The following is a 288,358-nucleotide window of genomic DNA, read 5'->3' as shown; positions in this document are numbered from 1 at the left end:
GAGATAAATGTGAGAATGTTAGAGTCTCTAGCTAAAGAGAATAATCTGAGCACAGTGTGAGATGTTACAGAGATCTTTTATGAAACTTTATAGGAGATAAATGTGAGAACGTTAGAGTCTCTAGCTAAGGAGAATAATCTGAGCACCGTGTGAGATGTTATGGGGATCTTTTATGAAACTTTAGAGGAGATAAATGTGAGAATGTTAGAGTCTCTAGCTAAAGAGAATAATCTGATCACAGTGTGAGATGTTATGGCGATCTCTTATGAAACTTTAGAGGAGATAAATGTGAGAATGTTAGAGTCTCTAGCTAAAGAGAATAATCTGAGCACACTGTGAGATGTTATAGAGATCTTTTATGAAACTTTATAGGAGATAAATGTGAGAATGTTAGAGTCTCTAGCTAAAGAGAATAATCTGATCACAGTGTGAGATGTTATGGAGATCTTTTATGAAACTTTATAGGAGATAAATGTGAGAATGTTAGAGTCTCTAGCTAAGGAGAAGAATCTGAGCACAGTGTGAGTTGTTGTGGAGATCTCTTATGAAACTTTAGAGAAAATACATGTCAGAATGTTAGAGTATCTAGCTAAAGAGAATAATCTGAGCACAGTGTGAGATGTTATAGAGATCTCTTATGAAACTTTAGAGAAAATACATGTCAGAATGTTAGAGTATCTAGCTAAAGAGAATAATCTGAGCAGAGTGTGAGATGTAATAGAGATCTCTTATGAAACTTTAGAGGAGATACACGTGAGAATGTTAGAGTCTCTAGCTAAAGAGAATAATCTGAGCAGAGTGTGAGATGTTATTGGGATCTTTTATGAAACTTTAGAGGAGATAAATGTGAGAATGTTAGAGTCTCTAGCTAAATAGAATAATCTGAGCACAGTGTGAGATGTTATAGAAATCTCTTATGAAACTTTAGAGAAAATACATGTCAGAATGTTAGAGTATCTAGCTAAAGAGAATAATCTGAGCAGAGTGTGAGATGTAATAGAGATCTTTTATGAAACTTTAGAGGAGATACACGTGAGAATGTTAGAGTCTCTAGCTAAGGAGAATAATCTGAGCACAGTGTGAGATGTTATAGAGATCTCTTATGAAACTTTAGAGGAGATAAATGTGAAAATGTTAGAGTCTCTAGCTAAAGAGAATAGTCTGACATTTGTTTTGTTTTGTATTTCATTTCTTATCCTTATTAATATTATTTTTGTAATTCTTTACAATTTTCATATATTTAGTTTATTAGTTATATATTAAATCATTATATTTTTTCACATTACTTTTCATTAATGTTGGTAACTGGGAATTTCACGCTACAGTTCCTGCTTCTCAAAAAGAGCATCAGCCTACTACAGGGGACACAGGGAACATGTCACGATCTCGTGGAGAGATCTCAGGGGAGAACCCAAATGCAGGCAGACACGGGGATGAAGGGGTTAGCGGACATCGTCCCCGAATCCCCTTTCTCACACAAAACCTAAGGCTATGCCATGACTCCGCTGCAAGACCAAGAAATAAACATGACATGATAGCGGAATCATGACAGGACAACTCTTTCATGACAGAAAAACAAGCTTTTGTATTTGGTCTTTCTTGCAGATTGGACAGTAATTATTCAGTTTGACTCAATCGGATTGAATTCCTTGTTTGGAGTATGCACTGCATATACAATGCTGGGTTTTGAAGATAAATTTAAACAAGTCAGCCTTGATATTCTTAAATGTATGATGCTATTTAAATGGAAAGTTACATATTTCAATATTAGTAAAAATGTTTAATTCAACACATTTCTCCTGACTCTCCTGAGAATCACAACTATGTCTCCTGAGCTTGGATAAAGCAGCTGGTGAGCAAAAATGTTTTCCTCTTGGTATCCAGAGATATTCTGAAGATATTCTGAAGAATGTTGGTTCCCATTCACTTCTATGGACCAATTCAAGTAAATGGGGTCCAGTTAACAACATACTTCAAAATATCATCTTTTGTGTTCTGCAGAAGAACGAAAGTTATAGAGGTTTGAAATGACAAGAGGGTGAATAATGATGACAGAATTTAAATTTTTGGGTGAATTATCCCTTTAAGGTTAACATATCCATCCTAAAAGGCAAAATACTTACATTTTAAATTTTATGGGGACATTATTTCAAATCCATTTTTGTATCCAGTTATGTAATTAAAGAAGTAATCGCAAAATAACATATAAAATGGCAATATCAAATTTACAGTTTGGGAGTTCTTTTATTCACTGATGTTATTGTGTTATATTTTTAAAGCTTTACATTGATATTATTTGTTCTTATTTAAAGCAATTGTTAAGGGTCAGTTGTGTCATTGTAAAGACTGAACACTGACAACTAAAACCTCTTAAAGGGCATAACAACCATATAAAATATTGTATCTCTTATCCTCTCCCTCTCCACCTTCTTGGCCAGTTGTTCAGGCCAAAAATAAAATAATATTCCTCTGTTATGTTACACTGTAATATACTTAGACTAAATGATTCACACAGCGCTTATTTTGTGGGAATACATCGACTATTAAACATCCATTCGCACATTCCCAAACTGCTTCTTGCTTTATTGACTCTAAACGTCAACACTGGATATTTATAATGCTGTTGGCATTCTCTGTGGATGGTGACTTTCTTTTGGCCAACGTTCATATAGACTTTTGCTGGAATTTGAAGGCAAATTAAAACGTGAAACTTGGACAGATGTGGACATAAATTGTATTACCACGTTGCTACAACATTTGGCAAGTAAGGTTTCCTTCAGAAAGATGTTTAAAAATGAGTTAAATGAAAAACCACAAAAGTTTGGCTTGTTCAACCTCTCAGTCAACTGCAGCTAAACAAGCCTCATTTACCTGCAGGTTATCCCTGTCCATTCCTCACAGACCCTCTAGTGGACACGATGGGAACTGCAGGACAAAAAAGGTGCTCATTCTTGGACATGGGTTGCAAACACATAACTTCAGATCAAGACAGCTTAGCAAATGAAACTCTGTGAGTGGATTTGTTTTCGAAAGTGCTCTCGGCGTGTTGTAGCAAAGCAAAGGGTGGTGTTCATAATAAAGATTGTCAATCAAACACGTTTACAGATAAGCAGACCACAGGCATGTATAAATATTTAAATCCATCAATGTAACCCAGCTTGTAAAAATAAATGAAGTGTTTTATGTGGAAATCTGTGTCAAGTTCTTAATCGACATGCTTTTGTGTTTTCCTTGTACACAGTGCTTCATGATGTAATATATCTAACATCTTAGATTGAAATATCTAAATTAGGTATATAAATTATTAACAGTAACCATCTTGATTATATTAGTTACCAACAATCATTTGTAGGCTACAGTAGAAATAGCCTCTTATGGTAAATTGTGCTACTGGTGACAGATTTATTATTTTAGTTTCAGCTGTGCACTTTTGCTGATATTTTTATACAAATACAGTGATGCGGTTTCTGGGACAGGTCTTAAGCCTAATTTAAATGTAAGCGGTGTCTTGATCGAAACAATTTACTCTGGCATATCTTAAAATATATCAGTGCAATTGCTTTGTCTGACGCACACCGGTAATGTTCCTTTGTAAAGTATATGTTTTACAAACGATTTAAATATCCTAATTTAACTAAAGACTAGTCCTGGATTAAGATAATCCCTGTCCGGGAAACCGCCCCAGTATGCTGGTTTACCGAATAGCTCTTTCTATTTGCAGAGACAGTTATCACGCAGAAACAAAGCTTGTAATTCATGGATATACAAGCATCATAATGCTGTAGAAACAAGGGAAGGGTTGCAGCTGACCTCTTAAAAGAAAGGACAGAATGCAAAATTGTGCATAATCTGAGAATCAGTTAAACTGCTTTCATGCAAAGCAATGCAAAGACACCACGTGTATCAGGCCAAAGCAGAATGCTTACTTGCCCTATCTTTGAACCCTTCCCCGGCAACTTTCTTCTCTCTACCTTTCTCTCATTACCCACAGACACTATCCCAATGGAGCAGGGTGCAGTAGATCGGCCCTAATTTCAGACTTTACAATGACAAAAGGGTTTACAATTCCTCATCTCCAAGTTCCAGATGTTTCTATTTCTTATAGTAACACGTGCATGATTAACCACTCATAGGAGGAGACCTAATTTGCCTGATATATCACCTCCCCCCGGGGATTCATTTATTTGGGGTGCAAGACCACCTCAATTTGACTTACCTCAGAAAACTTGCCAAAAGATGAATTCGATCCATGTGTGACCGCAGCTGTCAGATCTTGAAGCTTTTTAGTGCGTTGTCACATTTCGACTAAGTCGAAGATTGACTTTAACTCAAGATTGACTAAACTAAAGTAAAAAGAAAAGAAAACCTGAAGGCGGACATCATTTTTAAGAAGCACTCTTCTCATAATGCGTACAGTTGTTCTGAGAAAACATCTTTCATCAGGAAAATGCTCTCAAGGTGTATCGGCAAGATTTTTTATAAATAGGTCAATCTGCCCTTTAGGGAACATTTTAATGATAATTCAGATCATTTTCCCAGAACAGCGTGATTGAAATATCTATATCAAAATCGATATTTCCGAACAATGAATTTTATTCAACCATTTATAAAGAGCGCTTGGGTAAATTGAGTTCAGTTTAATTTTACATGCACCTCCAGTAAAATGGGAGCGTTCATTATGGATCCGGTCAAGAAAACATCCCTCATGGTATTTAAAACGGTGTGAAATACATTATGGCGTTAACCCATGAAACATTTGCCAACCACCCAGTTTGCTCAACAGTCCCTGTGAAAAACAGGTCTTATGAGGCATCCTAAAATGTATTTAAATACATGTCTGAGTCAATTTGGTCACACTGACTAACCAACATGTGTGATGTATGGCTGTACATTCCTTTTGGTCGTAATACATTTTTCACTTCGATCCATCAAAATGTAGAATGATTTCATGATTTCAGAGCTGTACTAGGTGGGAAAACCAGTTGTAGCATAATGTTGGCTAAAGCACTCACAGACACATAAATTAGGTTAGTCCTTAAAAATGCCATGATTGGAAATTTCAACAAGTGTATTCTCCATAATGTAATGTAAAACATTATCTCTCCAGTAATGTATAAAAACATGAGTTGTACCATAAAACACATCTAGAAAACAACTGGCATTTTAAAAGCATTCCTTGAATGGTAAAAAAAGATAAAAGAAGCTTTTGGGGGAAATCAACTCCACATCTTTAATGGAATCTTTAAAAGAACTTAAACGACAACAAAGTACTTCTACAACAAAACCATTACTGAACCCCGAGTCTTTATCTACATATTTATGCCTTCACTGGAAAGTGGTTGAGCTTTTTTGCCACTCTTTGACCCCTATTGTGACATCTGAGCAAAAGAGAACATTCTCTCACTTTTAAAGAGATTGTTCAGCCAAAAACGTCGTCATTTATTCACCCTCGTTTTGTTCAAGACCTGTATATGACTCCACGGACCTCAAAAGAAGATATTTAGAGAAATGGTTTAGTGTCCATTTAAAATCTCAATGGAGTCCGGTGTTTGCGGGTTATCAACGTTCTTTGAAATATCTGCTTTTGTGTTTTCCAGAAGTAAGAAAGTTTTACAGGTTTGGAATGACAGGAAGTAGAGTAAATGATGAAAGAATACACATTTTGTGGCTGAATGATCCCTGTAATTTGCAGTATATAAGTCTTTCTCACTCATATAATGGTGTAGCAAAGGATATGGCGAGGGGTAAGAGGCACAAATTCATTGTTGAATTCATTGTATCCAGTTAGAGACACCCGCTGCAACCTACACGAAAATGTGGTGCCGAAAATGGTTCTTCTATGGCATCGCTGTGAAGCACCTTTTAAGCGCCTTTATTTTTAAGAGGGATAGCAAAGGGGTTTGTGAGTTGGATGGTATTGGGTCCATCTGTATAACCCAAAAGTAAATCGATGATGAATACAAATACTTATAGAATAGCATAGAAATGTTTGTAAACTAATCTATTTAAAAATACACTCACTTGGAGCACATGCTGATTAGATTTATCAGGAAACGTCAGTTGATCACATGGGAGGTTGGAAGGGTTTTGAACAAATGTTTAATTATTTAAATGCTTTAGCTGTCTCGTATGTTTCTTTAAATGTTTGCCAATATATTTTTATAATAACTTGTAGGTAAGACTGAGATACAGTTCAACCTTCGGGTTAAAATATATCTTGATTATATTGTTGAACCTGATGTGTTGTTTTTAATAAAGCTGGCCAAAATAATGGTTGATACTTTCTTGTTAAATGTTTACTTTTTTAAATGTTTTGATCTTTGAGACAACTTTTGTTGAAATCTTTCTTTCGTTTTTTAACCCCAACTTGTTACCAAGACCTTTGAAAATAAACGTCTACGATCTTCGCATATACAGATTTTTGAAACTACAACAAGAAAATGATGTTTAAAGTATAGGTCCCGATCAACGGGTGTTTGAATGATGGGTCATAGACCAATTGTTTCTTGTTTGACGTCTTTCGCCTGAAGTGAGCAGACCTCCACATAACAATGGCTGAGCACAGACTTCAGTATAGTGCGTGCGTTTCTGCACGTGCGCAGTGCGCGACTTTAGACGCGCTTTAGTCATTGCGGTGATGGGTGTGCGATAGTTGGATGTAAATAACTATCTAGTTTATCTCCCAATTCCGCGTGCTTCGATAACAATAGCGCCATTATTGTAGCGAGTCCGGCAAAATGCCAATGCGATAAAAAACCGAGTGATTTGAATAACTTCAAATGTTATTTCTCACAGACGTTTAAGAAAAACAAAGAACGCGATGCATTTGACTAAAATGCGTGCCAGCGGTTACGCTTTAACAAACTGCTGCAACAAAGGATTACTAAATTAAAAGGGCGAAGAAAAAGAAGACGTCCATTTAGATTTACGCAGTGTAAAAACCGGCTGGGGTCATATCGGGTGGCCGTTTATTTATATGGAGCTGCAGACATTTTTATTTCCAGCACTTGGCCGTGCACTCTTATAATAAAGAATAAAGAACCTTTGGTGCCGGTTGTACATCCAACCTTTATTTCTAACGTGCGTTAGCCCAGGCAGGAATACAGCACATGAGACTGAACGCGAGTTGAGGCACACAAATCTCAGTCGTAATGTCATGAATGAGCTCCGTGTCTGTCTCTCAAAGCGGAAACGCACGGGCAGCCGCATCATTTGCAGAACAACAGTGAGAGGATGCGAGTGTTTTCCCAAGCACCTTTCCCAACTTAAAAGGCGCGGCCAACTTTACGCCATACGCAATTCCCCGCCGCGCCGGGAAGCCCATTTAAATGACACGGATCAATGAATAAAAGTTTGAGCAGTGGCCGTGTGAGAGCGCGTGCTGTGATTGGGCTGAACGGCGGGCTCGTGATGCTCGGGCATATATAAAGGGCGACCTGCGCTCCTGTCATGCACGCCGCTGGGAGAAGAAACTGGTGAAGAGATCAACCGGACAGACGGAGCCTTCATGATACTGCCCACATCACGCGCATTTTCTCAACGAAGTCGCCGAGAACGCGTGCCGCGCACATCGAGACAGAGATAAGGGAAACCCTTTGATATTCCCCTTCATTAAAAAGAGCCAGTGTAATATAGTGAGACATGCCGCTGAGGACCGGACTTTTGCTTCTCGCCGTGCTTATCGCCTGCGCGTACGAACTGGATCAGAACGAATCGTATTCGCCCAGAAGAGCACGCTTCTCCGCCAACAGCCCCTGTAAGTAGGAACCGTGTGGGAAATAACGAGCCGGTTTTATTCCGTCACGCACGCATGAGCGCTTATACATGCTTGGTGAAGGGTAGATGTTCCGAGCTGTCACCTCCTCTGTGACTTAGCTTTTCATCCATCGCCTTTATTGACCGCCTCTGTGGCAGATATATCAGCCTCGGTGAATGTCATCTTCGTCCTCTGACCCGGCATCCGTCCGGCATGCTGTAGATCATGCGCTTTCCGGGATTCATCGTATGGCTCGTGATGATAACTTGCTTCTTTTGATGCATTGAGCGCGGTGAATGAATGCGAATTATGCCGGTTGCCGGTGCGCCTTAAAGGCAGTTTCTCTATTCTTTGTTTCTGGCGTGCTTGTGGGCTTACTTCGGAAAGTCTTTCCCTTGGACAGATGTGTCATTGTAGACGGTACAAATATGCCGAGCAAACCGCGTTTTAAAACGCGAAGAGCAAGAACACAGCACGTTTTTAGAGCACATATGCAGTTCTTTCTAAATAGATTGACAAAGTGCATATTTGGTGTGAATCTGGGTTAATGGTTTTAAGTGAATGAAGCTTTTATAAGAGGACTAGAGAGTAAATATAAAGAGACATTGCTCGGTGTGGTCATTATCACGCTCAGGGTAGCCCAAGGGTGCTCGGACCAGCTGCTGGTAAACTACCTAAGTTTTGTTCTAGCTTTAATAAGACACCTGAAGCAGCTAACCAAGGTCATCTGGTTTGTTTGAACTTTCATTAAGCAGATCCCCAGGAGCATGCTGGAGCAAAATGTCTCTGAACACCCTTGCTCCTGTCGCTCTGGTTCATACCGTAGCAGGTATAAAGATTATACAGGTAGAGGGAGTGCGGTTAGTGTACAAATCCTTCGCCTCTGTCTTTTATGGGAGTGGGTTCGCACTTGAAAGGTCCCCGGCGCAGTTACACATGATGAATTGTTTATGTTATTTAAAGGGAAGATCTGTTCTTAATGTTTCCAAAGGTTACACTTCGTCAACCTGCGAATAACGTCTGAAGTTAATATGCTGCAGTCGAATGCTTGTCCGAGTGTCAAAGAGTGGATCTGTCTCTGGTTGGGACATTAAAACCTTTGTCGGACTCCTAACTTCCGGTTGTATAACGAGACAGTAGTGAATCAATAATTCCTAAAAAACAAAACAGACAATATATACTTTGCTAAAAAAAACAATGGTGTCTGTAATAATCTGTATAAGATAAACACTCTTTTCAAATATTGTATGTTTTAGTTATTTTATAAGTAATAGTGCTTTTGAGGTAGTCATTTGTGAGGATCATTTATTTGAGGGCATTACCTTACGCATCCCATTGATGTCATCAGACGTGTTGATGGGAATGTGATAAAATCACGGATGAATAACCAGCTTTAAACAATGAACAAATAGTCCAGCTGTAAATGAACGAACTCTACCTGACATATTAAGACAATGGCAGTGCAGTCTCCAAATCTGCTGGGTACAGCTGAGTCATGCACCAGGGCCACGGGTTCAAGTTGGGGTCACACGCTCTGCAAGTTGAAATCTGAACAGGTAGCTATGTTAGAGTAGAAATGAATTATTCATTCCAACAATTCATCCCGTTAGTCTGTGTGGAAAAATGTAATATCACCCGTCAAGAAATGTGTATGGGGCTCTGATAACTTACCCAGTTGTGGTTTTAGTGCACTTGATATGACATGAGCAAGCAGGAGAAAAGGCAAACACAAGACGATGCATTGTCTATTGATGTTTTTTTCCCTCAGAACTGACCTGTCAGGGCTCATCACAGTACCCTGATACAGCCAAGTTGTGTTCAAGTTTCATTTGTCGTAATACGAATGTTTAATCATCATGCCTGTTTCCCATTGCAATACAATAAGTGCTCTACGAAAGCATCAAATTAAATATCAAACCGATATTTTAAGACACTAAAACCGTTGTGTTAAAAGCAACACATTCTGTCTAGTTAAGGACCACACATTTTGTGTTACGTTTAACTCAACATTGCGTGTTCCCTTTTATTTATTTAGCACCAAGTGACTTAGAATTCGTTAATGTGTTATTACTTAACACACCTTTCTTTGAAAGTGCACCTTAACTGTGTGGCCTAATTTATGTCTAACACCGTTTCTCTCTGTTACACTGGGTTCGCAACAAATGCGAATTAAGCATTTTGCGCAGAAAAATTACATACAAAGTCAATGGAAAGACGCATATAGATGAAAACGCGCAGCAGGTAGTGGGAATAATGCGCGCGTCAATCTCATCTTCCGCGAAGGTTAAAAATATCTGTCAGATCGCGTTACTCGCGCAAACTTTTCCCGCGAGTAACAAAGAGCGTGGAACGTGATTGTTCGCGTTTGGTGTGAACCCAGCATAAGGTTGCCAGTAATGTCATAGGCATAGAGAGGTTTGAAAGTATATCACGGTATATCATGGTATGTGTGTGTGTGTGTGTGTGTGTGTGTGTGTGTGTGTGTTAAAGTATCACGGTTTCATGTTCAAAAACGCGAGGCGCGCCACACTGCTCTTTTGGTTGACTCTTTGGAAAGAACAGCGTGCAGCATTTTTTTGTGTTGCTAGGTAACATCCAAAACAGCTGCCCTGTCATGCAAGGATTATAGTGCGAGCGCTCTAGTTACTTTTAACTTTCATATTATCAGAAACCTAAAAAATGTACAAGCGGAGGGAGCATCCTCTAACCTTGCTCCGTTACATTTACATTTAGGCATTTGGCAGACGCTTTTATCCAAAGCGACTTACATAGCATTATCCTATACATTTTACATAGGTATTTGCAATCGCTTGGGATCGAACCCACAACCTTGCTTTGTTAACGCAATGCTCTTACCACTGTTTACCTGCGTTAAACCGCATCAGTCAACACAATTTTCTCCTTCATCCAAATCTGAGTAATATACATTTTAAGTAACATGTCAATGATGGGGCCTTCCCTGTCAACGCATTGTGCTATCCCACAGTAAGACCAACCCCTGAAGACAACCAGTGTGATCTTCATCATAGATTTGCATTAAAATTAACTAGCCTAAAGACACCCTGCAGGCTAAGATCACATGAGTCTGTGCACACCATGCTATTATTTTGGAAATAACACTTGTCCTGAGGCTAACAATGAGCATAGAAAAGCGATACAATGATGCGCATGACTTATGTCTTCAACAGCCAAAAACTTTTATAAATTTTGGTTGTGTTTCAATATAGTATTAAATTTGTATAAAATCAAACTGGTGGGGAATAAAGAGGTGACAGGTGGGGCGCGCCAAACGGGAGGACATTTTCCTTTATATGCCTTATATGGTAACGTGAGATCAAATCTTCCGGAATTTTGTGCTCATGGTTACAAATGAAATGTTTAACCTTTTGAGCGGTATCCGGTTTGGTCCCAAATATATGATTTTTTCCATGCCCCTGAGAATGTTCAGTGACGTGACATAACTACCAGAATCAAATTGTGCTTTCGCGCGTTGGTTGGCGCTGAGCCAGAGATGGACGAGCTCAGCGCTGTCATATATCACAACTATGCAGTGTTTTCAACCTAATAATGTTTATTTTAGGTTTCAGCCATTTAAATACACATAAGCACTAGTAGAACAATACATTTGGAGTTTGTAAAATGCACACTCATGTCTGTGGAAGCAGCAATAACAATCTATTCAAATATAATTTGACGACGTGTGTTATTCACATCAGACAAACATAGTGGAAGTAACTATAAAGTTTACTCTATTCTTCTCGGAGTTCACCGGGCACTTTCTTGCATTTATTTCGGGAAAAACTGATGACAGACAGAAACATGGTGACCATGAGCTCATGCTCTACGGCGCGTTGTTCTTCGACCCATCTAACGTTATAGATCAAGATTATTTATAAAGGTTTTAAAATGACCAAACACACACTGAATATCAGATAGTTGATGACATGGTAAGCCAGTTTGTGAATATTTTGAAATAAAAAAAGGAAATTAAGGCGATCTGTCATAAGGTGTTATTGTGGCTGCGGTGTGTCACGTGACAAATATGACGCGTCGCCATGGAAACATTAAGGGGTACTCATTACTAGTCTACATGGAGTCTATATTAAAAGAACATTAGATATGAGACTCTGAGAAAAATTTAACCTGGAACCGAAGTGCCAAAAATAACGTGACATCGGCATATTAATTGTAACAGAACAAACTTTCTTTTTTTACAGATTTCAAAGTGGCACTTTTATATCTTTTCTATTTTTGAAATTAGTAGAAATTTTGACACAGCTGCACTTTTATTTTCTCTATTGTTTTTTATTTCATGAAAGTTATTATGACACAGCTGCACTTTTATTTTCATTATTTTAGAACCTTCTGTTATTTGATGTATATAGTTCGTATTTTACTCTGATACTACTTTTTAGTTCAATAAATTGGAACATATAAGCTTGTTGCGCATTTCATTAGCATTAAGTTGGGGTGACGGGGACAGGTGGGGCTTGAAAATTCCCCCTTGTCTAAAGTGGGGAATGACCAAAAAAGTTTGAGAACCACTGCCTTAAGGGAAATAAGACAGAAACAAAGGAGACAATAGCGTACTATTAGCGACCAAGACACTGTTTACACACCAACAATGTATTGAGAAACGGTTTTCCTTTGCATTTTTTTAAAAACGATCTGCGGATTGACAAAAAAGAGTAAAAACGCTGTATAATGCATGCCAGACAAGTAGTTGGCGATATCACTTTGTAAATAAGGTCTACGCGCCTGGGCACATATATCCAGGTTTAACCAAAAAGGACTTTTGTCAGCATGTATATTAGAGTCTGGCGATTGTACTGTAAATAATGTGTCTCCGCTGGTCGTAGTGTTACCTTTTTTGGAGAAACGCTAATAAGTATGTCGCGTAGCACAAGCACACTGTTGAAGACAGCCATTATTGTTTTGGGAATACTCGCACATGCCTATAGACTGAACACACACACGCATGATGTTAGCGTTTTAACAGGTTTATATATACAATTTTTTTTGTTTTCGTTTTTTTACAGTGTATAAGTGTTTTACACTTTGAGACACTATTGCGAGTTATGATGGATGTATTATAGCACTACCGAAAAACAAATTACTAATAAATTGTAAACAGTAATGTCTCTTATGCTTCAATAATGGCACAATGCAAAACATTATGTGACGTGTTAATGTGCACATTGAGCAAGTGGCCTTAACAGAATGTACATCTGAGATCTTGCCCTAACCTGCTCTTATGGACAATAGACATATTCACTGCATGACATTTGGGGGGTTTCTGGTTATTTCAGAAGTCTGTTTTCTGCCAGGAGCATTGAGACAGCAACACTCAGCCTATTTTTCTTCAGATACAGTAAGGCGAGTGTGTAGCCACACCAGTTTCGCTGGTCCACAGCGGCGTGGGATCCTAGCTATAACCAGGCTACGAGTTTGTGTGGCAACGTTTTTATAATCTTTGGCGCACAGCCGTTGGGGGTGGTGGTTTTGGACCGCACTGAATGTTATTGTCTTGTCACATGTAAGGGTAATGGAAACAATTAAGACTGTGCCAAATATGACAGTCAGCAGAACCCAATACTGTGTGTGTGTGCCACACAGACCCAATATCGCACTCACTCCCTAACCATCACCCAACAGGGGCAAACACAGGGCACATAGCAGCTAGACTGCCACAAGAAGACCTATTAATACACAATGTACTGTACATATATGCAGCATTACTGTTTGTAGTACAGATGTTTGTTAAACATCTCATAGACACAGAAGGTGGTGTAAGAGCATGTCTCTTTAACAAGATCCCCAGTTTACTTTTTGTTCCCCTTGAACTGGCCTAAATGCTTTCACAAGGTCATTGCTTATACACACATGTTTCTCCTCAAATAATTTCTCATGAGAACGTATTGTGGGATTTATGATATTCTAAGCGAATTCTGTGAAATGACAAGCAGAAAATGTGTGCTTCTAGTATACAGATACTTGCAAATATGCTACTGTGGAAAACTACGTACAACTGTGTTCATGTTCATATATCCGAACAGTGTATCAGGTTTGGGCTCATTTATATACGAGTCACCTGTTGAATACAGTGAAATGAATATAATTGTATTTTATGAGAGGTGTCAAATATTTCTGTTCCATTTTGAAACCATGGCGGGACAAATTAGACTATGGCTATAGCACTTATTGTAGTCGACACTTAGAGAACCTTTTGAAGGTACACGCTATGTGGAACTTCTTTTAATCAATATAGTCTATGCTAAAAAAGCATACAGTATTTCAGAACGTTGCCATCGCGGTTCTGTCATAGCCAATATCTTTTCCCATTTTTGACATATCTTATTCACAGCCACAGTCAAGAAGGAGAGGAAATGAAAAGCGACATTATATTCAGGAAATGAGACTCACATCACCTGCATGAGCAGATACTCCAGACATGTTATGTCAACTGCTAACCCGCTATTCTATCTCTTTTCCTTTTAAAAGATTATTACCACTATTGAGATTTTTGGTGTTTTAACTGTGATTCATTTCTTTGAATTACAATTCTGTGAATTCCTATTTCAGTCATTCATATACCAATTCAATATCCTGTGGGTCATGCAGTTCAACTCATGAATAGTAATTCTAAATATTGCCCGACTCTCAAATCTGCCCAAAACGCTTTTGGTTAATTGCAATGAATCCCATTTTAATGGTGATTTCCTTTTTCAGCGGACGTGGCACGCTGCTTGAACGGCGCCCTCCAGGTGGGCTGTGGTGCCTTTGCTTGTCTTGAAAACTCAACGTGTGACACAGATGGCATGCACGACATCTGCAAGTCTTTTCTCTATAGTGCTGCTAAATTCGACACTCAGGTATGTACGTTTGTATAGAACCTATGGCAAAGTACCACTGAAATGCATCCGTTCATCAAAGGCTAGACAATGTCCTACTGATGTGAAAGGCACCTTATTCAGTGAACATAAGATGAGTCTTTAAAGCAAAAGGATCAGGTGAATCCTGGTGAATTGCTGCTGAAATCCATTGAGAAAGGGGTGTTGCTCTAAAAGCTTGACAGAGCTATTGTAGTTTTATGAATATTTTGCTTGCACATTTTATTTGACAGTATGTGCAACAAAATACTGGTAACTACATGTACTTGATATGGGTTAGGGTTCAGGGTTTGTACCTACTGAAGTAATTACACAGTTAGTACATAGTATGTACTTAGACTGTAAAATAAAGTGATGCCAACATACTCTACTTTGTCTCTACTTGCATGGCTTTGTGATTTATTGTATTAGGTAAAATCGAATGGGTAATTCCAATAAATCAGTTTAACAGTTCACTTGTACACTACTGTTTAACATGGGGTTACATGCTCATTTTGCAGGGCAAGGCTTTCGTGAAGGAAAGCTTGAAGTGCATTGCCAATGGCATCACCTCCAAGATCTTTCTAACAGTACGACGGTGTTCCACCTTCCAAAGGATGATTTCTGAAGTTCAGGAGGACTGTTACAACAAGCTGGACATTTGCACAGTGGCCAAATCAAACCCAGAAGCCATTGCAGAGGTGGCCAAATTACCAAGCCACTTTCCCAACCGGTGAGACTGGCTTTTAATGTCAAAGCTGCCAATTAGATTCTTAACATGAACAAAAACGACAAAGTCTAGATGACAGACTACCTGTGAAGCTTAAACGCATGTTCTGCTGTAATGTATTTGAAGCAATATAATGCAAAATTGCATTCACAAAGTACACTCAAAGTAGTCCAGGGTAAAAGTGAAATGATATCATTAAAAAAAGAGCACTGCAATTGTTCTCTGTTACAGTTGTCCTTCCATGACTCAGCTATTGTCAGATTTTGTGGCAGCAACTGGCCTTTTGAAAAATGATTACAATGTCTGTGGGACATTTGAAAGATTCACTGTGCATTCCCAGAATTCATCAAAAAAGCTTGATTTTTGGAACTACCCTGGCCATTCTCTTCCATAGAAATAGAGCTGTTAAGCTCCAAATAAAAAAAGTATTATACTATGTAGAAACAAATTTTTATTTGGTAAAAATCTTTAACTCATCTGAATAATTGTTACAGACCATCAGGCCCAGCCTCACGAAAACATGCGGCAAAATGTTGTGCAAACTTATATGACTTAACTAAAAAAGTGGCACTAAAGCTAATTTTATATTTTGTAAACAAAACAAATAGACTGCTTTAGAGTAAATTTCACTTGGAAACTGGCAAAAATTGAACAGTATGCATTGGTTTTGCTTATTTTTTATTCGGTTATTTTATTTTGTTCATCTACATATACAGTAGATATCAGTATTTACAGTACAAACAAATAATTCCTGCCAGTCTTGTAAACTTGATCAAGCGATTCATTGAAAGAATTTGACGCGAAATATATTCGTCCAGAAATTACACATCACTGTTTTCTCATAAAGGCAGAGAGGTAGGGCCGATGTCAAGATATTATCAGCCTGGTCCTCAAACAAGACTATTGTATGGCTATGAAAAAAATGGAACATATACTGCAAATCATATAAATAAAAACTTTTACGATGTTATATTATATATCATGATTCTTTAATTTTGCTTAATTGTGTAAGAGTTCATTAAAGACAACAGAATTTTGGGGCTTATTTTTCCCAATTTGTTGACGCACTTGCTCATTGTGAGTTATCTCCGTGTCGCTGCAGGTTTTATGGGAAACTACTGCAGAGTTTGATGGAGTGTGACGAGGAGACAGTGGACCTGGTGAGGGCGAATCTGTTGACCCGATTAGGGCCTGAGATTGCCATGCTCTTCCAACTTCTGCAGAACAAGCCGTGTCCGTCTGCCGCAGTACCTACTGGAATGGAGACTCGTGGTGGGTGGCGATGGTCTGTAAGTCCCCACGGATACAAGAACCAGCCAAATCTACGCAGCAGAGATGCCTCTAATCTTTTTGGCAAGAAACGCAACATTGGTGACAGCTCGTAACTTCAGACCGATTTGCCAGTCCAAGCTTAGCCATCAAGCTCACATACACAAGCGCAAAGTGAAAACACACACAAAAAAAGAAAGCAAGACATAAAAGCAGTTTATTTTCCAAGGCTATACAGGGACACATTCCTTCTCAACTGGACAAAAGGCAGGTACCAGTACAAAAACATCTGGAATGTCTAAGACTATGGTTATCACTTCATATTTGATGACTGGGGGGGGGAAATCGGGCTGGTTTACTGAATGATACGTGTGCAGGTAAAGTGATCGCAAAATCCAGTGGGAACCTTCCAGGTCATAATATAGGGAGCTCATAGACTTATTTTCGTGAAAATAGAAATAAAAGTAAAAATGATCATATTAATAAATAGCCATCTGTATATGAAAGATATCTTTCAGCAAAGAAAAAAAACGTATGTGTATATATACTGAATCTAGCGTTGATGTGAAATAGTTGGCATGTGCTATAGAAATAAGAGTGTACTATTTATTTATTACAGATATTTTACTATATTAGCTGTTAACTCAAATTGCCACTAGCCTTTTTGTGAGTCTCTCCCATTTTGCGAGAGGTATCTTCAAAAATCTATGTGCAGGAATTCATTAAAATACCAAAAAGTCACTTCGATGCCGTAAACATACACATTGAGTACAGCAACGTGAGACCAATCATTATCAAAAACAAATTGGAAGGGACAGGAAACTCCTCTTTACATTTTCAAAACATTCCTTTACATAATGCTGGTGGCTAAAGGAGTTTTTGTCATTTGAAAAGTTCTCTCAAGTCTCGAATTGTGTCACCGTGATAATAACAGTTAATAACTTGTTATATGTTACAGTAGTGCAGTGGAAAAAAAACAGAGAGCATTGTTAGGCTACGACTAAACACATATTTTGGCCAACTTGTTGGACAGATAAACAAGTTACTCCCTGGGGAATATGACGCGCGGAAGTGGGTTCCCAGTGTTGCTGAGACACAAGGAAAACCGAAACGTCTATTTAAAAAAATCATATCCATTGACTTATTAATATTTATTTTCTTACTATATTATTTAAATTTTTATTTTATTATATTTCTGTGGGCAATGTTAGTTGATTCAGCAAGCATTAGTTTTTTGGTGGAGTTGTATTGCTTAGCATCCACTTTTGGGAGCTATTTGAAATGTATTTAATCTATCTCTGTCATTCTTTTTCTGAGTTGACTGTACAGGGCCCATGTTATGACTCTGTGCTGGTCATGGGGGAACACGAGTCAGGTCACATTCTTGGCAAATGTTATACGGGACCACTATAATGCACATTTTTTGAAACGTTTATTGCCACATACTGTGTATTCATACAGGGTCATTCAGCTGTTTATTATTAGCTTTAACAGAGTTACTGACATCCAGTATTTCATAGCACTGTTGATTTTACTTTGTTGGAAGGGTTGACTCAGTTCAGCCTCTGTATATGACACACACACACAGTTAGCGTAGACGTTCGATTTGGGCAGTCACTGCAAAGTGTATTCTGGAGCCATTCTCGACACTATGCAATATACAACGTTTCCAAAAGGCCTATTTCTCTTGGTGTGTTTACCTACAGCGAAGGGGGAAATACCCATTCATAAGTGCTTCTTGGGCAAGTCCAGATTAGCAAAGAAAAGAGGGCAATGGGAATGACTTTAGACTGAGGGCCAAATCCAATCAAACTACCGCAAAACCACATTTGGCCGCTCCCGCTGAAAAATGCAAAATGAACCATTTCACCAGTGAGTTATTTAACCATTTAAATAACCATTATGTATGATTAAATCACAAAAAGTCACAGCTGCTTGTTTTAAAACTGGCGCCATGTTGGTACTGTGGTAAAAATAGAGCAGTTTGATTGAATTAGACCCAAAAAGATGTTGTATGAGAGACGGGCAGAATGACTGTTTTTCTTAAACCAAATGATCTGCAAATCTAAAACTAATTCACCAAACTATGCAATAATATCTAGTAAGGTTTCAAACTAAAATCCATGCTATCAAGCCCTGCGTGGAATAAAGGGCCATTTAAGTTTCAAACCTTAAACAGTAGCTTTTTCTTCACCCATTTGAAATCAGATTCCCAGTCCCCTGTAATATTTTCTTTATATATATATATATATATATATATATATATATATATACATACAAATATTTTCTTAATTTTGTTTTTTGTTCGTTGTTTTATATCTATTTATGTTTTGTTTATTTGTTGTTTATTTGATGTCCCTTTTATGGCCAAATTGTTCATCCTTAATTTACTTTCTCTGTCTGTTCATATGTGTATTTAGGAGGCTAAATAAGGTTCTCTCTTAAAATATGCACTTTCTGTCTAATAGGACCACTATACAAGGGCATTGAAGCATTTGAACCCAAGTATGAACCTTAATCAGAATTTGCCAGAAAAGGTGCTGCGTTCTTGTCGGATGTAGGATGTAATGGCATACAGTTGTTAGGACTTTTTTGTTTCCTTTGGGAATATGAGATCGCAAACTGTTAAACACCAAGGATGTTCATGTACCAAACAGTTGCTGCTAAACAGATTTCCAACCCCACTGTGTTATGTTAGAGATATTTTCCAATTCAAATCCCATGATTTCGTCCTGCTTTCACTGCGTGCTCATCCCCTCGGTTCATAAAGGGGGATTTTGAAAATGACCAGGGACTGGATTGTGAAATTCAACCACTGTTATGGAGGTACTGTATCTCAGCAGCAAGGTGTCCATACCATCTTAAGAGCAACAGCAGTGGGTGCACACATTTGCTTCAGGCCAGCTCAAAGAGATGACCTCGTAAGTAGAGTAAAACGATGATTACACATTGAAGCTTTGAACGTGGTAATATTGACTGCACTATTACGGAAGGTATGGGCACTCTTGACTTCGTCTTCTCATCCGTTACTGAATCAAGAGTAAATTGATTTGATTTTGTTAAATTATTACATTGCATTTCCTAGACTGCTGTGGAGACGATACTTGTTCTCGCTCATTCAAAGCCTCTATTCATGTAGCTCGCCATGTTACTCGTGTATTGTGATTCCGAGAATTTTCAAAATGTAATGGATTTTGTAAACTTCAGAGAATGTATATTTTATCAAATGTCTGTATATGGTTCAAAGGGATGCCTACAGCGCTGAACGTTTATCGCAGCCCTCTGGTCATTCGAACTTGAATAGCATTGTGTCCTTATCGTGATTTGTGGTGGATTAGCAAAGCTTGGAGACTGACCCTTCTCGTTGCCAAATTTAACGTTTATATAACCACTGCCTCAAGGAAACATTTAGACTTCGAGTCTTAGAATTGAATTCTGAAACATTCTTGCCTGAGTTATAGAAATAGTGTAGAATGTAGACTAGGAATGATTGAAAATTGAAGCTATGTGTGATAAAAAATTGTCCCGCTGACATGTTTTAGGTTTATTAAGTGCTCAATTATTAATGTCATTGATCATTACCAGAGAACAGAATGCACTACAACAGAGGTAGTAATCTGTTAATACAGGTCCTTCATTATCTCTGATTCACCAAGAATTGGTGAGATTTCCTCTTTGACCCAGGGCCATGTTGACTAGGCTACAAAAGCCATTAAAACTGTAAGGTACGCTCTCCTTTTAAAACTTGAAGTTACTTATATCTCTCATATTCCTGTTTATGTTAAAAAAAGTTATATTTTCAGAGATGTATGCACCCTTTTTAAATGCAGTATGGAACCAAAATAATACTGGTTGTTTTGCAAGGCATTCTGTTATTCTGCATATTCTTGTTTTATCCCTATGTTATACATGATGGAAATTTGTGATTGATTTGCACTTTATACTAAACCCGCATACATGTATACCCGTGTGTATATGTGTGGGGTTTCTCTCTGTGCTGACAGGTTAACAAAAGATACAAATACATCAACTATGTGTCTTTTACTGTGTAATAATAAACTATGATCAGATCTGGCATACAGTATCTAAGTTTGTCGTATTTTTTATATATTTTCAGCAGCACTGTACAGTGTCCATCACTACAGCAGAATATCATTTTAGGACCTCAGACTACTCCAAACTCTTTACTGAACTCCGTTAATGTTAAAGCATAATCTTAGGGGAACCGTTGGACTTCATACTAAGTCAACAAATAACAATGAACGAATCTTAATGCTATACAATCTAATGACATTCTAAAGAAATGTGCTTTATAGGGGCCGGCTTTGAATATAAGGACCTTTTACTGTTCCAGAATGACAATGACCCTGTACTGACTCTGCTGGGGGAAAACCCATTTAGCAGCTTTAGGATCAATTGCAATGCTGTAATCCTGACTTTACTGATGCTCTTGTATCTAAAAGGTAGCAAATATTCACATGCAACACCAAACAAAATGCCTTTGAAGGTTAATGTAGCACAGTTAGGTGGCCAAAATATTTTAACTCATTTAGTGTGGAATAGATAGATCATAGATCCATGCTACTTAAATTTGTGAAAAGACCCTCTAGCTGACAGTCTAAAAGATCTTAAGCATCGATGCTTAAAATACGCACTGTGACCAATCTGCAACAGGGCTCTTTGTCCCCAATAAGAGTCAAGGGTTGCTTATGCCTTCGGAAATGAACTCTCTTAAACTCACTTCACAAACGCGCTGAAACTGCAAAGTGGGCTCCGTTCTAAAGAGGCCTGGGGAAAGGAAGTGAGCCGTGCGAGAGAGATGAGCCGAGGCGAGGCAGAACGAGGCAGCCGCTATCTCTAGCAGTGGGGAGGGAGATAATTTCATGGTAATTTGGACGAGTCCTGAAGGGTTTTTCTCATTTTCTGCACAAGCTCACAGGAGTAGGTGATGCAGCAGCTCAGGCTCAACGTCGATTCAGTCATGTTCCACTTATTTAGTCATTCACTTAACTCACTCACTTGCAAACGTCCTAAGTAGTTCATCGTGCCAGGAGCGACAACTGTTAGCAGCGACTAGTACGCGTGTCATGAAAGTTTTGGCTTACTTTTGATTCTCAGAGTATGTCGTGCTCTGGAATGTGGTTGACGATTAACCTCACCGATGTCAATGAATTTCATCACATTATACTATATCATAAGACGTTTAACTCCACAGGTTTTCTCTGAGCAGTTAACCATATTACCATACGAAGCTCGAATCTTAAACTGCACAGGCTTTTACAACGGGAAGAGAAACCAAATCTTGTTGTATGACAGGGCTACCCAATTTCGGTCCTGGAGGCACAGTGTTCTGCTAAACATGTCTTTCACGAGTTCGCCTCGCAGATAACTTCGGATGATAGGGACAGATAGTATGTGTATTTGCCGGGCTGTCCGGGGGAGAGGGCTCCAAGCTTGGTAGTTCCTCCGAAATCGGAGGCCCGCCCCTTGTCCGGGGAGAGGGACCTGGGACAGGTCTGTGCCAGGACTCGGGTCATTCCCCCCGGTTATCCACCTTACTTTAAATAAGGAAGTAAACAATGTGACGTACTTCCTTTTTGTGTTAAATCTTCCGTATTATTAGCCGGCCGATGGAAACCAATGGAAGTGTCGCCACAGGAGCACGCTCAAAAGGCTTTTGAAACAGCTCTGGTGAATTTTACACACCCGCGATGTATTGGGAGGATGAAGTGGCCTGATATATCGAGTGAAGATGTCACGTGATGCGTGGTGGAATAACCCAAGTGCAAGGCAGCGAAGATGAAGGGGTTCACAAACAGACTTTAATGAATAAGAACAAAAACACCCTCGATGGAGAAAACACTGACTAAAGATACCAAAACAGAAAGCAATCACTTCCCACAAGGGGGCAACAATAACCAAACACAAAACTCACTATATACTTACCATAACAAACAGCTAACCAGAACATGAACAAAGGACCTCTTACGTGCAGGAAACATGTACAACGAACGAGCACAAGACAATAGACAAGACGGCATTAAATAGGGAGACTAACGAAGGAGATAACGATGGGCAGGTGTGGGTAATGAGACACAGGAGGAAAGCTATACTAGGAACGAGAGGGGCGGGGCCAAATGACGAGACTGGAGAGAACGCATATTATGTCCTGATTGACAATAATATGTTTCTCTCCACATAAAACACGTGGGTCTGTCATGATTCTGCCCCTAGACCAGAAAATCAAGACAAGAGAAGGCAGATTCATGACAGAAGATTTATTCAATTACTTCATATATTCTGAGTTGACCGGCTATCGTTTGGGGCCGGTAACGGATGCTTTCGGTGAATTTTAAATGCGAGTGTATGCAACACTCGCATAACCACCCCCGTCGACAGAATTAACCATGCCTTGATCAACCAAAAACAAAAACGGTCCGAGCATCAGGTCTGTATACAAACTGAATGGCAGGATCAAACTAGGCTCATTAGGATTTGTTCATCGTGGAAATAGTGTTGCTACTCCCCCTTCGGTGCATTTACTTTCAAACAACAAACACCTCTGTCTGACCATACCCAAACTAACATATATATTAAAACACAGACTTATCACATGCTAAAACAAAACACACTGCAAACCTGTAAAATGCACCACAACCGGCAGACATGCAGATGGGCTTCAGACAGCACCCACAAATTTATTCAAGCCCTTTATTCTGAAGAACTGAAAAAACGAATCACCACATTTATTAAAGGGATGGTTCACCCCAAAATAAAAATTCTGCAATCATTTATTCGCCTTCGAGTTGTTTCCAAAGCTTAATGAAATTCTTTATTCTGAGGAACACAGAGAAAGATATTTGGAAGAATGCTTATAACCAAACAGTTCTTGGACCCCATTGACTACCATAAGAGGAAAATTTATGTTTAAATGTTTTTGTTCTGTTGAACACAAAAGAAGATATTTTAAAGAATGTAGGACAGCAAATATTTCTGGCACTTTTGACTACAATTGTTAGCATCTACCAGTTTATTCTGTGTTTATCTCCACTTTATACAAGTTAATTAAAGGTTAAAGATAAATGAGTGATGAGCACCATATGATATATGTTTGCATATATCTTGCAGTGCATTACAAAGTGGAAAACTAGCAGTCCTATGCAGTACAGGACACTTTAAATGTACAGGTTTGTTCAAATTTGTGAACTACATTGTCACAATATATATATTCTAATAAATTTGGCAAAGCTAATTCAGCTAAGTCAGCAGATTTGTCCAGGAACCAAACCACAGTGAATAGAAATACAATAGAGCAAAGAATTGGATAATATTTCATAGCACTGTGATAATTTTCAACTCATAGTGCTATATGAATAATCCACTGCTATACTTCTACTACTACTACTAAAAGTAACAATAATCAGTTTAACAGATAATAATTGGTTTTATTTATAAAATAGTACCACAGGTCTATGCTTGAGACACATTTATTTGAGCCTTTTGTAAAACAAACTCTGGATGAAGCTGACTTTATTTACATACAAACAAACAATCATAGCCTGTTAGCTGAGGTAGCTCACATGACAAAAGTAGCAAACTAACTTGTTCAAAGTTGGCATTATGTAATATGTCCCCCTCTAGCCACATCAAATGCCTTACCTTTATCCTGTGATTGTTTTTCTTCATCGGTTTTCTTCTTTTTGCGTTTCTCTGCACCAGACGCGTAAGTACGTTTCGGTGACATTGTAATTAGCGTTCAAATGTTATTTTCATCACTTCAGTGGAAGGTGGGCAAAAGTCAAGGTGGGAAGATTTGAAACTGCATTGACAGGTTTGAGAGGTTGTAGATGCCTATTTGTGGTTGCAATTCAAACCTGAATCCAGGATATTGTGTAAATGTGTGCTTTGCATTTGTATCTGCCAAAGTATTTAGAAAATGCCAGTTTACAAGTGTCTCACAAATTTTTAATAATTAAATTGTAGGATAAGATTAAGAACGACTGGCAATGTAACTAACAGAGCGAAAAAACGTGTAAACATCATAAACCTTTGTTATTTAGTAAACTTTGCTACACTAAGAATTTAACTGGTTGAGGCGGCCAAGTATGAATCAGATTCCGGTCAGTGAATCAAGAGTGAAGGAAGGAAGTCTTTGAGTGTCAGATCCCGGGTTTGATCTTCCTTCACTTTATCTCACTTTTCCTTGTTGCCATTATTTCTATGTGCATAGCTGACACGGCTTGGTAATCAGCATAGCGGCTCAGCAGCGCACATCTTATTCTTTTCACTCTCATTATTTTCCTTCCTTTATATTACTCTGTTTCTCTCTTTTGTTGCTGTTGCGTTGTATTTACTACCTCACTCTAGCCTTCTTGCCTTGTTGGATTATTTATGCTAAACCTGCTGTTTTCCGGTTCTAGCGGTCCTGTTTTCATGTTTTGGAAGATTACTTTGGACTGTGCTGCTGTTAGGGTCTGGATTCTTCCATCACTCTTCCCCGGTTAGGATTACGTATTAGCCTTTACCCTCTGGACTCTGTACACGCCTCGACCGACCCCTGCCTGTTGTGTTTCCTCTCTGGATTACCCTCTCGGACTCTGTTTGCACCTCGACCGACCATCCGCCTGTCTGACCCTGCCTCTGCCTTGTCTTTGGACTATCTGAGCTCTGCTCAGCCATTTATTATTTTTGTTCCTGCTTATATAATCAATATCTGAATAAACCATCATTATTTTGAATCTGCTATTGAGTCCTTACCTTCTGTACCTGACATTGAGGCTGTAATTAACAATCCAATGTATGCTTGTCTCCAATATGATCGAACGTGAGTGTGTGTTCTACAAAGGAACAAGAGAAATAATCACAATCTGTAAATTATCAATAACCATAGCTGACATTGTTAGCATACATTTCTATAAGTGGTTATGTGTAGACACGTTTGTGGCGGCTACATGTAGTGCTAGCATAGCTGATGACTCACCAGAAACATCGTGGCAATCACGTCCACAAATAACCGCTAAAGCGGAACAATGTAAACATTCAAAAACAGCAATAGCATACATAATACTCAATAAAACATTGTGCAAACTCACTTTTGGAAAAGGAGAAGCAACAGGAACAAATGTAGAAAGCCGTTTTACTGATAGGTAACACTACTGGTCCGTCTAGGAAACACTTGAAACACTTTAGTTCCTAAGGCAGGCTTTCTGACACAGCCCCCCCCCAATTTATCTGGCAAGATAAATGAACCCTAAGAAAGTCTGTCGGGGGTGTCTGTGTAAGTATCGTCAAGGTGAGGAAGTGGGACCAATCGCACGACTGGGCCTGTGTAGGTTTATGTCTTTAACCTTGACTCTGGTGACTCTTATTTTACCATCAGCCCCAGGTAATGTCTCAGTCACTGTTCCTATAGGCCACAGCGAGCGTAGATGTTGTGGGTCGGCCACGAGTAAGACTTGACCTACTGTGACTTCTCTGCCATTCGGCTTCCACTTGTGTCGTTCCAGCATCCCTGGGAGGTACTGATGAATGAGGGTTGCCCTGAAAGAATCAGCCAGAACATGGCTATGTCTCCATCTCTGTCTTCCAAGCAGGTTGTTAGGATCTTACAAGACCTGAGGTAGGGAGGCATCTTGACGTTCCATAAGTAGTAGGTTGGGGAAACAGGATCTGCATCCGCTTCCTTTGCTCTGCAAGCTGTTCTTGTAGCTTTGATGACATGGCTTCAAAGGACTCCCGTAATTCCTGATCTCCTCCAACGAAGTTGGTGCCATTACCACAAAGTAACTCCAAAGGCTTGCCACGACGAGCAATTAAGCGGTGTAGAGAGAGATGGAAAGCATCACTGTCCATTTGCTCGAATAAATCCAAATGCACACATCGCATGGTTAAGCATTTGTTGATGATCCCCCATCTTTTCTCCTGGCGACGACCAATCTTTACTGTGAATGGGCCAAATCGGTCTACTCCAGTAGAATAGAAAGGTGGCTTGTACCCAATACCCAATACTGGCGGCGCAGTTTTGTTGGAACTCATTCTGAGCCAGGGTGAAGGAGTCGCTGATCTATGTCTTTAGTAAGCAGCTTGGTGATAAAATGCCTAGGGTCTAACACATTGGGTATATAGCCTCTAGTTTGAGGTCACTGGCACGCCATAGCCGTCCACCCACTCTAATGAGACCAGTGGCATCATCATACTCGGGGACAAGGGAGCCTAAATGACTGTTTTGTGGAATAGGCCGGCACCTGAGCTGAGCCTGCATTATCGGGTGATACGAATCAACATTGTCTAGGGTGGCCATACTTCTGGATTTCGTCCGGACCGTCAGGATTTTAAGCCCCCTGTCCGGCGTCCGGGGCAGCCTCAAACAAGACACTCAGTTGTAATCGTTTTTGGAGTTGTCCTGAATCGGCCTAAACAAAACCCGCTTTAGAACATTTATTGGGACGCAGCAGCATAGCGTCTGATGCCGTAAGATCTCCGGTCAAACAAATGATTGGCTGAAAGAGGTATCAAATAAATATCTGATATATCATTGGTTAATAACGTAAAACGAGCCTCCACGACGTGGAAGTGGAGTCCACTTGCTGGCTTCGTCACATCATAACGGTAACTTGCTGAAACGTCAGACATCATTTAGTCCGGAATGGACAAAATAGCACAACTTTATATAAAAAAACAGTAGAGACACTTTTCATGGATGTCGCTGTGAAGTGGACGTTTGTAGTCAAGGGACCTGCGACATGCCAGCACAGAAAAACAAAAGTAATCGACGAGCTGCAGGTACATCTTCCCTTAAGCTTGGGTCAAATATTCATTGCCAGACAATTTAAAAAAAACGAGTAGACTGTTTCAGAATCACTGTATCATGAGACCATCGATATGATGCACAAAATTGTATTGTAGTTGCGAGTACACCAGAGTCCTATGCAATTATTCTTGCCTCACTAAATGCTGCAAAGTGTCCTCCTTTTTTGTGTTATGGAAATAGCCACCATAACGTTGTCAGAAAAGGTGAGTTTGTGATGTATAACAAACGAACGATCATCATCATCAAGTTTTATGAAATGAATTAAAATCTTCAAAAATCCAGGCTGAGTTTGCCACGTTTAGCCTAAATGATAAGACAGATAGCTTGCAGACAAGCAGCCTAGGCTACTTTTTTTTTTGGTAGGTTGGCATTAGGCAAACTAAGCTACGTCTCTGCTGATAGTTAGTTTCTTAGATTTCGTTTGAGCAAGAAGAATTAATGATGGAAGCTATGCATCTCATTAATTATTTTATTCTAAACGGTTAAATGCCTAAATCCTTTCACTATTTTGGGTATTGTTTGAAGCCAAGATGCCCACTGAAAAGAGGCTGATTCAGGAGAGGGAGAGATATTTCAGGTAGTTATGTTTTTCTGTGTTATTATTAGTACTAGTTAAGGTGATTGAGTGCTGTATTTCAGTGTTTTACTTCTTTATATATATATATATGAATAAAGATCCTGTTATTCTCAGTCCTTCATATAGCCGTGAGGTTTTTTTGGGGGGGGGGGGTTGCCCTTTTTTCAGGTCAGAGCAACTGCCCCTCAAAATTCCTGTGCACGTCCCTGATCAGAGGCCTCCTTAGGAGGGTCAGTGTTTGTGACGGCCGCCCCATGCAGGGATCTAATGGTGGCCTTGACAAGATCTTACCATGTGTGGAATTGGACTGGATCAGGAAGAATATTACTAGGCACTGTCACATTTCCAATAAAGGGAGATTTCTTTATTTCACTGCAATCAGGTTCTTCTTCAGTTTAAGGCATGGTTGGCCAATGTTCGAGTGGCTGAATAAGAAAGGCTGGTCCTAAACTCCACTGATGAGGGCCTGCCAACTCCTTGAGGTTAATACCCTGGTATTGGGTTCTGACCTGACTCCAAAAATGTCCATTCAGCCAACTCTGATAGAGTATGTATCTCAGCTACGCGTGTCCCCACAAACACTTTATAATGGCAGGACTCAGATGTCAACCAGTGTAACACATTGGTAAAGTCAGACCACAAGGTGACCCTGTGGATAGGTAAGGTAAAATCAGTTTGGATCAGCTTGGCCAATTGGACACCTGTAAGGGCAGAACACAGCTCCAGACGAGGCATGGACAGGCATTTACGAGGAGCCACTCTAGACCTGGCCAAGACGTAGTTAACGATAACCTGCCCTTGGTCATCTGTGTTGCGCAAGTAAGCCACCGAACCATAGGCTATTTTCGATCCATTGCTGAAGACATGAACCTCTCGGATGGCTGAAGGATTGTTGGCAGAGGCTGTGGTGTATGCTCGAGGGAACTGCAGCTGAGGAAGTGTTGGAATTCCAGCGCAGACCAAGAGTGAGCTCATGGAGATCGGCGCTACTTTGAGTTAACCAGTGCTCACTATTTGTAGACCTGGCCTTTGTGGGTAGGTGTTGAATCGCAGATGGCACATTGCATGCCCACTGTCTGTTCTCAAAGCCCCCTTGGGAAAGGGACTGCCGCAGGCCATCCACAATCTCTTTGGCTTCCCTTGTTGTCTGCACATTGTGAAGGCAGTTATCAACATTGAATTAATGTTCAACTATGTCAGCTAAGTTATCAATATCACCTTTGTGCCCCCTGGGCGTGGTATTGGAGGGCATATAAAGGCACAGCGGGGGCTGCAGGTAGTTCCAAATGGAAGTACCTGCAACTCATATATATATATATATATATATATATATATCAGGTTCTGCATCCCTACACATGTTCTCCAAATGAAGCGCCACACTGATTTGTCCCTAGGTAGCAAGTGTACCTGGTGGCACATTCCTTTGATGTCCCCGCTGATAGCAACGCTGTGTCGGCAGAATCTCAGGAGGACACCTAATAGGGATGAACCTAAATTTGGACCTGGCAGCAGCTGATCATTCAGAGACTGTCCTTGATGTTAGAAGGAGCAGTTGGAAACAATTCTGTCTTTAACATTGTGATGCACTATGTGGTGCGGAATAAACCAGGACTCTGCGCTCCGGTCTGCTTAAACCGATCACAGGCATTGAGATAATGGTCCCTGTTATCACAATAAGGATAATATGGCATTGGTTTTGACTTTTGGCTGTATTTCTGCGCTGCAGCGTCAGGACCTTTTGAGCATCCCCACTGGTCAATAGAACTTGTGTGAATCTATCCTTTGGACGAGCAGATGTTGTAGCTTACCATAGGATTTGGGCGAGTACTCTGAAACATGGCAGTAGCTCTGCTAGACATACGTTTGGCTTGAGACTTAACTTTAACCAGATGACCAGATCAGGAAGTGTATAGGTCTTATCAGTACCTGTCTGCAGAATTCACGTGCTGAGGCAATGAAGCGATCACAATAGGCAGGTTGCAACTTGCCCAGTAGACGATCCACATGAGAGCCCCACATGAGCTCGTAACCATTCTGGCCTTCAAGAGTCCTCAGCATTCCTACTAATGATTGTACGGAAAGTGAAAAGAAATCACAGGCATTAGCATCGCCCAGTTTGAGTGATGGACTGTTCATGATGGAGCCCAGCTCTGGGTGCGTACTTGTCTTGAAATTACTGCAGGGCAGCTGAGTATGGATGGGAATGGTACATGTAGGCTTTAGCTAGCTGTTGGGCACTGGTAAATTTAAAATGGCTTAACAAGACATGGTACTTGTATTGCTCACCAAGATAGCTGTGGTTACTCAACAACTGTCCAATGCCTATTTGAACAAGGCGAAGTCACTCTCATTACCACTTTCAAACACTGGGAGCTTAGGATGCCATAAGCAGAGACAAACAGTAGCTCTGTACCAGGGTATGCAGAATGCCCACTGTGGGGGAGGTGCATGAATGAAGGTGGCCGAGTAAAGCGTGGAGCCTGAAGTGGCACAGTTGCTGTCCGCTAGCTGGTAACTGGAGGCTGCACAGGATGAGCGGGCGGGGTAACCGGAGGGAACAATGCCTGTTGTATCACATATGGACTTGTAAGTGCGGCTGTGATGGGACCTGTGGTTACAGAGAGCAGCAGTAGACATAACTGTGGTGTGCGGAAACATGTAGCGCTAGCATAGCTGATGACCGAGCAGAAACATTGCTGCAATCACGTCCACAAATAACCACAACAATACAAACAATGTAAACATCCGAAAACAGAAATAGCATACATAATACTGAATTCAACATTGTGCCAACTCACTTGTAGTAAATAATACTGGTCCGTCTAGGAAACACTTGAAACACTTTAGTTCCTAGTTCCTAAGGCAGGCTTTCTGACAACCTTTGTTAATCACAGAGCTTATTTTTTGCAATCTTCCCAAAAATCTATGATAGAAATGCAGGCTTTCGGTCGAGGGAAGTAGCGCGGTGCATACATCCAGGTTAGCCTACAAAAATACGTAATCTCTGAGCCTCTCCATCGTGTCCTGTACCAGAGTTCTAAACTCAGAGAAGCACGCGATTTCAGTAATGTCGCATTATTTGGAGACTAGGCTACTAATAACACTCTACGTCTCTATCCCGGTTTCTTATTTTGTTGCCTCTTGGTTGTAATGATTTTATGTCTGCCTATATGTTTACGATTTTGTTTTTATGAATGAAAATTATGATGTTAAAATAACTTTTGGAAGATTGCCAATTTTTTTAAAAAATGTCAGACTCATCACCTTAGGTGTACTGGGGGAAGAGTGAGGCTTTATTAGTGAGCAATGGGAATGGTGATCTTCGAAGTTTACCTGGTGGACTGATCTGGAAAAGAGGAGGACTGAAATATCTCTCTGTTTATTGAGGGAATAAAAATTTGGGAAAGGCTGGAGAAAGTAAAAGGATTTCTAGAAAAGTGGAAGTGGTAACTCGCTCAAATGTCATACAGAGGCTGAATGCATATCAACAACTGTGTTGCATCCTAACTGTGGCATAAACATGCTTGTATGGGTCCCCCAAATGGACTTCTTGAAAACATTCAGAGGACAAATACCGTTGGACTAGTATTTTCTTCCTACAAAAGGAAGACGGCCAAGGTCTTGTTATTCTTGCCAGTAGAGAAGCATTTTTTGCCTAGTTTGTCCCAAAATCTTTGATGATTGGACCTTATTCTCTTGTGTGGAGACCACTGTCTTTAAATATTCTAATGAAAGTGGGTGATATGGAACTAGATTTAACTTTTTTTAATGGATTTATAATCCAAACACACACGTATGGGGGGTGGGGTCAACAAGACACTTGTGCCCAGGGGCGCCTGAATTCCCCTGATCATCTCCCTCCAAATATTGCAGAATGCGTCTTCTCAGCGCGCGAAGCGTGTGCGTTTCACCCTCTGCAACATTTAACTTAAGCATTTCACCAATAGCCCTTGCCAGCATGCCTTCTGTGTGAACCCAAACGCATCCCGGATTGATGCGAAAAGTGATTCCGGAAAGGGGGCCTGTAACATTAATGGGATCAGTCCCGGAAAGCGCCTGGTGTGAACAGGCAGAAACAATGCCGTAAAAGCCGTGAATTGATGACTCACATCTATAATAAATCGTAAATAATTTGGCTATTATAACAAACATAGTTAAGCTAGTAATTGCTGTTCCTTAGTAAATCGAAAACTATAAAAAGCATTATTTGTCTTTAGCTAAATCATGGATGAATGCAAGAGTCCTCTGAAGCCCATGAGTTTCTGTGCAGACAGTTAACAGACTCATTCCAAACTTTCAACCGAACATTTATGTGCTTGTTCTTCTCAGCAAAAACATTGTATACAATATAAACATGTTTTTAATGCATTATGTGCAATATGCTTTATTAACGGGTTTTTCCGATCTGCTGATCTTATTCCGAAATGGTTGCAAAAAACTACTTTTTTGTTTTAAAAAATGATAAACCTACTTTTCGACTCATAGTGTATACATCATATTGATGTAAAAGTATTATACCGTGCCTTTTGTATTTCAGTTAGGCTGTGTTGTAAAAGTACTGGCTCATCCGCAGCGAATTTGCTTTTATTTGTTTTTATAAGACATTTTAAATGTATTTTATATAGTATAGCTTAATCTCGTTGGGCTATAGTCTACCTTGTATTGTGCCTCGTTTGTTTTTCGTTGTTCTGCATTAACCTATAAAAAATATAAAATTGACGTCTTTGTCATTTGCAAAAGGCAACGATATATGATTCAGAATAATAACCAAAAAAGATATATTATTTAGACTTATTTAGCACTTAAGGATTTAAAAATGTAAAAATTAAATATGACAATATTATGCATAAAACGATATATATGGTATGGAAAGAGAACCTCAATTGCCTACATACATGTACTTATATTTCTGTAGTTTCACATATTAATAACAAGAAAACTATACGATTCCCCAGACTCTTTCCACTTTTAAATGAGAGTATCCCACCTCAGTGTTTGATCTGTCAATGTCGGCGTATGAACAATATGGAATAACAAGGTATCATGTTGGATCAATAACATGTATAATCTATCAGATCCATTTATATACATAAAATATTGCTAATATTTTGAATGAACTCAAAATCAAGTCCCACTGATTCCCTACAGCATAATGCCTTACAAACACAAGAACTAAAGCCAGAAAGTATCCAGAGCCAGCTTGTTACAAGACTAACAGTGACAGACAGATCTCATCCATCACTTACTGCCATAGTAGGAAAATAAATAGCCTAATCGGAGTCAATGGGGGACGAGACTGGTGTGTAGATGATGATTAACACATGGTAATGTTTAAAAAATGTTCAAACTGTGTTTTAAATGTATTATAGATATTTTGGCAATTTTGTCATATTTTTGTAGTCAAGCAAATAAAGCGATTTGAATTTAATTGATTTGATCTTTGTTACTGTATCAAACATGATGTTGAATATCTGTCTGCTGGCGCCTTTTTTAAATAAGCAAAACAAAACAAAAGAAAGAAAAACAAACCGGCTCTTGGTTTTGATTGAAGAGGCCGGTGAAGTTTAAGGAGCAAACATGGAGCTTCACAGACGATTTGCAGACCATTTTAAGGTGTTTAACGAGATGCGGTTAGAAGGAGAGCACACTGACTTTAAAATTAGAGTTCATCAAACAGAACTGAAAGTGCACAAAATCGTCATTTATCACGTCATCCCATTTTTTAGGTAAGGACTCATACTACACACTTAACAACTTGATTTTCTTTTATTTTCACAATTTTGCATTGTTGCTAAGCAGCTTTAGGTCCACGTGATATTCTTTTGGTGTAGTGTAGGCCTACATTGATTAAAGTTTTCTTAATGGGGTTGTTATATTGCTTGGAAGTGTTAGAAGTGCTGTGTGTGTAAAATTGTTTATTGAATGCGTATTAATGTCACTGTAAAATGAGGTGACGTCCGTTTTAATCGTGTAGTGATTATTTACACCAGCAGAGGGGGATGTAAGATACACTAATTACTTGGTCGCGCGCCGCTGCTTTAGCCATTAAGAATTTACTACGAGACATGAATGTGGAGGTCCAAAAGCACAAACGTAGAAATATCATTTAAAGTTTTATTACTAGTTATAATGACTTTGTATACAATTACAACATTTTAAAATACAGGATTATTTGTCATAGGTTTTATATGTTTGTTATATTTGTGTAGTGTTATAGGATGTTGTCTTAATATATGCAATACCGTTTTGATCATTTGCAATGGTTGCTATTCACAATTTTCACAATGGGGTTTTTTTGGGACACTCCACCCAAAATAATTTCATAATTTGGGACACTCCACCCAAAAATGAAGCACCATTGACTGCCATAGGAAGAAAATGTTAGTTATCTTTTGGTTCTGTCGAACACAAGATTTTATGAGGAACAATTTATATTTTTCTACTATGGCAGTCAATGGTGCTTCAGAACTGTTGGTTGCAAACATTATTCCAAATATCTCTCTTTGTGTTCAACCGAACATAGAAATGTATACATGTCTGAAACAACTAGAGGGTGAGTAATTCATGACAGAATTTTCATTTTTGGGTGGAGTGTCGCTTTCAGTTTTAATCATCTTTATTAAAACCAGTTATCTGCAAACAATATTATAGGCTATTGTTGTAATTATTTGCAATTGTACAAAAACTTTGCAATAATTATAAGTGAAACAAAAAAAAGACGTAAAAATGTTTTGTCTCTGTTTTGAATTAATTATTTATAAATTATATTCAATTATATTTTGACCATTTAACTAGGAAAGGTCAAGGTTTTCATAAAGAAAATCTGGTCACTTGGTAACACTAACTGTAAAAATGTTCTGTAAGCTTTGCTTATAGTCAATATGTTTCATGTACAGCTGCTTTGTAACAATGAAAATTGTAAAAAGTGTGAAAATTGTAAAAGGCGCTATACAAATAATGTTGACTTGACTTAAATTCACTTTCTAAATATACAGATGACTGAATCTTTGTCAAATGCATCAGATTTGATGGAATCTAAAAAACTCATACATAAGTAGTTGATGAAAAGAAAATGTATCAAAAACACTTTATGGCACAGTATATAGATCGAGACATTTAGTCAGTTAGCATAAATATATTTATGTTGATCAATAACAAGGGTTCTTTTCTCCTCATAGGACGCTTCTCTCTGACAAATGGGACAGCGATATCTATGATGTCGAGGATGTGTCTCCACACATCATGTCTCACATCATTGAATGCGCTTACACAGGATCCGCAAACGTTTCCAAAAGAAACGTGGCAGAGGTTCTGTTTGCGGCTGATCGTTTTTTAATGTCATATTTGGTAGATGGCTGCTGTGATTTCCTTGATTCACAGTTAACCCCTGAAAGCTGCATTGACATTTACAGGTTGACACAGAATTTCCAGTCCTGCTCAAAGCTCCATAGTAAAGCAAAGCTTTACATCTTAAAGCACTTTGAAGATGTTCTGCGTTCATCCAAAGAGTTCCTGAAGCTCTCGCCTGAACATCTTGTGGAGTTTTTCGGTCGTGATGAGCTGAGCGTTAAACAGGAGGAAATGGTTTTTGAAGCCATTCTCTGCTGGATTCATCACACACCTGAAGAGAGGAAAAGGCACATGGCCACACTTCTGCCAAAGGTGAGACTTTCAATTGGACACACATTTACCGCTGTTACGAGCATCCTTAGTGTTGTTTGTCATTCGAGTCTTGTGCTGCAGGTTCGATTGGGATTGATGGCAGTAGACTACTTCACGGAGAAGGTAAAGCTCAATCCGCTGGTCATGGAGAACGAGTCCTGCACATCTTTTGTCTCCAATGCAACAGAGGCATTGTTTGGCTGCAGCATTCGTGAACCCTCCATCCTAGTCCTCGGGAAACAACTGACACGCCCACGTTTTCCCCCAGCAATCCTGTTGGCCATCGGAGGGTGGAGCAGCAGCGGTCCAACCAGTTGGATTGAGGGTTTTGATGTACGAGTAAACCGATGGGTGGATGTTAATCAAGCGAATGGGAGACCCAGAGCCTATCATGGTACGGTGGTCCTGGACGGCTCCATATATTGCATCGGCGGCTTTGACAGTATCAGTTATTTTAACAGTGTGTGGAAATTTAATCCCGTCACTCAAATTTGGCATGAGGTGAGATTTGCCTCGTTCCACGTATAAAATGTATAAAAAAACAACATACACTCACAAAATGTTTTGGGTTGTAGGTGGCCAACATGTATGAGCAACGATGCTACGTTAGTGTTGCTGTTCTGGACAGCTTCATTTACGCAATTGGTGGACATGATGGACACACACGGCTAAACACTGCGGAGCGCTTTGACCCACCGACGAACCAGTGGACACGCATAGCATCTATGATTGAATTCAGGAGTGACGCTAGCGCCACCACACTGCACGGCAAGGTAACTACATTCCCAATGACTGAACCTTTGTCTGAGATGTGGCTGGTTGCTAGGGCGTTGTTTAGATGCTGTCATTAAGATGTGGTGGCTGTGGTGGCTTCTTTGAGTGGTTGCTAGGGCGTTGTAAAGATGCTGTCGTGGCTTTTACGAGTGGTTGCTAGGGCTTTGTAAAGATGTTGTGGCTAGCTTCTATGAGTGGTTGCAAGGGTGTTGTTAAGATGCTGTGGGTGGCTTGAGTGGTTGCTTGGCCATTGCAAAGATGCTGTCGTGGCTTCTATGAGTGGTTGCTAGGGCGTGGTAAATATTTTGTGGGTGGCTTCTATCAGTGGTTGCAAGGGTGTTGTAAAGATGCTGTGGGTGGCTTCTATAAGTGGTTGCAAGGCCATTGCAAAGATGCTGTCGTGACTTCTATGAGTGGTTGCTAGAGCGTTGTAAAGATGCTGTCGTGGCTTCTATGAGTGGTTGCCAGGGTTTTGTAAAGATGCTGTCGTGACTTTTACTAGTGGTTGCTAGGGTGTTGTAAAGATGCTGTGGGTGGCTTCTATGAGTGGTTGCCAGGGTTTTGTAAAGATGCTGTCATGGCTTTTACGAGTGGTTGCTAGGGTGTTGTAAAGATGCTGTGGGTAATAGTTTCTTGCTGGATTAACTCAAAATATCCCATTATAAAATGAAATTCTGCCATATGGCTCAGGACCCTGAGTAAAAGGATGTTCTCTACACTTTATTGGATGTTTGCATAGAAAGTAATTGTCACCTCTCCTTAACAAACTACATGATTAGAGGCATTATATGTGTTAGAACATAGGACAAACTGCTAATGACTATTAATTAACATTTGGAATGAATTTTTATGGTTTTATCATACAAAAAAAACAGGGAAAGTGTATTTTTGGGGGTATGCTGGACTATAGTTTGTATATCATGTTTGTGTGGCAGGTGTATATCTGTGGTGGTTTCACTGGAGCGGACTGTCTCCACTCAGCGGAGAGCTATAATCCACAGACAAACCAATGGAGTCTCATTGCGCCCATGATGAACCCCCGCAGTGGTCTCGGTGTCATTGCCTATGGAGATCTAGTGTATGCTGTGAGTGATCACACGTAGCCACATATAGAAACACTCACATTTAGTACTATTTATAGACTCTAAGCAGAAAGATATGATTGCTACATTACAGTAATCAACATGAATATCTCCAGGTGGGTGGAAATGACGGCAACAACCGTTTGCGGACAGTAGAGGCTTATAACCCTCGAACCAACCGCTGGCATGATGTGGAGCCTATGATCCATCAGCGCAGTAACTTTGGCATTGAGGTAAGAGGTTTGACTGGATCGCTGCTGTGTTTCTACACATGAACTCAAATGTTCTTATGACTGGAGCTGCGATGTCACATGAATCTCCAGGTGCTGGATGATCGGATGTTTGTTGTCGGGGGCTTTAATGGATCAACCACCTGCAGGAGCGTGGAGTGTTACGACCAGCAGACAAGTAGATGGTAACATTCACAAACACCAGATGTTGACACTCATTCAAATTAGACTGAATAGCGTGAAGTCTCAAGTAAACAAACACCTATTAAAAAAGTATGTATTGTAATTTTTATATTGACTGTTCATGTCAGATAATATGGATACACCTAGATGACAGAAATGTATGTTTTTGTTTTTGTTTTTGTTTTGTTTTTGTGTGTGTGTGTGTTTGTGTGTGTGTTTGTGTGTGTGTGTGTGTGTGTGTGTGTGTGTGTGTGTGTGTGTGTGTGTGTGTGTGTGTGTGTGTGTGTGCGTGTGCGTGTGCGTGTGCGTGTGCGTGTGCGTGTGCGTGTGCGTGTGCGTGTGCGTGTGCGTGTGCGTGTGCGTGTGCGTGCACAGGTATGAGATGAGTGACATGGCCATGATGCGCAGTGCTCTGAGCCTTTGTGTATTATCTGGATTACCTGAAGTCACACAGTACGCAGCTGATCGGGACTAAATAAAAAATAAATGGCCATCGGTCATCGGACTGTAAATACATAATAAATAAATACATGTTAAATGCATAAAAAAATTAACATAGTGTTTAAATGAACAGATAGGGATGCTGTGGTGGGAGGATCAGCAAATGGTAATAGGTTTAAACTCTGCCGTTAAAGTGCATTTACTGTGAAACATTTCAAACAGATGCTCAACGAGTCAAGTAGTGCACAAGATGAAGTGTACGAAATACAAGCAAGAAATAGGGTAAATGTATCTATTTAAAGGGCAGTTCACCTTCAAAATTTAAATTCTCTCATTATTTTCACGCCCTCTTGTCATATCAAACCTGTGTGACTTTCTTCTGCAATGCACAAAAGTAAAAATTTTGAAATATGTTGGTAACAGAAAACCGTTGGTCTCCATTGAGTTTTACATTGGTTTTGTGTCCATACAGTAGAACAGTTCTTGGACCCCTTTGACTAGCATATTAGGAAAATGTACGTTTTAATATTTTTGTTCTGTCGAACACAAAAGAAGATTCTGTAGCACTTTTAACAACAACTTATTTTTCCTACTATGGCAGTCAATGAGGTCCAAAAACTGTTTGGTTACAGCATTCGTCTGAATATCTTTCTCTGTGTTCAACCAAACAAATAAATGTGTACAGGTTTGGAACAACTAGAGAGTGAGTAATTCATGACATCTATCCTTTTAATAAAAGATTTGGAAAAACTAAAGATGACATAAAATCAGCTACAAATGATATTAATCACATCTTTCAAAAAGCAGCATGTAAAACTGACAGAAAGGAAACAATATAAAAAACATGATAAAAAGCACTGAATATTATAAAAAACACCAAAAGATGAACCGTGGTATGACTCAGAATGCAAAACATTAAGAAAAAAACTCAGATAATTATCAAACCTGAAACATAAAGAGAATAACAACACAAAACTAAGACCTGAAAACTGCTTAAAATTAAATGACTATAAAGAAACAATTAAAACGCAACAACTTCTGACCAATATCTTAGATGAGATACAACAAGCAATAAGCCAGAATCAGTAATCTGAGCATAGCAAAACTACAAGATTTACCACAGATCTGGACAAACCATTTTGAAAACCTAATAACCTAATACAAATTATAATCAAACCAAATAAAATCCACAAATTGATGAAAACACAATTAGAAATAAAGAATGAAGAATTGACCAAAAACCTCAAATGTAAAAATCTGGTGGGCATTACAACATTCTAGGTGAAAAACTTTAAGAGGGATTTCTGTTAGTAGTCATTTCGAAATGATCTTGCTGTATCTCAAAAAGACCAGCATTATGGTCAGGAACACACAATGCAATACATTACCTCGGCCTGATCATCACCGCATATCAGGGAGATTCAGCATGGCAATGAATGCGCTCAAATTGTTCAGAAGTTTTCTCAAATTTATCTCAAATGAGTAATAACGTTGAAGATCTTGAAAATTTTAACGCCACCTTATCGGAAAGCTCCTCTGCGCTTAAAGAAGATTAAAAATAACAACTCGACACCGTGGAATAATGAACACACTCAGGCTCTAAAGAAAGCGCCACGAAAAATGTTTTAAAAAATAATCTTGCATACACTACACTATCATAATATATATATTCCGAGGGTTTAGGCTGCAATAGTTAGATCAACCAGAACCAGGAACACTTCCAATAACAACTGTTGCATTTGTTGCATCAAAGAGTGCAGAACAGTACTCTACTCTCAGCCAGTCTTGTCTCATTGTTCCAAGGTTACCAGAGCGGGCAGGACGCAGTCCATACCCAGACCTGACCATTGCTGTGATGGTAGAGCTGGACAAAGGACGTGGCGACTCTACAAAACTTCAGCCGCTATTAGATTATTAATGATAATCTTAAATCAAATTTTTTATTACTTTTTTATTTTGCCTTGTTGTGCAAGCACTGTCGAGCTTGGTGCAGAGGCTGCAGCTTTTGCCAAAACTTTACTGGAGGTGAACTGGAATCCCCTGGTCAGGTCCGGTTTCCCTCTGAGGTTTTTTTCTCCTCCAGTGGAGTTTTGGGTTCCTCGCCACCGTTTGCAAAATATTGCCTTGTCCTGCTTGACCTTAGTGCTACGTCCGATACTGTAGACCATAACATAATTCTAGATCGCTTGCACAATTATACCGGTATTGAGGGACAGGCACTACAATGGTTCAGATCTTACTTATCAGATAGACATCAATTTGTCCACTTAAATGGGGAATCATCAAATCTAACGCAAGAACATTATGGATTACCTCAGGGATCGGAAACCCTTGCTATTCTCCATATACATGCTGCCCATTGGAAACATTATTAGAAAACATGGAATTAGCTTCCACAGTTATGCAGATGATACTCAGCTATATATCTCATCAAGACCAGATGATTCCTACCAGCTATCCAAATTGGCAGAGTGCATCGAAGATATAAAACATTGGAGGACTTGTCATTTCATTCTTTTAAATTCTAATAAAACATAAACATTACTTATCAGACTATAACCTGCAAGTTGAAGGATGTATACTGTTACTCCAACAAATATAGTAAAAGATCTTGGTGTTATATTAGACAGCAACCTGTCATTTCGAGATCACATCTCAAATGTCACAAAAACATGCTTTTTCCACCAAAGAAATGTTGCCAAATTACGAAATATTCTATGTGTTGCTGACGGTGAGAAGCTTATTCATGCATTTCTGACCTCAAGACTTGTCTGCTGTAATGCACTTCATAGTGGTTGTCCTGCATCATCAATAAACAAACTACAGTTAGTTCAGAATGCAGCTGCCAGAGTTCTAACCAGGTCCAGAAAATACGATGACATAACCCCAATTTTATCAACGCTTCACTGGCCACCCATTAAGTATCGTATTGATTTTAAAGTTATTTTAATCACTTATAAAGCCTTAAGCGGTTTAGCCCCTACCTACCTAACAGAGCTTCTATCACACTACGACCCATCACACACTCTTAGATCTCAAAACTCAGGACTTTTGAAAACACCTAGAATAACTAAATCCACCAAAGGGGGTCGAGCTTTCTCATACGTAGCACCTAAACTCTGGAATAGCCTTCCTGACACTATTCGCGGGACAGACACACTCGCCCAATTTAAATCTGGATTAAAGACACATCTTTTCAGCCAAGCATTCACTTGATGCAAATATGCTAAATAAACCACCGGGAGACTGCAGACATTAGATATTATTTACTAGAATAATTTTACTTGTTATATAAACACTACATTTTCTTAGTTTTTTGGTTTTCTTATTTTCCCCTGTAAAGCTGCTTTGGAACAATGCACATTGTGAAAAGCGCTATATAAATAAAATTGAATTGAATTTAATAATCTTTCAGATCAATCAAAACACATAAAATATTCCTAAAATTTTGAATGAACTTAAAATCAAGTCCCACTGATTCCCTACAGCATAATGCTTTACAAACACAAGAACTAAAGCCAGAAAGCATCCAATGAGCCAGCTTGTTACAAGACTAACACTGACAGACAGATCTCATCCACTTACTGCCATATAGGAAAATAAATGCTATAGGAGTCAATGGGGGACGAGACTGGTGTGTAGATGATGACAGGATTTTATTTGTAATACTATCCCTTTAACACATGGTACTGTTTACAAATGTTCAAAAAAAATTTGTAAATGTTTTTTGTCTAGTCAACTTTGTCATATAATTTGAATGTGAAATAAATGAATTTGATCTTTGTTACTGTATCAAACATGATGTTGAATATCTGTCTGCTGGCGCCTTTTTTAAATAAGCAAAACAAAACAAAAGAAAGAAAAACAAAGCGGCTCTTGGTTTTGATGGAAGAGGCCGGTGAAGTTTAAGGAGCAAACATGGAGATTCACAGACGATTTGCAGACCATCTTTTCAGCCATAAGCATTCACTTAATGCAAATATGCTAAATAAACCACCGGGAGACTGCAGACATTAGATATTATTTACTAGAATAATTTTACTTGTTATATAAACACTACATTTTTTTTGTTTTTTGTTTTTCTTATTTTCCCCTGTAAAGCTGCTTTGGAACAATGCACATTGTGAAAAGCGCTATAGAAATAAAATTGAATTTAATTTAATAATCTTTCAGATCAATCAAAACACATAAAATATTCCTAAAATTTTGAATGAACTTAAAATCAAGTCCCACTGATTCCCTACAGCATAATGCTTTACAAACACAAGAACTAAAGCCAGAAAGCATCCAATGAGCCAGCTTGTTACAAGACTAACACTGACAGACAGATCTCATCCACTTACTGCCATATAGGAAAATAAATGCTATAGGAGTCAATGGGGGACGAGACTGGTGTGTAGATGATGACAGGATTTTATTTGTAATACTATCCCTTTAACACATGGTACTGTTTACAAATGTTCAAAAAAAATTTGTAAATGTTTTTTGTCTAGTCAACTTTGTCATATAATTTGAATGTGAAATAAATGAATTTGATCTTTGTTACTGTATCAAACATGATGTTGAATATCTGTCTGCTGGCGCCTTTTTTAAATAAGCAAAACAAAACAAAAGAAAGAAAAACAAAGCGGCTCTTGGTTTTGATGGAAGAGGCCGGTGAAGTTTAAGGAGCAAACATGGAGATTCACAGACGATTTGCAGACCATCTTTTCAGCCATAAGCATTCACTTAATGCAAATATGCTAAATAAACCACCGGGAGACTGCAGACATTAGATATTATTTACTAGAATAATTTTACTTGTTATATAAACACTACATTTTTTTTGTTTTTTGTTTTTCTTATTTTCCCCTGTAAAGCTGCTTTGGAACAATGCACATTGTGAAAAGCGCTATAGAAATAAAATTTAATTTAATTTAATAATCTTTCAGATCAATCAAAACACATAAAATATTCCTAAAATTTTGAATGAACTTAAAATCAAGTCCCACTGATTCCCTACAGCATAATGCTTTACAAACACAAGAACTAAAGCCAGAAAGCGTCCAATGAGCCAGCTTGTTACAAGACTAACACTGACAGACAGATCTCATCCACTTACTGCCATATAGGAAAATAAATGCTATAGGAGTCAATGGGGGACGAGACTGGTGTGTAGATGATGACAGGATTTTATTTGTAATACTATCCCATTAACACATGGTACTGTTTACAAATTTTCAAAATATGTTTGTAAATGTTTTTTGTCTAGTCAACTTTGTCATATAATTTGAATGTGAAATAAATGAATTTGATCTTTGTTACTGTATCAAACATGATGTTGAATTTCTGTCCGCTGGCGCCTTTTTTAAATAAGCAAAACAAAACAAAAGAAAGAAAAACAAACCGGCTCTTGGTTTTGATTGAAGAAGCCGGTGAAGTTTAAGGAGCAAACATGGAGCTTCACAGACGATTTGCAGACCATTTTAAGGTTTTTAACGAGATGCGGTTAGAAGGAGAGCACACTGACTTTAAAATTAGAGTTCATCAAACAGAACTGAAAGTGCACAAAATCGTCATTTATCACGTCATCCCATTTTTTAGGTAAGGACTCATACTACACACTTAACAACTTGATTTTCTTTTATTTTCACACTTTTGCATTGTTGCTAAGCAGCTTTAGGTCCACGTGATATTCTTTTGGTGTAGTGTAGGCCTACATTGATTAAAGTTTTCTTAATGGGGTTGTTATATTGCTTGGAAGTGTTAGAATTGCTGTGTGTGTAAAATTGTTTATTGAATGCGTATTAATGTCACTGTAAAATGAGGTGACGTCCGTTTTCAGGGGACAGTCCCGGTTTTTGGTGTTCTGTCCCCGACTGACGCTGACCGAAAAGCCCGATCCTGCGGAACTGAGCAATCGTGTAGTGATTATTTACACCAGCAGAGGGGGATGTAAGATACACTAATTACTTGGTCGCGCGCCGCTGCTTTATTAGCCATTAAGAATTTGCTACGAGACATGAATGTGGAGGTCCAAAAGCACAAACATAGAAATATCATTTAAAGTTTTAATACTAGTTATAATGACTTTGTATACAATTACAACATGTTAAAATACAGGATTATTTGTCATAGGTTTTATATGTTTGTTATATTTGTGTAGTGTTATAGGATTTTGTCTTACATATGCAATACCGTTTTGATCATTTGCAATGGTTGCTATTCACAATTTTTATAATGGACTTTTTTCCCATTAAAGCGACACTCCACCCGAAAATTCTGTCATGAATTACTCACCCTCTAGTTGTTTCAGACATGTATACATTTCTATGTTCGGTTGAACACAAAGAGAGATATTTGGAATAATGTTTGCAACCAACAGTTCTGAAGCACCATTGACTGCCATAGTAGAAAAATATAAATTGTAGTAAAAAGTGCCCCTGTTTGTTTTCCTAAATTCCTCCTAAATATCTTCTTTTGTGTTCGAAAATTACTAACATTTTCTTCTATGGCAGCTGCTTTGTAACAATGAAAATGTAAAAGGCGCTATACAAATAATGTTGACTTGACTTAAATTCACTTTCTAAATAGACAGATGACTGAATCTTTGTCAAATGCATCAGATTTGATGGAATTTAAAAAACTCATACATAAGTAGTTGATGAAAAGAAAATGTATCAAAAACACTTTATGGCACATTATATAGATCGAGACATTTAGTCAGTTAGCATAAAGATATTTATATATATCAATAACAAGGGTTCTTTTCTCCTTATAGGACGCTTCTCTCTGACAAATGGGACAGCGATATCTATGATGTCGAGGATGTGTCTCCACACATCATGTCTCACATCATTGAATGCGCTTACACAGGATCCGCAAACGTTTCCAAAAGAAACGTGGCAGAGGTTCTGTTTGCGGCTGATCGTTTTTTAATGTCATATTTGGTAGATGGCTGCTGTGATTTCCTTGATTCACAGTTAACCCCTGAAAGCTGCATTGACATTTACAGGTTGACACAGAATTTCCAGTCCTGCTCAAAGCTCCATAGTAAAGCAAAGCTTTACATCTTAAAGCACTTTGAAGATGTTCTGCGTTCATCCAAAGAGTTCCTGAAGCTCTCGCCTGAACATCTTGTGGAGTTTTTCGGTCGTGATGAGCTGAGCGTTAAACAGGAGGAAATGGTTTTTGAAGCCATTCTCTGCTGGATTCATCACACACCTGAAGAGAGGAAAAGGCACATGGCCACACTTCTGCCAAAGGTGAGACTTTCACTTGGACACACATTTACCGCTGTTACGAGCATCCTTAGTGTTGTTTGTCATTCGAGTCTTGTGCTGCAGGTTCGATTGGGATTGATGGCAGTAGACTACTTCACGGAGAAGGTAAAGCTCAATCCGCTGGTCATGGAGAACGAGTCCTGCACATCTTTTGTCTCCAATGCAACAGAGGCATTGTTTGGCTGCAGCATTCGTGAACCCTCCATCCTAGTCCTCGGGAAACAACTGACACGCCCACGTTTTCCCCCAGCAATCCTGTTGGCCATCGGAGGGTGGAGCAGCAGCGGTCCAACCAGTGGGATTGAAGGTTTTGATGTACGAGTAAACCGATGGGTGGATGTTAATCAAACGAATGGGAGACCCAGAGCCTATCATGGTACGGTGGTCTTGGACGGTTCCATATATTGCATCGGCGGCTTTGACAATTTCAGTTATTTTAACAGTGTGTGGAAATTTAATCCCATCACTCAAATTTGGCATGAGGTGAGATTTGCCTCATTCCACGTATAAAATGTATAAAAAACAACATACACTCACAAAATGTTTTGGGTTGTAGGTGGCCAACATGTATGAGCAACGATGCTACGTTAGTGTTGCTGTTCTGGACAGCTTCATTTACGCAATTGGTGGACATGATGGACACACACGGCTAAACACTGCGGAGCGCTTTGACCCACCGACGAACCAGTGGACACGCATAGCATCTATGATTGAATTCAGGAGTGACGCTAGCGCCACCACACTGCACGGCAAGGTAACTAAATTCACAATGACGAACTTTGTCTAAAATGTGGCTGGTTGCTAGGGTGTTGTAAAGATGCTGTCGTGGCTTCTATGAGTGGTTGCCAGGGTGTTGTAAAGATGCTGTGGGTGGCTTCTATGAATGGTTGCTAGGGTGTTGTAAAGATGCTGTCGTGGCTTTTATGAGTGGTTGCTAGGGCGTGGTAAAGATGCTGTGGGTGGCTTCTATGAGTGGTTGCCAGGGTTTTGTAAAGATGCTGTCGTGACTTTTTTATTGGATGTTTGCATAGAAAGTAATTGTCACCTCTCCTTAACAAACTATATGATTAGAGGCATTATATGTGTTAGAACATAGGACAAACTGCTAATGACTATTAATTAACATTTGGAATGAATTTTTATGGTTTTATCATACAAAAAAAACAGGGAAAGTGTATTTTTGGGGGTATGCTGGACTATAGTTTGTATATCATGTTTGTGTGGCAGGTGTATATCTGTGGTGGTTCCTCTGGAGTGGAATGTCTCCTGTCAGCGGAGAGCTATAATCCACAGACAAACCAATGGATTCTCATTGCGCCCATGATGAACCCCCGGAGGGGTCTCGGTGTCATTGCCTATGGAGATCTAGTATATGCTGTGAGTGATCACACGTAGCCACATATAGAAACACTCACATTTAGTACTATTTATAGACTCTAAGCAGAAATATATGATGGCTACATTACAGTAATCAACATGAATATCTCCAGGTGGGTGGAAATGACGGCAACACCCGTTTGCGGACAGTAGAGGCTTATAACCCTCGAACCAACCGCTGGCATGATGTGGAGCCTATGATCCATCAGCGCAGTAACTTTGGCATTGAGGTAAGAGGTTTGACTGGATCTCTGCTGTGTTTCTACACATGAACTCAAATGTTCTTATGACTGGAGCTGCGATGTCACATGAATCTCCAGGTGCTGGATGATCGGATGTTTGTTGTCGGGGGCTTTAATGGATCAACCACCTGCAGGAGCGTGGAGTGTTACGACCAGCAGACAAGTAGATGGTAACATTCACAAACACCAGATGTTGACACTCATTCAAATTAGACTGAATAGCGTGAAGTCTCAAGTAAACAAACACCTATTAAAAAAGTATGTATTGTCATTTTTATATTGACTGTTCATGTCAGATAATATGGATACAACTAGATGACAGAAATGTATGTTTTTGTTTTTGTTTTGTTTTTGTGTGTGTGTGTGTTTGTGTGTGTGTGTGTGCGTGTGCGTGTGCGTGTGCGTGTGCGTGTGCGTGCACAGGTATGAGATGAGTGACATGTCCACGATGCGCAGTGCTCTGAGCCTTTGTGTATTATCTGGATTACCTGAAGTCACACAGTACGCAGCTGATCGGGACTAAATAAAAAATAAATGGCCATCAGTCATCGGACAGACCCTGGATATGTAAATACATAATAAATATATACATGTTAAATGCATTAAAACAGTGTAAAAATGTTTAATGTACAGATAGGGATGCTATGATGGGAGTATCAGCAAATGTTTATAGGTTTAAAGAGTACGTAACATTGGATTTTGAAGGTCCTACATTGGTTTATGGAGTGTCCAACAACAAGTTTATGTACATACAAGGTGTAAAAACACTATTATGTCATAATAATAGGCAAGTTATTCTTTCCTTACTTCTTGACTGACTCTCAAATGATTCGTTACGCGATTCATCCGTCTAATCTCCTCCTATTCGCTAGCCTAGTGTCATGTGATTGGTCAGATGGTGTAGTCTGATGTGTCGCAAATGCAACACCTATCATCATCAGTGGATTACGGTTTACATGTGGTTGGATATTATATAAAGTGTTTACCTTACCAGTTTGACCCCGAATCTGACAAAGAAACATCCGAAGACGCTCTGGAGCACAATGTTTCCCAGTGGCAAGTGACAACTCTTGTCATCAAAATTCCATTGTGACAAGATGCATGTTGTGATTTTGCTCATCATTGAAATAAAATATAATTTTTACTTAAAATACTGTTAATACGTTAATAATAATATTATTTTGTCTTTATTGTGCGTTGTTATGATACATAGAGCATTTTAGAAAGTCGACGTTATAAAAATTATTTTAGTTTCACCCCATATATCTATATAGGTGCAAAAAAAACATTCACACTTCTCTAGAAACAGTATTAAACTTGTTCTAGTTGTCACAGCATACAGTGTTCGTATCTTCAGATGTTATTGCAATACAGATAGTAGTCCACTCAGTTCTTGAAATAAATACTTTGAGAGTTAATAGATTGAACACTTAAATTAGCCGAGTTCATAGCTAGATAAACAAACTGTAATACCCTCAGAAATAATGGTACATGTTAACGTTGGTGTTATATGCATTAGCTAAACACAGACATAATGTGCACAAACATTTCTTGAAGTTGAGACAAAAATAAATAGTCACACTTCCAGGTTTTAATTCGGTGGAGTTAACAGGTCCAAATAAAGTTGCTATTTCCCCCTTTTTAAGGATAGTCATTATTTTTCCTACTATGGTAGTCAGTGGGGTCCAATAACTGTTTGGTTACAAGCATTCTTCCAAATATCTTTCTCTGTGTTCAACAGAATGAAAAAATAGAATCAGATTTGGAACCACTTGAAGGTGAGTTAATGATGACAGAATTTGTATTTTTGGGGTGAACTGTTCATTTTGGGGTGAACTATCCCTTTAAAGAAACTTTGTCATTTACTGTACTATCCCTTTAAATTGCAATGTGAACATGTTTTGACTTCTGTTTCGGGTAGGTATCACTGCTTATTGCTAAATTAGGAGATTCATTTTTAAACTTTTACTTATTATAACCTGGAACTTGGATTTTGGAAATAATCCCAAATAAATCTAATGATTGTGTTAGATGCTACAGAAAATATTTGGCTTACTAGCTGTATAATTGCGTGCCACACCTATACAGTATATTACTTCCGACATGTTACTGGCTCATATTTAGAAATACATAACATTATAAATGTACACGCTGTTGACGTCTGTGGTTCTATACAGCTGTAAGTTTTTTAAAGTTGTATATATTATTGTAATGTGAGCTTGTGGGGTGCACTAATTCAACATGAAAAATATTATTCCATAAATATTTTCAATATTATTTGCTCACATTATGAATTATTATTTTTATTAATTATGTCATCTGGATTATTTATTTTCCAAGATTTTGTCCTAAAATCTATTAAAGGGATAGTCCACCCAAAAAAATGACAATTCTGCCATCATTTACTCACCCTCATATTGTTCCAGACCTGTATAGATTTAATCTAATGTACTCAAAGGAAGATATTTGGAAGAATGTCAGTAACCAAACTGATCTCATGCCCAATTGACTCATGATTAATTTATATAAATTTTCCCTACTAGAAATGGGGGAGGAGATCTGTTTGGTTACTGACATTCTTCCAAATATCTTCATTTTTGGGTGAACTGTTTCTTTAAAGGGTACATATAAGCACAAGCCAGAATGTTTGCATTTAATGATGTGAATCCTAATTAAAATGCTTTTGTCATTTAAAATAAAATGTAATTTCACTGTATGATATATTTTGTGGAGCTTAATAGGTGAATTTACCCTATTCATCGTGTTGTTTACTAAGTAAACTGTGGTTTATTAGCTGTGAACCATTTCTTTCAGGATAACAATGAGTATGTTTTGTTTTTTCTCTTTTCCATGTGTTGGCTATATTCCTTCTGCTTTGTGCATTTTAATTCAGAGATATCATATAAAGTATGTTGTCTCTCAAAAACAGGCGCCCTTTTTGTAACATGAATTTTCATGATGATCATTTTTTTTTCACAACTGGTGATAGAGAAGTGAAAGATATGGATTGCAGCTTTGGGGGTCTGCAGCCCCTGGGAGGTGTGTGGCGGTACTGCAGAGAGCCAATAATAGCTAAAACTGTTATAATGTATTAAGTACATTTAAAATATTAATATTAATGTTCTAAATATATGTTCTAAATAAAAATGACCCTAAATTTTTATTTGTTTTCTCACATGCTTACAGCTTTTTAAACAATGTGTCAGAAAGCTTACACGCCATTCTAATGTTGCATTCCTATTGTCAACGTGTAAAACTGAGTTTATGCTACTCTATACAAAACAAAAAGGCTAAAATCGGCAATGGCCAGGGTCGTGATTTACAAAAAGAAATAAAATAATGTCAGTGAAGGCAGGCGTAAAGAATGACCAGGTTGCATTACAGCTCGTACAGTAATTGAATCATCATTACCACACTGCTATTTGTGACTAGACTGTCTAATCAAAAAGTCTTCGGTCCAAATCTAATGTGACGTCTCCATTACGATTACACATTGGAGATGCCATCTAAAGCAGAAAAGGACCCCAAAAACAACACACGCAGTCATCTGCGTCCACATTGGCATGTCTCCACAAATGATTCCATTAAACACCAGAAAAACACGTATAAGGATTTTGAATCTTTCGATGGACTGTACATTTTTGTAACTTACTCTGGCCAGATGTGCTGAGCCGTAGCCAGGAATGTCGAGAAAGGTTCATAATCTCCAAGGAGCATGACTTGATTCACAGGTGGAGAGATTCATACAAAGCTAAAAATTATCTATGGAATTACGACTTTTAGAAACATCTGATAAGCTTAAGTCTCCATTTTTGTTCGATTGAATCTTATTGCTTATTTAGATAAACAATTTTAGATGTTAAAGTGATGTCATTGTTTTTCTTTAGCGTATAAATAACTCTTCATGACAGCTACATTTTGGATAGTAGACAAGGGTACCAGAGGTAAAAGTGCATAGACCGACTCATAATTGTCCTATCCACACAGTCACCAAGAAGTCACAAATCTCAGTTTCAACAGCATTATTGCATACAAAGTGAATGTGAAGTCAGCTCAGCAGCAATGAGAATCAGCCGCAGGGGAGACAGACACAAGCCATAATGAGAGATAATGTTTTCTTATCTGTTAAATCGCTGGCATCTCCCTGAAACTGGAGAGAGGATTTCTCAAGGGTCCTCCTTATCTTCTCAATTGCCTTTTTCGACACTTTATACTTTTAGGTCAGGCATCTCAGCGTGCCTTAAAATGATAGTTCACCCAAAAAATGTATTCTGTCATCATTTACTCACCTTCTTGTCATTTCACACCTTTATGTCTTTCTTTCTTCTGCAGAACACAAAAGAAAATGGCAACCGAACATTCACTTCTAATTGTATGGACAAAAAAAACAATGCAAGTGAATAGGGTCAAGTTTACAACATTCTTCAAAATGTCTTCTCTTGTGTTCTGCGGAAGAAAGAAAGTCACACAGGTTTGAAATGACAAGAGTGTGAGACAGAATTTGAATATTTGGGGCACTATCACTTTAAACTCATGACAATGCAGCACTTAATCTAGGCGTATGGCAGCTGTCTCTTCACTGTGGTGAACTTGTCTTGCTTAGAAGTGAAGTCAAACCCAGCATGTGGTTATGCTAGAATTACTTGTCAGTGACGAACTGTTTGGAAATGTCATAACAGCACAACGTCATTCTACATGATGCACAAAAAACTTGAGATTTGCTCTTTTAATAACAACTTAGAAAGGGTGCATCAGTTGAAGACAGTTACTACAATTGCAGCTATATACCAACTTTTTAAAAGCACATTTTAAAGTACATACACAATCACAAAGATGGAGTCCAGATGTAACAGCTTTTTCTTTTCCTGTGCCACGTTCTGCCTTTCCCACCAGCAGGGGGCAGTGTTTATGGTTTTATGTCAGAAAGACATGCAGCACAGAATGTTCTCAAAGTGTAGCAGAGATGTAACACCGAACATTTGTGTCTCCAAAAGGTTATTTTGTGTGTTTACTTGTTTAAACATTTTCATTATCTCTCAATCGGATTCGTTTTCATTCATTTTGTTTATCATGTTAGCAGCTGCATGTGCAACAATAAGATATGATAGAGGAAATTAAAGTCATAAATAAATGAAGGCTAAAATCCAAAATCTGACAATGATATTGAAAAAAACTAAGGGAAGCAACAGGGGCGTACAACACTCACCACATGCATATTTTGTTACTTCAATGGTCGACAGTTTTTGAAACGACTTATGTTAATATTTTCCAAGCAGTATAATTTTTCCAGTCTCAACCCCTGTCTCGGTTTATCACAACAAGACTTGCAGGGACATCTAGTGGCTAGATAAACTGTGAGCACTTTGGTGCATTGTTATTCATTGATTGTATGTGAATCCTTTTGTCCAAGGAATACTTTGACACATCTGTGTACATTTTACATTTTCGAGGTTAGTCGTGGTATGCTTTGGTATGCTTTTAATGGAAACTATAATGACCTTTGTATCTGTTTGATGTGTAGGTGCAATGCTATCTGACTAAAGGCCCAAAATGTTATTATGGTATGGAATATGTAATACAAATATATACTGTACGTGTATTTTTTGAGGAATAGAAGTTACTAATGTCTCTGCACTACCAAAATTCCCTTTGGTAATGATGGCATTGCAATACAAACCCCAAAGTATTAAGCTCCAGAGCATTGTTTGCCATAAATACTATAAGGATAAATGAAACTCAAACCATGCAGTTTGTAAGTGAGAAGCGTGCTGTATTTTAAGCAGATGAGTTTCATATGTTTGCCTATTGGACAATTACACCATGTCTACAATCTATATACATTATAGGAGCGCCATGAAGATCAAAATACCACAAACTATTGAATATTGACTCTTTTGACACCTAACACCCTATAGCAACTGCATAGGAGAACCCAAGAAATACCCACTTTGCATTGAATTTGTTGGCTGACAATTGTATCTCATTATATCCAAGGTAGGTTCTATGGTGCAAAGAATACAACCCAAACAGAAAGTCACTCTCCACCCAATGTACAGTATATACCCAGAATTGTTTTTAACGTAAAACCTTAAATGTAGGATAATTCCTTTTTAAAACCACAAATCATCAAGACAACCCCTATCAATTGCATAGCAACACTCAGAACCACCATCAACATCACGGAATGTTACACACTGAAAAACTGTGGTACTCATATTTACTTCAGCCCATAGGCTTTAGACAGCATAGCAAACAGCTACTTTAAAACTGTAGTCTAAGTGCAGTGTTGAAACATCTACACAACTTCACTGCTGATTTAACTCTGTTCAATTATGACTGTCTTTCCATACTTCTTTGAAAGCTGTCAATCAAGATCCAGCTCTCGGGGAGTCCACCGCTATGAAGTTACAGGTTTCAGAATAGCACACCGACTGAACACTTCCCATAGATTCTCGAGTAACGTTTTGATGAAGTTCTGTTTAAAAACGAAGGGCTCGGAGGCGAGTGTCTCCTTTCAGTAGCCATCAGCGCTCTTTTTTACAGTATGATTAATTACGGCTATTACTTAACTACCGTCTTACGTTACACCGCCGTCATTGGCAGCGAGGTGGAGCCCATCAGCTTTGCTTAGAGGCCGAACAGAATTCGTTTGGTTTTACGCATGTTGGGGCGCCACATTTGCAGAACACATGAACACTCCGCCTTCTGTGGACAAAGGTATGGATGCGCAATTATAGTAATTACATCATCTGTGACGGACAGGATCAAAGCACTGGTCCTACTGGTTACACCAAGCTGTGATATTCAAAAAGATACCCATCTGATGGCGTGGGTGTTGCAGAGTTAACAAATAAACATTATATAAGTAGGCTATACTACCCAAACAAAAAGTTTACATTTGTTTGTATATGTCTACGTTGTGAACAAATCTAAACGTGTGGATTTTATTACAAATCCAATGAATTGCAGACAGACAGACAGAGAAATGGCAGCACTTTGGAGCGGATAGCAACAACTTCTCATAAAACAGAAATGATATATTTGGAATTCTAAACTTATAAATATAAGATCCTTGCATGATTACGGTATTTTTCATGGTTTTGAATACTGTAATATATGATATATATATATATTTTGTAATGTAAAAAAATAGTTTTAAAGACAATGTGTGTCCAAAAGGTACCCTACTTCTGACAAAGCACGTAAGGGCCTTTATTTAGGAATAAATAGCCTAACATGTATAATTAAACGTCTTATACAAGCCACATGCAGCTATATATATATATATATATAATATTATATTTTGTTTTTGCTTGCCTATCCTCTTTAATAAAGAATTTAGATCTTGTTGGCAGCAAACGAAAGAGAAAGCTATTCACATTTTTTTGCAACCTTACACGTGTATAAAACACAAAAAATACCTCACGCTTGCAGCAATCACCTAAATCAGACAAAAATTTATAAAAAATTTAAACAAACAAAGTATTTAACATTTGTTGTCAAAAGTATGTTTTTAATAAATCAGTATTTTATTTGAGAAACATGTTCATTTAACATTTCATTTTTTTCAAAATGTCAAAAAACATAAAGAGATAAAGTTGTCTGTTCATCCATCATTATAAGCATCAATGTGTTTAAAGTTGGAGCGCGATGAGAAGACGACAGATTGAGTTGACTGAAATCATGGCTTATTTGTGAAAAGTGTATTTCCGTATAGGCAGATACATTTCAGTTATCTCAAGATTTGAGTCATTTGTCTCGAGTAATTCTAGAAAAGTCACACATTGTCGCAAGATTTGCATTAACATTGCTTATTAAGGGGTATTTACCATCTATCCGTCCTGCAAAACGATTACGAATAAGTTGTTTTAATGATCAAGTGTTATAATTGATTAATTAGAGCTTATTAACATTTAAAACGCTTGACAACTTATTCCGACGTGAAAAAGATTCAGAAAAAATAAGTCCTCTCCTTCCTTTTAGGTATAGGAGACCCATATTGTTGATAATTTTCCTTGTGGTTAGGTGTTTCATTATTTACCCTTGCTATTACAAAATGCGATTATAGTTTCATTTTATTTAAAGTATAAATGAACACGTGTGTCTTTTTGTTTCTGTTTCTGAATACATAACAAGCCGTGTCTTATTATTGGGGCAAAATATAGCCTACTACAATGCGTAGGCTTGCATATAAAAACATGCATGAATTATAGGACAATCATTGTATTTATTTTTGTCCATACTGCATAAGTGTACAGTAGATGTATAGCACAAGTGTCACCGTGAATTTTATCTTCAGTCATCTCTAGCAAATACAATTAAATGTAGGATATCTGGAATTGTATTTTACTTAAAGTTTTTCGAGAATGGAACTAAATGTTTATGAACCATACAAATGTCAATTTACAGCAAGCTACCAAACAAGCAAAATCAGCCAGTGTTGTGTTGCGTGTCGTCAACACAGGTAATGGACAGACAGTTGAAGGTGGTCGCGAGGCTCTTCCTGTGCGTCTGAACCTTAGTCAAGCATTTCAGCCTGGCGCCAGATACTACATCAGGTGTAGGGTTACTGTTTGTTGTGGCCTGTGTACACTAATAGGCCGGTTGGATGTCAGTGTCGGCGTCACCTTTTCGGACATCCACTTTGCTTCACCGATGCACAAACCAATTTACCCCCTTGGTTTCACGAGGGTAAACGAGGAAGCAGTATATGCTGCCTGAACTGCAGCAGCTGGTAACACGCAAGATATGTCTTTCTGGTTTTTGAATAAAGACTCCTAAACGTTATATTCAACTCAAACAATATGACTGCTTAATGTTAGTATCCGTGAAAAATGCTCGAAGGTCATGTTAACACGTCCCATTATTTTAACTAAAAATAATGTAACCCATTTGAACTTCATTTCATAAGTTTAATCAAATCAAGTACATTTTTAACCTGTTTTTAAGTTGAGTATTTAGTGTGTTTACCTCGGCAAAATAGCTTGGTTTACAACTTGGAAAATGAGCATAATAAATGGAAAATTAAAGAGCTTAATAATGACTCTTTTTCTGGTTAAATTATAATTATTTCATTAAATAAAATATTGAAAGGCATTAAAAGCTGTGCAAAACAGCGAAACAAAACTAACTAAACATTAAAATAACTTGAAATAAATAGGTTTTTAAATATTTGGACCTCTTTATGACCCAGTGACAAATAGACTCTGTTTTGATGTAGTTTTGCATTGTGTTTATTTTTATGAAGAACAATTTTTTTTGTTCTTTATAAATATCTAAAAACAATGACAACTTAAGTGTAACTTGTTTTTTATTTTGTAACGTTGTTCAATCAAATTCCTTAAAAGCATTGGAAATTATATTTGATGCGTTTTCTGTAACACTTACGTATAATTGATGGGTACATGTTTATACAAAATGACTTACTGCAAAATACATGCAATTAAATAAAACGAATCAACTAACTATTAACTAAACAGCTGATCAAATTAGCTGAAGTTGAAATAGCTACATTGAAAAAATATGTTTTCATAAACGATTACTCGATACGCATGCACACTGTCGATTCGTGCTGCACCATTTTCAAATAAATGTCTTTCTGGTTATGTCATCTAATTGTTTTTTTAAGTTTTAATACTGGAAAAGTATGCGATAATAACTTTAAACGAAACGTTCCATTTAATTCATAACTCTTGTTTGGAGAGTGTAAAACTACATGAAGCTGCTCTAAAATGCCTGTTGTGAGATGGGGTAAGTGATGATGGGACGCACCAGTGGGAGGGGTCATTATAAGATAAGAACATGCTTCTCTTCGCACCTTTAACCAGCGGAAAGAGAAAGATAAAGGTCGTCACTTCGCGCTGCTTCTGCGTGGAGATGAGAAGAGTCACCACACAAGCTGAACATTTCGAGATCGATTTGAAACTTTAAACACCTGCTGTCGTGGGCCTTTACGGTGGACGTCTACAGAAACATAAGTTTACAGATGTTGCATTGAATTTAAGGGGAAACGAATACAATTCTATTCACATCCTCCAACTAGATCTCCCATCGCTTTCTTTAGAGCAGCGATATGCTTCCGAGTCCTGTGACTTCAACCCCATTTTCGGTAAAGGACATTCTTAAATTGGAACATCAACATGCTCTTAACCCGAATGGATTCATGGGTCCTGAGCTGGACTCTGTGCCTCTGCAGTCGCTCCAGCTCGAATGCATGCAGAGTACATTAAGCCGGAGTTTGGATCTCCTCTACAGTCCCGAGAAACACAGTGCGATTGCTGGGGAACAGGTGAAATGCGCCTTGAGTTCAGATGACTTTGACATCGTCAGAGACTCCTGCAGTTCTCCAACAGAAGAGGAGATGGATCCCAGCGAAGACAGAAGTGAGTGGAATATTGCTATTACGAGCTGAATTGTTGTATTAGTTTAGTCTAGGCTGTTTTAATTTTCAAAATATTTGAAGAGTTTGGTACCAAAATGAGATAACACAATAAAATACGTGATTTTTGAATGTTATTATGTTATCATGTTTTTATTGTGTTATGGTGGCTTGAATCAAAACCAACCAACTGGAGTTTGATTGATATTGATTTGACTGCACAGGAAAAAACAACTTTGAAAAACGGAGTAATCTCATTTTGGAACCAAACTCTTAACTTGTTACTTGATTTTCTGAGATTTGGTCCCTTGCTGTTACACGATTTACTCTAAACCCCCATTTGGAATTACGACGCTTTAGGTAGGCCCAAATTTATCCTTATCATGGTTCAAATATAGCCTGAGTAATATACATGACAATCTCCTTTTGGTGTGTCGACCATAATTGAAGGTGAAGAAATGTTTCCGTGATTTCGAAGCGCATTGTTGTGCATCAATTTTAGTTAATAAACTATATTTAAAAACATAAGGACATTGTTGACATTCATTTATAAATATTGATTATTATGATTTTATATTTTTCAGGCATGTGTCAGTTTGACGACTCGGCTTGTAAAAAGGATGAAACAACCACCGAGAAACCAAAGCAGAGGCTGCGCAGGAAACCCCGAGTTCTCTTTTCTCAAACGCAAGTGTTTGAGCTGGAAAGACGCTTCAAGCAGCAGAGATACCTTTCAGCGCCCGAGCGAGATCACCTGGCTCATGTTTTGAAGCTCACGTCGACACAGGTCAAAATATGGTTCCAGAACCGGAGGTACAAGTGTAAGAGACAGCGACAGGATAAAACTCTAGAGCTGGCTGCGCCACGGAGGGTGGCAGTGCCCGTGTTGGTGCGAGATGGAAAACCCTGTCATGGATCTCCATACAATGTCACCGTAGGATCCTATCCATACAATAACTATTACAATAGTTATGGAAATAACCCATACCACTGTAACTTTACTTCTGTGCCTTCGTTTGCCAATACAAGCCAAATGCCAAACCACTTTGTGGATATGAATTTAACGTCGGGAAGTGTTGATGGGATTAGAGCTTGGTGAGACGTGACATCAATCCCTAAACAGTGAACTCTTTGGATAAAGACAATATAACCCAACGGCACTGCTGAAAATACATCGAACAACTATTTTTTCGTACTGTACAATATCAATTGTTGACTGATTTTATATATATATTTGTGATTTTATATCTGTGCTTTACAAAAAACAAATAAAGACTACTATTTAACATTTAGCCCTATGAAGCTTTTTGTATGAAAATGCATTTGAAGATATTTAAGATGAAGCTATAAATAACCCATATTATTTTCCTAAAATAAGTTTTGACCATAATCAGTAAATTATCATAAAGAGTGATTTAACATAAATATTAGGGGAATAATATGAAGTGTCTGTGAGTTAGAAAGTTTGTTCTGGGTTATGATGTTATAATTACAGGTTATTTATCATTACAATTTATCGAATATTTTATCTTAAATATGTATCTTTATTCAGCCAACTAAAAAATTCATAAAATAATAAAAACAGTAAATTTAGATTCATTTTGGCTCATTGACCAATTTATAATGTATGATAATCTATGAAGTGTTTCAAATATTTTAAATCATATTTGAAGTTGTTCGAAATTCGTATGCCGCATAAAGATAAATGTGCTCGTGAGAAACTTTTACATTTCACACATTATACGAATTTATATTATTATGAATGTGATTTAGGCTAATAAACTCACACTGTTGGGTGTAAATTAAACTGATATTGTTGAAAGCGCTAAAATGTCGTAAACTAAACAAGTCATCTCCTAATCTTAACGCTTTCCAATGAGTTTGTCATTACAGCCACATTAGCTAAATAGATAAAACAATAGGAACGGCGTGATAAGACAAAGTCTGTATCCAGGACCAGGGGCTGAGAGTAAACAGAAACGCAGACAAGCCGGCACTCTTCCACTGTTGTCTCCCGATCTGTCAGGAAAACGATTAAAATCAAATGAAAGCTATGATGGGATCTGATAAACCGTCCCCGTGAGAAAATGCTGACAAATCTGCACTCTTAAAAATCAAGGTTCTTATCTTCACATCGACGCCATAGAAGAACCATTTTTTGTTCCACAAAGAACCATATCTTTCTTAACTTTTCATAATCTGAAGAACCAAGAAAGAACATTTGCTGAAACAGAAAGTTTTTTTGGATGTGGGTTCTTTATGGAGCCATTTAGACAAAAAAGGGATTTTTAGAGGCACCTTTATTTGTAAGAGTGTGGCCATTGGATCACCATTAAGAAACGCATATCATGTTGCCTTTGCCTATAATGTGTATAAATACTTATAAACAAAAAACATTTTATCATATAGTTTAAGTTACAACCAACACAAGTTTGTGGGTGCACAACACATTTTATGCTATAATTAATGTGAAGGGGTCAAGCTTTAGTTATTAAAGAAACAAGTATGAAACTTATAGCAAAACGTAACTCAATAAGTACTAAACAGAGCTATTAAAAGTTTCACTGACAATGGGGGGGGGTTAAGTGCTATCTTAATGGACAATTTATTTCCTGTTTAAGACTAGATAGAAGCAAGGCAGATATAGAAAACACTCTCAAGAGTCTCGTCAGCACTGAGCTCAGATAAGCAAGAGTATGTGGCTTGAAGCAGTATTTAGCAGATTGATATAAGTAGCTAAGAGCAGTATTTAGCAGCGGGCAGACAGAGTGGAGACTATGGCCACTTTAAGAGATCAGATAAGTTTGTGCGTGTGAGACTGTGTTCACAAGCTTGCAGATCTATATGGATACATATGGAAATGTAAACATACAGTATGTGTTCACAGATCTGATTGTACTTGCGGTCTACGTTTAAAATAATGTTCTCACATACATTGAAACATAGATGATCTTACTAATGTAGTGAAACAGACCTGTGTGTGTGTGGCTGGGTGTGCGTGCATGCGTGAGTGTGCGAGTGTGTGTGTGTGCGCACGTGTGTTGGAAGCATTGTCCACTGCATGGCACAAGACGGCTCTACAGGAAGAGATCTCATCAGAGACGCACTCAGTCCGCCAGTGACAGACAGGGTTAAGACACAGGAGGCCTGGATCTTCACTTCTCTCTTGTCACACTGAAGGAGACAAAAAAAACTTGTTCCACTGTTCTGCCGGAAGCAGGAACTGGCTATGGGGCTAAAGGTTAAGCTCGCTTCACTCTATATCGTTATTTATGAAATGGCGAAACCCTAAATTGAGTTTCCGGAATGGACATTTTCAAGTTCTTTAAACAAAAATGGATATCTCCCCAATACTGTACCTTACAGTAACACATATCACAGGTTTCACAACAAGGTGTTTAACAATACAATTACAAATTGATTGACCGTCACGCTTGTATTCTTGGCTAGCAACATTTGTTGTTTATTTATGTTCACAAAAGGCTGGAATGAACTGAAGCGAATCAAGTCAGTAAGCTGACTCTAGATTCCAGGTCAAACTGCGTCAAGATGTTAAACACTAACAAAGGCAACGTGGGGGAAAAGTATGCCTCTAAAGCTATTGCTAGAACTTGCTGGACCAAACAAAAATGTTCGAATCTGAAAGGGAGAGTGGCAGCATTTAAACACAACCAATGCAGCCATGGAAAAAATGAGACAGCTCTACAGATCATCAGCATTTATCTATGAGAAAAGGGACTGCGAGGAAACTCACTGTGTATTTATTACATCTAAAGAGATGTTTCGGGGCATTTTGTCTGCATAAAGACCAGACATCTATAGAAAGACTCTCATGCTCCTAAACAATGCTTACGCCACACATCTGTCCACACTTAAAGGGCATCACTCAACTGCATTCATATATAAACACACTCATGTCCCCTGGCAAGACACACTCAAACTGAGTGGAATACTGGCAAAACCGCATTTTAACAGCTGTGTAAAAACTGATGAAAGTGTTTCTTTTTAAACTACTGTATGTCCTCAACAATTGATATTCATACAAATACTTATTACCAAAATGGTGGAAGAGGTGTAAAATATTATTTCATTTTACTTTCGCAGACATTGATTGGTCACGGTGATGGTCGTAACAGAAAAACCTTTACAAAACTGAAAATTCTGCAGTTACAGTTTTTTTCATACATGAAAAACTGTGAGGAAATAACAACATTTCTGTTAAATTACAGGTTTTTTACAGTGTATGATAGAGAATCAGTAAATAAAGTCTTTATTTATTGAAATAATCATTACTATTTGACAGGTGGAGAAGACAAATATCAAAGTTTCACAGCAGTTTCAAAACTTTATTTGTTGTTTTTACAAACAAAAATTATTGCTAAAGAACAAGGACACGGTGACAAATGAAAAATAAGAAGAAGGTCCAGTAACACTATAATGAATAATACACCAAACGTCAAATACAATAAAACAGAGAAAGTAAATACATTTACATCAAAATATGAATACTAATTTTTTAACAGTGAATATGGGTGAGTATGAAGTCTAAAGCAGTGGCTGATGGTGCAGTTCAAATATTGATTCAGTTGTGACAGGTGAACAACCTTCCTCAGTAACACCTGCATTTGATCCTCTTCTTGCATTTCAGGAAGATGTCAAATTAGGCTTGAGTGTTTTTTTTCAAAGCAATTGTTTCATATATTGCTATATTTACTATAGCGATGGAGAATGTGAGCTTCCCAACCCTCTGCCTTTCTCTACATGACTGTGATCACTGAGCTTGAGTAATGATGGTGAAGATCCATATCTGACAGAAAAGAGATATCAGATCATAATTTCTTTTTAGGGCCTGTGTATCACCTTCTTAGAGGGGAAGCCATCAATCTTGTGTGGAAGAGTTTTGCTCACCTTTCTAGCACAGGGTCTCTCTGTTTGTTCTCCCCTTTACAGTGAGAAACAGTTGTCTTGCTGTTCTTGTGACAGAATGATTATAGTTTCACAGGGTGACAATGACAGCCACACAGATAACTTGCTGTCAAAACAACATCACCCTAAACCACAACTGTACCTCTCAACATCTGGACATTGAGTATATCTGGTATGTATCCATATCTATGTATCCTGCAGTAGGATGTATTAATTGTGGACAAAGAGACAGTATTAGTTGAATAGTTCAGTTAGTTGTAAGATATGTCACGTTATCAAAGTTTCTTATACTTTACTCTGGAAATTTAATTGTAAGATGAACACATGTATTTTATATCCAATGTATCTCATTATCACGGTGTTGCATTCGCTGTAAGTCTTTTTGTGCAATTTTCACGGTTACCATATTTAAAGAATCAGTAATATAATCTGATCATGCCGTATAAAAGCATGATTCAACCAAAACCTACAACCTAAACACTTTTCTAACATGGCATTCTTATTGGTAAAAATTTGAAATAAAAAAAGCATACAGCCATGGAAAAAAGTGACCACTCAGAATTATTTAAATTTTTACTGATTTTAATATTTATAGGTATGTGTTCAAGTTCATATTCATGTTCAAACAACACAAATACTTATGTTTTGTATTTGAGCGGAAATTAAAAATGAATGTATTTTATGATGGAATAAGCCTTTTACATAACTTTCATATTGCTTATTGTCATTGCTGAGGTTTCTTTTTGTTGAAATTCAACAGACACGGGACTGGAATGATAACAACACACGAAGAAATGCCATTAAAGGCAATACCTGACTGGTCTCTTCATTTTTATTCATTTAGTCATCAGAATTGTTGTCGAGCTAAACATATTTCACTATGCTTGATACAGTCATCGTAAAACTACCACATTAATGTATGTTTAAAATCACAGTAGCAAGCTCAGCTGCAGAGGAACTTGCCTGAAGCTAAGCACTGGTTGTTTGTTCAGGGATAACCACAGCAGGAATGAAGACGTTCTGTCACTCAAGCTTTCACTTTGCTGTCTGCCTCTGTGCTTTATCTGTGTCTCAACTGCCAACTTTTCTGCCCTAACCAGTCACGTCCCCCGCAAACACATCCGTCTTAGGCTCCACGTGAATTATCTGTTGCTACTATGTATGATGTACATGTTAAGATGCTCAGGCCTATTTTCACTTATTTCAAATATTATATAAATATAAATTACATTTTATAAAGACAACTGCATGATAAGGGTGTATTTATAACCACCTAAAGTTGATTTCATTCAATATACAATGTCCACCGGCAAAAACTATATTGAGCTGCTCTCCCTCACATAACAACATGTTTTAAAAAATGTAATTCAGATCAGGGTTGTTCTTTCAGAAAACGGTTTTCTTTTACCATTTCAAATGCTGCAATGGGGCTCCCCCTGTTGTCTGAAAGACAAAGTCACACTAGGAGCACAATCCACGAGTTCTCGAAGGGTGGAAGAAAATCTTGTTTTATAAAAAAACACCATGCCTAAAATAAGAGAGTTCCCGATGTTGTTTGGGATTTCTGTGCCTCTTAACATTACTCACCTGTCACAGCATTTTTAAGCAGCCCCACCAGAAGTCTTAGGACTGAATTTAGGGTGAAGTTAAAGAAATCCAAATGAGGTTTGGGTAGTGGAAGCTTAACTTCTTAAGACTTCTGCTCTGGAGGTGCTGGTTAGACACGGAACTGTGATCAGACTATCACTGATGAATCTGGGACACCTCGTTTTTTTCAAGAATGTAAAGTGATATTTGCCCTGTTGCTCATAATCTTCTGAAAAACTTCAGAATTCACGTGCTGGCTAACAACAGCTAAACCCCAAACAGAATTCTAACCACAGACAGCTGGAGTTGATGGAGATGATTCACTTCCAAAACAAATATTGCTTGTATTTTAGTAGAACATTCAATGAATGAAAAATTTTAAGATGTGGACTTCATTAAATAGATTGGAACCTTTTAAACAACATTTTATTTGTATCATCGATCTGTAAAAAGTATGTGTGGAGAGCAAACATTAGTCTATTTCTAATAAACTGATTTGATGATATTTTGATATCCACAAGAGGGCGCTACTCTTCAATTGTCTACCTCAAACCATCCTTAATTTCTGTTTATTTAAAACCAACCCAATTGTTCAAAACAACAAATATGGAAAGTGTATTAATACCATCACTAAATTTCCAGTTTTTGAAGCATTAATACAATTTAACAAGAAGATACAAATCCTTTTTACAGAACATCATTTAATTGAATTAGATCCAATAACTACAGAGGTACAATCCCCACAAAACAGTATAGATGATGGTGTTTGAACTGTGATGTAAATATGGCAACATACAAACATATGGTAACTAATTTACCCTAATATATGTAAAATACTGTAGATTAGCCAAATACCTAATAATGTAACTAACTTAATCTGATTGGTGAAAAGTAATGTGGAATGTACCAAAACTCCAACACAGGACACCCGCGAGATGTCCAGATCACATAGCAAGTATGACATATGTCTTCCTGTCGACAGGGTCAGATTCTAACAAGCCCACATCTGGCCCAAAACAAGCAAACGGTGTTACACATCTCTTCCACATTGTGTAGGGACAAGAGGTCAGAAGAGAAACCAGGAGTTGCATTACACATGCTTTAAGATATGTTCACCCAATTACCACTGCTTGTTTTGCATGGCCAAAGCACGACATAGGCCCTGAAATCTCACAGTGTAAATAAATGACTAAATGCTGTATGTGTTTAAGATAGGAGAAAACAGGAAAAAGACTTGATCAAAGAGGTAAGATGAGCAATGCAGGTAGTGTATAAGAGGGAGCGGAGACAGATAGCAAGATTATTCAAGGTAAGCACTATCGTGGCGAACATCTTAACTAAAAAGTTTACATGACAACAGTTGAAATGAGGTAATGAGGTCTAAAAATTTTCAAAACAAAATCCTCTTAATGTGAGGTCAGTTGATAACAAAATAGACAGTGGAAGACAAAATAAATGAGCACGACAACATACATTTACAGCACCAATTTATCTAATCTAAAAGAAAGAAAGATCATATGTGCTCCCAATCGGTAATTTTATATAAAAAACATGAAACAAAATCATGGCATTCTTTGTGATAAAATCTTAATATTAATCATTTTCAAATTTGTGATCATAATCGTATCTAGCTAACAGAAACACGATATAGTGTAACTTCCCGCCAAGAACGGTGGAGGTGGATCCATAGACCTAGACTGACCAAGGTGAGACATTCAGAGCTTATGGTGGGAGGTCATGCCGGTGGACAATACCGTTTGTCACTCTCAGGCTTTGTGTTTTTTCAAGCAAACTCCCTTCTCTCCTGGGGCCAGTGCGTCCTCTTTCCCTGTCTCATTCTCTACCTTAACGTGCCTCCCCCTTAACTTCTTCTCTCAATGTCCATGTTTCTCCCTCTCTCCCCTCTGCCGAGCACTGTGGGGTCACACAGAAGCACAGGCCCACAACAAACAAACACCCACACAACAACGTGTGGGTCAGGAGAAGGAGCCGAGACCAAATATGTTGAAGTCATTAGCTCCGTGGGGAGGGGGCCACCCACTCTGACCCAGCCTGGCTATGGTACCTCCTCTGGCTTATGAACACATACCCCGGTGCCCGGGGCTTACCCCCAGCTTGACATATAGGGATGATATGAGACTAATACTGATATCTTGTTACACAATAAATCTCACTAGATTCTAAGACCTGGTTCCGATGTGTAAGTGCAAACTATTGCTATTGACGTTTCTCATTTAATACACAGTGATCCTATACACTAGAGTATGTTTGATGAACAAATATATATCATACTTATATAAATACATGGAAATTATAATTCAACTGCAGTGATCCTACGTATAAGGGAAAATATGTGTTGTACTTTAATAAAAAGCCATATGCAAATATAAAAAATCCATAATATCAAATGTTTCCGAAACCAAAACAAGGAGTGTTTGAACAGGCCTGCCATGAATGATTACAAACAATACATAAAATGTATACGGGAAATAAATAAAAGAAAGAAGAAAGAAAGAAAGAAAGAAAGAAAGAAAGAAAGAAAGAAAGATACGTAAGGGTGGCAGATTCTTTTTTCCAACAAGAGTTTAAGACCTAAGAGTTAATACCCTGTATTATCATTGCTGACAGAATGATGTTCCATGTCGCCGTGTCTGTTTAAGCCATCAAGGACTAAGGGCGTCACTAAAGGACGCTCCTCCAATAGGAGAAGAGACAACGACACACACAAGCGCTATTTAAAGTGATGCAGGAGCGCTAAAGAGTGAAAGTACCAATAACGTAGCAGGAATACACACAGACCAGAAGCAATACGCTTTATTCTTACTGTACCTTTCTCGGGATTTGAGCTACATAGATGGCGGCTTCAAACAAGCAGCTGACGTCGTTTTTCATAGAGGACATTCTCTCTTTAAAAGAGGATAAAAAAGACGATTCATGGATATCTGAAACCAGCACGGTCGACAGCACTGAAAGACAAACAGGTAACAAAAACAACTTCGCTTTACCTTCAATATCGTCACGTATCTCCCGGATGTCTGGCAGTCGGGCAATGAAGAAATGCGGTTTGGTGAAGAAATAGAATTGCCATGCAAGATGTGCGTCTACTTTCTCTAGTCTCTCACTTCTTTTTGTGGCTTTATCGAGGAGACGCTGCGTAAAATGATTTGAAAAGTTTCTAAAACGTCATCTAAAATCCATTTCGTTTTCTTACTTTGCCAGATTCAGCGGACATCGCGTCCGAGGAGAAAACTGTGTCGTTGACGGAGATGACGAGCGGCGGCGGCTGTGGCAAAAAGAAGCGCTCGCGCGCCGCCTTCACTCACCTGCAGGTGCTCGAGCTCGAGAAGAAGTTCAGCCGTCAGCGATACCTGAGCGCCCCGGAGCGCGCGCACCTTGCGTGCGCGCTCAACCTCACCGAGACGCAGGTGAAAATCTGGTTCCAGAACAGAAGATATAAAACCAAACGGAGGCAGTTAACGGAGCACAGCACGGAGGACTACTTTCATAAACGAGAAGGAACGGACGTTGTTTGTGCTGCGGAAGAGGACTTTATCAGAGCATCACTTTTAGTCTATAAATCCTACCCATACAGGCCGTACGTGTACGACTTAAACGGACTTAGAGTATGGAGGCCAGCACTGTGATGAAAGGACATTGTCTTGGACTTTGTGAATGTTCATTCGTATAATATTCGTTATTACGATTTTACATTGTACAACTTTGTATTCTGTATAATAAAAGTATATTTTTCAAATGTGAGCGTTAAGCCTTTTCCCAGTGTAGCCTATCCTTCCTTTTGGTGGTTAGTTGCTTTTCTGGGTAGGTTGCAAGGTTCTGGGAGTGATATATCAAGAAGATATTCTTCTTTTGACTGAATAAAGAGAAGTGAGTTTCACTGCTTACTTAAAATTCATTTTCAATTCGAACGTATTTCTTTTCACAATTTTACATTGTTATAACGCAGCTTTACACAAGCAGAAGAGAAAAAAATAAGTAAAAGAATACAACATGGAAATTGGAAAATATGTTGTATTTGAGAGACATAATATTGTTGCATATTTTCCAAAAGATGCACATTGTGTCACAGCAAAAATAACTCAGTTGGGGTCAGTTGTGGCCTGGGCGTTGGGCTTGTGATCAGAAGGTTGCAGGTTCGAATCTCAGTGCCAGCAGGCCATGACTGAAGTGCCCTTGAGCAAGGCACCTTACCCCTGATTGCTCTGCAGTAATGTGTCGCTGTAAAAAACTACTTGTAAGTCGCAAAAGCGTCTGCCAAATGAATAAATGTAAATGTAACTCTCTATATGCTTATAATATTACCGGCATATTTATATCATGTCTTAATGAGTATGGTCACCTTGTGAATGTAAATGGCCATATCCAAACATCCCAGGAGTCAAAAATGAAAAACATATTTCAAAAAAATTGACGCATGTCATTCCACTCGAAGGCTTGTACCTACTTCACTGCTTTTTAAGAAGACAACGTAAAAGGTGTAAAAGATCATAAGACATTTATCTATACAAATAGGACAAAATATTATGAGAAATTGACCAATGTTTCTGAAGGAAGAAACCTTTAATTTATCGCAGTTCATCATTTTTTATACAACTGTACAGCTCGTGAATAAAATTGCACATCACCTTAACTAAAACATGTTTTTCTTTGGTTCTGAAGTTCCAGCATCCAGTTTTCCCATGACACTCTTAAAAGTAATTCCTAAAAACATGTCTAAATTTAGTTTCCATTGTGTACCAATGACTGTGACTATTTTTGAACACTTGCCATGTTCAAAAGCTATGCTGGCTGATAAATCAAGGGAAGGATTTTTTGTGAAACATGCGGGCCTGCTCAACATAGAAGTTTAACATTGCTACAAGAGATAGCAATCACAAATGCCCCTATGCTTGTCAAATTCAGCTTAAGTTATATTCATAAGAGCAAAAGCTTAAACTTCCCTGAACCGGAGGTGGTCTGTTGTCTGATGGAAACAGTTAGGTTTCTCCAGGAAAGATGGCATGATTTACCTTGTTAAGATTGTATACAATCAGTGAGACAAAAGAAAAACCTCAAAAGTGAGAAGGGTATATAAACCTGCAATACTAAGCCAGATTTGAGTATTATATGTGACATATTTCTGTGAAAATTAGAAATGAACAAATATTATATTTCTGCTTTACATGTATTTCAATTTGTTTAAAGGGATAGTACACCAAAAAAATTTAATTACTCACCCTCAAATTGTTCCAAACCTGTATACATAGACTGCTCTGAGTAGAGTTACAAATTATCTGCTTATGGCGTCTGACCGAGGTTGTATCTCCTTATTGGTGCTGCTAGATCTTAGTGCTGCATTCGACACCATTGACCAAAGCACGCTCCTACATAGACTCGAAAATTATGTCGGCATTAAGGACATAGCTTTGAAATGGCTTAGATCTTATTTATGCGACTGTTTTCAATATGTAGCAATAAACAATGAGTTATCACGCAAATCGCAACTCCATCTAGTACGGTGTACCACAGGGCTCAGTCTTAGGGTCTATGCTCTTCCCATTATACATTATACTAGGAGATATAATAAATCGACACGGAATAAGCTTTCACTGTTATGCTGATGATTCCCAACTTTATATTTCCTCGAAGCCTCATGAAACACAGCAATCGAATAGTGGAATGTATAGTCGATATAAAAAAGTGGATGAGTAGCAATTTTTTATTACTGAACTCGGACAAAACTGAAGTGTTACTTATTGGACCGAAAACCGCCATGTGTCACAACCTTATTGCATACTGCTTAACTATTGATGGATGTTCCATAAAACCCTCATCTTCAGCAAAGAATCTTGGCTTTTTATTTGATAGTACTCTGTCATTTGAGAACCAGGTCCCCAACACCTGTAAAATTGCGTTTTTCCATCTGAAAAATATATCTTAACTGCGTCATATGCTGTCAGCATCATATGCAGAGAAGCTAATTCATGCCTTTATGACATCAAGACTAGATTTCTGTAATGCACTTTTAAGTGGTTGCCCTGCAGGCCTATTACAAAAACTCCAACTAGTCCAAAATGCGGCAGCTCGAGTTCTTACACGTACAAAAAAGTATGAGCATATAAGCCCGGTTCTGTCAACCTTGCACTGGTTACCTATAAAGCATCGCATTAACTTTAAAATCTTGCTTATTACTACGCTGTCAGGCGTCAGGTCAGTTGGTAATACCTAGAATTTAAAAATCAAGTGCAGGCGGCAGATCCTTTTCCTATTTAGCGCCTAAACTTTGGAACAGTCTTCCCTGCACTGTCTGGGAGGCAGACACACTCTGTCAGTTTAAATCTAGACTAAAGACGCATTTTTTTAATCTTGCATACACTACACTATCATAATATATATTCCAAAGATTTAGGCTGCACTAGTTAGATCAACCGGAACCAGGAACACTTCCAATAACAGCTGATGCATTTGTTGCATAAAAGAGTGCAGAACAGTACTCTACTCTCAGCCAATCTTGTCTCATTGTTCCAAGGTTACTAGAGCGCGCAGGACGCAGTCCAAAGTTACCGGAGCGGGCAGGGCACCTTCCATACCCAGACCTGACAAATGCTGTGATGATAGAGCTGGAAAAAGGACGTGCTGACTCTACAAAACTTCAGCCACTATTAGATTATTAATTAGATTATTAATTATAATCTTAAATCTACATTTTTTTATTTTGCCTTGTTGTGCAAGCCATGTCGAGCTTGTGCAGAGCTGAAACTGGAATCCCCTGGTTAGGGGGAGGTTTTTTTTCTCCTCCAATGGAGTTTTGAGTTCCTCGCCACCGTTTGCATACTATTTGGCACTGTTTGCCTGGCTGGGGGGGCTGCAAGAATTTTATAGTCTTATTTAATTAACACTGCATATAGGAATTTATAGTCTGTCTGATATTTGACCTGTGTTTTGACTTGCATAACCTTTTATGTTTTGCTTATAGTCAATGTTTTCTTGTACAGCTGCTTTGTAACAATGAAAATTGTAAAAAAGCGCAATATAAATAAAGCTGACTTGACTTGACTTGACTTGACTTGACTTTGGATGGCGTCTCCTCTACGCCGGAGCTTTTGTCAACATCTTTCGCTGGAAAAACAAGCATTGCGTAGATGAGGGATAACGGAAGATTGACATAAACCTTCATAGCTCTGTCAATGTGAATATTTATCTTAAACAAACATATCGATTCGCTTCAGAAGACTTTTGTTAAGATGACAGGGTCATGTCGAGCAGTTCTATGATCGATGGATGCCCTTTTTGGAGCTTCAAAAAGTCTACGCCCATTCACTCCCATTCTACCGCTTGGAAGTAAAATTATATCGTATCATTCTTCAAGAAGAAAGTCATATTCAGTCAGGATGCCTTGAGGGTGAGTAAAACATCAGGAAATTTTGTTTTAAATATCCCTTTAAGGAAGCAACTACTATGTTGGTCATAAGCCACTTCTCTTTAAAGATCTCTCAGGCCTAACCAGACTTCTTTAGTTAATGTACAAGTGTTTGTTACGGGAGTTTTAAAGTGAGGTATGAAGGAAAGACTATTCTTAACATTTGTCTTCTCATGAGAAATTGTTTTGAGGAATTGAGAGATTCAATTTAATTTAGATTAGATATCGTCATTACAAACACCATAATTTAAACTCTTATGTAGTTTCCTTGTGTACAGTATATATTTGTTTTTCAGCACCATACATTAAAATGGGTAGCAGTTTGATTTCTATTCAGTGATTGATGGGGGAAATCATTGGAATACTTCATAGATCTGTCAGATTTGTCAAACTGGTTTCAGTTATTATCTTAAACCCAAACCTGTCTGGTGAAGAGTGGTGTTGACATCAAACTTGTTCTAGATTTTGCCCCTTTCTTTCAGTGGAAGTGATCTTACAGATCCACCCATCTAGAACATATCCACCCTGCATACTTCTATCTCCACAACAATGTCATGCCACTTAATAATGTTAATCTGTTTGGCGACATTGTTTTGGTTTGTGAGATAAGAGCGGCCCGTGATATGGGGGTTTTTCGAACAGAGCACGAGTTCATCCAGAGTGCCACCCACTTGGTCTGGCTCCAGAGTTACTCTGGAATTTTGTGTGTTTATCCATTTCTTTCTATTCCTATCAATTGTTTTTCATTCTTTTCAAAATGCTAAAATGTTTCTGTGACACCCCAAACCTCCCACAAAACTATACATGTTGAACAATATTCAATTCAATTCAATTGCATGCGTATGAATTTGCGTATATGCGTATGCATGCACAAGGGAATTCATTGTGATGTCGTGTGAAAACACATGGGATTGGCAGCAAAGCCATTCCCTTAAAAATGCCAAAGGTGATTAGTTAATGCATTGTGAATGAATGCAATTCTCATTGTTAAAATATTTGTATAGAAAAAAGCTAATTTCTTTAGCATATTATCAAATTGAATTGACAATTTAAAAGGCCTAAATCACCCTATAAAGTAAATCCCCTCCCCTAAATTGCCTCGTGTATAAAAGCCTGTTATGTTTTTCATTTTGTTCTTTATTGTAAATTTATGTGCGTGATGTAGAGTGACTTGAAGTCATTATTCAAGTTCAAAAATGTCACCTGTGTTTTTGTTTAGAAAAATATGCATGTTGACACACTGCCAAGTTTGTTGTTACAGAATATGACAAACTTGTTTGAATAACTTAAATGTATGATCCTTATAAACAAACATACTTGAAATCTATTGAATACAGTAAGTCATAACTTTTAGTTTAAACACATGTGATTTTAATGTTTGTAGTGACAAATATTGTTACTGTGCACTGTTATTAAATGGGGTGAATATAGATTACGTATTTATGTATTTATTTACACACAAAAGAAGATAAGAAAATAATAAGATTTTTACTATACAGATAGCTCAGCTGTCAATGTTTAGTGGTTTAAATCCTCATGAGTGTCACGTGTGCAGCGTATTGAAAGCGCACAACGAAGGAATATAACAAAACTGGCTTTTAATAACAGATCCTTAAGAATAAACACACCACGTTAACATAAACAATACCTGACAAAGGAAGGGGGTAAAACCCAAGGCTTAAATACACATGGAAACATAATCAAGCACAGTAATATCGCCAGTGTTAAAAAAATTGTCACATTTAACACTCACAGTGTATATATAATCCACACTCTTAAAGCCTCCAATTTTGCTGTGAGGGAAACAAAAAAAGAGGTGCGGGAATAAGTAACAACTACGAAAACTAATGAATGAACACAAAACGTGGAACAGGAACAGAACTAAACAATAACAAAACAAAAGATTGCGTGTTTATTTACCTCATCTCAAATAGAAAACATTTCTCATATGTCTTAACTCTATTTACAGGGTTTAGTAAACAGATGGGTCAATATAAATGTAAAAATATAAATATATAAAACATTTCAAGTTTTTACAGAAACTCCATAACACTGGAATTGCCCAAAATGTTTCCAAATTATTTTCAGTGAGATTTTCTAATTTTCTCAAACAAGTAGCATCCAGGTTTGGAGCCCAGATTCATGACTTTGTGAACTATGTCTATTAATATGAAACAATAATAGGGACCACAGCACTTGTACAGGCTTGTGGCACTAGTGTCAGAGATAGCTGTTTTTCTCCAATGAACCTGTTGTCAAGCCACACCCGCATTATTTGTTTTGTCTGCTTGTCAATGTGTATTATAAAAAATTGTCTTACCCAGTAATTAACAAAGCACTTGACTCTTTAATCTATTATCTTTTTTTCTTGAGTACCTGGTATTACCTGGCTGTTTGAGGTTTTACCACTCAATGCAATTTACCTGAAACTAACAAAAGATATCTCCAAAACTATGTTATTCTGTTAAATTCTTCAACTTGCTTACGCAACGTCCATGCCAAAATATATGTTAGTGGACTAGGGTACAAGTCAGGTCTTAAGACCTCTTTCCTACACTATATGTGGATTTCATAGTGGGTGGAGCTGGTGTCCACCTGTGTGACGGAGAATAAACAAAGCTGTTAACAGTGACTCAGTCATGTTAACTTACACCTGTCAATCAAATTAGACCGTACTCTCACGCAAGTACGGGTGGAGCTAACTGGTTAGTTCATCTTGAAGTTGATACGGAAACCCATGTTGGGAATTAAACATTCAGTTTAAACAGCCTTCATGGATTGGGTATTGGGCACATGCAGCTCTCATTTCTGAATCTGTACAAACCTGAATACAATTTAAAAAGAACGATTCATCCAAAAAAAGAATTTCAAACCAGCTTTGGGTCAAGAAAGAACAAACCCAACCAACATTTGTGACCCAACGCTAGGTTGAAAATAACAGTTTATGTATATATCCAAATAGATTTGTGTGTGTATATCCGAATACAAATAGAGTCTCACATTTGAGAAAAATAAATTATACTATAATAAAAAAATCACTGCTTTTTCTCAGCAGAAATACACACCAGTAATATTATGTCCGAAAAATGCCCAACCACATTGCTGGTAGTTACACCAACGTGTTATACATTCATTTCACAACTCTTTTATATCTTTATGTCTCTTTTGCGTATAGGAAGATACCTTTTTGCAAAAGTCGGACAAGTTGTATTGGAAATTTGGGATTAAATAAGGCTTGGGCTAGTTTTCTGCTTTCACAGTTTGACTCTAAATGGGAGAATAATAAAAAAATGTATTTCACAATATAAAGTATAAAAATAACAGTCTGTAGGATTTTATCTGTATTCACGGTTTAACATTAAAAAAATATTTAGCTTAAATAATAGTTTACCCAAATATGAAAATTATCTTTAAATAGACTAATTGTCAAGCCTTCCCAGCCATATACTCTATCACTTTCTTTCTTCGGTTGAACACAAATGAATTTTGTCATTTGTGAAAAAATGCTATAAGATTATCTTAATAATATTATTAATCATTTCCATCTTATTTCCATGTATCCATCTAAACAAACATACATGATTGTTTGTTTACCAATGGATTACCAATTATATTGTTGTAAAGTAACAGAATGGTTTGCTTCATTAGACATTAACGGAATTGTGTTTTTTGAATCGACCGTAAATATAGGGGAATACGCACCAAGATCTTGGCAAAAAAATCTTCACTGTTCCACTGAAAAAATGACTTATATCTTGAATGTCCTGAAAGTAAATAACTTAAAATAAATATTCATTATTCAATAAGCTTTTGATGTTTATAGCCCCGGTGAGCAAATAAAATGAGACCAAAAGGTGTAATGGACAAAAAAGACAGAATTTTAACCTGATTTGATGTCACACAGAATTCAAGTTTATGACTGTCCATACTCTTCCAAAGATCTGTACGTTCTGATGCAAACCACTTCACATTTTAGATTCATTCAACCAAAGCATTGATCTGGTTTCCCCTGATCTCTGTTCTCGTTGTGGTGGCTCTCAAAGCAACGCCCTTTGGGGAGGAAAAAGCTGTAGTCTAAGTTTAGGGGTAAACAGGATTAAAACCTTCGGGTCTAACCGATCCAGTGTCTCAGCCACTTTGGCTCCATCATTAAAGGATTAAAAGAGTTAGAAACCCTGATAAAGCAGGTTCATCTCCCTCTCTGTCTAGCACAGGTTTATACACAGTTATTATCAGGAGAGTGACATTGCTTCTGGAGGGGAGTGTGGTCTGTTGTGAGTGGGGATTATGCTGTGTTGTTGTTTCCGTTATTCACATCCGTAACATCTGCGGGTTCATACTCAGAGTAAAGTCTATTTGCTATACAATACAGACAAAGATACAATCTCTGTAGCAAAATGGTAATGCTTCTGGTATTGTCAACTTCGGAGAGGACAGTTAAGATGTTAAGTTAAAATATTTAAAGGTTTTAGAAAACAAAGAAGGTTCATCGTTATAAAAGCAACAATGGAACAAGAACTTGCATTCACAACATAGTAAGGATTCCCATATACCTTGTTGGTTATTTCGTTTAATGCTGTATGAATTTACACATTTAACAGACCAACACAACCTCATGGCAATTCATACCTGTGAGGAAACTAGAATTCGGATTCTAATATCTGCTTTAGTCTCAATGACCTTTCAGAGGTGGGGATTCATCATTGTTTTATTCACTTTGTGCACATTCAAACTAACTTTACCTTATAGAATGATCCTATGTGGTACGGTTCTGCCATGGTTTAATGTTCAGTTAAATAATTTGTATAATTCAGTTTTATCAGTTGTGTTATTGAATCATGGTCATTGAAAGGCTCAAGACATAATCTATTGGAAATATGTATGGGATTTTTGTGTAGGCTGACACAACAGACAGCCTGCATGTTGAGTCTGAAAGATTAAAACATAGACCTGTAAACAAACCGATAAGACAGGTGGGTCAACAGTGTTAGGTATGCGGTCCAGTTGTGGGACATGAGGGCAGGTATTAAAGGGACATTTTACTCAACATTTCTTATTCCGTAATCATTTACTCACCCTTTTGTCATTTCAAACCTGTTTGACTTTCTTACTTTTGCAGAACGATGATGTTGTTGTTGTTAACTGGACCCCATTCACTTGCATTGGTTTTGTGTCCACACAATAGAAGTGAATGAGGTCCGGTGCTGTTCCGTTACCAACTTTCTACAAAATATCTTCTTTCGTCTTCCGCGGAAGAAAGAAAATCATGAAGGTTTGAAATGACAAGAGGGTGCGTTAATGATGACAGTATTTTCATTTTCAGGTGAACTTTTACTTGAAGTAAAGAACACTTCTCACACCTCCAAAACAATACTCGAACAACGTCATATGACCACCTTGGTTTGATCAGATTCATTATTGTTGCCAGATACTTTTAGCACACACACCCTCTTCAAAAACAATCAACCAGATTAGTGAGTAGCTTGGCATCCTCACCTCTAATAGAGTTCTATTCAGTGATTGGGTGAGGCGTCATTCTTTTCATATTGATTATAAGATATAATTCCAAGTAACCGCACCTGACCTGACTGTCAACATTGCGTACCCGTCCATCATCACCTGTACTCAGGGAACCTGTGCCCAAAATGTTTTCTAAGTGTAGTACAGTGACAAAGAATGCTAAAAGGAGACACTTGTCTAATACTATCTTAAGCACCATCTCAGCTTTTCACATCTTTTGATAGAAGAGGAGATTTTAGTTGTTTTTGCCTGTACCTTGCGTACAATGCAGTGCAGTTGCTAATGTGTTCCGGGTGGTTGTTGGGGTGATTATAGAGGTTTCTTAAGTGTTATTGATGGTTGATAGGCGTGTTGCAAGACAAAAGAACCTCTCCTCAACAATACATTTGATGTACGGATGACCAACAAACATAAACATGTCAAATTTCTGGGGCCTAAATAACTAACCCAGCAATATTGTTTGCATTGACAAACGTCAACTTTTTATTGTAATTTTCTGCATTTTCATTAAGAAAATGCATGGTGCTAGATACATTAATGCCGTATAACCCCAAAAGATAGCAACAGAAAAAGTAAGATTATTTTCTAGGTATGTGTAAAATCAATGTTGTTCATTCTGTCAACTAGAGACAACATGTCTACTTAATGCCAAATATTGTTTTATATATAATATATACATTTGAAATGGGAAAAACGGCAACAACAACTTCATATTGTTTAAAAAACACAATACTGTTAAAATGTATATATGATTTTTGTTTCAAATTTGTAATGCGTCTTTTCATTCTCTCAGTCATTCACATTGCTGTTGGGTGACTTTATATCATTCCTGGGGTATTTTTTTGTTGAAATTCAGCTGACAATAGACTGGAAAGCACACAATACATGCAGAAATGCAGATAAAGGCAAAACTGGAGTGGTCTCTTCATTTTTTCCTTTCTGTATTCTTTGCTTGTTTAAAGTGCTTGCGTACAAAGGATATATAAGAGCACATCCGAGCATGAAAAACAGAGCATGTGTCTGTAGTTTCAGAAGGACCGAAGGGATTCCAGTTATAAGCCACTGCTTAACACTGATGAAAGATACATACAAACACACACACACAAGGTGAGACTCTGCAAGTATGTGGTTGCATGTTTCCCAGCTGACCCTCACAGTGAAGAGCAATACAGAGCAATTCACAGCAATACAGCAACCCTGACATTTGACCCCATCAGGAGTGACCAATAACGTGCAGGCAGGGTCAGATAGCTAGGGAACGCAGACATGAGTCTCTGACTGTCTGTTTTATCATGACTGATTCTAGTATTGCTCTTACCAGCAGCCCTGTTACAGGCCATTTAGCAGCGTGGAACAGACGTGGGTATTAATCAGACTCATGACCGACACACACAGTAGGAAAGATACAAAACAGAGATACCAGTTGGAGTTGGGATTTCAGCGACTAAAGCTGTACTGTAAGCAGCAATGTTTGCTGATACAGTACTTTGCTGTAAATATTGGGTATACCTGACATTTTTCCTTAATTTTAGAATCTGAAAACTGTATGTCCCAGAGCAACGCGATGCACCAGGGCCTGTCTGGAACAGAATTGTTCAAACAGAAGCCCTCTTGGAATTAAGGTTTTTCCAATTAGACTTAAGGACCGGAAAAAAACAGTCGTATTACCAAGTTTATAAAAAAGGTATGAAGCACTTATTTGAATCATTTTCTGATTTTACATTATATCGTCATTACATGAGTAAGACTAACTATTAGTGAGCAATACTACAAACAAGTATTAAGCTGTACTAGACATGTATTTTGTATGTAATTGTTTCCTAATATACACAGTGTAATATGTAGTTAAAATTAACATTTGTTTCTACTTGCATGTAATTTACATATATTCCTGTGGCTCAGCGGTTAGAGCAAAAGGTTGTGGGTTTTAGGTAACACACACACAATGTAGTCTGTAATCACTTTGGATAAAAGTGTCAACAAAATGTAAATATGTAAATCAATGTAAATATTAACATTCAATAAGTGTACTATGGATTCTCCCGGTGAAAATCCAGTGTCCTAGATCAAGCTTACATTTGCATGATCTCATTCGCTATAAAATAGCTACGTTTTTCCATGAGATTTAATTGAAAATGATATGGCGGCAAATGTAAAAGAAACTTTAAAAAAATATATGAGATCAATAAAAATACTTCAGTTAACAGTTAAGATAAGACACCGGATGCAAATGTGTCCCGTATAGTGGATATTTTGAACTAGGAAAGTATTTGCTGTGTGGAGGACTGCTTGTAATAAGTCGTCAACCCTCCTGTCACCCGTCATTCATGCTGAGGTATGATGTGCTTTCAAAGAAATAACTACTCAAACTACCGGCTCCCTTAATGTTTCTCACTCCACCCTTTTGTCATAATGTACGTAAGTCTAAATGCTTTTTTGGTGAGCACACTTAAACAACGTTCTTCCCACACAAAAAATTATAAAAGAGAACGCAGAATAACATGAGATCTGTCATTGTCTTGAACATTTACAGAGTAGGAGCGTCGTCCTGAAACACGTCGTCAAACTGGCTCTTCAAATTATGGAATGTCAGATCGGGATTTATTTGTGAGTATTCTTAAGTGTTGGAAGCTCCTCTGAAGCTGAGACATCAGAGGACATGGCAAATTCAGTCCGACCTGGAGCAAAATATGACAAGATATTAAAGATTTTTTAGATATCATAAATATGAATAAAATGCACAAAAATGTTAAATGATAACAACTGATATAAGGAAGACGCTTGTTGAGGGTTTTAACATCAAGTGCTGCTGTCCTCTATTTCCTTTCTGTAGAAACTGCATCCTAACAGTATTCTTGTTCAAAGTCTATTAAATTAAACATCAAATGATGTTGATACGATTTAATCATAGCACATTTTATTCTTTTTAGATTTACAAATATTATAATTCAGATAAATCAGTAATATAAAGGAACTGCTTGACATAAAAGCATGACACAGAATGGATTTATATGGTCAAATACACTAATATTGCCCTGAAAAGAATTTTTTTTATTTCATGATTCAAGCAGTATACAATATATTATAACCCGTTCCCCTATCCAAATGTTCTCCATTCCAAAGTAAATTGTTTATTGAGCTATGCTTACGTGAGCTAACACACAGAGCTTTCTTTTACATTATATTTAATGTCACTCAATTTTTATCTTTATTCTGCGGGAGCCCTAAACTAAATTGTATCTCTATCATTCTATGATCTGATTGGCTCTTAAGATTGGGCACACAGTGTGGTCACAGGACCATTATGGCCTCCATTGATGCTTGGCAAAACAAACAGACTCGCCTCCGCTGCAGCGGCGGGCATGTCCGACTCCTCCACAAAGAGCGCCATTGTTGGCGCTCCAATATGCCGTGACTGGGTAACAAATTTGCCCGTGCTGATAAGGCTATGCTAAACAGCACAACATCACAACGATTGCAAACTTAGTTTGATAGAGAGAAACCAGATCCACAGTGTAGCAATGAACAACAACTATACAAACAAAACCTTGAAATAAGTGTAGGTGATGTGCTGTAGGTGATTCATTCTAAAAGGTAAAAACAGTTTGAGACAAAGATAGTGATGATAATTGAAGAATAACATTATTCCAATATACAATTTGTGCTGTGTGACAATGTACATAAACTAAACAAATGGGCCATTCAGCAGTCTTATATGTCATACAGGGACAATTGTGTACAGATGAAGTGATTGGAGAGAAGATTTCAGTACAGGATTGGGGAGGACTGGCTTGTTATACCTCCCAGATAAACACCCATCTCATCAGACAAGAGAAAACAAAAACAACAAATAAAAGATGTGTACGTGTACGTGTTCTTAGGCATGTTGTGTCATAAGAGAACGGTTGATGTTGGTTTCTGATGAGCCTGACATGTGAGGCTTTGGATGGGTGTTGTATAAGGTATTCTTCAATTCTGTATTGTCCAAGGAATCCAGTGAAACCACATAACTCAATATCTAATCCAACAAGTTAATTTAGTATAGATCCACCAATTTCACTGGAAAAGGAAAAACCCATTCACACAGAATTTGAGATTTGTGGTGCTCAGGTTTAATCAGGATAAATGATGTTTAACCAATTCTGTTTCAATATAGGCCAGGTTCAGTCGTATTTGCTTCTTGGTGATGCTGGTACCACGTGAGAGATGTTCTCGGGTCATCATTGTTGACACTGGGATAACACTCCAATCAAGCAATCAGATCTGAAGGAAAGGTTTATTTGAGGGTTAGTTGCTTCTACACAGCATTTTTATCAATTTAGTATTTCCCTCGGAAGTTCTGGTTGCGGTAAAGTTTGGGGTAGAGAACAGGTTATTCTCCAGAAATGTTGATCCCGGGTAAAAATGAATTTGATGAAGATATAATCAATGTGATTATAGAGAGTTACCGTACAATTCCGTTGGAAGTTTATTTAGTTTAATCCATCTGCTATATAAATTGAAGGTAATATAATGTAACGCTGAGCCTAAAAAATATTAAAAAGGAATTTACAACATGTAACAATAAGTGCAGAATGATTGACTCCAAGAATGAATGAAAAGTTCAAATGATTGAAGGCATTATTAGATCAAACCATTGTTTCATTGTATAGTGTGTTTCAGAATTCCTGTATCACTCCCATGCATTCTTATGATTGTCAAAAACCAATCCCTTCTTTTTTTTCCTTCTTAACAGAAGGGACCCAATTAAGACTGGAAGTCTCAAGGCAAACATTCTGTAACTGTGAGCTATAGCGCCCTCTTCCGACAACGTGGCCTCAGTGACGTTCCTCACGAGTAACCTCACATTATCATGTTTTAAAGCTTGCTTTTAAATGTTAAACGTTTTGTTTCTAAAAAAATTATGCTAGAAATGTATAGCCAAAACACATTATAAAAAGAGACACGGAAGTATGTAGTAGTGAATTGCGGAGTTCACCCGTTAAACGGCTTTTCACCAATTCTCTGCACATGATTTTGTGGGCGGGGCTAACCAAAACAAGTTTCATATTTTTGTATCCTCTACATTTGAACGTTTTTAGCCTCGTTAGGGTTAAATCTATTAAAATGTTATTATAAATACATTGTAAAATATTAAGTGAAGTATACCAGTCCAACTATCAACAACATGTTGCACATGCATTATTTTTGTACTAGCAAATATGAATGTACAAAACTTACCCTTTCAATAATTAGATTTTTGAAGCATGACTTAAAGAAATACAGCTATTACAACACATTAGAGCCCCATTTTATTTAAATTAAAAAGCAGTAAATAAGAAAAACACTTGATCTTTGCATGTTTTATTTCAGCTCCAGTGTTACAAACTGTAGCAGCATTTCCACAAAATATACGGTCTAGATTTTTTATTGTCACCACTGTAAAAATAATAAAGTACTCTAGATGGCACTCTCTCTTTTCCAAAATCCAAAGTGCGTTGCAAGCGGCCAAACCATAAAGTTGTTCATGGTGTGTGTGTGTGACCACATCTTTTTAATAAACATTGATATGGCTGCAGTTTTCTCAAAGCATTATGGGTGATGGTCACTTTAAGGCTAGATCGACACACAAAGACTAAAGGAAATGTTTACAATAGGCCCAAATGAAAAAGCTTCAAAACATGATGAAGCTGATTAAAATACAATAATACGTATTTTAAAAAACATCTGGTTTTGCAGATCAATTACATATTGATAGCTTGTAGAAATCCTTGACTCAGAAGTAAACCCATGGGGTTTCAACCATGGCACAACATGAAGCCAAATAGTAACGGAAATTTGTCAGTGGTCAGTCAACTAAAAGGCCACACGGGCAGTCTGCTTTGTGTGGTCTTTACGATATAAGCCTTAATGGTAAACCTGTCTGAAACACATGGATATACAACTCTGTAAAATCGAACACTTCCATTTAACAATTTTTCCCCATCAACAGATTTAAAAGGAATGGGTATTGGCTGAATATCTGAAGATTCGGTTTCTTTGGTTCCTAGTGGGGACAGAAAACAGTTGGTCTGACGGCAAGACTGGAAAGGCAACACTAAACCAATAAACATTTATTCTGGAAGCAAACAAACTCCAAGTAAAATACCTCAGTGGATTCAGAGACTCCAATGGAATTTAAAGGAATGTCAAACTCTTCTAGCTAAAATCAGAGAGCTAGGGATGAGGAAGAGAGAGACAATAAGAAAAGGCACAGACCAAACAGAACACTGCCAGAGAAAACTCTCTCTTGCACATTCACAGCGCCAAGACCACTGGGAATATCCTCGCCCGATGGAAAAATGCATAGTTAACAGAAATGTGGAGAATCCACTCAAGCAAACTAACACTTCTATCAAAAAAATTTAAATTTCTTGTCACAAAAAAAGCAATACTACAATTATCTCGATATTTGCTAGCGTGTATTGGAAAATAAAACATTAAAGTGTGTCATCTGTTCTGTAAAAACACTTTTAGGCGACCCAGTTGAATATACACGCGCAATTTTAACAGGTTGTGCCGGTGTTGTGGAAACCAGTTGGAATTATTTTTGCAATTTTGCGTTGTGATGCTGTTTCGATTCAACTACACACTTCTAAAATGCCACAACATTTAGATTAATACATTAATTTACTTATACAAGAGCTATGATTTCAATAAAAAGTAAAGATACCAAATTTAACAACTCATGTGGGTGACACATTTTTCATAATTCCATTTCTGCCACGCTCTACATTTTTGTGCGTTTCTCATAAACCTCCCAGTAGTGTGAACAAATGAGACTGTGAGGATGTACAGCACATACACACACTGTATTAGCTTAGTCAATAAAACACACACGCAGAACTAATTTCGTATACTAATATGTAGGCAAATAAAAAAATATTTACACAAAAATGTGCTCTGCTAGATATACGGATAAGGCACAATATCGTAGAGCTTTCTTTTTGATTCCTCGTCCTTGTATTTATTACTGTCTATAAGGTCTAAACTGGAAAACAAGACAAACTCTCAGAGCTCCATTCGGAATGTGAATAATCTAGAGTTTTACACAATGGTGAAATGAAAGAGAAAGGACTGGCGTGGAGGAGCATCACCAACATCTAAAGCCTCTAATGTGCTCTGTGAGTGTAGATTTATTTCTGGAAACGCAGAAGTTTAGTGCACACTTTGTTGTAATGTTCTTGCGAGCAGAGAAAATCACTCCATAGATCACATCGTATAGCTATGCTTGGCTAGATTGGTTATAGATCATCTGATAACTGTTCTAAAACAAATAACAGCTATCATATTAACAGCTAGATTTGAGAATTCTCTACTGCGGTGAAAAACACTTTCTCTACATTCAGTTTGAATGGGAAAAGGAAATTAGTTAAAACACTGAAAATGTAAAATGGGAGTAATGAATGTGTGAAATCTGAAGAAGCACATACCACAATCTGCACATTTAACGGAAAATGGCAGATGACATATGTAATATAACACAAATGAAAGCAAGGCTGTGCAGGATAGACAGTTCTGATGCTTCCATATGACCCAAAATGATGTTTGACTACGGCAAAGAAGTGAGCAGCCAACTGAACCTGCATTTCTCACCATCACAGCTTCATTTGTGCCACATAACATGAGTAAATTCTACACACTGATTTTTGTTGACCAAAATAACACAGTTTAAAACATCGGTCCGCCCGTTTCAAAATGGAACCAAAAGCTAGATTTGATTCCAGACAGGCTTAATAGCTGTTTGGGTTAAAAATCTGTCTGTTTATTAAGCAACAGAACTTGGGAATGTCTTAATATATTGTGTATACGTTATTTTAGATTAAAACAACAACATGTTTAGCGGTTGAGAAAGCAAAATACAACCAAATCGTCTGTCTGGGGCAGACGAGAGATGTGCAGTAGTGTGCGATGTCCATTCATGTAACAAAGACAAACTCTTTCAATAAATTATTATGTTACAAAACAAAATAAGAGGTTATAGGTGACTGGAGTGTCCACTGTACAAAAAATGAGTGACTACATTCCTATTTGAGTCAAAGGCCTCTTCCACATCCTCCATGTACAAGGAATACTAATTTACCCACAAATCTCCACTCTTTGGACCCATCCTTTGAAATGATTTACCTAAGAACGGCATCCCCCTCACGTGGGGCCAGTCTTCAAAGAGGCCCTGCCCAGTTCCTGGATGTTTGGCTCATGTCGAGTCAGGAAATACTTAAAGAACTCATAGACAGACCAGGCGATGGCTGTAGAAGGCATTTGATAAATGATTCGTGCTCTGACTCCTTTAAAGAACGCCGGAATGCCTCCCAGGCGGTACACTGTCCTGAAGGTGTTGGCCATACCCGTGAGATGTCCGCTGATGCGCGCTGAGCTGAGCGCTACGTTCTCTTGCGTGTTTAACAGCGTCTTGCACACATCTAATGGAGTGGTCACGGCGGCGGACACGGCTCCTGCCGCTGCCCCAGATAGAATGTGGGTTTCGGGCCGGTATTGGCGCTGGGGGTTAAAACGTTCCTGCATGAACTCGTATGTAATGAAGTGCACGGCCTGGAATGGGATGTTCATGGTGAGTTGGGTGCTGTAGCTACGGTAAAAGGCGGCCATCCCTTCCTTACGACGGATAGCCACTACACAGTCATATAGGCTGCGGTAAGGAGAATTGTACATCTGCATCCTCTGCTTAACCACTAAAAAAAGAGAGATAGAGACAAATAGAAACAGGGTTTTCTTATTATACAGTGTAATAGCATTTCATTTATTTGGGTGCAAAGCTCACCATGACTTACTGGATCAACTTACCTCAAAGCATCTCACAGCACAGTCACCATTTCAGGATTTATTTGATAGTTTATGACATCTTTTGCCAAGTTATTTGCTTTGTTTCACAAATTCTAAATTCACCAGCATATATAATATAATATCATAGAATTCCATATAACATAATATAATATAATATCATTTACTTTAACATAAATCCAATTTTACCTTCCATTCAGACAATATATTTTGATGTGTAGAAAACGTTTAACCATGAAAACTATTCTAATGCTAAGCCCTTTTCTCGTGCATGGTAATGCGACAAAAAATCCTATAGTAACAATCCTAGATTAAGGGGCTGAGACTCCTAATCCACTCTAACATACTGCAAGTCTTATGAATGTATTTAGATTTAGAATGTATGAATTATATTAAACCCCAAATGTAGCTTCTTTATAAACTACCAAAAAACACAAGTGTTAAACTATACACAGCATATGCTTGAGATGTACCTTCTGCTGGGTTCATGACAGCATCATGAAGAACAGTGGCAACGCTCCCCGCAATACCTGGAGGTCAAAGACAATGGAGATTTACTTCACAAGATGTGGACTAACAAGAGCAACTGAAATTCCTACTCTTTTAGTAGTAGAGTTAGATATGAAAAATGTCTGAAGCTGTTGATTTTTGCGCAGCTTGTTGCGCCTTTTTAGCCCTGTTTTTGCACTGCACAGCACAACAAATACACAAATATATGACAACAAATATAAACAATTTGCTAAATCGAAATATTATAAATAAAGTATTTAATAACACCCAGGAAAATGAAGATACAACTATAATCTTGGTATGTTTAATATTGACGTGAGTTCATGTCAAAGATCCTTATCATCTATAGTTAGCTTGGATTTCAGAAAGGATAAAAAATGTGTTCACTCATACCGTTGGCGATGTGACTGTTGCCTCCGTTTTGTATGACCTCACTAAGGCTGCGTTTGATTCGCTCGTAACATGCAAAATAGAGCGCATGGGCGGGGCCGGCGCCCAGCATAGTGATATTGAGACCCCTCAGCGGGCGAAAGAAACCCTCTGTCTGCACGATCCGCTTCAGTGCACCGTACACGCTGCTGTACTGAGCCTTTGGGTCTGGCTGCAAACTCTGCATACGGGTCTATGGACAGAATGAGAGGAGCAAAGTGAGACAGGAGGAAGTATACACAAAAAGCACCATTTTAGGAACCAGACCATAACCATAAATGTTGTAGTCTGACACTGCGGGGGATACACAGCAGCTTTCGCTTCATAGAAGATTTTGCCTCATTCAAATTCCACAAAACTACTTCGAGATTGCTAAAAATAGAAGTTTACAGACCAAAAGAATTTGCTAACAAATAAATAGGGAAATGCAATCCATATGCATCCAGTGATAGAAGTTTCTATCATTCTGCTTGCTAGGGCTGTCACCATTTTTAAATAATCGTCTCATCGCCATTGTTTGACCTCATTGTGATGGTTTTAGATGATCGCAATTATTGCACACCTCTATAGAAGACACCAGGGGGAGCTGTAGTGCTTGCATATTGCATATTTTAGTGTATATACTGTAACTAAAGCATGGTAATACTTGTAAAATGTACCACCGCAACAAAATAACTTAAAAAAATCTAAAGCATACATCACAAAAGTAACCTACAGTACAATTTTATATTATTTAACTAATCTAAGTATGAAAACCAGTCTACCAAAATTTAATTACCATAAAATTGTCTTGGGCAGTCGTGGCCTAATGGTTAGAGAGTCAGACTCATGACCAGAATGTTGCCAGTTCGATCCTCAGGGTCTGAGGTGAATGAGGTGCCCTCGAGCAAGGCACCTTACTCCTACTTGCCCCACGGGCGCTGCAGTGATAGCTGACCACTGCTTAGGGTGTACGTGTGTTCACGACTTGCTGTGTGCGGTCATAAAATTAAATAAAATTTGTATGAGAATTAAATGTCAAAGCTCTAATACCTTAATCGTCATACTTAAAAAGATTTACTAGACAATTAATCGTTAACCAAAATTCAGAATCGTGACAGCCCTACTGCTCGCCCAATATTTCAGTAGTTATAAAAACATGCTTTGTACGATGTGAATGAATTGGCAGGGTCCATCATAACACAGACAGGCTGAGCAGTGCAGGGCCTGGTTACGCCGAGACAGATTTTTGACCATTGCCACAAAGTCACATACTTAAGAAAGAAAGACACTGTCTGCTGGACAAGAAAAGTGACCGCCAACAGTTTTTGGTGGATATGAGCAAAATCATCAGTAGTTTTGTCTATATAATGAAAACCAATGGGGTTAAATGTTGTGTAGTACTAGTTACCATTGTTCTTTAAAATATCTTCTCCTGTGTTCTGCGTGAGGGTGAGTAAATTATGAAATCATTTTCATTTTTGGGCAAACTATCCCTTTAAATATATATTAACCTATCCAAGGCTAGAATCCCGAAGTGTCACAGTCCAATCCTAAATAAACACACCTGAAACATCTAAATCAAAGCCTTTGAGGCTTAAAACTCAATCCGTAGGACTGCGGCCATCCAGGAGCAGAGATTAACACCCCTGATGAAACGAAACCAGATCTGAACATCCTGCATCCACAGTCACAGCCCTATGTGTTATAGGGCTGTGAATACATTTCGTTGCACTGTACTTGTATGTGTGTAATGACAATAAATTGAATCAAATCAAATCAAATGTGTTACTCTCCATCAGAAATGAATGACGCCGCCATATCGTTTGTCGTTTGTTGGAAGCGAGAGAGCAGCCTGCACTTACACAGGCCAAAGACAAAGATATCACTATGTCTAACGCACTGAATAAATTAGACCATCAACAGACATGATACATTTCTTTTCACTATTTCTAACATTACCCACAATGCTTTCATGTCTACAAATAAAAGAATCAGGCATGGGGTAGAAAAGTAGTATTATAATCTAGCCCTTGTAAAGGAATTTGAAGCCTATATAACACACACACCACTTAACTTGATCTATTTTAATCATCACTTTATTTCCTCGAATCCTTTAACCCTATACACACATCTACTGTATGTTTAGGAACTTAGAGTTTACCTAGAAAAATATATGATTACAGCAAATCACAAGGGTTTGAAAGCTCTTTGGTAACAACAGAATTACATAAACAAGCATGTGTTTTAATTGGCCCTTAACTTTCATTATAAAATCCCTGGCAACAAACAGCAACTTAGTTCAGGCATGCCAGGACATCACAGATCTGACAAAAACATTCATCATGAAAAACAAGTGGGTGTACTATATGTTATTCTGATGCATGTCGAATACAAATCCACATTTGAGATGAAACACAATGTTTATTTTAAATAAATGGTTGTGAAAACCCATTCATGTACTTTTTCATTCTAGTGTGAAATAAAGAACAGAAGTTTGAAACTTAAAACCTCAGTTACACTTCCACCGTGATCAAACACACTTCCCTAATGGAAAACCCAGCAGCATTCCAGTGGTGAATTTATATATATATAACTACATTATATGTGACTTATAAAAAATAATGATTAAAATCGTAACATTAATTGTATAATTTGTAATATTTGTTAATATTTCAAACATATTGATTTAAATGCACTGTTTATTTAGCCATTACATTTGCTTAAGACTGATCCAGTCTTTGTGGGTGTGATTGTGTCACAGAAGAGATGTTTAACCGCATCTTTAATTAAACAAAAATAGAAAAATATGTCATCTTTTATAAAAGAGAATACATTTTAAAGAATTTGTTGAAATGTTAATGAAAGGCGGTTTTCTTTAAACTACAACACATAGTTAGAATAACAAACATGTGGGCAGAGACGATCTATGTTAACACCACCCATCAATTGAACACCACCTTACCATTCAACTATAACACACACCAAGTCTGTGAGGAACCTGGGGGTGATGTTCGAAGACAAACTGAAATTCATCTCCAACATTGCAGCAACCTCTCGAACTAGCAGGTATGTGCACTACAACATCAGGACAATGAGGCCGTTCCTGTCGGAGCATGCCTCTCAGCTGCAAGTCCAAGTTGTGGTCATATCAAGACTGGATTACAGCAATTCTCTACTGGCCGGCCTTCCAACCGATGCAGTCAAGCCCTTGCAAATGATCCAGACGCAGCTGCACGTCTAGTTTTCAATCAGCTTAAAAGAACCCATGTAACACCTCTCTTGATTTCACTTCAATGGTTGCCAGTTGCCGCCTGCATCCAGTTTAAATCGCCGATACTGGCCTTCAGAACGAAAGTGCGCCCCTTTAACTTAACTCCCTTCATCTTCGGTCTGAAAATGAGCGACGCCTGGTTGTTCCATCACAACGAGACACCAAATCGCTTGCAAAAACCTTTATCATTTATTTAACTAACAAATAACTGTCTGTCTCTTGTGTCAAAAAAAATCTTTGTTTATTCTCTCCTTAGCTTACTCCAGCTTAATTCCTCCTAGTAGCATGGGCTTGTAAACATAGGGTACTGCTTAAGCGTGTTGACAAAATGTTTATATGCTCTCCTACTTGTATATGCTTTGGATAAAAGCGTCTGCCAAATGAATAAATGTAATTGTAACTGTCAAAGCTACTTACAGTAAACATGCTGCACTACTATATTAACTATATTAATTAGATACAATAAAAGTAAGTAAGTAAGAGTAATGCTATTGTTGCCACATCATGATGGAGCGCAATATAACAGAATCGTTTTACTGGCATGGGTACAACTGCTGTTGTAAAAACGATGTAATAAAGACATAAAGGGGAACAGAACTGGTTAATGTAGTAACAGGACCCGACATGATTGTCAGAGACGTTGTGCGTGTGTTTGTTGCCTTTTTTTTATATCCCGGTGGAGACCCAATGCACACCAACACATGGGGATCAAAATTGAGGTGTCCATGGGCAGAAAAGATGCACCGATTACATTTTTATTGGCCGATTCCGATTTTGTTTAAAGAACTTTAATTGAAAGCACAAGTCTTAGTCTTTTCAATGCTCATACCAATGAAAGATTAGAAAGGCTGCTGACTTGTGGTTGGCATAGAACTCCGGCTTCGATCGCTAGCGTTAGCCGCTTTCCCTTGTTCAAACTGGGCATATTCAACTGTGTGATGAGATTTTAAGTGTCTTATTAGGTTTGTTGTGCCGAACGTTTTTGAGGGGGTTCCACCACGGGGTATTTTGGACAGATGTTACAAATTGCGAGCTTTGTGTCGTCTACACTCACAGCGAAGAACTTTCGCACCAGCGACATGTTTTCACATGACTGTGAGTGTGCGCTTGGCTGTGACGTTATTGTCTGCGCCGCTGGAATCGGAAAGACGCGAGAATGAAGGGCCGGTCACGGTCAGACCGATCATGCTAAAAACTGGCCGATGATCAGTGCATCTCTACAAAAAAGTATAAATCGTACGGCACAATATAAAAAAAACAAAAAATGCAAAACGTTTTCTAAGATCTTTATGCATGGGGTAGGGTTACGGGGTTAAAATATACAGTTTGTACAGAATAAAAATAATTACGTCTATGGCCTGTCCCCACGGCGCTTTTAAACTAGACGTGTGTGTGTAACGGCCTGCAAATAATCTTCAAATGGTCACACCCCAAGTGCAAGAGACTTTCACACCCTTCTGGATGTGTGCGATAAGACCCCCATCCTAGCCCACCCATCAGTCTCAGCCCAATTGATAATTGATTACTGATTATTGTTATGAATACTGTCTTTTAGAGGCTCATTACACGAAACCGTAAAAAATGAAAACGCTAAATTTCTAAACAGGTCTCAAAATGAAGTTTTTGAAAATGACAGCATTATTGTCTTTGTGGAAACTATGAAGGTGACATTTTCCAGAAACGATGAAATCATACGCATACGTATGACACGTTCAGTCTGTAGGCAAGAGCGTGTTTCCCAAAACAATAAATACCTCAATGAATAAATACAATTAAATACTTCATAAAATATTAAAATTTTACCCTGACAATTAAAGCAAATATTGTTTCAAACAAATACACTTTATTAATCATAAAAGCAAACATATTAATGTAGCCCTATAAGAATAAACAACATTAACTTATACGATGTACTCTTAAACTCGGCAATAGCCATACACTATTTAAATGTGCACTATACACAGAGCACAAAAAAGGGTTCTGTATAGTATGTACAAAAATGTGTTATATTATAGTAATATCATCTAGTGGCTTTATTGTAATATATAATAATTCAATGTGTCAGAACAGAAGACCTACTTAAGTTGAGGAAAAGGAATCATATGTCCTGTTGCACTGTTCTGGTTTTTCTCCTATTGCTGCATAACTCTGACTCACAGACTAGTAGCGAAAATACATCAACATATGAAATACTACCATTCAGAACCTGATTATGTCAGCGGGAGGTTTGTTTCTTTATAAAGACCAGGTACATTAAGAAGCTACATTTTTTAAGGCATCAGAACTGAAGGTGAGACAAAGCACTTCTTTGGGAGATTATGAATGAAACACTGATCTGACTGTGTGCACTCTGCCCTTATTCCTGACTGTGAATGATCACAGGAATGATGAGCAGTATGTGTAAAGTTCAGATTTAGAAAAGCTTGACTCCACTCGCCAGGTGTCCTGAATCAGTCCTTCCAGGTGTTCCCATGGGGAAGCGACACAAACCTCACACAGTTTGCAAGTCCAGTTAGTCCACAACAATTACCCAGACACTGGCAATTCCAGTTTATTGCTCAGGCTTGGCCATTACTTCAAACGCATGTTCCAGTAACTGCATTACAACATACCTGGGTAGGATCTCAACATTGCAATTAATTTACAACAATGCCCATAAAAATCCCCTGCTTTAGAATGTCTAATGCAGCCAAAGCCGTGTGTGATCAACAATATCTTACATAAAACATGAGTTTAGCTTGGTTTTAAAAACAAGATCTTTTCGCACACAAAGGTTTAGAAGAAGTTTGAAACTTATTTGACAAATTTACACGTCTGACACATGAATCATTACAACTGCATTATAGTTACATTACAGTCAAACGATTAATCACGATTAATCACATCCAGAATAAAAGTTTGTGTTTACATAATATATGTCTATGTACTCTATGTACTGCTGTGCAGATTCATTTTGTATTTGTAACTAATTTACACAGTCATATATTATGAAAACACAAAATTATATTCTGGATGCAATTAATCGTGATTAATCGATAGAAAACGATACAACTCTGAAAACTATAAACTAACATAACATTTAAATATCAGTTAGATACTTTAAAGTCTATTAACACCGAGAACAACGATTAAAATAATAGCTAGCCTATTTTCGCTTCAGGACTAAAGGAAAAAAACTTTATTCTACCTTTACAGTCATTATGGTTATCTTCATCACCTTTGGTGTAAACATGCTTTACTTGAATTAATTTGATAAAATGTGAACATAAATTATCTTTCCATCACGTTTAACCTCCTTAATGTGAGTGAAACAGAATAATCGGCCGTAATATAAATAATCGGGACTCCATTGTGATATATCTGTCTCATGAAATTTATCTCTTCTATGAACAAACTTCTTATGTGTCAAACACACAGCACCCACACAAGGCCAATTCCAGACCGGCTGCTGCCAGGACGTTCCAGCTGGTTAAGCATCAGCATCTCTGTGGCTCTTCCGACACGTAGGCCTAGTATATCTCTCTCCGTTGCATAATGCTATGGTGACCGGCAAAATCTGGCAGGCCCTTAGGAAACAGTGACAACAATAGCCCACGCAAGTCCACCAGAATTCACGCCGCGGACCAATATCGCACAGTGTCAAATCACTCCACAAGTTTGACAAAAAGACAATTTCAAGAGACACTCTACCACAACTTTTTGTTCCACCCAAACAAACTATCAGTACCATCTTTGCGAAGAGAACTCTTACAATAAGGACTGGACCCAAAGGACTGTTTTGTTCAGCAAGCTTGTGTGTGAATGAACTGTTGTTTTAAAGCCTGAAGCGAGGTTAGTCGAAGATTAGTCCCGCTCTCCCTGGCATTTGCACTCGGCATCATGAGACCACCGTTTCACTTCAGATCAACTATAACACCAGCGGAGAGAACAGAAATCCTATTTTGTTCCTCTAATGAAAACGATTTGTTGAAGACAAAGTCATGCAAAGTCAAACAATTCTCATCAGGTAATGTAACTAAGTCGCAAGGGCAAGAAGTGATTCATAAACTATCCCTAGTACGCCCTTGACTCACACAACCCTAGTAAACTCAAGGTTGAACCATTCCTGAAATAAGTCAGATCTCTGTGTAAAATAGATAATGTCACAACCAAAAGAACTTTTCAAAAGAAAAACATGCTTTATTTCTATCACAAATCTAAGATTTAGAATTGTTGATTTAAACTTAAGCAACAAGAGGCCAGTTCTTATTTTATTGTATTAAACGTCGTATTCCAAGACAAAGTACGACAGACCAGGATATGTGAGCTTTCTTTAAAACATCTAAACAGTGACTTAGATGTACTTCGGGTCGGCTGTCAGTGACGGCAGTCACTTTGACACCATGTGTTGGATCTAGTGATGCATGCTGGGAAGAAAGTACACAACGTCGTCTGGACGGTACCGTGCAGGGTGGCAAATGCAACGATTGACATAAGTGTCCGATTGTAGAACTCGAGTGTTGTTTCAAGGAGAATTGAGAAAACTGCGAAGTCATTTAAGTTGTGTAAGTTTATCTAACTTGTGTTTCGTTAGTGGGACATTTAGCCAGCAGCACATGTGACACTTCACTGAAGGATTTCACGCCCGGTGGGCTCGACTTACCTTCACCGAATCCACGGGGAACATGACGGTGTGCTCCAGCACTCCGGCCACGGCGCCTGCTGTCATGTGCGTGGACAGGGACGCGTGCGCGGGTAAACTCTCGTAATCTGCGTCGCCCTCCGACGACCCACCGTCGCTTTCCAACTCCGACATCTCCAGACTCGCCAGGACCGTGTCCGTGCGCAACTCCATGCGTGAAGTGCGGCGCTGGGGCGAGAGGTTCAAACGCACGGGCGATATGCTGCGATGATGTGGGACTGCAGCACGAACGAACGCGTTACTACCGCCGTCGGCGTCATCTCGGCGACGCGGTGACGTCAAAGTGACGCAGCGGCCCAGCGCCGGGTAAATCGAAGGCGGGGCTTAAACGGACGCGACCAATGAGAAACAACAGTACGCTGATGTGGGAAAACATGTCAAGTTTTTGTGCCAGAAGATCCAGCTCATACAAACAAAAACTAATAACAATAGTATAATAAAATGCAAATAATGCACAAGCCACAACATTTATATGAGGTTATACAATGAGGGTAAATTTTGACATTTTGTTTGTAGTGCCCTGTAAAGTTTTGGGTGTAACCACTGTATAGATATGTCCAGATGTGCTTTCCAACTTTTCATTTAACAAGTGGCCAAACATTAGCTGTTTACTCTTTACCTTTTGTTCAGATGGCTTGTTTTAATAGATTGAGCCCGGATTTACGTAGCTTTAACCTTGTTAAATTGGGATATTTAAGTTGGTTTTATAAGAATGCCTGAGAAAAATTGCATTACTGGTGTGTATATTGAGACAAAACAATGGCACTGATATATTTTGTGCCATGGCAAGTTATTTTCAAGAGTCAACATTTTTTAAGTGTGCGAATGGCCTCAAGCGTTGTCTGTGAAACCGTGACATAGAGTAATAATTTAGTCATTATGTGAATCATTCAAGTCCGGCGAGCACGTGTTTTTATAAAAGAAACAGGCTGTTTGATGTTTTGTCTTAATTCTAGAGATGCTCGATATGTACATTTTGGCCGATAACTATAACCGATGATTTTTTTTAACATTGTACGGCGATAACCGATACATTGGCTGGTATTCTGTATCTAGATAATAATATAACTTTTCCAAGGCAAAAAAGTGGACAACGGCTTTTATTTGAAAACATTCACTGCAGAAAACAAGGAAACCGTTAGTTCTCCTGTTTCCCCTGAAAATCATGTCCCAAGACTACTTTACACTAGTTAAAGATTCTTTTACCTTCAAACTTTTCTGGTATATTTCAACAAACAAACTGTAAATGTTCTTACCTAATCAAGACAGAAAGCATTCTGACAGCAGTCTGATTCTAACAATATGCTTTTGTTCCTATAACTTACACATTCATAAATACTGTATCTACAAACTGTACATACATTAACAATGTTTTGCTAATATCAGTAAGTGAATCATGACATAAAGACTGTACTGTACAGTATGAGCAGTGTGCAGCTGGAAAAGTTTAACTAGAGGAGATGATTTATGATTTATCGGCTATAATATATCGGCCTAAATTGTATTACCGATATGGCCGATAAGTTATTGTGTATACCTACTTAATTCTACGCTTGTTTGTTTGATATGATAGCCTTTCAACGTAGTATTTCTATTGTTTTTGTGTTCTTTTATCACTCACCATACAGTTTTACTACATGGTAAGTGATAACATGTTATTGTAGTAAGACCAAAGTAAATGTATTGTTACTAGAATATGGTTTTACAACAAATACCGCTAAATAAATGCTTACTGTAATAAAGCATGGCTTACGATTCAAGTTTCTATCCTGCATATTTTATATTTACTGTTTTAAAGGTGGATGTTGCTTATAATGATGAATATTGTGATCCAGCGCCTGCTGTATCTCTAAATGTTACACATCTGTGAGAGCATGATAGTTGAGGTGTGGCTTTTCTTAGAAGGGATCTCGAGACAAGTTTAAAAGTGTTCACTTTATCATGCAACATCTGCTCTCTTTGTGAACACTTATGAGAGAGAATCTAGTTTTATAACCGCACCCTGCCAAACACACCCAACAGTTGAAAACTGTAGACCATCTTGTGCCCTTTTGTAATTGAGAATAAGTTCTATAAGAAGCAATTAGTTGTAATGGTTCAGAACTCATAGCCGACTCAATTTGTAACCTATGAGATATTTCCCCCTTTTTTAGTAACTTTGCAAATTTCACGGCCGACATTTGAGCAGCCATGTGGGGCATTACAACCACCCACACATTGACCCCCGTTAGTCCTCATCACGCCCCATGTGAGCAGATCAAATGATCCAGCCAGGGAGGGAAGACACGAACCAAACAAGCAGTGCATTTAAATGCTGGGATATTGCGTATAAATCAGTTTCATAGTAGCCTAATCGACAAAAGTTTGCGAAGACTGATTTCTATAGGTAGAATTTTTGAAGTTTTTACAAACATTCCTTACAAATAATTTATTTTGTTCATTTTGAGACCAAATAGTGGCATTCATGTATTTTAAGATATGTCAGAAATCTCTGTAACATTTATTTTAGTCTAGGACAATGTACGGGAAACCACCATACCTTTGTATAAAAAGATTAAAATAATGAAAAACATAATATAGCTTAAGTAAAACCATTTCCCCTTAGTATTGCCTAGGACGTACATTTAAGAAAATGCTTACTGTCTAGCACACATACATAAGTACTCATATTATCCTTAAAATACTTTAAACAACTCAGTATCAGACCAATGTAAAAACATCATAAAACATGATGCATTGGCATTTAAATAAAGCTACAAGGAAATTACAAAATGTGTGTTCTTTGGTTAACAAAAGCAAAAATGTCATCCATCTGCTTTATTTAGCAACAGAGAAGATTGCTTCATACAATAATTTGGGTTTCTATAGCGACTGTTGATTTTAGAATGATAATACTTTGTGACAGATCCCAATGAAGTCTACATAACTAAATCCATGTAGTTTTCACGTTGGGCATCTTAAGACAATCATGTGTGCCACGTTCATACATTTATTGTGTAAGATTAGAATGAGTCAATATTAGGTCAGGCAGGAACAAGACGCTTGTTTTATATTTTGGTTAAGTGCACAACAAATGGTTTCAAAGATTCTCACCATGATTGCAGAATACAATTCCTCTTTGAAAGATCTGTGTTATTAGTGGATTCCAGTGTGGTGTCAAAAATAGCTGGTCAAAATTCAGAATACCAGAAAGGATGAAAAAGAAAACGCTTTCAATTTTTAATGTCATCTTGACAACATAGACAGTGATGGAACAGATGCTTTCTCTGTGCAAACTCGACTCGCAAAACAGCTTTTTTTTTTAGTATGGTACCTGTGATTTCATAAGTATATACTTAAAATATACAGCAGTCACCAGTGGCATCCCCATTTCAGAAGTTTTAGACAAATGGGAAAAACACCTTGTGAAACAGAAGAAATGTGCTGAATTTGCAATGAAATACACAGACCTTCATATTCCGTCAGGGAAGAGTACTTCAACAAATGGCTTTTAGATGCATGTCTTACTCTGAAATTCTTAACGTCTTAAAGCATTACAGTAATGGTACCTTGGCAAACACAAGAAAACAGAAATATTGCACTGATTCTTATCACAAAAGCTCTACCTATAGAAAAGGCGCACATACACGTTCATAATCCTCCATGCTGTAGACTCACAGACAAGCACTAACTGCAGCACCAATGAGAGAGCAATAATTCTATAACACTGTAAGATTTGCCATTGAACATTTTTGTACATTTAGGGTCATTTTGGATTGGGTTTTTGTTTTGTTATTCTTGTCATCATTCTATACCATTTTTGTCCTCCTTTGACATATCTTTACAATCTAAAAGACATGGTCATGATGGTGCATATTGGTAACAATTTATGGACAATTTGCCAAGTAAAGTTTTGAATGAGAAATTTGACGCAGATCAAAAAGAAAAATACAAAACAACCCACTATGCTGTACCTGTTGCTAAAAACATTAAACATTAAAAATTGATGAACTTCACTCTTTGGCACCACCAAATCAACTAAAAATTATTCTTGGAGTCAAGAGTTTGAGTCAGCTGCCATATGGAGAATAGAAATCCAAATTGGGGACATAAACCGTACTCCACACAACCAACTTCATTCATATCGATAGGGAGGTTGAAAGCAGCCACAGCCTTCCTATGTAATAAATAAAGAAAAACTAAAATCCAAGCTGATGAGAGGCAGCCATACACGGCTACTACTTTCTATGTGTGAAGTGGAGCTGCAAACTTTACACATACAATCTTAATACACCTTAAGTCCACTCGCCATTTCGGCAAATGTCATTTCAATATATTTCCATTGTGATTTATTTGTTATACTGCTATAACAACAGTCTTTGTGATGACAAACTGTCAAATGAGTGGCCAACATGGAAATTGTAGGATAGGGAGTCAACGGGGTGCAAAACAATGTCGAGTAGAAAAATCCCAAAGCGCCTTCATTGGAATCTTTAATTGCGTGGAAGTGAACGCTCTCCTCTAGCGATTGGTCAGTTGTTATGATTGACAGGGTCCAGGCCCTATAGGTTAACAGGGATGTCTGGCGAACCCAGACCCTCCTCCAGCCACTGGACGGAAGCAGAAGCACTCCGGTGCAGCGTTGAGCGGTGGTGTATGCGCCTCAAACGGAGCAGGTACAGGAGGATGGACAAAACCACCACCATAAAACAAGCCAGAAAGAGATAGTGGTTATTCATAAAGGAGAAGCTGTGCTGCCAGTGAGAATGAGAACCTTTCAGACTCTCCTGCTGGATATCCCTGGAAAAAAGAGAAACATCGGTTTAAAAAGACATACAGGCCCTTAATACACAAGGATGCTCAGGGCTTATAGGGCCGGTTTCCCGGACAGGGCTTAAGGCTAGTCCCAGACTAACTGAAATGTTAGAGGTGTCTTTAACGAAAATAATTTACACTGGCATATCTTAAAATATATCAGTGCGATTGTTTCGTCTCAAGATGCACACCAGTGATGTTTTTTGTAAAATATGTTTTTAAACATAACTTAAATATCCTAATTTAACTAAGGCCTAGTCCTGGTTTAAACTAATCCTTGTTCGGGAAACCGGCCCATTGAGTTTTAATTATCAGTAAAGCTGAAGTCAACTGAGAGGATTTTACCTTAGAGGTAGAAAACGTGTGCGGTATAAAATGGCTCCTAGTGTCCACTGGACTTCCTTATCATAGACTAGCAGGGCCGTCCTGAGATTCTCGTACGGTGTCGGGAACGCGAAACCTGAGTGGAGCACCTCATACATCCAGGCAGACTTAAAGCACTGATACCTGCAAAGAAAGAAAGCAGCTGCTTTGTGACACATTTTCCTCATTTTATTAGGAACTGAAATTGTTCTGCAGTGCGCTATAGCGCAAACTTATTCCAAAAAATATGACTAAATAGTCCTCAAGTATAACATTTTGTTTTGAATTTTACACTTACTTGAGTCTGTGTAGATCTGCGTGTGAAGCATACAGGCCCCGATCGAACCTCTCTTTCAAAGTTTTCCACTGGGTGGCACAATAACTCTGTGAAAATAGATGAATCTGGTTAACATCAGATACAAAACAAATATTCCCAATTTTAAATTTCTTTACTGGATTATTATTTCTAAATTTCTAAAATAGAGAATATATCAAATATTCGGCAGATAAACCATGGTGCCAACCTAATACCATGGGAAAATGAAAAACTATTTTCAAGGGGGCGATTTTATATGAATTTATTCAATATGAACTGTAAAAAAATCTAATTAAATTCAAATTAAACTGTTACGACTTTCCATGAAATTGTGTTGGAAGGGCAGGTATTTAAAGGCCAACATAATTTGTTAATATGACTTTTTATGAATTAATTTATTATTAACACCGTATTGTTTTGCGGTTAATTGCTTGCTTATGCAAAATAGCAGGATAAGGTGGAGAGGTTATGCAAGCTCCATCTCCCCTTCTGTTTTTTTTGTAATAGCAAATAGCTGAATCCACATTTTCCCTTTATATTTCTACAAAACCTACTTTTTACATGCACCAAGACAGAATGTGTACCTTAGCAGCGTTAGAATATTTGGTGGAGTTGTAGCTTCCTCCTATACGCAGCACATCTTCGGTACAGTAGTAAAACTCTGAGAAGCCATAGAACTGGCTGTTGGGGAAGTCAATGAGCGGCTGATAGACTCCATTTAGCGATGTGCTGGTGTCATTGGTGCGGTTGAGGAATGGCTGGAGCAGCATGCGACAGCGGTCAAAGTCTCCTGTTCCACGCAGGTGAACCTTCTGGTTCTGGGGACCCACCTCGTCTGGGAGGTCTGGCGGAAGGCAGGGGTCGAGGAAAGGCGAGTCCGCGCTCTCACCCAGATGCTGACCCAGGAGCCTGTAGACATGAGGATGAGACCATGATCGGTCCATTCATACATTTTAAGAATACATTTACATTTTTCGCTGTTGCTATATTGCACATGAGTTATATCGTCCAATGATAAATATACAGTTATGCATAAAACTATATTACATATGTATTTATTTAATTAAGTACTGTTCGAGCTTACTTGTTTTGGATTTGTGTGTTGCTGATGAGATTTTCCTCGTATCTCCGTCGGGCCGCATTTCCACCGAACCCCAAAAAGGTTGAGACATAAACGCGGTACATGTGCTCTGTACGATGAGCATCACAGCCCAGGTTAAACTCCGCTAGTAAATTCTTTGCTATCTCTTCCTGGTGCCACATAACACAAAACAAAATATAAGACAACTGAGGACTTAAACAGGCGGTTCCTTTAGGGCTGCATTATTTTAGGCAATTCTATACAAACACATAACTATAGCAACTTTAAAGAATGGATCAATTGCATTGCATTTAAAACACACATGGAGAAAAACTAGCTAAATGAGAAGCAGCATCATATTTGTACAATGACGTTGAAAGGACTATCCTAGTTTCAATAGAACTTAAAGGGATAGTTCAGCCAAAAATTCTGTCATCATTTACTCACCCTCAAGTATTTCCAAACCTGTATAAATTACTAAGGAAGATATAAGGAGGACTGTTAGCAATTTTCACTTCTAGGACATAATTACTACCGTAATAGGAAAATAAAAAATGGGAGTCTACCCCAAACTTTGTTTTCTGAAATTCTTAAAAATACCTTTCAACAGAAGAAAAAACTATTTGTATGGTAGTAAATGCCAAAATATACAGGCAACATTGCTAACATTCTTCCAAATATCTTTCTCTGTGTTCAAAGAAATGTAAGCAGGTTTGGAACAACTTGAAGGTGAGTAAATGAAGACTGGGGTTGGGCTACAGTGAAACATTGTGATGGACGATGACATCGCCCTGCAGCGTTTTAAAGTGAAACTTTAAGGCCTTGTACATGATTTTTAGGTGGGAAATAATTTTCAGTCTCAAAAACTGTCATATTAATATTTAGAAACAGTATACCGCCCAATATATCGGTTATCGGCTTTCAATGTTAAAGTATTATCGGTTATCGTTAGCGGACAACATTTACATACACTGTAGGTGCATCTCTAGGGCCCTATGATTTCCGCGATGCAAAAAAACACGGATGGAAACGCGGAATCCAGACATAAAAACGGAATTTACTGTATAACACGGATTGTCACGGAATTTGGCAAATTTTGGATTAAATCATTTTCAAAACCCATTATAACCCATTTACAAATACCTGTTCTTTGCCATGGTTTCATTAACTGACAAATAAAATGACAGATATGCATATTCCCAGTTTGTATGAGGCGCCATATAGCATATGTGTGATGACGTTACGTTAGTAAGGCGCAGAATTACGCCATATTTATAAACATTTATTCAATGTTGAGAAGATCATTTCGGAGAGACCATCTAAGACTGTGAAGTCTCTGTGAAGAAAATGTGTGTTGTGGTTGATGAAACGACTGACATTCGAGATCGCAACGTTTTAAACATTGTTATAGGCAAGTCAGTAATAAATGGGGATCATAATAAGTATAATTACAAAAGTAGTCATCTAAAACTATATACAATACATTTTTTGTACTAATTTCCCTTCTGGTATTTAAAATTCAATACATAGAGGCAGATTGTTGCTGTTGCGAGAAATATATAGAAAATGTAATACTAGGTGTAACCATTAGATGTACTATAGAGCCATATAAACAGCAACTTGTGAATATATAGTCCTGTGTAGTAGAAATTAAAACTGAAAAAATGGAATTTGGGCAAAAATAAAACTGATTTCAGCGCGAGATACACAGTTATAATGTCAGGCTAGTCTGATCTGTACAGTGCAAGGTTTAATGCCCCTTTTTTGTTCATATTTGTTTACAACGTGCAGGCCGCAGCGAGAATCACGTGACGAAAGTGAAACATTGGTTGGAATTATCGGCCCAATGTTTGGGTGAACTGCCCCTTTAAGGTGTATTGTTACAGTAGCATCTATGGCATGTTGTGGATTGCCAACAGAAATGATTTTGATTCATCACTCAGTTATACAATAAAGTGTTTCCACACTAATCTCCAGCTATCACATATATTTTAATCTGTTCGAAGTTTCGAGCTGAACTAAGAATATTATGAATGACTCTAATTCTCTAGTAATAAAAGACTAATATAAAATCATTGAACATATTTTTCTGATTAGGCCTGATCAAGATGTGTGTGGAAGAGGTTTTCCTCGAAGACAATTTAACATGAAATATGTGAACTATTACAGTACATTCATGTTCAGGAAAATTCATTTCAAATTAATTCTACAAACCAAACTTTTCACTGCAGAGGATTCAATGACTTTATTAAAGAATGTTTTGAAGGGGGCAAATGGATTTTCTTTGCTCTTTTGTCGAGTTTGATGCAACTAATACACCGAACACAACTCACACCTCAGTCCACCCAGACTGTTTAACTTAAGCTATACATTTTGTCTAATATAAAACAAAAATTGCATTTAATGAAAGAACAACACCAGTGGTCCAGTGGACTGCTGCACAGTAGTTTCAGCTCGTGGTCCTATTTTGTTTTTTATACATAATTCCTGTAGTTACATTTGGGTTAAGGCATAGTTCTGATGAGTTTGATGTCATTCTAATGTGTGAATAAAACTATATTCAAAACTAAATAAAACTTTCAAATGGTAGTGTATGCAACGAATCATATTCAAAAATTTTGTATGTAGCTACAATAAAAAGTGAGATAAAATACAGGGAACATCTACAGTTTTCTTGAGGTCAAGCAATGACATTTGACAACCAGAGTTTTGAATGTAACCCGTAATTGTGTATGCCGCGTCATGTCAAAATACGTGTTTGGCGCGTCACATGAACCTATGTGCATCGTGCATCATGTCAAAATACTTGCCTGCTGCAGACGCATCGAAAGGGTTTATGATAAGAGTGCAAAGATACTTGCAAAACACTAGCTTAACACTCAACTAAGGGAGTACCTTTTGAACACGAGCGTCTCTTCTATCATAAACCCTTTCGATGCGTCTGCAGCAGGCACGTATGTACACATATTTTGACTAATTGCTGGCCCTGAAGATTAGGCACCGATCGCCATTACTTATCGCCTATTGAACAACACTTTTATACGAAGTTCAAAGATGTTATTTGTTATAAAACCTTTTTATATTAATATGCCTGAATATGCAGTAAACGAAACAAAAATAAATGCTCTACAATATGCCCCCTTTAATACATGATTCAGCACTAAAAAGCGGTTAGTATTCCTCCCAAAGCTTAAGCACCATGCTGCTATACAAGCATGCAGCAGGCTCATCTCAGTCCAAGGCATAATTTCAACAAATTCACCGTGGCCTCATACTGCACTGGGCCAGGGACGATGGAGGAACAGGAGAACAAGAATGACAATGACAAAGGCAAAACTTTAGCTTTCAAAAATATGGGAAATGATCATAGATAATAACCTGCTGTGGAGAAGCAAAGCTTACAGTTTTGGGCACTTCGTATGCGATCTGAGTGGAGACGCCCCCCATATCCAACACGCCAGCTGTACGCTTGCGCAGCAGCGTCTCCTGCTGGTCACTGCCGGGAACCTGGACTTCTACAACTGCCTCGTGTTCTGAGAAGCAAAAGATAAACATTTAGCAGAGATTGTATGAGCTCTAAAGTGTTCATAGCTTATGTAATAGAAAAACTAGGGATGCACTGATATGTCACTTTTGGCCGATAATGATAACCGATACTTATTTAACATTGGAAGCCGATGACTGATACATAGCATCTAAATATTAATATAAATCCCCAAGACGTTTCAGTTTCAACTGATTTTATTTGAAAATATTCACTGCAGAAAACAAGGTTCTCTTTTTTTCCCCTGAAAATCATGTACCAAGACTACTTTACACCTGTTACGATACTTTACCCTTCAAACTTCTCTGGTATATTTTTTTTATTTAAAAAACAAATCATAGATGTTCTTCCAGAGCAAACCAGAATATTTTTCCTAATAGTCACATATCTAACAGGTCTCAAGGTAGAAAGCATTCTGACAGCAGTCTGATTCTAACAATACGCTTATAATTTACACATTAATAAATACTGTACCTACATCAACAATGTTTTGCTAATATCAGCAAGTGAATGATCAAGACAGAAAGACTGTACTGTACAGTATTTTAACTGTGAGCAGCGTGCAGCTGAAGAAGTTAAACCAGAGGAAATTATTTATGATTTAACTGCAATAATATATCAGCCTAAATTGTATTATCGGCCAATACAGATAACACTAAAAATGACCATTTATCAGCCGACACAGTTATGGCCGATAATTTATCGTGCATCCCTAAGAAAAACACTTACGGTCATCCTCCACATGATTGAATCGCCCCAAAACAAAGTTGATCCCTATCCATGCATATACCCCTGTAAAAAAGAGACAAAAAGGGGTAAATAAGTAGATTTCTACTTTTTTATTATAAAAGAGGTATTTGGTGCATGACCAAGTTGTATTTTGTGGGTGGTTGCCAGATTCTTATCAGGAGGTTAACATGTTTGTATGCTCTTGCAAGCATCACCAATGAATGTTCTACTTCATCGACCCCAATAAACAAACGGATGGTCCTCGACTGTCCCAGTGAATCCGAGGTTGATCTTACCCTCTTGTTTGCCTGAGATGACCTCCACATGAGAGTCCGAGAACAGGAAGTTGAAATTCACCGGAATGTCAGTCCGCAAATCCTCCAACAGGGCCTCCTGCTGGCTAAAAACAACAGGTACAGTCTTAGCACGTGTGGATACTTTTTCAGCGGGTTCAAGTAAGTCAGTGATAAATAAGACACCTTTCAGGAAGTAGTCTCATTCCTGCAGTACATAAGATGTACAGGGGTGTTTCCTGGTGCTTGTTTTTAGGGATGTGCCGAGCAGCAAAACTGAGAAGAGGGCTGATGTAGTCGCTGGCTTTGTCTGGTGTGGATGCATATTCAGAGATGCCTACCCACAAATAAACTAGTTTAGGAATCAAAGAAGCCTTTGCATGGATCTTATTGACATTTATATGATGCATTATATGACACAGAAATAGCCAGAACCTGACAAATTAGACTACAATTATTAAACTTTCTGGTTACCAGGCTTGAGCTTTAACCACTACAGCACATCTTCGTGCAAAACACACAAGAACAAGTGAACACACACAAACCTGGTTTGATCTTCATCACTACAGGCTTCCTGTGCTTATCTCTCATCTGCTTGATGTCCAGCAGCTCGTGCAGGTTGCCGTTGTGTCTGGGCCATGTGTACACAAACACGCGGGAACCACTGCTGCCGCAATCCACCACCAGCCCGTAGTTCAGATTGGGATTATTGGTGTCTGTGGCTTCCATATCCGGTACTCGACCCAAATGTCTAGTGAACGAAACATTAGTCCCAATAATTGGATGTAAAGTGAAGGAAATAAAAGGGAATGAAATGTAAAACAGAATAAATCTGCGTTTTACGTGTGGTAGTGCTTTTCTTCTCTTAACCAGCTGTAATGGCCCGTGCCTGGAACCAGAAGCATGTACAGAAGCCCCATCACCCCAGCCAACAACCCCAGCAGCAAAAACTGCCTGAAGGAAGGCAAAAGAAAGCGGGGCAGCACTACTGGTGACAGGCTGAAGTGCCATGATGCTGGAAACAGGCAGGAGATGCTAATCCTGTATTACAAAAGCAAACAGAGCAGATCTGAAGTTAGATGGGTTCAGGCCAAAGACGACTTGATCATAACCTTCATAAACAACAACCCATGAGGCTAAACAACCCATGTGCCTTGATGTCTAGTATACAACCTACATGCAGCTTTGACACCTTTGCAGTGTAGAAAGGTGCCCTAGCGAGCACACTATCTCGAAAACATCAATCTAAAGTCACTTTAGAGGTTGAAGAAGTAATTTCATTTATTGCTCTGTAAGCCACTTTGGATAATAAATGTCTAAATGCAGATTAAATCACATCCACAAAAACACCAGGAATGTGCATTACTAAAGCTGATCGTTGGTGATTCATGCAAATTCAGCAATTGTAGGTTAAGGAAACTAGGAATTTTGCTCAAGATGGATGAAAGTTTTATTCCTTTTGGTTATACTTGCCTTCCCATTGCTGGAGTGGATGAACAGGTGAGGTGGATGAACAAGTGAGGTGGACGAACTCAAGTCTTTACCGGCAGCTGTGTACACATGTATTCCTCCATGACGTCAAACATCATCCTTGAGGGGCTCTCACTCGTGCGCAGGTGCGCTGAGCAGACGTGGCATGTTCTGACATCAGGAAGTAAGAGAAAAGCATCACTTTATAACACACTGGCGTGCGCTTGTCTGTATTGGCGGTATAATAAAATACATCTTAATATCTAGTGCGCTGCCTACATAGACTGTTGACTAGGGCTTGAAACGCAGCCGCGTTATGTTGTCTTCGACTACATGCGGCATTGCGCAGACAGATCGGCGTGTGACATTAAAGTACCGCGAGAACGAATCCAATGCACAGCTCTCGCGGTAATTTGTTTTCATAAACCGGTCGGTCTGTGCAGCGCTGTCGCAGCTGTCTTCTTCCCAGGCCGAGAACGGAAACGAACACCTTATTTTTTTTACAACGAATTAACGAGTCCTTTTTGATGCCTGATAGTAGGCTTGTAAGGTTGGGGACAGACAGAATGACTTTGACAAGACGTTGTTACATGGGTTACCGATATATTAGATCGGATATTAACGGTAAAAAAGCAGGCATATGTTCTCACCGTTCAGCTAAATCTGAGTAGGATGCGCCTACAATTCAGCCATTTCCTGCGATTTCAGAGTCCGGCAATCCAATAATGAACTCCTCACAGAAAACACATAAACATAGCAGCTCAAACCTCCCAAAAGGTCCAGTAGCTCATATTTTGTATGAGGAATGCTTCTGGTTTCTACCGAGCAACAGTTCAATTCAGTTTAGGGTCACTGCGCATGCGTGTCGACGCCGGAAACTTGTGTCCGTGCGTAGACGACCGGGTTGTGGCTTAAAGGGAAAGGCGTACAGCTACGGCATGAAGTGATGCAAAATCTCTCCACTTTCTTACATTAGCTAATGCCTACCCCGACCCTAAACCTAACCTTAAAATAAAAAAGTATTTTTTATTTGTCAGCGTGACAAAAAATATGCGGTATTGAAGTGCGCATGCCCTGTGGAGGAACGAGGTAGCTGTATCCCTTCTAGGCAATACCAGACGACCGGTCTGACGTCATTAGGATTTGTTCAAAGATTGTACTAAAATAAAAAAATATATAATTCTTCGAAAACACAAAAAAAAAATTTAATTGGCTAAAAACTGTATTAAATAAAATATTAAATAAAATCTAATACCCCCCAAATTAAAATTCTGTCATCTATTCAAGCTCATGTGGTTCAAAACCTGAATGTATTATTATTCTTAAATATGTTTCATCATACAATGAAATTCAATGAGACCCGATGTTGTTTGGTTACCAACGTTCTTCAAAATATCTGAAAGATTTTTTATTTTTGACTAGACTTTCCCTTTGATGGCATACATACATGTTTACTATGAGGGATTGCATTAAAACAATAGACAAAGTATTTTATTCGGCATCATAATTTGTAGTTTTTATTAGAATAATACATTGTACCAACCTTACAAACTCAAAGGCCACTCTTAAAACATTCTTTAAAAAATAAAAATAAACGTGCTGTTACAAACATGAATAAGGGCTTATTACAATGAAAGGACACACATGTATTATATATTGTACTGTATTTGATGGCTTTCTCAGTTATTTGACCCATTTTTTAGGTTTTTTGTGCTAAAACATTTTTACTGTGCCGACTCAAGTCTTCTGTGAGATGAAACATTCCCCATCTGCACAGCTGAAGAAAAGAAAGAAAAAACACATGAATAAATGCACTTAAAACAAATACATTTCAGTGTATTTATGTAAATACAAATGTAAATGTATTGTATTCTGCACAATATTTCTGCATTCATCATTTATATTTATTATACTGTGTAAGTTGGGGGTTCTTGGCCAAATACTTGGAATACTAAAACATTTTTATTAACCTGTGTCAGACACTGAAAGCCGACTCAGTTCTCTGTCCAACTCCTCATCTGTGATGCCCAGGCCGACATTAGGCACATCGGGCAGAGACTGAACGAAATCATCAACTGACATAGCTGTCATTTTTGCAGGAAAAACAGGGTGTGTAGGGACCTCTGGCAGTACATCATTGCTATATGGGATGGTTTTCTCCAATAATGACTTCAGCTCCTCCTCCAACTCATCCGAGTCGGCACCTATGAAAAAATGTAAGCATTATCCATTAAATCACAGTAAAACTTAAATGGACAACTCTCATTAGTTATAGAATACTTTGGTTTCATGCCATCTTGATGGCAATCTTGTCGTTCATCCTCATGTCAGTTCTGTGAATACTGACAGCACTGCAATGAACAGCAAACGAAACAAGCTGAAAAAAATTACCAGAGTCCAGTATCCCACTGGCAAGAGTCTGGTTCACTTCATCCTGAGTATCACACAACTGTACAAAAGTGGACAAAAATAAATGTATTACAAATCCAAACTAGACTGTAATAACTACTATAGCATAGACAGAGCATTGCTAAAATGTAAGTTTCTAATAGCACCTCCTGTATCTGATCAACCAGGTTCTCTGCTCGCTCCACAGTCACACCCTTCAATGAAATCCTCAAAGCCGCCACACCTGCCTGGTATGCCTGCATCACCTATTTCAACATATAAAAACTAGATTATATGTATAGATTAGGTAAACATTTGAGTGAATACACAATATATTTTGAGTGAATGATTGGCATGTTCTTTTCTCTTTGTTTTATCTTCTTGGCACCTCTAATAATAACACTGAAATGTAGCTTTACAAAGTGTGGGTGACAACAGCATGTGTTGTCATTCACACCAGACTGTTTGTGCTTCTGGTTCTTACCAGACAGTCAGTTTGGGAGTTTGCTATCCTCTCCAGGATCCCCTTCACGGTCTCAAGCTGAGCGAACAGACGATCAGCTTTTTTCTCCACCCGTTTGCCGCCACGTAAACACCTCAGGGCCTGCAGCAGGAAAACGGTGGATGATCATTTGTTTCCAATTGAAAATATATTTTTTAAAATAGATAAAGTAAGCTTATACCTGCGATTTCTTCCCCTCTTTGAGCAGAGTCTTTGCTTGCTGTTTAGACCTGCACACGTCAAACAACACGTATCATTTCTCTGCAGCCACATCGTAATGACTTCACAAAAAAAGTTTATCATCACAAAAGCGATACTTAACAAAATAATGTCTATTACAGGACCTGTAACTGTCAGGCAAATGTTGGGCACCTTTCAGGTAAATGGTAAATAACATCAATACAATTTGAATGAACTTGCTTACTTTTCAACTTCTTGTCCCAACGCCTCCACCCTCTCCTCCAGAAGTTTCGCACTGCGTTGGAGCTGATAGATGCCCAGGTCCACCTCACTGACAGGAGATACACGTCCCTGGCCCGCATGACTGAATTTCACCAGCTACACATCAAGGCAAAGTGAGAAAGTTGGTTAGAACTGAGTAATGCAAAGTGAATATGGTGAAAATTGCAGGTTACTTTTCATTCTTATCTTCACATTATCAAATGAACCTTACTGTTGTGAATCAGAGCTTCTGTGGTTGAATGCAAACCCACCTTTTCACCTTCATGTAGTGAGACAGTGACTTGTTTCTCTCTTTGTAGCTGTAGCAGAGCCAAGCAGAGCGCGCTTTCATCAGGACAGATGTGAGATGAGAGATCTCGCAGCTCTTGGAAAGACACCAAAGAGCGTTCTGCTAGTGGAGAACTCCGATATGCCGCCAAAAGCGCTGCAGCTGTTTCCTGTAGGAGAGAAACGGCCATAATTCACGTATAACCCGTGATCCATATACGTTTCACTTTCTGAATTATTTGACACGATGCAGCTTTTCCCGTAAACATGACCAGATAAAACGTTTGTAAACCAGGAGGAAGTTTTTCTGTGGTTGTGTAGTGCCATTTAGCTTAAACACACTTACTTTCACCAGTTCTATCACAACAAGCGACTCCTCCAGAGGAACTCTGCCACTGCCCAGCAAAGTAGACAAAGTCCATTTCAGAGGTCGGACCAACAAAAGTCCAACACCCCACGACAACCAGCCAGAGTCGACGTTTGCTGCAAAATCTGATTCTTTTTGCACCTTTCCACTCCTAGAAGAACATAAAATGACAAAATAATATTTGTATAAATTAACAAAACTATATACTGGAATAAATATCTAAGTGCGATTCATATTCATCTAGAAGTGGATTGAGGTTATAATGTGATAGTGGTTTTTTTCATTGTATAATTATATTTTGGATGACCTTTGAACGTAAACACCACAAGCTGTGAAAAAAAAGAATATTTGCGAATTACACAATTTCTTGCTTCAGTGTTTGCGCTGACAGTGAATCACCTGATCATGCTCTGAATGACTATACTCAAACCCAGAGGTGCAGACCCCTTTCTTCGGAAACTCTCATTCAAGTCCTGCAGATTCACACACACTGATCCACGTCGCCTGCAGTGTTCAATAATCAAAGGGCTCCAGAAGTCTATCTTTCCATCCCAGTCTGTGCAGTCAACATCTCGGTTCTCTTTAAAGGCTGAAAATAAAAAAGCCATCCGCTCGTCATCCTCCCAGTCTGGTGGAAACCACACATCTGTCTTCTGTACTGAAACTGACATTGTGCTGTAAAAAAGAAAGAAAACGTTTAGATTGTTACGTGCCGTGCATCAAGCAAAAGAGCGTGAGGGTAACAGACAAGTAATAAGGAGTTTGTTGAAGGATTCTGGGTAAAAATGCATTAATGTACAGTACACAGTAAAGTGTGTGATATTGTTACACTATACTATTTACGTTCTTTCGTGGAACACAAAAGAAGAACATCTTAAAACTTTTCCAAGCAATTATGGCATATGCTTGTATCCAAAGCAACTCACAAAAAAATGAGAAAAACATTGAGTTAACGTTTAAAATGAAGTACTCAAAACAGATCACTTTTACTAGAAACTAGTAAACAAGCCTGTGTACTCGGGAGAGAGGTCATGTAATCTAAATATCTAGTATTACAAGATCATGGTCAGGTTTGTTAGCAAAGACATTCACATACATGCCAAGACTACAGAATATACTAGAAAAGAAAATACTGTAACTGTATCAGGCTGTAAAATATCTCCCTTACATTTAATCATACCTGAAAGCAAGGTTTCTCATATAATGCCTGGTTACAGCAGTGACCTTTAAATGTTATGTAGGTAAAAAGCTCACAAGATTATGATTCTAGCTCACACCTGAAGTTCAAGCAGCTGTCTGATAAACTTGTCGGTTATTCATTTGCTGGAGTCTACTATCTGTTTCACTGACGTGCGAAAGGAAGAGAAACACACGAAGACTTTCGTCTTAATGCTTTTACATCATGCTAATGATGAAAACATCTCACCCGGAAGACAACAAGGTTTCTCCTATTTTTCCTTCTCTCGTTTATTGCCCATTCACGTCATTGGCGCACGACTGCCACCTACTGTACTTTAGAGGTACTGCACGTGTGATGCGTACGTGACAGAGACAGGTTATTGGGCCAAAAGGGTTATCTTGTCTTTTAATCATTACCTTTTCTTCATTTGCTTGTTTTTTATCTTGTTTGCGCTAAGATTTAGATGAAAGATTTGTTGTCTCACACTCTAGAACAAAGTGGTAAAAATTGCTTTTTGCCAGGAAATTGTTTGTCTTTTTATCTGTTTCAGACATATTTATTGATTTATTTGACATTTTATATGTTGTTTATGTATTGTTTTTAGTCAAAGTAGTTTTTAGTGATGCTCGGAAATTTAAAGCACTTTTATTATATAATCGTATAATATTACAATGTTTAATGGTTGTGATGTCTGTATATGTGAATGATGGTAGAATTCACAAGGCTGCCTACAGGTACAAATCAAGTTGACCGCCCTTGACTTGACCTAAGTCTAGATTTGTCAAGTCAAGTCACCTTTATTTATATAGCGCTTTTGACAATGTTCATTGTTACAAAGCAGCTGTACAAGAAAACATATAGACTATAAGAAAAACATATAAGGTTATGCAAGTCAAAACACAGATCAAATATCAGACAGACTATAAATTCATATAGTGTTAATTAAATAAAACTATCAAATTCTGTTTGTCTGTCTGTCTCTTTATTAAGGTTTATTATATGATGTGCACATCTTGATTTAATTTAAATTCTGCAGTGTTTAAAAAGTTTAAAATCCATTTCACATTTTCTACTTGACTATAATATGTCAACTGCTATGTATGCATTTTTGTGAAAATTCTGTATTGCCAAATTCCTAAACAAATATGCCACATGAATCATTAACATTTTGTTCCACCCCCTCTGTTTACAATAAAAACAGGCTATGTGATTTAGACTCGCTATGATCAGGTTACAGTCTACATAAAAATGGTAAGTTCATGCAGCAAAAATAATTTCAACTTTAAGATGTTAAAAAAATTTTTTCTCATATTCTGAGTTTTGCATCTATAATTCCAAAACACAGTGCTAGCAATATTACTGCTAATGTGAGTTTTATTATATAATTCTGCTCTCAATTGATCTTTTATACTTTTAGATGATAAACACTTCAGTCCAGCAAGCATCCTTATGTTATTTCATCTTAATACAGCGTCTGATGTATGCCTATGTGTTTTTGTATATGTTTGTTTATTTTAAAGCGATTCATAGTTTTGGGGGTGTTTCTGTGTGCTGTCCTTCCCATGGTCTATTCTTACTGCTATAAAACTGAGCATAACATGCCAGGTAAACACACCAAGTTCTTAATGCTAACATTTTTATGCATAGTAGATGGTTTTATCCATGGTTATAATGCACTTTGGCTTTATAACAAAAAAAGTCATTAGTTTGTTTTATTCTATGTTAGGTATAAAATTTTGCCAGGATGAAACAGATAAAACTTGGCATCCTGTGGGTTCCACTTGGCGAAACAGTAAATGCATGGACTGCAGTTGTTCCGTAGAGTCATTGAGTTGCTGTTCTGCGTAAGTATACAATTTACAAATTTATTTGACAACTTTACAAAAATCGTCCATGATTTACAATATATATACAAAAAAAGATTCTATTTGAAATATAATCAAACATATAATTCGTTCTTTAAATTTTTTGGGAGGTTTTAAATTGACCAAGGAAGGCACTGTCCTTAATATTGAATTAATATTCAATGTCGTGGAGATTATGGTAATGAATTATGAATTATTAACTAATTGATGGTTTTTCTTTGATTTCTGTAGAATGGGGACTCCTACTGGTTTTTCTGACAAGTGCACAGTGGAGTACGATTACACAAAATGCACTTTTGAAGTCTTTGAGAAAAAACCATGTTCTCATAGTGCAGTCGGTAAATGATTGCCATCAATTAAGGATAAAAGAGGCTGTGGTTGTATCTACTGTTTTACAGAACAATAACTTTAATATGTTAAAATAATATAATGAATCCCTGAATCATATTATATCGAAGAATCATATTAAACAATACAGTGACCATTCGACAGTGTTAAAATATAGGCTATTGGCCTAAAAAAACGTAAAACAGTAAGCATTTCAATAATAAACGATTTACAGTGAAATATTAAAATGAATCTAAAAAGAATGCACAGAGAAACAGTCAATTCTTTTGAAATAAAGGATATTAAATGAAATGGAAAAAAAATCCAACACAAACATCAAACATGTTGTATATCTGTGTTTGAATAAAACTGAATCAATACTCTCTCATTGTTGGCAATCCAAACAAGCCCGATATTTACTTTTTCTGGCCTGCTTATGATGTCCATTGCATTTCTTTACCACTAGATGGCACACTTAGATTGCATTGATATAATTTAGGCTTTTTAAAGTGGATGGAAAGTTTGGAATCAACATGCTGAGAAACAAAGATTCTGCACTGTAATGACACACACATACGCACGCACACCCAAGTTCTCAAACATAAACACACAACCAAACTCCTTCCATTAATCCAGCATCTGGGGCAGTGTGGAGAAGTGTGTCAGGCAAATCAATGCATGTGCACAATTACATGTGTGCATTTTGTTTGTAGAAACTTCTCCACTTCTCCATATCTCATATTTACTTAAATTTTGACCAGTCAAAGACATTTCTTTTTTTTCCTACAAACATTTACTCTGCTGTTACAGCAACATCAGGACACAAGAAGATAGTCTTCTTGAGGATGGTTTTCCAAACTTACTTCACTGGACCACCGCATGGAATATCAGCCAAAGATTTCTAAGGAGACTGCGCGTAATTTTCTCCCATTGTCACTTTACATTCGTCTGTCTTCACTGTTGTTCGTTTCTTGCTTAGTTTAAACACACACCATGAGCAGACTGTGGAGTATAGCAGTTCTGTTTTGTGTCAAATGGGTGGACGCTGCTAATGGAAATACAGGATTTATGCCGGAAAGAGCGACCGCAGTTTCCTCATGCTTTGGGGGTTTTGATCTCTACTTTGTACTAGATAAGTAAGTTATCTCTGTTTCTTACCATTGCATGTTACAACATTATTCAGTATACAGAGTGTTGCAATATGTCATTCATATACAATAATTCTTTAAAGATAGTTTATAGCAAGTTAAATACTGGACAAAAATGGAAAGACCCCAAAATATCAAACCCAAATGACATTTGCATTTCTTAGCTCTATATTTTATTTAGGCTCCCATTGTGCTACAACTGTTAACCTGGTCCGAAGATGATTTTGGGTCAATTTAGATGGTGACACCTGGAACACCTGAAAGGTACCAGGACACCTACTGTAGGACACATACATCAACGTAGGCAAAGCATCCAAATACATTTTAACCTGATTTTTAAAGCTTATTTTTTCTGCTATCCTTTATCAAATGAATCCCAATTAGTTTTATTTTGGTTCCCAGTGCAATAACATTTATACCTTTCTTGTAGCTCAGTAGTAAGAGCATTGCGTTAACAACGCAAGGTTGTGGGTTGGATCCCAGGGGATTGCAGATAACTATGTAAACTGTATAAGATAATGCTATGTAAGTCGCTTTGGATAAAAGCGTCTGCTAAATGTAAATGCGAATACGTTTGTGTAAAAAAGAAGAGAGAAAGATTTCAAATACTCCAGGCTTTTTCTTTCTTTATGTAACAATAATGCACAAGGTGAGAAAATTGCATGTTTGGGGTCATTGCGGACACGCTGGCTGGATGTAAGTGCTGCCCCTTGAGGATGGTTTGCAAGTATGTACAACTGAGCCAAAGAGCTGAAGGCCAATAATATATTAAACAGCTGGTTTCAGGACGTTGTTTGCAATATTAGTCCCACAGAGGAAGTTTAATAGAAAAGGTAAAAAGCATTTACAATACGAATTGGTGTTGTCTTTGTTCTGATTGGTAGATTGGTTGGCAACTCACAGGCTTGCCCTAATTTTGACACAGTTATGCCAAAATTATACATACAGATGTTCCTGGGCATGGAAAATCAATTACACACACTTCTTTTGAACTTGACTTAACATAGCTATGTTTATGTACTGTTACCTTTGAACATATACACACACACACACACACACACATATGCAAACGCATCTGGTGTATTGTAAATACTCTGAATGTGGGTCAAAGTTTCCATATATTTTGTTTTTACCAGGCTGAACTTTGGCTCTACTGCGTGAAACCCTGAATGTTGTGTTCATGTTCTACAAATGTGTTTTAAGAAAAAAAACAGCTGTGTTTTCCAGTAGATGTAAATCTTTCACCATGGGATACCTGACAGTTCAGCTGTGAATGGGCTTGTTCTTGCTGGACAGTACTGCACTGACATTGCATATGAATTAATCCATCGTTCATTTCCACTATAGCCCATTCTTTTCATTTTTAAACTTTTGGAAATTGGATGCCAATCAAATGTCTGAAATAATCTGAAAGAGAGCATGTACGGCAATGTATCATCATTTAAAGGAATAGTGCAACAAAAAATGTACATTTGTTTCATCATCATGTCAGGACATCATTTATCATCACTCATTTCAAACTTAAGACTTTCTTCTGCAAAATCAGAAATTTTAAAGAATGTTGGTAACCAAACAACATTGGCCTCCATTGACTTCCATTGAATAGACGCCAGTCTGACCACTACAACTGAGACTTAGATATATACAGTATATAGTGTATTTCACTGAAAAAGTCATACAGGGTTTAAACAACATGACAGTGAAGATACTATTCTAAAGGAAATATCTTCATCCAATAGCCCGTAAAACATTTTGGCACTTTCCTGCTTGTCTTTCATTGCTTTGTGAACCCAAAATATTGTGGTTCTTGCGGGTAAAACTATACAAATGCTTAGAGATTAACCCCTTAACTGCTGCCTGCACTTGGGTTCTTCTCCTGCTATCCTGATAAGTCCGAACTGAACCCAGTAGGCATGATAGACCCTGTTTGGTCTTGCCAGGCTCGCCTCCTCTGCGGTATTCGCCAGGGGAACACAGAGCTTGGGGACTACTGTATGTGGACAGGTTCCTGGAAGCCACAGAGGAGATGGTCTGTGGGGAGGCGGAACTGGCGGTGTTCTTCAACGGCAGTCTCAGAGACCCACTTTCGTGGGCATAGATGGGGTCATTGAGACCGCTGGACTTCGAAGTCATGAGGCGGTACCCCACCAACCGACCGGAGTCCAGGGTCTCAGCTCAACCCAGAGGGTTGTGCCCTGCAGATCGGGGTTGTTGACACATCGGCGTCCATCTTGGATGAGGTAGGGAACTGTGGGTTCGGAAGCAGCCTCTGGTGAGAGCGAACAGTGCACAGCACAGACACACAGCAAAGCAGCCACCACCTGCAGAGTTGACTTCAAGGGAAGAACCTCTGGAACAGACACCTCTGCGACTACCGGACTTGGGACCACTGGTGAGGTGGCCATCATGAAAGTCCGGGTGATGGGGAGAGTGCTCTCTTGTGGAGCACGAAACACTACAGCTGACAGACATTACAGTCTGTTCCCGAAGTGGTGGAAGGAAATTACTCAGTTTGTCAAGAAATTTGTCAAACTTTGAGGGGAGTCATAATCTGGCAATGGGTAATGGTGTACCCATTACGTCTACTTCAGATATTTACGAAATATTCTATATAGTTTTTAGATAAATGATTTATCCGTGCACTTATCATGCGCCCTTATAATCCTTAAACAGAAATGTTAACTTTGCAATTTTTTCAATTCCGCCACAGTTAAAGGATTTAATTGGACAACATTTATGATGGCTCAATGCCCATCATGAACTTTGTGTGATGTTTTTACATTCCAATTTTGTTAACACAAATCAATCAAGAATGCCAGATCACTTGAGGCTGGGTTGTGGGAGAGTTGGGATGTTCTTCTTATGGGCCATCACTGTGGCTTCACTTTATGGTTGTGGCTTTAATAGTTTGGCCTTTTTGGTCAGAAAGGTCTGTGAAGGCTATTTTCCCTCCATTTATTCAGCTTAAACTGTTTTGCAGACTGCAACAAGAGAAATGTTTAAAAATTATGTTTGGAAAAAAGAAAATGTGTTATGAAACTCACAATATAATTCCACAGACTATTGTCACTGCTTTTATATTTTTATATATGTATTATTATGCTACTACTGTGTTATAGATGTGGAATAACATGCTAATAAAACACACACATACTAACCAACTTTATTTTTTATACATTTGGGGTTAATAATGTAAAGGACATTGATAAATGTACATCAGTATAGCCTTTGAAATATAGTTAATAGATGCAGCGCTAACCGCTAACTGCAAACTTGGTAAAATGTCCTTGTTGAACTCTTTCAGCTCTTCAATAAAACCTATGAGATGTGGTTGGGGCGGAGTTTCTCATCCATTTCCAAGTATTATCTAAACCTTTGAAATGAATAATGTGACAATCCTGTCCAATTCCAGTGAAAATGAATAGTCAGTCTTGGGCAGATGAAGAACGCTAGTTCATTAGGAGTTACAGCTGTATAAATTAATCCAGTTTTACACATTCTCACACACACACACACACACACACACACCATTTGCCGCTTGTTAAACCCTTTCACCATCAGCTCCAGATGTTCCAAACCCGTTCCCCGCTCTGGCAACTGCATCTGCTGAGAGTATTGGATCCCACTAACAATGGAAAAATAGGCATAAAGGCAAAGAAACAGAGAGACAGAAAAGGGGAGAGGAGAGGGGAGGACAGACACAGCGCACAGTATTGCAAATATTTTTGCCACGTTATCTCAAGTTATTTCATTCTAATTAATTACATCATGAGGTCGTTAGAATAGCACTTGTCTATGCACTGTTGCAGCATTCCAATAGGTATTTGGACACTTAAGGCACATCTAAAAATGTATGAAAAAATTTCATTGCATTAAGTAATACAATTCTCACATCAAGCCAAGTTGCCTTTTAAAAAAGGTAAGAATATACAGTTAAACTCAATGTATGCTGTAGGAGCAATGACCCTTTAGTCTAGTCATTTGAAATGACTTAACAATAAATGAAGAGTTAACTGTATTTTCAAAAACAGATAACATCACAAACAATTTTTTTTAACATGTTTTCTACTGTGTTTATTGTGTTAGTTAGCTGTTTTTTATTTATTATAATTTAAAGGTCCAGTGTCTAAAATTAAGCGTCATCTAGTGGTGAGGTTGCGAATTGCAAACAACTGCTCACTCCACCCGTCCCCTTCAAAGCACTCGGTGGCTGACACAGCACTAAGATGTCACGTTTTTGCTTCTTTGCTGAAAGAAATAACATACTGTATTTACTAAACACTCCGTAGGGTAGTTTGTCCGTTTAGGGCTACTAGAAACAACAGGGTGAATTCCATATAAGGGGTATGTATGTAGATAGAAATATATTATTCTAAGGTAGTAAAACAACGCTTCATTATGTAAGGTCTTTATACACTTCTGAAGACAAGGTTATGTATATTATATTGCATTTCTGTCAATAGATCCTTCAAAAAATTGCACATTGGATGTTTCATCAAAACACCCAAACTGCAGTTTGATTGACATTAATTGGAATGCCTAACATGATTTTTGATCATGATGTCATGATTATGAGTTATGTTTTTCCAAATGAACTCTTCAAAACATAATTTTACTTATAAATAATTTCCAATTGCAAGCAAAGTGCAAAGAAAGGTTTTCTATCTATCTGTCTGTCTGTCTGTCTCTGTCTGTTAAACTATCTATCAACCGTTCATATATCACAAATGGGCATGAATAAAACTAATGTGCAAAAATTCATTTTCATCCAGTGAGTGGACAGCCAGCCAGCCAGCCAGCCAGATAACTTTTGTTTTAAAATCTCAATGGAATAATACAGTTGGCATACTACTCATTCAGACAGCTGTTCTGGAGGATGCTGGATACATTTTCTCTCTACATGGAATTAAATTAAAATTTTCTAACTGTTGCTTTGAAGAAATCTCAAACAGCTGTAAATCTTGATCTCCTCTCAGCCTGTGAATCTTTATTGCCCCCTTGATGTCTGACTGTAAGTGTCTATTGTATCTGTTTTCGCATGCAGATCTGGAAGCGTGCAGCATCACTGGAATGAAATATATAACTTTGTGGAACACCTGGCCCATAAGTTCATCAGGTAGCAGTCGCATCTCTCTAATGTTTTTCACGAAGAATATGTGAGCCGTGTCAATATTCTGCAGAGAAATGTTTCACCTTAATGACTATAGGGTCATTTTACAATAATACAATATTGCAGTCATTTCAAGTTTAAATCTGAAATAACATGGAGATTTGCATTTGGGATACGCCTTGAAATAATTTTCATGTTTGTAATTGCTTCTAGTCCTCAGCTGCGGATGTCATTTATTGTATTCTCCGATCAGGGCAACATTCTGATGTGGCTAACAGAAGACAGGTTAGTAAATCATTATCTTTATGATATTTTGGTTTAACACACTATATTACTATGGTACACCAATATAAACTGGTACAGTTTAATTCAACAAAAATGGGATTATAACCCAGAACAAAACTATAATTGAAATTAAATATGTTTATAATACATCTCTTAAAAAACTGTAACGTGAATATTGACAATAACCATGATTTCCATGTCTTGTTAATACTACTATTAGTACTAAAAGACGGGGTCACTTACAGATATATTTCTAATTTAATTGTTAATCATACATTGTGGCAACAGTCTGGAGGACATTCAAACTATTCTTCCATCTGCATCAGTCTTGCATCTGCAGTGACTTGTTTTCAGGAGTCGGACCTCTCAGCTGGAGGCCCCTGAGATCAACTCCCATTAGTTGTAATATTCCTCATTCGTTTTGCGGAATAGTTTTAACCACAGTAAAGTTTTTTGGCTAAATGTGCTGCACCGCTTCTGTTACCAAGTGCGGAAGGCAGAATCTTATTATGTGACAGTCATTGACCCACAAAGTACAGTACGTGACACAAGGGAACATCTGCTGTGAGCATTCAGTCATCTTTTTGATCATCTCCAATCCTTCATAGAGCACTTCTAAGATTTCAAAATGCCCTTCGCAATTTTGAAAGAAAAATCTCTTGTGAGCTGCCCATGGCCATGCCACTAATGTCTGTGACTAAACCTTTGCCATATGTCCCAAGAAGTGGATGTTTACTGCTATCCTAGTCAACAAACTCCTGACTTCCACTCTTTCATTTGCTCCTTTTCTAATTTAAAACTCTTCCAAAAACAAGAAAAATTCCTTTGTAGCAGATCAATTTGCCTTCCTGTCAAACAAACAGGTGATGTCATTAAAAAATACACCTCAAAATAATCAAAGTGATTTCCTGCCAAACAAGTGATACAAATAAATACAAGGCCCTTTCACATTCTAAATAATATTATGAAGAAATACTTTGATCGTGTAAGGTTTTCACATTAACAAATCTACATTTGCCACTAAATATTCTTGTATGTGTTGCTATTGTTCTGAAAAGAAAACCAATTCTTTACATACTGTATACCGCATATTTTATGTTTATAATAAGGTACAGTTTGCCGAAAAAATGCATAGTGCAGTTATGGAATCAAGAGTACGATTGTGATGTATTTTTTCTCTCTCCTTATACTGTATTTGATTTGTCAGAGACCATATTCGCAAAGGTTTGGAAGAACTCCAGAAAGTACGGCCAGGTGGAGACACTTTAATGCATGAGGGCATTCAGAGGGTAAATCAGCCAATCCAGACTACTCACATTAATCCTAATAATGTTTGCTAAAGTAGTCTTTATCTGATTATATCTATATCTTATAGCAAAAAGAATTCAGAAGATTGAAATTGATTTTGTACTTTTTTGTACTTTCCCCATATTTTTTGTTTCTACTAGGCAAGCGAACAAATTTACTACGGTAACACTGAAGGTAGGTCTATTGTGTAATCTACTTTTTTGGTAAAACATAAACAGTTTGGATCAGTTTGGTCTTAAATGGTTTATTTACTGTAGTTAATGCTTGTCAGCTTGCACACTTACTGTATGAAAACTCAAGTTACAAAAATAATTGCATGAGATACAACCACTTGCTTACCAGGTGCGTAGTTAAAGAGTTCTGTTGTAGACTGAACCTACAATGCCAAAATTCTCTAATGCACATAACACTGTGTGTTTTGAGGGAAAGATCTTGAACTCCTTTTTTAACCGAATAAACCTCTGAATATATTCTTAGGATGGTGGTGGGGGAAAGCATTATCTTTCTACATCTTTCATCTCCCAGTTTTTATTGGATATTGCTCCTTCCTTTTCTTACGTTTGTCAATAAGGTGCGTAAAAAGAGGGCGTGGAAGCACAGATTACATATAATATATTATAATTTTACAGCAATATTACAGTTAGATTTCCAATCTCAGCCTTCGCAATTCAGCATTCACAACTAATATTATTAACTTTATAATTTAACATTTTAAAATTAAATAATCTTTAAATAAAACAATGTATATTTGTATTGTTAAGCTTATTGCTACTAATATGCAATTGCTCTGCAGTTCATATATTTCACTATTAATTATCTCATGCAACTTACATACCCTATTAACATTCTTTGTAAGATGTGCATATTCATCCAGTATTTTGGAGATGTTTTAATAAACTTATTTCAACAGTATATACAGTACTCCATGTAAATACACAGTTTAACAATAACAGCTTATAATCTTTTAAAGATTTCATTTTCAAAGGTTAGATAAGGTTAATAAAATTTGTTGTGAATGCTGAATTGCGATGGGTAAGATTGGAAATTTAATATTGCTGTAAAATAATATATTTGACGTAACCGGTGCTTACACACCCACTTGATGCTCATAAGAAGCGCACACAACCCCTAAAGCTTAGTAACATTTCGTTAAAATGAACTAACCCTGGAACAGAACCTGCTCAGGAGTTGCTATGGTAACTTACATACCCTGAAAGTTCTCCCTTTTTGGAACCGGAAGTTTTTTATTAAAAAACTTATCTGGGTAAGCCACATAACCAGCTTTCTGGAACACCCCCCAGTATTTCTTAGAAAAAAATAAGAACAAAATACTTTAACAAAACTAAATGTAAGACTTAACTTTACTAAGAGACCAGTGGCAACAGGACAAAATGGGGATAAAGAAACGATACAGCACAGGACAGCAAACCCAAGAGCATTAAATGGGAGAGGAACAAACGAGGCATAACGACGCCAACAGGTGAAGGGCGTGAACTGATAATGGAATAATGAATAAGGAAACAAGGGGACGAGGCTCAAACGCAGGACAAGCACAACCAAGGCCCATGTGCTTCCAAAACAAACAATTGGGCTGTCACGATCCCATCAGCCAGAACTAGATAGAGCTGCTAGGAAGGCGGTTTTATGACAGTACCCCTCCCCCAAGGTGGAACACGACATGAACTAAAATAAAATCAAAACACTGCAAAATAGTAACAAATCCCCTGCGGGGCCCGCAGACAGAAACTCACTCGGGGGGGCCACAAACAGGAACAGACCAGAGGGCCCATGCCCAGGAACATCCTCTGGGGGGCCCGCAGACAGAAACATGCACTTGAGGCTCGCAGTCAGGAACACACTCGGGAGGGCCACGGAAGCAATGGACAGGAACAGACACTATAGGGCCCGCGGCCAGGAACATCCCCTGGGGGGCCAGCACCCAGGAACATACACTTGGGGCCCGCAGACAGGAACATACACTTGGGGCCCGCAGACAGGAACATAACAGCATAAAATCCTTAACAAAATTTTTAACTAAAGAATTTACAGAACTAACAAGACATGGCAGGGGAATAACAAAAAAGTCCAGCACAAGATAGAAAACACCCAGGCTTTAAATAGGGAAGAAACTAAGGTGAGGTAATGAGGGCAACAGGTAAAAGGCGTAAACTAATATGGGATAATGAATAAGGAATCGAAGGGGCGGGGCTAAGGCAGAGGACGGGAGAGAACATGGCAAGAGCAATATGCTTCCAAAACAAAACACAAGAAATGGGGCTGTCATGATCCCGTCGGCCAGACAAGAGAAATAACTGCTAGGATAGCGGGATCATGACAATCGCCTACCTCATACTGCTCACCAGAAGTAACTTCTGAAACTTCTTGTTTTTTTTGTCAGATAGGTTATATGTTTAAACATGTTTTCATGTTTATCAAACTGTGGAGAAAGCGCTTGCTATAGCTAGTTTTAGAACAGGGGCATGTTCTTTCTGCTGTCTGTAATACATATGTGTACAGTACACAATGGCATGAAATTTTACAAACTATGACAGAAACATTGTTTTTCTGTAAAGGATACAGAACAGCCAGTGTCATCATCGCCCTCACAGACGGGGAACTACATGAAGACATCTTCTTTTATGCTGAGAGAGAGGTAAGAAGGGATTAAAACAAAAAGATCACAGTTGTGCTCTCAGTGCAAGAGGATGTTTAAGGGGACATCAGTGTCCTGCAACCGAGGTAATTCTCATGCCGCCAATGAGATCACACATTTTTGTGTTTTTCATCATCCTGTCACACAGCTGGTACCAATAATGTCCCAAAATACATTTACGCATTTGGCAGACACTTTGGAGCGACTTACATAGCACTATGCTATACATTTGTTTCTAAATATGTGCAATCCCCTGGACTCGAAACCCATGACCTTGGCATTGTTAGCGCCACGCTCTTACCATTGAGCTACAGGAAAGCTCTCAAGAAACTAAAACAATGTAGGATCACTGATAATAATGCCCTACTGTAGCTTTCTCTTCATTGATATAATTTGCAGTTAAAGCAGTTAATGCTTACGGCCCTCATTCACATTACAAGCGACAAAGTGACATGATCCCAGGAACAACAGCCAAAAGGAGAGAAGATGGGAGCCGGTAGTGGAAACCACTAGCAACCTAAACGCCAACCCCTGGCGACTTTGCAGTGACAAGTCACTTGTAATGTGAACGAGGCATTAGTTGATTGCAGGTGTCTAAAGTTTAAGTCTCTGTTTCAGGCCAATCGCTCTCGCAGCCTGGGTGCCTCGGTTTACTGTGTGGGGGTGAAGGATTTCAATGAGACTCAGGTGTGTGTATTTGTTATTGTCGTGATCGTAGTAGTGGAAGAACCCAATTGCAAGGCAGCGGAAATGAAGGGGTTAACACAAGACTTTAATAATAACACAAGAACAAAAACACCCACGATGGGGAAAACACTGACCAAACTAAAATCCAAAACTGAAAACAAAGACTTCCCACAAGGTGGGCAAAAAGAACCAACTAGGAATAACACTAAGAACTATACAAACAGGGTACAAGAACATGAACATGGCAGGGAACATGGCAGGGAACATGGCAGGGAACATGGCAGGGAACATGGCAGGGAACATGGACAGCATACAATGAACGAGCACAGGACAATGAACACAAGGATGTCTTATAGGGGAACAAACACAGGATAATTAACAAGGGTCAGGTGCAGGTACTGAAACACTCAGGGAAGGTTAACGAGACAAAAGGGCGGGAAACACTGACGAGACACGAGAAAGCACATGGCAACTCAGAATCAAAACAAAGCCATGTCTTTCTCACACAAAACCTAAGGCTATGCCATGACTCCGCTGCAAGACCAAGAATAAACATGACATGATAGCGGAATCATGACATGTTATGTTTGATGATAGTGATGATAGTGTATAGATTTCCATAAATTATGCGAAAAATTTTGAGTTTTCGTTAAGAAATGTATATTTTCTTATATATGTTGTGTAGAACATTAACAAAAATAATTTTTCATTGTTCTTTGGGGTATTATAGTACCGTGTTTATTGACATCATAGTACAATCTGTACATTAATGTTCATAGTATACAGCCATCTGTATATATTGTTCATAGTATATACCCACTGTCATATTTTCATAGAACATACCTACTGCAAAATATTTTTATAGTCCATTATAGTATTATATTTTCTCAATATTGTATCCTGTATTTATTCTAACTGTATATCCTGCACTTGCTAATTGCACTTCTGGTTAGACCTAAACTACATTTCGTTACACTGTACTTGTATATGTGTAATGACAATAAAGTTGAATCTAATCTAATCAATAACATCTGCATTTTAACGGGACAGTTCACCCGAAAGGAAAATTCTTTCATCATTTACTCACCCTCTTTCATTTTAAACCTGTGACTTTCTTCTGCAGAACAAAAGAAGATACTTTGAAGAATGTTGGTAAAATGAACAATGGCGGTACCCATTCAAATATACTGTATTGTTCGACACAAAACCAGTTAATGGGTACTGCAGTTGTTCAGTGACCAACCTTCAAAATATCTTCTTTTGTGTTCTGCAGAAGAAAGAAAGTCATAGAGGTTTAAATTGGCAAAGGGTGAGTAAACGATGAAACTATTTCAGGATGAACTATTGCTTTAAGTACTTTTATAAATACTGGGATGCTTCGATATACTACTTATTCAGTACCATTGGTGTATACACCAAGTGCTATTTGACACTGTAACTGAATACAAACACAATACTTTACTTCGTCAAAGCATAGCTAAAAAGGGGGTTTAAACTACTGTATGTCCAAGTTGTTTTTTCTGATGATTTTATGTGACGTGTTAATCTTTATCAGTTTATCAGTAATTCCTTTTTCACCTTCTCTAGCTTGCCAAAATTGCTGACGACAAAGATCACGTCTTTCCAGTGAATGATGGTTTTGAAGCTCTACAAGGAGTCATCGATTCGGTAAGCATTTACATAAAGGTGGTTTAATCTGGTAAATTATTACTATGGAAAGATCTTATTTCACTATAAGTAATTTAGATATTTGGTTGTGTTGCTTTAATTCCATACAAAGTATCAGTTTAAAACACTATGGAACAGGTTTGTGAACAGCGACTAGGTTTAGTTAACTGACTTAAAGGAATAGTTCACCTTCAAATGAAAATTCTGTCATCCTTTACTCCACCTGTTGTCATTTTAAACACTGTCATTTACACTATCCAAAAATAGTACAGAATAGAAGAAAAAATGAGATATTTTGAAAAATGTTGGTCACCAAAAACCGTTGGTCCCAATTGACTTCTATTGTATGGACACAAAAAGTCAATGGGTACCAACGGTTTTCTGTTACCAACATCTTTCAACTTATTGAAAGCAGATGAAAGTAAGTCATCTAGGGTTGAAACGACAAGAGGGTGTGTAAATAATAACATCGTTTTTGAAGGTGAAATATTCCTTTAACCTCTTGATGGAATAAAGGGCAGAGGAAGAAAAACACAGAACCGAAGAATAACAAACAAGAATATTCATTCAGCCCACTCTGAAGACTTTGGATTCTCTCCAACATAATATTCTAAGATAGACCTGCCATACCCATCTTAAATGTGATAGTCCACAGGAGTCTGCCCAAACATGATCAAAGCCTTCTTGTTGTATTCTTTATTTTGCAATGAAAGGTTCTGATTTTCAGCTTCTAAGCTGAAGTGAAAGAGAGTGAAAATTTTTGGGTGAAGATTTTTTGGTCTCATCAATCCAGAGGTTGAGTGTTTCTTGGGTTAAGACTGGAGACCGTCCAGCTGGACTCCATCTGTTGCCAATTAGCTGCATGCTGACAGTTCTGGACAGAGACTCAGGAGAAGGCAGAGTTTTGTAAATCAGCAGGGTCCTTGGGATCTGAAAGCATTCTTCCATAGATGACAGAGATCAAAACAACCTCATCCCGCATAGGTGGTATGGGTGATGATGGCTATTTCCAGGACAACAAGAGGAATGAGGAATTAAACAGATGTATTTTCAAACAAAAACACCATGCAGAAAATGTAAAATATGAACATCCACTATTGTGCGATGATTGGTCATTTTATAAATGTAAGGATTGAGAAGCATATACAGTACATAGAATTCAGTGGTCAATAACAAATCCGTGAAAATATTGAATTTTCTGACAGTTGAATTGACCGAAATATACAGTGAAATGTTATTCCTGTAAAATTACAGGATATAAGGATATGTAATAAAGTGTTTTCACCGTTTTCTTGAAGCAGTAAAGAAGCATTTTGGCAACAGAAGTGTATTTCATTCTTGTCTTGTTGCTAGGAAACGCTCCATTGTTTACTATCACCGTGTCAAATGTTAAGTCACTTAGTCTCGTGCCGATTTTGCTTGTTTATTGGGTGTTCTTGGGAGGCGTGTCCAATGCCAGGTCCATTATTTAAACGTTGCACTCGGCCCAGTCAGTGGAAGAAGCAGTTTGGCTGCACACGTCGGATCATTTCCTCATCACTTTGGATCTTGACCTAAATTCACCAGACGCATCACACCCTTCCCCACTGGTCGCATTCTGACGCAAGCTTCGCACACTTTCCAACCTTTTACCAACCGCTTATCCTCAGAGGTCTCCTCCATGCTCCCTCCTCCTGAACAGCTCTCTCTACTGAATACGAAAAGTACCACCAACACTCTATGCTCCACTCTAGGAACCTGCTTGGACAGCTTATGCCCTCTAGCCCGCGCTAGCCCTACACTCATCCTCCTGGATCTATCTGCCGCTTTTGACACTGTCAACCACCACATCCTCATGTCGACCCTGAAGACTATGGGTATCTCTTGAACGGCACTAACATGGTTCGAGTCCTACCTCTCGGATAGGTCATTCAGAATACCCTTGAGAGGTGAGGTCTCTGAGTCTCAGCAATCAGTACAGGGGTACCCTAGGGATCAGTTCTTGGACCGCTGCTCTTCTCGATATACACAACGTCCTTACTGTGTGTTCACACCGAGCGCGAATGAGGCGTCAAGCGCGAGTGATTTACATGCTAAGTCAATGCAAAGACGCGATAGACGCGCTTGCGACGCGAATAGCGCGAATGAGGCGGCACGAATGACGCGAATAGCGCGAAAGACGCGAATAGCGCGAATGGCGCGAATGACGCGAATTGCGAGAATTGAAAAATCTGAGCTTTGGTGAAAATTCGCGCCGCGTTAACCAATCAGGCGCCTGCTCGAGTAGTGACGTAGACAACGTAGCGAGCAGAGGCAGAAATAAAAAATGGAGGACAAGCTCATCTCAGTGTGTGGACACCCGGAGCTATATGATACGTGTTCATAAAAATAGGAATAAAAAGGATCTTGCTTGGAAGAAAGTGAGTGAGGAGGTCGGAGAATCCGGAAAATTGTAAAAACATTTTAGTGAAGCGAATTTCACTCGCGAATGACGCGAATAGCGCGAATGACGCGTATAGCGCGAATGACGCAAATTTCACGCGCGAATAGCGCGAATGACGCGAATGAAGCGAATGAAGCGAATGACGCGAATGAAGCGAGTAAACACAAAATGTTCAAGCGTCAAACTACTCGATAATAGCGCGTTTTTGATGCCTCATTGGCTTCTATGTGAACACACAGTTAGGCTCTGTCATTCGGAAACATAGCTTTTCCTATCACTGCTATCTGGATCACACACAGCTCAACCTGTCATTTCAGCCTAATGATCTGATGATTTCTGCGCATCTCAGCATGCCTGAACGACATTTCACCTGAACTGCTTGTGATCCCGGCTTACCTGAAGACTCAGTACGACCTTTCCATCCAACTAGGTTAATCAAACACTACTCCTTCCAGAACGTCCAGAAACCTGGAAGTGGTAATCGATGATCAGCTGAACTTCACAGATCATGTTGCCAGCGACGGCAAGTCTTGTAGATTCATACTCTACAATATTAGGAGAATTAGATCTTTCCTGTCTGAGCATGCTAAGCAAGTTCTTGTCCAGGCACTTGTCCTGTCCAGACTGGGCCATTGCAATGCTCTACTAGCTGATCTTCCAGCTTGTACAACAAGACCTCTTCAGATGATCCTCAATGCAGCGGCAAGAGTTGTCTTCAACGAGCCGAAAAGAGCGCTCGTCACTCCTCTCTTCGTTAGGTTGCACTGGCTCCCTATAGTCGCTTGCATCCAATTTAAATCTCTGCTCTTGGCTTACAAAACCACCACTGGTTCTGTGTGTAGGCTAACTGAGACCAGTTTACTGCACCTATGCATTGTTGTTCTTTCGTTCTTTTGTTGCACAAATTGCTTCTATTATTTTCCCCTAGTCAAGTCAAGTCAGCTTTATTTATATAGTGCTTTTATAACTCCTTGTTACGAAGCAGCTGTACAAGAAAACAGTGTTAATTAAAAAAAACTATAAATATCTAGCAGCCCCCCGGCCAGGCAAACAGCACAAAACAAAAGATTATTCATTAACATTAATAATCTAATAGCGGCTGAAATTTTGTAAAGTTGACACGTCCTATGTCTAGCTCTATCATCATAACATTTGTCAGGTCTGGGCATGGACTGTGTCCTGCACGCTCTAGTAACCTTGGAACAATGAGACAAGACTGGCTGAGAGTAGAGTACTGTTCTGCACACTTTGATGCAACAAATGCATCAGTTGTTTTTGGAAGTCTTCCTGGTTCCGGTTGATCTAGTGCAGCCTAAACCTTCGGAATATATATATATTTACATTTACATTTACATTTATTCATTTGGCAGACGCTTTTATCCAAAGCGACTTACAAGTAGTTTTTTTACAGTGACACATTACTGCAGAGCAATCAGGGGTAAGGTGCCTTGCTCAAGGGCACTTCAGTCATGACCTGCTGGCACTGAGATTTGAACCAGCAACCTTCTGATCACAAGCCCAACGCTCTAACCCCCAGGCCACAACTGACCCTGTATATATTATGAATATATATATATTATGAAAGTGTAGTGTATGCAAAATTAGAAAGATGCATCTTAAGTCTAGATTTAAACTGACAGAGTGTGTCTGCCTCCTGGACAGTGCGGGGAAGACTGTTCCACAGTATAGGCGCTAGATAGGAAAAGGATCTGCCACCTGCACTTGATTTTGAAATACATTGTATGTCGCTTTGGATAAAAGAGTCTGCTAAATGATTAAATTAAATTATTACAGGAAAATTCTGTAAATATATGTTTTTTTACAGCATTTGTGATTTAAAAAAAATAATAATCACATAAATATCTGTTTATTTTGCCATTTTGTGTCTGTCAGATTCTGAAAAAATCATGCATTGAGATCCTTGCCGCGGAGCCTTCAAGTATCTGTGCTGGAGGTGAGTAAAGAATTATGATAATTTTACTCTATACTGTAGAGCCACTTAAGTCAATTTGGCAATACCACAGTAACAGAATACAAAACATTTTGTCAAAGGTAATAAAAGCAAAAGTGAGTCAATACATTTAAAGGTTTGGCTCTTAAGAGATTCCCTCTCCTAAAGACGACCCTTGAGAAATTGTAGTTACATCACTATTGATCACTCTACCTTAGTTAGATACTTATACAGTATCATATCTCCATTCGATCGTACCACAGAAATAAAGCTTTGAGTAACTTTGAGTCACAGTTTCAAGCAACTTGGTGTAACGTACGAAATCATTACATAGTAAAACAAATGTCACTGTAAACTATGAACATAGTTTTTTGTGTCTCTGTAATGTTGAGCATAGAGTCTTTTGTCTTGCCTGTTTTATTTAGGTGACTTATGTCTTTCAATAATAAAAAAAGTTTGCATAACATCTTATTTATGGAGAGCAAATTGTTATCATTTTATCATGCTTCCTTCGTCACCTTAAGAAATTTGCCAGCAACATTGTTGATTTGTATTGACAGCTATTTGATTTGCTGACCAACAGAATTCCAAACTTAACATTGACTTAACATTGTTTTTCATGAACCTGCTGTTTTATAGAGGCGTTCCAAGTTGTAGTGAGAGGAAATGGATTTCTTCATGCTAGAAATGTGGATAAGGTCCTTTGCAGCTTCAGAATTAATGACACCCTTACGAGAAGTAAGTACATGGCTATCACATGGCTATATTAGTTAACCATATGATAACTTGCCTGACATCTCATTTTTGGTATTAAAACTATTGAAAACTGAGTACTTCTGTTTAATGCCAGCAGTCTTATAGAAGTTTTCTTCAAGAACATTTTCTTGAATTTTCTTGCACAATCACCATATGGTTGGCATGATTTGAGTCAGAATCTATAAACTCTTATGATTAGGTCTCTTATTTTCATTACGGATCCCAGAGGTTTACTTTCCACAGAAAACTGGGAATGGCTTGCCATGCCAAGCGAAATGCCACTTCATATTTGTTTTGGGCTTTAAAGAGGTTTAAAAGTTAAATGATGAAGAAATTAGAGAATAAGTGCAACACAAGAGTCTAGGGGGGTTAACAAATCTCTTCTAGCAAATGTCAGCTCGACCCCTTGCAGTTTTGATTGCAGTTCTAATATTTTAACAAGATCCACATCCTTTCTTGCACATTTAAGTGTTGCAGAGTTTGTCAAATGAGTCACAGCGGCTGTAACTTTGACACTGTTTCTCTGGAAATGTTTTTGTTTACAATATTATTGTCCACATACACAATTTACAAATGTTTGCACCTGTTTTTGTCAACCCTCAGCAAACCAGTCCCACTTTTCCACCCTTAGGCCCTATTTCCAGAAAATGTACTCTGGCCTGTTTTGTGTTTATTCTTGTAAATACATGAGAGGATATCCTGTAAATGAAGATAATTGGCATCATGCACAAACTGTTTGTGCCCTTGAAATTAGATCTAAGTTGGACTTATTAGTGTAGCCCAATATTATGCGAAATGTGCCTGAATTGTATGCTTTTTTTTAATTTGGATTTAATTTTATTTTAATCTTAACCTACACTGTTAAAAAATATCTTCCGGCCGCTGGGACACATGTAAAACCCTGTAAAATAAAAATGTGGTCCCGTAAAAAATTGTTTTTCATGTTTTTCTTGAAAATGTGCAGTGTTTTCCTGTAATTTGATGGTTTATTAACGTTTTTCCAAGAAAATTGTAAAAGAAGAGATTGTGATTGTTCTCTTTAAACTCTCTCAGTTGTATGTTTGAGGGGTGAATGGCTGTGAAAGTAAAATGTTTATAGACTTCGTAATCAGAATTTGAAAACAGAATCATTCATTCAAATCGAGGCATGACATTAACTTTTCTGCTCACCAGCCACAGTGGCTAGTGGTTTTACAAAGTTACTAGCTACTTAGCATTTAGCAACAACAATTGTGTTGTTGGGAAAATCTACCAGCATTTGGTGGGTTGGTGAGTGTTAATGTCAAGCCCTGATTGTAATTAATTAAAAAGTAAAAATTGCATAGAAATAAGGGTGTAATTGTATAGTAATAACTAAATAATAAAGTACTAACTGTTTCGTAGGTAAGAAATAAAGAGGAAAATCAAGTGAATAGTTTCCTCAGAATTTCTGAGAATAGAAGTTCTAGTCTTGCGGTCAATATTTATCAGATGGTCAGTTAAATAAACAGTGTTCACTGAGACCTTCTGGCTTTATCATAGTCCTCAAATAATCAGATTTACACGAACATTTGACATTTATGCATTTGGCAAACTCTTCCATTCAAAGCATCTTGCAGTGCATTGAAATACAGTTTTATCAAACAGGACACAGTTTGAGCAACAGGAACAAGGTTGAATAAAAAACATATGGACTTACTTAGTAACATTCATTCTTCATTCTATTCTGAATCAATTTGTCATCAACAGTAATCATCTTGATTTATCAATCAACTAGCAACCCTTTTCACATCTTTACTTAGTAGTAAACATGATCTTAACATGTGCACTTTTAATAAACAGCTTAATAAACCAAATTGATGACTTTTACTTATAGTCAATGTTTTCTTGTACAGCTGCTTTGTAACAATGAAAATTGTAAAAAGCGCTATATAAATAAAGCTGACTTGACTTGACTTGACTGTAGCCTCTGCCAGAACTCTGAATCTATTTAACGTAAACCAACAGCCCACACAAACATATTTCCAATGTCAGATGCTAATACATTAATCAATGTGAGTAATCGATATCTGATTGGGATGTTCTTGGCTCTCCATTTCATTCATGGCAGCATAGCATATGAGCAAGTACATTTTGTGCATGACGGACAAAGCTTGGCCATGAGCCTCTTTTCCCTCTCGTCACAATTTAATTGGGAGATTAAAAGTTGTACGGTTTGAATTACATTGATTGAATTGCAGTATTTTACAAAGAAACCTTTGGTCCTGTTCACACCACCATCTTAACATCATAACAGCTATTTTGGCAGCACACAGAGGACCAACAGCATATTAGGCAGTTGGTCATAATGTTTTGGCTTATTAGTGTATAGCCACGGTACATCAACCACAAAAACAGTACATTTTAAATATGACCATTAAAATCCAGGGTCATGAAAACAAGTGGATTCTTTTCTCAACGTGAATTAAGTCCAATTGGGAATTTACAGCATATGTTTTCAAGTCAACAAAATCATATCAACCAAATGGATATCATAGGGTTTTCAATCATCTGGCACTCTTGAGTCCGCTTTAGACTTTCAAATGTGATTGTACATGATCTTTTCATTTTTACAGTGGTGAAGCCATTGATAGTGGAGGACACATACCTGTTATGTCCAGCTCCTGTTCTTCGGGATGAGGGAATGTAAGTTTCATTGGATAAATATCTGCACCTGTAAATCATAAGATCTTTGTGTAAATTCATCATTTAAAGTGCTTTTTCACAATGTATGTTGTAGGGCAGCATCCCTATATGTTAGCATGAATGAAGGCTTGAGCTTTATCTCCAGTTCTGTGACCATCACCACTGTAAGCTGTGTAAGTAGCCTATTATGCAAAGTATTATTTTCACAAACTGTTCATATGTATGACACGAATATGTTTTGCAAGGTTGTAACTATACAAATAATAGTATTTATTTCTACAAGTTGAGTCACAGGAACCCCATGACACCACTTGTAAGCGATATCACTGGCATGAATTATCTGGGTTTTTCAAGCTTTCTGTTTCAATGAGACATTGTTTGAATCAGAAATACTCTAGCATCACTGCAACATCATTTCATTTTCAGAGGAATCTTTATGCATTTCACTATGATCGGAATGCTTGTATCGTATCAAAAGTGGTCTGTTATCTGTTTTTCATTGCAGTCTGATGGTACGATCTTGGCCATAGCACTTTTGATTGTGTTATTACTGCTAATTCTGGCCCTCTTCTGGTGGTTCTGGCCTCTCTGCTGTACTGTGGTGAGTCTATCTCAGCTTTTGAAGTTTTTTATTTGTATTTATTTCATTATTAAACCAACTTGATCCATTCGAGTTGGGACTACATGAAAAATGTATGTTGTGCAAAAGGAATGGTTTACTCTTCAGAAGGAAATTTCCGTCAACTCACCCTAAAGACTTTTACACACCAAAAAAAGGATAATCGCACGTACTTATCGCCAGCGTTTTTCAAGATGCTTTTTGAGGGTTCATACCCAAAGGGCTTTCACTGGCGATGAGCCGATTGTTTTAACAGAAGACGTGCACATTAATGTAGTTCGTTTTTTCTTTAAAGACCAAAGTTGGATCCAGCAAACTATAACCCAATTTTCAATATACAGTTTGTCTTAGAAATTATGGAAAAGGCTGTTGGCACTTGTAATTGCTGTAATTTCTAGCTCTCAATGACCCTTTTGATATATTTCAGTCTGGTTTCCACTTTTATAGCTTATACTGATTTCTAGTGATTCAAGTAATCTTTCCATCCTCTTATTATTTGACCTTGGCTCAGCTATTGATACTGACTGTCACAAGTTATTACTCTCTCACCTTTCAGATATATGCATCTCAGGTGCTAAATCTGGTTTCTTTCACAGACAGTATTACATTGCCATGGGTAATTATAAACCACCAACTGTTTTACTTAAACATGGTGTTCCCCATGGCTCAGATCTTGGCCCATTATTATTCATTATTTAGATCATGCCTCTTAGTCATATTATTTATCATTATGATATTCAAGTGGATGATATTCAGATTTACACTTCGCAAAATACACCCGTTTGTTAATCTTGAACCTGGCTTTCTGTAAACATTGTCTTTACCTACTCAAAGCAATTTATTTTATCTGAGTACTTTGATAATTGTCAAAGCAGAATGGACAGAACCCAGATACAGGCAGATGTAGGGTACAATAAAAAGCTTTATTAAATGATACACCCACAAAGGGGAAAACAAGAACAAAAAAAACTTGCAAACAAACAAACGAGAGGGACAAAACAAGGGACCCGTTTCAGAAAGCAGGGTAAGTGCAAACTCAGTGTAAGTTAACCCCAGAAAACTGTCAGGGATTAGGACAGGAAGAACCCAAGTGCAGGCAGACACGGGGATAACAAGAATTTATTATAAATAAACACAAAACAAAAACCCACAAGGGGGTAAAACAAGACAAGATAAATAATAATCAGGACCCGGACTAACTAGACTGAGAAAACAAACACTAAGGACAAGACTACACTGACTCACTAAAATACAATGAACAAGCACTAGATATTGAAAACACAGCATACACGACCAAGGTACAAAATACAATGAACGAGCACAGGACAATGAACACGAGGATGTTTTATAGGGGAAACAAACAGAGGATAATTGACAAGGGTCAGGTGCGGGTAATGACACACTCAGGGAAGGTTAACGAGGAAACGAGATGGCGGGAACAAAGACACGGACCAGAGAGAGAGCATAGAAAGCCGATAGCCAACATCTCTCTCTCACATAAAACACAAGGCTTTGTCATGAATCTGCCTCAAGACCAAGAATAGACATGACATGAAGGCAGATTCATGACAGAAAACGGGATACTCTGGGTTTTCAGTTTCAGAACGCGAGGTATATCAAACCTGTGACCGTGGGGTAAGTCAAGCCCGTTTCAGAATCAAGGTATCTTATACTTAGAGTGAGTAACCATAGTAACCTACTCTGTGAACCTAACCTGGTCGGGAGCAGGTTTTATTCCACTAACCCGAGGTTTGTTACAATCTCCGCCCCTTTTAGAAGCGCGAGCCGAGTTGGAACTGCCTTCGCCGTTTGTTTATTCATTCGTTTTCCTTAATCGCGCACAAGTTCGTTAAAAGACATTAAAATGGCATGTCCGTTCATTCAGAGAGAGTTAAATTTACGTCAAGAGAGAATATATGGTGAAGCCCCGTTTGGATGTTTTATCATATCCGGAGGATTCTTTATTTGAGCGATACAGTTTTTCTTTACAGTCCATTAAATATATCAACACTCTGCTTCATCCTTACATCACAAACCTTACTCGTCGTGGCCGCACTCTTACATCTGAGCAGATTCTCTGTGCGGCCTTACGTTTCTTTGCTAATGGAAGCTTTCTATATAACACGGGGGATGCAGAACACATTAGCAAGGCAACTGTATGCAGAGCAGTAAGAAGTAAGAAGACCGCAGTCCCTATAGCGTCTGTCGCTAGAGCATCTCTGTTGGTCGGGGAGTGAGGCTTACACACTGCACAACTCTTCACTAGCTGGCCTCCGTTACACATAGCTGGAGCAGGGGCGAGCATGGCCAGTTTTCTGTCTTCTACAGCCACAGTGCTCGGTTCTCATGTCCTCATAACTTTCAAGGCCAGTTTATTAAATATATCAAACATTTCCCAGTCAGGCATCCTACCAAGAGCATTTAAACTCACCGGACTGAAGGATGTTTTTATATTTAATTTTCAGCTGCTGCCATGTTCTTTTTATTGCAGAAGGATTGCACCTACATGACAAAGATCGTAGGTATATATGTGTATATATATATATATATATATATACAGTGCCTCCTATTCTATTTGCGAGAAATAAACCGAGCGCTTTTTGTCACGTGCCGTTGCCATGGTGAATCGTGTTATCCTCGCTCAATTGATGATGGCTTTTTCAAAGCCGCGATGAACGCGCGTAACCTCGGGTGAACTTACTCAGAGTGGATTGAACTCATTGAAACCAGCTGTTCTGAAACAGAAAACTCAGAGTAGCGATTATCTGAGTAAATCAACTCAGAGTTGATATTTTAACCCAGTGTTGCTTGAACCTCCTTATTGAAACGGGTCCAAGGTCTGTAGAAAAAAGAAATAAATCCACAAACTTTGAACACTGGAGCAAGGGCAATCCGCATACACGATGACGCATCAATTAACCAGTACGACAGGAAATCTTAGACAACTTTAGACAGAGGGAAACTGGAGCAATATAAAAGGGAGACACTAAGGAGGACTGATTACACAGGGAGAGTGGTAGCAGGTATGGGGAATGAAACACTAAGGGGAAGATAGACCAGGGACGGTGACAAGACTAAACACTAATGCCAACTAACGATGAAACAATGGGGCGGGGCTAAAGGACGTGACACCAGAGATAGAGCATGGCGTGACAAACCAAAACAATGCCCTTTCTCCACACAAAACACATCAAAACCGCGAAAGACGTGGCAATGTCATGACTCTTTCCAGGGAGCTAGAAAACTCGAGACAGGAAGGACAGCGTCCTGACAGATAATATGTATCTGCCTTTTGTCTCCTACATTGTGTTTGTTTGTTTATACTGTTCTGGACTTGGAAAATGTCTATTTTCCACTTAGTCAACTATGTGAAACGACTGTTTATTATACATGCAGAGATGGTTAACATACATAGATCATTTGAAGCCGAGGCTTGGATTTTCAGATTTCAGAAGAACATCTAATAACTAAAAGTGTCACATTAAACTGGACGTGTCTTTGGATGGGTGTTAGATAGGATAATAAAATAAATGTGTAATTCCTATGTTAGAGGAGCATAGAGATCTGTGGAAGTTCATGGAAGCGTAGACCCTCTAAAATAATGTTCAACCATCATCAGTTTCCACAGAGACCCGCTTTTGGCCATCATGGACTGAATAAGCATGAGCTTATGTATTAAAACTGTATTTAAACTGTAAATGATGTGAATTATGCATTATGACAAAACTAGATTATACCGGTTTTAGTAATTAAGATCCCCTACAATGCAAACAGGCAACTTTATTAAATGGTATATGTCCGGGATAGCCAGTTCACACTAAGACGATTTTGAATGTTTGAAGATTTGTCATATAGACATTGTGTTGAATGACAACAATTCCAAAAGCTGATGTACCTGTACAGGTGCTGATACAGTATGTCTCATCTCAGCGATGTACATGTGCTATCTTGGTAGAGGTGGGTAATGCCATCAGCATTGCTATGTTGTTGCTGGAGTGTATTGGGTGGTAGCTAAATTTACATTTACATTTAACAGACGCTTTTATCCAAAGCGACTTACAAAGAGTTCGGGGAGTAATAAGCAATATGTCATAAAAGAGCAATAGTACATGAGGTGCTAAATGGGTGCTTACATGCCCAACCCAAACGTTTCTATGATGATGGTCTAAAAATGTGTCTTGGGTTCCTCCTTCATGTCCTTTAAAAGTAAAAGCATGCCTCTCTTTAACAAATATACAATGTTAATTGAAGGTCCCAGTCCTAAACACAAAAGAGAAACCAATGGAGCAGACACGATTACTACACTTTCACATTTTTACATAATTTCTGAAAACTCCAGAGAGTTTCAAAACAAAAACAAACTATTGTCTTTCGCAATTGTTTTGCATGAAGATGAATACAGACCCTCCTTCTACATGTTTGAGTTTGCCAACTTACCTTTGAGCTCAACAGATCTGGTCTCCAGATTTTTAGGTCATCCTAACTGGCTTGTAAACACGCTGAAAATGGGAAGGTGGGGGGTGGTGTAACTCTTTAGGCATGTGTTTTTGTGTAACCTGATTTTTTGGCACACACTGAAAACATTACTTAGGTCTTGTGACATGCCAGTGTAAGAGAAAAACAAAGCTTTTTAACTGTAGAGAGCATGTGGTCTGACATGTAAGCGTGAGTGGACGCATGTGAGATTGTTTATCCATTCTTCTCTCTCTCTCTCTCTCTCTCTCTCTCTCTCTTTCTTTTTCTGTAGATTATCCATGACCCTCCACCACAAGTCGTTGAAGACAGTTCGGTAAGTATTTCCATTTCCTCTGATTTTGAGAGGTCTGTAAAAGAGCACATTATAATTATTAGGGATGCACGATACCATTTTTTAAAGAACATGTACGAGCACCGTACCTAACACAGTGAGACCAATAAAAGAAGAATAACTTTTTAAAACTTCTAAAAGAAGAATAACCTTTATGAAAAATAAACAATTTCATGTGCTTTTCACAAACTTTCAAAGCAAATTTCCCAACTGTCAGTTATGTCACATGAGGTATCAGCCTTTGGTATTGGTGCTTTTTTGAGCTTAGTATCAGGTGTCATACAGACATACTGTAGGGTTTCTTGCGTATCAAGTTTTTCAGTGTGCTTATTCTTTTTATCAAATCAGCTGAATTTAACAAATCATTATATTCCTTTTTTATATTGCACAGCAAAACATATTTAAATGAGGCTTTCTTGAAAAGTATGGTCTTCACTTCAAAGTCCTCTAAATTCCTGACCCAAATGAGACACTTCTGTTCAAAAACCAGATCAGAGCCATTCAAAGAAATATCTTGTGCTTGACTCTCGTAAATATGGATGCTGCTTGAAGACATGACAATGTTATTGGGGACATGACAATGCTATCATATTACAGTTTTTATACAGAGTAGAAAGAGCTCATTTTTTAAACCGAGTTGACTGAACAACATATGATCTCTGCTAAATGGGCTAAGTCGCTAGGGTATTTAAAGTGAATGTAAAGCCGATCTATTCTGTTTTTCATGTTGACTGTGCCAGGACCTTTGGGTGAGATGCTGGCTCCTATAAAGCTGTCTAGGCTCTGTCAGCTTGTTGTTTAACAGTCCTGGCTCTGCTTCGCTTAAATTAATTACTTTTGTCTGGCCATATTACAGCCCTGTAATACGATAGCATGTTTTTACATATCTGTTATTCGTGATGTCACTTCTGTAAGACCTTTGGAATGTCATATGTGGAATGGCTGCGAATAGGATAAATTTCCCTTAAGATTATGGCGGGGTTAAACCTTCACTCAAAGTTATTACACTAAACTTTCATGACTGAACAAAATATGATGGGTAATCAAACGTGTGGTTAAATTGAAGTATGAAGGGAGGGGATCGTTTTTAACCTCCGTGATTTAATCTGGATACGTCGATAAAACCGTTTTAAATTCCATCTAGAGGATTGATTGGAGGGTAGGAAATACATTTCCCTCAGAATTGGAAAAATAAAATCATAACTGGAGTGAGCCAATTTGGACTGATTTTATTGGAACGGCAAGAGAACCGGAGGGCGTAAGAGTGGCTCGTGCCTTCCTAAGAGCCAATAAATGAAAAAGTCATGTTATAAAAGAGTGAGTCAGACCTTACTTAGGAAAATACCCTCCTTGCAACTCTTACAAGCCTTTAATACATCTATGGGTTGTGTTTTCTTTTCAAACTTGTATACTTTACCTTTATTGTCATTATTGTTTACTTTATAAGGATGATGAAGAGGATGGAGCTCCAAAGAAGAAGTGGCCCACAGTTGATGCCTCCTACTATGGAGGAAGAGGAGTGGGAGGAATTAAAAGAATGGAGGTAATTGTTGAACACTCACTGGAGAAAACATAATTTACTATATTAGCTCATGCATTGAAGATCATTTACAGGAAGAGAGCTTTGTCCCGTGAGGAACCTGGGTTAGGTGTCGTGAGAGCTACAGTGTAGGGATTCTGTCTGTAAATTTCCAGTTGAGAGTTGCCTCCACAGGGTTATTCATTGGTGCGAAACGTCATAAAAAGGTGTGGCATGAAAATGATCGTCTTACAATCTTCAAAAAGACAATTGTGTTTGCATGTCTCTCCCCAGGCAAAGCCTGTTTCTGACTTTCACAGTGCAATTGCCACATGGAGTTTCAACATTTCTCTGATATCACCACTCTAAACAATACATAACTATTACCGATTTATTCACATTTAAACATCCCTTGGGTTTTGGCCTTAGCCAAGATCTTTTTTAGCAGAAGCACAAACAGATGCATTTCCCCTAGTGTTGTTAGACTTTATGGTTTATTTCTACGTCCAATCCTCATTTAAGGTTCGCTGGGGTGAAAAGGGTTCAACAGAGGAGGGTGCTAAACTGGAGAAAGCGAAGAATGCCAGAGTAAAGATGCCCGAACAAGAGTTTGAGGCACTTCCTTCTCGGATCTTGAATAACGGCATGTGGAAACCTTCAGGTCCTCGTAAATGGTACTCTCCAATTAAGGTAAAAAGATCCATATTAATAACAATGATGGCAAGAATTGAAATTAAACTTCAACCAGTAGCTGTGTGTAGAGTGTGGTGTTGGCAGTATTCAGGTCATGAGATAATACTGTATATCAATATTTGCTGAGAAAAGTTCCCAAACTAAGACAATTTTTCAATACAAGAATATGTTTAATGCATTTTTGTCTTTAATCCCACTAGATTTAATTGACAGCCTTTTTCTCTTTACTATAATACTTCATTAGACCACTGATGTTCACCCACCCTGTATGATAATGACTACCCTCAGTTATTGCTAATGTAACTTTAGGACGTGCTCTGTCTCTACCTGTTTGAAGTGTGGGCGTGCTGTTCCGGGAAAATTTTCCAATAAGGGACTAACAAAAGTTGTTACGTAACAGAATTTCATGTTCAGAAAAACTTTCCGAAACCTATACGAATGCTGGGGGAGTGTATCGAAAGCTCTGAAAGTTTTCAAGCCAAAACTGTGCATTGTTTATTTACCTCCATTATCTTTAGGAAATTTACCTCAAGTATAAATTTAGATTCGGAGAAAGTGCGAAATGTGTGAAAACTGTACAATATCCACACATTTTTTGAGAATAACAGTTAGATTGGGGCTGAGTAGCAAACTAAATAACATTGGAATGCTGTTGCATGTCACTGCAGGGCAGATAGTGAACCATTTGTTTACTCTAAACTGAGGCTTTGAGTTTTAGCCATTTTGCGTGATAATTTAGGATAATGTGCCTCAGAGATTACAGTCTGGGTGTTAAATGTAGGAAACAGGAAATGCCTCTGTCTCCAAAAGAGAGATTGACCTGTTTACCATTGGGATGGTTCCTGGTGTGAGGAACAAGCTTACTTGTTTACTAGCATAACTTTGAAATGTACCAATCAGAATTTGATGAAACAGCAATGAACACTGAATTTATTGTTTGGTTAGTTTATAATAAATCCCAGGATTTTAGGGAATAGGGAAAATGTTCCTCACCTAGCGCTAAGGGGCTTTGCGGTGCTTTTAACTTTATTTTATAACTTAATACTTTAAAGGGATAGTTCACCATAAAATGAAAATTCTGTCATGAATTACCAACTCTCTAGTTGTTCCCAAACATGCAAAAATGTCTTTGTTTGGTTGAACGAATGCTCGTAACCAAACAGTTCTTGGACCCCATTGACCACCAGAGTAGGAAAAACTACTTTGCTGGTCAAAAGTGCCCCAGAACTGTTTGCTGTCTTACATTCTTCAAAATATCTTATTTTGGTTTAAGTTTTTTTCCTACTATGGTTGTCAATGGGGTCCGAGAACTGTTTGCTTTAAACAATTCTTCCAAATATCTTTCTCTGTTTTCATCAGACCTCGAGGGTGTGCAAATGACGACAGACTATCCCTTTAACATAGTATATGCTTTTTAAATACTGTAAAACTATACATACAGTATATGTAAAATATTACATAGAAAATGAATTTTCCTAGCTTAATTGATTAATTTGTGTGATGCACAGGGTAAACTGGATGCATTATGGGTACTGCTGAAAAAAGGCTATGACAGAGTATCCATTATGCGACCACAACCAGGAGATAAGGTAAGAAAAAATAGTACTCATATTTTACTTTAACACTATTGAACAAAAACTTCAAAATGTCACAAACACATGATCTGGACTTGGATGAAATGAATGAAAACATAGAGCTGATGCAGCATAGGGACACATCAAATATTTCCTTTATTACCAAACACGTTAAGCCTCTGAAACATATGTTAAAGCTGTGTGTAATAGTAGCCGAATTCTCTTTGAAGTTGTATTAATTTTCTATTCTGTTTCAGATAAACATGTCTTACCCAGCACAAGCTCAGTAACTTATAAAGATGCTTATAAAGGATTTTGATCTAATGCTTTGTGAATGTGATCCATTTTTTTCAGTCCAACAATCTGCCAAATCACTTATATACAGTAAGCTGGAGTGATAAAAAGGAAATGAAAAGATGAACACACAGCACCATTTATCTGCTTTAAGGGAAATAGAAACCAGCATCGCGCTGATTAGTTGGTAGAGACAAAGAACGGCTAAATCTTTGCCATTAAAAGTAGAGATGGTGGACTAATGTTGTGAACTGGTTTGTTAGTGTAAGTTAAAGTTATGACCCGAAATCTCTTTACTTACAGAATTAACAGCTCTTAGGAATGGAAAAGCATTGGTGAATGTAATGAATATCAGAAATGCATGAGGCTTTAGACACAGGGCACGCACATAGACTCTGTTTTCTCCCAACAGTACATATTTGCTCTCTGCTTCTTTCAAACATTCCACTATCCTCAGTTGAACTTATTGCATGCTGAGTCTCATGGACAAAGCAAAAAATAGAGGAAATGTATATCATACATGAAAAGAAATGCAAAGCTCTGTAGGGTGGACTTATATACTCAAAGGTTAATGGCAGTTTGCATCCACTGAGGACAAAAGCTCAGCTCATCTTAGGACAGGAAGTATTTCAAAGCACCATCAGAATGTGACTTATTTCAGGCCAGTATTCTTTATTCGGCTATGTAAATTCTTCAAGCTACACAAGCTCAGTTTCACACAAAGTAAATGTTGCATTCAAGCATTTTATTTTTTTTATTTTTACAATCAAGTATTAAGATTAAGTATTATTATACCGTTGCATATTTGAGAATTATGCATCTTATTTTAAATCATGTGACACAACCGGCTCTTTGAACCTGTTGATTTGGTCCTTTGATGGTCAATAGGTTTAGCAGACTATGGCAGCTTTATAAAGTTTGTTTTATTGTGCTATTACAGTTATTGGAAAAAGGTGGGTAAGCGGTTGTGTAAAAAGTCCATACACTTTGTTAAAAATGAACATATATTTTAATAACAGATATCTAACGTCATTGTTATTTTTATAACCCATAGAGGCTGCTTAATTTTAAAATGTCACTATAGGTCATTATAAGCTGCTTGAACAATGCACTGTGTCTGTGTTTTTCTTTGTATGTGCAAAGCCTTCAACAATATATAAAAACACAGATATATATTTTAAGCTGCACCTTATTGTTTTTTATGTCATAGCCATGTCCAATTTCCTTTTTCGGTTAGTGATGCTACACATTCTCACCTCCGCTTCGTCACATATTGACGTCAGTCAGCGTCACTTTTTAACGCACAGGGTACCCCTTTGGCGTTATTTTTCGACATATAGGGAACACAGATTCTACCGTTGCTCAGATAACGTATATCGTATATAATCGGGTTTGATTTAAGTTTAACGGTTTAATTGCGGTGACCGAGCGTCAATATGTGACGAGTCGGGAGTGAGAACGGGTTGATATTTTACCACGGATTCTGTCACAGGTTTAGCACATTTAATTTAATGCCAAAGTATTAATTATCATATATAATAATTAATACTAATATGCATAAAAACAAACTTTGAGGCTAAGAGAATTGATAAAACATTATATTGTGACATTGTTTCCGACATCGGTTTCATCTGGAAAGTCTCTGTACTCTGGAAAGAAATGTTCAAATTTGTTACAAAAGTTACATCTTGATTGTAAAATGTGATGCAAGTTGTTCATATTGTTTTCCAAACTTGCGCTGAGTTTAGCTTAAGCGATAATTTTATTTTCCATAGAATCTACTTAATTTAATCAAAGTAAAAAGCACCATTTGGACTCAACGGAACATGTACTGTAGAGGGTGTTGTCATGTTTTATTACTAACATACTGCAAAACTCAACACCCACACCCTGATGTTTTCTGAGGAGCTTAGTAGCTCTTTATTGCATTTCCTGCTGCTGTTTAGAGAATCAAAGTGTGAGTCACATTTTGCTTTAACTTTAGCCCACTCCTTATATGAGGTGAAATTCACAAATTTCATCAATGTTACAGACAAATCCATTTTCCCATTTACCTGTGCATCCCCACGCATCTGTTGTTGGATGGAGGTCTTTGCTTAGTAATGTCTTGGAGGACTACCACACCAAATCAGATTGCTCAAACACACAAGCACATTCAAGTAGCTAAAATCTCAAGTAGCTCCAGGGCACCACACAGATTTTATTAAAGAATTTGGTGGGTTCTTATCAGAACTAGTTCTGGCTGCAGACAGAGTCCTTGTTGTTGGTGACTTTAACATTCATGTAGATAATGATACAGATGCTTAGGAATGGCTTTTAAAGACACTCTTAACTCCATGGGCGTTAGTCAACATGTGTCAGGACCTACTCACCTTCGTAATCATACTTTAGATTTAATATTGTCTTACGGTATAAACGTGGACGACGTAAAAATCCTTCAGCAGAGCGAAGACATCTCAGATCATTATCTGGTATCATGCTTGCTTCAATACCCAATGGTGGCAAATCAAACTCCAAGTTACAAATATTGTAGAACATAATTTGCCTGAATTGTCTCAAATCTCTAGCATGAGTAATAAAGTTGAAGATCTTGACTTTACCATTGAAAATATTAATGCCACCTTCTCGGAAACGCTAGACATAGTTGCTCCTCTGCACTTAAAGAAGATTAAAAATGACAGACCGACACCGTGGAATAACGAACTCACTCGGGCTCTAAAGAAAGCGTCACGAAAAATGGATCGCAACTTTAAGAAAACTAAATTAGAGGTATTTCGTACTGCTTGGAAGGATAGTATAAAAAAATACAGGAAAGCCCTAAAAACGTCTAGATCTGCCTACCTTTCATCACTAATAGAAGAAAACCAGCATAACCCTAGGTTTTTATTTGATACAGTGGCTAAATTAACCAAAAATAAATCGTCAATGACTTCTGATTCTGTATACCAGCATAGCAGTGATGATTTTATGAACTATTTCACAAATAAAATCCAAGATATTAGAGAAAAAAATTATAACTATGCAACCAGAAGTGATTCGCGCTGAACAAACGACTAACTACAGCGCCTCTAAGGAGAAATTACGTTTGTTTTCTACTATAGATCACGATGAACTCTCTATAATCATCTAAATCAACTTCATGCATGTTAGACCCTATACCTACAAATCTACTGAAAGAGATGCTCCCAGAAATTATAGATCCTCTATTTAGCATTATTAACTCATCTCTGACATTAGGACATGTGCCTAAAGCATATAAGGTGGCTCTTATAAGGCCCCTTGTCAAAAAACCCCATCTGGACCCTGGCGAACTAGTTAACTACAGACCTATTTCGAATCCACCTTTCTTATCTAAAGTTCTGTAAAAAGTAGTCTCAACTCAAATATGCTCCTTCCTCCAAAAGAATGAGATTAATGAAGATTTCCAGTCTGGATTTAGAGCACATCACAGTACAGAGACTGCTCTGATTAGAGTTACACATTATCTGTTTATGGCGTCCGACCGAGGTTGTATCTCCTTATTGGTGCTGCTAGATCTTAGTGCTGCATTCGACACCATTGACCACAGCATGCTCCTACATAGACTCGAAAATGATGTCGGTATTAAGGAAATAGCTTTGAAATGGCTTAGATCGTATTTATGCGACCGTTTTCAATATGTAGCAATAAACAATGAGGTATCACGCAAATCGTAAGTCCAGTATAATGTACCACAGGGCTCAGTTTTAGGGCCTATGCTCTTCGCATTATACATGCTACCTCTAGGAGATATAATAAAGTGACACGGAGTAAGCTTTCACTGTTTTGCTGATGATACGCAACTTTATATTTCCTCGAAGCCTCATGAAACACAGCAATTCCATCGAATAGTGGAATGCATAGCCGATATAAAAAAGTGGATGAGTAGCAATTTTTTATTACTGAACTCGGACAAAACTTCCATAAAACCCTCATCTTCAGCTAAGAATCTTGGCTTTATATTCGAAAGTACTCTGTCATTTGAGAACCAGGTCGCCAACTCCTGTCAAATTGCGTTTTTCCATTTTAAAAATATATCTAAACTACGTCATATGCTGTCACCATCAGATGCAGAGAAGCTTATACATGCCTTTATGACATCAAGACTAGATTACTGTAATGCACTATTAGGTGGTTGCCCTGCAGGCCTATTACAAAAACTCCAACTGGTCCAAAATGCGGCAGCTCGAGTTCTTACACGTACAAAAAAGTATGAGCATATTAGCCCGGTTCTGTCAACCTTGCACTGGTTACCTATAAAGCATCGCATAAACTTTAAAATCTTGCTTATTACCTATAAAGCCTTGCATGGTTTAGCTCCTCACTACTTGAGAGAACTTCTAACGTATTATAGTCCATCACGTGCACTACGCTCTCAGGTGTCAGGTCAGTTGGTAATACCTAGAATTTCAAAATCAAGTGCAGGCGGCAGATCCTTTTCCTATTTAGCGCCTAAACTTTGGAACAGTCTTCCCTGCACTGTCCGGGAGGCAGACACACTCTGTCAGTTTAAATCTAGACTAAAGATGCATCTTTTTAATCTTGCATACACTACACTATCGTAATATATATATTTCAAAGATCTAGGCTGCACTAGTAACATCAACCGGAACCAGGGACACTTCCAATAACAACTGATGCATTTGTTGCATCAAAGAGTGCAGAACAGTACTCTACTCTCAGCCAGTCTTGTCTCATTGTTCCAAGGTTACTAGAGCGGGCAGGATGCAGTCCAAGATTACCGGAGCGGGCAGGGCGCAATCCATTCCCAGACCTGACAAATGCTGGACGAAGGACGTGGCGACTCTACAAAACTTCAGTCGCTATTAGATTATTAATGATAATTTTAAATCTAACTTTTTTTATTTTGCCTTGTTGTGCAAGCACTGTCGAGCTTGTGGAGAGGCAGCAGTTTTTGCCAGAGGGGAACTGGAATCCCCTGGTTAGGCCTGGTTTCCCTCTGAGGGTTTTTTTTCTCCTCCAATGGAGCTTTGGGTTCCTCGCCACCGTTTGCCTGGCCGGGGGGGCTGCTAGAATTTGATAGTCTTATTTTATTAACACTGCATATATGAATTTATTGTGTGTCTGATATTTGACCTGTGTTTTGACTTCCATAACCTTTTATGTTTTACTTATAGTCAATGTTTTCTTGTACAGCTGCTTTGTAACAATGAAAATTGTAAAAAGCGCTATATAAATAAAGCTGACTTGACTTGACTTAAAAAGAGAGCAGAGTCATCAAACCTAAACCCAGAGACATTCTGTAAAATATAATTTTCAACAGAATTCGGCCGATTTTCCCCATTAGATGTATATTTGACTTCCTGGATTGATGCTCTCACGAGAGTAGGTCAAGATCATGGAGCAGTCGCTTGCCATCTGGGGGGTTGTTCACTAACAATCTCGTAAAACTGAAGAAGCACCCAAAGGTGGTTAACTGTAGACAAGAAACACGAGACAACAGAGCACCAACATACAGAGAATTACAATAGTCAAGCCTTCATGTACAAATGCATGTATTGCTATTTCGAACATCTTAAAGGACAAGAATGGCTTTATTTTGCAGAGAAGCCTGAAACAAACAAGATTTTACAACTGAATATATCTGCTTACCAAAATTGTGGTTATTGTCGAGCCAAACACCCAGGTTTCTAACACAGGAGGTAGTGTACGGTGATAGAGATGAAGTCATAGGTCATAGTCACTTTGATCATTGGGTCCAAACAAGATTAATTATAATCTATATAAAAATATATAAAAATATATAAAAAAATACATTGACCAATATTAATTATAATTTTTTGATATTCTTTAGTATAGTTGCCTACATGTGATCTTTTTGGTGCATGAGCTTTAACAATGTGTGTGACTGTGTTGTGACGGAGTTCTTTATTAGTTTTAGGAAATCAGGAATGAGAGCTTCATAATAAAGTGTTTCTGGTAAACAACCAACAAAAAGCTTTTCCTGTATATCATTAAAACATGTCTGGCTTTTATAGCTTCCTACAGCTACAGGAGACAGAACTTCATAGACCACACCAACACCTCCCACCTGTCTCCAGTGACCATACTGTACACAGAGTGTGTGGTATTGCGAGTTTGTCTGGTTATTTATTAACATCATGACCAGACATTTTAACATTCTGACCTACAATACTGAAATCAAATATGTTACAAAGACTCTTTTTTGTGCTACTTTCGTGTTGGTTTTTATTTGATCTCGGAGGTAATTTTCCGATATGAAATGACAAATTCCATGCGTGGATGCTTAGCTTTGTTGGCTCAGCCAAAATAGACTTTAAAAAGTGTCCATCTCCATTTGAAATGTTAAAATAGTCTCTCTCAATCTCTCTCTCAGGGCCGCTGTATGAACTTCACTCGGATCAGGTCCAGTTCTCCTCACTATCCAAACTACAACGACCATTCTTCACCCATCTACACTTCCCCACAAAACTTCAACCCACCTCCTCCTAAGAGTCAACTTCCACCACCTCCATGCAGTCCACCAGCGACCCTGCCCTCCAGTTTTCCTCCCCTACCTTCCACCCCGCCTCCTCATGTCATTACTCCACCCCCTCCCATTACCCCACCTCCATCCTATTCTCCGCCCTCCATTTGGCCTTCGCCTTCTTCCACTCTCTTCTTTTCTCCGCCCACGTCTCCACCCTCACTTCCACCATCACCTACTTCATCCCTGCCTCCTCCTCCTCTTCAGGCCCCACCTCCATGTAGAGCTCCGCCTCCAGACCGCCCACCTCCACGGCCTTGTCAGTAATTTGGAGTGGACTTCTTTGAGGATCTGAAGTTGGGGATGCGAGATAAACAGGAAATATAAATGTTCCACATCCTTCTCTTCGTCGAAAACGCAGCATGATTCCACCGCTGTGTGGCCTAATGCCATAAAACCCACTTGTGGCATCAAGGGCATCATGTAACGGAATACAAGCCACCACCCAACTCTAAAACTGCAGGGTGCAAAATCTGAATCACATATCTACTAAGCTACTACTTGTTTCTCAGTCGGCATCATTTGCTTGTTTGGGAACCAAAGTGAGCTTAAAGGGCAGACGTTGTATTAATGGATCCATGGATGTTTCGCAACTGCATGCACATGAGGCCATCTCATATGGAGAATTAAATGATACAGGACAGATGTATCGAAATAAACACCTTTCATGATGTTTTCACGGACAATCAAGGACATGTGTGCGCATTTTTGACCTTCGAGAGTTGAAGTACATCTGACTTGTCTGAATGAATCCTTAAATAACTTCAAAACTAAACAGTGTATCAAAATCATTCTTTCTTTTGCAAATAACCGTATCTGTTGTAACAAAAATGAATGCCCCTTGTTTGCTTTCAAGGGAATTTAAATCAATTGTTTAGGGAAAACCTGTGTCTTGCCATTGAAAGTATAAAAGGCTGTTGGTCATTCAGGTAATCTTTTAATTTGTGCAATAGTGACACCATTTTTAGTGGCATATTTCTAGATTAAATAAAATGCTATGTGAGATCAGCTATACTAGAATAATCATGGGGCACGACTTGAAACATCAGGAGAAAATGTACCTGAAATGTACTTACGCCTTACTTTGCACATCCCACATTTCGTAATGGTGTAAGGGTGGATTTATACAATTATTTGAGACTATTATACTTTTACATGTGCTGTATGTACAAATCTATGTATCCTTTTGTATAGTTTTTCTTTGATATGTGTTTTTCTTGATCTGTTGCCGTTTTATTTTCGTGGCATGATTGCGTTTTTAATCATGTAAAAGCAAGAAAAAATGCGTTTCCCAGGAATTCCCAAGAATAGTTTTATCGCCTCTGCATATCATCCCTAAATGACTATCCCTAAACTATCTACAGCAGAAAATTACAAGTAGCTTTGTGTGTTAGACATTTTTAATCCATGTGATATATGTGTTTGTTTTTGTCCACGTGTTGTATTATTGTCATAATATATCACATCAGCAGCACCCACAGTCCTTTGCTTATACAAATCTCTTGTCATTTCCCATTGTGTTCAATCTAAATTATTGCAGTCCCACGCAGTGCTGTTTATATGACTCTTCAGCCCTGTTTTGATTATGGTTTTATGGGCGTTTAAATCAGAGTACTCGTATAACATTTCAAAGGAATCATGAAAATTGACCGTTCTTTGAATTACTCTGACAACAACATTGTTTACTTTCTTGTGATTGTTTTTTTTGTTGTTTTGTAATAAAAGTTAAACTGGTCTTCCTCTTTGCATGTGTTTTTGATGGCTGTGCAGTAAAACGAGTGGCTTGACAGTAAATCTGTGTACATACATCTATACACAAAGAATCTGACATGATGTATCATTTGTATGCTTACTTATGTGGATGAATTTTTTTTATTCCATAGCAAACTGTGAAATCGTTGTTTGTAAGAAGCAGGAAAGTGAACAATTCCTTTCTCAACTATTAATGCTATACTTTACAAATAAAGCAATATTGTTTTTTAGTTTCTTATCGGAATAATGTGCTTTTTAGTTCGACCCAGTTATTCTGTGACTTTAAAATAAATTAATTTTAGAAATAGTTTATTCACATGATTCCAACAAGTACGTAAGTTAACACTATAGTCTTTACTAGTAGTATTTATTTGATTTACAGTTATATTGGCCTTAAGTGTAAAACATAAAACAACAGCGATCCAATTATTACAATAAAATATTATTTACACAAAGCCTAAAACTATTTGCCAGCCATGGCCTTTGTTATACATTTTAATACTTTTTAAATTATAACAACATTATGAACAACATTCTATGGGATTAACTACATTTTGTAGTGACATTTTGACAGAAATATACAAGGAATTACACCATTTCTTGAGAATGGCCAGGACATAAGAAGATATAGATTGAGTACACTGACAGACCTTGTTCATTTCATTGTTCACACTTCAGTTCATTTAATTCCCTTTGGTCCAGGTGTAATTTAGTACAGACAGTCTCTCAGTCAACATTCAAACAGAGAGTCCGCGTCTCATGAGACAGAGACCATAAACAGGTCATGCCTTCACACGTGTCCGATTTCAAAGGAAGTTTCATTCACAGTGTCATAAGCACCACCCCAGCAAGTATTGACATGAGATGTTTCAAGTTCGGCCAAAGATAAGCAAATCAAAGTGTGCTGGAGAAATATATGGGATTAGTATGCATGACCTCTTCTCCAGCGGTGCAGTGGCACCCATGAGACCCGTGTAGCCTGTTTTCTGTTAGGATCTATTAAGATTTAAAGTGATGTTTTGTCCAGCTGGTATTAGTTCAACAGTTCTGTCTCACTCTCTCTCTGTTTCACCCTGATACTATTCTTTCAAATCGGGAAACTCAAACATTTAAGAAAGAAAGATTTGAGGCTTACCTTAAACCTATTTCTACATGGCCACACCCCATTTGTTTACACTACGAGGTCAGGATTAACTTTCTTAAAAATTGCTCGCTTTTTGAAAAACATTTTCAAGAAAGGTAGTAAAATTAAAGGGGAAATAATAAAAAAACATCACCAGATAATCAAGGTATATGTTCAAACAGTTATGTTCAAAATAATAGCTGATCAGTCAGTTTTTGGTAGAAAAGATATTTCTATTTTGCAAATATTTTATTAGTAGGTGTAGTAGAGTGATAGAAAACCAACAGTCATGACATGCATGCTGCTAATTCTGTGTAATTGAATCATTAATTGAAAAGGCTGTGTTCAAAATAATAGCAGCTTGGAGTTCAATTGGAGAGGTAAATCATTCTGTGAAGAAACCTGGTGTCAAACAAGTGGCCCTTACTTAAGGACGAAGGCAGCAAATGTTGTACTGTGCATTTCTCTCTGAAAATCTGGGTAAAATAGGTTGAAAATGATAGGCTGTTCAGCTTAAATGATATCAAATGCTTTAAAATGGCAACCAAAACAAGAAAGACGTAGAAAAAATGGAAAACTACCATTGGAATGGATCGAAGAATAGCCAGAATGGCAAAGACTCACCCAATGATCAGCTCCAGAGTGATCACAGAAAGTGGCTGGCCTAAAGAGAAATTGGGCAATATTTTGTGGACTGATGAAAGCTAGATTCTAGTTCTTTTTGGGTCTAGGCGGTCGCAGATGGTTTGTCAGACGAGCCCCAAACACTGAATTCAAGCCACAGTACACTGTAAAGACAGTGAAGCATGGTGGCTCAAGCATAATGATGTACGGATGTTTCTCATACTATGGTGTTGGGCCTATTTATCAGTACATAAAAATACTTAAAGAGGTCACGTTGCCTTATGACGAAGAGTTTCGACAAGAGCCCAAACACACCAGTAAGCGAACAGCATCTTGGTTCCAGATCAACAAGATTAACGTCATGAAGTGTCCAGACCTTAATCCAATAAAAACTTGTGGGGTGACATCAAAAACGCTGTTTCTGAGGCAAAACCAAGAAATGCAGAGGAATTGTGGTCTGTAGTGCAAATGTCCTGCGCTGGAAGACCTGTTCACAGGTGCCAGAAGTTGGTCGACTCCATGCAACACAGATGTGAAGCAGTTCTCAGAAACCGTGGCTATAATAAAACTAAATATTAGTTCAGTGATTTACAAGAACGCTAAATCTTCAAGTATTTTTCATTTTATACAGTAAATGTTTGACTTTGTGAAGAAAAATGCAGAAACTGCTATTTTCTGACCAGCCTAACATTCTATTTTCTTCACTTTCTGTAGAGTGATTTAAACTAATTTGATACTTTTCTCTTCATGTTTTTGATTTAGAATAGAATGTGCAGTGTTCCCAATGCATTTGTGTATTGAAATAAAAGTTATTATAAGGATTTTGATAAACACAACTGTATATATACAATATACTTAATATAATTATAACATCTCAATGCATATTCTGACTAATCATAACAACTACAAAAAAAATATTTATAACTATTTATCTATTTGTATGTTTATTACCAGTATAACACAATGAATTTCATCATTTACTGAAACTGGCGTGCCATAATTACATGTTTAGTTTCTATACATGTCTAACCCATGAGTTCATAAACTGCTCCGCTACACAATCTATGATGTAATATTGTACCGTTTAAAATAGTTGGGAATTTAATAAATGAAACACAGTGAAGACAGACATGGAAGCGGGAGTGGAGGGAAATATAGATACAGTAAGTCAGTGTTTCTCAAACTTTTTCTGCCATTCCCCACTTTTTGAGGTAGGGAAGGGGTCCGAGCCCCACCTGTCCCCGATAGCCAAAAACAAAAGGGTAATAAACTTTAGGTCCACTGTCTGTCTTGGTTTTCTCTGCTGGTGCAGATAAATGTAAGGCTTACATTTAAATGTCATTGTTTTGTTTTGAGTGTATGGTCAATAATAAAGTAATAGGCAAAAAAATGACAAAATGTCCACCCATTCGTCGCGCCCCACTTGTCATGTCTCTATTCCCCACTAGTGGGGCCCGCCCCACACTTTGAGAAACACTGCAGTAAGTTGATCATGTACAGTACACATGGGAATATATTGCATTATATAATGAACAACTGCACTGAGTAATCATGGAAGGAATTAGATTTGCATGAAAGGACACAACATGTGGATGAGCTGGAAGGGATGCATGCCAAAATGAATTGAACATTACATAATTGCATTCCATTCTCAACAGAGGCAACCAAAAACTATTGTATGAACTGTTTATGTTAAAACAGTCTGATCTGCACCTTGAATATAATTAAAACCTAGCACTTAGTTTAATACAAATGTGCTTTTGATAAATGTATCCAATGTCTTACCCAAACAAGAGTCATTTATAGACCCATATCAAATCTTCCATATCGGTCTACAAAAAATGACCTACACGAACAATTTCAGTCATAGCACGGAAGATTTACTATATTTAAAATTACATATTAACTAGCATCAGACCAAGTCTGCATTTCACTCCTAGTTTTACTTGATCTTAGTGCCGCTTTTGATACTATAAAAGATCATGCCATATTATCGGTATTCAGGATCGTGCCATGGTTCAGATCATATTTATCTGACCAATATCAGATTGAATGTTTGTTCATTCAAATGGGGAATCATCAAATCAAATGGCAGCGAACTATGGATTACCTCAAGGATCGGTTTTAGGTCCCTTGCTATTCTCTATATACTGTACATGCTGTCCGCTAGATAGCATTATTAGAAAACATGGAATTAGCTTTCAGAGCTATGCAGATGATACTCAGTTAGACATATAATCTAGACCGGACGAAACCTCAAAATTAACAAAACTTCAAGAGTGCGTTCAGGACATAAATATCGGATGACTAATAATTTTCTTCTGATAAATTCTGATAAGAACGAGATATTACTTATCAGACCAAATACCTGTTAAACAGATTATCACAGAATACAACTTGCAAATAGAAGGATGCTCTGTTACCTCAGCAAATATTAAAGACCTTGACATTAGATTGGACAGCAACCTTTCTTTTGAAAACAACATCTCAAATGTCACAAAACAGCCTTCTTCCTTCTTAGAAACATTGCCAAACTGCAGAATATTCTGTGTATTTCTGATGCAGAAAAACTAGTTCATGAATGTATGACTTCAAGACTTGATTATGGTAATGCACTACTGTGTCCTGCCTCATCATTAAATAAATTACAGCTAGTTCAAAATGCAGCTACTAGAGTTCTTACAAGGTCTGTTAGCCTTCATGATACTATTCAAAGGTCAGACTCACTCTCCCAATTTAAATCTAGATTAAAAACTTTTTCACACTTTTTAAGCAAAGAAACAGTATTATATCTTGTTTATAAGTAAATTAACAGCAGCACGGCTAATTATTCTCTCGCTGCCCTCCTACCCTACCTGGGGATACCAACAACAGATAATGCAGACGATATTATGTTGGAATGAAATGTATATATGTATAGGAAGAATTTTAGTTGCAGAGTTGAAAAAACCTGACATATCCAACATGGGTTAAGTTGGGTTGATCTGATGATAATGGTTACCATTTGTACTGGTAATGATAAACAACTACAGGTACTTTGCGAGGCTGTAACCACACATTCAGGATTGGTGGTAATAGGATTGAGCAACTGATCAAAATATTTGGGAGAAGCAGAATGGGATGGGGACGCCACACTTTTACTGGTCTCTATTTTTGTTACCATAGTTACATAAAATAACATCTGTAAAACATGTTTTGAAACATCAAATTAGTTTGACTGAAAATGAAATCATTTTTTGTGTTTCACAATAACATTTTCCAGTATTATCTACTTTCCGCTGAAATTAATGGTTATTACTCAAAGGGCAAAGAGACTCCTATGACATTCATGTTCTTGGCAAACACAGCACCTAAACGCCAAAAAGCGGTGGCTAAAAAAAATCCCACTGAACCACCCAAGAGATCTTCAGTGATCCTATATCTAGCAATGAAATCCAAATTCAGTCATACTGACCGAATGACCACACACAAGGTGAGTGGCACGCCAATAATGTGTTACGGTGAGCGACGGGCCACTGTTGGAAGGTAGGTTCTTTTTCGCACCGTTTGGTGAAGTTTGTGTTTTGCAACATAGTCCCTGACCCACTTTCTGCTTTAGCCAATAAAACAAATTATCCATCAACAGCTATGACGCAAGCTGCTCTAAATGCATCGCTACTGCCAAGATCCTTTTGAATCGGAGCTCAAATGTTTCTGTGCTCTCGAAGAGCATCAACACACTGGGGACTATCCAACTTTAAAAGCATTAGTAAAGCACTAGATCTCCATGTTTGCATGGATATTATAATTCGAAACGCAGAGGAGTGTAAAAGATATTTGAATGGTTGGTTTTAACCATTTGTGGCTAAAAACATGGCTCTGGTATTCCTCACACACAAGAATACAGGCGAGTGAGGTTTTGCTGCACATACATAACATGCATTCTTGCCTTTTTGTGGTGGTACAAAACCTCAGTGGTCATGAACTAAGGCAACATATTTACATTCAAATGTCTGTGCAACAGATGTTCTTTTTAAGGTTGACAGCCATGAGAATAACCACATTTAACAAACTTTCACTTGCTCATAAAGATTCTCCTCAAACATATTCATGACAGCAGCTGAACAGGTTTTTATCTAACAAATTAGCAGAACAGATTTTCAGGAAATTGGCTACTTGCCATTTAAGCAAACTTTCAAACTGAAAAAGTTCAGAGCTCAACAGAGACAGTGATGATGGTTATATTCTTGTCGGTGAAGAATGTTGACATCTTTTATTTTCCAAAACGGGAAACAAATACAAAGGACTTTAACTGCACCTTTTATGCTACTGCCACACATGAACCTTATCTAAACCTTCGGTTACATGACAATAATAGTGAAAGGTTGCCTGTTTTTGGTTTAAACACGATTCTGATTAGACATCTTTATTTATGGTAATATAGTGCACAATATAATGGCATAAATGAAATAAAAATCACAAGAAAGAACAAAGGAACAATAATAAAGTTAACAGTAAATGTATGTATATATATAATGTATGCCTTCTATACCCAATAATAATAATAATAAAGATAAGACAACAAAATGGTCCCATAGAAATGCTCAAAAATGAAGGCGGCGTTGTATGGGGCAGCTACTATGTAAAGACACACTTCATGTTTTCTGTTCATGGCAGTACAACTCATGATCTCCTTCATATAAAACAAGGCCTAGATATCCAGCAGAACGAAGGAACCAAAAAGGCCAAAAGTGGAAGCCACATAATGTACTGAATGTACCTTTAGATGGATCTCATATGAAAAGACAAAGCATTTGTGAACATCTATACAGTAACTAGATACAGTATTTTTTTACGATTCACATGTAGGTTAAAAACATCTTTTTATGGAACACATCTTCTTCAAGAAACCATATAAAAAAAAAAAAATTGTGATGGTGCACTGTTTTTAACATACCGGAAGATGTTTGTGCAAAATCAAAAACATTTCACCGGTTTGCCACAGTCTGGCAAAGCACATACTGAAACACTCATAAAAAATATCAGCTGAGTAAACATAATGCATTTACTTCACATTTTACGCTTCATCTACATAATCTGTTTGTTTTAAACTGCCTTTGTTAAAGTCATTTTACTGGACCAACCATTTTTCATTTATTCTGACATGATTTCAAATACATTGCATCATTGAATGAAAGATAATAAATATGTACTTAACATGACCTATGGGAAACCATTTCATTAAAATAGATGGAAGTGCAAAATTGAAGTCTCAAATAATGGGCTGAAATAAGTCAGTTTAGTAATGTAACTTAAGTTCACCCAAATACACGGCATTCCAGAAAATCCAGAAATTGTTTACCGGTCACACGACCATCCCTTTAAATAGCAGCAAATAGGAAAAATCTAAAGACGTGTGCAAACTACCACTAAGCAGTCTTTCATAGTTCTGTTTCAGCGGCAAATACCACATCGACTGTGGAATTGTGGGTTTTGGTGGCCATAAAAATCAAATCCATTTTTGATTGATGGTCAATCATGATATAAAACATGCACACTGTAACATCAATTTTCCTACACAAAGCCTGGGTTTATGATAAAACACATTTGAAAGTCATTCAGGTCTAAATGAATTGTGAAAAGCAACAAACAAATCAAAACATAGTCTTTGCTATGGCATACACCATGTAATATCTAGTTCATGTGTCAAGAATGGCTCTTATGCTACCACCCCATACCGCGCCACCACAAAAACAAAACCCAGTAAACAACTACAATATGATGCTTCACAATTCGTGCCTTGAGAAAAGATACAATGCGAGATATACTTCCGATTCTTTCAAAATATGAAAGCTAACATGTAAAACGAAACATTTTCTTCATGTCTTGAACTGTAGTCAAGTACTTAGTCTGTACTTTGTATACGTGTTTGGGGTATTGATGGATCAGCTGGCGTTTACTCAACAGTCACAGACTTGGCCAGGTTTCTCGGGCAGTCAACCTGTGTTAAGCAAGAAAGAATACAAAATAACATTCATCAAGAAGGCATTAAACTGTTAAACCAGAATTAGTCAAGCTCAGGTAATCATTTCCAATAACGCGTGGCTATGAAGCAGTTTGGAATGTTAAATAATGTCAGAATATTTCTATCCATACATATTAGCAACACATAAAATTAAAAAGGAAACATTTGTGGTCAATGTAACCAGATATCTACCACACACTTTGAGAAGTGTACTGTAATGACATGCAGCAGGTATAAGAGAATGAGACAGGAAGTTAGATGGACTCACATCGTATCCACGGAGCACAGCGAGGTGGAAAGAAAGCAGCTGTAGAGGGATGACACTGAGAACTCCCTGAAGACAGTCCACACAGTGAGGCACTTTGATGGTGCGGCTTGAGCTTTTGATGGTCTCGTAGTCTTCCTTATCGCAGATCACGATTGGACGGCCCTACAAAAACACATGCTCTTAAACACAGTGGCAAGCAGCAGTGGAGGACCAAGAGTGCGGGAAGACTATAGATACAACCACATAACTAAGAGACCATTAAAATTGTTTATTTAAACAGCATTTCTAGATGTATTGTTGACATTCCAGACCGGTGTCTGTTGAATTTCAACAAAATCGAACCTCAGGAGTGACAAAGTCATCCAACAGCAATGTGAAAGACTGACAACAAGAAAGACGCATCAAAACTGATGAAAATCATGGTAACGGTATGTAGAAATATTTATGTTGTATTGCTCGGAAGTGAATATTAATTTGTTTTCTGCGTAATATTTAAGGTTAGAAAAAACATTTTTCTGTTGTTTGGACCCATTTCTCCAGTTTTAATTTTCTGCAAATAAATACAAATAGAAACAATGTTTTTATTTGAATTTGTGAGAATAAATTGTTAGGTTTACAGAATAAAAATATAATAATAATAATAACATTGGAAAACCAGATTTTGAAATGGTCTCTGCGGAAATGTATTTTCTGCGGTTGCAAAACTACTTTAAATATTCATATTTATATTCAATATTTTCGTCTCTGTTTTGGCCTTAAAACGATGTAAAAGGATAATCCTGTAACTCAACCCTGCTACCCAAGTATTTTAAAGATTATATGTTAAACCCATTAAAAATCTAGTTAAAATAATAAAGGCTTATTTTTTATACAGTTTTCCTAAATGAACATGAAGACACTTGATATGTAGACAACATAAACATTTAATACAGTCATTTTAGCAGCAATAAGAAACATAGCACTGATAAAACGAAAACAGTTAATCGTGGGTGTTTGAATGTGTTTTACCTGTCTGGCAACCACCTGCTGCAGTGCATTTTGGCACTTTGTGTATGTGTGATCTCTCATGATGATCATGATGACAGGCATGAGTTTGTCCACTAGAGCCAAAGGGCCGTGCTTCAGCTCACCGGCCAGAATCCCCTCTGAATGCATGTATGTGATCTCCTTAATTTTCTAAAAGACATTGCCAACAGTTTCATCAGTTACCTGGAAAGAATGACTGGACCGAAAAGCCAAAATAAAACTACAGTAGTCCTTACAGTAAACCTGGAATAAATCGTTTTGGCATAGTTGCAGTCATAGAACATTTATTTGAGGTTTGTGGGCATGGCGTTCTAACAACCAATACCATCCTCACTACCACGGAAAATGGTACAGTCAAATGACCCCCAAAAAAGCATGTTGAAATTTAACTAAAGATTAAGTCGAGCGCCATGGCAAAGGAAAGAAAATAAATGAATATCTCAAAAGTGACTATATTTCCAGGCTATACTTCAAGAAAGGAGCGGGGATAAATAAATGAAGTGCAAGAAAAGTATCTGTGGTCTAACCAAAGCTCCTTCCAAGCAGGTGGCATAGTGGTACCCACGGCCCATGATGAGAACACTCTTCTGCTGGTACAGCTCAGCCGCCAGCTTCTGAATCTCCTCATCCAAACTCAACACCTCTTTAATCAAATCTAGAGAGAACGAGAAAATGAAGAGCAAAAATTGGTAACAAGAAATGTTATGCTTTGCCGAATTCAATTGGCTGGTTAACACATCTTACGATACTGTACCGTGTGAAGTATCACGATACCAAGTTGTATTGTGATGCTGTGTCATGTTCACAATTAAAATTTCATTTATAGCAATGCTTATAAAGGAAAATGTTATGCTCACTTTAAATGTGACTAAAACGGCCTATGTGGCAGCAAAAAATTGTCGTCAGTGAATCATCCAACCAACTCGTTCGGATTAATTTAGGAGAGTTAATACATTAGTATTAATACAATCAGCGTTTTTTGGTATAACTAGTGTTCTGGAGTGCAGGAGGAACCGGTCGCCAACACATTCCTGATCTCATTGGCTTCCACGCAGCTCTAAAACTCCACAAGGAGAGAGAGAAAACCAAAATGGAGAGAAGACTTAAAGAGGGAGGGAGGCAGAGGCTTTGGTCCGATAAAGAATTCCAAGCGTTACAGACAGAGCTGGCAGAGGCTATCAATCCTCTCTGCTGTAAACACACTCTTCCTCGCTCGCTCGCACGCACGCACGCACACACAAACAAACACACACACACAAGCACATGCGTTTGGAGCCTTCGAGCAGCACATTAACAGCAGCGCTTTATATCATAAATACACAAAGAGTGCATGAGGTTAAGAGCTGATCTGAAAACAATCTCCGTGTGTCTTTCTGTCCTGGTTACAGCACAGAACATGTGGATATATGGTATTCTAACCTGTGCCTAGCATGCTGCGCGAATATGAAAGCTTATTTCATCCCTCCTCCTCCCCAGCTCCACTTGAAGAGATCTAGGGGTTCTACATTCTTGCACCAGCCTGAACTAGTTTGCATTATCTCAGCAAAAGCGTAGCAGATCTCATCCGCCAAAATCAAGCTTACGTACATTTCATGTCTATCCTAATAAATGAAATCATCATTCCCGAGAGTTGTCATGACTGAAAACAGCTTTCCTGTGGCTCAGTGGTTAGAGCATGGTGCTAGCTACACCAAGGTCATGGGTTCGATCCCAGGGTTGTACAGACTTTAAAAAAACAAATGTATAGTGCAATGCAATATAGTCGGTTTTGGTAAAAGCGTCTGCCAAATGCATAAATGTAAATGAAATATATTTACCTGGCAGCACTTTGAGACCCTGTATGATTTCTCGCCTCCGTGGCTGCACGGAAATTCTGTCATCACACATCAACAACGCAAACATGATGAGAGCCACAAACTGACTTGTGTACGCCTGCAACAAACAAAACAAACCCCAAAGTGTTAAACCTAAACCCATTATTTTGTTATTATGAGCCATGTCCTTATGCTACTTGTTATTCACAATCTTTACTAAAAGAGAGCACAGAGACCCACACCACAACATACTTATAAAGAAAATTATACATTTATAAAGACATTTGTTGGGTTTTAAATGATGACATGTACAAGACCATTCAAAAGGAAGACAAGCGTAGACTGCTGACTGTCGAACATTTGTGTTAATGTAACAAACTACACCCGTGTAAAGACATCTGACATAAAGCAGCATTTTCTGCATCTATGGTTTAAAAATATAACAAAAATGTTAACAACTAGAGTGCCCCGATTGAATCTCAGCCATTTCAAGTCAAGTCAAGTCAGCTTTATTTATATAGCGCTTTTGACAGTTTTCATTGTTACAAAGTAGCTGTACAAGAAAACATTGACTATAAGCAAAACATATAAGGTTATGCAAGTCAAAATACAGGTCAAATATCAGACAGACTATAAATTCCTATATGCAGTGTTAATTAAATATAACTATAATATTCTAGCAGCCCCCCCCGGCCAGGCAAACAGTGCAAAACAGTATGCAAACGGTGGCGAGGAACCCAAAATTCCATTGGAGGAGAAGAAAAACCTACAAAAAAAATATAAAATACCTTTTGCCCTCTGGCAAAAGCTGCAGCCTCTGCACAAGCTCGACAGTGCTTGCACAACAAGGCAAAATAAAAAATTATTAGATTTAAGATTATCATTAATAATTCTGTAGAGTCGCCATCCTTTGTCCAGCTCTATCAAAGCATTTGTCAGGTCTGGGCATGGGCAGCGTAATATATTTTTGCTGTGAAATTCATATTTTTAAGAACCACTGCATTCCCAGTTGCCGATTAACTTAAAACGGCAATTCTTGTGATGCTTTTCTGATCTGGTTTCCTTCTAATAGAACAAAAGGAACATGTAGCTCCCATTCTACACCAGACCAACAACAAAGCGAGAGAACTGTTAGTTTAAATAAACCTTGAAAATGTCCATATTTAATCCAAACATGGGTTGCAAGAACCACAGTGTACATACAAACTGTACAAAAACATTCCTTAGCGATTAAGGGCACGTCACATCTAAAACGTAAAGCAGTGCTATTCCCTCATCTTTCGGAGCATAATAAAGCCCCTCCCTGCCAAACATAAAGCAGACACAGGAAGTATTTAAGAAGTTTGACAGCATGCTCTGGCTCCACACTTCAGTCAGTGATGGTTTCCCTGACAATCACTACCAGCTGAGACCGTTTCCAAGACATGACTGTCATCTATTACTTGCAGATGCTTTTTATCTGACGTGATGATACACTACCTGCTGGGACGGAGGGCTTGCAGTAATTAGTCAACTACTACAAACTATTGACACATTGATTATTAACAGAAAACAATGGCATTCTGCAAACAAAATGTACCATTAAATATTAGGGAAACGTTGAGATTATTTCTGGATTGGTGTTGAACAAGTTCCAATATGTGGATTTACCATCTGGATGCCACAATGTGCAAGACGTGGTTGCCCACCACAGTACTGTGTATCATACTGTACATCCTGTTATGATGTTACCAGTGGAGAGTTTTATGCCTGTGGACACTCCATGCATACAACCTATAGGATGGTTTAAAAACCTGTGGTCAAAAGTGTCACGGATTGACGCTCTAAATTCAGAATCAGTGGAGTGACGTCTTGAACATTAACTTGGATTGGGATGTTTAAGTCATTTCTGCTGTTCTCATAAAAACCAGGAACACAAGCATTAAAGTAGTTCTGGGTTTAGGGAAAGGATCCCGAACTGGCTGCACATATGAAGCAATCGAATAGATCGAAAGGTCCTGACATAAAAAAAAAATATATATATATTGGTATGCCCAAACATTTTCACGTAGCTTAAACATCTTGGAGACACTGCCGCAATTCTTCTACCTTTAAGCAGCATTTATATACTGCGTTTTCCTTTAAAAACTTAGTTTTCCCCTGGCGCTCACACTACTCAGGAGTTTTCGACCCCCGAAAACGGAGACCTTTTTAAAGTTTTAGTTTGAAAACTCCCGGGTTGCGTTTGTGGCATAGTGGTGAATGAAAATACAAAAGTGCCTAGGACTTTTTCACAGTACTTTTATAAGATTTACTATCATTACCATAACCTATAACAGCAATGCTGAGTGCCAATAAATAACCATGTAAACTATAGACAAGACTAAAGACTATTAGCAAGAAAACAAAAGCAAAACAGCTACTTGTATTTTAGATACAGTAACGTCAATAAAAATTTTTTTTACACAATTTCCTGCTCTTCATCCGTGCAACACATTCCAAAGAAATATATCAAGGAAGAAACAGATACATTTCACATAGACTAAGCTGACCAAATTAAAAAGCCATTACATGTGTAATCTTCGCTATGTGAAACTAATACAATTGTCTTTTGTTCATAATGTCACAATTCTGCATTTTATGGCCCTCACCTTTGCTAAAATATCCACTGGGATTTCATTTACAAGCATGTGACACCTGGGCCTTAACAACCTTTGGGAGGTTCAGATCACTGAATAACAATGTTATTATTTTTGAACAAAACGGATTTAATGAGGGCTCAATACACAACTTTACGGCGCTGTGTGCGATTTGAAACTTAAAGACAGTGTTTAACATACTGCAAAACCTCACTGAAAACGGCCTGCCCAATTGCTTCAAGGAGCTGAAATAAGTGGGCCTAAAAATACCAGCGCAACATTTTGGCAGATGTCCTCACCCTCATTACTTCACTGTATAGTCTGAGGCCGGAGCAATTCCAACACCTTATTCAGCCATTGGGCATGCACATGTCAGTCCTAATAACACCCTGTTATAAATCAGCTGGAGCTGTCCTGACCTACTGTTAGTGTGGCCCACATGTTAACAGTAAGAACTGTCTTAGAATGTACAGTAACCACTCTTACAGCTAGACAGTCATTTCCTGTTCCCAGGAGGGATAAAGGTAGGCAGTACATGAGAAACAGAGACAAAAACATGATGATAGTGTCACACTAAAGTCATTTGTCAATTGAATTTGTGTTAATATGGAGCGTTATTTTTTAAAGAAATCAAACAAAACTGCAGAACCCACCTTGGTGCTAGCCACTCCGATTTCTGGTCCAGCATTGATGTGAACGCCACAGTCAGTTTCTCTTGAGATAGAGCTGCCCACAGTGTTTGTGATGCCCACAGTAAGAGCGCCTCTCTCCTTACAGTAACGCAGGGCCAACAGGCTATCTGCTGTCTCCCCTGAACATAAACACCAGAGTTCAATTGTGTGTCCTGTCTCAAGAACATAATACACAGATAGACAGGTACTCCGGCCAACCTGATTGGCTGATGAAAAAGCACACGTCATCTCGGAACACAGGTGTGTTTCGATCCAGGAAGTCACTGGCCAGTTCCACCATAACAGGAAGTTCAGTTAGTTCTTCCAAAACCTGACGGGTCTGAGGAAACGAATGTGAAACATAAACTGATGTGAAAAGTTTCTTGCACTGTGATACAGGGGTACCAGATTTCAGAGTTAAAACACTTTATTTTTGGACATATTGCACTCATATCTGCATATGTTACTGTGTATGGTTGATACATACTGCAACTCCAGCATGGTAACTGGTCCCACAAGCGATCAGGATGAGCCTACGACACCTTTGGATCTCTTTAATGTGATCTTTCAGCCCTCCCAAGATCACTGCACACAGTACATAGAAAAACAAAACCATAATATGATGATTCAGAAGATTCATCAGAAGATAATGTGCTTTTTGTAGCGAGATTTCAAGTTCCTTGACGTAAAGTATCTAGTATTTTAACTATGTAAAACAGCAACTTAGAAAATCTCCTAAACATCTATTGTGCAAAAAAATGAATTGAGTAGATGACACAATTTTCAAATTGGGTCGACGAAATAAATGATCATTTTGTCGTTTCTAATTTATTAATACATAGTAATAGTAATTACACGCAAGTATTTACCAGAAGCAGCGAAGTCAAAAAGCTCTAATAAACTCGGACTCATCACCCGCCGTGAGCCAGTCATACTGATGCATAGTGACGCATCTGACAGATCATTAAGATTCTTCGGTGTTTTTCCACAAGGCTTTAAAGCCACATGTTTGAAACCCCTCTACCATGCATCAATTATAAAACACTAATAAATGTGTACATGGCTCACATGTGTTGTCCTCAAAGTTCACTCTTCCTCTCATGGTGTTGACCACAGACTCTGGCTGCTCAAAGATCTCTTTCTGCATGAAGGAACTGAAATTACCTGTTTTTTGAGAGAGATAAAGTAGAGTTACACAGCTGTGGGAAGTAACAAGCAATACACTCACAATAAACAAGGAGTTTATGCTAGAGGGTGGAGAATGGTAAACTAAATGAAAATTTTCATGTTGCCTAAAAAAAAACGGACTAAGTTCAAAGCACTAATATTATAATTATTAGGGATGCACGATAAATTATCGGCCATATTAGTGTCAGCCGATAAATGATCATTTTTAATGTTATCGGACGATAATACAATTTAGGCAGATATCTTATAGCCGATAAATTCTGAATCATTTCCTCTAGTTGAAGCACTTCGTATGCACGCGGCTCACAGTTAAAATTAAGTACCGTTCTGTCTTTCTGCCATGATCATTCACTTACTGCTTGATTTATCGGCTTCCAAAGTTTAAGAATTATCGGTTTTCGTTCTCGGCCAAAAATGACATATCGGTGCATCCCTAATAATAATAAACTAAACCTAAAATAAAACTCAAATAACAATTAATTAATCTTATATAGCAACATAAAAATAAATAAAAAATATACAAATATAAGCATATACCAAAATTGCTAAAACTTAATTATAATTATAAAACATAATATTACAAACTAAACATCTCAAACTTAATATATGAATACAACTAAAATAAAACTATAATAACTTTTCATGTCTCAAGGTTTAATGTCTAATTTAATACAGCTAACAATTTACAACAGTCTTTACAACTAATAACATTAATTCATTCAGTTGAATACAGAAAGAATATTCTGTTCTAGCACCAAAATCAACATAAATCACTGCATTCTCTCCCAAACTCTGTAGTGAGGAAAGTTCTCAAGTAGCTCCGATTTACACGGAACAACAATTATCTACTGGACATGTAACAATCCTGAGGAAGTCAGAATAGCTTGACGCAAGTAGATCTTAGAAACAAATGCTACAACAGTACATGCCATGGTTATACAATTGCTATAAAACATCTGTTATTCATGCGGGATTGAGAGATTTTAGCCGTCAATGCCGAGCTGAAGAATTAAATTTTCAGCTCAATTAGAAAGCCTCGCTTAATTCAAACTAAGAATGCTTTTTTGACATGGAACTCCTGCTTGGTTTACCCCAAATTTAGGTCATGAGAATTGGGCTTTCTCCCAATAGGTCCAGTGAAATGTTGGGAGGCGGGGAGATCCGGGGAGGAGCAGAAAAAATGGGAGGGAGAAAGAGAGGGATAAAAAACACCATGCATCTAAAGGTTTTTACTACCCTGTGGTGGCCAAAAGGAAATCAAACTACATGTTTGCTTTCCGGCGCATTTCAACAATATGTTGTGCTAAAGCTGTAAGCAAAAATAAATTACACTACAGTGACTGTAAGAATACAATTGTTTGGCATATCAGACAAGACCTGACAGCGTTTATAACGTAAAGTCAATTCTAACCCCGGTTTCACGCATACAGGGGTATTTTTTCACATGCCCATGTTGACGTATCAGATCATTCACACAGCATGCGGATGTGGTGCGGCCCGTCTGTTGCAGATGCAGTGCGGTATGTCAGTGCAGCCATCATTGAAGCATCCAGTCTATTTTCGCTGTACAGCACGGACTGTTTTAAAGTGATAGCTCACGTATCGTGCTCAAAATGAACACGAATGGACATAGAAATGCAGTAATTTCATAAATGCATATAAATGACGTTTACTACCATTTTTTTATTTATGTTATTTCTTTAATTAAGTAATAAATGCAGATTCAAATGTTGTGTCATACAAATATTCTACAGTGTTTATATTGTGTGAGGAAGGTGCTTCTATGCAGAAAGTGACGAGCAGGTGCGATGGACGACACACGGCTATTTAATGAGGTAGAGAAATACAAAGTAATATATTACCCCAGCATTGTTTTTATAAAGACATGAATGCTAAAGAAAAGGCATGGGAGGCAGTTTAATCGGCCACTGGAATGGATGGCAAGTTATTTTAAAACTCTTTTAGGCTAGGCTTATAGTACCATCCTAACATCAAAACTACAGATAAAATATAATTAAAGCAGTACGTTCTTTTCAGCTATTGTGCTGAAAAGGTTTATAATTGTATTTCTGTGTTGTCCTTCACTTAATTCAAAGTCTTGTTTTTTATATGGATACACCATGGAAGTTAAGGTGAATGCTGCGTGTGTGTGTATATATATAAACCACTCGCACTAAACATAAAACAGAGAATCACAATGATGAAAATAGCGTTTCATAAACCCTTTTTAAAAACGTACGTTTAGATTAATCATACAGTATATCGGTTATACCCATTGTTGACTGAATCACACAGAAGACGTGGGCCGCTAGCACGCTACAAACATAGTATGTGTGGAAGCACAATGGCGCATGACAGATCTGTACTGCATATGTGTTGCTGTACGCACCGCATACAGACTGCACATAATGGAGTATGTGTGAATCGGGCGTTACGGCTACTGTATACATTCCTGTGTGTGTTAATTTGGGCACACTGTTTGGGTTGATCTGCAAATCAGGATAAACTAGTTAATGGTTTGCCACAAAACTCACTAGTATTTCACTCTTATCTATGTACAGAAGGGTGTGAAAGAAGCAGTGAAGTGGAAAGAATGGGATCAGGAAGTGATGCAAAGTGGACTTGATCTTACATCACCCACTCGCGGCTCAATGCATAACAGATAGGTGTGTACTAACTATTAGACCACAATTGTGCCATGCATTCCCAAGTCTCATTGTCAAATGCACTATATTGGTAAAGAAAACCATGCAAAGCTCCATATTTCCTCCTTACCCTTCATGATCTGCTGCAATTCCATCTGAAGGGTCTGTATGGCACGGGCTGGGTGATCTCCCGCCGTACGTTTGATCCGATGGATGGAAAGACGTCCTTCTCTCACTGCTGCAACATCATCATCCTCAAGGAAGATGACCCGATTGGTATGTTCAATAACAGCACTACAGTGACATCAAAACCATTGTCATTCAAGAGCATTTTATTTATAAAACACTTCACACTAGTGTTTAACAAACAATATTTAACAAGTTATTTTTTAGGGATGGGCAACATATCACCAACCGAATCTGTATTAGCCAATGCCATGAGAACCAGAACCAAAAATGACTTTTCTTATAACGACCACTATATTAGTTGTCAGACCAAAAAAATGCATTTAAAACTGGCTAGCTACATTTGATTAATCTCTAAGGTTTAACCAATCACATAACGATACTGTTCAAGCTAAACAAACAGGCAGACCAATGGATGGAAAGAAAGAGAAAAGACCTGGCATCAGAGGCAAAGTAATACTCCACAGCCTTCTCATCCACAGGGTACAGACACGTGTCCTGATCCATCCTGGGTAGAGTATTGCAACTCTTTTTGTCTTTACCGGCTATATAAAAGAAACAAATAACTTAAACTATGACAAGCATTTTTTGTTTTATTTACGTTTACTCTTTAAAGAACACATATACAGTAGGTTTCCCTGTTATACTACAAGAAAGACAATGTGTGTGAACTCACTGGAGCGATACAGGATGGGAATGTGATCTGTGGACAGCTTGTGGTCACTTCTAACGCCGATCAGTAATGGACCTCCTCTCCTAAATGGAAACAAAGACATATCAGTACAGGAGGTTAAAATAAGACTTTTATTCAAAACCATACTTGTTTGGGGTTAGCTGGTTATACCAGGTTGAAGTTACCTGGAAACTACTGCCTCTCCTGGATAGTGAGAACTTTTGAAAACCAGGGCAAAAGCTCCTTCCTAATGTAGAATACACATGTATTACCTCATCAGTTCTTTTTAGTCATTATCAACAAGATGATCGATGAGCTGCTTACCAGTTGCAGGGTGACTTGCTCCACGAGGGTGGCGAAGGTGATGTCATCGCTCTCACGGTTATCATACATGTACTTCACCAGCTTGGCAATGGTCTCAGTGTCTGTCTCAGACTCAAACTCATAACCTTTACTCTCCTGTACACAAACAACATGTTCACGATGCAGGCAAAGTGTGGATAAATACATGAATGGATGAATGCCAAAAGGTTTTGCTTGCCAGAAACATCTTCAGGTCTTTGTAGTTGGTGATGATCCCATTATGGATAACAATGAACTCTGTAATTACAAGTCATCAAAACACGAAAAGGCAAATTACTTGTAGAGCAATACTGTTTTTTTAATATAGTTGCGCTCAAGCACTGCTGTTCTTTGTGTGACCAATTACACCAAGAGTCATTGGCAGTAGGAGTGTCATACAAGAGAAAAGTGTCGTCTTAGCAGCACATTTGCCATCATTGTTTACAGAGATGGATGAAAAAACACAAGGACAAATGATTAAAGTCTTCTGGTTTAATAATAGCATTCTGTTCAATAAAAAATTGAAAAACGCCAAATAATTATTATTGTTCCTTAGTATTGCTTTAGGTAACAGACCGTTGTCCTTGTCTGATCTTTGCGGGTGGCTGTTGACAGGGCTGGGGACGCCATGCGTGGCCCAGCGAGTATGAGCGATTCCAAGGTGCACGTCAAACTCAACATCGAGATCAACCTCCTGTTGCCCTGAGAAATTGTCAGGTGCAAAGACACAGAGTGATAGGGTGTATAAAGGTTTACCATCTTCAAACTAAAAAGTCTAGTTTTGCAAAGCAGCTTAGAAGTTATATATTACATTTTCACAACGACTAATGAAATAAAGCTACATATCTTTAAACATTTGTGTTTACATTGGTGTAAAAAGAACGTTTCCAGCCTTAACTGTAACCTGTAAAATGACTTACTATGGATTTCCTCGTCCAAGGCATTAACTTTTCCCGTTTGTTTGATCAGATGGATGGGCTTGGCCTCCAATTCCTTACCGTTTCCTCCATCAATTCCCACACCTGCAGTCCAGAAAATAAGGCATAAACAAAACATATTCAAGATCAGTTTGAAGGGAATGTGTGGCGTTTCATGTGAATGTCATTAGGTTGAGAGAAAGATGTTCCTGACCTGCAGAGTCATAGCCACGGTATTCCAGACGCCGGAGACCTTGGATAAGGACCTCAAGGATCTCACGTCGAGTACGAGGAACGTGATAATTCAGATAAGCAAATATTCCTTCAGAGAAAAAGATAAAGGTTTTTTTGAAGTCATGGTTGACAATGCAGAGAAAAGGTTTACTTTTTATATGTTTTTATAAATTATTTTCTGCTCATCTGCCAGTTCATAAGAAACAAATATGGCATTTGCATACCACAACTGAAGTTTGAACACCGAATTAAATGAATCAAAATCAACTTTCTTTGAAAAAATAAATAAAATCTTGTGACTGACTAGTAAGAATTTGTTGATAATGGTCTGAATAAGCATTTAACTGTATTATTGCAGTAATTATGTTTTAAACATTTTCACATAAATATGCACAAAATTACAGTATTGGTTGGTTGCTTTTTGATAATGTGGAAATAAATTATTTGGAACTGCTATATGACTTACTATATCAACAACACTAGTAAATTGAAGCTTGTCTATAGCCTTTTTGTCTTTTCCGCATTGAGATATAGATACAAACAGATCCACATATAAAAAACCTTTTCTAGGGAGATAAAATTAGATTTAGCAAAGCACATCGGCAAAAAAAAGAGACATTGCTGTTCCCCAGTTTAGAAATGGTTTGTTCATTTTGTACTTGGCATGTATAGCTATATTTAGCTGTATCCATAATTTTTATAAACTAAACAAAAAGCAAAGAAACTTGAAATATCACAAAGCTCTAACTTCTCTCACTTGATTGTTGTGACATCATGTAAGTGAAATGGGCTTTCATGATATTTCAAGTGTGTTGCCTTATTATTTAGTTTATACTAATGATGGTAATTTCAACATAACCAACAATCTACGAATTCCTTTTAAAATGTATTTGAAGCGTTGAATTGTTTCATTTAAATATACAGTAAATTAGAGGCTTTTGGCCATCACAACTATGAACCATGATGTGCAAGCTATAAGGCAAAAGACATTCACATCTAGATAGCATCTTAATGGCATCATTTTGACATGATGAGACCAATATTTCATGTCCATTTCGTACATTTTAGGGTTTACTTTGTCTTTCAATTTCAAAGAGTAATTATAGAAGGCCTAAAAGTTACCATTTTAATTACATGTGGTCTTTCATATTGAAATCTACAGTTACATCTTTTCTAAATGAAAGAAAGGAAACTGGTCATACAAGGTCATCCTGTTCAGAGGCTATACATAACAGCAAACAATCAGTGAATAAAGACCAGACACACCTTCATAAAAAAGTACACAGATAACATTACAACTAGGGATGCACCGAATGTTCAGCAAGCAACCAAACATATTTGTCTGAAAATAGCAAAAAAAAGCATGTTCATGATGTGTCGATATGATGAAGTAGCGACCAGCGCAGAGAGAGAGAGAGAAATAGAAAGAAAGAAAGAAAGAAAGAAAGAAAGAGAACAGTCAGCTTTTGTGGGCGGAGTTTGGAGGAGAGACATGAACTGAAATATTTGTTAGTCAGAATTGCTTGCATGGATGTTTTTAATCAATAAATCATCTTGCAGTGTAGACTATAACAATCCAACATTCATTTATTCACAGTTTTAGCTTATAATGACACTTTTTAATGAAGTGTATTGTTGTAGGGGTACAGCCGGAGTACAGTACATTCTTTCAGCAGTCAGTTATAGGCCCAATATAGGCTATTAAATAAGGGAGAGGGCTCGATTTTCTGTTTGAATTTAGCCTACTTGTTTTGCTCAATTTTATTTTGAAGTTATATTGTATTATATTGAAAAGCAAGACAAAATAAAAAAGCACATTTTGACCAGTCATGCTATATTGAAAAGCTAAATAAATAGAATAAATACGAAAAGCTGTGTTTGGAATTCGGCCTTCGGTCAAGTGTTTTATTTGCATTCGACTTAGGCCAAGAATATGTGTAAAGTGTAAAATGTCACATGTGATATGGAGGCGGTCTGGTTGAGCCAAGCCAACCGGTCGAACACCTTTAACTAGAGAAGCGGGTATGGAAGCATATTGGAACCAGTTTTCCCATTTGCAATAGGCAAAATAACAATGTGTAAAATGACAATGCAATTTTGTATTTAAATATAAATTTAAAATAACATGTGCATGATTAGGTGCAAAAATGAAAACGAAGATTCAATAATATAATTAACATTTGTCAGTCCCTATACTAGTTATAATATGTAATTTAAACATATTTTGAAAGCTCTAAGTTGGAAAATGAAAATGCATTCCCCGGATTGATTTTAGATGTTTACGATAGTCAAGCAAAACTGTAGCAAGATGGTCATTCAAATGTTATTTTCCCTAAATGCATTAACAGGTTGATCATTTGAGATTGCATTTTTTATTTATTTACACGCAGCGCTGTTGTGAAATTCAATGTGGAGTGGAATTGAAAATGCATTTCGAGCAGGCCACGCTCCTGCGGATGCAAACAGAGCTGATCAAAGCATTAAATCGCAGTTTTTCTTAAGATTTTTGTATACTATAGATTCCATTTTAAGAATATTTATTTACTCGCAGTTACTGTTTGGCAGGAGAATGGGAGGACATTTTAACTTTCTCTTTTGCAACTTGGTAGTTTTCTGCAACCCTTTCTCTAGATTGCAGACATAATGATGCAGAAAGTAAATAAACAGAGTCACAGGTTGAAAGTGACCTATTTGTCAGTTATGGTGACCCATAACAGTAATGTGACCTCCGCATTTAACCCATCCAGTGAGTCGTGAACACACACCCGGAGCAGTGGGTAGCTATCACTGCAGCGCCTGGATAGCAAACAGGGGTAAGGTGCCTTCCGTCAGTCGCTACCTGCTGGCCCTGAGATTTGAAGAGACCTTCCGGTTACAAGTCCGACTCTCTAACCACTGGGCCACAACTGCCTTTTAGTGTTTCTGTCTGCCTCTACTGTCCTATGGATCAAAAGTAAAAAGCCCCATACTAATGCGGACAAGAGACAGAAAAAGGGTACTACAGCAGTCACATGACTCAAATGTTCATGATACAAAGTACCCCATGTACAGCTCCATAAAAATAGACAGAAAACAAACAGAAGCACCATTCAGTATCTAGCGCTGGGCAATGCAAATTGTGATGTGTGTGTGTGTTCCAGTTAGGTAGTCAAACAAGGCTCTACTATGTAAGGAAAGTTGTCTCCCAAAAATCAATGAAAGATAAATTGTGGATCAATGAAAATGGTTTCAAAGCCAAGAAACCGCAAAAAGATGAATTCTAAGCAAAACGTAAACTTCCGGGGTATTCTGAACACTCATGACTTGCACGCTTGTTTTTTTAAATGACCTTTAAATTGCATTTAGGGTGACATTTCGTTTCATTTTCTTGGAATGTTTAATGTCTATAGTGTTACTTAATGTTTGTTGCATTAAAATATATACACACATGCTCACCACTTTTGTCCACTTTGACGTGTCAAAATAAAGTGGCTTCTGTATTTTAAAACTTCAAATGACAACCATCAAAACATAAACAAATCATATGTGACATTTACAGCATATTTCAATAAAGCTTAATAACAACAAAGAAAATCTGTTTTATATCACAGGCCAAGTGAGAACAGATCTCTCAACACTCAGTCTGTAGATCACTATGTGGTGGCTAAAAAGAACCCTCCCGGTCTTCAACAAGGTTGTGTCTCCAAACTTATCAATATCTTGTCTTTAAGAGAGGTCAAACAAAGACAAATTTAGCTTATCAGACAAGACTCTGAGAAAATAACTTTCAGTAGGTCATCTCTCTCTCTCTCTCTCTCTCTCTCTCTCTCTCTCTCTCTCTCTCTCTCATATATGAATGACAATTCATTTTTATTATCTGTAACTTAGTTGTATATATGTAAGTTTGACTGGAACCTCCACTTTGTATTTGGTTACTTTGGCTTACTTCAATCCAAAAGTCACTCACTTTCGACCCATCTGAACTACAAGAGGTGTGGTCAAGTAATGGGGTCTATGATGAGATGCTGGACAAAGGACAATTTTTAATCTAACAATATTACACAACATGTTTCAATAATAAATAAAGCCATATGAAAATTAGTTACGTAGCATTATCTGTGTTTTTATATGCTTAACTGACATCTTATAGAACAAAGAATTGTTAGAAAATTAAGACCTAATCTTTCCAATATTAGTTTTGGGCATCATAGCTCAGGTAAAGCACTCAATTTAATGTCCAAACCTGCTGTCTATGCAGGCAGCTTAAGTTACTAAGTAAGGTTTTAAGAACAGACACAGTCCAATGCTACATGCTAGAGCATTTTCCCTCCAACGATTTTATCTTATTATTTCACCCTTTACTCTATGTCGCGTGTGGTTCACATTTTTGTTACGTATATTATCAGAGTGAATATACAATTAAAATTCAGTTTTCATTGCCACACTTACCACACATGTCTCCGGTACTGCTGCCAAGAGCTGCTCGGTTCCTCGTTCTGAAGCGCTGTCACGTAAAATGCGCCCCCGATTTGCTCATTGGTGGAAATGCAGGCTGTGCCTTCATATGGAGCACCGTGATTGGCTGAGTTTGCTGTCAGTCTGTCTGTTACCTGCCAACCGAGCATTGCAACGGACTCAGTATAGACGTGGCACCAGGATGCGAGTCCGCTGTCGCGGGGTGGTGATGAGTGGAATCGGTTTTGTTATTTCAAAACATTAAATGTTTTATAATATAGTTAAGAATACATATGCTGTATATAGATATTTAAATTAGGTTTGTACATTAAAATATTTGTATTTGTATTAACTAATTTAGCAATAAAATATAATGATAGGCCTATAGCAATACAATATAAACGAATGAAAATAAATTAAGATGTAGTCTATAATAAATTCATAGTCTTTAAGCTCAGAAAGAACATTTGACGAAATAACATTTCTCTTTTGATAAGAAATTTGCCAAACACTTTTCTGTCTAACAATGATAACATAAAATAAAGAATGTCCAAGCAAATGTATGTAAATAAAAGGTTCTGTTTATGAAAGATCATCTTATTGCATACAGAACATACAATTTGCACCTCCGTTTCTTACCCAGTCCTTTTCTTATCATTTTGTCTTTGAATTTAAATCCATAAGTCAACTCTCTGTACAACGGCAGTAAATCTGTATTTAATATTTAATTTTTTTTACATTATAGCATTCACACATTTTACATAAGCAAAACACACAAAAAAGTTTCAACGACTTTATTAATTTTTCTAGTTATGACTTTAACAGCGTTTAGCTACAATTGTAGGGACAGATGCTGTCCTTCATTTTTAGATTTTTCCAAATAGTTATACAGTATATCCAAATACTTATACAGTATATGCTGCATTATGCACAAAAACTTGTTGCTTCTGATATTGCTGGATTTTATATCGGTGTAACCCCTCCAAATATATTTCAGATATTTAAATATTTGATATTTAAAGATGAGTTAAGAGTCACTGCAATTGTAAAATGTCCCATACAATCTGGATCTGAATAATGAAATAAATAGAACCGTAGCTACATATGCTTTTGTGCGTGTTTTCTCATATAATGGCATAATACTGTACTATTTACATTTATTCAAATATACAGGAAATTCTCTGCTTTGAGAGCTTTTCACAGTGCACTGAGGAACACAAATAATACAAATCCCTAAAATATATTACAAGAGAACAATCCAATATCTGTTACAGCACCAACCAGACATTCTTTAGTCAAAAATAGTAGGATAAAAACAGTTTATATATGCTTGGAGCCATAGCAATGTCTGGAGCTATTGTGTTTAAAGAAAGTTACAAAGATTTGTCAGTCTTCTTTACAGGTGTATAACTGAGCAGCCACAGTCAAACTCACTGGACCTATATGATGGGACAATAAAGAGATTTGGCTTAGTGGAGGCTACTGGCTAAGGTAGTGACATTGGCCAGGTGAATTAATTCCTCTCATTCCTTGACTTTATCTTCTACATCCACTTCTTCATCCATTACCTACAAGAGTAATAGGACAGAAGAATAGCTGAGAAACAAAAAATTTTCAACTGCTTAAATGAACTTGTACCAGCAATGCTGATGCTTCATATATCCCATATTAATTCAAGATTCATTTGTTCATGATATTCAAGATATTCTAGGAGACGCATAATAGTGAGTAATTTAACAATCGATTTTCATTTCTTGGTGAACTATCCCTTTAAGTGAAGAAGCATACTCCAGTGCTACAGTATGGGGTTAGGGTGCCCTCAGTATAAAGTGCTCCCTGATTAAACATGTCTTACCTGCTCAACTCCTTCCACCTCAGGAACATAGAACTGGAGCATGTTCTGGATGCCATTCTTCAGCGTTATGATGGAGCTAGGACAGCTAGTACAGGCTCCTTGCAGCTTCAGCTTTACAATACCGTCCTCAAAACCCCTATACAGAATGTCACCACCATCCTCCTGCACTGTGGGTCTGAGAGATAAGATGAGAAACAAAATAAAGGACGTTGCAGACCCCGGTGGCAGAACAGTTACATTAATTTAAATGTAACACCAAAAGCAAATCTAGAATGTGAGAGGCTGTGAGTAGTACGGTTTCGTACACAAGCTGGCTAAGCAAAAGTACAGAATCTAGTGTTGCACCTTATACGTGTATCCAGCAGTTCTTTGATCATGGCAACCACCTCATCATCTTCGTCTGAAGGAGCTACAGGAGCACAGTATGCACAAGATAGTCAAAGCCTGCGTTTTAAAATAATTACAAAAATAAAGTAAAAGAGTGTCTTTAACCTGTGTCTGCACGTGGTGCATCTGCCTCATTGACAACAGGAAGTCCAGAGGTGAAGAAGTCCATAATGGTGGCGAAAACATCTGGTTTGATCACCTTCCACTCTGTGCTTCCGTTAACCTAAAAGATTATCAAGCGTAGGAGTTCAAAAAAGATCTAGTTCAATTTAAACAGAACAAAAATAAAGATATTTGGAATAATGTCAGTAACCAAACAGATCTCACGGCATTGACTCCAATAGTATTTAATTTTCCTACTATACCAGTAAATTGGTAATGAAACTAGTTTGGTAACTGACTCTTTTTTGTCATCAGAACTAAGAAATTTACAGTTTTGGTGGGCGGGTATATGATGACAACCTTTTTATTTTTGCGTGAAAGATCTTACCCTGGTAACGGTGATGAAATCAGGGCCAAGCAAAACACTCTTGACTCCATCGATTCTGAATAACTGCCTGAAGAATGAAAACAGAATCACTTATACAGCCAAGAGGCCCTCAAGCTTCTGCTACAAAGTTACAAAAATATGTGGATTTAAACGTAATGGTTTAAGCTTTAACTCTATTGTTAAAGAGAGAAACACATATATTTAGTAGAAATACATAACCTACAAATAAGAGACCTCTTATTTACATGTGGTGTGTGTTTTTTGCATAGTTGAGAAAGTAAGCTAAGACTATACATTTGTTTAAACATGAACATTGTTGATAAGAAAAACGAATATTTAGGGTTTTTTTAAGTGTATGTCTCACCAAGTCTGTCAGACTTTTAGTTATTTACACGGTGTAAAACAGGGAAAACTTATTGAAACAATAATTTTAATATAGTGACATTTTCATTACTGTCATTTCTTAAACCCCACCTTGCCAAGGGTGAACTATGAGCATCTCTAGGTCCAGGAAAGTCCATGGTCCCTGATTCCAGCACCACACGGCCGGGGATAAACTTCAGACTATTTGGATTCGGGGTGTCCTGGGTTTGAATAAACATGTTCCTGACTTGATGAAAGGAAAGATGAAAAACATCATGCCTGTTGAGTGCGTTAACTTAAACATATGGTTTTGTTAAAATACTTACTAAACATGTTGGTCGTCTGCAATGCACTCCTGCTCACTACATCGGGAGTTTTGCAAAGCCCATGGTACCTGCATAAAGGACGACAAATAAAGTATTTTTGGAAATGCACTGGTAGAACTGTTTTGCCACATACCATTTGCAAATATTTGTTATTTCATTATTACATATCACTGACATGATGAACAATATTATAAAGCCCAATCCATAACATCACACGCTGTAAGTAAAATCAGGTAGCCTACTAGACAGTGAGTGAATAGTTATCAGCTTTAGACATGGACATTTGAAACTGTTACAACAACCTGATTGTTTGATATGGAAATTGGTCGATCCTAACATGGTCACTGATATATTGCACATAGACTACAAATGTGACAACCTTACAGAATTCTTTATCCGCTTTAATTACACACGACAATAAAGTAAAATATTCATTCGTAACAGCTCTATCTGCGTCATTCAGACCTTTGATGGGACACTGTAAAGTGTTACGAAATAAGAAAACCACATAAGCATCACTATATTTGTCTAATAATACAACTAACGTCCCATTTGTACAACAATGCAGTGCAATAACGACTCACGATCTCGTTAAAAGAGCCACAAGATTCCTCCCAACTTCAACGCTCCTGTAGGCAGCCATGCTTGTACATGTGACGTCACATCCGAACTCGCGGGGCGGAAATGTCCGTTTTACGGGGTTTTTGTATCCGTAAAATACATTATTTTTACCCATGTAATGAGTCATTTTTATTTATAATAATGAAATTAAACGATATCATTTAAATACATTTTTAGAATGTCAGTAAACCACAAATAGCGGACGATTAAAAGAATATGGAATGTTGCATTATGGGTGTCGCACACCGGACGCGTTTGTAAAATGAACATATCTCGCACGAGACAACATTAAATTAGATGTTATTTGACTGAAATCATTATTGATGTACACACTGACTTCACCAAAAGCTGTAAGATGCGTTTATCTGTTTGGGAATAACAGAAAAGAGCGCATTAATACAGAAACCTCTCGATTCTACCAAATCAGAGTTGTCCTAGACGCGACGCTTTCGCATCCTGTGTGCGACCCCTTCGTCAATGTCAAGTCAGCTTTATTTATATAGCGCTTTTTACAATTTTCATTGTTACAAAGCAGCTGTACAAGAAAACATTGACTATAAGTAAAACATAAAAGGTTATGGAAGTCAAAACACAGGTCAAATATCAGACACACAATAAATTCCTATATGCAGTGTTAATTAAATAAGACTTCTAGCAGCCCTTGACGAGCTGCATTGCCCCCCAGCGGATAGTGAAGAACATATGAAGGTAAATCAGTAGCAAAACTTGAGAGCATGTAGATTTTAATTTGTGAACTTGTAAAATATTTGTACCTGTACACTAGCATGTACACTCACAGCCCCTTTGTGAAAACTTTTTAAAATAAAAAACTAAAGTTGATTGTTGAGATTTGCACTCGTGGACAAAACTCACAAATATGTCTTCTGAACTTGAAGTTGCCAAAATAGTCAGAAATGTGTAAACTGGCATTTACAAAATACATTGGCAGATACGAATGCATTGCACATATTTACACGTTTTCCTTGATTCAGATTTGAATTGCAACCACAAATAGGCATCTACAACCTCTCAAACCTGTCACTACAGTTTCAAATCTTCCTTCCCTTGACTTTTGCTGCTACTTTCGCACGAAACCTGTTGCAAAACTAACTTGTGCACTTGAAAGCTCAGAGGCGAGAGAAGGAACGGCATTTGATGACATCATGCGGCTGAGCGGCACTGACACCAAACGGCAGGAAAATCAGAATGAAAGGAAAGTATACTATCATGTATACAGGTTTGTTGTGAAAGTAGCAGCAAAAGTCAAGGGCAGGAAGATATGAAACTGCAGTGACAGGTTTGAAAGGTTGTAGATGCCTATTTGTGGTTGCAATTCAAATCTGAATCGAGGTAAACGTCTAAATATATGCAATGCATTTGTATCTGCCATGTATTTTGTAAGTGCCAGTTTACACATTTGTAACAATTTTTCTACAACTTCAAATCCAGAAGACATATTTGTGAGTCTTGTCCACGAGTGCAAATCTCAACATTCAACTTCAGTTTTTATTTTACAAGTGTTCACAATGGGGGTGTGAGTGTACATGTTAGTGTACAGGTACAAATACTTTACAAATTTACAAATTAAAATCTACATGCTCTCAAATTTTGCTACTGATTTACCTTCATAAGAAAATGACAAGACGCGTTCTCAACTCAATAAAAACAATACATTTTACTTAGTGGAGTGATTATAAATATAAAATAAAAACATTGTATGTATTTGAGATTAAGAATTTAAAAAAATGTATGTGGTTTTAAGAGTGTTGGTATGAGGTAATCTCACATACCATGGCATTTGTATATGGTGGTATTCAAAGACGTATCACCTAGACTTTGACTTCTTTTGCTGTGTTCCTGTTTATTCCTAATAAACTGCGAATGTCCAAGTAAATACAATAATTACTCTTTTTGAGTAAATCGTGTAAAAATTACAAATAAAAACCCAAACAAAGATACATACCATTTTCTTAACGCTCTTTCGTATGTGAAATCAGTTGTTATTCTATAAACTATATTTATAGTTAAGATGTGCCACCTCATATATTCTAGCTAAATGTATTAAAATAATATTCCAAAATATATGAGCTCATAATATGTGCTGTATTATTATTATTATTATTAGAGATTTGATCATATTGTGAACAATGCTTTCCTTAAAAACCTCATATAGATTATTTTATGCTAAGCGGTTACGTTAATGCCTTAAATAAACAGCAGCGTCGCTGAGAGTCATTATAAATAGTGTGTAGTATAGCGGAACTCTTGGTGTGACCCGGATGTTTCGGCTACCTCTGCACGTCTAATCCTCTTATCACCGACAAGCGGCAGAGATGGATATTGTCAACCAGGTAGGCTTTCAATCACAGCTATTCGCCTAATACATTCTAAAATATAATGCAAACGCCTTATGTTTTATGCGTGAAGTCTTAAATGCAAACGATGTTAGTTGAATATCTATATTATAAACTAGACGGACAACGGAGCTTAGAATAAAATACCTCGAGATACCTCGTTGCTTTTAGGTAATCGTTTTTGGGCAAATATGTCGTACATATGTCACAAAAAGAAACGGAACGGAAACCCATGCAATATATGAAAATACGTGCGAACCGATAAATAACCGCAATCTGCGTTATTATGCGGTGGTGTTTTGAATTGTGGGATATTTATGTTTTGTGACAATGACTGAATCTAGACATTTCTAAATGCGCAGACAGGAAGACATGCGTCAATATAACCTTTTATAACTAAAAAACGTCGTGTCTATTAGAGTACAAAATGTTCATGCTAAGACATAAAAAAGGCGATAGACTCAAGCTATTTATCTTTACCGACATTGGCGCTCGATTCGTGAATCGTCTTTTTACTGGTTCTTTTGGAGTGATTCGGTCGAACCGATTCGCAAAGGCACTTGACTGTAAAGCAGAATTTTGGGAGTAAAACTGTGTTGTGTATAGCATTTTGGCACCGTACACAACAGTCCATATCCAACACAATTTAAATACACTGTTAACTACTGTATTATAAACGAAACAGTCCCGCTTACTGAGTCGAAACTGTTCGGACGATGCCCCAAACGACTCGTTGAAATGATCCATACGAAAGAACCGATTTACTAAAGCTCGAATCGGACATACGGCGCTATTTATTTAAACTCTGCATTCGTCAGATTTTACATTAGGATGAAACAGGGGACACAACCTTTTTCGCACCACTTGAATGGACATTCACAAAGTGAGAGAGAATTGTGTGCGATGCTCATGCTGCATTAAGACTGCAGTGTACCGCATTTCCCCGCACGCAGCACTGCTCGCTGGCTTTACGCCCGCGGTGCGAGTCAAACATATCGGGCTGTGGCCCGCTAATGGGCGCACGACGCTTTTTTCATAAAGGAAACGTTGAGATAAGCAGCTTTGCTTATTCTATCTAATGCTTGTAAAATCTCCGCTCGCTTGTTCTCTATTGGTCGCCTTTAGACACTGCGGCGGGCAGCTCTCTCGTCATCGGTGACGTAGGCAGGGACGGTCCGGTTTTGACGGAAAGGGGGGCAAATAATCTGATTGTTTTACTTTGTGTCATTGTTATTATATCATATTAGAGATAGGAGTATGTTTCATGTTTGTAGTTCCATTGATTTGGCAAAAAAAAGAAGCAGAGTAAAACACACTAAACAATATTGGGGTTGTTCGAGATGGCCAAATTCTGCGAAGAATCGATCACCGGTAATCGGCGCAAGATGCATGCCGGTTAGAAATAGGCTTGTTAGAGATGCACCTTGCCTCCCCTGAAAAGAAGACGAGAGAACGCGCCTGCAGTAAAGGCGGGTGTGAAAACATTACAACACAAGATGGTACAGTTTACATCCAAATCAATCAATTTTAAGAGCGGCTAAGACAAGAATATATATATATTAAAAAACCAAACAGCAAAGACAAAAAAGGAAAATTACAAAAACAAAATTTTCAATCCATCCATCAATAAATACAAATCAAGAAATACAATTTATATTATTGAATAAGTCTAACAAAGTTCCAGCTTTTTATTATGTGCGTTTTACAGGGTTTTTGAATATTGTCCCAAATAATTCTTAATACTATAAACAGGGTGATTTAAAAAAATACTAACAAAAAACCTTTTCCATATTTCATTTTATATACATGACATGTTAAATGAAAGACAAATATGCTTTGAAAGAAAATGTGCGCTGTGCTTTCTGGAAATGAGCTACAGAATTTACACAATATTTAAACTCCCCAAAAGGATACATATCACATACTATTTTTAAATGAATTTCTTTTATTTTTGGGATAAACTGGGAACTTTAAATAAGAGGTTCTAATATGTGTAAGCATTGGTGTGTCAAAGAAAACATCTCAATTCTTTCTTACAGACTTGACATGGCTGAAAGTTTGTCTAATATAAGTTTTAGAACATTTCTCACGTTTAAACCTAGTTGGCACAGGAAAAATGTGATAAAATTTTTTTGCATTGCTGCAATTATTGCATTGACGTTTCCGGTCAACTCAACAGCACCATTTGGGAAGTGTCCGTTCTTCCTGCTCTGTTTTCACTCCTCCCCTTACTGCAGCCTCCAACTCTCCTCTTCTTTTCAGACGAGGCAAGGCCCGTCTCGAACAAACCTGTTGTGTCCATCTTCTCAAAACAAGCGAATTGTAAAATATGATTCAATTGTAACCACATTTATTTAGTAACACTGTATTTGTGTTCATTATTGCCGGGGTTTGCAGATCCATTTAATGTCATTTCTAATGCATCAAATAATGTAGTAATGTTTGTTCTGCGTGCTTAATGTAACCAAAGACAATAAGACATTTTTATACTGGGGGTCCAACTGTGAGTTTAGAAAGGCTTAAAATCCTAGACAGGCCTTCTCTAAATCTCCATATAGACATTCTTCCGGTTGCATAACCTGCTTGTCTTTCAAGTTAGTCATCATTTCTTTTTCGTTCAAGACTGGTCATAACTGGCCCATAATATAATATCCATTCAAAGCATAATTCAAGTGTTGAGCAAACTGTGCTTCAAGGTAATTTAAAATACCAAATATATGTTGCTAGTTTCTAGGTTTATAGAAATAATCAATTTGTTGACATTCTTTTTTTCAGTTGGTCGCCACTGGGCAGTTCACAATTGTCAAACAGCCATTAGGATTCATTAAAGTCTTACAATGGGTAAGTTACTCAAATAATAGCGTTTTAAAGGTCAATAATGTAAAAGTTTTCTGTAATAATTCAGCTCTCGCCACATAACATGCAATCTCTACATAAAGTGATAGTTCACCAAAAATGAAAATTCTGTCACCCTTTGCTCACGTCATTTCATACCTGTGACATCATTGACTTCCATAGTCAACTGTTTGTGTTCCTAAATTCTTCAAAATATCTTGCCTTATGTTCAACAGAACAACAAAACATACAATATGTTTTTCCTACGGTAGTGAATGATGTCACAGAACTGAAAATTGCTAACATTCTTACCAATATCTTTCTTTGAGCAAAGAAATGTATACAGGTTTGAAACAACCTGAGAATGATTAAATGATGACAGAATTGTACTATACTATTTAACATTGTTTTGTAAAAATGTTTGTTTTTGTTGTTCTCGTTTCGAGAAATGCAAAATGACTCATGCCGGAATCACTCGAATTGTTTTCTTACTGATATTTATGTTACATCTGTGCTTTAAAACAGATGAGTTTGCAACTTTTAAAGCTGTAAGGAAAGCGCATATCTTGTTTTTCTTATGGTTGGCAGTAAGCACAACACGCGCAGACACACGGTATTGTGCACAGCATGTGCGGGTGGCTGTGAACAGTCACAGAAGCTGCTTACATAATCTGTGCTCGAGAGCGACCTGACAGGGATTTACAAGTGATGCTCTACAGATCTAGGGAATTGAAGCTGGTTATTATCAATCTTATCTAATCATATCTGTTCACATTTGTGTGTGCACATGTTGTAAATGTTGTATACATGTGAAGGCATTGAAATAAGTACATTGAGGTGGAAAAATATTCTAACCACATAGAACAGGATCATTTCAATTCTGACTGCTTTTAAGGAAGATGTTTTGTCTTATCTAAAGACGTCTTATCTGTCTTTATTATATCTGGTGTTATTATATCTTTATAATATCCATATTACACCAATATTTGTGTCGCATACTTGAGCTGTGTGATTGTAAATACCTGCTTTCTGCTTGTGCGCATGTTCTCCATGATGTGTGTGTGGTAGACCGGCATAGTGTGTGTAGTGACAGATGGTCAAGCACCACAGTAAGATTAATAGCTGGATTTTCTATGCAATCGGATCTGCCTGCAGTGAAGGGAAGGCACTGACTGACTGATCTATGTAAACACGCACCTACTCTATCCAGACCTGCTCCATTGTAACAATAGTGTCTTTTAGATTGAATCAATCAGTTAACATTCGTTAACATCAGTTAAAAACGATGTTATTTGTGTCATCAGTACAAATATATGTTTTACCAGAGGATTTGCGTGGTATATATATATAATGTATATTAACGCTATTCTATACTGATCCAATGACTGAACCTGTTTGTATGAGTCTTTGAAAGTAAATTTGTTTATGTAATAATTTCAGGAATTTGTACCTGAAATAAAAATATCGAATACATATACATGTTTATATAAATGTTTCTAAATGACTTGATTAAACAGGTTTCCTGTTTAAACTATTCTATCAGATTATTGTTGTGGTGATAGTGAGATGTACATCAACGACTCTTTGTCTCTCTGTCTCGCAGTTTTTTGCTATCTTTGCATTTTCCACCTGTGGCGGTTACTCTGGGGTGTTTCGTCTGAGTGTGGAGTGTAAGAATCGAACAGAAAGTAATCTCAATGTTGAGGTTGAATTTGGCTACCCGTTCAGGTCAGTGTTCCACTGAATTCCTCATCCAATCAGGTCACAGTAAAGCAGACATTGACATTCTGCCCTTCTTTTACTGCTTTTGATTCCCTTGCGCTACACATGGTCCTGTAGTTTTTGTTAAATGATCTCTCCCGTGTCACAAATAAAATAGCAGAGACACAGATTCTCTTTCTCCACAGATTGCACCAGGTGTGGTTTGATGCTCCTACATGTAAAGAGCCGGAGCCTGAGCGAGTCTTCCTGGTGGGCGACAACTCTTCCTCGGCTGAGTTCTTTGTCACCATTGGTGTATTTTCCTTCCTTTATTCAATGGCAGCCCTCTCCGTGTATGTCTTCCTCCTGGAGAAATACCGTGAAGGAAACAAAGGCGCTCGGGCCGTGAGTTGTCTTGCAGTACCTCTTCTATGAAAATATATGTTATTTTAAAATGAGTATTTTGTCTTATTTAATCTTAATAGATCATGTATAATGGTAATTGTTTTATTTTTCACCTCAGGCCAAAAGTACAAATATATCAGGCTTCAGTAGTCTTAATATCGGTCTTACCTAGCATTTTACTTTTGCTCCATTAAAGTATAACTGTGATTTATTTGACATTGATCAATAAATCTGTTGAAATAATGATGCATAATTGTTTTGTTGTTCTGTAGGATTTCGTGGTGACTGCTATTTTTACCTTCATGTGGTTGGTAAGTTCATCAGCGTGGGCCAAAGGTCTCTCCGATGTCAAGATGGCCACAGACCCTGATGAGGTCCTCAATCTCATTGCTGCATGTGACCACGAGGATAACCACTGTAAAGAAATCCACGAACCTGTGATGTCTGGCCTAAACACATCGGTGGTAGGCACAGTCGCTATGATATATACTGGTATCATCTACACTGTATATTTTATACTGAAAATTATTTCAGTCTGATGAAACTGACAGTATTTCATCATTGTGAACACAGAAAAGATCCATTGAATGCATGTGTTCATCTCTCTGGTTCTTGCAGGCATTTGGGTTCTGTAATGTGGTGCTGTGGGCCGGGAACCTGTGGTTCGTACTTAAGGAAACAGGCTGGCTTGCAGCTTTCGCTGGCACTCATATGTCCTCTGCAGAGAAGCAGCCAGCCCCAGACTCTTTCGGCCAGGGTGGGCAAAGATAAATTTCTCTTATATACTCATCGGAGAATTTAACAGGTTCATTTACAGTGTGCTCCATAATATTTAAAGTCATTTTTGGGTGTTTTAAAGGCTATGGACAGGAAGGTTATGGGCAGGATCCTTATGCTGGCACTCAGGGGGGTTACCAGCCAGACTATGGCCAGCAGAGTGGTGGATACGAAGGAGGAGGCCACAACCAAGGAGTGTATGGTCAGGGCGAGCCCACCTCTTTTTCCAATGAGATGTGAACCCAGCCACGTGGGCTGAAACACCGTGCTGGTGAGTGGACATGACACGATATAGAAAAACAAGTGTTTTTATTGCATTTTTGCATTTTGCACTTTTAAATAAACAGGCATTTTTTGGGAATTGTTGACAATTTCTACTAAATCTAAATAAACCACTCTCACTTCCATTGAACCTCCCATTTAAAATGTGGTGTTTTTTATTAGATTACCCCTTTTTAATATATATTATTAATATATATGTATTTTTGTATTGTTATTTTTAATGTGTAAAATGTATATATCAATTCTCATACACATATTAAACATTTTTATACACGTACTGTATATATTTTTTATCTCTACAGATCACATCGAGAGGATGGTCATGTGATCAGTCAGCATGGAAACTGTTCGCTTCATTTCCACTCTGTTCAATCTTTCTGTATGAGTTGTGAGTTTTAACGGGAAGTGGGAGGGCACATTTGAGCGGGGTTGTTAAAGGAGTAGTTCACTTTCAAAATAAATGTTCTTGATAATTTACTCACCCCCATGTCATCCAAGATGTTTATGTATTTTTTTCTTTAGTCGAAAAGAAATTAAGGTTTTTGATGAAAACATTCAAGGATTATTCTCCATATAGTGGACTTCAATGGACTCCAAACGGTTGAAGGTCAAAATTACAAAGGGCTTTAAACAATACCAGACGATGAATAAAGGTCATTTTCGGCCATTTAAAAAAAATGTATATGCTTTATAAACACAAATGCTGAATTTGCTCTGTTCTGCGATGCACGTTCATGACTTCCTGTTATATGTAATTACGTTGAAAACTTGCACGTTCAACTTGTAAACACTGACTCTGTACTTCCGCCTACGTCAAGCGTGACCTTTTTAACGTAATTACGTATTTTGTGAAGTAATGAAGGCGCATTGCAGAACAGAGCAAGGCGAGCATTTGTGTTTATAAAGCAAATGCATTTTTATGTTTACTTAATGACTGATCGTTTCACTAGATAAGACCCTTATTCATCGTCCGTTTAAAGCCCTTTGAAGCTGCACTGAAACTTTAATTTTGACCTTCAACGATTTGCAGTCCATTGAAGTCCACTATATGCGAACAAATCCTGGAATGTTTAAATCAAAAACCTTAATTTCTTTTTGATTAAAGTAACAAATACATAAATGTCTTGGATGACATGGGGGTGAGTAAATTATCATGAAATTTTATTTTGAAAGTGAACTACTCCTTTAAAAACAACATAACCAACTGGGAAACGCATTGGACCCAGGAGGAAATGTGACCCTTATTTCAATATGCTATTATATCCAGTGGAATATTATCCATTTTTTGATGAGGAAAACCTTGAACATGCTACCAAAAAAAAGAAAACTATTATGTAAATGTTATCAAAGATGAGCTGTTTGAATGAATAATAGAAATTATACTAATATTAAAGTGAATGTGTTTGTCTTTATGGTGTAAATATAAATTATATTTAAATAGATATACGGTATTGTGAATTACACCTAATGTTGTTTTATTTTTGTGACTTTTTATTTACTGTAGTGGTGTTTTCTACCACCACATCATCTTCACTGTTCAACCCACATTAAGAGTGCTGACCTTAAACCACCTCAATGAATGCGTGATATAATTTTGTGTGTGTGTGTGAAACATTCTTTTAAAGTTTGTGTGAACCCAGATGATAGATAGTGTATAATAGTTATGTCAATCTCTGGTAAGTGAAAGTAGTCTGAACTAAAACATACAGTACAACTTGAGGTTGTTCATGATGGGGTGAGAAACTGAGTAACTCAAGTGAAAAAGTCTTTGGCCCATAATGTGCACAAATTGTGCAGATTTATTTCCTTTACTTGTTTGGTTGTTCAAACATTTATAGGCCCAATTTTACAGACAAGGCTTAAGCCTAGTCCCAGACTAAAATGCATCTTTGAGCAGTCTCAATTTAAAACAGTTTGCACTGACCAAATATATCGGTGCCGTTGTTATGTCTAAAGATGCACATCGGTAATGTTTTTATTTTCTAAAAGCCATGTCTGTGGAACTGCCCTATAATATAAATCTGTTTTTGCAAATCTGTCTTAATAATATTTATGTTATAAAAGGCCATATAGAAAAATGAACACTTAGTGGTGGTGCTTCAGTACTTGATGTTTTCCTATATAGTGCTGTGAAACACCACTGCTCTTATTCAAATATAGGCACAAATGTGACTGATGCATTAACAGTCATTCTAAAACTACATGTCCGTGATTATTGGCTTCTTGTTCCTAATGAAATTGGTTTTGTATGCACTCTGTCTTTCACAGGATGGTCCATTGTGCTTTTTTCTCTTCCTCATTATATTGTCTGATAATGCGAAATAAAATCATGTTAGAACAATGGCGTGTGGTGATGGTATCCAGTGTGCTTGGCTTTTATAAGGTTTTAACCATTATGAAATCAAATAACCACTAACTCAAAGGTTAAGGTTACAACATTAAAGTTTTGAAGATTAAAACATATTTTGTTATCTTTAAATATGATACAGTCTCTCTCTCTTTCTCTCTCTCTCTCTCTCTCTCTCTCTCTCTCTCTATATATATATATATATATATACATATCTACACTATTCCCCTGCTGTCACCAGACTAATAATAAAAGAATAATCCTGTTCATACACATGATGCCTGTCTTAATACCTCCACAAGAGGGCGATATGTGAGAACACACGTGGAAAAGAATTAGCTGAAATGAACTAATGGACTCCTTACGTTATTATAAGTCATACAAAATGAAAGTCATAAAAAATAAAAGCTTCGTCGTCCTGATCCCTTAGTTTATTCTGCGATAACAACGGGCTGTATGTATAGCATCCCTTACTGTAACTGGCTTCAACACAGAAAAGTGTGGTTTTCTGCTGGCACCTTCCCAAGGCCTGGCAGCACATTTGTTATGATCACTCACTGGTGCGGCCAAAAAAAGGACTTTTGTCTCTGCCCATAAGTTGCTCTTTAGAAGGAGAGCTCAAAAGAAACTCACAAAAAAAAGCACAGACCCGCACAGCAATGCCACAAGATTGCTCAGCACATTTCATGCAAAAAAGCACACAATGATATCAGAAATTATATATAACTATACATACACTACTGTATTTACATGGTATTTACAAGATAACTCATGGAATTAATTACCGTGTTATTTATAACCATACCATTAATTGCACTACTCATATACCTACAGTAAACTCCACATTTTCAGCGTTTCGGTGTTTCCTTTCCATTTAGTTTATTAACTTTTAACATTTACACTTTGTTCTACAAAACTGCGCATAACTCAATACAAAATGAAGAACGTAGACATTTATTCAGAAGGGGTAGGCACGTCTCATAGAGGCAGTAGTGCTACGCCAAGATTTGACCCCTCTCCATTTATCAAAAGACATATTGCACATACATAGACAGCGGTAAAACGTGTGCTTTTACCGTAAGAAATCTGCGTTTAACGGTCGTAATGTCTCCATCTTGCGGTTCCTCTGTGCTGCCATTGATTTACCTTAAAGAGGGAGTTGTAAAGACAACGCCCCAAACACACACTGCTCTCTTTTCTTAGAACTGTTGCTCTGTGAAGTATTCGCGTAGTTTAGACTTCAGCGGCACCAGGAAGAACGCCGAGCGACTCGTTTGCCTCGAATTCAACGGACTACAACGGTAGCTGGTGTCTCTCCGGGTTTGCTGACTGGAGCGCTGGTTCTGTAATAGAAACGTTATACAGTATCGCGGAACCGTCTGCAGAATGGCAGAAACTGAGGCGACTCCGTTTGCTAACTGTCTGGAGAGACTGAAGAGCTACGTGCGGACTCGGAAAGGAACGATTCTGGCCGCCGAAATAGTAAGTGGTCACTTTCATGTTAATGTACAGCACTTTGGTCAACGTGGTTGTTTTTAAATGTGCTTTAGAAATAAAGTTTGTATTGTATTGTATTGTAAGTTCATATTTATGACACGTTTATGCTGCGAAGGCGTGAAATGACGTGTTGCCACGGCGCCGCTCTTATTCAATAACTTTATTTAACCTGTTGATTCACACACACGCTTGAGTCACGGAGAAAGAATACAGCGTCTGTTGCGTTATATTCAACCCAAAATGTTAAAACTCACACCGTTTGACTTTTATCTCTAAACTCCCTCATAACGTAAAGGTTTTAGCGCACTTAAATGTTGGCACCGAGCACGAGCAGAAAGTGAGCGTACTGTATGCAGTACAGACAGCGCTTGTAAATGCCATTATACAACAATGCAATGCATCATTGAATATCGAAGTGTGCCAGCACTGAATTATGCCTCGTTATGGGAGTAGAGTAGTACGGTTAGTAACAGCAGTGCTGAAAATTCATAGCGTTGAATGAAATGCCTCCCATCGCAGTGCCATTTGAACCCTCACACAAGTGTGTACTGTTGAGAGGAGGTGGCTGGAATGTTGACCATGTGCTGACTTAATGCTGTAGGGTCAAGGGGCATGAGGTTCTAACCATCTGCTGAAATGCCGAAAGGATTGTCTTTTGGTGCCTTGTTGAAATCCACAAACAGGGAAAGTTGTGAAAATATGTTTATAGATATTGCAGTCTGATTTGTAATTGTGATTTACGGTTGTGAGTCATGGAATAACTTCTAAAGCCATTTGATTGAAGGTGTTTTTTAGCTCAAAATCTCTTCCTCATAGTCATCAAATCACGTATTCTAAAACTGGCAGCGGAAGGTTTGGCATCTGGTCACAACATGTGCTTATGGAATAGAGAAGCGTGTCTTCAGAAAGAAATGCGTGCAGGTCAAAAGACTTTCATTTTGGGGTAAATTGTCCCTTTAAGATAAAAATGTCAGGTTATGAAAGTGTAATAGTGATCTTTGTTAATGAGGTAAATATCTGTAATTCCTAGATGCAATAAGAAATGCATAACATTTTAAATAGTTATTTGTGGCATTAACTCTTATCTGTTTAAAGGTATCTCACCAAGTCTTTGTTTTTAACACATAAACCATCTGACTTGCCTGAAAACAACAATGACGTAAATGATAAAACATCCCAGCTGTAATCGAATGAAAAACCTTACCTCTAATCTCACAAGTGTCAAGTCTTGATTTCTTCTAAATAATGTGTTAAGAAAGTTTAGTCTACATTTCCAAGTTGCTGTTGAAATCTAATGTCAGCATATCGCCTAACGTCTGAATTTTTTGGACGCTAGCTTGTGATCCACTCCAGATATCAGTAAGACACCAAACTGATCAGAGAATTACACCATCCACATGTGTGAAAAAGATAAACAAACACGTACGGATGGGTAAATATAATCATGTAATAAAGATTTTTAGTTTCATAAAATACGTTATATACAAAACTTGGGTGTGTTTTACTCATATTCAAGAGCTAAATGGTGCCATGCAAACATGAATTCACATACCTAGAGACACACCCACCTCTAAACGTAGTCATAGATCGCACTCTACACCTAGGATGGGATCATTTTCAATTTTGGCCGAACTATTCCTTTAAACAGAGGCTTATTTTACATGGTAACATACTGAATCATTTATTTTCTGTATAAAAAACATGTGAACACATGCAAGAATGTCATGAATGGCTTGTGGACAGTGTGAAAAAGATGTGGGTGGCACTGCTAAGTTTGAGAATGCGTATCTTTGCCAGTTGATTCGGGCATGGATTCTCTTATACACTTTCCACAGTAGACTTGATCATTTCCATCTGTCTGCGTATGTTTGGTGTAGGCTACAAGTATGTTCCAAGTGTAAAAAAAGGTTTCTTTGGGCATATATTTGATTTCATATATATGTTTTTATTTTTGGTGTTTCCTTATTTATCTTTTCACCCCGTGACCGTTTTCATGTTAGAGCCCTCGGTAGTGGGTGTTCTTAAAGGGCCAGTGCTGGAATTTTGAATAGAGCTTCATTGTGCGCTGGCTGGAGCTCATTCTGCCTGTGAGACGTAAAGAGGCAGTTTGTGCCAGTCCCTGCAACTCATAAAGCTGTTACACATGTGTACTGTATGTGAGGGAGTGGTGACTGATGACAGCATACTGTCTGCTTGCTCCTCGCCGCCCACAGGCATGGGCCTTACATAATAACTCGCTTTTTCTGGGCCTGTGTAGCTCAGTAGGTTCAACCAAGGAGGTGAGGAAGATTTAGAGGCCGTTTTCACAAGACGTTTTATGCGTTTTGGATGTTGCTTTATACGAAAACTGTGTTTTGGGAAACGGGTCTCAAAGTGCACGTTTCTAAAAAACGATGTCTTGTCATTTCCATGTTAACTCTGGGGGCGGTGTTTTAAAAAAACTATGACGTTAGACACATGAATATTACGTTCAGTCTGTAGGCATGCGCAAGTATTCCCCAAACAATAATGGCGGCCTCCATGCTGCATGTTTGTGCCGCGTGACATACTTATTATTATTTCTCCAACAAAACGTAGGTTTACTGCACAAAACGGAGACATAGTATTTAATTTGTATGCACACTACTATTAACACACATATACGTCGACAAAGTGTATTAAAAGCGCTTTTACATTAAAACACGTAATGCGTTTGTGCGAACCGTTCTAGGCCACCTTTGACTACAATGTAAATTTGTCCTACTATGTTAGTCAATGGTGTTGCAGAAATGTCAGTTGCTACATCTTTGCTTGTGTTCAACAGAACAAATACATTTATACAAGTTTGGTGCAACTTGGGGGGAGTAATTCATAAAACATTTTTGGGTGGAGTACCCCTTTAATTTCTGTTCATTCAGCTGAAAAAATCATATTTACTCACCGCACCACATTGCCTCCTTTTACTTTATTTCTATGCTTATCCGTTAAGTGCTACATTATTTTAACTTAATTTGTGCAACAAATAATTGGAATTTGTCCATGGAACAAATAAAATAAACATTATTCGAAATGTTTACAGCATGTTTTACAATCCACATAATTTGATATTTCTATCACTATCTTTTCAGCTGTTTACAAGTTTATGGCATTTATCCTATTTTGATAAAATGTGATTACATTTTGCAATTAAAGATCATCATAAATTTGTTGCATTTATTATTCTGACTCATATACAGTATACAGGGAGGCCAAAAGCCTGTATAGATTTAGTTGTTTTGGTTTGGTTTGTAGATTGATATCAGTTCACTAAAGTAGCACATATCATTCAGATAATTATAGTAGTAAATATAGAATATAGAATAGAAATGCCCAAACTACCTAAGAGTGAGCCCTTACTTTGGGATAGATTGGAATGCATTAAAGTCTGCTGGCTTTCGCACAAATGACCGTGGCATCATTAGAGCTTAGCATGAGCACATATGTGTATAGAAGTGTGACACATTTGTCAAAGAGAGTGGATTAAAGCCAAACAGCCTCCACTGCCGTGTGTGCTCCCATTCTGCTTTATTTTATATTGCATAGCTACATAAGACTATTTGATCAAAGACTATTTTTTCTGGCTACGCCGATGGAAAAAATGCCTTTCTCAGCTGTTTTTTGCTATGCTATCTTAGCTGAAAATGAAAATAGTGTGTGCCAATAGTGGTTAAAGGACTTTAACCTTTATCAAACTGATTACACTGACTACGTAATGTGTTTGGGGTAAAAAAGCAGGACGTTTCTTGCTGTACATTATAATGTTCTAATGCCTAAATTTACTTGAAAATAAAACGATTATCTTGAAAGGACGGAGTATTTCAACAATGTCTCTATAAGTAAATGACTAGTCACATTCTTGAGTCATGTGTATTGTGTATTGCCACCTATTGCCATGGTAGCAACTTTGTTGATCCTTCGAATTATAGAAAACAGGAAACTCACCACTAAATACATGAATAATCTTCCTGTTTGAGAAAACGGCTGTTTTAGCAGTTTGCCTTTACAGGCACAAGTAATCCACATTTGAGCAAATCATTAGCAGCATAACAACACCATGGCAACAAGAATAGCTCTTCAAGATGCCTTGAACTGAGTTCAAACTTCACACCTGTAGTCTCCCTCACACTTAGTATTATCACTGTTGCTTACCGAGGCAAACATCACAATTGCAATATTCATGTTCATTACTAACTGTAAGAGCTGAACTTTGACACGTGTCATCTGATAGTGGCAATGCATGTAAGTTTCATCACACTAGACAATGACACCATGCTTGTTGAGGAGAGCTGTGCCACTGTAAAACTACAAAATCAGACTTGTGAATGGGTAAAAAAATCCACAACGCAGGAGCTGGGCTATATTTGGAAACAAAATAACCATAGATCTTTATGTAACCCTAGCAACACCCAGCAATGTTATGGCAACAACTTCTTTGTGGCAGCCTTGTGGCAGCATTGACTTTTTTCAGACACCACTTAGTTTTCTAGTTAGCACTCTAGTTACCGAAATGTAACAACAAAACTAAGTTACTTTTAACCTGTTTTAATTTTAATCTGGTTTCTTTAATGGTTATTCTCAAAGTCATTGATTGTAAAATCATAAAATAGTTTTCCGAGTTCTTGACTCGGAATTCAGCATTTTACAGTAGTTGCCGGCAGTGTTTAACCTACTCTTCTGTACACATACTTTTTGTTTTATATTAGAAATATATGCAAATATGATTAATTTCAAGGCTGGAGTTGACTAGATGTTCACATTTGATATATCCTCCCTAGGGTATTCTTAGTCAGTCAGATACTTTATTTAAATCCATATAGGGCCCCTCAGGACCCAACCCCCTCTGCTGTGGGCCACATGGATTGTCAGGGGTTTACACCCGAGCCATAGGCCCCACTTTTTTTAGTCTTTACCACCACATGTTTTAGTAGAAGTTCACGACACATCACAAACTCCAGAGGATGTGAGAAATTCAAAGCTGTGCCGTTAACCGACACTTTGAACAGATGGTTTGTTCAGACAAATTGCGGGGATACTGACAAATGGTTTAAACCACTGTATGTGTTGGGTTTTAAGCTAGTTAGCGAATATATGAAATAACTGTTCATTGTCAGAAAAGAAAACTATTTATCACAACTGCCATGTTGATGCCATGCAATGATAATGTTTTTGTTGGTCTAGATTGCTGACACACCTCTGTTTTTATCTACTGTATGTGTTTACACAAAACCTCCCTATTATTAACTCACAAAGATCTTTATTCTTAGCTGTTATTATTCCATTGATATCATTAATACATTATAATTTAGAGACTTTGAAACAGTCTTGTTGAATACTACACCTGCGGTTGGATGGCAACATTTGTCATTGGATTACGTAGTATGTTGATATCCAACTAATGAAACAAAAATAAATGAAACCGATTGGTTGATCCGTTATGTAGATACACAGCTTAATAACTCGATTTCTGAAGAAAATGTTTGACTTGCAAAACCTGGTGCAAATGTGTTCTGGTTGACTACATGGGTGTAACTCTTTTCTAGTGTACATTTTCAAGGCAGAATTTCATGTGAAGCATTTTCAATTCAAGACTGAAGCATTTTTGTGAGCAGTATTTTTAAGGCAAAAGACATCACCGTCTGTCAAATGATACGTATATTTTTGGACAAATGTTTATATTGGTAAAAAAACTGTTTGTTATTTGTAACACATACCTGTAGGCATGTGAGGAGATTAACAAAACTTTGTTGTCTTTTTGTCACTAAAAGTTCAGTATCTCTCTTTGCTGTAGCTCATCAGTTTCATCATCATCATCTGTTATGCTGCATCTCTGTATGGAGGATATTCAGCAGTCGCCATCTGTGAGATGGTCTTTGCCATACTCTTCTTCGTTATCTTCATGATGGAGCTGGACAAACAGATCCAGGTTGTGAACTGGCCCTGGAGTGTAAGTATTAACACAAATACAAATGTTATCATTATTTACCTGGTTATTGTCCTTACAATGACATTGCACCTTGCCTCCAGAGCCATTAAGAGAGCGTAGCGACAACGAAGGTTTAGATTTTTTTTGAGCGTCATGTGATTCATGGAGCCTTCAGATAGTTCCGTTATGTTTTTTCTTCTTTATTTCTTATATTTATTTTTTCATTCAACGACTTGCGTCTTTACATGTGTTAAAGGTTTTCCTCAATTGGTCTAGTTGCAGCTCCATGCGTTACTAGTAACTTCCGGGAACTATTGAGAGGTCTCCATAAACCACCAAAAACAGTTTCATTGGAGTCAATGGAGTTGAGCTTCAAAAGGGCGTGAAGTTGGCCAAAGACTTCCAATGAAATTGGCATTTGGGGTACCTTGGGTACATCTTAATGCACAATGTCCCCTTTGAAAGGAACAAATCATATAAAAATTGTCCTTACAATAGCTTTTGTATTTCCTCAAGCTTCAAAAGGCAGTGAAGTTGTTCACCCATAACAAGACTTCCATTGAAATTGGCATTTGGGGTAACTTGGATACATCGTAATGCACAATGTCCCGTTTGAAAGGAGTAAATCACATAAAAATTGTCCTTTCAATAGCTTTTTATCTTTCATCAAGCTTCAAAAGGACCCAAAACCATAAAATGATAATCCCATGCAACTCCCATGCTGCACATTCCATATCATATTTTACAAATGAGTTAAGTAAAAAAGAAACCACATAATCCATTAAAGACTCTTTAACCTCCTATTAAAGGTCTGAGATACACAAGGACAAATAATGATAAAATCTTCATTTTGGGTCAAACTTGTCCTTTGAAGAACACATGTGTGTATGTCTTATATGTTTTGGTTCTTCATTTTGCCACATCAGAACCACTAAATAAATCATTGAACGTAAAAACAGAAAACATGTTTCTCCGAAGAAGAAATAAACAGTGGATAGTTGTCCTTATTTGGAAATATTTTACATTCAAAAGCTCCTAGGCAGGGCAAAACCTATTAGAGGAGAGATAATGATCTTTTCTAAACTTACCACAATTTTCATCACCCCCTCAGGACCTGTTCCGCGCTGGGATTGGTGCACTCCTCTATCTCATAACCTCTCTGATCTGTGTGATTGGTGGAGCTGGGGATGGGGCTCGCATCGCTGGTGGGGTGAGATGTCTTAACATACAGCCTCGAAATTTAACACATTTACCTCCTTATCTGTTTTTATGGCTTCATTTCCTTCAAGCATGCCGCCTCCTGTTGGGTCATACTGTTCATTAATGATGTTCACCTCCTCTCACAGGTGTTCGGCCTGCTGGCTGGAATCTTGTTTGGCTATGATACGTATACTATCTTCTTGGAAGTCAAGAGCAATAGGCAGCACACAGCTGCTCCCACAGGTGTGTGCACACATATTCAAACATACACTCGTGTACAGCAATTAATATACAAATGCATGTAAATATGGAAACACATGGGAAACATGTTGTAGAGTTAACCAAAGCCATATTGAATGCCATTGTGTTCGATTACAAAAATATTATACTGGGTCATTATTATACCTGCTTAAATAAAAGATGCTAGAAAACCAAGTTGTAACAAGTGAGCTACCCGAACTGGGTATTTTGATATTTTGTTAATACTTGATATTTTGATTATATCATAATTGATGTGTGATATTATCTCCGACATACTGTAGACATATAAAGGAGTAGTTCACTCTAAAATGAAATTGCACTTGTATTATTTGTTTATGTATAAATTAATTTCATAATTATTTATAGTAAATATATGATTTTCATATTGTTTCGTATTCCTTAAGTAGGAAAAATGCTTGTAGACAGAATGGTTTTGAAAAAAAATTAGGCCAGAAAATCATGGAAGTCATGGAAGGATCAAGTAAAAAAATGATCGAGGAATTATTAAAAACTTAGCAAGGCCATATTCCAATATTCTGGGAAGATTTATTTTCTCCAGTGTATTTAATAAGGTCATTCTTGACATCCATTCACCCAACAGAATTTATGCCAGTTGTTTGACTACAAAACAATATACAGTATATATATACAGTATATATATAAAATAATGACTTTTCGCTAGGGTGCCATTTGTTCTAACGGATTGTCTTATTACTCTTCAAACAGGTCGCTGAAGGCTGTTCAAAGAATGTTTACGACTGTCTTTTGGCATTTTAAACAAACAGTTATTCTGGGGGATGCCAGTGGCATCGCTGGTATCCCAGCAAGAGCTATGGCATTTAAAAAGACAGAGCATTTTGTAATATAGTTTCTTTCCCTTCGCTTACGTCAAGTAACTTTAACCACTTAACCTGACTAACAAGTCACTAACCATTTACTTTGCACTTCCCTTTGTGTTTCCTTTGTCATTTTTTAACAGGTGACACAGTTTGAAAACTTCCCAGTACAGCAATAACAGCCACCAAAACATGGATAAACGTTGTAACATGGCTCAAAGGAGAGACGGCCAGCGATTGAAGAAGAGCTTAAGACCAGAAGAATGAAAAGGATGAAAACATAACATAAAACGACTGATGTTTATGCAAAAAGGGATTTAAGTAATTGGGAAGTGGTGTATTGTGCCTTTAACTGCTTTTGTATACAAAATTGCCAAATATGAAGTTTGAGAAAGCAACCGCTATCCAAAGAGTCATGAAGACTGTCTTGGTCAGCTTGTCTTCTTGGCTGGTTTTAAAAGCAGCATACTTCATGTGCTGCTAAAACACCCGTGAAAGGCCGTACTTCTGGAAAACTAATGGATAAATAACCGGTTTGACCCTGCAGTGTTTTAAATTAAAGTTTAAATATGTTGGAAAACTTGAGCTTGTTTAGTTTGGTGCTGTTTTTGTCTGATAAAACATTAGATTGTTTAACTTTGTTATGTACAATTTCAGCCATTCTTTGTACCTGTAACTCATTTTTAGTAGGTTTTAATTGTCCGTGTGTTTTATGCCTAAAATACAGTACGTTGTAAAAAGTTGATTTGTACTAAAATGACTTTAAGTATGACTGGAGAGTTCTAATTCAGTTTACCCAGTTTATAGACATTCAACTCGGTTGCAGTCATGAATAGGCGAATAGCAGTTCAATTCATTGTCTTGATTGTTTTAAGAACTGATCTCAACTCTTTTACATTGCCATTGATATTTAAGACACCAAGTTCAAATGTCTTTGTGTTGGTAGAATATCTTTGTTTTCATTATCCTTGCATAAATATTACCAGATAACATGTTACCTCGAACGGTGCTCAATATCTGCCATAAATGTGTTGTTTTTTATTTTAATAAACCGAGTTATATTTTGGATGAGTCATATAATGTCTTAGTACTCTTATGGCTTTAACCCTATGCAACCCTATTCATTAGTGTAGGTGTCTAAGTAAAATTGTTACCACCCTTTGTTTTTTATTTATTGTTTGTTTTCAAGAAGAAATCTTTCGAAGAGATCATTCAGAAAAAAATGCAAAGGGTTGTCAGTTATCTTTTCCTATGTATGGATGGGAAAGTGACCTACTGTTTAGTACAACACAAAATCTGGCATTGTCAATGCAGTTTATTTTATTTGTAATATAAATGGTCTATGGGCGCAGTTTGCTTGTTTACCCTGCTCATATCAGCTTTATGTTTGGAGGAATTGTAATTTATTGACATCACTATTTTTGAGTTGGGCAGAAAGGATAACAATGTTGTTTTGTCTTTTTTATCAACTCAGGATGTTTTGAAACAGCAATTTGTAAACAACGTTTTTGATGTACGCTATGCTTTTTAAATGATGGAAAATAGTTTCAGAATTGTATCGCACTAATTCGTGTTTCTGGTATTTTGTTAGGCTTTCACAACATTTAATAAACGTTACAAGTTTTACTAGTTTGTGTTTGGACTGTTAATGCGACAGTCGGAGACAGCCGTGTGTATACAGCGCCATCCACTGGACTGTCTCAAAAACAATTATTCTGCTCCTTATGATGTTGACTGTCAATACAAAAAGAATATATAGTTTTAAAAATCTAAAATTGGCAGAATCTTTCTGTTTTCTTTTATATATATATATAAAATATATGTGTATGTATATATATCCTCATGACATTTTCTGTAATATTCTCTGAAATCGTCCAGGATAGATACAAATCAGTTCAGTATGAGCTGTATCTACAAATGATGATTTCAATATCTATCACTAGATGGCAGTATTTACATTTATTAAAAGTGATCATTAACGTTTCAATACTTTTAATGTGACTAGTTAGTTTAATTTTAGGGGTTTGAAGTAATTTATTCATAACGTTTTCACCAAGGACACGACAATAAAAATGTGTTTTTGCTTGATATCTATAAATGTAACATGCAAAATGATACCTATTCCATGTACAATCCGTGACATGCAAGAGCAATACAGAATATAAAAGACGTGCACTACACTCTGAATATACACAGTTCACATAATTTTTCTAAAATATAGACAATAGAGTTAGAACAGAATATATATCTAAAACAGATAATATAGTTTGAATATATATATCTTAAACAGATAATATAGTTTAAATATATATCTAAAACAGACAATATAGCTTGAATATATATATTAAACAGATAATATAGTTTGAATATATATCTAAAACAGATTATATAGTTTGAATATATATATCTTAAACAGATAATATAGTTTGAATATATATCTTAAACAGATAATATTGTTTGAATATATATATATATCTAAAACAGATAATATAGTTTGAATATATATATCTTAAACAGATAATATAGTTTAAATATATATCTAAAACAGACAATATAGCTTGAATATATATATTAAACAGATAATATAGTTTGAATATATATCTAAAACAGATTATATAGTTTGAATATATATATCTTAAACAGATAATATAGTTTGAATATATATCTTAAACAGATAATATTGTTTGAATATATATATATATCTAAAACAGATAATATAGTATATATCTCTTTTGGTATCACCTTATCAAAACAACTTCATAATAAAGGCTCTGTACTACCAAATTATTATTCTGAAAACCCCCCACATATATAAAAACACACAAATAAGTCCACACACACCACAGTTGATAGAAGCTAACTTTGGTACAGTGAAGTACAGTCATGGTGAACAGGGGGTGGTCCTTTCATGCAGTGCAGACACTCATCCTGTAGGTGTAGCCCGTCCTGTGTGGGTACTTCGGGAAAAACTTCTACTGGAGTTATTGTCAGTGATCTACAAGCCAGAAATCGCGTAAACTATCGTCAAATAGAGGAAACCCGCAGAAACATCGTCTGAACCATGAAAGCATTCGCGTGAATCCACGAGTGACACATTAAAGCCACCGACATGTTCGCGCGCGGGTCAAAGAAGCGACGCTCCACTCGCTCGGTAAGTCGCGCTCCGGTTGTTTTTAACACCGTCTGTAAAGTATGGTGTGCTATTACTCGCATGTCCTCGGTGACTTGTATCAATGTAACGTGTTTTGGGGGTTTAAAAGGGTCGCATCGACTGTATCGCGCGATGATGTTGCTACCTTTGCGAAGCTAACGTTACTTTTGTTGTCGGACTTTTCACCTGGCGAGGATTCTTCAAGTTTAAAAGTCGAAAACAGCAGATATACGCAGGCATTTACTTCTTATCAGTGCTTAACGTGTGATTATTTTGACCATAACCATTATTAGGACATTTTCCTCAGTCTCTTTAACTATTGCATTGATAATGTGTGCTTACGTCACAGTTACCTGTGCAGGTTACGCCATCATTTCTTGTGACGTTAAGGGACGTAACTAACAATAGAACCTGTAGTGTTATTGTTGTGAGCTTATTTCGCGGAAAACACTTATCCTACTGTATGTAATGTTGCCTATTCCTTTCTTTTAAAATGGCTGTTTATTATACACACTGCATGTCTAACTTTAAGGATAAAACATATTAATAGGCTTGTAAATCATCTACGATTACACGTAAAACAAATGGTCTGCGTCATTTCATTCTAAACATTTCATATTCCTGGTCTTTTATGTTTGCTTTCCTGGAGGAACTGACTTTATTGAGGAAATGTTCCTCAAATGCCTGGGCACCAAAGACAGAAAAGCGAGAAGGAAATGCTTACGTCCATTGAAAATTTTGATGGGATCATAGACGTCTGAACGGATTAGAAACACAAAAGGAACCCTGTGTTTCAACAAGATGCATTTTCTGTAAGATGTTAACTGTGCGATGCATTTAACTGTGAAATAAATATACTGTACACCGCCGTTTAAAGTTTAGGGTCACTTGAGTGAAGTGTCTTTCTTAACAAACTACATCTAAACTGATCTAATATCTGAATTAGTTTTACATTTGTTTCTTATATTACAAAGACAGATGACTCCGTGATAAAAAAACATCGATCAATAAGAGTCTAGAATAGATGTGTGTTGTTTAAAAAGCATTGATACCTCAAGAAGTTGAAAACAAAAAGTTAATAACAGCATTATTCCCATTACATTTGTGTTGTTGCATGGTTCAGATGAGTTTACCGTTGTTCTAAAAGGTGGAAAGATCACACTAACTTTTGAACGGCACTGTTATAAAATTGAAATGATATCATTTATCCTTAATCTATACAAGATCTTGGTCACATACAAACAACCTGCTCACATTTGGCCAGTATATTCAGTGTATGGTCGTATACTTTTTCACTATAAAGGACCTTCAACCTATGATGCTCTTCTGTGTTCTTGAGTATGGGGACACCGTAATTGTGGGTCTCATAAAATGTTTCAAAACTTTTTTAGGCTTTTGACCTCTCGTAACTGTTGTTATGGTAACAATCAAGAGGAAATTTCCCTCGAGGGTGTGGACAGGAAGACACCCCGAGGTCGTCCTGTCTCACCGTGAAAGACACGATTCAAAGGTTATTCAGACACCAAAGTTTCCATTTAAAGCTCAGCTGACACTGTGCTTTTCAATGCTCCACGTGACGCGATTCTTTAAACCTAATGCTCACTTTCTCATCTTTTTGTGTGCAAACAAATCAACATAACTTTTTTTGCACGGTAATCTTCGACTGCTTTTAAAACTACAATTTTGTTCCCTTATTGCTTTCTGTTCTTTTATTATTTTCCTTCACCTTTTCCGTTGGTACTTTCATTACCGTGGTTACTTTTTGTCTTATCTGTTTGATGGCGTTCATGTTTGCCAAAGTAGTACTGATTCCAGCATCCTACAAATGCAAAGGCCTATCACATACAGCCGCGGAAAAATGTAAGAGACCATTCCCCACTTTCATTTAAGCAGCGTTTCTAGATGTATTGTTGACATTCCAGTCCAGCGTCTGTTGAATTTCAGCAAAATCAAACCTCAGGTTTGAGAAAGTCATCCAAAAGCAACGTGAAAGACTGACAACATGAAAGGACACATGAAAACTGTGATAAATTAAGGTCATCATCCTAAAAACATGTACCCATACTACTGTTGTATTGCTTAAAAAAAGAATATGAACTTAAGGTCTCAAAAAATACAGGCCATCTTTTCTGTATTTTGACCGGTTTCCCCAGTTTTCATTTTCTGCAAATAAATGCAAATATAAACAATATTTTTATTTCAAATTTTGGGAGAAATATTGTAGCTGTACATTTAGGTACCTATACATTTTTGTAAAATTGAATCAGAAAATCAGTTTTTGAAATGGTCTCGTAATGTTTTCCATGGCTGTATACATATGTGCTCTATGTATATATGTAGGTTTCCCGTTGTGATCATATATACCGCTACATGTATTTGACACAACTTTATTTCAATTTTTTGATAGTATAATAGTACACCAAATCGATGTGCAGCTTCAAACCTGCATGACAGGTTTTCCTGTCTATAACCACAAAAATTGTATTTGTGGATGTGCCACTTCTGTTTCTCTTAGAATTGTTGGAATGTCAGTTGTGCCTGTACAGGACGACACAGAAGAAACATTTGTGAGAACCCTCATTCACAAACAAGCTAATGCAATTTACCATTCAAGTCTCTCTCTTTCCTCTCTCTCTCTCTCTCTCTCTTGCACACGCTCACACGCACATTGGTGAATAGCAGTGCTTTGGTCTTGGTTCAGTGAAGTGTCGGAGTCCACTGATCTTACAGGCGTTGTTTGTTTAAGCACGCGTGTTTCCATAGTTCTCTCATTCCTGGCGACAAGAGGCCGCCGTCCGGCCACAGTCTTCCATCCTGACCGGCCGGCCTTTATACAGACGTGCTATCACAATATGAAGCACATTTTTATTTAAAAATGAGTTCTGAAACAAAGCATATTCTTGCCTACTATGAGAATACTTCTGTTGTAATACTATGATAACCATAGGTGTATACCATAGAAATCCAGATGAGGGAAGAAAGGGAGACAGTATGCTGAGACTCCTGATCAATGTTTTGACTCCATTTTGTTTTCACGATCATTCTTACATTGCCACACACTTCCCCAGTACTCCATTTCAGCCTGTGTGGGAGAGCAAAGTGTTATTATTTTACGATGGTTCTCTCGCTATTGTCAAGCACGTCAAAGGTTTCAAACACCTTCAGCACGTCACTTGCAGGTTTAGAAGAACAAGTTTTTTGTTTTGTGGCCTTATTTGTTTCCACAAACAGTAAAAGAGCTTAAGGCAAAACTAAGCCGTAAACAAGTGTACCTCTAGACTTTAAATAGCGTACTGTAAAACGCAGAGATATGCAGGACAAATTATGGTGTTTGTCAGCACTGTATCCTGGAATGTGACACAAGTCTCGAACATCAGACATATGACGACAACCCCTATACTGTACATCCCTAATTATCCCTCCGAATTGGTTTTACTTTTGCTTTAGGCATAAAAATTTATATTTTATTGAATTTTAAAATGGCACTTTTCTCTCTCCCTCAGTCAGAGAGTGAAGATCCGGACAGAGGTCAGCCCTGTATGCGCTGTGGAGAACAATGTCCTGGCTTTCGTATGCACGGATGGAGGTATGACCGGGACTTCTAAACATGCTTTCACTCACCTCCTTGGCTTTTATTGATATTCCTTTTGCCACTTTTAATGAGCAACGTCCCAAACCAGATTTGAACATTTGAATTTATGCACATCCCCTCATTTGGGGATGTGCATAAACTGCTGGTCCACAGGTCTGACCCTTGACTTACTTTTGCAAAGCATTCGTCTTTGTTTGTTTGAAGAACTAGGTCTGTGATGTGCAGACGGAAACGTAACATCCTCAGACATAACATGTCATTATTGTATAAATGATGCTGCTGTTTTGAAATTACATGGGTACTTGGAGATTAAGAAAAAGGAAAGGATGCTGACTCTAGAGAACTGCAGCCTGTCAGGGTGAGATATGCATGTGCTTTACGTGAGACCAGGAATTGTTTTGTGTAATATGAAACGTATAATCATATTTCCAGAGCTGGTGAGGAGAGCCATTGTATACACTGACCACACTACACTGTAACATTTACGGATGCCATTAGATAAGCCATCAGCGGTCATCAGATCAGGAAAATGAGCTTTTGTGAATTAACACGAGCAAGTCTTAGCTTCAAAAATGTATGTGAATCTTCAATATATTGTTCACTTCTTTCAACAGTTTTGTTTATGCCTTTTTTGCTATTAACCATTTTATTTAAAGGGTATATACATATTTTTTTATTATGCTAACTACAAACATTGTGGTTCGTTTAACATTTTTTTTGGGAGAAACGGGTAAAACAATTTGAAAAGATACTCTGTATTTTTTGCAAAGAAAACGGGTTTGTTAAGTATTTTAAGCAATACAGCGGTAATATTTGTACATACAGTATATTTAGATTTCTATAACAGTTGTCACATGTCTTGTCAGTCTTTCACATGGTTATTGGATGACTTTGTCACTCCTGAGGTTTGATTTTGTTGAAATTTAGCAAACACTGGACTGGAATGGCCACAATACATCCAGAAATATAAAAATAGGAAGGCTTTCTTAATTTCTTCCGCAGCTGTTTACTTTACATTGTTTTTATAAAGTTAGTACAAAGACAAATTCTTTAAGTGACAGCTGGAAAAGATAGTGATAGTGTGAGTGGGGGCCACTAAAGACATCTTCGCTGGGCACTGGAGCCCAAATTGGTCATTTTGTCCTGGGTCCCAAGAGTAATGGTGCCCCTGCTAATATAGCAACAGAATGGAAATATTCAAGCTGATCTCACAGGAAGACATAACTGTTTTACAAAGTGACATTTTTGTATAAAGTCATGCAATCGTATGAAAAAAAGTGTAGCAAGAAAGTTCATCCCAAACACAGCTGTCACCAAGGCAGTTGTTTGTGGCATTGATAAGTGAAAATGCATGCTTTTGCACAGGGCTGCACCGACATTGTTGTATTGATCAGCAAAACACAAAACATTACTAAGTAAACCTCATTTGACACAAAACACAAACATAAGTCTACATTAAACGCGTTGGGAGTCTGGTACACACGTAAGTTAGACAATGACCTGAAACAAATGCTTCAAGACACGGCACATTCCAGTGAGTTCAGAGGTGTGTGTCTGCGTTTGTGTGTGTTTTACAAATCTGACAAAGCCTACCTTGGGAACATCAGGATCTGAGCGGGATTAGGTTTACCGGTGAGCATGAGCGGAACATTTTCTTGGTTCGTGAGAGACTGAGCGAAGCGCACGGTTATAAAGCGAAATATTGAGTTGAGCATCACACCACTTCGCTTCACTCACATAGTCTGAAAATCACACTCTTTGAGTACATTGTGTTAAGTGCTTTTTTCTATGCAAGTACACAGATGCCTAATATAGAGCAGGACAGGGTTTTTTTGCTAGCCTTAAATAAACACAGTCGAAATCTATATTATGTGTACGATAGTTCGGTAATCTTGTGTGCGCTTTTTCTTCCATTCATTTGGCGAGACCACACTAGCTTTTGTCACCGCAAATACCTTTAGCTGTTTGTGTTAACAGAGCATAAATCTTCAGCTCTATTCAATCTCACGCCTACATTTCTGTCCAGAGTCATACATCAGAGTCATTCTAAATCTAATCTGCTGCACTACAGATTAGTCACTATTCATAGAGCACACCACTCATATCTACAACAACGCTGTAATACGACAATCTGTGTCACCGTAACACTGTTTTGTGTGAACGACCTTCAAATAAAATATCTTAATAAACTGTCTGTCTGACAGTTTTAATACTTAATGTCCTATTTTCCTTCATTTCCTTTCTTCCCGGACCCTCCCCTCATGTCCACCCATCGGGACCCCTCATTCGGTTTTCTACTAATAAGATTAGTCCTTTCAAGTCCTTGCTGCAGCTGCTGCCAGGACTGTAGAAAAAGACCCATCACACTTAAATCCATGCTCTCTGCTCTATTTGTGCCCCTCTTTTCCTCTCTCTTTCACTCTATTCTGATGAAAGACTTGCTGTGCCCACCGGAAGTGCATTTGGGTTCGACACGAGGCCTTGGTGCTTGTTCCGAGCACTTTATTTGCATTTGAAGGAGACTGGACGTGTCGGATTTGTTTTGTTTCATTATTAATCAAAAGTAAAGGCGTCATTTAGTTTGATTCATTACTTCAAAGTGTTCCCAGATGTCCCCACACAGCTTATTTTTGGATAGATGTTGTGGTGTTTGTGGTTTCTAGTTGAAGCCTACCTACATTTCTACTCCCAAAGTTTTCACTAAACAGTTTATTATTAATAAACAAAACAGAAATGACAAGTCACAGAAAAGGCGAAATAACAAACAGAACTAATTCAAAACAATGGACTTAATCGTTACAAAGAACTGTCTGTGAGTGATAGAAATCAGGCCAGCTGAGCACGTCCAGACAGTCAGAGCGCCAGAGAGCCTGTCTATCTGGGCAGAAATGTCTTTTCAAGCACTAATGGAGATGTTGTCCAGTGCAGTTGTCAAGGAGGTTGTCAAGCTCTTGTAGGTATTTGAGTCACCAGTGAGTTGTAGGATGTGCTGAGAGAGTCTGGTCTGGCAGGATGGTAGTTGAGTTACTCATGAAAACCCAAGCAGCCATTAATCGACCATTAATTGGTGCCGCTGTGACTTCTACACCAGAAGGTGTCCATCTGTTCCCAAAACCCCATCCCTCATATTATTCGGCTTCAAGGACCAATAAGCCCAGTGGATAATTTATATTCAGTGTATTCACTGGTTATTTTCTATTTAAATGTATTATTTACATATTTTGTATACATACTTTTTCATATCAGCCTACGTCTTTTTTTTGTTTGGAGCTTACAGAAATAGCATTTAATTGTTAGCCATTGCTGGATGATATGTTAAGGCCATTGCACAATGAGTCTGAAAATTGCGTCAGAAATTTCCGCACGATAAAATAAGCAAATACGACCTCACGTTGTGGCAATCACATTAACACACTGCCTACGATATTTTCGGCCGTCATGAAAAAAGTCGGACTGCCGTTGTTCGCATCCGTAGCAGGCATTTTGAGAGGCGTTTTGACAATTCAGAGACACCGTACAAACGAGCACCGAATACGAAAAAACGCATACAAAAGTTTCAGACTGTATGTGCAAAGACCTTTATTGTAAATTTGATAACGCTATAAGCCAAAAGTGGGAGTATTTTACAGTGACTTTACAGCAGGTCCGTGATTTTAGTTTACAAAAACTTTTAACTGTGTTGTAAAAGCTATTCTGAAATTGTAGTTTAAGCTACGAGGTATGTGTAAATTCAAGTAGTTAAGATAGACTTGGCATTTACAATGGTGCGTTTTCGTTTAAATATGCCGTTTTAGGACGAAAATGTATGCCGTTTTAGGACGAAAATATATGTTAATAAGTGGTTGCTAAGATGCTCAGTGCCGTTGCAAGGGTGATGGCACTGTAAGTGGTTGTAATGGTTCTTCCTTTAATGAACATCAATACGATTTTTTACCTGTTTAATCGTCCTTCAGATGATAGATCCCTTAGTAGAGTAGTAGCATAACACACCACGTAATATGAGATGTCATTCATGGCAGTAGTATAAACAGTGTTGGATAAGTTACACAGCTAGGTTATGGTTTTGTGTTTGTTCAAATCCCTAATGTTAACTATAAGCAGTAGTATGTTCCGGTCAAAATTCTAAATGACCTCAGTTTAAACTAGGTTTATTGAATTTGAAGAAAAGCACCCCACACTATACATCATTTAAATCGCATAAAGTGTTGTGCAATGAATACAAGAAATGAAACATGGTCTTAGTGAGAGAGAAAGCCGAGGGGAGGGGCAGCGACGGAAGCCACGTATTATTTGGGCAGTGTTAACCGAGTAGCCTAAGGGGGTAGAATGAAGCGAAGCAGAGAACAAGAGAAAAACAGAGCGACCGTCATTTGATTCGACACAGGCGGTCAGGTGTGTGACGTCTCCTACACTATGGGATCATTGAAGAATGGCCAGCTTGCTTAAACCATTTTAGATTTGAAGAAATCTACACAGGAGAACACAAAACGTGTTTTTGTTTTGGAGATGGACTTTTGCGCCACACTGTTATCTAAGGTAATAGACTCATAGTGGGTACGGGGTATATAGTGTCCAGTTACTAGAATATGATCTTGGATATCCATTTAGTTAATGTGTCTTGCAGGAACTTTGACAATCACAATGGTGATAACAGTTGATGATGTTAGTGATATAATGTATTAAAAGTGCCCTTGACTATATAGTATATACTACAGTTTGATATATGGGTTAATGGATGGATTTTTACCTGAATGGATGGATTGCTTTATTACAAACCATTTTGTTTTGAATAAAAAGGTCAAATCGCGGTAAAATTAGAGCTAGAGTTATAGACAGGGAGCTTTAACACTGTATCTGTAAATGGTTTGTGATTATTAAATAATTGAGTGCATTAGAAACTCACTGTGCTTGTGTTTTGCCACGTAGTAATCGTAATTCCCTAATAGTTTTGTGTAACAGTTTTAGTACCTGATGTGTACATGTTTTAATTCAAGTTTCATGTTTTTAGAACCAAATCATTTTCATTAAATGTTTTGTTTGTACACATTTTTATTCTGATTGACACGCTATACAGAAAGAAGAGAGCTTTTTATCAGGCACATAATAAAGTTCATCATTCCTTGCTCCAGTCACCTTGTATACATAGACAGCCATATATTTACATTTACATTTATTCATTTGGCAGATTATATAGATAGACAGACACAGACAGACAGACAGACACAGACAGACGGACACAGACAGACGGACACAGACAGACGGACACAGACAGACGGACACAGACAGACGGACACAGACAGACGGACACAGACAGACAGACAGACGGACACAGACAGACAGACAGACAGACAGACAGACAGACAGACAGACAGACAGACAGACAGACAGACAGACAGACAGACACAGACAGACAGACACAGACAGACACAGACAGACACAGACAGACAGACACAGACAGACAGACAGACAGACACACACAGACAGACAGAGACAGACAGACAGACAGACATATAAATAGACAGACACACACACACACACACACACACAAAGTGTGTTTAGATGGCCAATGTCCATTATTGCTCTGAACAATGAAGATAAATGTCTCATGTGTAACTACTTTATATGATGAAAATAAATATCAATAATATAAAACAATGTAATATTGACAGTTTTGTAAATGTTGCAATGTCACATCAATCATAATACCATTTGTTCGTCAACTACCCAAAAACATTCTCCGTCCCTTAAATTAAACATGTTGTTTTTATGGAAGCCTTGCCTTTGGACTACACAGTATATCAAACTATTTTAAACCGAAAGAAAAATAAGGCTTTACAATACACTTAAATTGACAAATAAACGTAGTCCTGTATCTACCTGTACTTAAAATAAAAATGAGAGTTTGAGTGAGGATGTAAAAGGGCAGATAATCCAGAGAACAGATCGGTGGAATAGTGTTGGATAGATGCAGGAAGAGAGTTCAATCTGGGAAAAGCAGCTTTTGTCATCCATCTGGGCCCATGTCGTCCCTGTGCCCAGTCTGAGGTGTTATGACAGAGAGAAACACAAACATGGTTTCTTTATTTATATAGTTTTCTTTCTATATGCACTTTGTTTGTATTGCTCTTATGCTTGTCTTCGCTTTTAAAGGCGTTCTTAATGTAAGTCTTTAAGAGAACAGCAGAGCTCATCGTAACTACAGAAGAGGGATTATACACCCATCCCTACACACACCTCACGTGGTTGTAAAGACCGCATTTTGACCTCTTCTTTTTTTGAAGATGAAACAAGATGAAATGAGATCTGAGTTGATCACAGCAGAGGTGTGATGTCATCTCTACCCTGCCCAATGACTGCCTTCTCAAACTATGACACATGTCTATCTGTCACTCATCAGTGTATAACAAGGGCTGAGTCAAAGTAAGATGTTTGTTTTGTCGCGTTAAAGTCGGGATGGAGGATTAGTCCACCTGGCTGTTTTTTGGCTGAAGCTGGAACCCTTTTCTGTACTGTACGTATTGTTGTTCTTGTTTACTCTGAGCTTTTGCGGATTATAAAAGACCTTTGAGCATCCAGGACAAGAAATGTCCTGCTTATCGTTGTGATTATTATTACATTATTCAGGCACATTTAATAGACATTGTGTTCTATAACCGACAACGTTGTATTATTTGTGATCTTTATAAAATCTAGGAAAAAGTATTGACTTTGCCAGATATAATTGGAGATTCTTTGGTTCTGTTGAATAGACAAATCATGTTTCAAATAAGGTAATTTTAGGATTACTTTGGGTGTGATTTTAGTTTAGTTTTGCTTTTATATTTGTATGTGTTGGAAGATTAAAACATGTTGCTGTTACTGTTGTTTATGTATGTAGTTGCCATGGACTAACCTGCTGGGTTTGTCTTCATCACAGGGTGAAACATTAGATGGTGTTTCATTGATGGTTAGTGATGAGATCGTGTTCATTAAAATGGGGTGAGGTGGCAAACCGAACAGGCTGGTCTGCGTGCCCAGAAATTGAGACATTCTTTTTTACTAGCCGATATTATTTAAACAACAGTTCACTCATAGATGATCAATCTGTCATTGTTTACTCAACCTCATTTAATTCATTTGTGAAATGGAAGCAGAATTCTCTGTTTTACAGTAAGTGTAAATTAAAGATGATGTTTCTTTTTAAGATCTAAACTAATCGCATATGACCAGAACTATAAGCGTTCTTTATAATAAAAAATATTTTTAACATTGCATGCCTTCAAGAAGCAATGGCACTAAAATTCGTTTTTTTCCTTACATTTTAGGGCTGTCAAACGATTGATCAAGTAATACATAGTATAGACTTTGGCTGTGTACTGTGCATATTCATTTTGTATTTATAAACACATACATGCATATGTTTAAAAATAACAATAAACGTTTATATAGAATTTCTATTATTGGTAAATATAAATAAATGCATCAAAATATTTCCTAAATACAGACATATATTATGTAAACACAAACTTATACGATCAGTCGTTTGACAGCCCTTATACATTTTATTTAGGCCTGTATTGCGCATTTTTATTTTGTTATTCACAAACATTTAGGCAATAGTTGCTGTAGTAATTATGACTATAAATATGAAGATTATGAGAAATAAAGAAAGCACAGACAGAATACATTGTATTATTCTACCTTATATTTTTGCAGTTTTTCTCAATAAGACATACATTGATGAAACGTATAATTCTGTGAACTAAAAACATTGTGATGGCATGTCTCTTATGTACACAATGAACCTTTTGTAGTCATAAATTGTACTCCGAACACTAGCATTGCTGTCAATTACATCTTAAGATGCATTGTATGTGTGTTCGCTTTCTTTAGAGTAGCAATTCAGAAAATCCTTCTTTCAGATATTTTACATGTTAACGCTAGTACACACTACAACATTTTAACGTTGTCAAATCACAGTTTTTCTCACACACAAGACTGGATTTCTGCCTGTTTAAAGTCGCATGTGATCCAAGTTGTCTGTGCGTTAATTTGCAGCTAAAATAAAAATTATTCATTATATAGCTAATAAATCCCATAGTTGAGAGTGTTTACCCTATGAGCTAGTTTCATTATTTATTGCTGAATGGCTTGGTTTTATCCCAGTCTTTATCTTTAAATCAGGGTCTGGCTTTTTATTTATCGTGTCTTCCTCTCCAGATGGCAAATATCATTGTGCTGAACAACATTTCAAAGAATAGTTAATCCAGACGGATTTAAATCTCTCCTAATGTTTTCATTTTCTTGCATTTGCCAGCCGCTTTATCCAAAGCGATTTACAGTGCATATAGGGTATACATTTTATTAGTATGCATGTTTCCTGACAATCAAAAGTGAGGAATTCATTTGAATGTACTGTATCTTAGATAAACAGTGCTGAATTATTTTATTGTTCCTCACACAGATCTATCATATGGCTTTAGAAATTAAAACCCTTTTTACACACATATTTCAAGTGCGAATGAAATGCATATTTGGGTAAAATGGGTTGTTCTTTTTTGTCAGGTATATAAAGTTGGGTTTAATCTCTTTCAACTGCACTTTACATGAAAGTATGCTTTTTTTATTCAGGACATCTTAAATGTCCATTTTCCAGAATTTGTATGATCCAAATCCTAATCCCAAAGTCAGTTTTGCGCCAGAGGTGGACAGTAACTAAGTGAATTTACCCGAGTACTGTACTTAAGTACACTTTTTGAGTACTTGGACTTTAACGTCACTACATTTGAAAGACAAACATAATTTTACTCCACTACATTCATTAAAAGGTCCAAAAGTAGAAAGTTGTTTATATGTAGTGGGTTTTCCTGCTGTGTGCACAATTTATCTGGCTTGCGATCTGCCAGGACCTTTCACTGCTGCAAAGTATTTCAGTTAGCTTTGAAAGGCCATTTGGCAGATTTTTTATGCAAATCTGGCAACCCTGGGATCTTCCCCACTAAACTAATGTAAACGTCAGCGCTACTACACAGCCGAAAGCGCTCTTAAAAGGCAAATAGAACAATAAAAGACGAAAAAGGCTCACGTTAAAGTGTGTTGTTATCATCCGTGGGTTCAACTATGTGTGATGCATTGCTTAGAACGAGCGCTACGATCAGTCAGAGATCATAGAAGACATAACGGCTAAACGGTAAATAAACATCTTGAACTAAATGACAGATAAATGGAAAATGTTTTCATTGGAAATTCCATGAGATGGCATAGCCAGAGTTAAGGAAGTGTTTGTGCGCGTTAACTTCTGATCTGCTGCTATAGCATTTAAAGCCATTTGGAAAATGATTTTTTTTGTTTTACTGTAGTAACTATAGTAGATGAAGTATTCCTGATGAAATAACAACAATAGAACCCTGCCCAAATACAACTGAAATGTAATGGATTTAACGGGTTTAATGAGTATTGTATGGATACTTGTTGTCTACTAGTATGTGATGGATTCTATCGGTGGGATGGTCAATCCTATTGAAATAAAATCCAAAACACACTAAAAAGAGGAATTTAATAGACAAATCGCATTCTAATTCACAAATTCCTTGTTTTTTTTCAGCAGGGATCCCCAAATCTACCATTTTCTCTACATAGTAACAATAATCCACAACTATTTTTAGTAAAACCACAGTAACTAAAAATACCATAGTTTCATTATGGTAGCTTCAGTTTATGTTAAACTACAGTAATACAAATGGTTATAAATCCAACAAACACATGGCTTCTACACTTTAATATATACAACTTCCTGGTAAATTGCTGCTAAAACTGGTAAAGGGAATATACAAATAACACTGCCCATAAATACAAACAGTGTAGGCCTAGGGGGATAATGAGGATCATTTGGCTAAATGATCGTACAGGATTTGATCTAAACTAAACATATATGTGCCAAACATTTAAAGATCTTAAAAGAGTAGCTCACTTCAAAATTTGCCCCATTGACTTTTCATAGAAAGAATAATGATATATTACTATGGAAAGTCAATGGGGGCAAATTTTGAAGTGAACTACTCTTTTAATACTACCGATACTGTGAGATACTCTGTGTATTCAGTAGGTTTCTTCAGAGGCATAAGGTATACGACAATAAAACAATGCACCACTGACATAATGGAAATGTACTTTTAATACTTGAGTACTTCAAAAAGCACGTACTTCTGCACTTTTGCTTAAGTAAGAATCTGTCTTTACAACTTTTAGTTGTAGTGGAGTAATATTTGACCGGTAATATCTGTACTTTCACTCAAGTAAGGAAGTACACCTCTAGTTTTGCCTTGTCCTCTCAACACCTCTTCGCTGATCTGTTTCCACAGGAAGATCTGTGTGCACTGTAAGTGTGTACGGGAAGAGCATGTGGTGCGCTCGGTGCCCGGCCAGCTCGAAAAGATGATGATGAAGCTAGTGTCAGACTTCCAAAGGCATTCCATATCCGACGACGACTCGGGATGTGCTTCCGAAGAATACGCCTGGGTGCCGCCTGGTCTCAAGCCTGAACAGGTGAGTTTTTTGGAAACAGAAAGTGTGCTGTATGAGTACCAAATCAACTCACAACTTCTCATACTCCGATCATCTTCTGTGTGGAAATGCGTCGATAAATTATGCCATCAGATCAAATCAAGGTGTTGTTTTCAATTAGGCTTTATAATTTTTGCATTTTATAAACCGAGAGAAAACGTCTCGGTTACTTTCGTAACCTCGGTTCCCTGAGAAGCGGGAACGAGACATTGCGGAGACCGCATATGAAACTCCTCCTCTTTTTCACTTTTCCTGAAGTCCTATAGGATAACGCCAGTTAAAAAACTGGCCAATTGTCGCAAGACATGCACAGTATGCAAATACTGACGAATCTAGACAGTATAAATACAGTGCATGAGACGACAATACCTCAGAATCTACGATAGAACGCTTGACCAGAGATAAGCAGCGAACACGGCGTTCTCCGCAATGTCTCGTTCCCGCTTCTCAGGGAACCGAGGTTACGAAAGTAACCGAGACGTTCCCTTTCGAGAGCGGTCACTTCGACATTGCGGAGACCGCATATGGAACGGTAGTACAATCCCGCCGTGAGAGCTAGCAAAAACAGCCCGATAACTGGGATAACACGTACACAGTATGCGGAGCAGACAAACCAACCATTCGCGAGGTTGCCCCAAGCGTTAACCGCTGATTGGCTGAAACCGGCCTATGAGCTGCTAGATCACTGAGCACGCCAATGAACTGCTAGATTGGTCTTTTGTCGAATTTGCATATCCAAACCCAACGAATGCAGCGGGCTGCGCTGAACAGGGCAGACACCACAGCAGTAGAACCAGCACGGAAACCCGGGCGATATAATAGCGAATATAAGTACACCAAGCACAGTGTAAACAGCAATGCGGCAACAACTGTGTAGCACAATACATTACAAGGTAGAAGATAAGCTTAATCAGCACTCACCGAGAGGACTTGAGAAGCCAACGAGGACACATCCAATCTGTAGAACCTGGCGAAAGTATTCTGAGAAGACCAGCCAGCTGCACAGCATATGTCCTGAATAGATGTGCCCCTAGACCAGGCCCACGAAGAGGCGATAGCCCTAGTCGAATGAGCTCTGATACCGAAGGGGCAGTTCTGACCCTGGCTTTCGTACGCCAAGGTAATAGCGTCCACTACCCAGTGAGAGAGCCTCTGTTTTGAGACAGCCCGGCCTTTAGTACCCCCACCAAAACAAATAAAGAGCTGCTCCGACTGCCGAAACCCGGCCGTGCGATCTATGTAAGCCCGCAATACCCTTACCGGGCATACCGCTCTCTGAGCGTCAGCATCCTGTGGGTCTGACGACTCGGAAGACAAGGCGGGCAAGGAAATGACCTGAGCTCTAAAAGGGGTAGACATGGACTTCGGCACATAACCCGATTTTGGCCGGAGAGTGACGCTGCAGTCGCCTGGCCCAAAACGAATGAAATCAGCGCCGACTGAGAGCGCTTGCAAATCCCCTATGCGCTTAGCCGAAGCAAGGGCGAGAAGGAGAACGGTTTTTAGAGTGAGCTCTCTTACCGAAGCCGCGTCCAAAGGCTCAAAGGGGGGAGAAGAGAGAGCCTTCAACACCAGTGCTAAGTCCCAAGGTGGCACCGAAGGGGTTCGCGGGGGGAAAAGTCTCCTTGCTCCTCTGAGGAATCTGACCACCAGCATGTGCCTACCAATCGATTGCCCATCAACCGGGGAACGAAACGAGGCGATGGCCGCTACGTAAACCTTCAGCGTTGACGGGAGGCCGCCGCTGTCCAGCCTGTGCTGCAGGAAAGACAAAATATCAGACACGGGGCAAGACGCCGGGTCGATATTGTTGCTGCTGCACCATTTAGCAAACACCCCCCATTTTAGAGCGTATAAACGTCTGGTAGACGGCGCGCGAGACTCCGAAATAGTATCCAGCACACGCTGAGGGAGTGCAGTTAGAATCCCCGAAGCGGCCAGGCATGAAGGTTCCACAACTCCGGGCTGGGGTGCCAAATCGTGCCGTTCACTTGGGACAACAGGTCTCTCCTGAGGGGAATCCGCCACGGCGGTGCCGTCAACAACTCCCTCAGGTCCGGGAACCATGGTTGATTCGGCCAGAACGGAGCGACGAGAATCACCGACGCCGTCTCCTCTCTGACTTTGCACAGCACTAGGGGTAAAATCTTCACCGGAGGAAACGCGTAAAGCCGAACGGCCGGCCAACGCCCCGTCAGCGCGTCGCTCCCCATAGGGGAGTGGATCAGCGAGAAATACAACGGGCAGTGTGCGTTCTCGCTTGTCGCGAATAGATCCACCTCCGCTTTCCCGAAGCGTTCCCAAATTAACAGGACTGTGTCGGGATGAAGCCTCCATTCCCCGTGCTGAAGACCCTCCCTCGAAAGCATGTCCGCTCCGCGGTTCAGATGACCGGGGATATGCGCTGCTCTGATAGAGAGTATATGTCGATCCGCCCACAGTAGGAGATCCGCCGCCTGTTTGAAAAGAGCTCCGGAACGGATCCCTCCCTGGCGATTTATGTACGAAACCACGGACATGTTGTCGGTGCGAATCAGAACATGTTTCTGCTCCAGCCTCGACTGGAAAGTATGAAGAGCTAGAGACACCGCCTTTAGTTCCAAGCGATTTATGTGCCATTTCCTCAGAGACTGTGACCAAAGGCCGGATGCCGGCATGCCCTCGCACACCGCGCCCCATCCCGAGGACGATGCATCCGTCGTAACGACTGTGCGTCTCGTCACCAGCCCCAGGGGAACTCCCCGACTGAACATGCTCGGGTCGCGCCATGGACTCAGGGCGTCGAGGCAGCGGCGTGTAACCGGGACTCGCGCCTGGCCCGAGGACCATGCTCTCCATGGAACCCGAGCCTTCAGCCAGAACTGAAGCGGTCGCATGTGCAGAAGACCTAGGTGGCAGACCGCCGACGCCGATGCCATGAGACCCAAAAGCCTCTGGAACTCCCTCAGGGGAACAGACCGGCCCAGCCTGAGCAAATGTAGAGCTGAAGAGATGGACTCCGTCCTCTCTAGGGAGAGACGAGCGCGCATCTCCACTGAGTCGAAACATACCCCCAGATACGTTATAGACTGACTCGGCGTGAGTTTGCTCTTCTGCATGTTCACGCGCAGCCCCAGGGATGCCAAGTGACCAAGCAGCATCTGCGTGTGACCGATTAGCGCCTTCCGAGAGTGGGCTAAAATCAGCCAATCGTCCAGATAATTGAGAATGCGCATTCCGCTCGCTCTGAGAGGGGAAAGCGCCGCGTCCACGCACTTCGAGAATGTGCGCGGAGCTAATGCCAGCCCGAATGGGAGGACGGCAAATTGGTACGCTGAATCCTCGAATGCGAATCGCAGGAACCTTCGGTGGCGCTTGTTTATCTGAACATGGAAGTACGCATCCTTCAGATCTACGGAAACAAACCAGTCCCCGGGACGCACTTGTGCCAGGATCTGTTTTAGAGTTGTCATTCTGAACGCTCGCTTGTGAAGCGCTCGGTTGACGGGTCTCAAGTCCAGAATCGGACGCAGACCACCATCTCTCTTGGGCACTACAAAATACCGGCTGTAAAACCCGCTTTCCCGCTCGTTCGGGGGGACACGCTCGATCGCTCCCTTCGCGAGCAGGCTGCGGATTTCCTGCCTTAGCACAGGTGCGTTTTGCGCTGACGTAAGCGACGGGACCACACCGCTGAAGCGGGGAGGTCTGCGCCTGAACTGCAGGGAGTACCCGTGTTCTATCACGTTTAGCAGCCAAAGAGAGATGCCTGGGATGGCTTTCCACGCGTCCAGAAACAGACATAACGGCCGAATCTGATCGGGGGTTACCGTCATCGGACCGTTTAGGGTAGAGCGCTGGCCCAGCGAGGCTAAATGCACTGGCGGGAAAATATCTCGCGCGTGAGACTCCAGCGGTCCCTCGTCCACGGGAGCGTCCGTGGACGAGGGAATGCTGGTTATAGTTGTGACTAGCTGCGGCTTCGCGCTGCACCGTGGCAGGGCAAGGGACGCAGCATTGTGTGTGTGAGGGGGAAAAAGCTCCTTCTGTGAACAGGTATGTGTTTTTATTGCATTCACACAAACAACACTTACAACATTGCAATAATCGCCCGCAACCGCGGGGGAAAACTGTTGCAAACAGCGGCGCTTTGGGTCCGCCGGCACGCTCACAGACTCTCTCCTCCTCTTCCCAGGTCCGTCAGGACGACGGCTTGGCAGCCGATGACGCTCCGCCGTCGTGGCGTGGACCTCTCTTCGGCCCGTACCTCTTCTTTGCTGGGCCCGCCCATTGTTTAGGACGGACGTCCGGTTCGCGACCTCGACTAGCCGGTGCGGGAGCCGCGTGCTGTTTGGCGGGTCTCTGCGAGGAGTGAGGCGCGGATGAAGAGCGGGCTCTCGGAGACGGTTGGTAAGAGCGTCGAGGCAGCACGTGACTCATGGCCTTGGCGCGCTTTTGCGCCTCACCAAAACGCTCTACTACCGACTCCACGACGTCACCAAAGAGGCCGGAGGGAGTGATCGGCGCGTTGAGCAGGGACTTACGATCGGCGTCCTTTAGATCCGCCAGCGTAAGCCACAGATGACGGTGGAGGACGACCATAAACCCCATAGATCTGCCGATAGCCTGGGCGGTGCGTTTCGTAGCCATCAGCGCGAAGTCGGTCGCTGCCCTCAGATCCCGTGTAGCGTCCGTCTCCAGGCTGCCGCTATCCAGCGACTGAAGGATCTTTGCCTGGAACACCTGCAGCACCGCCATAGTGTGCAAGGCGGAGGCGGCCTCGCCAGCGGACGCGTATGCCTTACCAGCGAGATGGGCGGTAAACCTGCACGGCTTCGAGGGCAGGCCTGGGTCCGAGCCCAGCGAGGTGGCGGAAGGGCACAAATGAGCGGCGAGGGTCTCCTCGACGGGTGGCATGCGCACGTAACCGTGGGCCTCGGCCCCGACCACGTGGGCAAACATGGCCGGCGTAGCAGCGTGGACGCGCGCCGACTGAGGTGCTGACCACGTCTTCACCACGTGCTCGTGGACATCTGGGAAGAACGGCGAACTCCTTTTCGACGTGGCCTGGCGGCGACTCGCCTGAAAGTACCAGGAGTCGAGCTTACTCTTCGCCGGCATCTCAGGTGGATCCCAGGTGATGTCGAGCTCGCTTACAGCTTTTTCGAGAACCCTGACGAACTCCTCGTGGAGGTCCGGGGTGCTCTCCGGATCGGGACGATCACGCTCCGATCCTGCCCAGTCCTTGTCCGAAGCTGATATGGACATGGAGTCATCGTCCTCCTCGACGCCGAAGGAAACGGCGTCCGCGATGGAAGGCGGAGGACGAAGGACCTCGTCGACTGGGGAATGAGGTGACGGCAGAGGACGGGGGCCCGGAGCCGGGTCGTCGCCGCCACCTCGTGGAGTGGGTGGACTCACCAGCGGCTCGTTGGCGGCGGTGAGCCTCGACCCTAAGAGTCCACGAGCAATGTTCCTGCGAGTCCTCAAAACACGCGCCGGCAGGTCCGCACAGTGCGCGCAATCGGACTCGCAGAGTGCATCCTCCGCATGGGCAAGGCCCAGGCAGGCAATGCAGTGCTCGTGAGTATCCTGCGGGCCAATGGGGCCCGCGCAGAGACGACAGAAAGAAGCCATCGGATGCGGTGAAAGAAGTATCCAGTTGCGTCTTCAACGATGGCAGCGTGAAAAAGAAGATTCTGAGGTATTGTCGTCTCATGCACTGTATTTATACTGTCTAGATTCGTCAGTATTTGCATACTGTGCATGTCTTGCGACAATTGGCCAGTTTTTTAACTGGCGTTATCCTATAGGACTTCAGGAAAAGTGAAAAAGAGGAGGAGTTTCATATGCGGTCTCCGCAATGTCGAAGTGACCGCTCTCGAAAGGGAACCCACAGCATGATGTTTTTATTATGGCTGGAACAATGCACTAATCTAGGGCTGCGCAATATATCGAAATGATCCAAATATTGCAAATGTGCATATCGCAATATTTAGCAATAACTGAATTATTTAAATAATTATAGATCGACCACTTTGGATGAAGTAGATCCAAAGCTCGTCCAAAAGAACTTCCTGTTCAATGGTTAAACAAAATGCAACCAACAGACCATTTCTGATGTTCTGATCAAAATGTTAAATATCTTAAAGTTTAAATTATATATGTGAGATTTAAAAAAATGAAACTGAAACAGGAAGTGCTTCTGGAACAGTGTTTACATCTTGCGAAGTGGTCTATAAGTTTTAGCTTGATGCAGATGGCAGAGAGACTTATATAATTTACAAACTTGAACCATTATTGCACATAGCATATTTAGCGAATTATTGTCTATCACATTTTTGTTTAATATTGTGCAGCCCCAAGGTTATATAATTTTTTCAATATATTTTAAAACAATTTTGATTTTAGAAAAATAAATCTACTATCGCATATCGCATTTTTTTTTATATCTGGCAGCCCTACATCAACCTATTATCTATAAACCTACAACTTATAAGTTCTTTATTAAAATGCATATACCTAATACAAAAACCACAGTTATCACCCCCAAATCATTGAACTGCTTTGTATGTTTTCCCTCATACGTATACATGTCTTTGTTGTATCATGTTTATGTATCTACAGGTTTACCAATACTTCAGCTGTATTCCAGAGGATAAGGTGCCATATGTAAACAGCGTTGGTGAACGCTATCGCATTAAACAGCTCTTACATCAGCTCCCAGCCCATGACAGTGAGGTAAAAATCTTGAAAACACTTTAAAATGACTCTCTGTTAGAAAATAATCCTAAACTTTCAGTAACGTTTGTCAGTCCTAAAAACTCTTTATACCATTTACTGCCAAGAATAGAGAGATAGACGAGCTGCCTGTTGCAGAAAAGGCTGATTTTTTATTAATGGTATTAAGTTTTGTCTTTGAATAATAATGTTTAGAAATATTTTTTTAAGTAAACTATTACTATATTACTGCAATAAGATTCTAATAACAATTACAAGTTAGAGAAATGAGAAATACTAAAAATCGAAAGTAAAATGTCCAGAAATGCTACAATAATTAATAATTTGAAAGGATTGAGTTAATTAAATTGAATTAATTAAATATCAGTGGTCTCAAAACTATTTTCATTTTCTGCAATAAATGTGATGCTTTTAATTTTGGGGTTAAATTATGGAGCGATTTTAGTTAATATTTTCACACGTAAAACACGATGTTCACTTGCCTAGCCAGTTTCACATGCATAAAAGAATATCACAAGTGAACGCGATCTATGTCAATGTGTTATGATTGGTTGAATGGTGAGCTTGAATCTGATTGGCTAAAAATGATGACAACTCACGTGGGAGGGAGAGCGCCGCCAGGAGAGTCTCAAAATACACACAAAAACAAATCCAAGGTGATTCACACGCGAGTGACTATTTGCACATTCCATGATAAACTTGTCCGTTTTAAACTTTCGACATATTTGTGCACAGTTGTGGCTCTGTGAGTTATATTTAGCGTTTGTCAAACGTATTTTACCCGAAGTTATACCACAGGGCTGTTGAATGCTTCAATCTGATTGGTGGACAAACGTTCTTTGGGTATTCAATAACTTTCTGTGAATGCACACCAATGAAGGAGTTCCAGGTCGTCTGACCGCATTACAGTTCCATATCACAGCGCCATGTTCAAATAACAGAAAGGTTATAGTGTAGCCTACAGGCCATCACCTCACACAGCACCCTGCTCTTGAGCTGAAGTTTATATCAAACTTTACTGTTAAAATCCAGTCCAATTAATATAAATCAAAATGTTTGTTTGGATTTGAGCAATAATATTTCAAAGAATACAGCTAACTACCACAATAAAGCACGATAAAAACATGTTAACATAAAAAAATGAATTTTGTTATCTCGTTTTGTAATCAAACTCTTCAAATGATTATGTCTGTAAAACATAATAATGTCTGTAACCTAATTTTGTCAGTTTGTGTTCTGTGACTTATAACTGTATTGTCATTGTGTGTGTGTAGCCTCAGTACTGTAATTCTCTGGATGAAGAAGAGAAGAAGGAACTGAGATTATTCAGCCAGCAGAGGAAGAGAGAGAATCTTGGACGTGGCATCGTGCGACTTTTCCCGGTCACCATGACTGGAGCCATCTGCCAACAGGTAAAATCATAACATCACTTTACTTCAGACTACTTACATACTTCTGCTCAAGCAGGTCGTGTGGAGTAAAGTGCTGTACTTGTGCTGAAGAAGCTCTTGTCTGGCAATGTGGTTCCTGGAAACGTTTTGATACACTATATGCTCAGACCCAAGCCAAACCAGCACCGTGCCGGATATCATACTGTATATAATTGATAAAACCACATACTTTCCATACACATCCTGCGATATTCCAGGTTTATTTTTACCAGTGGTGATCGGTGCCTAATCTTCGGGGCCAGCAGTCATTCAAAATATGTGTTCAGCGTATGTCTGTGCTGCGCCATGTCAAAAGACGCGTTCGGCGCGTCACATGAACATCTGAATCTTGCATCATGTCAAAATACGTGCCTGCTGCAGACGCGTCGAAAGGGTTTATGGTAGACGCTCGTATTTAAAAGATACTCGCTTTGTGTAATGTGTATTCAGAGTGTTTAGCGAGTGTTTTATCGTAAACCCTTCAAGAACTTCTGGCTTTAAATGTGACTCATCTAGTCCGATTTTTTCTCTCTTTGGTCTTAGTGTGGAAGGCAGATCTGCGGTGGGGACATAGCAGTGTTTGCATCACGGGCGGGTCACGGCACCTGCTGGCACCCTCAGTGCTTCCAGTGTGCTTCCTGTAATGAGTTGCTGGTAGATCTCATTTACTTTTATCAGGACGGGCACATTTATTGCGGCCGGCACCATGCTGAGCGCATCAAACCACGCTGTCAGGCCTGTGATGAGGTGTGTTCTCTCTTCCTTCATTTCATTACCAGAGTTATAGTTTTGTTTTCAGTTTTATTCATATTTTAATACATTCTTTATATTTTCAGTTTTTATGTTACCTTAAGTTTTTTTCTTTTGCAATATTGTTGTTTTGCTAAATTAATTTATTAGTTTAGTTTATAATGACTTATTTCAGTTTCCTGAGGCAACATTTCTCATTTTTTTTCAGTTTTTCAAATAACATTTGGGCCAAAATTGAACATTCAAAATTTTTATGATTATTTAAAATAATATGAAATGCTAAAGAAAATGGAATATACCCACATACAAACGATAAGTATCTAACGTAAATGTCCCAGTCTATTTTCCATTAGCATCCCATTTATGGTTTTCTTTTATGTGTCTTATGTTTTTCACATAATTTATTCTCCATCTCAACATACAATCATGCGATTTATAACTATTTAAACAGTCGTGGAAAAAATGAAGAGACCATTACAAATTTTTATTTAAACCGCATTTCTAGATGTATAATTGACTTTCCAGTCCAGTGTTTGTTGAATTTCAACAAAATCAAACTTCAAGAGTGACAAAGTCATCCAACAGCAATATTAACAAGTTATCACATAAAATAATCATTTTTGAGCTTTTCCTAAATACATTCATACAAATTGCTGTTTTATTGCTTAACAGTGTATTTGAACTGGTCTCCCGTTTTCATTTTATGCAAACAGACGCTAATAAATCAATATTTTTACTTGATGAGATTTGTGGGGAAATTTTTCATTTTCATTTCTAAACACATGCCTATAAATAGTCAATAACAAAATTAAATTAAGTCTGAAATGCATGTTGACTGCTTGTCGCACCTTATGACTAACACTTTTAATAAAAACAAAGACCATCTCTACTTCTTCTGGTGATCAGATCATCCTCGCCGATGAGTGTACGGAGGCTGAGGGACGGCACTGGCACATGAAGCATTTCTGCTGTTTCGAGTGTGAAGCCGCACTGGGCGGTCAACGTTACATCATGAGAGAGAGTCGACCCTACTGTTGCTGCTGCTATGAGTCGCTGTACGCCGAGTACTGCGACACCTGCGGGGAACATGTCGGTGAGTACAGTCAATACAACGCTTTCCCTAAACTCCAGGATATATAGAATCACATTTGTTAATGAAACTAACAACACAGCATAGTGAAAACACAAAAGTGTGAACAAAAATAGGAAAACATGCAAAGAAGACAGCTGTGACAAAGAATGATAAATTCCATAAGAATGATGGTTTAGGTCCTCTTCTATCTTGATGAGTAATAGGTTTGACAGAATGCTGTACTGTTCGCATTTCTCTGTTTGTCTGTAGGTATAGACCAGGGGCAGATGACGTATGAGGGCCAGCACTGGCACGCCACTGAAGCGTGCTTCTGCTGTGCCAGCTGCCGACTCGCCCTGCTGGGCAGACCCTTCTTACCTCGCGGAGGGCTCATTTTCTGCTCTCGCTCCTGCTCACTGGGGGACGATCCAGATAACTCGGACTCTTGTGATTCAGCCCTGCAGAGCAAATCGGCCACACATAAACTCACTCAAAATAAGCAGCGTAGTTCTGTGCAGCGGCCACAGGGGGGAAGCAGCAGTCCGAATTCCATCGGGTCTGATGGCAGTATGCGGAAGAATGGACTAGTAACCTCTAGCTCAACAACAGTGAATGGGTGTAGTCATTTTCCACTGGAGAACAAAGGTACAGGGGTTATTAAACACATTTGTTTTTTAAACGTTGACGCTTTTACAACACCATGTCCATAAAACACACAACATTGGTCGTAAATACTTTGTTTATTTTAAGGAGATGAAAAAATACATTTTTAAAACTTTACAACTATTACTGTATGGATCAAAAGTAGATTTTTTTTTTAAAATGATAAAGAATAATTAACAATATACATTTTGAGAGGAGGGTGGACATTGATGCAGTTTTTTATCGTGGGGTGAAACTGTAAACATATCCTCAAAGCAAAAAAGAAAATGTTTGTTTCTATTAGATTTATGCATAAAAAATGATTACATGTCATTTTCTAGGCGTTTGCACCTCGTTCCCTTCTGAACCTCCACAATATGAACACACGCAGAACTCCCACCTCTCCTCTCAGCTCCTTCCGCCAGCCAATGACGGGTCAGAATCTCTGTGCAAGGACCAATCAAACAGGACAGACAGTCCATACAGCGGTCTGGAGTTCACAGTGGAGCTGAATGGCTATGCAGAATTTGGCTCTTACCCACCCAGCTGCACGTCCAGAGGAACTTCCACGGCAAAGGATTGTGGGAATGCTGTTGAAAGTTATACGGGTATGCTTTAAATTAATGTATGCAGACAGAGGCCACGTGTTACAGCGATTTTACCGTGTTACAGTTACTTTATATATTCTGGGAGACTAAATGTTTCTTTGCTTTCTCCATCCCAAGGAATTTCCTCTGAACCCCAGCCATCAGATGCATTCGACGATTACATTGACTCAGACTCTTTTCCGCCACCTCCACCCCCTGTGTGTTTCAACCCATCTGATTTGCCGCCCCCTTCAGATTCCCCACCCACTGTTACAGAACCTGAAGAGACTGCTGTTGCACCTGTTCGCAACGGCACAGCAAGGGTCAGCTTCAGAGAGCCGATCAGCTGCAGTTATTCAGTGAACGAGGACGATTGGGAGGAAGAGGAAACTGTTGAGGTTAACGGGAAAGAAGAAGAAGAGGAGCAGGAGGACGATGGAGGAGACGTCGTGGGAAGTTTGGGACACAGATTGAGGTTTTGCACTGGAGTACCATCACAGATAGACCTGCTGGGTAAGATAATGTTGCTTTCTGAAGCAATGATGTGTTTAATAGCTTTTTTGAGACATTAAAAAGTATAATTATCATTTACTCCCCCTTTATTGTTATGGAGCTTGTCAGATGGGAGATTATATTCTTTACTGTTGATAGGAATAGAGACTGAAGCCATTATGGATTAAATAGCACAAAAATGATGTCAGTAATTCCAGATGCTGTTGGTTCTTGTGCATATGACAATATTGAAATGCTATGGCAGAGGGGAAGGCTGCCTGCTAATCCAGTTAAAATATTGGTTCTTGGAATAGATTCAGAAGACTAGGAGCACACAAGTTATAAAGACTGTGTTTATTATACCCAACTGTATTTTCAATACTTCTGGAGCCCAACAGTGCATCTGTGCCTTTTATTGTATAGAATCATAAAGTTTGGGTTTAAAATTAAAACAAATGAACAACAAATTAAATGTACAAATATCGTTGCTTTTGTGATTAATTTGGCATTTTAAACATTTTATGTAAACACTTTAAAAAGATTGCTGGGGTTACTTTGACAGTTGCATTTTTTAATATTTTCTGTTTATTATTTGGTATCTTTATGGAAGTTGCGATCGGAAGTGAAAAGTAATTTCAAAAGAGAAAATGAGTGGGCGTGGCTTGCGCTTTTCATTGCAAATTGATTGGATGTGGAGCACAGCTGGAGCATTGATTTTCTGATTTTAACTGAAGATCATGAGGGCATATGAGTTTTAAAAAGAAAAATACCCACATCGATAAGCTATTTACTATAAACGCTGCATTATTTCATGAAAAAAAAGAATTGTCATTTTTTATTTCACTGGGACTTTAAGATAATATTGAGAAGAAGAGAATTTGAATTTGAGAATTCTTCTTAAGGATGTCTTGTGAACCCCGCCTCTTGGTTATAAGCGTATATAGCCTTGTCTAAACCAAAACAGGAAACGTACCATAATAAATGAGTCATACTGTCCTGGAAGACCATATCATAGGATGTAGGACAGGTTAAAGAACAAATTTAGTCTGTAAGTAATGATTCAATCATGGATTATTTTGCAGACACTGTATTTCAACAGCATAGGCACAGCATAGGTTAGTGTTTCTCACTGTTTTGTTTAAAATTCTGCTTCAACTCTTCATTTTTTTTAGAATTCAAATCAATCTCGTGTCTGTTTCAGATGGGTCCTACCATCGCAGCTTCCGACGAGGACATGGTGGCCACGTTGACACTGAGAAGCATGTAAGGCGTTTTCGAGGCTCACAAAGTGACAGACCTCGGCTGGACATCCTGGAATCCAGGGAAGGAGACCGCAGACGCCGGTCCAACGGCGTCCTGGATGGAATACATGGCAGTCTGACCCTGCACTCCACTCGCAACAAACACGAAGAGTCGTGCTCTACCTGCTCCTCTTCCTCAGATTCCGAGGAGGAAGGCTTTTTTATGGGCGAGCGTATTCTTCTGCCGCCGCAGCTGACAGGTGGACAAAAAGAGAGCGATGGACAAAGAGAGGAAGCAAAGAAAAGCAGGACAGGAAGTTTTAGGAGGAAGAGAACGCAGAGTCTTAGTACGAAAGAAAAAGACAACTGCTTACTATCCTGAGACTGAAATAAAAGGATTGAAACTGTAAAATATACGTTTAAAGGGACTTGCTGTGGATTTATGGCACATTCTGGGGTCTATCAACACCATTTTATGAACTCATCTGAACCACGAAGCTGCTTAGTCAAAGGTCATCCAAGTTTATGAATCACATTTTACATGGTAAAAATGATCTTACAGTTTGTGCATTTGCATACCAGTATTTTTTTTTTTTTTTAGGTGACTAAATATGATCCAGTACGTAGTTTCAAAGGGTGCTTGTCGTCAAATGACTATCACAATATTTTATTATTCGAGCCGAGGAACATTTCTTACCTTACTTTGGTTTAATTTTATGTAAAAAATGTCATTTTATATTTCTTTAAAGGTAATGTTTTATCCAGTGATGTGTAAAAATGCCTTAATAATGAAAATAATGATAAAGAAAGAGTTAAACAGCTGAGATTTTTTTCCCGGTTCCTTCAGGACACTTTCAATGGAAGATCAGTTGCAGTGTGGGATACACTATTCCACACCGTGTGCATTGTTGTATATTGCACCTTTTGACCACCATGGTTGGTCATCCTGGTATTCAATGTTTGCAAAGCGTGCATACATAGTTCTCTTCTGTGTGAAAGATTATCTTTAAAATATAGATTGTCTTTTTTACAATAACAGAGTGTTATAATACTTGATTTAACCCCCTACGTGAACCATTACATTTTTAAATTGTTATTACCAAACCTGAAACCAGTTACATTAACTAGTGAGCACTTGCATCTTGCTTGACTAGTTTTGAAAGGACCGTGTTATTTGCACTTGCTAAAGATTCAACAATATGAAACTTATTGAAATGCAAACGCAATGTTATTGTGTTACTGTATTTGAATATGCATTGTCATGGAAGTTAAGCAGGAGATACTCCACAAAGTTTCTATGGTATTGCTATAACATAGTATAATGAAAACCAGCAAACCTAAGGCCACTCCAGGATATAGTAAAATGCTAATATGTAAGTTTGATATATTCATGAACTGTATGATATGTAAATCAACGTGTAAATGAGAACTTAAATAAAGACACATGACTTTCTCTTTTTGTATTTCCAAACGGTGATCAAACAATTGTAAGGTAAAGGGACAGTTCAAGCAAAAACCTATATTCTGTCTTCATTTATTCATCCAAACCTGTTGTTGACTCTTTCTTGTTGAAAAGAAAATATATTTCAAACAAATGACAAAAAGTCATATAGTATTGTTATGATATGAATTTTAACGTTTTGTATGAACTATCCCATTGTGGACTGTACTTTTAAATTCAGCATGGTGGTTGTTTATATCTTTATCCAGATGTTGTCTGGTCCTAACTTTAAATATATTTAATAAAGATCAAGAACAAAAAACACTTTAACCTGAACAACTTGAACACTTGCATTGGAGACTTGATGTTGTACATTTAAGTAAATTCTGTGGTAATTCTATGGTATTTTTATGGACCGAAATTACATGTTTGCACAGATTTGGTGTTTTGCTCTAAAGCTGCTTTGCAAAAATGGAAAGTTAACTTTACACAAAAGACACACGAACTGCACATGTGCAAAAAACACATGTAGTCACGTGTGAATTTTGCGTTTTTGGCACATTTTGGTGTGAATCCCACGTGAAACCCATGTTTTTGCACACATTTCTTTTCACTTTTTTGTGAGGTTGTGAAAAAGCTCTATAGATGGCTTCGGCGTCAACAATATAAACAAAAAAGTTATAAACTTAACGGATATTGATTCTTAACGGAAGTCTACCGGAAGTTGAGTAGTTTTATTACAATGAATGTACAATAAAATATTCATATAAATAAAATATAAAATGGATTGTTATAGTACTAGCTGCTAAGCCTCAGGGATAACCAAAAATAAAGACCTGAAGCTACTTGGATAAAACTGCCTATAGAAGTTTTAAAAAGTAAAAAAACAAGCGGTGTGATGTTCACATCCACATCTTTTGCTTTGGAATGACACTCAAGAAATACCTACACTGAGTTGTCTCGTAACCATTCTCCCTTTATTTCTCAGACCACAATGTAAACATTTGGCAAACTTTTTTAGTTCATGGAAATATCTTACCGAATAGAGATTACAGACAAGAGACAGCATGACAGTATTCTCAAGGCAAAGGTTGCTCCATTATTCTGTGATCAGGTGACTCAAAGGTTGTATGGGACTCACTTCCTGCTGTGCAATTGAGTTTCTGATTGGACGGGAACAGAAAAAAGGGCAGGAGGAGTTTTTGAAGAGATAGTCAAACTGGTCTGGCAAGTTTTACTTTCTCCTTAACAAACACATGTACCATCTGTGACTTTACTGTGTCACACGCACGCACGAAGAGACAACCGAATCGTTTCTGCATGCTGCCAGGGCAGTGGAGATATCTACGTTTCCAGTTTGAAGGTGACGCCGGTGCAGTTCAGTTCCCAAAGGCAGTCACAGGTATGTGTTTGGAGTATTTGTGGTGGTTCTGTCTGTGAATGTGTCTCAATGCTAAACCTTTGAACAAACATCCTGACTAACCCCGTAACATACGTGCTTTGTTTAGACATATCTTCCCAAAGTCCTAACTTTTCTGATTCTAGACATATATCTCTGAACCATGTAAAGACATGTCGTATCTTGTCCTTGGAATGGTGAAATCTCATGTTACATTGATTCTTGTTTACCTTATCTTTTTCGCCTTAAGTATTTAGTCCACTTACTTGGGAACGAACTCCATTGTTGTGTGTGAAAGAGAGAATGGGCTTGACATGTTGATGAAGGAGAAAACGAAAGAGTGTGAAATAAACATACAAAATAATAGATTGAATAGAAAAAAGGCAGGGGCGAGTGAGAATGTGCACTTTAACCTTAGGTGGAGTGCCGGCTCTTGGGTAAAATGGAACGATAAACATGTTGACGGTGAGTTGACGTGTCTGCGTCATATATTTTTTAGGTCTACAGAAATTGAGTAGTGTTTTGAACAAAACCACTTTAAACAAAATACTATCAGACACAATAAAATTTCCCTTGGTTTATCAAATCAACTAGAGGGCAAGAATGAAAAATACAGCTCTCTTTAATATCACAAATATTTCCAATAGACATCAATGAAATAAAATGAAGAACATATGTATCTGATTATATCTCATTTCTATTGAGCAAAAGACCCAGAAAACTCACAAATGTCTCAATCCAACAATATCAAAATCTAAACTTGGCCAAGATCGCAATCAAAATTCAATACGGACTCAAACATTTCTCATCAAATTGACGCAAATCTAAATGATCCATATAATCTACATTGGTTTTACATGTCCAAACTTATTTTTTTGTTCATCCTCAACCATTTTATCATCTAAGACTAAGTTGATATTTAAAACATAACTGAGAGCTATAACAAAAACATCCAGCTCTAGGGAGGTTTCATGTCACGGTTTGATAAATAAAGAATGCATCATGGATAGTGGCATTTAAAAGATTTCACAGATTTTAGACTTTATCATGCATTAACTATGAGACATTGATAAATTGCATCAATATACTTCAGAACATGGTTTCCTTTAAGGCACTAATGGATCCTAATGAGCTGCATGGTCTCATAATGGTTGCTCATCCTGCTCATCCATCAATAGCCTTCAGGGCACTTTAGTTGTGTTTGCTAAGACTCTTTGCTTACATACTTTCAAACATGCAGCCAAAGGATTGAATGTATGTACAGAATGCAAAGGGGACAAATCATTTTTAACTTGACCTTTAAGCTCAATTACAAAAAACTTACATGATGGTAAGTTCACTTAAAGAAAACATATATTTATGTATACTAGTATAGAGTATACATCAAAGTGTACTTTCATAAACCAAAAAAAGTCCTCTTTAAGAATTGAACCCATATATATCAGTAAACCCATGCACTTTCAGTATAGCTGCCATACTACAGAAATGTAGTTTTCTACTTTTTCACTTAAAGGCCCCGTTTCACAGACAAGACTTAGCTTAAGCCAGGACTAGACCTTAGTTAAACTAGGATATTTATACTTAGAAACAACATTACTGAATCTTGAGACAAAACAATGGCACTGACATATTTTAAGATATGTCAAGGCAAGTTATTTTCAGTTTAGACAGGTCAAGTATTCATTTTAGTCTGGGATTAGTCTTAAGCCTTGTCTGTGAAACCGGGCAAATGTATACTTAAATAGTTTTAATAAGTGGGCCAAGCTACTCCCAAGTATTGAAATAGTGTACATGTCTACCACTAGTACATTGATATGAGTACACTCACCACATACGGTCTACTTAAAATATACTTGAACTCTACTTAAACATATTTTGTAACGTGAACGTGAAGTTAAGGTCTGATAGTTTTCGACTTGTCCGTTAGTGATCTTTTTCTTCTTGCTTCCACAGGCGTACAAGAAATAAATCCATTGTTTCGATCACAGATGAGTTAATGAGTAATGGTACTGGTTTATACTGAGCAAAGAAGTTGAAGTTGTTTGTTTCCAAGTATGTCAATTGACACTCTACAACCGTCTCCACGGCGATTCCTAAAGCTGGCTGAAACTTCTGCCGTGCCAAGTCGGAACCCAGAGTCCCGCTGTCCAGTCAAATCCTCCCCTGGGACACGCAAACCCAGTGCAGTAGAACGTCTGGAAGCAGACAAGTTCAAGTATGTCAAGACCCAGCAGGTGGCTTTAAAAAAACAGCAGCCCGTCACTTGTCCTTCCAACAACAGCCAGAGTGGACCTGGTGCTCAACAGCCGACAAGGAAGGTCCCTGCACGGCCAACTAAGTCTGAGACTCCTCCCCTTGACCTGGAACATCTTTGCAAACTGATCGATGGCGTTGATGATACAACCACCTCTGCAGTGTTTACGCAACCTAGAATCACTGAGAAAGTCCAAGAGGATGCTGACCCATGCAAGCCCCTCTCCCCGACTCTAAATGCGTTGGAAGAACCTTTAGTTGTATCGACTCCAACAAGTCAAGGAAAAGCAGATGCTTTAGGTGCTAATGGATGTCCCGTCATGACTGTAAGGAGAGTCGATGTCAGGCCACAGTTGCCTAATACAAGGATGCCTGGTAGACAACAGTTTCAAAATCGCCCACCAGGGCAACCCACCATGCCACATGTTCCAATGCAACTTTTGCGTTTGCTCAGGCCATATACACAGCAAATGCAGCACCCCATTACTTTCAAACATCTTCAAAACATTACAAGTGCCTCTCGAGGACCCATTAAGCCACCTACCGGTCCTGCCCAAATCTCACCCACTTCTAAATCTCCATCAAGCCCATTGAACTCTCCAAACACTGAACCTACGTCATGTACATCTCCTACCCAAATGACTCCGACCTCGGTACCCTCATTCCTTAATGACTTCCAGTCACCACCATCTCCAGCCATCACTCACTGCTCGTCAACAAGCTCCAAGAAGCGTCCTTCACTGACACGGTCAAAATCAGATGTCAGCGACTGCTTTTCACGGGCAGGGGCGGAGATTGAGCGCTTCTTTAATTATTGCGGACTTAACCCCTCCGATTTAAAGGAGCTAGCAAGACCAGGTTCAGACATTGTGTCTGTTTCCCGTCTTCGCAGCGCTAGCGCCCCGGCATCTGAGCATACGGCTGAGGGTGAGGAAGAGGAGGAAGAAGAGGCAGCAAAAGATGAACCGCCTGGTTACGGCATTTCTGTTATAGAAAGAAATGCACGAGTCATCAAGTGGCTTTATGGAATGCGTCAGGCCAAAGAAAGTCCCAAGGTGGACAGTATGTAGCCACTCCTCAACTTCAAGCTATTAAATTCAAATTTATTGAAAAGCAGCTTTACAAGGATTGAGAAAGTTAAACTATCAGGCACAGTAAAGAATATATTGTGTGTTATTTCCGTGCCAGGAATAGATGTTTGTTTGAGTGACCCACTTGACTTCTCAACATTACATTACAACATTAGCACAACAAAAGGCTAGAGTTTGGTGCATTGATGACAGATAAAGAGAGTGTTTTTAAATGTGTTGAAAAAGAACCAGTATATTGAAATGCTTGGTTCGACTAGTGCAGAAAAACACGTTTCTCTTTTAAATTTTAGTGTCTCTAATGTCTTTATTATTTGTCATCATTCATTCTAGAGTCTTATTTGTGCCAAGCATCACTTGTCAGGATGAAAGCAGGCACAATATCTTTCAAACAATAACAGTGCTTACATCTATGAGCTCTTGAATATAATTTCATGCAGTTGCAGTGTATAGTAATGTTAACAGTATAACATGCCCATTTTGCAGCTAATGATGAATATTTATTATTATTTTACTACACTGTACATGGAACAATTCTGCATTAAAACTCATTTTTATTTATCATACAAACATGAACTAGTGTTTTTTGGAACGTGACCCCAATGTTTATATGCAACATATACACAAATATGTAACAGTGATTTTACGTGAAACATTTTACACAAAAGTTAATTTTAAAGCTGCGAAATCAATAACATATACTATTTAAATTGAGTAAATGTAAGTAAAAATAAGTAAATCTGAGTAACTCAAACATTCCTATTAGAATTCCCCTAAAATATTTTTTTAGGGGAATTTATTAAAAATATAATTTGTAATGTCCCAGTAAATACATCTGATTTTAAAATATTTTATTAAGTTAAAATAGCTCTTTATTTTTGTGATATTTACTAACTCGACAGAATTATTGTTTAGAGTGCAGATTTAATTTTGAATATCAGATTTAAAGGGATAGAAAACTGCCATGCAAGAACGGTTTTCTGTTCTACGTCATTCAAAATATATTTTTTGTGTTCAACAGAAAGTAGTAAATTTGGTAGTAATGGGGTCCAAGATCTGTTTGGTTATAAGCATTCTTTCAAATTTCTTTCTCTGTGTTCATCAAAACAAAGAAATGCATTATTGAACTATCCATTTAAATTAAAAGTGTATCAGATCGTACTATTAAATTACAGATCAGAACCCTTCAAGATTAAAGATAAAAATGCATTTAAAACAATCCGTGTCTGTATTGCCATTGTTCTTCATTTACAAATGCAGGGGCATTATTAGTGTGATGTTACGTCTTGGTTATAAAAATAGCATTAAAACACAGCATTTTTGTAACAGTTTACTTTTTATGCTTTCCTATTATTAAGGACAGTAAACCAGTGCGTAGAATCTTTTTAGACCGGATTTGACCTTGCTGAATCCTTTCTCTAGTGCCCATTCCATTTCTTTAAGTAGTTTTTGTACTTTATAGTAAAAGTAACCTGATTACTTATCACTAACAGCTTTACTGTAGCTCAGTGGTCAGAGCATGGCACTAGCAACGTGGGTTCGATCCCAGGAATTGCACAGAAACAAATGTATAGTGTAATGCTATGTAAGTCGCTTTGAATAAAAGCGTAATGTAATGCAAAAGTTTCATTCTAATGGCACTGGATTTTGTCAAAGGAATATAATAAAAATAAAATGATGTCATCATTTAATCACCCGGTTGTAATTTTAAACCTGTCTGTCTTTCTTCTGCAAAACACAAAAGAAGATATTTAAAAAGAAATTTGTAACCAAAAGTCCCCATTGACTTCTATTGTATGTAATGGGGATCAATGGTTTTCTGTTACCAACAATTTACAGAATGTCTTTTGTAAAAGAAAGAAAGTCATACAGGTTTGAAATGACAAGAGCGTTTGTAAATAATGACAGAATTTTCTTATCGAGGGTGAACTATTCCTTTAATATATTTTATTGTTGATACGGATAAATTAAAACTTAATTTTCGTATTTTTTCTAGGCCTAGATAGCACTCTTGGTCCTTCACGTTATAAAGCGGCATAATGCAAAATTACACACGCTGAAGCATGACATTAGTCTATAATAAAGGGATTTTTAAAGAAAATTTGAAAATGAACAGAAATTACATTTGTTTGTAGAATAAGTTCTTGTGTGACTGACAGGCTTTTGTATAGTGCGCAGAGCCTGTGAGAGGTCCACTTACACTTCAGTTTGGTTCTCTCCTCTGAATAAAAAGCACCAGTGAAACCAAGAAAATCTGTGAAAAAGGTTGTTGTGTTCATATAATAAAAGCAACAGATGACCAAATCCCCAGACCGTTGACAGCAGTATGCCGGCTGCAGAAAAAGAACAGATTGATTTCTTCTGTATCTGTCATGAACACGGGAAAAGAGAAAGAAAACACACCACTCTTAGTTCCTTTACCATAGTAAAGTTGTTTATAAATTACATAACCGTTCAGAAACGGAAGGCTCACTTGACTGCAATGTTTATAAGGAACTTAAAACCTTTGTTTTGCGTAGGGTTAAATGCTTTCAATTCTGCAGACAAAAATAGAATTGTGCAACAATGTTTTCCTTTCATTACTAAGTAATGTTTTGAAATGGATGGTGGAATAATAAAGAAAGCCTTTAGACTCCATCAATACTGTTTCTAAAGAATCTTAGGATGAGATTTTAAGAAGCTGCTGGATAAAATGCCCAAAACTCTGTGGTAGTCAAATGGTGGCTACTTTTTCCTGAGTTGTCTATTATTCTAAAATGAGGGGAAAGTATAAATAACGTATGAGTAAGGGAGCCTTTTGTTTTAAATGTAACACTGATAGAAACTAAAATACAGTGTAGTGATTTGCATCCATGTGGAATCCTATCATTTAGAAATGTATGTTTTCCTGTTTAAGGCCATACATTATCATTATCTCTATTATTGCTCAAAAGTAGAATTAAACGTTTTTTATTGTAATTTGTTTACAGTATGGTGGACTTGAGATTGAGACCCGGCTCAAGGTCCTTTCAGCTCCTGTTCCCCTCTCTATCATCCTGCCATGTCCTGTCTCTTTCCACTGTTCTAACCCAAATAAACACTTTACGAAAGGTTTTAAAATTGTAGTTTTAGTTTAACTGCTTCAACTGTTTTGTTTTTGTACATCTTTGCAATCTTATCTCTCTTACATGGGAAATACACTGTCATTTCCCATCATCCCTCATTCCCTGTGTGTTTACATTCGCTCTACATCTGCAGACGGAGACGTCTTTCTTTGATACTGTTCATCATGCCTGGGATGCCATCGCTGACCGACTTGTAAGCAGGAGTGTTTAATTCCAATTGGGTCTTTTTTCTCTTTTGTACTTTAAGACAAAATTATCATTTCTATAACCAATCTTGTCTATAACCAATCTCTCTCTCTCTCTCTCTCTCTCTCTCTCTCTCTCTCTCTCTCTCTCTCTCTCTCTCTCTCTCTCTCTCTCTCTCTCTCTCTCTCTCTCTCTCTCTCTCTCTCTCTCTCTCTCTCTCTCTCTCTCTCTCTCTCTCTCTCTCTCTCTCTCTCTCTCTCTCTCTCTCTCTCTCTCTCTCTCTCTCTCTCTCTCTCTCTCTCTCTCTCTCTCTCTCCTCTCTCTCTCTCTCAGGGCAGTGCTGTCAATGCCATTGGCTATTCTTTCTTACATCTTCCTTTGGTTCATATCCTACAATGCAATGAGCTCAGCATTCAGTGTGCACTGGTCCCTGCTGGTCTTTTTGAGACCTTCATGAGTGTACGACTTCTCTGTTCAATTACTAACAGATCACTGAGTGAGCCTATTGGGTTGTTAAGTGGGGACGTAAGAAATAGAATTTCCGGGTCCAAGCATCTATTCATTTATTCGTATATAAGCATTTTTTGTTGTTTGCCTCTGCAGCATCTGTTTGAGCGTTTAGACGGAAGCAGTAAATGACCTTACCTTTATGGTGGTGCGTGCGATACGTCAGATTTAACAGCCAAATATGGGCTCAGCGAAAGCTTTTATGTAATAGGCACATGAGCTGACTTCCATTGGTAGATGTCAAAGTGCTGTTACATCACACAGCTGCCCCCACACGTCTTTGATTTGTCTCTTAAACCTGACTTCTTCAAAGCGAACATTATGTTTCCTGCAGTGCATCCCTCAACATGTTCCTGGGAGGAGATCAACAAGACAGAGACTCAGCAACATCTTACAGTAAAAAACTATGTCAAGCACTCAATACATAAAGTTTTGCTTATTTGGAACAATCATTCTGTCAGAGCTATCACCAAAATAAACACTCACACAAAGATTTCCTCATCATCATGCCATTTATGACTTCCTTGGAACATCAAATTTTCTTGCGTGAAAATTCTTAAAGGGATACACCCCCAAAAATGATAATTCTGTCATGAATTACTCACCCTCTAGTTGTTCCAGACATGTATACATTTCTATGTTCGGTTGAACACAAAGAGAGATATTTGGAATTATATTAGCAACCAACAGTTCTGAAGAACCGTTGACTGCCATAGTAAGAATTTAATGGTAGTCAAAAGTGCCATTTGTTTTCCTACATTCATTAAAATATCTTTTATGTTCAACAGAACCAAAAAACTAGTATGGCAGTCAATGGTGCTTCAGAACTGTTGCAAACACTATTCCAAAATATCTCTCTTTGTGTTCAACCGAACAAAGAAATGTATACATGTCTGGAACAACTAGAGGGTGAGTTATGCATGACAGAATTATCATTTTTGGGTGGAGTGTCCCTTTAAGACATGCGATGACTCTTTTCAATGGAATTCTAATGAATGGGGACCGATGACTTCAAAAAGAATGCAAAGTAGCATTAAATGAATGGTTTATATTGTGTAATGAGGATATTTCCTTAAGTTGGAATTGAGTAAATGGTGACGAAACTTTTACAAAGAAAAACAGTTTTTGCATCGTTATTTTGCTTCTGATGTGAAGAATAGTTCATGCAAGTTCAAGTTCAGCCAAATGATATGGCAATCCCACAATGCACTGTAAAAAGGTTGAACAAAAATTCACAGGTGGCAGACAAAACAAGTAAAATGTTGACCAGAAATTCAATACTGAAGTATCAATAAAATATGTCAGTTAAAGTTAAACCCATCCAAATATACAGTATAAGTGGAAGTGATCCATACCTCTGGCTGTCAGAAACTCCCTTTTCTTTCTTGATGGTGCAGCTATGTGGTCATCATTCAGTAACAGAGAAGCAGAAAAGATCAGAGCTACAAATGTTAGTTTCTGTTGTGTTCCGGAACCATCATTTTGATATTTTCTGCATTATTAAGTGACCAAAATAAATGAAGCTTTTTAGATACTGAGTAGACCATTCATTCTTTTATATCTTTAAAAGTAATTAGCATACCTGTGAAATGTATACAAACCAAACTTAATAGGCAGTCATAGGGTATGACTTAGATTTTCAGCTCTAGAAACCAAAATTGTATCCTTCTTTTGCCTTTCTAACATGGAAGAATGCTGTAGACATACACATCAAATGTTTGTTCATATTGACATATTGAGTGGCTCCTCCCCCTCAATAGCCAGTAGTGTTTAGTCTTCCTCACAGCCTGGAATGTGATTAATATCTTAGATGCAGAATTATGTCAAACTACTAATTTAAACAGGACACCGATTTAGTAGTAGTTTGTTTCAACAGCTGCTCTGAATGTTTAGTGTATAAGTGTGTGCACATCTGTCTTTCTCCATCAGGGATGAGTGTGGAGGCGGATGGTAGTTGTGATAAAAGGTCAGGTGCTGTGGGTGTATAACAAAGACAGAGATCAGGCCTGTCTCAGCATGAATCAAACGCACCAGCTCCCACACAGCACACGTTCTCCCACGTAAAACCATAACAGCATACCACCTACACGCAAACACCACACTCCTCCATGATTCTATAGCCTCAATGACTGTCAATACTGTGTAGTGTGTGACTGTCAAAATGTCAGATGTTAACTAGGTAGATGCAGAAAAATGAATCCTGCAAAAAATATAGTGGTGCTTGCCAAGGGACAATTGGACATACCCTTAATGGACAAACGTTCTAATAAACATCTTTATTGAATTTGAGTTATTCCATTAAAAACAATAAATGAACACACTATACAGTACATCCAGTATATGTTCAGTTTTTGTTCCAACAGTTTAAGAAGGACCTTTTTCTGTTCTGTAACCATGTGTACAAACGTGTACTTTTTCTGACTGTAACCACGTGTACAAACCATTGATGGGTAACTTTGGCAGGTGACATGGCTAGATACCCCCGCAATTGCAGGTTATAAACGCATGTGACACGGACGCGTCTTCAGTTTCCAACTTTGTCTGAAAGGATGTCCGGCACGCCTGCAGTGCGGCATTGAGGAAGACATCGCGTTCCCGCTTTTTCAGGTAACAGGGTTACAGCCAAGTAACCTGAGACGTTCCCTATCAAAATCTACTCTCGATGCTGCGTTTCAAAAGCTATGGGAACGAACGAGAATACCAACGCCGCCGCACTGGAGGTGTCTGGAACCCCTAAGGTTGTGTGGTGTGTGTGCACAAGCCTCAGACGTGACTCTGGGATGTAGACTCCAGGACGCGTGAGCCTGGAGTAGCATAGACATACAGACCATAAACTCTGACAAATGTGTGCCGAGAGGATCAGCCAGCCGCATCACACTGCAAAGGGAGAAGAGTGTTGCTTGACGCCCCTCTCCCGGGCCACCGGACAGAAATCTGTCATCCAGTTGAATGTCAGAACTGAGAATAGGTTTGTGCGTGTAATGGCACATGTTGGAAGTCAAATAATCTGGGTGTAAAAACAACCGTACAGAAATGGTGTTGACACAAAATCCTACCAAACAAGCTCTTAATTCTTCACCCAGATGAGTGTCACATTTCTTTTGAAAAGATGCTTTGTTGCTTCTCCCTCTAGCCTCTGTAGACTCTTTCAATGGGCAGCGTCACATGCACACCTCCTATCTGAATGCTTTGAAGAAGCTGATAGGTCATGTCTCATACCATCACCTGGTCCTTGGCTTTCTCTTTACACTTTGGCTTTTAATGATGGACTTTTGAGACATAAAATCCTGAAGTACACCTTTTTTTGTTTTGACTTGCATAACCATATGTTTTTGCTTATAGTCAATATGTTTTCTTGTACAGCTGCTTTGTAACAATGACAATTGTAAAAAGCGCTATATAAATAAAGTTGACTTGACATATCTACTCTTTCACTAATATACAAAATATTTATCATTATAATAGATGTGGTGGGGTCCACATTCTTCCTCATTACTTATCAAGGCAATAAGCCCGCCCAAGTTTTCAATGGAATGAACACTGCAGACTGTGTGTTGGTACACAACTTCAATGAATTGATCTAAACAAAATAGCAAAAGATGACAAGATACCCACCTGACACCCAGGCAACAAAACAACATGTAACAGAAAATCTGAAATAGTTAACAGATAGACTGTAGCCAGCACACAGAGTGGAATATACTAGGTTCTAGGTGGATACCAAACGACCACCCTTGGCCATTGTTAGTAAACCAAGAAAACTAAATCACAGCACACCATAATATAATCATCACCAATAAATCCACTGTGTCTCTTCACTACAAGAGTGCCACAATACACCACCCACTAGTGGCCAAGGGGACGATTAACCAGGTAGTGGCGCCTACAGCCAAACAAAACAAACAAAAGGAAGATATGACAATTATCCAGAAAATACTACAGAACGTAATCAACAAAGTTCAAATACTGAAAAAAACTGAATCCACAAAATGCAAGTAATGGGAAAAACAGTGGTCAACAAAACAAACTCCGATGACACAATACACAATTAAAACCTAGCACTGTAACACTAAACAATCATTCCAATCGTAATTATATATATATAAAAAAAATCATTACCTTTACAGTTCTTCCATTCTAGAGCTACCATGTCACCAAGCAGCAGCTGCAGAACAACATGCTTCACCTGTTATGGGAAACCTCATGGATCGAGGAGAATCAATAAGAATTCCAATAATAATTGTATATATCTATAATAAAAACAAACATTCATTACCGTTAAAGTTCTTTAATTCTAGAGACTTTTTTGTGGCTGCAGCGGGTGTTGCATTTTATTTCACTTCACGAACTATTGTGAATTTACATTATGTATTAAAATTAATAGTACCCACTGCAAAATCACACTAGGGGTGGCCATGGGGTGGTCAGAGTTTATACAGGGGTGGCCTTGGCCACCCCTTGGGGTCGCCCCGTCACCAAGCAGAAGCTGCAGAACACGCTTCACCCATTATGGGGAACCTCGTGGATCGAGGAGAATCACTAAGAATTGATACAGGATTTATTAGTCACATACCCGATCACGGAGTCACAGCTGGCATGCAGAATTTCCTACGGAACCATCATCGTCCTCACAGACCGGTAGTAGACGAGCGAGCGACTGGTAATTGCCACCGCATTTGTCTCAGAGTATCAAACACAAAAAGAAAAAATGTAACAAAAAGAAAAATGCCAAACTCCGTGAAGAGAGCCTCTTGTGAGTGTCGCGCTCGAAAGCCATGTACAGACTCCCAACCACGCCATGCCGTCTGCCATTTTATCCTGTCTCCAGCGGAACCTACGTAGGATGCACTTTGCCGTGACGTCACCCTATAAGGGCTGAGTCCAACCCACTACATAGATTTGATTATGACCAACCGATATTGTTCAAAATGTGCGGCTAGCCATAAGGGACACACACACATTACATTTACATTTACATTTAGTCATTTAGCAGACGCTTTTATCCAAAGCGACTTAGAGATGAGGAAACATTGGAAGCAATTATAACAACATATCACCTATAGCAACCATCCAGCACTGTACTAACATCTGAAATTAGTTAACTAAAAAAAATGAAATACAGTACCTTACCAGAACACATTACATTTTCACTTAATACATTTGATCAACTTTACATTATACAGTTTAGATAACTAATATGCTTAGTTTTTTTTTCAGGTCAATGTTGACAGATGTAGACGATGAGTTTTCTTTTCAAAGCCCTTCCTGCAATGGCCTGGAGCACATGTTTTTTCCCTTTTCTAGGTTTTGCAATAAACTTGGAGGAAGTTTGTCAGCTGGCATCTCCACAATGACCTTACAGTGAGTCAGTAACTTTCTCAAGCTTTGAAATTTCTGAGCTAATGTAGTGCATGCATTAAAGAGACAATTTACCAGCACTAAATCCTAGTTCAGTAGTGCACTGCTATCAGACAGGTGAGAATGTTTGAAAGGTTATGTTTACAATAGTTCAGCCCTTGCATAGAAGTCTGAAATGTTTACCTTGAATGTTTACACTGAGCGATGTGTTTGGCTAAAGCTACACAGGATATAAAGCAGGTGCATGTACTGTAGCCATGCAGATAGAGTTGTCCTGGCACTCAAATTGTTTTTGGCTCCTATACCTATCGTGCTGTTGGTGGTGGGTTTATTACTTTTACCCAATTTATTCGAAAGCCCTTCAACAAAATCTTGGATACAGTAGGCAAGATGTAATAAATGTAAAATAATGTGGAAATAACCCTAAAGGTTACATTTCAGGAACGTATATTCTGTATAAAAAATGACTTACTGTTCTTTTGTTTTGCTTTTTAAAAGGCCAGATATTACCATCCTCCCGAGTTTGGAAAAGAAAGAAAAGTTACCCTTAATTCAACGAGTCTATGCGTCTAGTCAGAGATTCATCTTCAAATCAAATGCCATGATTGTTCCTCATCGTAATTCAAAAAAAGTCTAATCTTCATGAACCTTATCAGAGGTTTTTCCCACCCGTAGTAAAGGCAGTAAAGCGGTCTTGCATAGATGAAACAGCATACTTTAAAAAGATTTGGGTTATTTCCACCCAGAATTGAGTCAAAAATGGACAAACCCAATCGTTGGGTTATAAATTAACCTATGTTATTTTAACTTTAATGCTGGGTTGTTTTAATCTATTCTTGGGTCAAATATAAACATTTTCGGGATTTTATTAAACCCAACTTTTTGACCTTAAAATGGGTTGAAATAACCCAAAAATTTTAGAGTCTACATTTCTAGGGTGAAACATTATCATTCTCTTTGCCACATTCACCACAAGTTCAATTAGTTCACACCTAAATTAATAAGATGATGTTGTTACTATACTGTATATCAGACCAAGAATGGCAGAAAGTGTAAATTGTAAGAAAATGTAATCATTAAAATGATGACTTATCAGGAAGTTGACACACCTAAGGGGCCCCTGTACTGACTTGTAATTATTGACTTGTATGTGCCGAGGGTTGTTGTTAGAAATGAAAATACCCTTTTGGGATAATTGGATGAACATCATTTGACATTCTTTGAATTAACAGATTTAACGCTGCGGTATATTAAAGGAAACATATGCAATCGTGTGCGTTTAGAGAATGCTTCACAGTTAAATTGGTGGTAAAAGTAAATGTGTCATCTGTAAAACACCCTTGCTCAGGGGCGTAATTTCCACTGGGGGGAAGAGGATGTCCCCTCCTCTTTGCAAAATCCTGTTTCCCCCCCACTTTCAAATTAGTTTGTTATGATTTTTAACCGCACGCCATCATCGCCACAGAGAAGTAGGACGTAGCAGTCCTCCCGACGGATGTAGGACCAAGCGGCCTTCCCGATCGCAGATTCAGATTTACACGGCATTTTTTCTTCCGTTTCTCTGTAAATCCTCGCATTTGCCCCTTCATAAACATCAACTTGCTACACAAACTGTGTGGTTTCATGGTTTAATCCATTTAAGCAATCAAAAAGGTATTTTGAGTTTTTGATAGTGAATTCCCTACAGAGAAAATCACTCGCTGCCCTCCATCCGGACTTTGCTCACTTCATGCAGAAAAAATAATTTTGTATCACTATAGTGCCTAAACGTATGTAAATGTAGGAAACAGGATTCAAATGAAAATGTTTCCCCCATTTTGTGCCCCCCCCCACTTCTCAAACCAAAGTAACACCCTTGCCCTTGCTTATATATACTGCAACAGTTCAACTTAAGACAAGACACCACCAACCTCTCCAAACATTAATGACGAGACATATCAATAGACAGGAAACTATTGTTACCATAGGAACTGTAGTGGGGATTGGCAGATAGCGCTGTTCGTTGTTTGTCCACCAGGGGCGGAATATGCTCGTGGGTGGTGCACAGCGGCGCTTTCTGCCCTCAATCACAATTACTGAATTGAAGCGCATTTTGTGTGCGGACCTTCAGGAGTAAAAACAAGCAGCCAGCGAGGATGGGTGTCGAGGTCGAAACCATTACTCCCGGAGACGGTAAAACATGTCTCATATCTACATTTCACAAACAACTATAATGGAATACTCAAGACGATCTTACTTTTAATCGACACAATTTCACTGATGTTTCCATAAAAGGCTTTACCTTGCTAGCTAAACACACGCTCACGGGGCAAATCCCTTCAACCTCGATGTTTATATTTTTCTGCATTTGTATGTTTTTCCAGGAAGTACTTTCCCTAAGAAAGGACAGACGTGTGTCGTGCACTATGTGGGTAAGTGAAGCGTTATGTTGGATGAATCGCGCGAATAGTGTTAGCCAGTTAGCATTAGCCGATTAGCTGCATTAACACAAAAGATACTTTACGACCGCAGTCGTAGTTTTTGTGGGCGAAAATATTAAAGATGTAAAAATGTCGTAATCTTTGCCACGTATTTAATCTGCACCGTTAGTAACAACGTTTAAATCTTGTGCTGGACCGACCGTGGCCGGTTTTTGGTTATAGGCGTCGTTTATGCTAAATGGGTTGGTTCGAAGCCCGGTGAACTGTCCGCTGTGTCAGCTGTTTAAGGATGTTTTATTCGAATGTTTACATCGCACGAAAAATAACAACAACAAAGAAAGAGCTCGAGTCGAACGCATGCTCACAATGTTAAAATTGGAACGCATGTTATGCGTAACGATGTTACGATTCAACCGCGGCAATATTGACGTTCAAAGTGCTCGAATAAATTGAATGAATTCTCAAAATGTTTGTTTAAAAAATGGCTTCGAACGCTCGTAACGTGCCACGATGCTTCGACTCCATCGCGTAAAACGCCCCAAACGCTGTTCTAACACGCTCGTGTTCGTAAACGCGACTTGAAATGTACTTCACTGTGATTCAGGATGTTAAATGTGGTTTTTAATCTTGCTGTAATAATAATGTGTAGTAGTAGTTTAAATCATCATTATTCACATGTGATTAATATTTTTCGCAGGTTCTCTGACAGATGGACACAAGTTCGACTCTTCCAGGGACAGGGGCAAGCCTTTCAAATTCAAGATCGGCAAACAGGAAGTTATCCGTGGATGGGATGAGGGAGTAGCCCAGGTACTGTAGTTGGATATGATTTCTGAAATAAATGTGGCTGGCCTACATTCAACCACTAACTGTCAAGTTCGTAAAGTAGGTCTCTGTCTAATTGGTAATAATAAAAAAAGCCAAATACACACAACCTTGTTATTTTGGTAACCTTCCGCATCCCTTTTCAAACATCTGTTAATGTTGATTTATTGGACTGAATATAACTTAATTAACTTTACGCCTTGTAACAGATGAGTGTGGGGCAGAGGGCCAAGCTGACCTGCACTCCGGACTTTGCTTACGGGAGCAAGGGGCACCCAGGGATCATTCCTGCCAATGCCACCCTCATATTTGACGTGGAGCTGCTTGGCTTGGAATAATGCCCCCACAGTTGGACTCAGGTTATTCCCTATTCATTCTTTCAGGGTATGTGCATGGTCTTCCACATTTTTCCAGTTATGAATATACTTTGAACTAAAACGTATATTTATTTAAATTGCTTTGTCAATGTCAGAGTATAAACAATAGCACATGTTAAAACATTTCCATAATGTTGCACGTAGTTCCTGCAGGTACATAGATCACTTTGATAGCTAAAGGATGATCTGTTAAGAAGATTATTCTTGTCTCAGTCAGTCAGGAGCTTAAACATACTTTGGAGATCATTTAACAGGCTCGTGGATTAAACCTTCACAATCCTCATCGAAGGCCCGCGGCCTAGACAGTGGTTTAATGAGTCTCTTTCTTTTTCTTCCAGGTCAAACTTTTTAAGGAACATTGCTACGTGATCCTCAAAAGGGGCTTGTGTTGAGAGCGATGCCACTTAGCTTAACTCTGTTATACATTTGTATATTTTGTTGTCTTTTTGTTTCTCATCTGCTTGACATCATTTACTGGTATACTCTAAATCATTGGAAACTCACTATGAAACATGTTCTTTTTTTCCTTCCTGTTTTTTATATTTTATTTCTGTATTGTAAACACAATTACAGCAACAGGGTTTTGGCTGAGCTGGTAAAAGCACTCTGGTGGGAAAATCTGGTTAAATATAAAACGATTAACTACTTGAAAATAAATTGTTTATATAAACATGAAACTGGTATGTGGTGTGTTGTGTGGAGTAGTGTTTTTGTAAAACACGTGTAGTATAGTAATATTTTGGAACATTTGTCAAATGATCAACAGGATGATTTCAAAACTCTTTGGCTTTTATTTTGTGGCAATATCCTGGCCACGCTGGAATCTCATTGGTCTTCATCCAAACTAAGTGATTTCTGTAATTGTTTGGTATCACACAGTATTTTGCTTTGAACGTAGAAAAACATGTCCCGTTTTGTGCCTGGTTCGGGCACTAAATGAAAAACAAAACCAACATTTTGAGCAGGCTAGTCATTTTAATGAATCACTTAATTTTCAACGGATGAGTCAAGTCAAGTCAGCTTTATTTATATAGCGCTTTTTACAATTTTCATTGTTACAAAGCAGCTGTACAAGAAAAAAATGACTATAAGTAAAACATAAAAGGTTATGGAATTCAAAACACAGGTCAAATATCAGACACACAATAAATTCCTATATGCAGTGTTAATTAAATAAGACAACCAAATTCTAGCAGCCCCCCCGGCCAGGCAAAACAGTGCAAAACAGTATGCAAACGGTGGCGAGGAACCCAAAACTCCATTGGAGGAGAAAAAAAACCTCGGAGGGAAACCAGGCCTAACCAGGGGATTCCAGTTCCCCTCTGGCAAAAACTGCAGCCTCTGCACAAGCTCAACAGTGCTTGCACAACAAGGCGAAAATAAAAAAATTAGATTTAAAATTATCATTAATAATCTAATAGTGGCTGAAGTTTTGTAGGGACGTCACTTCCTTCGTCCAGCATTTGTCAGGTCTAGGAATGGATTGCGCCCTGCCCGCTCCGCTCTTGTAACCTTGGAACAATGAGACAAGACTGGCTGAGAGTAGAGTACTGTTCTGCACTCTTTGATGCAACAAATGCATCAGTTGTTATTGGAAGTGTCCCTGGTTCCGGTTGATCTAACTAGTGCAGCCTAGATCTTTGAAATACATGAATTATGATAATCTAGTGTATGCAAGATTAAAAAGATGCGTCTTTAGTCTAGATTTAAACTGACAGAGTGTGTCCGCCTCCCGGACATTGCAGGGAAGACTGTTCCAAAGTTTAGGCGCTAGATAAGAAAAGGATCTGCCGCCTGCACTTGATTTTGAAATTCTAGGTATTACCAACTGACCTGACGCCTGAGAGCGTAGTGCACGTGATGGACTATAATACGTAAGAAGTTCTCTCAAGTAGTGAGGAGCTAAACCATGCAAGGCTTTATAGGTAATAAGCAAGATTTTAAAATTTATGCGATGCTTTATAGGTAACCAGTGCAAGGTTGACAGAACCGGGCTGATATGCTCATACTTTTTTGTACGTGTAAGAACTCGAGCTGCCGCATTTTGGACCAGTTGGAGTTTTTGTAATAGGCCTGCAGGGCAACCACCTAATAGTGCATTACAGTAATCTAGTCTTGATGTCATAAAGGCATGTATAAGCTTCTCCGCATCTGATGATGACAGCATATGACGTAATTTAGATATATTTTTAAGATGGAAAAACGCAATCTTACAGGTGTTGGCGACCTGGTTCTCAAATGACAGAGTACTATCGAATATAAAGCCAAGATTCTTAGCTGAAGATGAGGGTTTTATGGAACATCCATCAATAGTTAAGCAGTATTCTTGGTTGTTACGTAGGGCGGTTTTCGGTCCGATAAGTAACACTTCAGTTTTGTCCGAGTTCAGTAATAAAAAATTGCTACTCATCCACTTTTTTATATCGACAATGCATTCCACTATTCGATGGAATTGCTGTGTTTCGTGAGGCTTCGAGGAAATATAAAGTTGCGTATCATCAGCATAGCAGTGAAAGCTTATTCCGAGTGAACTAAGTATCACCGTATGTGGAACTGCAACATCAAATCAAGATAAATGATCATCCAAATGTCAATAGAAAATGAAATGAGTTTATTTCTAACTAGGCTAGGAGTTGTGCTAACATGCATCTAACAACAGCCGTTCTACCAGATTGCCATGATTAGCCATTTTTACAATTTTGTGCTACCTCTAAATACACTAGTTTACAAATGTATTACACCATTGCATAAGTAGTTTACTTGTATATAGCTAGAATTTGGACGGATGCATGCAGCAATTAATAGCTGTTGATATAAACCTTTGGTAATGAATGGGTCTTCTCTCATGAGTTTCCGTTTATTTAGCATTCTCTACATGCTACTCACTTGAGTTCCACCTGAGATCATATTTTGAACAACTGCCTGCTTAACAGATTAAATACCTTAAATCATCACCTTCAAAAGCGTCATCAATGAAGTTTGACATTTAAACAATTTTCTACATTTCAAATAACCATGTGAATCATATGCAAATTGACATCAAGCAGTTTCACAATTCTGCTTTAGCAGCACAGTTGAGCATCATTATTCTTGTGAATCACAGTTCTGTGTGATTCTTTAGTTTCAGACTCTTTTTTTTTTTAAATATTCAATGCACTAAGTAAAGCATCGCTTTCAGGACAGCAAAGAGGCAAGACACCTATGACCGTAGTTTTTTTCTTTTCAGTACTCTAAAAAAGTTGTATGTAGGTCTATTTTTATACAGAGAAGACTGGTAATGAGTAAGTCCAGCCTTGATTATCTGAAATGTCGTTTTTCTGAAATTGTACCAGTCTGACCCACTTAAGGTTAGAAACAAATTTACCTCTATACATAAGTAAAAGGGTTTACGAATGATTCCTACAAAATTCTATTAATATTTCAAGAATGACACATGAGTTAATATAACTACAGTAACCTCCAACAAGGCAAATGCCATGGAAATGTACTAAATGCAAAGAACCCTTTGATACCCTTTGATATAACTTCCATATTAAGTCTTAAAGGCCTAAAATGAGAGTTTCAGTACATTCTCAGCTTAGCTTGGAGTTTTACCTTATTGCTGCTTTCAGTTCTATTTGGTTCCGTTTTGCCCGGTTAGTTTCAACATAGAATGAAGGGAAATCCAGCAGATAAGAAAAGAACCAGAAGGAAAAGGTAAAACAAATGGTGGAAATGAGCAAGAGCCATTAAACAAGTAAATGCCTGTGCAAATAAGGTACACAGTCCTCAGATCCTGTCTCAAACAAGCACTGGTTTAATGGATGGAGGCCTTTTTGGTTCAAAAATATATTTTAGCTAATAGGAGAAACAGACAAGGACAAAGAATGAAGTTCTTTTTTGATAGTATGGCAAAACAAATGTTTTCAAATAGGTCTTGCTCCTCCTGTTCCTGAGGGGCTGCGATCGCAGCCACCGCCAACCCGCCTTAGAGAATGCAATGCAACGGCACAGCAGCCGCGCAGCAGGGAGGCCATGTTGTACATGGGCATGCCTTCATTCCTCGCCCCTCGGCAAAACCATGCCAATGTGGGAACTACAGGAACAGCTACCGCTAACAGATCAATTACAAAGTAATGGCTCCAGTGACTCCTCTGAGAAGCAGGTTCAGCCTCCTCTGCGGCAAAAGCTCCACCCACTTCATTTTCATCACTGACAGTAACTAGCGCTGCTTCCTGTGGTGGTAATTCTGCAGATGGTGAAGATCTGGGGCAAGGCTGCTGAACATGTAGTCTGGTCAACACCATAGCCGTTGTTGTCGATGATGTAAATTCAACCGTGTTGTCAAGCGGCAAAGGTTCTGTAACGTAAGACATCTGAGCAGGTGAAGTAGCCGCAGATGATGGCGAAAATACCTGCGGCTCAGCTAGGGTAACATCTGGTGCGCACGTTGCTGAAGTGATGATGCTCAGCTCCTCGCCTCCGCCCTCCTCGGAGATCCAGGTTATGGTGGGACTGCACGCCTGTGAACGGTATCCTGGCTTGTCACCTACCTCTGATGCACCAGGGGGCGCTGGTGGTGGGGGAGGAGGAGGTGCTTCCTCTTGTGGGAGGTGCAGAAACAGGTGGTGATGTGGGAGGTAGCTATGTGGACCACAGCTGCAGTTGTTGTTCACAGCATGGCAAGATCGACTAACCGGCAAGACTGTCTCTCCGCCGCACAATCTCTCTCGGGTGGAGGATCGTGACAACGCAGGGCATATTTGTGCATGTGGCAGTTGCTCATGCAGCAAAGCGGCTTCCAGAAGAAGATGAGTGCGCCCATCACCTCTGGGTAACGTCATTGCCCCTCTGTTGGCGGGAATGTAGCGTTCCGAATGCACATTTCCATTACAGTCTGTGGTGCCAGGTGATGTCTCGCTACCAAGCCTGGTAAAAGTGGCACTGCGACTCATGGTGTGGGCTGGAGAGCAGCCACAAGACCTTGATGCCCCAATTCGTGGCCCAATACTACCTGCACGGGGACTTTCCGACTTACAGTCCTGGTGCTCTGACTCAGGGACACCTAGATTGGACCTGACTGCGTCCACGGCCTGCTGAAGATGCCGGATCTCCATCCGAGCCTCTTTCAGGGCCAGCTGGGCCTCTACGCGATGACATTCCTCCTCGATCCAATCGTCCTGCATCTGAGTCAGTCGCATCCGCAAATCCTCAATCTCAGAGTCTCTGTCATGTTAAAAAACAGATATAAACAAAGAAATGTTAGTGTCCCTAAATTTGATCTAGGATGAGAAAATAAACAGAATATATATGAATATATTAATGAATTGTTGGATCATTTAAAAAAGAATTTAGGAAATAATAATATATTCGAAAGACCATGGTCGCTGTATTATTCAGAAATGCTAAACATATATGACGCATTAGAGACTGGCATGAATTATAGTTATTATATGCATCTGTGCATACTGTATGTGTAGCATTGCTGAGACATTTAAACATTACTGACCGGTCCTGAAGCCTTTCCACATTGTCTTTCAGCCGAGCTCGTAAGTGACGAATACACACTTCCTTCTGCTGTAGGGGGGTGAGATACTGCTCAGGGGCAGGCGGACGGATGCCGTGATTCTCACTACAGGCTGCATACTTCGCTTGCCGTCTGGCGCAAAATAAAAAGCAAATAAACGCCAACATTGGCTACAGATTTGTGCCGGATAAGGCCATAAAATTAACAAAAAATTAAAAGCATCTAAACATTTCCCTAAAGACATACATCTAATCTGCCTTTAAATGTGTGTGTGTGTGTGTGTGTGTGCACGTGCAGCTTACCGCGGTGTGGTTGGATTGGAACGTGTTGCAGTATTGGTCTCTGTACATTTGCAGGGTGCTGTTGAATAACTGCTACGGAGAGACGAGTCACCATGTGAGTGTCGAGCGCTGCTCGGGGGGGCAGCAGGCCTTCTATGATACAAACACACACTGACAACTGAGCTCTGATGTCCATATCACACATACTGTCAGTGAGGCCTTGCAAGCTAAACACTGGCCGTTTCTTAAAGGATCACAAACTATCACAATAAATCACAATAAATATAGACCTTTTGCATTCGAGTCTGTCAATCTATAACCTCTGTCATGAAAAATAAACCTTTATAACATCATCAAATAAGATTACTTACAGTCTATATGGGAGGATATAAAAAAATGAAAAATATGATTATTAATACTTTAATACGTTTATACTGTCTGTGATAAAAGATTTTGTTCAAGGTCGACCCAATACTTACAAAATGGCTAAAGCGGATTGTTAAAAAAAGGAAGATATGCATTCCTCTCATGTATTCAAATATTCAATTTGATCACGAAAAGTCGCATTACCTGCGAGAACCAGCAGATGGCCTTCTGCTAGTGAGGGACATGGGTATGTACTGACTTACACAGTCTGTCTCCAAAGAAACAGGAATTCCACAGGACAAATATCTCTAAAACACAAAGCCAAATTCATTTGAATATAACATGATATTTTAATAATAACAACTAGGGAACAGCCAAAAAGCAACATAACATATCAAAAGAATGTTCCTATCAATTGTATGACTAAATTATTTCTTTTCATGTGTCAACAATAACTAAACACCATGGCGTGCCGTATCCGGTGTTCCAAATTATAATGGTTTCTAATCCGTTTCTAATGTCTTAAAATAAGTTTTGAATTGAAAATGTTAAATTCATCTTCACAAAAAAGGCTGAAAAAATACATTTGTTTCTGAATGTTGCATGACTCAAGAAAATAAATGCTTCTGTATACGATTCAGTCAAAACAATCAACAAAATAAACTAAACATAGACACAGCAGCTGACAAATTCTTATACACTGAGCTATTCACACACTTATAAACATGGACTGTGTCTCATAAACAAAACAGTGACATGATTGTGTCTGGGTGCACTGACATCCAACATTTATGTCAAAGCCAGTGCAAACTGAGTTCTCATATACAGTATTTTCTATGCATAGTCGCTGAAAGTACTTTGAATATTTATGCTGTAACTGCTGGATCCTCCTGCCTATGTGTCTGTCAAGCGATTAAGCCTGTTCACTGCAAGATCCATTACTGCCCACGCACAATAATGCTATGTTCATTTTAAGCTCACTGGCTGCAGTGTTACATTTAAATCAAAGGATTTTTATCGGCTGTCAATGCTTAATCATTTGACAGCTGGGAAAAAGCTCTGATGTTGTTCTGAGTCTTTATTTGTGACAGTGTGTTGCACCTGTTTGCAGTTAATTCTAGGTCTATGGAAAAGGACAATTCTGCCCACAATTGAGCACGATCTATTCCAGATTTGTAATGGTCTTCGGAGGTGTGTCAAATGGTTGCTTTTACATGCAGTGTGTATAATAAACAGACATGTTCTAACACTTTACCAAGAAGAATGTGGATATCTCTCATTGACTGCCTGCTAGTTGAGCTCAACTGACAAAAGGGTTCAGTTCAGGTGAATGTAAAACAACTCCACGTGCGTCTGCCTCCATAAGTGTTTCTATTGCACTGCGCTACCATAATAACAAAACCATATCAAAATGTGTGTCGTTCATTAATATCAGATACCGCAAATGAATAAATCAAATGGTGCACTTTAACTACTGAATCAAATTATTTAAGTATCTATAAAACTGCTAAAAGAAATGAAAGTAATCGGCTGCTCCTTGTGTTACATTAGTCTGCCATCACTATAGGCCCATCCAAGTTTTGGAGTCATGTTTTCTCCATACACTTACGCAGTTGATTCAAGTCATCAATTCCATAGATATTATGCAATATAGATAACACACGTATGTCCTTTCATTTCAATATAACTGATGTCGAAAATATCTAAGGCATCAAAAGAAAGTGATACATCTACATTCAAAAGTGCACTTCTGACTTTCATTCGGTGTTTGACGTCACCAGACCCCATATGTTGCGGGTGTATCGTCCTCGTCCAGTAAAGGGCACAGACTGTATTACACAACAGCATCTGATATCAGCACTTCGTCTGTCTTATCCTCTGGGCTGCTACAGTGCGTCCCTAACCTCTCCACCAAACGTCGTCATTTCATTTAATAAAACCATAACATGGGAACTGTATTGTGTTTGAGATATGAAATATTTATAATCACAGCATCATTCTAATTATATGCACAATGCACCAGTTATGCGAGAGTCGCCTTTATGACGTTTCACGATAGAAATAATCAAAAGGGATAAAACAGGGATACAGTTCACTTACAGTTCATCCTGAATTTGCGTCAACGCTCCGCTGCAGTATCTCGGTGAAGTTTGTTCGTGGATGCGGGGTGGCCCTGTGCGCAGGCCAGTGATGCGCGCGACGTCATGTTGTGCAAGTGGGTACTTGTACGGAGGGATGCTGCTGATGAGAGCGCGCACGGGCCCTGCAGAAACAGACGGATGCGTCTGCGCGATGATGTAAAGACAATTCTTAAAGGCACAGAGAGCCCATAAACAGTCTACGAAGAAGCAGTTTATAAAACAAACAACGGGTTATAAACATAGCAAAGATAGCACGTGTACTTGCCTGAAGTAAATTTAAATAAAACATAACAGAACTTTGCCATTTTAGTATTTATTTTTATTTATACATACATAATATATAGGTGTGTCAAAATGTTAGGTAACATCACCTTTCACAAGCAAAGGGAGAAAACCAAACCAATAATAAGAACTCAACACAGGACAAAAACTGTTGAGGAACCGAATCAGCGAACAACTTAAATTCATTGCAGAATGTTTTTTTTCAATAAATTCGCTGCACTGACACAAACAAACTTACTGATGGACAAACTTATATGGATAGAATTTGTTAACTGATCAAAAAAAAGTACGCTGTGATGCCTTCTGCTCTACAGTACTGGGTAAAGCCCAAGTCATAAAAAATAAGAAGGACCTTAAATATATATATTACTTTGTTTTATTTAAGAAACGCTATACACATGCAGATAAAAATAACCCAGGAGACAAAGTACTATTTCTCAACCTTTCTGGATTTCATTTAATCTTTAGTAGGTCTATTCAATCGTTGAATATTTCACAACTGGTAAGCAATGTGCTTTGAACCGTGAACAGGCATAAAAACAACAAATGTGTTCTTATGACCCTTATTAAACTTCACATATAGTTTGGTTTATGGCTCCTGAAGCTCAGAAACAGACAGCTTGTTTTACAGGGAGTGGAAGAGGGGCCCAGGTGTGGCTGTGATGTCACAGTAAGGGACGCTTTGGTGCAGGTTCAATGCCTGTTGCTTCTTTAAAACCAGTAGGCAAAAGAATATTGCTGCTACATAGGAACGACTGCCTCTCTCACACATAGCATGGAGGCTGTAGTTGGCATCGGGAGAGCAGTTCTGTGTCTAAGGGTAGTAAATAAAAAAGTTATGTTATATGAGCACACACATAGACATTTTATTTTGTAATTTAATTCATTTTTATAGGTTCAGGTTTGTCTAACAGTTTTTGGTGTCCCTAGCACAAGTAAACGTAAACTATCATGGGAGCATTCACACACAAACACAAAATGATACAATAAAACAGAATGCAAGTACCGGACACATACAGTACAAGATAATTACACTCAAAAGTATTTTTAACTGAATACAGTGCAGTTTAAATGCTGAAAAATCAATGATACAATCACAGCCAAAGGTGTTTGTCTTGCATTAGTCTATACAACCCATAGATTAAATGCTTTTCCGCATTTTAAAATTAATTTTAAATGTACAGTTTCTTTCCTCCGCGCTTCTTCACGTTTTATATTGTACCACATTGTAACAGTGTACAAAGACTGAGATGTAATGCGAAAGAAAGCTGGTGCCACAGAAACATAAATCAACACATAAACATGCAGCATACACTACTTGGCACTGCCAACGTGTCATTTGTTAATTGGTCCTTATCCGTTTCTGCTGTGAACCCACCCTTATGATCCCACTCTCCGAATTACTAATTTTAACAGTAATTCAGCATCCATGCTCGACATGTCAGGTCTGATGAATATCAACATAGCAGTGATGCCTGTGGAGTAATGTTTGTTCACTTCTTACCTTGAGCATTTGGAGAAGTTTGCGTGCCTGAATGGTCATTCTCTTGTCCTCGACATCCTGACTGTGAAGTAAAGACTACAGAGACATAGGGATAGAAACAGATGAGACCATTTTTAAATAATTTTATCGTAGTTGCTAAAGCTTTTATCATATACAGAATTACCGTGCTGCATAACATACCAGGTTGAAAGAAAAAGGGCTCGATCATGCACTCGGCACCAGAAGCAAGCCGCGCAACAAGTGTTTTTTGCTAGTTCCAGCCCAAAGCAGTTTTCATTTTCACGTCCTGCTCCACATTGCTTAAAAAGCAAATGCATCTGTGCCCATTTGTGAGCCCATGGGCATGCTTGTCTGAAAACTAGGTGTTCGGGCGCATTGTTGGCGCATTGCTATTTTGAGGCAACTGAAATAGACTGCGCCACTGACTGACTGAAACATGTTTTAAAGTCAATGGGGCAATATGTTTTTGGTTGTTTGAAGGGCGCATTAATAATATGAGTCTATAGGCGGTGCACAGCGCCCGTACGCTTATTTCACACAGAGGGATGCATGCAGCAGCACAAAAACATGCCAAATAATCTAAATAAATGGATTATAATGTTCACGATTATAATTGTGTACAGAAAGATAAAAAATCTCATGTCCTGTAGATGGACTGCTCGCACTCTTAACCTCAGAGAAGCATCCAGTCTTTGCTCTTGCAAGTCCCGCTGTGTAAATAGGGAATACACCATGGTGCTTATGCAACTGGCTCTTAAAGGAAAAGGGAGATGAGACTCTGATTGGTTAACTGCTTGTCAAAATGATGTCTAATAAGTAAATGTGGCAAACAGTTTAAATACCCAGCTGCAATGTTTATATGCCACTGTTAGAACCACAGCTGGCACAGAAATCTCAGTTTCAAGTGTTCCCTTCCAAAGAGCTGGTTTAAAGCAGCATATTTCCTAATATAGGGGCTGCTGAATATGAGCTCTGCCCACATTACCACCTCGGTTCTTTTATTTCAACGGCCCATCATCAATTACTCATTTTTAAGGTTGATTAGTTGTGGTTGGTGAGAAAAAGGTATCAGACTAAGTATTTGAGGTCAACTGTTCAGAGCAATGGGGAAGTTGGAATGGGGGTGAAGAGGAGAGTACAGGCAGGGTGGAGAAGATTATTTGGAGTGATGTGTGACAAAAGAGTACCAGCAAGAACTCAAGGAAAGGTGTGAGACCAGCTATGTTGTATGGTTTAAAGACGGATGGAAGCAAATGATTTGCTGTGGCTACCCCTGAAGGGAAAAGCTGAAAGTAGAAGTAGTAGGTGTGGTTGGGGAGAGATCATGATCAATACTGAACAGTAAAAGTAAAGGTTTAGACAGTGATTTTATGTCACCTGTGATGGTTCCACATGCCTCACTCTAAAAGCAAGCATTAGTACCTGTAGACAGGTTGCTATTCAAAAATGAAACAGACTTATTAATTGCATTTAGATGCAATTTCAGTAATACCTTATAATAAGATTGTATTTGTGAACATTAGTTAATGCATAAGCTTACATCAGGAGTAGGCAAGTTCAGCCCTAGAGAGCCACAGTCTTGCAGAGGGTAAAGCTTAATCAGCTTCCTTGAGCTCTTTTCCACCATTGCATTGAACCGTTTTAAGCATGATCTGATGCAAGTATGAAAGTGATCTGATGTGAGTTTTAAGCATGATTCCACGTGAGCCTGGTTCGACACGGCACAATTACAAACGGTTCTCGGAATGTTCATCTTGGCTGTCTCACCGTGACGAATCGTGCTAATAGAATGTGTGCAGAGATGTTAAAGCTCAGTTTCTTGTGTTACGAGGCAGAGCGTGACGCATTTGTGTTTGCAGTCTAAAGATCTCCATAATCAGCACTGTGGTGGAAAATTAAATCATTTACGTACTGGGTGGCCCGGATCGGAACGAATTAGCAATGAGAACGATTCAGCACGTTGGTGGAAAAGCTCTCCATGTTTAGGAGTCTGGGCACTGTCAAGGTAAAAAATATATTTTTTTGTAATTAAAGGCCCTTTTGTGAAGCCTGCTCAATCTAACTATTAGTAAAATAAATCAATAATAGTTTAACCTGAAATAAAATGACCCACGTGATGACATTTTACCTGACAACCTCATCTCGGACTACAGCTGTTGTATGTGTAGCCTGCTCGGCACCGCTGTTTTGTGTGCAGCCTGCTCTGAACTGAAGTGACATTAGCTGCTGCTAATGTTACTACGCAGCAATATAAACAAAGGTACATGTTTGCTTCTTGAATCGATCTTTGTTGTTTGGGGAGAAAAGTTTTAACAGGAGTTGAGGGGTCTGGTCTTTTTATATTATTTGACAAACTATGAATACTTTGAAGTATTATTATTACAGTATTTACAGTAGAGTTCCTTCAAAACAGTTGTCAAAAGACTGGTAAAACAGGCTTATTCTGATATACTTCTCATACTCATACTCATACATCTTATACATATCAATGAGGTTGTTATTATTATTATCATTATTTTAAAACATTTATAATTTCAAAAGAGGGTTAGAACAGAATTATTTTATTTAAATACGACAAAAGTATTTTTTTCTACAAAGACAACAACTGCAAGGACAGGCAACTGCAAAGACAGCAACTGCAGCAGCACCCTCAACATCAGCTGCTCCCTGTAAATTACTGTATGTCAGACCACAGTGTTTTAAAGCATATTGCCTACAATCTTACAATCCAATATGTAATGATACAGTGGACACGTTTATGTCCTGCACAGTTTACAATAACAGCTGGTATTCTGTATAACAGAGAGGAATCCTTAAAGGGACAGTTAAACCCAAAATGAAAATGATATCATAATTTGCTCACCCTGAGATTGTTCCAAACCTGTATAAATGTCTTTGTTCTGTTAAACACAAAGGAAGATGTTTGGAAGAATGTCAGTAACCAAACAGATCTCATCCCCTATTGACTCCCATAGCATTTATTTTCCCTACTATGGCAAAAAATTTGGGTTGAGATCTGTTTGGTTACTGACATTCTCCCAAATATATTCTGTTGTGTTCAACAGAACAAAAACATTTACTGTATACATGATTGGAACAATCTGAGGGTGAGTAAATAAAAAAACAAAAAATATTTTTGTGTGAACTATCGCTTTAAGGTTTGGCCAACTAAATTTACTTCAGTTTCTAATCCCAGATGTATTAATATGTGCAAATATTATTTTTTTTACTTTTAAACTTAAGGGTCTTTTCGGTTCTTTTTCAAAACTGCATCACGGCCTTTGCTGCAAGGAATGCATCATGATATACAGTATTGCTGTCCTGATGTTTTGAGCACAGACCTATTTAAAGCCTTGTTACATGTGCCCCTTTTATACTTTGAGCACCTTCCCCTTTAAAGGTCTCTGCACGGCCCTATAAAAGACACTGGTATGTTATCTTATTTATGCACAGTATCAAATTGATTTTTCCACTAGAATCTCACTTAAAAGGGCCTATTTTCACAATCTAAGCGCATGGTCTAAAGTGCAAGGCGCAAGTGCACTTATTTGGTGTGACCGAATCCACTTTTGATAGCTCTAAAAGGGTTCTAACTTTATTCTTATATTTATATACTCATTCTACTGCATGTATGTATATATATATATATATATATATATATATATATATATATATATATATATATATATATACATACACAAATTAATTCGCAAGAGCAAAAACTGTAAAACGCATCTGCTAGTGTGTGAGGTTAAAGCGCGTGAGCAGACCATCTACAGGACAAGCCGGATCTTTGAACTGTGTGGGACTGAAACTAGCAAAAACACTGAAGTCATTCATTTCTCTCCACAAACTTTAATCACAGTGCTCTCCTGTTTTCTTTTCACTGAAAGCATTAAATCAAATATTCCTCATTGGGCACAACAATAGCCAACAAACAAAAACAATAGGTGCCTAATTATCATATTGATGCTTGGGCCCAAATATTGTATTTATAAAAAAAAGAGTGAAGGGAGGCAGAAAGAGAGAGTTTGTAACCATTATAGAAGCTGATTCATTATAATATTATATGTTGAATTAAAAGAATATTGATAATCATGGTTTTGAAATGTACCATTATTGTCACCAGTATATTGTGACACCCCTACTATAAACTCAATAAAACAACATAGTCCAGATTTTTTTTATATTGAAAAATAACAGATGCAAATTTTTTTCCGTCTGTATTTTCGCACTACCTACCTGCTTCCGCATTTGTGTCACCACTGAAGTTTCCTTTCCCTCTCTAAATAGATGAGTCAACACGGAGTCTTCAGAAAAAGGCTCTGGATACGTCACTTCCATCCTACTCTCCTCCTGCGACAGAGAGAGGTGTGAAAAGAGGAAGGAACAAATTAAAGCTGTGTTTACAGAGAAGGATGTTTTATTTCATTGGATGCCAATCTTTTCTTACATTATTGGAGTTCCACGGGAGTGGAGGTTCTTTATTATTAACAGAAGACTCTACAGAAGTGTCTGCTGCTATATCTGGAGCTAAAGACTCCTGCAGCAAACTCCATTCATCCAGTACTGGCTCAGCAGTGTCCTCACTGTCAGCTACATGCAAATCAAACGTCACACACCAGCATTAGCAGGGAAAAGCACTGCTGTCTGCTTTCATCATCCTTGTGTCGCTTAATTTTTTTTCCTTGGAACACAGAGTTATGCAGAATGATCAGGCACTGCTTTTGCATTCAAATGAAGAAAAAACAACATGACTTTCAGTCGTGTGACACTGACTTTGGTTGGCATTTTGTAAATCTGTGCTTCGTACCCTTTCTAGTGTGCTCTCTCATCTCCTCGGGGTCAGTCTGCTCTCCCTCTTCTGCACCCACCCGCTGTCTCCTAGGAGACATGCTACAAGGGAACAGCTAGAGGAAAGAAAGGATGCTTTCCCATGACGCATTGCCTAAATGCCACATTGACACTAATGATAGCGGTGGACAGACACTTTAATGATAGCTCTGAACAGAGCTCTGCTGCAGGGTCAGAAGCAGACTGAAGTGAGTGTGTGATACCTGCTTTAAATCAGGGTGTAAGACTGGAAGGCAGAAACACGAGAACAGTTGCTTCACCCCTCCGTTGGCCTTCCACTCCATGAGCAGTTGAGTGGGTGGAGCTATCTCTAATGTGGTCAAAAGGTCAGAAGTGTCAGCCAGTTGCTCCCTTATGACATCATTAGTTAGCTCCTTTGACCGATCGACCACCAGCTTCCTCTTCCTCTTCCCACTCTTCTTTATTGAAGATGCTGCGAAACGAAACATCTGTTTAAACTCTCGAAGCTGTGATGCAACAATGTCTAAAAATATTCATAGTCTGGCCTCAAAAATAAGTGTGAGATAACCAGCAGCATGTAGGGGGACATTATTTTGTAACCTTTTGAACTTGTTTAACATTCCAATAAAAGTTTGAGTTACAAAAACTATACTTTTGCAATTTATTCAACAAATGCAGTTGATATTACTTCCAGTTCATTCCTCATCACACTAAAACTAAACCTTTTAGCACAAGGCATTTTGGGATACAGCATCCTGCATGTTTGTAAAAGATTTTCATGCATATAAGAATGTAATTCAATGTATACATACTGCTGGATTTTAGAAGTTTATCTCAAACAAATTCCTTTCCTATTACATCTATTAAAGTGAACAGTGCCCTCTTGTGGCTTCAAGACCTGTTTGTTTTTCATCTTTAACACCATGTCAGGTTCTTTTGCTATGATCCCGGTGAGAGCTAGGTTCAATTTAAAAACAAAGCCCAAGACCAGATAAATCCTCATACAGTTGTTTTGGGTTCCTCGCCACCGTTTGCATACTGTTTGGCACTGTTTGCCTGGCCGGGGGGGCTACTAGAATTTGATAGTCTTATTTAATTGACACTGCATATAGGAATTTATTGTGTGTCTGATATTTGACCTGTGTTTTGACTTCCATAACCTTTTATGTTTTACTTATAGTCAATGTTTTCTTGTACAGCTGCTTTGTAACAATGAAAATTGTAAAAAGCGCTATATAAATAAAGCTGACTTGACTTGATACAGTTGTGACCCCAAATATGAACAGTTTAATTCAATCTGAACAAAAATGACTGTTCATATAATTCTCCCGAGCAGTTCACACTCACATGTAGTAACAACAGGTGCAAGAGCGAAGCCTTCCTCCGCATCCACTAAGAACGTGGTTTCATACAAGGCTGGACTATTCACAACCGTCTTTGAAGTGGAAACCTCTTGATTCCCAAACACTGGCTCTTTGAAAGGGATACATTGTGGTAAATAATAATGTTGCAAGCAAAGGGGTATACTGGTAAGACTAATAGTGACAGGCTTGTTGAGAAGACTTCACTCTCTTCAATGTTAAGACTTTAATATTTAAGCATGTGACGCATGCAGTCATAGAGTGTTACACATCCATTGTACACTTTTACTGTAACATTACAGTAGAATTCTGTACATTTTTACTGTATGTAAAACACATGGAACCAATCTAGAACATTTTCTCTAACCTTTTGAATGAAATATCAAAATTAATAAAGCATGAATAATACTGAATGAGGTTGTTTCATAAAAGTTTAAATAGTAATGTAAATACAGCACATATTACTGTACCTTCAACACTGACAGCAGTTGGAGGAGGTGTAGCTGGTGATTCATTAGGAATGTTCCCATAGAAATCAGTCACTAGAGCGTCCTTACTGTTGCTTGCTATAAAATCTTATCACAAAAAAGACAAAGAAAGGAATGAGTAATTTGGGCGTGGAGAGGATCAGAGATGACGTATTTTTGTAGGCTTAACCCAGAAGTAATTGCTACATAGCGATGCTATATAAACAGACTACACGAAAGGTCGCTCGATATCTATGTCACCACCACCAAGCCTCCGACAACACTTTCAAACTTTATAACATCTACTTTTTAAGAGATTTGTGCCCATGTTGCATTATTTGTGAGCTTTATATGCACGATGACGTCTAAAGTACCCAACAAAAGGAAGTGGTCGCTTTTAGCAACCTCCGTTTTAAGACACAATAAGGCTTTAAAAAAACAAGCAGATTTTAATTGGTGTGTTTCATGTCATTGAACAAAACGTGAAAATAATAGATGTCTTGTGTACCACAGACTTTATTTAAAAAAAAAACATAGACTTTGGAGCGATGGAACCGGAAGTCCTAAAATGCGAACTCGCTGCCTGGTTTTGCATACAAAAATACATAATCTCTGAGCCTCCCTATTGTTCCAGCTGCACATGTCACATGACTGGACAAGCAATGATCAATCGTTCACAGTAAGAACATACAGTCCTGGCCAAGGAAGTGTAAATGTAAAACAAGCCTCAACACCGTAAATATTTACTCTATACATGTATTATGTAATTGCCAATAAATGCCTTTAAAACATAATATATGCTAATTTAGGATATCCAGTATACCATAGAAACATGTGGAAAATAATCTACAAATAAAGAAGCAGCAAACTTTGCAAAACCCAAAATTTATGTCACTGCCAATAATTTTGGCCACATTAAATTCTGTGTTTTTTTTATTTAACTTTGACTCTTAAGATACAATTTTATATTTCAGCAGTGACACACAGTGATTCAATTACTGCATCTACTAGATTTGTGAAAATACAATGTGAATGCCAAGACTGGAATTATTAACTTTACCAATGAGGTCAACCTGCATTTCTTCATCACCAAAGCAGTCACCTTGGACACTGAAACTTTGATCAAAAAGCCCTTGATAAGTGTGGTTTTCTTCTCCTGTAAATAAATGGAAAACCACTGCAGACATAAACAGTGTGGTACAGCAAATGTAAAGACCATTTCTCTAAACTCATCCAAGCTATTACCTCGGCCCACAGTAAGAAAGCTGCACCCCAATGTCTCTTTAAGAGTAATGTCTTCAGTGCGACACTGGTTTAAAGCGAAGTGGTCTACCACATCAATGGTGCTAGGGGGATAGACATAACTTGCCAAATAAGTAGTAGCAAAACGAAATATCTGGAAAATATGTGTGATGCGTAATTAATTGTCATATTGAAAGAAACAATATACCCACTTGAGATCAGGCAACTGGAAGTCAAAGTCAGTGAATTTTTCTTGTAAAGTGATGTTATTAAATGTGGCCTCCAATGCATCCTCTGGCAAATCTGTCTGTCCTGTGGTTACAGAATGCAGTATTAGACAGTATCAGAAGTCTATAGATCTTAGATAACATACACAACACAGGTGTTTTTGCATTCACCTGGCCGGAAAGCCACTTTAATTTTGACCAATGCATCGCTGCAATCTGCAAGTAGGTATCTAGTTTTCCGAGAGTATATCCGAACGACTCCTACAAGAAGGTGAACGGACGTTCGCAAGCCAATTTTAACCTGGGCATTAATAATTGATGTGGATCACAAACACAAACAAGGAACAAAATAACAGTTATGTACGATACAATAAAAAACACTATCGCATTCAGTTACTGGATTTCAGTCTTACCCGTGGGGATAAAATTTCTTTGATGGTGGTCTCAAGGTCACATTCAAACACGTATGCTTTGGTTATTTTCTTTTCCCAGTGCGCTGCCAGCCAGATCTTGGCTAATGTTCCTCGTTTTGAGGTGAAGAGTTGAGAATAAAACATGGTCCTCACTCTTGAGCGAATGAAGATTTAGAAAATACACTGTGGAACACAAATAACTCAATGCGTTTATAGTCAAGTCAAGTTTTATTTATTTATATAGTGCTTTTTACAATTTTCATTGTTACAAAGCAGCTGTACAAGAAAACATTGACTATTAACAAAACATATAAGGTTATGCAAGTCAAAACACAGGTCAAATATCAGACACAAATACATTCCTATATCCAGTGTTAATGAAATAAAACTATAAAATTCTAGCAGCCCCCGGTGAATACAATGAATATAAGGCTGTCAATACAAACCTATAAGTCTTGTTTATTTACATTTATAGAGGGTGTCTCCACAGCGACTGAACTACCTGGACACCATACCGGATAGTTTAGGTTATTTCTATAAAATGATGCCCAACAAGCTGTCTAAAGCTAGCGGTCAGCTCACTGTTCTCGCTACCAATTAACACATAGACTGGCTTATACAAACTTAGAATTATTGTTAATTTCAATCTCAATAACGTTTATATGCCGTTTATTCCATTAAACACCGTACTTAATTTGAAAGTATTACAGTATCTTAAATACGGTAATCATTTGTTGTCCGTTATCTCTTATAGACCATCAACATTTATAAAAATGCCCCACCTTCGAGTTTCCTACTATATTGACTGAAATAACCTACACTAAAGGAGTAAGTAACACAAACTTATAACAGTTAAGGATCGTTTGCGTTTATGTTTGCCTCTTACCTGAGTTTCCAACTTTAAGGTAAACAGAAAGCTGTCCACGGAAACCTCGCACGTGCAGCCCGCCATTTATTTCTTAAAGCGGCATTTCCTCAAATCAATCTGTTTGTGTTGTCTACTTTGTCTTTGTAATTGCATTCAAAATATTTGCAGATGCTGTTATTATAAACGTACACCTGACTTTATCTAGGACCTGGATTAATGGCAGGTTTTAAGTGAAACGCCACTTATCTATACATTAGATTTTAATATTCAAACAGTGTCATTTACACTGCCCTTCACGTGCTCTAGGAATTATCGGAAATTCGTTTTCGATGTAAAAATTGAACACGAACGCCCTCAGATGTCGCGTTTCCCACTGGGAAGTTGGGAAATGTTGATACCCGACTCGAGTTCCCTAGATGGGCGGGACTTTAAACATGGCGGACAGATATGGTTTATTCGATTTACCGCAACAGCTTCCACGTGAATAATCAATTTAAGCATGTTTAACACACTGCCAACTAGCATGTATTTTACCAATATTTCAGAATAGTTGGCAAGCTGACTAGACTATACTGGATGTAAAAATTATTACCATAGCCTATATGATTTCCCAATCATGAATCTGGCGTCTCCCATTTTCTCCAACAACAAAGCACCTGAACACAACCAGCTCGGAATCATGACCCCACAAGGGGAACTGACGAATTTCCGGGAGCACATGATGGCAGCACTGTGCGTGTGTCCACTACTCTCTGGGTGGGTTAAATGCAGAGGTCACATTTCGTGTATGGGTCACCATAACTGACAAATAGGTCACTTTCACTTCACTTTTCACACTTTTTAAAGTAATCTGACCATCATCATTCTATATGCCATGAAACAGCTCACTGGTGGCGCATTGTGTTAACAACAACGCCATGTCATAACAGGCCTTCATGTGCTCTTGGAATTATCAGAAATATGAGTTTCCGAGGTAAAAAAATGGTACATGAACGCCCTCTGATGTCACTTTTCCTACGGGAAAGTTGGGAAATAATGTTGATACCTGAGTTCCCGAGATGGGCGGGCTTTACACACAATCAACATGGGAGAAGGATTTCTTCTATGACAGATATGATTTATTAGTTTTTCTGCAACAGCTCCATTGCCTTTTTGTTAAATTTGTACATATTTACATAAATGAATAACCATTTGAAACTTAATGAACAAAAGCTTAGGATGAAGTTGACTGCCAAATATGTAAATGTATAAAGAAGACAATAATTGTGAAATGTCACATATTTTTCATTGTATAGGCCTATGTTAGATATTTTTTCATTTTGGGAGAATAACATACACAAATAGGCCACAATCATGTTGTTCATACGCTATGATTGATCATCGACGTTTTTAAAATACAAACTGCATTGTAAATAAATATGTAAAATATGGTTCAAATGATCATATCTAATGTGAATCTGAAATTACTTGGACTCCCCTTCATTCCCCCATTTAGCCTTTCTTTAAAGCCTTGCTCTTATCCATTGATACAAGGCAACATGGATACATGTTTTATTTATCTATTGGCTGGTAGCTCCTTCGTTTTGTAACATCTGGTACCTAATAGGTAAGCACAAAAGTGATACAAACATGTAGGTAATTTCTAATTCATTGAACTGATTGTGTTGCAATTCGCCTGGCATTACTGTTTTTATTTTCCTTTGGTGTTTAAAGAATTGAAACTGAAAACAAGTCAAGAGTTGATGCAAAATCTGTAGGAGAAAACCGCAAACTAATGTCAACAGTTACATTTTCCATAATGAATGACCTTCACATCAGTACATGGTCTCCATGAACACTATGGAACAGAGGGAGTGATGACTGGTAGGGGGTGTGACCAAAGAGGAACGAAAATGTTTTGGTAGTTGTGAGCGCCTCTTGTGGTTGCTCCTTTCCCCTTTTAGAACTGATGTGACACGAGTGGAGAAAAAGACTCACCAGAAATTGGATGAGTTGTACAAGATGGGATTGATAACAGAACTCACATACAAGAGCATATTTGTCATCATATAAAAGTAATGGTAGAAATCATAAATTGCACTGTGAAAGAAAAAAATCATAGGCTATAAAGAATAAGCAAGTAAAATGGACTAAAATGGCTAATATTTTATTTAAGTTGTTGCATTAACTTCTAGTGAAATAAGAAGTGGCCAATATAGAAATGCAAGACTTACTTTGTCGACTTAGTTAGCAGTACATCAGTCGAGGACATTGTTTTCGGTTGGTTTCCAAAACCACACCACAGAAAAAATCCATAGCAATACATTTTAGTCAATCTTTTCGGTAGGGGGCATTGTACCTCCAGATTTGTCTTTGGCCAGCTGACAACTAAAATAATTAAATTTAAGTACTTATTATGTAATTCTTAATAAATAATATTCGTTTGATCTATTTAATAATAATCTGTCAATTTCATCACAGACGGCCTGCACCCCAGCAGCAGCGGAGCGGATCTCATGTCTGACAACATCTCAAAGGCGCTACACACGTTTGACTACGTCTCCCACCGGTAAGTAAAAACTTTAACCAGCCTGTTCCTCCCACTCAACTGTTATTAATATTTCTGCTTCCAAATATATAGGGACTGTATCTGTCCCCCGAATAATACTACAAAATAATAATTTTGGCAAAAGTCAGAGAAAACATCTGATTAAACCTGAAGACAACGTTATAAACAACCAAAATCACTAAATTCAAAGTCAATTATTGTAAATGAAATGATCACGGACAACGGTTTTGATATACTTTGTCTTACCGAAACCTGGTTGATTATTTCAGTCTAAATGAGTGTACCCCACCAAGCTACTGTTATATGCATGAGCCACGTCCGGTTGGTCATGGTGGTGGTGTCGCAACAATTTTTAGGGACTTTCTTACTGTAACTCAGAGAACAGAGAATACATTTAAATCATTTGAAGTGCTTGCGTTGAACATAATTGTTCCAAACAAAGGTAAAAAAACATTGCTTTCTTTTACATTGGCTACTGTGTATAGACCTCCTGCGGTCCCTACACTGATTTTCTGAAAGAGTTCGCAGACTTTTTATCGGACCTATTGGTTCACGTTGATAAAGTACTAATTGTCAGAGATTTTAATATTCACGTAGATAGTGCTAACGATGCATTAGCAGTGCCGTTTACAGAACTACTACACTCTTTTGGAGTAACCAAACCCATCAATGGACCCACTCACTTGGGCACTATTTTCTCTAATACATTAGAAGCTGTTGCACCTATGAAGTCGAAAAAGATTAATGAGAAAAATATAGCACCATGGTACAATAGCCCCACTCGCGCCCTTAAAAGAGAAACACGTAAACTGGAGCGCAAACGGAAAAAAACCCAGTTAGAGGTCTTTAAAATTGCATGATAAGAGCGTGCAAACTGTAATAAAAAGTCACTGAAAGCAGCAAAGGCTGAGCACCTCCGTAACCTCATAGAAACTAACAAAATTTTTTGATGATTTCGTACAGTTGCTAAATTAACAAATAAACAGACATCACATGACCTGGTTATTCCGCCGCACCTTTGTAGCAATGAATTCATGAAATATTTTACAGATAAAATCGAAAACATACGAGACAAAACAGTAAAAACTCAACCTCCAAGTCTGTGCTATGAATTAGTTCAATTAAATTTTAGTTTATTTATATAGCGCTTTTTATAATGTGCATTGTTCCAAAGCAGCTTTACAGGGGAAATTAAGAAAAACACAAAAAAGGTAAAACACAGTACATGGTGTTTATATAACAAGTTAAATTATTCTAGTAAATAATATCTAATGTCAGCAGTGTCAGGATTCCCCCGGTAACCACGCCTCATTTGCCCTTCACTCCGCCCACTCGTTCGTCATCACCCGAATTCTAATCACCACCACCTGGATCCCATCTTCGACTCACCCTTTATAACCTGCACTCACTCTCTCTTCACTCTCCGGTCTTCGTCTGGTCTCGTCTCTACATAGACAAACAGACTTACCTCGGCTCATCTGGATGCTCCTGGTCGTCATCAACATGCTACTGTCATCTGTTTCGTCCCATCTTCCATAGCTGTTCATAGAGACTTTCATTCCTTAAGCTAAGACATCATTACCTGCTCACTGTCTGTTTATTCACCATTTCGTGTCTGGAGTTTGTTCCATTCTGCTGAATAAAACTATTACACTCAACTCTCTGTTGTCTTCCTGTCTGTAACCTGACAAGCAGTCTCCCTGTGGTTTATTTAGCATATTTTGCATTAAGTGAATGCTTGGCTGAAAAGATGTGTCTTTAATCTAGATTTAAATTGGGCGAGTGTGTCTGATCCTTGAATAGTGTCAGGAAGGCTATTCCAGAGTTTAGGTGCTACGTATGAGAAAGCTCGACCCCCCCCCCCCCCCCGTTGGTGGATTTAGTTATTCTAGGTATTATCAAAAGATACTTACGATACTTAATGGGTAGCCTAATGGGTAGCCAGTGAAGGGATGATAACATTGGGGTTATGTCATCGTATTTTCTGAACCTGGTTAGAACTCCGGCAGCTGCGTTCTGAACTAACTGTAGTTTGCTCTCGTCTCATCAGTGCATATCCCCAGGGGATAGATCGGCAGAGGCTGGGAGGGACAGAGTGAGGGGGTGGAGGTATGTAGTGAGGTAGCCGGGACGAGAGCCGGGAGTCGAGGCTGGTGCATGAGGGATTGAAGCCAATATACCTGTATTCCATTTTGGGAGGTCCGATCTACTGTAACGGAATACCATAGACAACAGCAGATGGAGATCACATAAAGGTATGTTTATTTAACAACTCGAACACTTCAAACAAAACAGAGATCGGACAAAGAATGCATGACAAGACTGGGTATATAAAGTGTCTGGGTGATGAGGGGATTGCTGGCACGTGTTGTGATGCGGACAGGTGAGGGAGCGTCAGGGATGATGAGAGATGGCGTCCAATGGGAAATGCGAGGCAAACTTGCTGGGAACAGACAGGACTGTGAAACTCAGAAACTGTGAGTTCCCTTTCCCGGAAGGGCCCCATTTGAGCACCTAGGAGAAGCTGCTCTACCTGATCTCACGAAGACGGCTCTTTTGGTGGCGCTCGCTTCCACCAAGAGGTAGGGCATCTGAATGCTATCTCTGTGCTGGTCTTACTGCAAAGGTTATCAAACCACTCCAGCTTGTTCAAAACGCAGCGTTGTGCCCCGTCTTTCAACAGCCCAAAAGGGCTCATGTGACACCCCTTTTCATCTTTCTCCACTGGCTACCGGTTGAAGCCCGTATCAGATTCAAGTCACTGATGCTTTCCTACAGGGTATGTATCTGCATCGACATACCTTCACACCCCCTACACTCCTACACCCCATCAAGAACCCTGCATTCAACAAACGAGCGGCATCTTGTATTGCCTTCTCATAAGGGCAGTAAATCACTTACCCGCTCATTCTCCTTTACAACTCCTTCCTGGTGGAACATTCTTCATAACTCGGTCCGGTCAACCACATCTCTCAAAACCTTCAAAAAACTACTTAAAACCCATCTCTTCTGTGAATACTTGAAAGACAAAGGAATTTTTTTACACTAATCCTCTCTCTCTCTCTTTCTCTCAACAGGTAGTTGTCTAGCTTTTGTTGAAACTAGTAACTTTATATTAGCAAATATTGTATTATTGCGCCTGTATGACATATCGCTTATTGCTTATTAAAAGTGTCTGCTAAATGACTAAATGTAAATTAAGTTACACACTTGCAGTCCTGACACAATTATGGGCAACATAAAATATGTTATTGTAGACAAACAGTTAGAGGGTTAGTTCAACAAAGAATGAAAATTCTTTCATTAATTACTCACCCTCAAGTCGTTCAACAACTAAAATAGTCTGTGTGTATAGTATACTTAAAGGTGTCCAGTCCTGCCCCTGGGGCCAAGTGTCCTGCAGAGTTTAGCTTTAACCTTAATCAAAAGGTTGGGGCTAAATTCTGCAGAAGAGTGTCTCTCAAAACCCAGGATTGGACACACACTAGATTATTTTATAAAGATTATAAGTCACCATTCAAGACTGTCAGAAGAGCTGAGCGAGTGGATGAATGTAACTCTTAAATAAGAAAATATGGAGAGATGAATGAGGGACCTAGAAGGAAAGACCAGGAGAGATAAGCAGACCTGAGATGTCGTTTGGTATTGTTGATGGTCACAGCTGACTGACTTCACTGCCCACTAAAGATCTCCTCAGTCCAATATGTCTCTAGAGCCTACTAATAGAGACTGTCTCTCAAGCCACTGACAAGCAGCACACACACTCTCCTACACGTGCCGAGATCCTACACATAAATAATGCTTTGCAGGAAATGTGAGAAGAATATGAATCCAGGCTGGTTCATTAGCCTCTGTTATGAACATCAAAGAAGGAGGTGAGAGCAGTGATCTATAACCAATAAAATGATCTAGACGTTTTTAGGGCTTTCCAGTATTTTAGATTACTATTAATGAATACAATAAGTCCATTCTTTGTTTAATTTTATCTTCTGTCACAGTGTATGATACAATCCAACACACTTAGTGCAGACATCACAAATAAAGTTTTTTATAAGCATGGAAAATTATCAGGAAAATACTTTTGTAATTACACTGTAATAAGGATATAAACCAATAAAAAATCTAGACCTATTTATAGCAGAGATCTATCATAAGAGCTATTTTTGCTATGCAATATAAAACATATTCTAATATAATAAATCTTTATTTAAACAAATTACTATTGCATGTTGTGAAAACATTTTTTTATATTTTCACAGTGCATTCAACAGCTTTATTTCAATTTCATCAAGATAATAATAAGAAAAAAATATAATTTTATCCTTAATTCAATCTTATTCACAAAATGTCCAATACATTACAGCGTGTGTGTGACGAGAAAACAACAACAACACTTAACTGTTCATAAATACTGTATATAGGCCTGTCACAATTGTGGATTTGGATTGTCAGAAGTGAAAGAGATTTCAGGTGCAGAATAGCAATCCAGATAAAGGGATGGATTAATGCCGGATTTATGAATATGTTTAGCCTGTTGAAAATCTGCCTCTGAGCAAAGAAGTCTCCACATAGTGGCAGTGTGATATAAGTCAGAAATGTAAGATCACAGCCTTAAAATGCAGGTTTTAAATTAAAGGGGGAAATTCATTGCAATTGTTAAATTTTTCAAGGATTTTTACAACTCCTGTGGGGCAAAGGAGTTTTAAATGGAGTTCAGGCAATGGATTAGTCCATATTAAAATAAAAATAGAGTCATTTCGAATCGACAAGGTTACTCGTATTTTCCCAGAAACCCTTCAAGCTTTACACAATATTTCAGTGAGTCACATTAGAGTTTAAAAATATGTGTCCACATCTACTTACACCAAAACCTAAAGAAATATATATTGCAATATGCAGTGATAATATACTGTTTGTGTAGTAAGTTATTTATAGATAATTGCAGTATATTGTAAAACAGATAATAAATCTGTAATAAAAATTTTTGTCACCGTATAAATAATAAAATGTCAGTCCTCAATTTTTCTTTTGTTTTTAGGGAGAAATGTGTTTTTAAGAAATCTCGCCACGACTTCAGATGAAAGCCACTATATATAGCTATTTACAATATCAAACTTTCAAAAACACATTAATTAAGATGATTTGCATTTTTAACTGTGTGTACCTGTCAAAAGATGTTAAAATGACTTCTTAGTTAAACACTTGGTTTGAGAGCATAAAACAAACAAACAAGAAATTAGAAATTCATATTTTGTAGTACCTTACCATATAGTATAACTGTCAACCTTGCAACCTTACCCACAGCATTCCTCAATAAATCATAAGTTAGGTGTTTTCATTTAGCTACCTTTATGGCATTAATATAAGCACAGTTTGCAACATTGGATTAAAAAGGTCAAATCTGTTCATAAGTCAGCTTTTATCCTCATAAGTCAGTTTTCCATCTGCTTCATGAGCTATTTTAGTCTCGCCTTTGCCAATCACAACTTACTGTGGTTAAACGAAATGTTGTTGACAAATGCTACATTGTTACAAACTGTCATGTGATATTATATTTCCTCATCCAAAAATGTCTTTCACAGTTCATGTAATGATCATCTGATAAGCATCTGCTTTTTATGAAACTATTGCATGCAACACTTTTTTGCATAATCATTTCTTGTGAAATTTAAACAGCAATATGCATACAGTATAAATACATTATAAATATAACCATGGTGCATTGTGGATTCACAGACAGTTTAATGGTGTATGGCCTCAGAGTATTGGCTTACCAGATAATCAGGTATGGTACTTTTTTGTCTGTAAAATACTTAATGCTTTTATACCTTTTTACCTTAAATTGTGCACTTTATTTTTGCAGAATAAAATACTTTGACAGATGTTATGATGATACACAACTCCACCTGTCTTTTCAGCCTGATGATCCGAGTGTTTCTGCATGCATCTCAGCATGCCTGACTGACATTTCGCCCTGCATGAAGGACCATCACCTGAACCTAGCAAAAACAGAACTGCTTGTAAATCCCGGACAACTCAAAGATTCAACCTCTCCATTCAACTGGGCTCACCGACCATCACTCCTTCCAGAATGGCCAAAAACCTGGGAGTGGTAATCGATGATCAGCTTAACTTCACGGATATTGTTTGCCAGCACCACCCGGTCCTGTTTATTCATCCTTTACAAATTAGGAAAATTAGACCTTTCCTGTCCGAGCATGCTGTGCAAGTCCTAGTCCAGGCTTGTCCCGCCAGATCCCTACGCTCTGCAAACGAACAACGTCTTGAAGTGCCATCCCAAAAAGGTAAAAAATTACTCTCACGTACCTTCTCTAGATCTGTTCCATATTTTTGGAATGATCTGCCCGCTGCTACAAGTTCAGCAGATTCTGAAGCCATCTTTAAGAATCGGCTGAAAACACATCTCTTCAGTCAGCACCTGACTGATCAGTTCTGACATCTATCTCTTTTCTACTATTTCTATCCTTAAAAAAAAACTCTGCTTTGTATTCTGTGGTGGGGTATATGAGACCAGTTTTACTGCGCTTATGCTTTTTGTTGTCCTTGTGTTGTGCCATTATTTTGTTACTTCCATTATTTATCTCATTTGTGAGTCGTTTTGGATAGAAGTGTCTGCTAAATGACTAAATGTAAATGTTATGCACAAATTTACATCTGATTAAAATAATCTCAAAATTATATTATGACAAACTTTACCTGACACAACTACTTAGTGAGAAAAAACAAGTATTAATAAAATATCATAAATGAATCAAATTCAGCCCCATCCCAGAGAACCCTATACCTGGCTCTATGATCAATTGAACATTTGGACTGTTTCATGTTATGATGGTGTTTGGTTTAAAAGCCTTGGTTTATAAAAGACAGCTAATGAATAATTCCCATAAGTGTCCTTTGAGCATTGTCGACATTAGTGAATTATGCTGGACACCATTGATTTCACCGATTTTCACATCGGTTTTTGGAAATCTCGGAGGACAATATTCTTGGTAATCTCAGTAACCACTTGTTAAGACCCGCTCCTTTGATTCCTGTTGATTGGTCAGACTTGCAGAACATTCCATTGGAATGAATTAGAATTTTCTGTGATTTACAGATTCTAAGTATTACAGAATTTATTTAATTTTTTTTTCAATCTATCGTACATTTAAATTCCTCGGTTTAATATGCATTGTTTGAACGGTTTTCTGAACAGAACTCAAATAAATGTCCCAAATACACTGCAATCCTTGGCTTATCTTTGATTTATGTTTGCCAGAGGTCCTAGTTGTGACATAAAGCCAGCCTGATGGGTATTCACATAAGGTCAACTTGCATTGCCTCCGTCATCTGACTCATAGTCACCTCGCTGTAGGATGTACCGATGAGCAGGCATGCTGTTCTTTGAGGCGTGGTCTGTTGACAATGAGGTTCTGTCTCTGTGCATTGAAGACAAGCCCCGTGGTTATCCACTAGGCCATTGGAAAAGTGGTTGGAATTGCTAACATCCTTATTGCAGTGGAGGGATGATTGCGGGTAAAGATCCTTTACTAAAGGCAAAGGGCTTCCCTTACATGGGCTGGAACAAATCCGTCTGCGTATTTGAGCTGTGTCCCTGCTCAAAGATTTACGAAAGTTGGGTTTGAACAGCAGGTACACCACAGGATTGTAGATGGTGGAGGACTTGGCAAAGATAGCTGCAAGAGCAAAAGCTAGAGGTGGGACTTGACTGGGCTCTCCAAACGCAGTCCACATTGCCAAAACCGCATAGGGGCTCCATGCACTCAGAAAACCGATACACACCGCCACTGAGAGCTTTTAGAGACAAAAGAAAGCACAAATATATTAAAGTGAAAATTCTGGAGATCAGAAATGTATAACAAACAAATACACTTAACTTTTTTTAATTCTTTAACATTTTAATGCACCTGGCGATGCTTACAAAGTGACTTACAGTGCAATCAATCTATACATTTAATATCGTAATAAAATTCCTCGACTCATTTGTCTTCTCTACCCAAAAACAAATCACAGCATTGATGCCCTTTTTAATATGCCAGTTCGACACAAATACAAACACTGCTATGAAGGATAAACATAATGTTCGTTCAATCACTCTTCTTTTAAAATAAAGCTAAAACTGCTAATAAATGTACATGTTTGAGACCAAGTGTGGGACTATTTGTTATTTGGATTTATTATTTAATTAAAGCATGTCTCCATCTACAGAGGTCTGTGATAAGCCCTGAACATCCAGTGCCCCATAAACTACCCCTGATGAAGAAAAGGGTTTTCTGATAAATTCAATGGTTCTTGATAATTGGTTCTTATAGTAATAGCCACCTGTATATTATGTTCATTGTACATACCCATCTGTAAACTACTTCCATAATGCTGTTTTTTCCTGCACGTATGCAACCACTGTATATCCTGCGCTTGCTGCTATTGCACTTCTGGTTAGACAAAACTATTTTGTTGCCCTGTACGTGTACTTGTACATGTGTAATGATAATAAAGTTGAATCTAATCTAATCCTATTATATCTAATCTAAGAACGCGGATATGGCTACACCATATAGTTCCTGATTGGAAAAGGGCTCTGGCTATACATTAGTAGCTGCAAAGACAGAAATGCATTAAATAAGCTTTATCAAAATTCATCAGTGTGTTGTAAAAAAAAAACAAAGGTCAACATATTTATTCGATTTCATAAATCTTCGCTATAATGTTTTAAAGCCCTCCCCAAATCATTACATATAGTCTAATCAATAACACATAATTTGTTCCCCAGCTCACCTTTACAATGAGAACATGTGCATTTGTTATCTTGGTCTGTGGAGACACATGTTGCTGTATGGCCTGCCGTGACCCTCTTACAGTGATGAGGATCATGATGTAGGAGAGGATAATGATGGCCAATGGGAGTGCATAGCAGAAGAGGAAGAGGCAGATGATGTAAGACATGGCCAGCGCGTTGTTGCCAGGTGCGTACCTGTGCACAGGACAACAGATTCATCCTATAGGACCTGTGTTACAGCTGTTACAAAAGGTTAGCATGCTTGTGGAGAGCTGACGGTAAGCAGGCCAACCGTAGAGTGTAGGACTACTTTGTAGTTCTTACGACAATAAAGTCTTTGAGAAACCAATTTCGAAACAATCATTAGTGCTGATGCTGAGGGAAGATACTGTTTTAAGGGATAGTGTAAAATGTTTTCCAAACCTGTATGACTTTCTTATGCAAAACTCAAAATATATTTGGAACATTGCTGGTATGCAAACAACATTGGATCCCACTGACTTCCATTACATTGAAAGAAAACCATTTCTCAAAATATCTTCTTTTGTGTTCCACAGAAGAAAGATTAATATACAGATTTGATACAACATAAGGTTGAATAAATAAAGACATAATTTTTATTCTTGGGTGAACTATCCGAATAAGAATAACTCCTAACCCCAATAAACACTGGTACTTTTCTTATTGTAATCACACTTATAATTTTCAGCTTAATGTTAATAGAGGCTATCCAGTGTTTTGCATTGAAAGAATAACCCAACCTATGTTAAGACGACAATATTATAGGCTTAGGACGACTCTTTTGACTTGGATTATTAAGCAATTACCTAGCAACCAGAAAGCAATGTTCTGTTTTGCATGAATAACCACCTTAAGATTTTTCTTAAGAAAAGTTATCACTTAACTCTATTAACATGGTTTCAGGCACTTACCAGTCTATGCAGCATGCTGTCCCATAGGGTTCAGGGCCATAGTGACCCCAACTTGCTAAGGGCCCCACGGCAAACACAGTGGCATAGCACCACACCCCCACTATCATCAGACATGCATGAGAGTAGGAAAATGTATTACCTAGAAAAGGAACAAGGAAACGATAAGCAACATATTTGTTGTAAATTTGCATTGATATGTTCTTAATACACCTACATTTATACTATACTATAATTAATCATGACACTTCATCTGTCATTATCACCTCTGAATAACCATTTTAGTTATGACCCTGCCTCCCTCCCACCTACAAAGTCCATCTGTTCACCTGCTTTCCTCGTTGCCATCTCAGTTTGCATTTTCTATCTACCACACATATCTTCATGATTTAATTAGTTTTTAATGTTAGGAAGTTAAATCTCAAAGGGGTGGTTTCCTTCACATGGCTTAAGCCTAGTCCCAGACTAACCTAAATGTAAGAGGTGTCTTAATCGAAAAGCTGCAGCCTCTTGCACAAGCTCGACAGTGCTTGCACAACAAGGCAAAATAAAAAATGTTCGATTTAAGACCATCATTAATAATCTAATAGCAGCTGAAATTTTGTAGTTAAGACGTGTCAAGTCGCCGCGTCCTTCTTTATCCAGCTCTATCATCTCAGCTTTTGTCAGGTCTGGGCATGAACTGCATCCTGCATCCTCTAGTAACCTTGGAACAATGAGACAAGACTGGCTGAGAGTAGAGTACTGTTCTGCACTCTTTGATGCAACAAATGCATCAGTTGTTATTGGAAGTGTTCCTGGTTCCGGTTGATCTAACTAATGCAGTCTAAACCTTCAGAGTATTTATATTATGATAGTGTAGTGTATGCAAGATTAAAAAGATGCGTCTTTAGTCAAGATTTAAACTGACAGAATGCGTCTGCCTCCCGGACAGTGTGGGGAAGACTGTTCCAAAATTTAGCTTGTTTTTGAAATTCTAGGTATTACCAACTGACCGGACGCCTGAGAGCGTAGTGCACGTGAAGGACTGTAATACAAGAGAAGTTCACTAAAGTAGTGTGGAGATAAACCATGCAGGGCTTTATAGGCAATAAGCAAGATTTTAAAGTTAATGCGATGTTTTAAAGGTAACCAGTGCCAGGTTGACAGAACTGGGTTGATATGCTAAAATGTTGCACGTGTAAGAACTCGAGCTGCCGCATTTTGGACCAGTTGGAGTGTTTGTAATAAGTCTGCAGGGCAACCTAATAGTGCATTACAGTAATCTACTCTTGATGTCATTAATGTATATTGTTTTTATAAAGAAAAAAATACTTTCTTAATTTGATGTTAACTTAAGGTTCATTGTTATCTATTAACTTAAACTTGAACAAATACATTTTAGTTGAAGGAGCTAATTTAATGTTTTGCATAAAGTGAACAAGATTTGCCTAAACATGTTGGTTGCAAAGTATTTATGACTGTTTTAGTGTTTGCTGGCTGTATGCTGTTCTTGTTGTCGTTGTTAATTACTGTATCTGTTATATTTAGAGTTGTTTCAAAATTAATAATGTTTGTGTTTTTAGTGTTTTGTTCTAAGTACATGAGGCATTGCTGCTAGTGCTGAAAGTGTTTGTTAATGTGCAGCCAATGTTTTCGATCCTTCTGAAGTCGATGATGTATATAATGCAGAGTGATAATGACAAAGTTAAATCTTATTTTCAGTTGGGTGAACTTGTCAACTTGGTTAGTAAAGCAGCATTACAGTGTACATTTTTTTTTTTAAATGTTTACACGACATACAGCTTTAATGAATCTTAAGTACATATTATAATATAAAAAAAGAGCAATTCATTACCTGTTTAACATTCAATTATATGGCTTTAGATAAGCTTATAGCACACAGCTGCAGACTAATTTCATGATATTTGTATGGTGCATCCTTAGGTTAAAAGCTTATCCAACAAAAACACTGAAAACCATCAAGTGATACATTTAACCTTGGGTTGTATCGCAGCAGGACAGAATGGATCCATCCGATTTTAAATTAAGATACAGAGGTGGGCGGAGGAAGATAAATGTATTGAGGGTTAAGAGCTGTCAAGGGAGGATACCGTAGGTTGGGAAGCAGACTTTGAGGCAGCAGACGGAAGACAGAGCTGTAAGGTTTGTCAGGCTGGACAAGCCAAAGAGAATGCCACATACAGCATAGCACAAACAGGTCAACTCCCCAAACAACCACCTGAGAAACAGAAAAGAGATAGGAATGAATAAAGCTATGATGTTTCAAACAATGAAAAGTGCATTTACAGCTTGTACTTTTAGACCTTTGTCCAATGAATCACATGATAAATGTTATTAATAGAATACAATCAACAGAAACCTATAACACACAACAGTGGTCATGATGACAACAACATAGTGGCTCTGATGCAGCACGCATTTCTTAACATACAACCAGAACCAAGTGCAACTAAAGAATAGCTTATTACTTTCAGTACATTGATTATATACCATAATAATCAGTAATCAATATACAGAGGCTTATTGATTATTCGCTGTGTAATATAATAACTGTTTTAGGAACTGCAACGTATGATTTAAAGTGATAGTTCACCCAAAAATTTTAATTCTCTCATCCTTTACTCACCCTTATGCCATTTTAAACCTGTATGACTTTCGTTCTTCAGCAGAACACAAAATAAGATATTTGGATTTTTTTTACCCATTCACTTGCATTGGTTTTGTGTCCATACAATAGAAGGGAATGGGGGCCAGTGCTGTTCGGTTGCCAATATCTTATTTTTTTGTTCTGCGGAAGAAAGTCATACAGGTTTGAAATGACAAGAGGGTGAGAAAATATCGACATCATTTAAATTTTTGGGTGCAATTTTTAGCAATATTTTGTCTCTCTGTTATGTACGCAAGAAAAGTGCACGTTTTCATTCGATACAAACTCCAGTAAAAATAAAGAAAAGGTCAGTTTTGGCTCTAGGAAAATTGTAAGTGAGACTATCCATTTTTGGATGAACAATATCCTGCTAAAGCAGCTTGAAGCAAATAGATTGTATCTTTATTATCTTTGCCCCTTGGAAGCTGTCAAGTGCTGCACCAGAGCCTGAAAAATATTACAGTGCAAGGATTATACGTTTTGTTGTAGTAAAGATTTATCTCATTATCTCATAATCAATCTTATGTATTCGATCTACATACTTGTGAGCGAATGCTGATGGAATCGCCAGGGGAAACAGAGTAACTGTCATCCCTAGGTCACTAATAGATAAATTTATGATGAAAAACTCAGCCGGCTTCAGAGATGACCTCTTACGATATGCCACAAGCAGAAGAATGCAGTTTCCCAAGAGTGACAGAATACCTGAAAAGAAAACATTACAGAAAAACATTACAAAGTTGATTACAACCAACAAAGAGTTGTATATTTCTTTCTAAAATTAAACGAATAAGAAATTCTGCATCTCCTATTTTATGGTTGTTTATGCTACTGCTCTGACAGCTTGGCAAGAACTTAAGCTGTTGTGATGTACTCTGGCACTATATCCCACTATTCAGACTGTTATTTCTACTTCTGCTCAGTTTGCTTATGACCTCTGAAGTTGACCTAGCTTTTGAAGCTTCACTGCACCTTATTTTGCACAGACAACATAAAAAAATGGCCTGGACTTTTTTGTGCAAGCTGTTTTATATGAGCTGGTGTGACTCGCATTGCCTTTCATATGCAAACCACAGCTACAGAATTAACAAGGCATTTGTAAATATACATTTAACATACATTAGATACATTTATAAACCAAAGATTAGGCTTAGACTTTAAAAGACGACTGTTTCTACTCAAACATTAAGCATGTAGTGAAATATTTCATTGTTATCCTAAACTATCTGCATAAACTAGAGAGATCCATGAACTAAAGTGGGTGTTACATGAAGTGAGACTCAAACCTTACATACAAAATGTGCAATGCTGTGTTTGAAAAATCTTTTAAATTCACTCAAAATTATTAGATTTTTCTAAGGCTCCTACTGGTCAGTGTTTGTTTCAACCCTAATGACATTGGACATACAGTTTGTTCAGAAAAAAAATGTTTTTAAGCTTCTAATATGTAAAATAATTTGTTTATCAGAAGGTTATCTACATTAGAGAGAGCCTTTACATTGTTGTGTCCAGAACATCACAGAAATTCAGGTACAGACTATTTTGACAATGGTCAGTAAGCAGCCACTCAAAAAACTGATAAAATTACTGTACAGTTGCTGTGCTGCTAAGAACCACACCATTTCAACATCCCTTTTCCTCAGTTCGAATAAATAATGCTGCCTAAATAAAAGTTTAAGTTGTAAGTGGGTGGACTCACAAAAGATTGTGTATATGGAACCCATGAAGACATCATGCTCCTTTGGAATTGTGGAAGCAAAATGGGTAATTTTGGAGGTATTTCCCATCTAAAGAGAACATGAAGGACAGAAAAAAAAGTTAGTTTTATACGTAAGAAGGATTTACCATTTGGGTTTTACTTTGAACCCCTTCAAAAAAAGAATTATGATTTCATTACATGGTGAAAAAGATACTTAACACATTTTCTAATGAATGTGCCAGAATCCGTTCTTAGCACATTCTTTACTCAAACTGTTGTGTCCTTGGTAACCAAGACTAAAATCACTATACTATTATAACACTATAAATACTGACATTTTTCTTTTTATTAGGATTATTGTCAGACAAATTTCTTAACCTCTCTACTCCGGTAATGTATGTCCGAACAGTTATGGTCATACATTCGCCTTGCAGCTGATCAGTGTAAATCTTTATTATTTAGTTTTCTAGTAAAATGTTAATACTATATCTGCATCTGAAGGGAATTACTAAATGAAAAAATATTTGTACAAAATAATAACAACATATACACATTATTCCTTTCAAACATTTACCCTGGCTCTTAATGTAGTTGCCTTTTTGGGCATCAATGAATGTTTGCGGCTTTTAGTAATAATAGCATACTATATGAATCCCTCAATTGTATGAATT

The 288,358-nt window shown here is 38.2% G+C and overlaps 17 protein-coding genes and 1 long non-coding RNA gene across 35 annotated transcripts; 9 read left to right on the top strand and 9 right to left on the bottom strand.

The window, feature by feature from the left end:
* The first annotated feature begins 7,267 nt into the window (after positions 1–7,267).
* Positions 7,268–17,143, top strand: stc1 (stanniocalcin 1). Its single transcript, XM_079468380.1, has 4 exons — positions 7,268–7,756; positions 14,486–14,628; positions 15,147–15,358; positions 16,458–17,143. The coding sequence occupies exons 1-4, from the start codon at positions 7,642–7,644 to the stop codon at positions 16,738–16,740; spliced, it is 753 nt and encodes a 250-aa protein (XP_079324506.1). The 5' UTR covers positions 7,268–7,641; the 3' UTR covers positions 16,741–17,143.
* A 39,936-nt stretch (positions 17,144–57,079) lies between these two features.
* Positions 57,080–58,932, top strand: nkx2.7 (NK2 transcription factor related 7). The gene is made up of 2 exons (XM_079467424.1): positions 57,080–57,646; positions 58,227–58,932. The coding sequence occupies exons 1-2, from the start codon at positions 57,337–57,339 to the stop codon at positions 58,739–58,741; spliced, it is 825 nt and encodes a 274-aa protein (XP_079323550.1). The 5' UTR covers positions 57,080–57,336; the 3' UTR covers positions 58,742–58,932.
* A 7,986-nt stretch (positions 58,933–66,918) lies between these two features.
* Positions 66,919–68,553, top strand: nkx3-1 (NK3 homeobox 1). Its single transcript, XM_079466945.1, has 2 exons — positions 66,919–67,136; positions 67,375–68,553. The coding sequence occupies exons 1-2, from the start codon at positions 67,010–67,012 to the stop codon at positions 67,797–67,799; spliced, it is 552 nt and encodes a 183-aa protein (XP_079323071.1). The 5' UTR covers positions 66,919–67,009; the 3' UTR covers positions 67,800–68,553.
* A 13,819-nt stretch (positions 68,554–82,372) lies between these two features.
* Positions 82,373–95,053, bottom strand: slc25a37 (solute carrier family 25 member 37). 2 transcript variants are annotated; one of them, XR_013787302.1, is made up of 6 exons: positions 94,747–95,037; positions 86,816–87,044; positions 86,386–86,442; positions 85,238–85,803; positions 83,220–83,287; positions 82,373–83,117 (listed from the first exon to the last, which is right to left on the bottom strand). XR_013787302.1 is itself a non-coding variant. In XM_079467558.1 (4 exons), exons 1-4 carry the CDS (start codon positions 94,936–94,938, stop codon positions 85,256–85,258), a joined length of 1,026 nt encoding a protein of 341 aa, XP_079323684.1. In that variant the 5' UTR covers positions 94,939–95,053; the 3' UTR covers positions 82,373–85,255. The 2 variants fall into 2 exon arrangements, 1 of the variants encoding a protein (XP_079323684.1); XM_079467558.1 differs by having other exon boundaries at positions 82,373–85,803; positions 94,747–95,053.
* Positions 95,054–97,990: 2,937 nt separating this feature from the next.
* On the bottom strand, positions 97,991–108,432 carry entpd4 (ectonucleoside triphosphate diphosphohydrolase 4). Of its 4 annotated transcripts, none has more exons than XM_079467903.1 (13): positions 108,026–108,432; positions 107,379–107,546; positions 106,749–106,946; positions 106,451–106,656; positions 106,092–106,242; positions 105,909–106,012; positions 105,613–105,675; positions 104,742–104,872; positions 101,343–101,509; positions 100,843–101,167; positions 100,241–100,326; positions 99,925–100,086; positions 97,991–99,564 (listed from the first exon to the last, which is right to left on the bottom strand). In XM_079467903.1, the coding sequence occupies exons 2-13, from the start codon at positions 107,384–107,386 to the stop codon at positions 99,327–99,329; spliced, it is 1,839 nt and encodes a 612-aa protein (XP_079324029.1). In that variant the 5' UTR covers positions 107,387–107,546; positions 108,026–108,432; the 3' UTR covers positions 97,991–99,326. The 4 variants fall into 4 exon arrangements, with proteins under 4 accessions (XP_079324029.1, XP_079324028.1, XP_079324026.1 ...); XM_079467902.1 differs by having other exon boundaries at positions 104,718–104,872; positions 108,026–108,356; XM_079467900.1 differs by lacking the exon at positions 108,026–108,432 and having other exon boundaries at positions 104,718–104,872; positions 106,451–106,946; positions 107,379–107,513.
* A 315-nt stretch (positions 108,433–108,747) lies between these two features.
* On the bottom strand, positions 108,748–112,849 carry chmp7 (charged multivesicular body protein 7). Of its 4 annotated transcripts, none has more exons than XM_079467176.1 (11): positions 112,639–112,849; positions 111,761–112,036; positions 111,341–111,512; positions 110,979–111,164; positions 110,690–110,823; positions 110,447–110,495; positions 110,248–110,367; positions 109,931–110,029; positions 109,767–109,824; positions 109,346–109,579; positions 108,748–109,152 (listed from the first exon to the last, which is right to left on the bottom strand). In XM_079467176.1, exons 2-11 carry the CDS (start codon positions 112,030–112,032, stop codon positions 109,100–109,102), a joined length of 1,377 nt encoding a protein of 458 aa, XP_079323302.1. In that variant the 5' UTR covers positions 112,033–112,036; positions 112,639–112,849; the 3' UTR covers positions 108,748–109,099. The 4 variants fall into 4 exon arrangements, with proteins under 4 accessions (XP_079323302.1, XP_079323303.1, XP_079323304.1 ...); XM_079467177.1 differs by having other exon boundaries at positions 112,788–112,849; XM_079467178.1 differs by having other exon boundaries at positions 108,868–109,152; positions 112,616–112,811.
* An 880-nt stretch (positions 112,850–113,729) lies between these two features.
* Positions 113,730–153,152, top strand: antxr1a (ANTXR cell adhesion molecule 1a). The gene is made up of 21 exons (XM_079466867.1): positions 113,730–113,792; positions 114,062–114,146; positions 114,268–114,385; positions 114,638–115,869; positions 120,926–120,997; positions 121,205–121,276; positions 122,484–122,565; positions 122,725–122,758; positions 125,158–125,237; positions 125,856–125,924; positions 127,512–127,592; positions 131,908–131,968; positions 132,605–132,703; positions 135,316–135,385; positions 135,480–135,558; positions 135,891–135,986; positions 140,752–140,793; positions 142,259–142,354; positions 142,853–143,020; positions 144,532–144,612; positions 151,268–153,152. Exons 4-21 carry the CDS (start codon positions 115,727–115,729, stop codon positions 151,682–151,684), a joined length of 1,842 nt encoding a protein of 613 aa, XP_079322993.1. The 5' UTR covers positions 113,730–113,792; positions 114,062–114,146; positions 114,268–114,385; positions 114,638–115,726; the 3' UTR covers positions 151,685–153,152.
* Positions 125,990–140,545, bottom strand: LOC306900141. Its single transcript, XR_013787272.1, has 3 exons — positions 140,442–140,545; positions 135,348–135,413; positions 125,990–128,595 (listed from the first exon to the last, which is right to left on the bottom strand). It is a non-coding gene; the product is annotated as an uncharacterized lncRNA (long non-coding RNA).
* Positions 153,153–159,129: 5,977 nt separating the features above from the next.
* Positions 159,130–178,097, bottom strand: gfpt1 (glutamine--fructose-6-phosphate transaminase 1). Its single transcript, XM_079468467.1, has 19 exons — positions 177,931–178,097; positions 173,483–173,590; positions 173,272–173,373; positions 172,928–173,053; positions 172,551–172,609; positions 172,334–172,468; positions 172,195–172,256; positions 172,013–172,092; positions 171,773–171,881; positions 171,281–171,444; positions 168,386–168,481; positions 167,805–167,902; positions 167,537–167,657; positions 167,300–167,457; positions 164,032–164,146; positions 162,742–162,869; positions 162,197–162,364; positions 161,189–161,350; positions 159,130–160,896 (listed from the first exon to the last, which is right to left on the bottom strand). Exons 1-19 carry the CDS (start codon positions 177,935–177,937, stop codon positions 160,852–160,854), a joined length of 2,043 nt encoding a protein of 680 aa, XP_079324593.1. The 5' UTR covers positions 177,938–178,097; the 3' UTR covers positions 159,130–160,851.
* Positions 178,098–178,498: 401 nt separating this feature from the next.
* Positions 178,499–182,451, bottom strand: nfu1 (NFU1 iron-sulfur cluster scaffold homolog). Of its 2 annotated transcripts, none has more exons than XM_079466919.1 (8): positions 181,942–182,451; positions 181,358–181,425; positions 181,143–181,278; positions 180,669–180,735; positions 180,284–180,401; positions 180,137–180,200; positions 179,792–179,966; positions 178,499–179,504 (listed from the first exon to the last, which is right to left on the bottom strand). In XM_079466919.1, exons 1-8 carry the CDS (start codon positions 182,103–182,105, stop codon positions 179,460–179,462), a joined length of 837 nt encoding a protein of 278 aa, XP_079323045.1. In that variant the 5' UTR covers positions 182,106–182,451; the 3' UTR covers positions 178,499–179,459. The 2 variants fall into 2 exon arrangements, with proteins under 2 accessions (XP_079323045.1, XP_079323046.1); XM_079466920.1 differs by having other exon boundaries at positions 178,499–179,375; positions 181,942–182,031.
* Positions 182,452–184,226: 1,775 nt separating this feature from the next.
* sypb (synaptophysin b) lies at positions 184,227–192,675 on the top strand. 4 transcript variants are annotated; one of them, XR_013787267.1, is made up of 9 exons: positions 184,293–184,329; positions 187,108–187,173; positions 188,771–188,895; positions 189,075–189,273; positions 189,546–189,737; positions 189,892–190,030; positions 190,133–190,321; positions 190,635–190,724; positions 191,477–192,668. XR_013787267.1 is itself a non-coding variant. In XM_079466795.1 (8 exons), the coding sequence occupies exons 1-7, from the start codon at positions 184,312–184,314 to the stop codon at positions 190,288–190,290; spliced, it is 897 nt and encodes a 298-aa protein (XP_079322921.1). In that variant the 5' UTR covers positions 184,227–184,311; the 3' UTR covers positions 190,291–190,321; positions 190,635–192,675. The 4 variants fall into 4 exon arrangements, 1 of the variants encoding a protein (XP_079322921.1); XR_013787268.1 differs by having other exon boundaries at positions 190,635–190,755; positions 191,506–192,668; XR_013787269.1 differs by having other exon boundaries at positions 190,635–190,794.
* Positions 192,676–193,699: 1,024 nt separating this feature from the next.
* On the top strand, positions 193,700–204,184 carry plp2b (proteolipid protein 2b). 3 transcript variants are annotated; one of them, XM_079466949.1, is made up of 5 exons: positions 193,700–194,161; positions 199,983–200,138; positions 201,229–201,327; positions 201,464–201,560; positions 202,558–204,184. In XM_079466949.1, the coding sequence occupies exons 1-5, from the start codon at positions 194,066–194,068 to the stop codon at positions 202,569–202,571; spliced, it is 462 nt and encodes a 153-aa protein (XP_079323075.1). In that variant the 5' UTR covers positions 193,700–194,065; the 3' UTR covers positions 202,572–204,184. The 3 variants fall into 3 exon arrangements, with proteins under 3 accessions (XP_079323075.1, XP_079323076.1, XP_079323074.1); XM_079466950.1 differs by having other exon boundaries at positions 202,305–204,042; XM_079466948.1 differs by lacking the exon at positions 202,558–204,184 and having other exon boundaries at positions 193,857–194,161; positions 201,464–201,770.
* Positions 204,185–205,331: 1,147 nt separating this feature from the next.
* Positions 205,332–234,144, top strand: prickle3 (prickle homolog 3). 4 transcript variants are annotated; one of them, XM_079467812.1, is made up of 11 exons: positions 205,332–205,565; positions 209,069–209,151; positions 219,498–219,681; positions 226,306–226,419; positions 227,694–227,831; positions 228,393–228,596; positions 229,506–229,692; positions 229,942–230,316; positions 230,655–230,921; positions 231,039–231,413; positions 232,594–234,144. In XM_079467812.1, exons 1-11 carry the CDS (start codon positions 205,524–205,526, stop codon positions 233,013–233,015), a joined length of 2,391 nt encoding a protein of 796 aa, XP_079323938.1. In that variant the 5' UTR covers positions 205,332–205,523; the 3' UTR covers positions 233,016–234,144. The 4 variants fall into 4 exon arrangements, with proteins under 4 accessions (XP_079323938.1, XP_079323940.1, XP_079323939.1 ...); XM_079467813.1 differs by lacking the exon at positions 205,332–205,565 and adding an exon at positions 206,336–206,377 and having other exon boundaries at positions 232,594–234,143; XM_079467814.1 differs by lacking the exon at positions 209,069–209,151 and having other exon boundaries at positions 205,333–205,565; positions 232,594–234,143.
* Positions 234,145–235,283: 1,139 nt separating this feature from the next.
* On the top strand, positions 235,284–240,026 carry fam110a (family with sequence similarity 110 member A). Its single transcript, XM_079466926.1, has 2 exons — positions 235,284–235,476; positions 237,427–240,026. The coding sequence occupies exon 2, from the start codon at positions 237,528–237,530 to the stop codon at positions 238,794–238,796; it is 1,269 nt and encodes a 422-aa protein (XP_079323052.1). The 5' UTR covers positions 235,284–235,476; positions 237,427–237,527; the 3' UTR covers positions 238,797–240,026.
* A 9,906-nt stretch (positions 240,027–249,932) lies between these two features.
* On the top strand, positions 249,933–252,268 carry fkbp1aa (FKBP prolyl isomerase 1Aa). Of its 2 annotated transcripts, none has more exons than XM_079467930.1 (5): positions 249,933–250,141; positions 250,333–250,380; positions 251,087–251,199; positions 251,424–251,573; positions 251,930–252,268. In XM_079467930.1, exons 1-4 carry the CDS (start codon positions 250,105–250,107, stop codon positions 251,550–251,552), a joined length of 327 nt encoding a protein of 108 aa, XP_079324056.1. In that variant the 5' UTR covers positions 249,933–250,104; the 3' UTR covers positions 251,553–251,573; positions 251,930–252,268. The 2 variants fall into 2 exon arrangements, with proteins under 2 accessions (XP_079324056.1, XP_079324055.1); XM_079467929.1 differs by having other exon boundaries at positions 249,978–250,141; positions 251,424–251,598.
* A 330-nt stretch (positions 252,269–252,598) lies between these two features.
* Positions 252,599–259,961, bottom strand: snpha (syntaphilin a). The gene is made up of 5 exons (XM_079467928.1): positions 259,845–259,961; positions 257,949–258,052; positions 257,400–257,531; positions 257,080–257,229; positions 252,599–256,796 (listed from the first exon to the last, which is right to left on the bottom strand). Exons 2-5 carry the CDS (start codon positions 257,987–257,989, stop codon positions 255,497–255,499), a joined length of 1,623 nt encoding a protein of 540 aa, XP_079324054.1. The 5' UTR covers positions 257,990–258,052; positions 259,845–259,961; the 3' UTR covers positions 252,599–255,496.
* A 224-nt stretch (positions 259,962–260,185) lies between these two features.
* On the bottom strand, positions 260,186–271,465 carry rad21l1 (RAD21 cohesin complex component like 1). The gene is made up of 14 exons (XM_079468354.1): positions 271,083–271,465; positions 270,197–270,379; positions 269,955–270,084; positions 269,769–269,868; positions 269,560–269,660; positions 269,375–269,470; positions 268,318–268,422; positions 267,834–267,959; positions 266,729–266,958; positions 266,485–266,581; positions 266,125–266,267; positions 265,914–266,027; positions 261,672–261,746; positions 260,186–260,981 (listed from the first exon to the last, which is right to left on the bottom strand). Exons 2-14 carry the CDS (start codon positions 270,338–270,340, stop codon positions 260,793–260,795), a joined length of 1,650 nt encoding a protein of 549 aa, XP_079324480.1. The 5' UTR covers positions 270,341–270,379; positions 271,083–271,465; the 3' UTR covers positions 260,186–260,792.
* A 9,300-nt stretch (positions 271,466–280,765) lies between these two features.
* On the bottom strand, positions 280,766–287,775 carry opn7d (opsin 7, group member d; the record flags this gene model as incomplete). The annotated part of the gene is made up of 6 exons (XM_079466716.1): positions 280,766–281,427; positions 282,409–282,604; positions 283,342–283,480; positions 285,432–285,559; positions 286,531–286,693; positions 287,688–287,775. The coding sequence occupies 6 exons, from the start codon at positions 287,773–287,775 to the stop codon at positions 280,930–280,932; spliced, it is 1,212 nt and encodes a 403-aa protein (XP_079322842.1). The 3' UTR covers positions 280,766–280,929.
* Positions 287,776–288,358: the final 583 nt, after the last annotated feature.

Source organism: Barbatula barbatula (assembly GCF_947034865.1).
Source record: "Barbatula barbatula genome assembly, chromosome: 11".
Classification (NCBI taxonomy): Eukaryota; Metazoa; Chordata; class Actinopteri; order Cypriniformes; family Nemacheilidae; genus Barbatula; species Barbatula barbatula.
Note: the sequence above shows the minus strand (reverse complement) of the source record. Positions and strands in the feature narration are given on the sequence as shown.

What these genes read in the sequence shown, in the direction of transcription:
- chmp7 (XM_079467175.1), bottom strand. Translation starts at nt 112,561, where the DNA reads ATGAGAAACCTTGCTTTCAG. An exon ending in GTCATTCAGAGCATGATCAG is followed by an intron (nt 111,513 to 111,760) that starts GTGATTCACTGT and finishes ATGTTCTTCTAG; the next exon opens with GAGTGGAAAGGTGCAAAAAG. An exon ending in ACTCCCAAACTGACTGTCTG is followed by an intron (nt 110,030 to 110,247) that starts GTAAGAACCAGA and finishes ATGTTGAAATAG; the next exon opens with GTGATGCAGGCATACCAGGC.
- snpha (XM_079467928.1), bottom strand. Translation starts at nt 257,989, where the DNA reads ATGTCCCTCACTAGCAGAAGGCCATCTGCTGGTTCTCGCAG. An exon ending in TCCAATCCAACCACACCGCG is followed by an intron (nt 257,230 to 257,399) that starts GTAAGCTGCACG and finishes ATTTTGCGCCAG; the next exon opens with ACGGCAAGCGAAGTATGCAG. An exon ending in GTGGAAAGGCTTCAGGACCG is followed by an intron (nt 256,797 to 257,079) that starts GTCAGTAATGTT and finishes TTAACATGACAG; the next exon opens with AGACTCTGAGATTGAGGATT.
- sypb (XM_079466795.1), top strand. An exon ending in GAAACAAAGGCGCTCGGGCC is followed by an intron (nt 189,274 to 189,545) that starts GTGAGTTGTCTT and finishes GTTGTTCTGTAG; the next exon opens with GATTTCGTGGTGACTGCTAT. An exon ending in CTGGCCTAAACACATCGGTG is followed by an intron (nt 189,738 to 189,891) that starts GTAGGCACAGTC and finishes TGGTTCTTGCAG; the next exon opens with GCATTTGGGTTCTGTAATGT.
- gfpt1 (XM_079468467.1), bottom strand. An exon ending in TCCCATCCTGTATCGCTCCA is followed by an intron (nt 171,882 to 172,012) that starts GTGAGTTCACAC and finishes TCTTTTATATAG; the next exon opens with CCGGTAAAGACAAAAAGAGT. An exon ending in CTGTGCTCCGTGGATACGAT is followed by an intron (nt 160,897 to 161,188) that starts GTGAGTCCATCT and finishes TGCTTAACACAG; the next exon opens with GTTGACTGCCCGAGAAACCT.
- slc25a37 (XM_079467558.1), bottom strand. Translation starts at nt 94,938, where the DNA reads ATGGAGTTGCGCACGGACACGGTCCTGGCGAGTCTGGAGATGTCGGAG. An exon ending in TCCCCGTGGATTCGGTGAAG is followed by an intron (nt 87,045 to 94,746) that starts GTAAGTCGAGCC and finishes TTCTGTCCATAG; the next exon opens with ACCCGTATGCAGAGTTTGCA. An exon ending in CAACAGTCACATCGCCAACG is followed by an intron (nt 86,443 to 86,815) that starts GTATGAGTGAAC and finishes TTTGACCTCCAG; the next exon opens with GTATTGCGGGGAGCGTTGCC.
- plp2b (XM_079466948.1), top strand. Translation starts at nt 194,066, where the DNA reads ATGGCAGAAACTGAGGCGACTCCGTTTGCTAACTGTCTGGAGAGACTG. An exon ending in TTGTGAACTGGCCCTGGAGT is followed by an intron (nt 200,139 to 201,228) that starts GTAAGTATTAAC and finishes TCACCCCCTCAG; the next exon opens with GACCTGTTCCGCGCTGGGAT. An exon ending in GGGCTCGCATCGCTGGTGGG is followed by an intron (nt 201,328 to 201,463) that starts GTGAGATGTCTT and finishes CTCCTCTCACAG; the next exon opens with GTGTTCGGCCTGCTGGCTGG.
- fkbp1aa (XM_079467930.1), top strand. Translation starts at nt 250,105, where the DNA reads ATGGGTGTCGAGGTCGAAACCATTACTCCCGGAGACG. An exon ending in AACCATTACTCCCGGAGACG is followed by an intron (nt 250,142 to 250,332) that starts GTAAAACATGTC and finishes ATGTTTTTCCAG; the next exon opens with GAAGTACTTTCCCTAAGAAA. An exon ending in GGGATGAGGGAGTAGCCCAG is followed by an intron (nt 251,200 to 251,423) that starts GTACTGTAGTTG and finishes GCCTTGTAACAG; the next exon opens with ATGAGTGTGGGGCAGAGGGC.
- entpd4 (XM_079467900.1), bottom strand. Translation starts at nt 106,916, where the DNA reads ATGGCACTTCAGCCTGTCACCAGTAGTGCTGCCCCGCTTTCTTTTGCC. An exon ending in GCAGATCTACACAGACTCAA is followed by an intron (nt 100,087 to 100,240) that starts GTAAGTGTAAAA and finishes CTTTCTTTGCAG; the next exon opens with GTATCAGTGCTTTAAGTCTG. An exon ending in ACACGTTTTCTACCTCTAAG is followed by an intron (nt 99,565 to 99,924) that starts GTAAAATCCTCT and finishes TCTTTTTTCCAG; the next exon opens with GGATATCCAGCAGGAGAGTC.
- antxr1a (XM_079466867.1), top strand. Translation starts at nt 115,727, where the DNA reads ATGAGCAGACTGTGGAGTATAGCAGTTCTGTTTTGTGTCAAATGGGTG. An exon ending in CTCTACTTTGTACTAGATAA is followed by an intron (nt 115,870 to 120,925) that starts GTAAGTTATCTC and finishes TTTCGCATGCAG; the next exon opens with ATCTGGAAGCGTGCAGCATC. An exon ending in GACCACAACCAGGAGATAAG is followed by an intron (nt 144,613 to 151,267) that starts GTAAGAAAAAAT and finishes TCTCTCTCTCAG; the next exon opens with GGCCGCTGTATGAACTTCAC.
- stc1 (XM_079468380.1), top strand. Translation starts at nt 7,642, where the DNA reads ATGCCGCTGAGGACCGGACTTTTGCTTCTCGCCGTGCTTATCGCCTGC. An exon ending in CTTCTCCGCCAACAGCCCCT is followed by an intron (nt 7,757 to 14,485) that starts GTAAGTAGGAAC and finishes TTCCTTTTTCAG; the next exon opens with CGGACGTGGCACGCTGCTTG. An exon ending in CCAAGCCACTTTCCCAACCG is followed by an intron (nt 15,359 to 16,457) that starts GTGAGACTGGCT and finishes GTGTCGCTGCAG; the next exon opens with GTTTTATGGGAAACTACTGC.
- fam110a (XM_079466926.1), top strand. Translation starts at nt 237,528, where the DNA reads ATGTCAATTGACACTCTACAACCGTCTCCACGGCGATTCCTAAAGCTG.
- prickle3 (XM_079467812.1), top strand. Translation starts at nt 205,524, where the DNA reads ATGTTCGCGCGCGGGTCAAAGAAGCGACGCTCCACTCGCTCG. An exon ending in TTTCGTATGCACGGATGGAG is followed by an intron (nt 209,152 to 219,497) that starts GTATGACCGGGA and finishes CTGTTTCCACAG; the next exon opens with GAAGATCTGTGTGCACTGTA. An exon ending in TCCCAGCCCATGACAGTGAG is followed by an intron (nt 226,420 to 227,693) that starts GTAAAAATCTTG and finishes GTGTGTGTGTAG; the next exon opens with CCTCAGTACTGTAATTCTCT.
- nkx2.7 (XM_079467424.1), top strand. Translation starts at nt 57,337, where the DNA reads ATGCTTCCGAGTCCTGTGACTTCAACCCCATTTTCGGTAAAGGACATT. An exon ending in GGATCCCAGCGAAGACAGAA is followed by an intron (nt 57,647 to 58,226) that starts GTGAGTGGAATA and finishes TATATTTTTCAG; the next exon opens with GCATGTGTCAGTTTGACGAC.
- rad21l1 (XM_079468354.1), bottom strand. Translation starts at nt 270,340, where the DNA reads ATGTTTTATTCTCAACTCTTCACCTCAAAACGAGGAACATTAGCCAAG. An exon ending in AACTGCTGTCAGTGTTGAAG is followed by an intron (nt 267,960 to 268,317) that starts GTACAGTAATAT and finishes TCCCTTTCAAAG; the next exon opens with AGCCAGTGTTTGGGAATCAA. An exon ending in TACACCCTGATTTAAAGCAG is followed by an intron (nt 266,582 to 266,728) that starts GTATCACACACT and finishes TCTTTCCTCTAG; the next exon opens with CTGTTCCCTTGTAGCATGTC.
- nfu1 (XM_079466919.1), bottom strand. Translation starts at nt 182,105, where the DNA reads ATGACTCATTACATGGGTAAAAATAATGTATTTTACGGATACAAAAAC. An exon ending in GCAGACGACCAACATGTTTA is followed by an intron (nt 181,279 to 181,357) that starts GTAAGTATTTTA and finishes CCTTTCATCAAG; the next exon opens with TCAGGAACATGTTTATTCAA. An exon ending in ATTTCATCACCGTTACCAGG is followed by an intron (nt 180,402 to 180,668) that starts GTAAGATCTTTC and finishes ATAATCTTTTAG; the next exon opens with GTTAACGGAAGCACAGAGTG.
- nkx3-1 (XM_079466945.1), top strand. Translation starts at nt 67,010, where the DNA reads ATGGCGGCTTCAAACAAGCAGCTGACGTCGTTTTTCATAGAGGACATT. An exon ending in CAGCACTGAAAGACAAACAG is followed by an intron (nt 67,137 to 67,374) that starts GTAACAAAAACA and finishes TTACTTTGCCAG; the next exon opens with ATTCAGCGGACATCGCGTCC.